The sequence below is a fragment of the Dendrobates tinctorius genome, unplaced genomic scaffold (genome assembly GCF_039654945.1).
Source record: "Dendrobates tinctorius isolate UK_male_01 unplaced genomic scaffold, ASM3965494v1 ptg000450l, whole genome shotgun sequence".
Classification (NCBI taxonomy): domain Eukaryota; kingdom Metazoa; phylum Chordata; class Amphibia; order Anura; family Dendrobatidae; genus Dendrobates; species Dendrobates tinctorius.
The window spans coordinates 12,991-301,348 of NW_027362112.1; the positions used below are offsets into that span (position 1 = coordinate 12,991).

Sequence of the window (288,358 nt, forward strand, 5' to 3'; positions counted from 1 at the left end):
ATCATCCCTGACCCCAGAGCTCACAATCTAATCTCCTATCACACAGTGTATCACTACTCCCATCATCCCTGACCCCGGAGCTCACAATCTAATCTCCCATCACACAGTGTATCACTACTCCCATCATCCCTGACCCCGGAGCTCACAATCTTATCTCCTATCACACAGTGTATCACTACTCCCATCATCCCTGACCCCGGAGCTCACAATCTAATCTCCTATCACACCGTGTATCACTACTCCCATCATCCCTGACCCCGGAGCTCACAATCTAATCTCCTATCACACAGTGTATCACTACTCCCATCATCCCCGACCCCAGATCTCACAATCTAATCTCCTATCACACAGTGTATCACTACTCCCATCATCCCTGACCCCGGAGCTCACAATCTAATCTCCTATCACACAGTGTATCACTACTCCCATCATCCCTGACCCCGGAGCTCACAATCTAATCTCCTATCACACAGTGTATCACTACTCCCATCATCCCTGACCCCAGAGCTCACAATCTAATCTCCTATCACACAGTGTATCACTACTCCCATCATCCCTGACCCCAGAGCTCACAATCTAATCTCCTATCACACAGTGTATCACTACTCCCATCATCCCTGACCCCGGTGCTCACAATCTAATCTCCTATCACACAGTGTATCACTACTCCCATCATCCCTGACCCCGGTGCTCACAATCTAATCTCCTATCACACAGTGTATCACTACTCCCATCATCCCTGACCCCGGTGCTCACAATCTAATCTCCTATCACACAGTGTATCACTACTCCCATCATCCCTGACCCCAGAGCTCACAATCTAATCTCCTATCACACAATGTATCACTACTCCCATCATCCCCGACCCCAGAGCTCACAATCTAATCTCCTATCACACAGTGTATCACTACTCCCATCATCCCCGATCCCAGAGCTCACAATCTAATCTCCTATCACACAGTGTATCACTACTCCCATCATCCCTGACCCCAGAGCTCACAGTCTAATCTCCTATCACACAGTGTGTCACTACTCCCATCATCCCTGACCCCAGAGCTCACAATCTAATCTCCTATCACACAGTGTATCACTGCTCCCATCATCCCTGACCCCAGAGCTCACAATCTAATCTCCTATCACACAGTGTATCACTACTCCCATCATCCCTGACCCCGGAGCTCACAATCTAATCTCCTATCACACAGTGTATCACTGCTCCCATCATCCCTGACCCCAGAGCTCACAATCTAATCTCCTATCACACCGTGTATCACTACTCCCATCATCCCCGACCCCAGAGCTCACAATCTAATCTCCTATCACACCGTGTATCACTACTCCCATCATCCCTGACCCCAGAGCTCACAATCTAATCTCCTATCACACAGTGTATCACTACTCCCATCATCCCCGACCCCAGAGCTCACAATCTAATCTCCTATCACACCGTGTATCACTACTCCCATCATCCCTGACCCCGGAGCTCACAATCTAATCTCCTATCACACAGTGTATCACTACTCCCATCATCCCTGACCCCAGAGCTCACAATCTGATCTCCTATCACACAGTGTATCACTACTCCCATCATCCCTGACCCCAGAGCTCACAATCTAATCTCCTATCACACCGTGTATCACTACTCCCATCATCCCTGACCCCGGAGCTCACAATCTAATCTCCTATCACACAGTGTATCACTACTCCCATCATCCCTGACCCCAGAGCTCCCAATCTAATCTCCTATCACACAGTGTATCACTACTCCCATCATCCCTGACCCCAGAGCTCACAATCTAATCTCCTATCACACCGTGTATCACTACTCCCATCATCCCTGACCCCGGAGCTCACAATCTAATCTCCTATCACACAGTGTATCACTACTCCCATCATCCCCGACCCCAGAGCTCACAATCTAATCTCCTATCACACAGTGTATCACTACTCCCATCATCCCTGACCCCGGAGCTCACAATCTAATCTCCTATCACACAGTGTATCACTACTCCCATCATCCCTGACCCCAGAGCTCACAATCTAATCTCCTATCACACAGTGTATCACTACTCCCATCATCCCCGACCCCAGAGCTCACAATCTAATCTCCTATCACACAGTGTATCACTACTCCCATCATCCCTGACCCCAGAGCTCACAATCTAATCTCCTATCACACAGTGTATCACTACTCCCATCATCCCTGACCCCAGAGCTCACAATCTAATCTCCTATCACACAGTGTGTCACTAGTCCCATCAAGTGAATTGTCTGTTCCTTGCAGCCTGTCATAGGCTAGAGGAGGGTCAGGTGACGGTGCGGTCAGTGGATGGAGTCCCCTTACCTGCAGCCTGCGGCCGGACGCTCCCTGCATGGTGTGTGACAGTGGGGGCCGCGCTCGTCCTCCCTCCATGTTGTGAGAATTTAGGGCCCCTGGGTCTCGGAGAAGGTTGTGTATGGCAGTAACGAGCAGCGAGCACAGGGCGTCCATCCTGGTTCCCACTAGCTGAGAGATGGCCGGATCGGAGTATACAGGACGCAGGTGACCTGAATAAGGGGCTAAGCTGCGTCTCCTGTGTAATCCCGGCAGTCATTAATCCCCGTCTCCCCCAGTGCCATCTGTCCATGGTGAGAGGACGGCGGCCTCTCAGGACACGCACAGATAACAGACTGACACTGAAGAGGCCAGGAAATCACATGTGACGTACGAGAATACTGCCCACACCGTGCCCTTTGTAGGAGGACGACCCCTGCCATGCCCTGTAGAGGAGGACCACCCCCCGGACCCCTGAAAAACAAACAGGAGGACCGCCGCCGTGCCCTGTAGAGGAGGACAGCCCCCCGCCATGCAACCAACAGGAGGTCCCATCAGGCCGGTCAAATACCCGCTTCTCAGCACGTGACTCGGGGTTGCGCCTGCAAGGGTTAATCTCTCTCCTCTCACTCAGTCCAGCATTCACCCTCTGTCCTATGCTGCAGTGGGAGCATAAATCACACCCCGACACAGACCACACACCCCGCTCCTACACGCTGCCACCACTCCCCGAACACACGGGCGATGAGTCCCGGAAATACTACTACTACTGTCCGCCAATCTCCAGGAGCGCACACTCTAAGGCTATGGATTCTTTACAGCAACAAGGCTCAGACTTATTGAAGTTTTAGGCTTTAATAGAAAAGGTACAGAGCTTACAATAAAAAGGATATAAGTGTCATACAAATATGCAAAAACAGCGATAAAATAAAAGGGAGAAAACTTACAGAAATATCTAAACTTTGCAGTCTGGCATTCTGCTCCCGGAGTGGGGGATGAATATGGAATGGAACACACCAGCTTGGCTGCCCCTCAGTATGTGCATATCTTTCTTTGTGTTAAAGCCTAATTTATAGATTTAACCTGGAGATCAGATTTCTAGACCAGCCTCTCAGGTTAATATTCTAATTCCTGGTTTGTGACTGGACTATGGCTACTTAGCCAATGAATACATTACTTTTCTCTGAACGCTGTTTGTATAACTTTTCTTTCTCATAGTAAATAGTGTCAGGCTGCAATTTGGCATCTCCCCATCAAAGACACTAGGAAGTGTGAAATGTTTCAAATTCTGTGTGTTCTCAGTAAGGCCCCCTGGGTGTCGGGCCAGGAACATGTCTACTCAGGATAACATAGGTTGTGACCTTTGTGAAGACCTGCAGCCTGGAAACATATGCTATCACCATTGTGAGACCTCCAGCCTAGAACAGATGTTAATTACTGCTGGTCATACATCCATACATATTTCACTACAACGCTGTACAACCAACAGGAGGACCGCCCCGCCGTGCAACAAACTGGAGGACCCATCTCTGTTGTGAGTTCATTCTCTGGTTCACCAGTTGTGAGTTTTCCTTCCAGACTCCCTCTGGTGGTAACAGGAGGTAGTGAGGCTGATTTGATCGGTTGAGATCTGCCACCTGATAATGAGGATGACGATTGGATCTCAGGAGTCTCAGATTGGATTTAAGAAAGCCGACGCCCTATTCAGTTGCTGGTGATTCCTTCTGGCTGGTCAGCTCTTGGTTTTCAGCTCTGTTCCAGTCATCTAAAGCTAAGTTTTTCTGCTAATGTTCACACTTGATTTTGTTGGTCTATTCAGTTTTTTGGTGTGGTCAGCCAGCCCCGGCTGGGGCTGTGCTGAATTTCCACTCTTATTTGTCAGTATTTTGCCAATTGGCTTTTTGTCCCTTACTAGTTGGGTCTCTTTTTGCTCTGTCTCAGAATATTTCAGAGTGCTGATATAGTGGGAGAAGTCTAGTGACTTCAGGGTTGATTTTGCTATCAGAAGTGTTGGACATTATTTTTGTAGGGTTTTTGCAGATTGCAGACAGTCTTTCCTCCCCTGTCTAGTTAGTTTGGGCCCCATCGTTTGCTCAGCCTATTATCCTGCCTGTGTTTGTGTTTTCATCTTGTTTCACCGTCAATACATGTGTGGGGGCTATCTATTCCTTTGGGGTCTGCTCTGGGGCAGATAGTTTTCCCTTTTCTTGCGTTAGGCTTATGTAGTCCTCCGGCCATGATGAAGCGTCTAGTAACATCGTAGGCACGCTCCACGGCTACTGCTAGTTGTGTGGTAAGATCAGGGATCTGCATAGTTACCAACCACTCTGGTTTTCTGTGACTTAGCTTGTTTTGCTTTTTCCTCCTCGGTGACCCATTCATAACAGAATCACCAGCCATACCACAGATTCTAGGGTACTCAAAAGCAGGAAAAAGTTGTTAAAAAAAAAAAAAAAGTGTCAATTATTTTTTTTTGTATATTTTTTCCTCTTTTTTCTCTGGGGCCGTAGGAGGATTTTTTTTCTTTTTCCTAATGGAGATTAAGCAATTGTCTGATCATGTGGAGCAGCTTTCTGCTGAAGTGCAGGGAATTTCCACCTACCTCATTCAGTCACATGCTGCTGAACCTAAGACCCTACTCCTGATGTGTTTTCTGGGGATCGGTCTAAATTTCTGAATTTTAAGAATAATTGTAAATTATTTCTGGCGTTGAAGCCTAACTCATCGGGGAGCTCTGCGCTGCAGGGTAAAATTGTCATCTCCTTGCTGCGCGGCGATCCCCAGGATTGGGCTTTTTCTCTGACACCTGAAAATCCTATTGTGACTAATGTAGATGCATTTTTTCAAGCCTTGGGGTTGTTGTATGATGAACCTAATGCAGTTGATCAAGCTGAGAGAACCCTGTTGGCATTAAACCAGGTTCAGGATTCTGCAGTTATACTGTCAAAAATTCCGAAAGTGGGCGGTCCTTACTACATGGAATGCATTGGCAGCTCTCTTTCGGTAGGGTTTATCAGAGACCGTAAAAGATGTGGGATTTCCTGTTCCCTCTGGTCTGGATGATTCTATGTCATTAGCCATTCAAGTTGATCGGCGTTTACGTGAACGTAAAACTACACGGGAGGCGCTGCCACCTTTTGAACAAACGTCTGAACCTATGCAATGTGACGGGGTTTTTTCTAAGGCGCAACGTCGGGAGTTTAGAAGGCGTAATAAGCTGTGTTTTTTCTGTGGAGACGTCTCTCATGTTATTTCTGTCTGCCCTAAACGAGAGACACGTTTTGCGCACATATTTGCTGTGGGCAGTATACAACCTAAGTTCCTTTTGGCAATTACTCTGATCTGCTCCTTATCCACGTTTTCCACTAAGGCTTTTGTGGATTCAGGAGCAGCTCTGAATCTGATGGATTTGTACTTTGCTAAACGTTGTGGTTTTTCCATGACGCCTCTGCAGACGCCTATCCCTTTGAGGGGTATTGATGCTACTCCTTTGGCGGAGAATAAACCTCAGTTTTGGACCCAGGTGACAATGCGGGTCGCCCCGGACCACCAAGAAAATTGTAAATTTCTGGTGCTGTATAATTTGCATGATACTATTGTTCTGGGTTTTCCTTGGTTGCAAACTCATAACCCAATTTTGCATGGAGATTGATTGGAGATCGGCTTTTCAACTTATCTGTACCCGAGCATGATGCTATGCGATCCTATATTAAGGAGTCGTTGGAGAAGGGTCATATTAGACCATCCTCGTCACCTTTAGGTGCTGGTTTTTTTTTTGTGGCCAAGAAAGATGGTTCATTAAGGCCTTGTATTGATTATCGTTCCCTTAACAAGATGACGGTTAAATATCAGTATCCGTTACCTCTGATGTCTGATCTATTCTCTAGAGTTAGAGGTGCTTGCTGGTTTACTAAGCTTGACCTCAGGGGGGCGTATAATCTTATTCGCATTAAGCATGGGGATGAATGGATGACGGCGTTTAATACTCCGGAGGGACATTTTGAGTACCTGGTGATGTCTTTTCGGCTCACTAATGCCCCTTCTGTCTTCCAGTCCTTTATGAACGATATTTTCCGGGACTTTGTGGATAAGTTTTTGATCATCTATCTGGATGATATTTTGATCTTTTCTAGTGATAGGGATTCTTTTTTTTTCAGTAAATATATTTATTGAAGTTTTTTTTTTTTTTTGTTTTTTTTTTAAACAGTAAAAGCAGTACAGAGAGCCATTTACCATGTCCAAGGCTAAACATTACATCTCTGTAAAAGCAGCACACTTATAGCCAAACAAGGACTCTGGCAGATATAGGATACATGCTTGCTATCCTGAAAAACATCTCCAGATATGAACCTTATAAACAAAGTAAATAACCTGTAAGAAAAGCAGTTATAGAGATATAAGAAGGAAAGCAAGAGAAAGAGAGAGAGAGAAAGAGAAAAAAAAGGGGGGACAATAGGAAAAAGGGGAGTAGGGAGGGAGAGGGTTAAAGGGGACCCAATAGCATCAGTGTCCACGTATTGAGGGTTGTGAATATGTACGTAGCCAGTTCAGGAACCCCGCGCTCTCCTTGAAGGATTGCCAGAGGAACCAGGTGCGCCCCTGTTCACATGCAACATCACCGTCACCACCGCCACCCGCCACCATTGACTCCAGACGATGAAGTCTCCATTTCAGCTATCCATTCCTCCGTGGAGGGAACCTCAGTGGACCTCCAATGCCGAGGAATAACCGCTCTGGCAGCCGTTAAACAGAATCTTAGAATCCCCTTTTTAACCGAAGCTATCGAATTGGGAATCAGGGACAGTAGGGCAATTTGGGGGGGAGGTCTCATGGCAGACCCCAGTCATCAGATGAAAGGCATCAAACACCGAGCTCCAGAAGGGTTGCAGGAGACCACAGGACCACCAAACATGAAGCATAGAGCCTGCGGCGGATCCACATCTCCAACAGGTATCCGGGGTCTCCAGGTTAATTCTATGGAGAAGTGTAGGACATCTATACCAGCGCGTCAGCAATTTAGAATTCCTCTCCTGCGACTGACTGGACATTGTCATCTTGTGCGCAAGAGTGAAAATTTTTAAACTATCCGTGTGACGAACAGCCCACGGCCGTTCGTCCACTTACGGAGGCGACTAACGAGGGTCCCGCTGCCACCAAAATGCGACGGACAGCGGACCCTGTGTCACCACTATGTCACAGTCCCACCACTGACACGGGTATATCAGCGGACGGAGGGACGAGACAAACTGCCGGCACACGGCTATCACAGGCACAGTTGGGGCTTATCTTAGTTATCCCACCACTGGCACCATGTGACCAAAAATATCCAGCAAGCTAATCTCGCTCTACAATTTGCCGCAGGGGGAGTTTTAATTTGGATGCTCCACCACTGCTATCAATCTTCCAAGTACTGCGGGGATTTATGTATCTCCCACTTTCTCAGTTCCACTTTGGAACTCTCAGCTCTCCGGCGCCCCCCTTACCCTCAGGTCAGTCAGGGAACTGCACCTAGGATAATTAGTCGCCGGACGGGCTGCCTGTTGTGAACCGGCAATCAGGCTTCTGCAGTAAGGGAATTATCAATGCTGTGGCCGCAGCCCCCCATTCAGCAATATAAGACCCTTCTAGACTGCCAGCAAGCCGCAATAGCCGTACACAACGCGCTGCCACCAGTCACGGTTACTTAATTCACAGTGTTAAATTAAGAGGGTCCGTGGCAAACCCCTTGAATTAGTAGCGATTATCTAACAAAGGCGTATAGTTCGATTCTTAGAGCATGGAGACAGATCTAAATAATTAAATCATTTATTTTCCGAAAGAGGACAGTGATTACAGATAAAAGTTGCTATAAAATTGAGACATAAAATATGTACAGTACAGGTATAAAATAAAAGTGGAGAAAACAAAGAGATTACACTCACAGTTCCATATTGTTGTTAGGCATCCCATGTGGCTTTAAGGGGGGTGGAGGCGGAGCTGCACGTCTCCACTCATCTGAGTTCTTGTCAGCACGGACTCTGCAACTGTTCTGAGCTGGTTCTGCCAGGGAATGCCTTATAGACTTTCCTATGTGACATCACAGAGAGGTGCATTCTGGGTTGACCCACCTCTCTTATCCAAGTTATGTTTTGGCTACAAAACTTAGATTAGCTATAACTTTATGGGAGAAGCTGGTATGGACTCATCAGTGGTATCATGTTTCCCAGCGTAATGAGCCTATCAAGAAAACATCAAACATCTATGCGATATGACCGTCCACTTGGGCGGAAATCCTATCTCATGTTCTGGAAAGGGTAGAACTTCGAAAGATACGCGGTATCGAAGCTGGGACCGCTCAGGTTACAAAAATATGATTTCCATATCTCTACTTGGTACGGTTTTCGCAGGGCAGGCTCTTAAAGGGTTACTTCTAACCTTTATTTCAAACAAAGAGTTTTCCTTTCCCGCACTTTTTTCCCTCTTTCAGCTGAGGCTGAGAGAAGCCAAATGGGGTGACAGGAAATTGGTTTATGGCACTCGGGGGAAGGGAAGCTGCTGCAGTGTGCAATGTAACTGAGACACTGGCAGGCAGCTTCTCAAAGAAAATGGAGGATTGGTTAGCACATTGCAACAGAAAACATATCTTGCAGACATTGTACATCACACCTCCCCCCTTAAGAGGGCGCTAAGGAGGCATTACCTCTCGGTAATCGGCCATGTGCACCTCAGCGGGTTCGCCCCGGTGGGACAACCCATCGGCATTGCCGTTTTCACTGCCCTTCCTGTGTTTTACAGTAAAATCGTACTGTTGAAGGGCAAGGCTCCAGCGGAGCAATCTTCCATTGGTTCCGGACACTGTGTGCAACCAGCTCAGAGGGTTGTGGTCAGTTACCACCGTGAAGGCACGCCCGTACAGGTAGGGCTGCAAACACTGCAGTGCCCACACCATGGCCAGACACTCCTTCTCGATGGTCGAGTATGCCACTTCCCTCGGCAAAAGTTTCCGGCTCAGATACAACACGGGGTGCTCTTGGTCCCCCGAATCGACCTGGCTAAGCACAGCACCGAGGCCAAACTCGCTGGCGTCGGTCTGTACCAGAAACGGGCGACTGCTGTCGACTGCTCTCAACACTGGAGAGTTGCACAGGGCTGCTTTCAAAGCTTGGAAAGCCGCCTCACAGTCATCTGTCCAGTTGACTGTTTGGGGTAGCCTCTGCTTGGTGAGGTCAGTCAAGGGTTTGGCAAGGGCGCTATAGTCCTGTATGAACCGCCTATAGTACCCTGCAGTGCCCAAGAAGGACTTCACCTGCTTCTTGGTCCTGGGGGTGGGCCAGGACACGATTGCGTCCACTTTTTCTGGCTCCGGACTCATGGAACCCCCGCCTACCCGGTGCCCCAGGTAGTGGACCTTGTGCATGCCTATCTGGCACTTCCCCGGCTTGATGGTCAGGCCTGCCTGGTGAAGACGCTTGAGCACCTCCTGGAGGTGCTGAAGGTGTTCCTCCCAGGTGGAACTGAAGACGGCAATATCGTCTAAGTACGCCGCCGTGTACTCCTCCAGTCCCCGAAGCAGATGGTTGACCATCCGCTGGAAAGTGGCAGGGGCATTCTTCATGCCGAAGGGCATGACCGTGGACTCGTACAGTCCAAAGGGGGTGATAAAGGAGGATTTCTCCTGCGCCTCAGGGCTCAGGGGAATCTGCCAGTATCCCCGACTCAAATCCATGATGGATATGTACTTGGCTTTTGTCAACTGCTCGAGCAGATCCTCGATGCGCGGCATTGGGTGGGAATCAGAGGTTGTGATGGCGTTGAGCCCCCTGTAGTCCACGCAGAACCGCGTGGTTCGATCCTTTTTAGGCACGAGGACTACAGGTGAAGCCCACGCGCTTTTTGACCGTCGAATCACCCCCAGCCTTAACATCTCATCGATCTCTTGGCGCATGACTTGTTGCACCGCTTCAGAGATCCGATAGGGTGTTCGCCGTAATGGGGCGTGATTCCCGGTGTCCACCTCATGAACCGCTAACTCCGTCCTCCCCGGTTGGTTGGTGAACACGACCCGGAAGGGTTCCAGGGTGGCCATCAACTGCAACCACTGGGATACGGTTAGCGAACCACTCATCTCCATGTCCTCAAGGGACCCATCGGCCTTGGCCTGGACCAGCATGTCCAGGAGGGGATCTTCCTCCCCATCCTCTGGCAGATTGCAGACCGGTAGGACGCAAGCTTCATGTTCGTAGTGCGCCTTCAGCATGTTGACGTGAAAGGCCTTGCGCCTACCCCGAGCATGGTCAAGCGTGACCACGTAGGTGACCGGGTTGAGCCGTTGGTGGACGACGTACGGGCCTTCCCAGGCTGCCTGAAGCTTATCCGTTGGTACAGGGACCAGCACCCACACCTTTTGACCCACCTGGTAGGTCCGCTCCCGGGCATTCTGGTCGTACCAGCGCTTCTGGTCAGCCTGAGCCTGCGTCATGTTGTCATGCACCAACTGCGTCAAGGTCTGCATCTTGTCACGGAAGCGCATGACATAATCCACGATGGACACTTCTGTGGGGTTTGGCTCATCTTCCCAGGATTCTCTTATCAACCCAAGGGGTCCCCGGACTCGCCTGCCATACAGGAGCTCGAAGGGGGAGAACCCGGTCGAGGCCTGCGGAACTTCTCTGTAAGCGAACAGCAGGTGTGGGAGGTACCGCTCCCAGTCGCGCCCTTGGGTCTCAACCAGTATGCGGAGCATCTGTTTGAGGGTACCGTTGAAACGTTCACACAAACCATTAGTCTGTGGGTGATACGGACTCGATACAAGCTGCGTCACCTGCATTTTCTCAGAGAGCCTCCATTAGGCGAGACATGAATTGGGGCCCTTGATCGGTAAGCATCTCCCTGGGAAATCCTACTCTTGAAAAGATGGTCACCAGTGCGTCAGCCACCTTATCTGCCCTGGTTGAAGACAGAGCTACTGCCTCTGGGTACCGGGTAGCGTAGTCTACCACGGTGAGAATGTATCGCTTTCCGGAGCTGCTGGGGACGGACAGTGGTCCTACAATGTCCACCGCGATTCTCTGGAAAGGCTCCTCCATCACCGGAAAAGGAATAAGGGGAGCCTTAAGAGCAGGCCCCGTCTTACCCACTTTTTGACAGGTGGCGCAGGAGCGGCACTAGTGGGTTACATCTGTCCCCATCTTGGGCCAATAGAAGTGTTGAGACAGCCGTGCCTTTGTTTTGCTGATCCCCAAGTGTCCAGCGAGTGGAATCTCATTGGCAATCCGCAACAACTCAGTTCTGAACTGATAGGGGACGACCAGCTGTCTTTCCCTCAACCACTCCTTTTTAGGATCTCCGGGTACTGTCTCCCGGTACAACCTTCCTCGTTCCCAGAACACCTTCTCCTTATCAGACTCGGAGGTGGGCGTCTTGGCGAGGCCTCTCAATTTCTCCAGGCTGGCATCTGAGTGCAGAGCAGACTGGAACTCCATGCTGGAGGCTGCCAGAAGTGACGTCAGGGTCCCCTCTTTACTGGGACCCTCTGGAACCGGCTCTGGGGTCACCTCTGGTTCAGACTCTCCTGTAGCAGAAAAGGGTCCAGAAGACAGGGCGTTACCTGCGATCTGGGCACTCTGACTGCGTGTGACAGCTGCTATGTATGCTGTCTCCCTGGGGATTTCTACAGACCCACCAGCCGGTGCTGCCCTGGGCTCTACCTCCCCATCCACCCCCAACACTTCAGGAGCAGTGCTACTTATGGGCCAGTTACCCTCCTCGGTGGCACTGGTCAGCTGCATGGCATTACCTTCCTCATGGTCCCCATGCACCTCCCCATTTCCTTGAGCACCGTTGCTTGCTCCTGCCAGGGGTTCCTCAGCCGTCTTACTCCGCAGAGTGACGGGGCTGAGCACTTCGGTACCTGTGGACACATCTACCGCTTCAAAGAAAGGGTTAACGGGTTCAGTCGGCACAGATACATCATCATCATCATCCTTCCTAGGAGAAGAATGGTTATTAGCTTGCTTTGGCACATTCACATCAGCATCAGCATCATACCTGGGGAAAGAATGGTTGTTAGTTGCATCAATACTCATCAAGGCATTAGCAGGTAACACATTCAGTTTCCCCTCATCATCATCATCATCATCATCAGGGTTAACGTTACCCTTATTATTAGTTTGGGGAAGGGTGTCAGGGACGTAGTATGCAACCATCCGCCCCAAGTCAGTCCCCAATAAAACATCGGTGGGCAGGTTTTCAGACACTCCCACCTCCCTCAACCCGCTCCCGGCACCCCAGTCAAGAAAAACTCGTGCCACTGGCAAGGGACAACGGGTGCCTCCAATCCCGGTGACAGTCAGGGTTTTCCCCTCAACAAACTCTTCAGGGGCCGCCAGTCCAGGACGGATGAGGGTTCGTTCAGCCCCGGTGTCCTTGAGGCCTGTAGCAAGACGGGCCCCCACCTGAACAGGTTGAACGTTGTCGTCAGCCCTCCCAACCACACCTCCCACCAAAAGAACAGAGGCGTTGGGCCCGGGGGCCTTGGCTGGGGGGTTCTTCGGCCTATCCGGACAGGTGTAAGAGAAGTGACCAGGCCGCTTGCAGTGGTGACACAGGCGACTGTCAGTAGCCGGCCTGTTGTTGGCAACAGGGACAGGGCCTCCGGAGGGACGGCTAGCTGGGGCACTGGGGTTGGTTGCCGGCTTACCCCCTTTCCAGCTGGTGGCGACTGGCCTCCGCATCTCGGGCTTCCGGTTGGCCTCGTAGTTGTCAGCGATCTGCGTCGCTTTGTCCGCGTTCGTTGGTTCACGGTCCAGGATGAACTGTCGGACCTCAGCTGGGCAGAGATGCAGGAACTGGTCTTTGATCATCAGGTCCCGTAGCTGCTCAAAGGTTTCAACGGACAGTCCATGGATCCACTGGTCAAAGTGGGTCCTGAGTCCTTGCACCACATCACTGTAGCTATCGTGTGGGCCACGTTGGAGGTGCCGGAACTTCTTTCGGTATACCTCAGGTGTCAGCCGGTATTTGGCGATCAGCACCTGCTTTATGGCGTCATAGTCGTCATCGGCTTCTGGTGGAAGAGAAGCAAATGCCTCCAGGGCTTTGCCCTTTAGCCCTGGGGTCAAGTACCTTGCCCATTGGTCTCTAGGCAGCTGGTACTGTCTGCAGGCTTTCTCAAAGGCTCGCAGAAACGTGTCCAAGTCCCCGTCCTTTTCCATCATGGGAAAATGCTCTAGCCGGGGTTTAGGAGTCTGGACGCTGCTGGGCTCACCGCTTCGGGCTGTGGGGGCATTCCCACCACGCTGGAGCACCTCCAGTTCATGGGCCCTCTGCGCCTGGCGCTCGGCTCTCTCAGCCTCTGCTTGGCGCTCGCGTCTCTCCGCCTCCCGCTCGGCTCGCTGCTCTGCTCTCTCGAGCTTGCTGGATCAGCTGCAGACGTCCGTCACGGTCTTCGGCAGGGAGTGCGTCCAAGGCCGCTTGCAGGTAGGGGTCCACCGTGCTCATGAGTGGAGCCTCTGCTGCAGCCCCATTGCCACTTGGGCCAACTTCTGCGCTCGCTGGATTCTGGTCGTTGTCCAGCTGCACTAGAGCCGCGATCATTTGAGCTCTGTTTTTGTTCGTGGCGTCAAGGCCTCGGTACGTGCATAACCCAGCAAGAACTTCCTTTGTCTGCCGGTTGTACCAAGGTTCTCCTTTTGCCGCCATGGTTGCCAAATAAAAGATAGAAAAAGAAAAACAAAGAAACGGGAGGGGGATACTTGCAAGTACACACTAATGTTTCAGCACTAGTAACCACTGAGTCTGTTCTCCAAAACCTATGATGCAGGATTCGCGCAGGAACCGTGCAGGTTTTTAGTGAGAGGAATGATTGCTCAAACCAAATCACTAATGCTCTAGGATTATCCCACCGCGCTGCCACCAATATGTGACGAACAGCCCACGGCCGTTCGTCCACTTACGGAGGCGACTAACGGGGGTCCCGCTGCCACCAAAACGCGACGGATAGCGGACCCTGTGTCACCACTATGTCACAGTCCCACCACTGACACGGGTGTATCAGCGGACGGAGGGACGAGACACACTGCCAGCACACGGCTATCACAGGCACAGTTGGGGCTTATCTTAGTTATCCCACCACTGGCACCATGTGACCAAAAATATCCAGCAAGCTAATCTCGCTCTACAATTTGCCGCAGGGGGAGTTTTAATTTGGATGCCCCACCACTGCTATCAATCTTCCAAGTACTGCGGGGATTTATGTATCTCCCACTTTCTCAGTTCCACTTTGGAACTCGCAGCTCTCCGGCGCCCCCCTTACCCTCAGGTCAGTCAGGGAACTGCACCTAGGATAATTAGTCGCCGGACGGGCTGCCTGTTGTGAACCGGCAATCAGGCTTCTGCAGTAAGGGAATTATCAATGCTGTGGCCGCAGCCCCCCATTCAGCAATATAAGACCCTTCTAGACTGCCAGCAAGCCGCAATAGCCGTACACAACGCGCTGCCACCAGTCACGGTTACTTAATTCACAGTGTTAAATTAAGAGGGTCCGTGGCAAACCCCTTGAATTAGTAGCGATTATCTAACAAAGGCGTATAGTTCGATTCTTAGAGCATGGAGACAGATCTAAATAATTAAATCATTTATTTTCCGAAAGAGGACAGTGATTACAGATAAAAGTTGCTATAAAATTGAGACATAAAATATGTACAGTACAGGTATAAAATAAAAGTGGAGAAAACAAAGAGATTACACTCACAGTTCCATATTGTTGTTAGGCATCCCATGTGGCTTTAAGGGGGGTGGAGGCGGAGCTGCACGTCTCCACTCATCTGAGTTCTTGTCAGCACGGACTCTGCAGCTGTTCTGAGCTGGTTCTGCCAGGGAATGCCTTATAGACTTTCCTATGTGACATCACAGAGAGGTGCATTCTGGGTTGATCCCACCTCTCTTATCCAAGTTATGTTTTGGCTACAAAACTTAGATTAGCTATAACTTTATGGGAGAAGCTGGTATGGACTCATCAGTGGTATCATGTTTCCCAGCGTAATGAGCCTATCAAGAAAACATCAAACATCTATGCGATATGACCGTCCATTTGGGCGGAAATCCTATCTCATGTTCTGGACAGGGTAGAACTTCGAAAGATACGCGGTATCGAAGCTGGGACCGCTCAGGTTACAAAAATATGATTTCCATATCTCTACTTGGTACGGTTTTCGCAGGGCAGGCTCTTAAAGGGTTACTTCTAACCTTTATTTCAAACAAAGAGTTTTCCTTTCCCTCACTTTTTTTTCCCTCTTTCAGCTGAGGCTGAGAGAAGCCAAATGGGGTGACAGGAAATTGGTTTATGGCACTCGGGGGAAGGGAAGCTGCTGCAGTGTGCAATGTAACTGAGACACTGGCAGGCAGCTTCTCAAAGAAAATGGAGGATTGGTTAGCACATTGCAACAGAAAACATATCTTGCAGACATTGTACATCACAATCCGCCTCAGAAAAGGTGATCCCCAGGTCCCTCTCCCAAGCCTCCATGAAGCCGAGCGTAGTAGAGGGAAGTGAGTTCAAGACCAGGCCATAGAGCACCGAAACCACATGAGAGGGACCCTCGGTAGGGAGCATCAGAGACTCAAATGGCGTCAGCGCCCCTAATGGTACACTGAGAAGGAAGCTCCGCATTTGCAGAAACTCTAGCCAGGACAGCGGCGTCGTTTGACCAGGGCCTCGCAACCCCCTCACATCGGAGAGCTCCGCAAGTTTATCCCTCACCTGACCCAGTACCACCTCGTCAGGTCACGTCCAACACAAAAACGTAGATCTATTCATTGCTGGGGGAAAGGCCGGATTGTCAAAAAGGGGACTCAATCTGCTCAATCGAGAGGTCAGGCGTAATTTCACGTAGGCTCTGTCCCAGAACCACAGAACAACCTGTGTGAGTGGAGCATAACCTGACACAGGCGGGCGTCCGATCCCCCCCAGCCAGGGTAGCCAATACAAAGAAGAGGGCGATAAAAGTTTCTCCAAGAACACCCACTGTTTATGAGCATCGCCAAACCTCCAATCGACTATCCTAGAGAGCAAGACTGCCTGATAATAACATTTAAAATCAGGGAGCCTGCCTCCCCTTTAGTCTTGGGTCTCACTAGTACCGAGAACTGAGTCCGCGGTTTCCTAGTTCCCCAAATAAAGCTATTGATAGCCGATTGCAGGCGCCTGAAAAAGCAATCCGGGACCGGCACTGGAGCCGTCTGAAAAAGATAGAGGAATCGGGGCAAGATTTCCATCTTGATCACTCCTACCCGTCCGAACCAAGATAGCTGAGGTCTGTTATATCGTTTAAGGTCCAAGATAGTTTTCTGCAGGAGCGGGACATAGTTCAGAGCGTATGTTGCGTTAATGTCAGCAGGTATTAAGACTCCTAAATACTTCAAGGCGGCCGTCTTCCACTTAAAAGAAAAGGACGTTTGGAGCTGGGAAACCAGATCATCAGGCAAGGAGATACTGAGCGCCTCCGTCTTGGAGTAGTTGACTTTAAAATTTGAGACCTCCCCGAACCTACGGAACTCTCGGAGGAGTACAGGAAAGGCCACAGTCGGGTTGATAATGTATAGCAGTAAGTCATCCGCATATAGGGATATCTTAAACTCATGTTGACCAATCCGCAAACCCTCAATATCGGGTGTCTTCCGTAATGCCACTGCTAGGTGCTCCATCGCGAGGATATAGAGTAAAGGAGAGAGGGGGCAACCCTGTCGGGTCCCGTTCCTTACATTAATGGGCAGGGAGAGGGTGCCATTAACTCTGAGACGGGCTGTAGGTCTATGATATAGAGCAAAAATCCTCTCCATCATGTTAGGACCCACTCCTAGTTGCTGCAGAGAAGCACGCAGAACGGGCCGACCTAGGCGGTCAAACGCCTTCTCAGAGTCAATGGATAATAAGCATGCTGGTACCTTTCCTGTGCGCATGTATGAAGTCAGGAGCAACGTCTTCACCGTGTTATCCCTGGCCTCCCTGTGAGGCACAAAGCCTGCCTGATCATTATGGATGGACCCAGGGAGAACAGGGTTCAGTCTACCAGCTAATATTTTCGCGAACACCTTCACATCCACATTAATAAGGGATATGGGCCTATAACTTGCACATAATAGGGGATCTTTACCCGGTTTAGGAATCACGGTGATTGTAGCCATCAGCGTTTGGGGGGCAAAGGGACAGCTGGCCGAGATGGAGTTAAACAGTTTGATCATGAAGGGGACCAGGGAGTTTGCAAACAATTTATAAAAGGCAGCAGAAAATCCATCAGGGCCAGGACTCTTACCATTAGCTAAGGATTTTATTGTGTCGAGAACCTCCTGCTCTGAAAGAGGGCTCTCCAGGGTCTCAGACTCCTCCACCGACATAGTCGGGAGCCCAGTATCCCGGATGTAATCATCCACCCGTGCTTGAAATTCGAGGGGGCACATATCAGACAACGGGCCATTTAAATTATAAAGAGTCGTAATATGCTCTGAACGAGTCCACAATCTCCCCAGGAAAATGGACAAGTTCACCCGTAGCAGATCTCATGGTAGGAATATAAGTGGTAGGGGCACGCGGATGCAGAAACCTCGCCAGGGCCCTCCCAGGTTTATCAGAATATTTGTACAAAAATTTACGGAAGCGGTCCCTCTGTCGTGCTAACGTCGCGTCTAACAAGGTGCTCAACTCACAGCGCGCCCGGAGGAGATCAGTCAGCACACAGGCATCTCTAGTCCGTTTATGTAACATACATAGTAACATAGTTATGAAGGTTGAAGGGAGACTTTAAGTCCATCTAGTTCAACCCATATCCTGTCCTAACTTGCCCTAACATGCTGATCCAGAGGAAGGCAAAAAAAACCCATGTGGCAAACAGTAAGCTTCACATTGGGGAAAAAAATTCCTTCCCGACTCCACATACGGCAATCAGACTAGCTCCCTGGATCAACGCAAAATTAAGGAGACTAGTGTATATACCCTGTAATATTATACTTTTCGAGAAAGGCATCCAGGTCCTTCTTACATTTTAGTAGGGAATCACTCATTACAACATCATACGGCAGAGAGTTCCATAGTCTCACTGCTCTTACAGTAAAGAATCCGCGTCTGTGAGTATGCTGAAACCTTCTTTCCTCCAGACGTAGAGGGTGCCCCCTTGTCCCCGTCACAGGTCTAAGAGTAAAAAGATCATTAGAAAGGTCTTTGTATTGTCCCCGCATATATTTATACATTGTAATAAGATCACCCCTAAGCCTTCGATTCTCCAAACTAAATAACCCCAAGTGTAATAACCTGTCTTGGTATTGCAGACCCCCCAGTTCCCTAATAACCTTGGTCGCTCTTCTCTGCACCCGCTCCAGTTCAGCTATGTCTTTCTTATACACCGGAGACCAGAACTGTACACAGTATTCTAAGTGTGGTCGCACTAGTGACTTATATAGAGGTAAAATTATGTTCTCCTCATGAGCATCTATGCCTCTTTTAATGCATCCCATTATTTTTTTGCCTTTGCAGCAGCTGCCTGACACTGGCCGCTAAATGTGAGTTTGTCATCCACCCATACACCCAGGTCTTTTTCAGTGACTGTTTTGCCCAGTGTTTTACAATTAAGCACATAATTATACATCTTGTTTGTTCTTCCCAAGTGCATGACCTTACATTTATCCCCATTAAAGCTCATTTGCCATTTATCAGCCCAAGCTTCTAGTTTACATAAATCCTCCTGTAAAATAAAATTGTCCTCCTCTGTATTGATTACCCTGCAGCGTTTCGTGTCATCTGCAAATATTGAAATTCTACTCTCTATGCCCCTTACAAGGTCATTAATAAATATGTTAAAAAGAAGCGGGCCCAATACTGACCCCTGTGGTACCCCACTGCTAACCGTGACCCAGTCCGAGTGTGCTCCATTAATAACCACCCTTTGTTTCCTATCCCTGAGCCAGCTCTTAACCCACCTACACATATTTTCCCCTATGCCCATTGCTCTCATTTTGTGTATCAACCTTTTGTGTGGCACCGTATCAAAAGCTTTTGAAAAGTCCATGTACACCACGTCCACTGCATTCCCTTGGTCCAGTCCGGAACTTACCTCTTCATAAAAGCTCATCAGATTAGTCTGACAGGAACGGTCTCTTGTAAACCCATGTTGATATTGGGTCATGAGGTTCTTCTTCTTCAGATACTCCAGTATAGTATCTCTTAGAAAACCCTCCAGGATTTTACCCACAGTTGAGGTTAAACTTACTGGTCTATAATTTCCAAGTTCAGCTTTTGTCCCTTTATGAATATTGGCCCCACATTTGCTATACGCCAGTCCTGTGGTAAAGACCCTGTTATTATGGAATCTTTAAAGATTAAAAATAATGGTCTATCTATGACTGTGCTTAATTCCTGCAGTACTCGTGGGTGTATCCCATCCGGGCCCGGGGATTTGTAAATATTAGTGATTTTTAGACGCCGCCGTACCTCCTGCTGGGTTAAGCAGGTGACATTTAACCCCTTCCTGCCATCCGACGTACTATCCCGTCCATGGGACCCGGGCCCCTATGCCCATGGACGGGATAGTACGTCTCAGCGATCAGCGGCGCCCACGTGGTGAGCGCCGCTGATCGCGGCCGGGTGTCAGCTGATTATCACAGCTGACACCCGGCACAATGTGTCAGGGGCAGTCACGGACCGCCCCCGACACGTTAACCCCTTGCACACCGCGATCAAACACGATCGCGGTGTACCGGGAGTTAAAGGGAAGCATCGGCAGGGAGGGGGCTCCCTCCGTGCTTCCCTGAGCCCTCCACGGCAGCGCAATGTGCAGCGCTGCTGCGGGGGGCTCCTTTCCTGCAGGCCACCGAATCCAAGATGGTGACGGGGGCCTTCGGGGGCCTGCAGGAAGCTGGCTTCCTCAGTGCCTGCAAAGCGCAGGCATGAGGAAGCCTTCGGCACTGCCTGTGACAGATTGCTGATCTGTCACAGTGATCTGTAATGTGACAGATCAGCGATCTGTCACAGGACAGTGATGTCCCACCTGGGACTATGTAATAAAGTAAAAAAAAATTAAAAAAAAGTGTAAAAATAATTTAAAAAAAAAAAATCGCTAAATAAATTAGTAAAAAAAAATAAATTCCCCAATAAATTCATTTTTTGAAAATAAAAAAAAAAACAATAAAAGTACACATATTAGGTATCGCCGCGTCCGTAACGACCCGCCCTATAAAACTGTCCTATTAGTTAACCCCTTTAGCGAACCCCTTAAAAAATAAAAATAAAAAACAAAGCAAAAAATAATGATTTATTATCATACCGCCAAACAAAAAGTGTGATAACGTGCGATCAAAAAGACGCATATAAATATCCATGATACCGCTGAAAACATCATCTTGTCCTGCAAAAAACGAGCCGCCACACAGCATCATCAGCGAAAAAATAAAAAAGTTATAGCTCGCTGAATAAAGCGATGCAAAAATAATTATTTTTTATATAAAATAGTTTTTATTGCATAAAACCGACAAAACATAAAAAAAGACCTAAATGAGGTATCGCTGTAACCGTACTGACCCGAAGAATAAAACCGCTTTATCAATTTTACCGCATGCGGAACGGTGTAAACGCACCCCCCAAAAGAAATTCATGAAACGCTGGTGTTTGTTCATTCTGCGTCCCAAAAATCGGAATAAAAAGCGATCAAAAAATGTCACGTGCCCGAAAATGGTACCAATGAAAACGTCAACTCGTCCCGCAAAAAATAAGACCTCACATGACTCGGTGGGTCAAAATATGGAAAAATTATAGCTCTCAATATGTGGTGATGCAAAAACTATTTTTACAATAAAAAGCGTCTTTTAGCGTGTGACAGCCGCCAAACATAAAAACCGCCATAAATAGTAAATCAAACCCCCCGTTATCACCCCCTTAGTCAGGGAAAAATAATAAAATAAAAAAATGTATTTATTTCCATTTTCCCATTAGGGTTAGAGTTAGGGTTAGGGCTAAGGTTAGGGCTAGGGTTAGGGTTAGGGTTAGGGCTGAGATTAGGGTTAGGGGTGTGTTGGGGTTCGGGTTGGAGTTATAATTGGGGGTTTCCACTGTTTGGGCACATCAGGGGCTCTCCAAATGCAACATTGTGTCTGATCTCAATTCCAGCCAATTCTGAGTTGAAAAAGTCATATGGTGCTCCTTCCCTTCCAAGCTCTGCCATGCGCCCAAACAGTGTTTTACCCCCAACATGTAGGGTATCAGCCTACTCAGGACAAATTGCAAAACAATTTTTGGGGTCCAATTTCTCCTGTTACCCTTAGGAAAATAAAAAATTGGGGGCAAAAATATCATTTTTGTGGAAAAAAATGATTTTTTTATTTTCACGTCCGAGCGTTATAAACTTCTGTGAAGCACTTGGGGGTTCAAAGTGCTCACCACACATCTAGATAAGTTCCGTGGGGGGGTCTAGTGTCCAAAATGGGGTCACCTGTGGGGAGTTTCAATAGTTTAGGTACATCAGGGGCTCTCCAAACGCACATGACACCCGCAGACCATTCCATCAAAGTCTGCATTCCAAAACGTCACTGCTTCCCTTCCGAGCCCTGACGTGTGCCCATACAGTAGTTTTCTCCCACATATGGGGCGTCAGCGTACTCAGGACAAATTGGACAACAACTTTTTGGGTCCAATTTCTCCTGTTACCCTTGGGAAAATGAAAAAATTGGGGACTAATTGATCATGTTTGTGGAAAAAATACGATTTTTTTATTTTCATGCCCGGGCATTATAAACTTCTGTGAAGACCTTGGGGGTTCAAACTGCTCACCACACATCTAGATAAGTTCCTTAGGGGGTCTAGTTTCCAAAATGGGGTCATTTGTGGGTGTTTCCACTGTTTAGGTACATTCATAGAATCATAGAATCATAGAATCGTAGAGTTGGAAGGGACCTCCTGGGCCATCTGGTCCAACCCCCTGCTCAAAGCAGGATTCGCTAAATCATCCCAGTTAGATGTCTGTCCAGCCTCTGTTTGAAGACTTCCATGGAAGGAGAACTCACCACTTCTCGTGGCAGCCTGTTCCACTCATTGATCACTCTAACTGTCAAAAAGTTTTTTCTAATATCTAATCTGTGTCTCCTCCCATTCAGCTTCATCCCATTGCTTCTAGTCTTTCCTTGTGCAAATGAGAATAAAGTTGATCCTTCTACAATGTGACAGCCCTTTAGATATTTGTAGACAGCTATTAAGTCTCCTCTCAGTCTTCTCTTTTGCAAACTAAACATTCCCAAATCCTGCAACCTTTCCTCATAAGACAGGGTTTGCAGACCGGTCACCATTCTGGTCGCTCTTTTCTGAACTTGCTCCAGTTTGTTGATGTCTTTTTTAAAATGTGGTGCCCAAAATTGGACACAATATTCCAGATGAGGTCTGACCAAAGAGGACTAGAGGGAAATAATGACTTCACGTGATCTAGACTGTATGCTTCTGTTAATACATCCTAGAATTGCATTTGCCTTTTTTGCTGCTGCATCACACTGTTGACTCATATTCAGTCTGTGATCTATTAGTATACCCAAGTCTTTTTCACATGTGCTGTCACTTAGCCCTATTCCTCCTATTCTATATATGCTTTTTTCATTTTTATTGCCCAGATGTAGTACTTTGCATTTCTCCCTGTTAAAAACCATTCTGTTAGTTGCTGCCCACTTCTCCAGTTTATTTAAATCTTTATGAATCCTCTCTCTCTCTTCTCTAGTATTAGCTATCCCTCCTAGCTTTGTGTCATCAGCAAATTTAATCAGTTTACCCTCAATTCCTTCATCTAAATCGTTGATAAAGATGTTGAACAATACAGGGCCCAGGACAGAGCCCTGTGGTACCCCACTTGAGACATTCTTCCAACTGGAGGTGCAGCCATTTACGACCACTCTTTGGGTCCGATCACTAAGCCAGTTATGAATCCACCTAACAGTTGCCTTGTCCATTCCATACTTAGTCATTTTTTCAATAAGGATTGTATGAGAGACTTTGTCAAATGCTTTGCTGAAGTCAAGATATACTATATCTACAGCATTTCCTTGATCCACCCAATCAGTGATACCATCATAGAAGGAAATTAAGTTAGTCTGACATGACTTATTAGTTACAAACCCATGCTGACTCTGTTTAATCACTTCATTCTTATCCAGGTACTGACATACATGTTGTTTAATAATTTGTTCAAAGATCTTTCCTGGTATAGAAGTCAGACTCACCGGCCTATAGTTGCCTGGGTCCACCTTCTTCCCCTTTTTGAAGATAGGAACAACATTTGCTCTTCTCCAGTCTTCTGGCACATCTCCTGTTCTCCAAAGGCAACAGGACACCCGCAGACCATTCCATCAATGTCTGCATTCCAAAACGTCACTACTTCCCTTCCGAGCCCTGACGTGTGTCCATACAGTAGTTTTCTCCCACATATCGGGTGTCAGCGTACTCAGGACAAATTGGACAACAACTTTTGGGGTTCAATTTCTCTTGTTACCCTTGGGAAAATAAAAAAATTGGGGACTAATTGATCATGTTTGTGGAAAAAATACGATTTTTTTATTTTCATGCCCTGGCATTATAAACTTCTGTGAAGCACTTGGGGGTTCAAAGTGCTCACCTCACATCTAGATAAGTTCCTTAGGGGGTCTAGTTTTCAAAATGGGGTCATTTGTGGGGGGTTTCCACTGTTTAGGTACATTAGGGGCTCTCCAAAGGCAACATGACACCCGCAGACCATTCCATCAATGTCTGCATTCCAAAACGTCACTACTTCCCTTCCGAGCCCCGACGTGTGCCCATACAGTAGTTTTCTCCCACATATGAGGTATCAGCATACTCAGGACAAATTGGACAACAATTTTTGGGGTCCAATTTCTCCTGTTACCCTTGTGAAAATAAAAAAATGGTGACTAAAAGATCATGTTTGTGGAAAAAATACGAATTTTTTATTTTCACGCCCGGGCGTTATAAACTTCCGTGAAGCACTGGGGGGGTTCAAAGTGCTCACCACACATCTAGATAAGTTCCTTGGGGGGTCTAGTTTCCAAAATGGGGTCATTTGTGGGGGTTTCCACTGTTTAGGTACATCAGGGGTTTTCCAATCGCGACATGGTGTCCGATCTCAATTCCAGCCAAAAATTCAAATGGCGCTGCTTCCCTTCCGAGCTCTGCCATGCGCCCAAATAGTGGTTTACCCCCACATGTGGGGTATCAGCGTACTCAGGACAAATTGCACAATAACTTTTAGGCTCCTGTTACCCTTGGGAAAATAAAAATTGGGGTGAAAAGATCATTTTTGTGGAAAAAATATGATTTTTTAATTGTACCGCTGTACGTTATAAACTTCTGTAAAGCCCTTGTGGGTTCAAAGTTCTCACCACATATCTAGATAAGTTCCTTGGGGGGTCTAGTTTCCAAAATGGGGTCACTTGTAGGGGGTTTCCACTGATTAGGTACATCAGGGACTCTCCAAACGTGACATGGCGTCCAATCTGAATTCCAGCCAATTTTGCAGTGGAAAAGTCAAACGGCGCTCCTTCCCTTCTGAGCTCTGCCATGCGCCGAAACAGTAGTTCCCCCACATATCAGGTATCAGCGTACTCAGGACAAATTGCACAATAAGTTTTGCAGTCCAATTTCTCCTGTTACCCTTGGTAAAATAAAAAAAATTGAACCTGAAGTATTTTTTTTATGAAAAAAAAGTTAGATGTTCATTTTTTTTAAATATTCAAAAAAATTCCTGTGACGCTCCTGAAGGGTTAATAAACTTCTTGAATGTGGTTTTGAGCAACTTGAGGGGTGCACTTTTTAGAATGGTGTCACTTTTGGGTATTTTCTATCATATAGACCCCTCAAAGTGGCTTCAAATATGATGTGGTCCTAAAAATAAAATGGTGTAAAAATGAGAAATCGCTGGTCAACTTTTAACCCTTATAACTTCCTAACCAAAAAAAATTTTGGTTCCAAAATTGTGCTGATGTAAAGTAAACATGTGGGAAATGTTAGTTATCAAGTTTTTTGTGTGCCGTATCTCTGTGATTTAAGGGCATAAAAATTCAAAGTTGGAAAATTGTGAAATTTTCAAAATTTTCACCAAATTTTCATTTTTCTCACAAATAAACGCAAGTTATATGAATGAAATTTTACCACTAACATGAAGGACGATATGTCACGAGAAAACAATGTCAGAATCACCGGGATGCATGGAAGCGTTCCAGAGTTATTACCTCATAAAGGTACAGTGGTCAGAATTGTAAAAATTGGCCCGGTCATGAACGTGCAAACCACCCTTGGGGGTGAAGGGGTTAATGGAGAATTTTTATCCCTGATCATGTTATCCGTCATGGGATTTTCTTGTGTAAACACTTGAAAAAAAGTCATTTAGCATATTGGCTTTTTCCTCATCCTCATCCACCATTTCACCCAGACTATTTTTAAGGGGGCCAACACTATCATTTTTTAGTTTCTTACTATTTATGTAGTATAGAATATTTTGGGATTATTTTTACTTTCTCTGGCAATGAGTCTCTCTGTCTCAATCTTTGCTGTCTTGATTTGCTTCTTACAGAATTTATTTAATCTTCTGTAGTTAATGCCTCATCACTACCTACTTGCTGTAATTCTCTGCTTTCTTTCTGTCCCTTATTGCGCCCCTTACAGCTCTATTTAGCCATAGTGGTCTCCTCCTATTTCTCGCAGGTTTATTCCCATACGGTATATATTGTGCACAGCTCCCATTCAGGAGGATAATAAACGTCTCCCATTGTCTTTGTGTATTTTTATGTCTCAGGATATCGTCCCAGTTATTGCACCAAGATCATCTCTCATCCGGTGGAAATTTGCCTTCCTGAAGTTTAGTGTCCTTGTAACCCCTCTACTACACATCTTATTACAGGACACATGAAAACTTATTAATTTGTGATCACTATCCCCCCAGTGACCCCCAACCCTTACATTTGATCTGCGGTCTGGCCTGTTGGGTAATATTAGGTCTAGCAGTGCCCCCCCTCTTGTTGGGTCCTGAACCAGTTGTGAAAGGTAATTGTCTCTCATAGTGGTCAGACACCTATCACCTTTGCTGAACTGCAGGTTTCGGTTCCCCAATGTATTTCGGGGTAGTTGAAGTCCCCCATAATAATGACTTCTCCTTGAGTCGCAGCTTCATCTATTTGCTTTATGAGGATATTCTCTGTAGCTTCCATTATTTTTGGAGATTTATAACAAACCCCTATCAGTTATTTATTATTCCCCCCCCCCTTATCTCCCCCCACAGGGACTCTACATTCTCATTAGATTCATATATATTATCATGCAGGATGGGTTGTAAGGATGATTTTACATATAAACACCCCCCTCCCCCTCGCTTATTTGTTCGGTCATTTCTGAACAGACTATAGCCCTGTAAATTATCCCCCGGTCACGGCTCTCGTCCGGCCATGTCTCAGATATCCCCAGCATGGCAGAATTATGTTCCAACAACATTAACTCCAATTCCTCCATCTTGTTGGCGAGGCTTCTGGCATTAGTATACATGCACTTTATGGATCTCTCTCTACCTCTATTCTTTCTTATTACCTGTTCTAACCCCTCCCCCATGCCACCCCCACCCCCAATGTCATTATTTGTGCCCAGGTCTCTCTCTGCACTGTCTTCCCCTCCTATAAAATGAATACACCCCCCCCCGTCCCTAGGTTAAACACTCCTCCAACCTTCTAGCCATTTTCTCCCCCAGCACAGCTGCTCCCTCCCCATTGAGGTGCAGCCCGTCCCTAGCGTAGAACTTGTAGCCAACTGAGAGTCGGCCCAGTTCTGCAGGAACCCAAACCCTCCTTCCTACACCAATTCCTGAGCCACTTATTAACCTCCCTAATCTCCCGTTGCCTCTCTAGCGTGGCACGTGGTACAGGAAGTATTTCCGAAAATACCACCTTGGAGGTCCTTGCTTTAAGCTTACAGCCTAATTCCCTGAAATCATCTTTAAGGACCTTCCACCTACCTCTAACTTTGTCATTTGTGCCAATGTGCACCATGACCGCTGGATCCTCACCAGCCCCTCCCAGTAATCTGTCAGCCCGATCAGCGATGTGTCGGACTCGAGCGCCAGGTAGGCAGCACACCGTCCGACGATCCCTGTCTTTGTGACAGATTGCCCTATCTGTTCCCCTAATAATTGAGTCTCCCACTACCAGCACCTGTCTGGCCTGCCCTGCTCTCCTATTTCCCCCCTTACTGGAGCAGACACTCCTCCGGCTTTCAGAGGACATGCCTTGCTGCAGCAGTGCTACTCCTGCACTAACACTCCCCTCATACACCAACTTAGCAAACTTATTGGGGTGTGCCAGATCAGGACTAGCCTCCCTGGTGCTCTTCCCTCTACCCCGCCTTCTAACTGTCACCCAGCTAGCTGCTTCATTGTCCTGCAGCTCCAACCTAGCATCCCCCCCTCATCTATCCCATTGAGCGTCTGCTCAGTGAGCAGAAGACTCCTTTCCATATTGTCTATGGATCTCAGTGTTGCCAGCTGCACATTTAGATCCAGTATCTGGGCTTCCAAATGCACAATGTGCTCACATCTATGGTCCGTCTCCAAAGCTTGGACACGAGTCAACAAACCCATTATATTAGTCTCTGTAACGGGGTCTACCAAGCTGGGGTACCTCTTTCAGTACCACCCCGTGTTTTCGGAGGTCCACTCTGCGTTGGCTGGAGTCTGAATGAATGACGCTGGCTGGAATTCCTTGCTTACATGGGCGCATATAAAAGATCACTGCTTCTCCATGTATTTCCAGTCTGACAACACTTTACTCACAGGACACAGAATATATCACACAGATACAGAGGGCCGGCCAATAGAAAAGCGTCAGTCCAGACATGCATTACAAAAGCCGCAGGTGGCCGGAGCCTGCCAATGTTTGCTGTGGGAATTACAGAGGTGGGGGGAGGGCGGACACTGCTGATACATTAGGGACATGCATCTCACATAGAACCTATTATACATACATATCACTGCACAACATATTCTGGGTGCTGAGTGGTTCCGTAACACGGCTCCCCTTTTCAGAGACGCGATCGGCATACACAGTCTGATCCTCAACGGATCAGTTTTGGGATGACCGAAGTTTATGGGGTTGGTACAAGTTCCGTTTGTCGACTTAGTTCATCGGCGTTAGCATCTTGTTTGCCGGGTCTGTGGTGGATGGTGAAGTCCAGAGGTTGTAGGGCTAAACTCCACCGCAGAAATCTGGCGTTGTCTCCGGAGACCCGATTAAGCCAGACTAGGGGATTATGGTCCGTAAGGAGGGAAAACTGTCGTCCATACAAATATGGTTGCAACTTCTTGAGTGCCCATACTACCGCCAGGAACTCCTTCTCAATGGCCGCATAGCTTACTTCACGGGGCAGTAGTTTCCGACTCAGGTAAGCTACCGGGTGTTCTTGGCCGTCCGGCCCGACTTGGCTCAGTACTGCCCCCAATCCAAACATAGAAGCGTCTATATGAACAAGGAAACGTTTAGTTGGATCGGGTGCGGCCAATACAGGGGTATTGGTGAGGGCGTCCTTTAGTTGGCGGAAGGCTTCCTCACACTCTGAGGTCCAGGTTACCTGGCGGGGTTGGTTCTTATGGGTCAGATCAGTGAGGGGCTTGGCTACACTGCTGTAATTGGGAACAAATTTCCTGTAATACCCCGCTGTCCCTAGAAATGCCATGACCTGGGTTTTAGTGCGTGGGATGGGCCATTTGGCTATGGCCTCAATCTTGGCTGGTTCTGGTCGCTGTTTCCCACTTCCCAATGCCCTAAATACTGAACCTCTGCTTTGCCCACGTGACACTTGTTTGGGTTCAGGGTGATTCCGGCCTGGTGGATTCTGTCCAATACTGTCTCTAGGTGATTTAGATGCTCTTCCCATGGCGCACTGTAGATGGCGATGTCATCCAGGTAGGCACAAGCATAGTCCTGGAGACCATCCAGAAGCCGGTCAGCCAGCCTTTGGAAGGTCGCCGGGGCATTCTTCATCCCGAATGGCATAACTCGAAACTGGAATAAGCCGAACGGGGTGACAAATGCCGACTTGGGAATAGCGTCAGGACTAAGGGAAATCTGCCAGTAGCCTTTGCATAGATCGATGGTGGTCAAATACTTTGCCCCCGCCAGCCGGTCTAACAACTCATTCACACGCGGCATGGGGTATGCATCCGTCACTGTTTTCTCATTGAGCCTACGATAGTCTACACAAAACCGTGTAGTCCCATCCTTCTTGGGCACTAACACTACGGGGGATGCCCAGGGACTATCTGACTCTTCAATAACCCCTAAACGCAACATCTCATGTATCTCTTGTCGCATCCCCTCTCGTACAGACTCAGGGACGCGGAAGGGGTTTTGTCGCAGGGGGGTCTGATCCTGGGTCTCAACCTTGTGTTGTGCCAGGCGAGTGTACCCCGGTCTCTCTGAAAACATTCTCTGTCGCAGCCTCAACAACGCCTCTGCCTGCTGTCTCTCCCGGGGGCCTAGGACTTCACCCAAGTGTACCTGGTCCCATTTTTTAGACTGAGTCCTTTCCCCTAAGACATCCGGCAAGGGAAGTCCGGCTAAATCCTCTGCTTCAGGTGCACAGATGGCCACTACCTCTTCAGGGCGCTCCCGGTAGGGCTTCAGCACATTCACGTGGACTATGCGGATAACCCCGGAGTCGTCACAATCGGCGACATTATAGGCTGTGTCGGCTATTTTCCCCATTACCTGGTAGGGCCCCTGCCATGCAGCTTGAAACTTATTCTGCTTAGTGGGCTCTAACACCAGGACCTTCTGTCCTATTTCCAAAGTGCGCTCTCTGGCCCTCCGATCATACCATATGCGCTGGTGCCGCTGGGTCGCCTGCATGTTCTCACGTACAGCCTGAGTCAGCTCCTGTAGGCGGTCCCGGAATTCCAGCGCATAGGGTACAATAGGTACCCCTTCTATGAGGCCCTCCCCTTCCCAGTGTTCCAGCACTAAGTCTAGGGGTCCCCTTACCCGTCTCCCGTATACCAGCTCGAACGGGGAGAACCCTGTGGGTTCTTGGGGCACCTCCAGATAGGCAAACAGGAGGTGTGGCAAGAATTTCTCCCAGTCCCTGTAGGTCCTGGTAAAAGTCCCAATGAGCTGTTTTAATGTCCCGTTAAAGCGTTCACACAACCCATTGGTTTGCGGGTGGTACGGGGCGCTTCTAATGGACTTTACGCCGCACAGCTTCCACAGTTGGTTGGTCACCTCTGCTGTAAACTGGGTACCCTGGTCCGAGATAATCTCCCGGGGAAATCCAACCCGTGAGAACACCTGGAGCAGGGCGGCCGCCACCGTCCTCCCTCTTAAGTAACGCCCTCTTAAATTCATCTGGGGTGGCCCAAGAAATGTGTCTGGCTATGGGAATACGTGCAGGGCTGGGATGTCTTACCTGGGCCTCCTCTGAGTGTGATTCCGCCTCTGCAGTTCGAGCTGGTCTCCGGGTGGTCACAGGATAGGTCTCAGCCAGAGGGGCCACCGAGAATGCAGACAACAAGGGCCCCAAGTCATTTCCCAGCAAGACGTCTGCAGGCAAATCCTCCATCAAGCCAACCTCACCAAGGCCATCCCCGACTCCCCAGTTCAGGTGAATCCTGGCAGTGGGTAGTCGATGTATAGCTCCCCCTGCTACACGGAATGCCACTGTCCAGTCCGTCTTCTCTTGGTCCCTGACGAGATGAGGCTTCACAAGGGTCAAAGTTGCCCCGGAATCTCTCAGTCCCTGCATACGTTTCCCATTAACCCACACGACCTGTCGATGCTGTTGTCGATTATCTGCCCGGGGTCTACTTCATGCAGCACTTCCTCCATCTCTTGCACCCCTTGGTTAGTCATAGCCCCCAATGCCGGGTCAGCTTCGCCTTGGTGGCAGTGTACAGCAGCCTGGCTGAAGGTAGCTGTTCCCGCCTTTGAATCATAGAATCATAGAATCGTAGAGTTGGAAGGGACCTCCTGGGCCATCTGGTCCAACCCCCTGCTCAAAGCAGGATTCGCTAAATCATCCCAGTCAGATGTCTGTCCAGCCTCTGTTTGAAGACTTCCATTGAAGGAGAACTCACCACTTCTCGTGGCAGCCTGTTCCACTCATTGATCACTCTAACTGTCAAAAAGTTTTTTCTAATATCTAATCTGTGTCTCCTCCCATTCAGTTTCATCCCATTGCTTCTAGTCTTTCCTTGTGCAAATGAGAATAAAGTTGATCCTTCTACAATGTGACAGCCCTTTAGATATTTGTAGACAGCTATTAAGTCTCCTCTCAGTCTTCTCTTTTGCAAACTAAACATTCCCAAATCCTGCAACCTTTCCTCATAAGACAGGGTTTGCAGACCGGTCACCATTCTGGTCGCTCTTTTCTGAACTTGCTCCAGTTTGTTGATGTCTTTTTTAAAATGTGGTGCCCAAAACTGGACACAATATTCCAGATGAGGTCTGACCAAAGAGGAGTAGAGGGAAATAATGACTTCACGTGATCTAGACTGTATGCTTCTGTTAATACATCCTAGAATTGCATTTGCCTTTTTTGCTGCTGCATCACACTGTTGACTCATATTCAGTCTGTGATCTATTAGTATACCCAAGTCTTTTTCACATGTGCTGTCACTTAGCCCTATTCCTCCCATTCTATATATGCTTTTTCCATTTTTATTGCCCAGATGTAGTACTTTGCATTTCTCCCTGTTAAAAACCATTCTGTTAGTTGCTGCCCACTTCTCCAGTTAATTTAAATCTTTTTGAATCCTCTCTCTCTCTTCTCTAGTATGGCCACTGGGTATGCTGAGTCAGCTTGGGGCATTGTCTTTGCAGGTGGCCCAGCTGACGACAGGTGTGGCATCGCTCCCCAGGGGGACTGTGGTAGGCTGGGTTTCTAGCTGGTCCCCATACAATCTTCGGTGGTTTGGGGCCCTCCAGGTTCATGGGCGGGCCCCTAGTGACCACCTTTGATCCGGAGAACTGCGGCCTCCTGGCATCATGATGTTCATCGGCCAGGCGAACGGCTTCCTTAAGAGTCGTTGGCCGCCTGTCCCGAAGCCATTCCTGTGTCTCGGGGTTTAATCCATTAAAGAATCGTTGAAACAGGAAGAGCTGGAGGACGTCCTCCTTAGTGGTTGCTTGGCTCCCTTGTACCCACTGTAGCAGTGACCGCCGTAATTTACAGGCCCATTCAGTGTGGGTATCGGTTACACGTTTTATAAGTCCGCGGAACTTTTGGCGATAGGCCTCTGGTGTCAGCGCATACCGGGCCAAGATCACTTCTTTGATCCGCTCATAGTCCATACAGTCCTCATCAGGTACCGTGCGATAGGCGTCCGCTGCCCGGCCTGTCAGCTTGCTGGCCAGAATCTGAACCTGTTCCTCCGGCTTCACTTGATGAAGGGCACTCTGCCGCTCAAAGTCCTGCAGAAAGCCATCAATGTCTTCCTCTGCCTCCCCCAACTGTCGGAAGGCATTATACTGGATCTTTTTGTGGCTTACTGTTGAAGGTACCTGGTCGAAAGCCAGAGCTCCCCCTGCTCGCTGGCTCTCCTCTCTCCGCTCTGCCGTCTCCATCTTGGCCAGCTCCACTTTGGTCCGCTCTGCCATCTCCATCTTGGCTAGCTCTATCCTGGTCCGCTTGGCCATCTTTTCCTTCAGATCAGTACGCACATCAGCCATCACCTCTCGTATGATCTCTACTGCAGGGTTTGGGCCATAGAACGCCAGTCTGTTCTTTACCTCCCTCTGGAATTCGGTCTCCTCCACGTTCACATTGGGGGGCGCTGCACTGTCGTGTTTCATGATGGCTGCTATCAAATCCGCTTTTGTTTTGTTGCTGGCGATCAACCCTCGGGCTTCCACCAGATCTTTTAATGTAGTCCTCTTTAACTTCTGCTAGTTATTTTCCAATCATTCCTTTCCTCCTGTAGAAGGGGTATCAAATCCCGCTGTCCGCCACCAGTGTAACAGGGTCTACCAAGCTGGGGTACCTCTTTCAGTACCACCCCGTGTTTTCGGAGGTCCGCTCTGCGTTGGTTGGAGTCTGAATGAATGACGCTGGCTGGAATCCCTGGGTTACATGGGTGCATATAAAAGATCACTGCTTCTCCATGTATTTCCAGTCTGACAACACTTTACTCACAGGACACAGAATATATCACACAGATACAGAGGGCAGGCCAATAGAAAAGCGGCAGGCCAGACATGCATTACAAAAGCCGCAGGTGGCCGGAGCCTGCCGATGTTTACTCTGGAAATTACAAAGGTGGGGGGAGGGCGGACAAAAGGAGAATATCGTGTCCCCTCTGCCCAGGGGCGCAGCCTGTGGGCTGATGCATTAGGGACATGCATCTCACATACAACCTATTATCCATACATATAACTGCACAACATATTCTGGGTGCTGAGTGGTTCTGTAACACGTAACAGTCTCCCTCTCTCTTTTCAGTCTGGCCCCTTGTTGTATAAATACCCCCCGTATGACTCCTTTCAAAGCTTCCCATTGATATGGAATAGCCGTAGGGTCGTGTTTGTGAAAATCTAGAAAGTCCGAGATTGCTGTCCGCACGGCCGCCTGACACGTTAGGTCTCCAAGGAGACCAGGGTTTAAGGACCAAGTCCATTCTTTCGGAACGAGACTCAACAACCGCAGGGAGAGCAAGACCGGGGCATGGTCCGACCACAGCATAGTGTCAATGTCGGACCTAGGGTCAAAAGACAGGAGCCCGTGGCTGATCAAAAAATAATCCAATCTACTATAGGAATTATGTATTGTGGAAAAATAGGTATAATCCCGGGCAGTGGGGTGCAGTAACCTCCAGACATCCACCAACCTTGAGTCCGTCAGGGCCCGACGTAGTCTCTCCATCTGTGAGGGGGACACCGCTGACCTGCCTGAAGAGGAATCCATAGCGCGGTCCAACACCATATTGAAGTCCCCTCCCATGATCACGTAGCCCTCCGCAAAAGCCGATAGGTCCCGCAAGTACTTTCTGCACGCTCGGACCTGGTCTTGATTGGGGAGATAAATGTTAGCTATGGTGAACAGATCGTGGGCGATTTTAAGCTTCAGAAACACATATCGACCACCAGAATCCATCTTAGAGGCGACAACCTGAGCCTGTAGAGACTTATGTAATGCAATGCTGACTCCCTTAGACTTGGAATCAGAATTACTTCCATGGAACCACTGCGTGTAGTATTTATGGCTAAGCGTAGGGATTCTGTCTGATCGGAAATGCGTCTCCTGCAGCAAAAGTACATCAACCTGTTGCTTATGCATACCGTATAGAACCTTCTATCGCTTTTCGGGGACATTAAACCCCCTGACATTAATTGAGCAGAGTTGTAGGGATGCCATATGAACTATCGGGCCCACAGGTGGCACAATCGGGTCAGGGAGGAGTAGGGGGGGTCGGGAGTGGGAAGAGATAGAGATAGTAAAAGTAAAGCACCAAGGAAAGAGAGTAGTTCAGAACCGACCGAAAAGAAAAAAGAAATAAAGGGAAGACCAAGAGGCCACTAGGCCTCTGGTGTAGAGAACAATATCAGAGAAAACTCTGAGAAGTAGTGTCACAGACACACCCTAGTGGGGAGGTGATTGGGCAAAGAGCAAGCAGCCAATAACCAAGCCCCTGCAGCAAAAAAAAAAAAAAGGAAATCCAAACTCCACCCCGTAGGTCTGTAGACCTGTCAGTATAAACAATATTAACAAATACAACAGGACGAGTCATAAACCAGATACATTTGCAGAAGTGAACACAATCGGAACGGGTCTCCGAAGGGGCATCTCCGAGTGCTAAATTTAGGAGAGAGAGTAGCGTTAGTCAGCCTAGGATATAATTAGTGGAATTATAAAGTAATACAACAGGTGAGCACATCATTTGGGGTGCCCATCGGAGTAGGAAACCATTCATAAACAGTGTAGAATAGGCTATGCTAGGAGCTCCGTTCAAGAGTCCCAGATAGAATCTGATGAAAATGAAACCGCTACCAAAACATATGGCTCCAGTCCCCCTGCATTAATCAAACTTGACCAAAGTTACGACCAGACTCCTCTTGGGAGCCCAACAGTATGCAGGGGTACCGCAGGCGGAACAAAAGAGACAATAGAAAACAGGAAGACCTGTGAAGACTCAGACGTCAAGGTTAGATTTCAGAAAGGCAGATTTTAAGGGATTCAGAAAGATAATTGGAGGAATCCAATGGCTGGATATCCTTAAAGACAAAAATGTCCAGGAAGGATGGGAAATCTTGAAAAATGAAATTCTCAAAGCACAGTTGTTAACAATTCCGAAAAGAGGGAAGAATAGGAAGCATTTAAGGAAACCAGGATGGGTGAACACAGAACTTAAGCACATGCTAAAAAGGAAGAAAAAAATGTTTATAAAATGGAAAGAGGGAGGCATATCTAAAGAAGAATATAATGCTGTCTGCAGAATCTGCAGGGCACAAATCAGATTATCTAAAGCTGAAAATGAATTGAGGCTTGCAAGAGATGTCAAAAGCAATAATAAAGGATTTTGGGGATATGTCAAAAGTAAAAGAAAAGTCAAAGATGCTATAGGATTTTTACAGGATGAAAATGATGAAATGGTAAGACAGGATGTTGAGAAGGCTGAACTTTTAAATTCCTATTTTGCATCTGTTTTCTCTCAGAAAGGAAATGTAACACCAACTGTTATTCACTGTCCTATTAAGGGAATAGAAGAATCCAGGATATCTATAAACAGAAAGATAGTGAGGAAACACTTAGCTAACCTAAATGAATTCAAGTCTCCAGGTCCAGATGAATTACACCCCAGAGTACTGAAGGAGATAGCAGAAGAAATTTCTGAACCACTCTCCATAATCTTTGAAAATTCTTGGAGAACAGGAGAAGTGCCAGAAGACTGGAGAAGAGCAAATGTTGTTCCTATCTTCAAAAAGGGGAAGAAGGTGGACCCAGGCAACTATAGGCCGGTGAGTCTGACTTCTATACCAGGAAAGATCTTTGAACAAATTATTAAACAACATGTAAGTCAATACCTGGATAAGAATGAAGTGATCAAACAGAGTCAGCATGGGTTTGTAACTAATAAGTCATGTCAGACTAACTTAATTTCCTTCTATGACGGTATCACTGATTGGGTGGATCAAGGAAATGCTGTAGATATAGTATATCTTGACTTCAGCAAAGCATTTGACAAAGTCTCTCATACAATCCTTATTGAAAAAATGACTAAGTATGGAATGGACAATGTGACGAACAGCCCACGGCCGTTCGTCCACTTACGGGCGACGACTAACGGGGGTCCCGCTGCCACCAAAACGCGACGGACAGCGGACCCTGTGTCACCACTATGTCACGATCCCACCACTGACACCGGTGTATCAGCGGACGGAGGGACGTGACACAATGCCGGCACACGGCTATCACAGGCGCAGTGGGGCTTATCTTAGTTATCCCACCACTGGCACCATGTGACAAAAATATCCAGCAAGCTAATCTCGCTCTACAATTTGCCGCAGGGGGAGTTTAATTTGGATGCCCCACCACTGCTATAAATCTTCCAAGTTCTGCGGGGATTTGTGTATATCCCACTTTCCCAGTTCCACTTTGGAACTCGCAGCTCTCCGGCGCCCCCCTTACCCTCAGGTCAGTCAGGGAACTGCACCTAGGATAATTAGTCGCCGGACGGGCTGCCTGTTGTGAACCGGCAATTAGGCTTCTGCAGTAAGGGAATTATCAATGCTGTGGCTGAAGCCCCTTACTCAGCAATATAAGACCCTTCTAGACTGCCAGCAAGCCGTAATAGCCGTACACAACGCGCTGCCACCAGTCACGGTTACTTAATTCACAGTGTTAAATTAAGTGGGTCCGTGGCAAACCCCTTGAATTAGTAGCGATTATCTATCAAAGGCGTATAGTTCGATTCTTAGAGCATGGAGACAGATCTAAATAATTTCATTTATTTTCCGAAAGAGGACAGTGATTACAGATAAAAGTTGCTATAAAATTGAGACATAAAATATGTACAGTACAGGTATAAAATAAAAGTGGAGAAAACAAAGAGATTACACTCACAGTTCCATATTGTTCCTTAGGCAGACCATGCGGCTTTAAGGGGGGAGGAGCCACACGTCTCCATTCATCTGGAGTTCTTGTCAGCACCGACTCTGCAGCTGTTCTGAGCTGGTTTGCCCAGGAAATGCCTTATAGACTTTCCTATGTGACATCACGGAGAGGTGCATTCTGGGTTGATCCCACCTCTCTTATCCAAGTTATGTTTTGGCTACAAAACTTAGATTAGCTATAACTTTATGGGAGAAGCTGGTATGGACTCATCAGTGGTATCATGTTTCCCAGCGTAATGAGCCCATCAAGAAAACATCAAACATCTATGCGATATGACCGTCCATTTGGGCGCAAATCATATCTCAGGTTCTGGACATCCGAGAGTTTTGCAACAGGCACCACAGCGAAGCTGGGTCTGCTCGGATCGCAGAAATATGATTTTTATATTTCTGCTGGGTATGGTTTTCGTAATATGACTTTTATGTTTCCCATATACCGGCATACAGCCTGTGTTTTTCCGAACAAAGGGATCCCTTCCCCCTGCTCTTCGAGAGGAAGTTGGTTTAAGGTTTCAGAGCTAGCCCAGGCAGGGGGGCACTGGTCAGTGTGTGAGTGAGCCATGGGCGAAAAGAGGAGGGGGGAAGGTGCTGCATGAGCTGACAGCCTGCATTGGCATAGAGGGCTGGATTTTTCTGGAAAGTTACAACAGAAAACATCATATTTTGTAGACAAAACCCCATACCTCACAGACATTGTACATCACACCTCCCCCCTTAAGAGGGCGCTAAGGAGGCATTACCTCTCGGTAATCGGCCATGCGCACCACAGCGGGTTCGCCCCGGCGGGACAACCCATCGGCATTGCCGTTTTCGCTGCCCTTCCTGTGTTTTACAGTAAAATCGTACTGTTGAAGGGCAAGGCTCCAGCGGAGCAATCTTCCATTGGTTCCGGACACTGTGTGCAACCAGCTCAGAGGGTTGTGGTCGGTTACCACCGTGAAGGCGCGCCCGTACAGGTAGGGCTGCAAACGTTGCAGTGCCCACACCATGGCCAGACACTCCTTCTCGATGGTCGAGTATGCCACTTCCCTCGGCAGAAGTTTCCGGCTCAGGTACAACACGGGGTGCTCTTGGTTCCCCGAGTCGACCTGGCTAAGCACAGCACCGAGGCCAAACTCGCTGGCGTCGGTCTGTACCAGAAACGGGCGACTGCTGTCGACTGCTCTCAACACTGGTGAGTTGCACAGGGCTGCTTTCAAAGCTTGGAAAGCCGCCTCACAGTCATCTGTCCAGTTGACTGTTTGGGGTAGCCTCTGCTTGGTGAGGTCAGTCAAGGGTTTGGCAAGGGCGCTATAGTCCTGTACGAACCGCCTATAGTACCCTGCAGTGCCCAAGAAGGACTTCACCTGTTTCTTGGTCCTGGGGGTGGGCCAGGACACGATTGCGTCCACTTTTCCTGGCTCCGGACTCATGGAACCCCCGCCTACCCGGTGCCCCAGGTAGTGGACCTTGCGCATGCCTATCTGGCACTTCCCCCGCTTGATGGTCAGGCCTGCCTGGTGAAGACGCTTGAGCACCTCCTGGAGGTGCTGAAGGTGTTCCTCCCAGGTGGAACTGAAGACGGCAATATCGTCTAAGTACGCCACGGCGTACTCCTCCAGTCCCCGAAGCAGGTGGTTGACCATCCGCTGGAAAGTGGCAGGGGCATTCTTCATGCCGAAGGGCATGACCGTGGACTCGTACAGTCCAAAGGGGGTGATAAAGGCGGATTTCTCCTGCGCCTCAGGGCTCAGGGGAATCTGCCAGTATCCCCGACTCAAATCCATGATGGATATGTAGTTGGCGTTTGTCAACCGCTCGAGCAGATCCTCGATGCGCGGCATCGGGTGGGCATCAGAGGTTGTGATGGCGTTGAGCCCCCTGTAGTCCACGCAGAACCGGGTGGTTCGATCCTTTTTAGGCACGAGGACTACAGGTGAAGCCCACGCACCTTTTGACCGTCGAATCACCCCCAGCCTTAACATCTCATCGATCTCTTGGCGCATGACTTGTTGCACCGTTTCAGAGATCCGATAAGGTGTTCGCCGTAATGGGGCATGATTCCCGGTGTCCACCTCATGAACCGCTAACTCCGTCCTCCCAGGACGGTTGGTGAACACGGGCCGGAAGAGTTCCAGGGTGGCCATCAACTGCAACCGCTGGGACACGGTGAGCGAACCACTTATCTCCATGTCCTCAATGGACCCATTGGCCTTGGCCTGGGCCAGCATGTCCAGGAGGGAATCTTCCTCCCCATCCTCTGGCAGATTGCAGACCGGTAGGACGCAAGCTTCACGTTCGTAGTGCGCCTTCAGCATGTTGACGTGAAAGGCCTTGCGCCTACCCCGAGCATGGTCAAGCGTGACCACGTAGGTGACCGGGTTGAGCTGTTGGTGGACGACGTATGGGCCTTCCCAGGCTGCCTGAAGCTTATCCGTTGGTACAGGGACCAGCGCCCACACCTTTTGACCCACCTGGTAGGTCCGCTCCCGGGCGTTCTGGTCGTACCAGCGCTTCTGGTCAGCCTGAGCCTGCGTCATGTTGTCATGCACCAACTGCGTCAAGGTCTGCATCTTGTCACGGAAGCGCATGACATAATCCACGATGGACACTTCTGTGGGGTTTGGCTCATCTTCCCAGGATTCTCTTATCAACCCAAGGGGTCCCCGGACTCGCCTGCCATACAGGAGCTCGAAGGGGGAGAACCCGGTCGAGGCCTGCGGAACTTCTCTGTAAGCGAACAGCAGGTGTGGGAGGTACCGCTCCCAGTCGCGCCCTTGGGTCTCAACCAGTATGCGGAGCATCTGTTTGAGGGTACCGTTGAAACGTTCACACAAACCGTTAGTCTGTGGGTGATACGGACTCGATACCAGCTGCGTCACCTGCATTTTCTCACAGAGAGCCTCCATTAGGCGAGACATGAATTGGGGCCCTTGATCGGTAAGCATCTCCCTGGGAAATCCTACTCTCGAAAAGATGGTCACCAGTGCGTCAGCCACCTTATCTGCCCTGGTTGAAGACAGAGCTACTGCCTCTGGGTATCGGGTAGCGTAGTCTACCACGGTGAGAATGTATCGCTTTCCGGAGCTGCTGGGGACGGACAGCGGTCCTACAATGTCCACCGCGATTCTCTGGAAAGGCTCCTCTATCACCGGCAAAGGAATAAGGGGAGCCTTAAGAGCAGGCCCCGCCTTACCCACTTTTGACAGGTGGCACAGGAGCGGCAGTAGTGTGTTACATCTGTCCCCATCTTGGGCCAATAGAAGTGTTGAGACAGCCGTGCCTTTGTTTTGCTGATCCCCAAGTGTCCAGCGAGTGGAATCTCATGGGCAATCCGCAACAACTCAGTTCTGAACTGATAGGGGACGACCAGCTGTCTTTCCCTCAACCACTCCTTTTTAGGATCTCCGGGTACTGTCTCCCGGTACAACCTTCCTCGTTCCCAGAACACCCTCTCCTTATCAGACTTGGAGGTGGGCGTCTCGGCGAGACCTCTCAATGTCTCCAGGCTGGCATCTGAGTGCAGAGCAGCCTGGAACTCCATGCTGGAGGCTGCCAGAAGTGACGTCAGGGTCCCCTCTTTACTGGGACCCTCTGGAACCGGCTCTGGGTTCACCTCTGGTTCAGTCTCTCCTGTAGCAGCAGAGGGTCCAGAAGACAGTGCGTTACCTGCGATCTGGGCACTCTGACTGCGTGTGACAGCTGCTATGTATGCTGTCTCCCTGGGGATTTCTGCAGACCCACCAGCCGGTGCTGCCCTGGGCTCTACCTCCCCATCCACCCCCAACACTTTAGGAGCAGTGCTACTTATGGGCCAGTTACCTTCCTCGGTGGCACTGGTCAGCTGCATGGCATTACCTTCCTCATGGTCCCCATGCACCTCCCCATTCTCTTGAGCACCGTTGCTTGCTCCTGCCAGGGGTTCCTCAGCCGTCTCACTCCGCAGAGTGACGGGGCTGAGCACCTCGGTACCTGTGGACACATCTACCGTTTCAAAGAAAGGGTTAACGGGTTCAGTCGGCACAGATACATCAACATCATCATTCCTAGGAAAAGAATGGTTATCAGTTTGCTTTGGTACAATCACATCAGCATCATACCTTGGGAAAGAATGGTTGTTAGTTGCATCATTACTCATCAAGGCATTAGCAGGTAACACATTCAGTTTCCCATCATCAACATCATCAGGGTTAACGTTACCCTTATTATCAGTTTGGGGAAGGGTGTCAGGGACATAGTATGCAACCATCCTCCCCAAGTCAGTCCCCAATAAAACATCAGTGGGCAAATTTTCAGACACTCCCACCTCCCTCAACCCGCTCCCAGCACCCCAATCAAGAAAAACTCGTGCCACTGGCAAGGGACAACGGGTGCCTCCAATCCCGGTGACAGTCAGGGTTTTCCCCTCAACAAACTCTTCAGGGGCCGCCAGTCCAGGACGGATGAGGGTTCGTTCAGCCCCGGTGTCCTTGAGGCCTGTAGCAAGACGGGCCCCCACCTGAACAGGTTGAACGTTGTCGTCAGCCCTCCCAACCACACCTCCCACCAAAAGAACAGAGGCGTTGGGCCCGGGGGCCTTGGCTGGGGGGTTCTTCGGCCTATCCGGACAGGTGTAAGAGAAGTGACCAGGCCGCTTGCAGTGGTGACACAGGCGACTGTCAGTAGCCGGCCTGTTGTTGGCAACAGGGACAGGGCCTCCGGAGGGACGGCTAGCTGGGGCATTGGGGTTGGTTGCTGGCTTACCCCCTTTCCAGCTGGTGGTGACTGGCCTCCGCGTCTCGGGCTTCCGGTTGGCCTCGTGGTTGTCGGCGATCTGCGCCGCTTTGTCCGCGTTCGTTGGTTCGCGGTCCAGGATGAACTGTCGGACCTCAGCTGGGCAGAGATGCAGGAACTGGTCTTTGATCATCAGGTCCCGTAGCTGCTCAAAGGTTTCAACGGACAGTCCATGGATCCACTGGTCAAAGTGGGTCCTGAGTCCTTGCACCACATCACTGTAGCTATCGTGTGGGCCACGTTGGAGGTGTCGGAACTTCTTTCGGTATACCTCAGGTGTCAGCCGGTATTTGGCGATCAGCGCCTGCTTTATGGCGTCATAGTCGTCATCGGCTTCTGGCGGAAGAGAAGCAAATGCCTCCAGGGCTTTGCCTTTTAGCCCTGGGGTCAAGTACCTTGCCCATTGGTCTCTAGGCAGCTGGTACTGTCTGCAGGCTTTCTCAAAGGCTCGCAGGAACGTGTCCAAGTCCCCATCCTTTTCCATCACGGGAAAATGCTCTGGCCGGGGTTTAGGAGTCTGGACGCTGCTGGGCTCACGGCTTCGGGCTGTGGGGGCATTCCACCCCCGCTGGAGCATCTCCAGCTCATGGGCCCTCTGAGCTTCTGCATGGCGCTCAGCTCTCCAGCCTGGGCTTGACGCTCGACCCTCTCAGCCTCAGCTTGGCGCTCACGTTCGGCTTGGGCCTCCTGCCGATATTGCTGGATCAGCCTCACCCGCCCATCCCTGTCTTCGGCGGGGAGTTCGTCCAAGGCCATTTGCAGATAGGGGTCCACCCCGTTCTGGTTGAATGTGGGGCCAGCGCTCAGGAGTGGAGCCTCTGCTGCAGCCCCATGGCAACTTGGGCCAACTTCTGCGCTCGCTGGATTCTGGCCGTTGTCCAGCTGCACTAGAGCCGCGATCATTTGATCTTTGGTTCCTCCTGCGGCGTCTATGCCTCGGTACGTGCATAACCCAGCAAGGGTGTCCTTTTTCTGCTTCTGATACCACTCCACTGTCATCGCCGCCATGGTTGCCAAATAAAAGATAGAAAAAGAAAAACGAAGAAACGGGAGGGGGATACTTGCAAGTACACACTAATGTCTCAGGACTAGTAACCACTGAGTCTGTTCTCCAAAACCTATGATGCAGGATTCCCGCAGGAACCGTGCAGGTCTTTAGTGAGAGGAATGATTGCTCAAACCAAATCACTAATGCTCTAGGATTATCCCACCGCTCTGCCACCAATATGTGACGAACAGCCCACGGCCGTTCGTCCACTTACGGGCGACGACTAACGGGGGTCCCGCTGCCACCAAAACGCGACGGACAGCGGACCCTGTGTCACCACCATGTCACGATCCCACCACTGACACCGGTGTATCAGCGGACGGAGGGACGTGACACAATGCCGGCACACGGCTATCACAGGCGCAGTGGGGCTTATCTTAGTTATCCCACCACTGGCACCATGTGACAAAAATATCCAGCAAGCTAATCTCGCTCTACAATTTGCCGCAGGGGGAGTTTAATTTGGATGCCCCACCACTGCTATCAATCTTCCAAGTTCTGCGGGGATTTGTGTATATCCCACTTTCCCAGTTCCACTTTGGAACTCGCAGCTCTCCGGCGCCCCCCTTACCCTCAGGTCAGTCAGGGAACTGCACCTAGGATAATTAGTCGCCGGACGGGCTGCCTGTTGTGAACCGGCAATTAGGCTTCTGCAGTAAGGGAATTATCAATGCTGTGGCTGAAGCCCCTTACTCAGCAATATAAGACCCTTCTAGACTGCCAGCAAGCCGTAATAGCCGTACACAACGCGCTGCCACCAGTCACGGTTACTTAATTCACAGTGTTAAATTAAGTGGGTCCGTGGCAAACCCCTTGAATTAGTAGCGATTATCTATCAAAGGCGTATAGTTCGATTCTTAGAGCATGGAGACAGATCTAAATAATTTCATTTATTTTCCGAAAGAGGACAGTGATTACAGATAAAAGTTGCTATAAAATTGAGACATAAAATATGTACAGTACAGGTATAAAATAAAAGTGGAGAAAACAAAGAGATTACACTCACAGTTCCATATTGTTCCTTAGGCAGACCATGCGGCTTTAAGGGGGGAGGAGCCACACGTCTCCATTCATCTGGAGTTCTTGTCAGCACGGATTCTGCAGCTGTTCTCCGCTGGTTTGCCCAGGGAATGCCTTATAGACTTTCCTATGTGACATCACGGAGAGGTGCATTCTGGGTTGATCCCACCTCTCTTATCCAAGTTATGTTTTGGCTACAAAACTTAGATTAGCTATAACTTTATGGGAGAAGCTGGTATGGACTCATCAGTGGTATCATGTTTCCCAGCGTAATGAGCCCATCAAGAAAACATCAAACATCTATGCGATATGACCGTCCATTTGGGCGCAAATCATATCTCAGGTTCTGGACATCCGAGAGTTTTGCAACAGGCACCACAGCGAAGCTGGGTCTGCTCGGATCGCAGAAATATGATTTTTATATTTCTGCTGGGTATGGTTTTCGTAATATGACTTTTATGTTTCCCATATACCGGCATACAGCCTGTGTTTTTCCGAACAAAGGGATCCCTTCCCCCTGCTCTTCGAGAGGAAGTTGGTTTAAGGTTTCAGAGCTAGCCCAGGCAGGGGGGCACTGGTCAGTGTGTGAGTGAGCCATGGGCGAAAAGAGGAGGGGGGAAGGTGCTGCATGAGCTGACAGCCTGCATTGGCATAGAGGGCTGGATTTTTCTGGAAAGTTACAACAGAAAACATCATATTTTGTAGACAAAACCCCATACCTCACAGACATTGTACATCACAACAAGGCAACTGTTAGGTGGATTCATAGCTGGCTTAGTGATCGGACCCAAAGAGTGGTCGTAAATGGCTGCACATCCAGTTGGAAGAATGTCTCAAGTGGGGTACCACAGGGCTCTGTCCTGGGCCCTGTATTGTTCAACATCTTTATCAACGATTTAGATGAAGGAATTGAGGGTAAACTGATTAAATTTGCTGATGACACAAAGCTAGGAGGGATAGCTAATACTAGAGAAGAGAGAGAGAGGATTCAAAAAGATTTAAATAAACTGGAGAAGTGGGCAGTAACTAACAGAATGGTTTTTAACAGGGAGAAATGCAAAGTACTACATCTGGGCAATAAAAATGAAAAAAGCATATATAGAATGGGAGGAATAGGGCTAAGTGACAGCACATGTGAAAAAGACTTGGGTATACTAATAGATCACAGACTGAATATGAGTCAACAGTGTGATGCAGCAGCAAAAAAGGCAAATGCAGTTCTAGGATGTATTAACAGAAGCATACAGTCTAGATCACGTGAAGTCATTATTTCCCTCTACTCCTCTTTGGTCAGACCTCATCTGGAATATTGTGTCCAGTTTTGGGCACCACATTTTAAAAAAGACATCAACAAACTGGAGCAAGTTCAGAAAAGAGCGACCAGAATGGTGACCGGTCTGCAAACCCTGTCTTATGAGGAAAGGTTGCAGGATTTGGGAATGTTTAGTTTGCAAAAGAGAAGACTGAGAGGAGACTTAATTGCTGTCTACAAATATCTAAAGGGCTGTCACATTGTAGAAGGCTCAACTTTATTCTCATTTGCACAAGGAAAGACTAGAAGCAATGGGATGAAACTGAATGGGAGGAGACACAGATTAGATATTAGAAAAAACTTTTTGACAGTTAGAGTGATCAATGAGTGGAACAGGCTGCCACGAGAAGTGGTGAGTTCTCCTTCAATGGAAGTCTTCAAACAGAGGCTGGACAGACATCTGACTGGGATGATTTAGCGAATCCTGCTTTGAGCAGGGGGTTGGACCAGATGGCCCAGGAGGTCCCTTCCAACTCTACGATTCTATGATTCTATGATTCTATGATTCTATATAATCTAGGATAGATGATCAAGTGTCGTCGGCCTGAGTGACAGATCCATGTCTCCGGCGGGAGCTCCGCTTCCTCTTTCCCATAGTCCCAGCAGGAGGTCCTCCATCGCGGCGCAGTCCCCATAAGTCAGACGCAGTGAGGCGAGGCCAGTCCCCCAGCGCAACTATGGGTAAGCCCAATGCAGCGGTGAAGTTCCGGAGATCCGACGGGGATCTCAAAGTTGTCAGACCCTTATCACTGCGTACTTGCAATTGGAATGGGTAGCCCCAACTATAGGGGATCCTATTTTCCCGCAACATCTCCAAGAGGGGATGTAGAGCTCTCCGTTTGGCCAAGGTGAAGCGTGAGAGATCAGACAGAAGAAGAATATCAGATCCATTAAAGTCTATAGCATCGTGGTCCCTCGCCTTACGCATGATGTCATCCTTAGTTTGGAAGTAGTGGATCCTGCATATGACGTCCCTCGGCTTAGATGTGTCGGGGTTCCTTGGCCCTAGCGAGCGATGAGCTCTATCAATTTCAATGTGTTCAGTGGATGGTTTCCCTAAGAGCGAATTAAAAATGCCGTGAAGGGCCGAGGAAAGGTCACGTGGGGCCATAGACTCAGGGATCCCTCGATGCCTGATGTTATTCCTCCGGTTCCTGTTCTCAGAGTCCTCCAGCATATCTAGGACCATATTAAAAGACTCCGAGTGTAGATCCAAAAGTTGTTGCTGGCTCTGTAATTGTGAGGAAAGCGACTCCACTCTCGCCTCCAATGCAGAGACGTTAGTAGTAAGGTGGGACACATCCTCCTTAAGGGACCCTATTTCACCCCTGCACATCGCCTCCAGGCGCTGAATATAGCCCTCCATATCGGCCCTGGTGGGGATGGCACTCAGCTGCGCTATCAGCTCTGAAGCGTTTATGGAATCATCAGGACCCACAGGTCTAGAAGGAGCTTGTGCAGGGGGGCCATGAGACGTAGTGGTGGCGGGGACACCAGACAGGGAGAAGCCCCACTTTCATATCCCCCTGATGGTAATGAAGCGACCGCTTCTGTCATCTGGGTCTGGTAGGGCTGTAATATAGGAGGAGACCTGTCCTCAGCCTGTGCCATGGTCTGACTGGGGGATGGGGGGCAGGACGCAGCTCTCACCTCTCCCATGCTTTGTGCCAGGCTCCCTCCTGCCTGCATCTGCGGTGAACAGCCGGTTCCAGGAGCAGCAGTCCCCCCCCATCCAGCGCCTTCCCTGCTACAGCTCCAGTCTTCTGCGTGCTCGTGGTCCCAGGTGGAGGGCGCCCATGTGCATTCAGCCACACAGGGGAGGCACCTCCCCCTCCACCATTGCCGAGGGCACCGTTCTCTTTCCTGTGCCTCCCTGGGCCGACATGTATCTGGCTATTCCGGCGCCTCCGGGACCCGCAGCAAGCTCTCTGGGTGCCTGGGAACGGAGACCAGTCTTGCCCTTCATAACGACGGGTGAGTGGAGCTCGATATAGCTGATTAATTGCTGCAGGGGCCTCAGGCACGTCGGAGCTCAGCGGAGATGCTACCTCACAGCTCCATGTCCAAGCCACGCCCCCCCATGATTGGGATTCCCATGTGGAACACGTCCGGACTGTGTTCCGGATTTTGAGGGAGAATTCCCTGTATGTTAAGGGATCGAAGTGCCTCTTTGGTGTACAGAGGATTTCATTTTTGGGATTTATCTTATCTCCATCGACTATTGAAATGGACCCGGCCAAGGTACAGGCCATTTATGATTGGGTTCAGCCTACTTCTTTGAAGGCCCTCCAGAAGTTTTTGGGTTTTGCTAATTTCTATCGTAAATTTATAGGTAATTTTTCTGGTATTGTCAAACCACTGACAGATCTGACCAAGAAGGGTGCTGATGTGCTGATTTGGTCTCCTGAGGCTGTCTCAGCATTTCAGGAGCTTAAACAGAGATTTCCTTCAGCTCCAGTTTTACGGCAACTTGATGTCTCACTTCCATTTCAGGTGGAGGTAGATGCTTCTGAGATTGGTGCAGGAGCTGTTTTGTCCCAAAAAGACCCTGTGACTTCTAAGAAAGTTCTTCCCATCTGAACGCAACTATGACGTGGGGAATCGGGAATTGTTGGCCATGAAATGGGCATTTGAGGAGTGGAGACATTGGTTGGAGGGAGCTAGACATCAATTTGTGGTCCTCACCGATCACAAGAATTTGATTTATCTGGAGTCGGCCAAACGCTTGAATCCTAGACAGGCTAGATGGGCCTTGTTTTTCACGCGTTTTAATTTTGTGGTCTCTTATCTTCCGGGCACGAAGAATGTTAAGGCAGATGCCCTTTCTAGGAGTTTCTTTGCCGATTCTCTTAGTGTGACCGAGCCTACTACCATCCTAGGTGAGGGGGTAGTTCTTTCTGCCATTTCGCCCGATTTGAGACGCGCCCTGGAGGAATTTCAGGAGGATAAACCTGAGCGTTGCCCTATGGGAAAATTGTATGTTCCTGACCAGTGGAGAAAGAGAGTGATGTCTGAAATTCATTGCTCCGCATTGGCTGGTCATCCAGGTATTTTTGGTACCAGAGATTTGGTGAGTCAGTCCTTTTGGTGGCCTGCCTTATCTTGTGACGTCAGGAATTTTGTACAGTCCTGTGGGACTTGTTCTCGGTCTAAACCCTGTTCTCGTTCTAGTGGGTTGCTGATGCCCTTCCCGGTGCCCAAGAGGCCATGGACCCATATCTCAATGGATTTTATTTCTGATCTTCCTGTCTCCCAGAGAATGACTTATCTGGGTGATTTGTGATAGATTTTCGAAGATGGTCCATCTTGTACCACTCTCAAAGTTGCCATCTTCCGCTGAGTTGGTGCCCTTGTTTTTACAACAGGTGGTTCGGTTACATGGGATTCCTGAGAACATTGTGTCCGACAGAGGAGTCCAGTTCGTTTCCAGATTCTGGAAAGCCTTTTGTTCCAATCTGGGAATTCAGTTATCCTTCTCCGCGTTTCATCCCCAGACCAATGGACAGACTGAGAGAACAAACCAGACCTTGGAGTCTTATTTGAGATGTTTTATATCTGCTGATCAGGATGATTGGGTCTCATTTTTGCCCTTGGCCGAATTAGCACTGAACAATAGAGCTAGTTCTGCCACTCTGATGTCACCCTTTTTCTGTAATTTTGGGTTTCATCCTCGATTCTCTTCAGGGCAAGTGGAATCTTCGTCCTGCCCAGGTTTGGACACTGTGGTTGTGAGAATGCAGCAGATATGGGACCAAGTGGTGGATAAGTTGTCACTCTCTCAGGAAAAGGCCCAGCGATTTTCCAACCAGCATAGGACCATTGGTCCCCGGTTTAAAGTGGGTGATATGGTTTGGTTGTCATCTAAGAATATTCCTATGAAGGTTGCATCTCCTAAATTTAAGCCAAGATTTATTGGTCCTTATAAGATTTTGGAAATTCTTAATCCTGTTTCGTTTCGATTGGCTCTTCCAGTTACGTTCAAGATCCATAACGTATTTCACAAATCTCTGTTGAAAAGGTTTGTTGAGCCAGTGGTTCCTATGGCAGCACCTCCTGACCCTGTGTTGGTTGAAGGCAATGTGGAATATGAGGTAGAGAAAATATTGGATTCTCGTTTGGTTACACGGAGACTCCAGTATTTGGTCAAATGGAAGGGTTATGGTCAGGAGGATAATTCTTGGGTCTCTGCCTCCGATATTCATGCCAATAGATTGGTTCGTGCTTTTCACGGGCCCATCCTGATCGCCCTGGTGGCGTGGATGAGGGTTCGGTGACCCCTCCTCAAGGGGGGGTACTGTTGTGAGTTCATTCTCTGGTTCACCAGTTGTGAGTTCTCCGTCCAGACTCCCTCTGGTGGTAACAGGAGGTAGTGAGGCTGATTTGATCGGTGGAGATCTGCCACCTGAGAATGAGGATGACGATTGGACCTCAGGAATCTCAGATTGGATTTAAGACAGCCGACGCCCTATTCAGTTGCTGGTGATTCCTTCTGGCTTGTCAGCCCTTGGTTTTCAGCTCTGTTCCAGTCATCTAAAGCTAAGTTTTTCTGCTAATGTTCACACTTGATTTTGTTGGTCTATTCAGTTTTTGGTGTGGTCAGCCAGCCCCGGTTGGGGGCTGTGCTGAATTTCCACTCTTATTTGTCAGTATTTTGCCAATTGGCTTTTGTCCCTTACTAGTTTGGCCTCTTTTTGCTCTGTCGCAGAATATTTCAGTGTGCTGATATAGTGGGAGAAGTCTAGTGACTTCAGGGTTAATTTTGCTATCAGAAGTGTTGGACATTATTTTTGTAGGGTTTTTTGCAGGTTGCAGACAGTGTCTTTCCTTTCCTCTCTAGTTAGTTTGGGCCCCATCGTTTGCTCAGCCTATTTTCCTGCCTGTGTTTGTGGTTTCATCTTGTTTCACCGTCAATACATGTGTGAGGGCTATCTATTCCTTTGGGGTCTGCTCTGGGGCAGTTAGTTTTCCCTTTTCTTGCTTTAGGCTTATTTTGTCCTCCGGCTGTGATGAAGAGTTTAGGAACATCGTAGGTACGCTCCACGGCGGCTGCTAGTTGTGTGGTTAGGATCAGGGATTTGCAATCTGCATGGTTACCAACCTCTCTGTTTTTTTGTGACTTAGCTTGTTTTGCTTTTTTCTTCTCGGTGACCCATTCATAACACATCCCGCCATGCAGTGAACAGGAGGAATGCCCCCCCATGCCCTGTACAGGAGGACCGCCCCCGAAATACACACAAGCCTCCGTTCCGTCACTGCCATGGTCTCCATAGAACACTTTTCTGCCACCAGCTCCTCATTTGATATGGAAACCAATATCGGGTCAGGAGCCCACCCACGAGGTAGTGTAGTTTAACATGGAGGACATGGTGGTCCGGTCATAGAGCAAGGAAAACTAAACTGGTAAATTTTATAGATTTACTTCAGAAAATCTAGGCAGTGTTTACAAAAATACAAAAGATATTACAAAAGAGACAAAATACAGTATATGCAGACTGTTAGAAATAAAAGGGATTAAAATAAGAGCTTACACATCTCGGTCACTGGTATGCCATGTGGATGAGGGGGAGGGGAAACTTCCCAGAACAAAGGGGTACATATGCACACATTCCTGCAGCTGATTCCCCAGGCAAAAGACAACTTCCTAATCGAGCATTCTAGATTTATACCTTTCTCTTGCTGACCTCACTGGGGGGGGCTGAGCTAGTGGCTATACGCCCCCTTCTAAAAAGTTCTTAAAAACTTCTGTTTGTCATAACTGGGTGAAAACCTCAAAAAGAGATGACAGGGGTATCATTTTTCTTATTACGACATTATCTTTCATTCGAGACCAGACATGTCGTGTCTGGGTGGTGCAGGCAGAAATCCATTTCTCGGTTTCTGGCGTCCGCACGAGGTACAAAACGCTGCTATGAGTAGCTTTAATTATGTAGATTCCGGAAATATATTTGTCCTGCACCTATGACTGTTCTATGTTATTAAATTGAAGTTTGAAGGAACAAAGAAACCTGTGCTTAAACAAAGCCAGAATTAACCGGTCAGGAGCTCACAATACACAAAGCTGGTATACCTGCAGGGAGGGGCGTGTGGACATTCCATCAGGGATAGGTGCTTCGGCCTATTTTCCTAACAAGGTGTCATGATCCCAGTGCAGGTTTTTGAGCTGTACACCGGGGGTTAATGTCTGGAGCTCTGTGCAGGTTTTTACCTGCACACTTGGGGTTAATGATTGTGGCCTCTTTCTGGTTCTGGGAGAGCTTCTTAAACCCCTGGGAAGCTTCAATCCCTGCCAGTTATACTTTTGCCTTTGGCCTAGTGTGCTGACCCCCGTGTGCCTGTTTGTTGCTATAGCTTGTTTATATGGTTCTGACCCGGCTCTGTTTCCCGTTGTGAGTTTGCCTGTTGATTTTGTACTGCGTTATTATCTGTGTACGACTCATTGCCTGTGACCTGACTACTCTCTGCTCGCCCCTTTGGTACCTTGCAGCTATCTCTGTGTGTGACTCATTGGCTACGTCCTGACTATTCTCCCTGTCTATGCCCCTGGGTAACTTTGTCTCGCAGTTACTCTGCTAAGAATTCTCTTGCAGCTCCTAGCTCTGTGGAGTTTAGGCCACGCCCCCAGCAGTCACGTGCTTCAGGTCCTGCGGCTCTGAAGTACGCATCTACTCGGTTGCTGCCCGCTCCACAGGTATCTTTGAGCACTGTTTCGCTTTACTCAGGACACGCGCACTGGCTCAGTGAGCAAGGTTAGTGCGGTGTTTCTGACATTATAACTGGCCTACAATTTTTTTTTCTCTCCTCACTTCTGCAACATGGACCCAATGTGTGCTTTATCTGAGCAGGTGAAATGCTTGACTCAGTCACTGCAGAAGCTTAGTTTGGAACACCAAGCTCTGGCCCAGTCCCAACAGCGGGTGGAGGACTCAGTTCAGGGGGTACTTTCCGCAGGCTTTCAGCAGGTGGGGAATAGAAATGTCATTTTAGTCCCACCTGAATCCCCGGTTAAATTGCCAGATATATTTTCTGGTAACAAGGATGATTTCAGGGCATTTAAGGAGGGCTGTAAACTCTTTATTTCTTTGAGACCCCGCTCCTCTGGGGATGAGAAACAGAGGGTGGGGGTGGTGATGTCCCTGCTTAGGGGGTCCCCACAAGCCTGGGCATTCTCGCTTTCCTCTTCTGCCCCTGAGAGAATGTCTGTGGATGCGTTTTTTGAAGCCTTAGGGCTTATTTATGATGAGCCTGATAGAGTGCGGTTGGCTGAGGACAAGGTGATGAGTGTGTCAGGGGGAGCACTCGGCCGAATGGTTCTGTACTGAATTCAGACGTTGGGCAGCGGAGATTTCCTGGAGTAACGCCGCCCTGCGGGGGCTGTTCCACAGAGGCCTGTGTGAACGTCTGAAGGATGCTTTGGCACTCTATCCTCCGCCTGACTCCCTGGAGGATGCCATGGCCCAAGCGGTTCACATGGATCGCAGGCTGCGGGCTAGAGGCATTATGCAACGGGAAACGCCCTTATTCTTCAGTGGAGATGAGACCCGGACTCTTCCTATGGCTATGGAGGTGAGTGCTGTCACCTGTGAGGGAAAGGAAAGAAGACGCCGCCGTGAAAAGCAGTTGTGCTTCTATTGTGGGAAATCTGGACATTGGAAGAAGGACTGCCCCTCCTGTCCGTCATCCTCCAAGATGGCGGGAAACGACTAGGTCTGGGTAGTAGTCGAGGAGGCTACTCAAACCTTCAGGTACAATTTTCCTCATGTGCAAAAATGGTGCTGCAGGTGGAACTGGAACTTGGTTATGGTCCTGTTGACAGTACTGCTTTTATTGACTGCGGTTCTGCTGTGAACCTGATTGATACCAAGGTTATGACTCTTAATAAGATAGGGACAGTCAGGCTTCACGATCCTGTTAAACTTGTGGCAATTGACTCATCTCCTCTTACCCAAGGTATCTGTTGCAGGTCTGAACTTTTTTCTCTAAAAGTGGGTTCCACTCATGTGGAGAAACTAAGTTGTCTGGTGCTAGATAACTTGCCTGCAGGACTGGTACTGGGGATGCCTTGGCTTCAACGCCATAATCCTACCATTGATTGGGTTACAGGGGAAATCACTCAATGGGGATGCAATAATAAATGTGGTAACCGGGGACATCTTGTTAACGCTGTTAAATCCGTGTCTGTGTCGTCTGTCGATCTGGAAGGTATTCCGGAGTACCTGAAGGATTTCGAAGACGTTTTTTCCGAAAGTGAGGCTGAGGCGCTGCCTCCACATAGACCCTATGATTGTGCCATTGATTTAGTTCCCGGAGCAAAGTTACCTAAGGCTCGATTGTTCAATTTGTCTGGGCCTGAGCGCCAAGCCATGAAGGAGTACATAGCTGAGAGCCTCCGCAAAGGGCATATCAGGCCTTCTGTGTCACCTGTGGCAGCAGGGTTCTTCTTTGTGAAGAAAAAAGATGGTGGTTTGCGGCCGTGCCTCGACTTTCAGGAACTGAACAAGATAACGGTTAGGAACTCTTACCCGCTTCCCCTCATCCCGGACTTATGTAACCAGTTAGCTGGGGTCCAATGGTTCTCCAAGTTAGATCTGCGGGGGGCCTACAATCTGATAAGGGTTCGGGAAAGGGGACGAGTGGAAAACGGCATTCCTCACATCAGAAGGACTCTTTGAGAACCTGGTAATGCCGTTTGGGTTAACTAATGCACCCGCTATTTTTCAAAATTTCATCAATGTTGTGTTTTCTGATCTGATAGGCCGTTTTGTTATTATTTATTTGGATGATATTTTGGTGTATTCCCCGGACAGTCAATCTCACTTGCAACATCTAAAGACAGTTCTCCAGAGACTCAGGGAGAACCAATTGTTCGCTAAATTGGAAAAATGTTCGTTTTTTGTACAGGAGCTGTCTTTTTTGGGGTTGATTGTGTCCTGTGAGGGGTTTCGTATGGATCCTAAGAAGGTGCTGGCAATCGCTGACTGGGTTCAGCCTCGAGATCTCAAGGGGCTCCAGCGCTTCTTACGATTTGCGAACTATTACCGGAGATTCATTAAAGGTTTCTCACAAGTGGTTAAACCACTCACGGATCTTACCCAGAAGGGAGCTGATGTAAAAAATTGGTTTGTACTCGCTAAGGAATCCTTCTTAGCGATTAAGAAATGTTTCATGTCTGCCCCGGTGTTGGTACAACCTGACCCGTCCAAACCATTCATTGTGGAGGTGGATGCTTCTGAAGTGGGGGTGGGGGCTGTGCTGTCCCAGGGTCCGGCCACCCTTACCAATCTCAAACCCTGTGCCTTCTTCTCCAAGAAGTTCTCTTCAGCTGAGAAAAACTATGATGTAGGCAATAGAGAACTTCTTGCGGTCAAGCTGGCGTTTGAGGAATGGAGGCACTTTTTGGAAGGGGCGGCTCACCCTATCACGGTTGTCACGGATCACAAAAATTTGGCATACCTTGAATCTGCTAAGAGGCTTACTCCTAGACAGGCCCGTTGGTCACTTTTTTTTTTTTTTTCACGATTTCAGTTCTCAATTACTTTTCGACTGGGGTCCAAAAATGTCAAAGCGGATGCCCTGTCCAGAAGTTTTGATCCAGTGTCTCCCCCTGAGCCGCCGTCCTCCATTCTTCCCCCAGGGGTGGTAGAGCGGGGGGTCTCAACTGAGTTGGAACAAGAAATCCTAAGGGCTCAGGCCCTAGCTCCGGCAACCAGGCCAGGCGATAAACTGTTTGTTCCAGATTCATTGCGGCCTAGACTTCTGCAGGAGTTTCATGATTCTAGGCTGAGTGCTCATCCAGGTATCACGGCCACTAGAGAGGCAGTAGCCAGGGGTTTTTGGTGGCCTTCATTAAGGTCCGATGTCAAGGAATTTGTTTCTGCTTGTGGCATGTGTGCCCGTTCCAAAAGCGCACATAACCGACCGGTTGGGGAACTCATACCTTTACCGGTTCCTGATAGGCCATGGACTCATCTCTCCATGGATTTTATTACCGGCCTTCCACCTTCCAGGGGCAATACCGTGATCTTGGTGGTGGTGGATAGGTTTTCTAAACAGGCCCATTTCAATCCCTTGGCAGCATTACCTTCAGCAGAAACATTGTCAAGGTTGTTTGTGCAGCATGTGGTCCGATTGCATGGGGTACCTCTGAATGTTGTGTCTGACAGAGGTGTGCAGTTTGTGGCCAAATTTTGGAGGGCGTTCTATATGAAATTGGGCATCTCACTCTCCTTCTCGTCGGCATATCACCCGGAGAGCAATGGTCAGACAGAACGCACCAATCAATCCCTGGAACAAATTCTCAGGTGTCTGACCTCCGCCAGACAGGAGGATTGGTGTGATGCGTTACCGTTGGCTGAATTCGCTTTTAACAACCGGGTGAGTCAGTCCACCAACATGTCCCCATTCCTGATTAACTATGGCTTTAATCCGCATTTTGGGGAGTTTTCTCGGGTGGATTCCGGTTGTCCAGGAGGAGAGAGGTCCGTTCATCGGTTAAAAAACCTCTGGGCTGAAGTCCAGCGTAACATCAGCTTAAAGGTACCATCAGCTAAGTTGGGACCAAAGTTCATTGGTCTGTACGAGATTATGGAGATAGTCAACCCTGTAGCATATAGGTTGCGTCTCCCCGCCTCCTTAAAAATATCTAATGTGTTCCATAAGTCTCTGTTGAAACCCGCTGGATCTGTCAAACAGAACTCCGAGACTGTTGTTCCTCCAGTGCTGGTGGAGGGTCAATTGGAGTATGAGGTCGGACATATTGTGGACTCTCGGCGGGTGCGCCGCTCTTTGCAGTACCTGGTCCACTGGAAGGGATATGGACCAGAAGAGCGCTCATGGGTCCCTGCTCGCTCGGTACATGCAGATCGCCTGGTTCGGGCTTTCCATGCCAAGTACCCTGGGAAGCCTGGGGGTCCAGAGGCCCCCCGTTGAGAGGGGGGTACTGTCATGATCCCAGTGCAGGTTTTTGAGCTGCACACCGGGGGTTAATGTCTGGAGCTCTGTGCAGGTTTTTACCTGCACACTTGGGGTTAATGTGTCATGTCGGACACTGTTCACACCAGGGTGTCCGGCAGACAGCGGTAATACCCTGTTGGGTATTCTGTTCCAGTCGGGATAGGGTTAACCAGGTTGTCATGCTGGCTGAGGGCTGGGCCACGCCCTTGGTCTTTAAATAGTTCGTCCTGACTATGGGCGTCGCCGACTATAGCTTTAGCCTAGTGCTAGCAATACCGGTCAGCAGTGGTGGTGTTGGAGCGTCTGATATCTGGTGCAGTATATCCCTCAGTGGTTCTTTCTCCAATCTGTTATGTATATATTTGGTTGCCCTTGCACATTATTGTATTCCCTTGTGTATTAACTGTGTGGTGTTTCTTTTACCCCTGTCCATACGTATTTGTGGGGTCTGGTGTCTGGTCCCCTCACTGGGTGGAGGGTGGTGGGTTCAGCTTAGGGCTGGACAGGAGACAGGGACAGGGTGGAGACCCAGGCAGGCACACCTTCAGTGTAAACCCTGGGTTGAGGGACAGACAGGGTTCCCCTAGTCTGAGGGACACCGCAGGGGTCCCGGGGTTTTTGCCTAAAGTAACCTAGGCATACCATGACATTATAGTCGGCCCAGATAATAAAGTGAGAGAAAAAAAAAAAAAAAAAGAGGTATAGATAGGGAATATAGGGGTTACTTACTATGGATCCTATACTTTCCCTAACCAAGCAGCTGGAGGCTCTATCCATACAGGTCACTGAACTCAGGGGGGCGGTCCAGCAACAAGGCCTGTCAGCTCCTGCAGTTCCTGCTGAGGCTGCAGCCAGGGCAGCTGAGCCCAAGGTTCCCCTTCCTGAACGATTTGCTGGTGATCGTGGTAAGTTCACGGTGTTTCGTGAATCATGCAAATTGTATTTCCGTATGCGTCCACATTCCTCAGGTAATGAGGCTCAACGCGTGGGCTTGGTGATTTCTTTGCTGAGTGGTGACCCACAGGCCTGGGCCTTTTCACTCCCTTCAGACTCACCGGCATTTGAATCTGTAGATTTTTTTTTCTCTGCTCTGGGTTTGATCTATGACGATCCGGATAGATTAAACTTAGCAGAGTCTAAGATACGCTCACTGCTACAGGGTGATCGACCAGCTGAGGATTACTGCACGGAATTCCGGCGCTGGGCGGTGGACACGCAGTGGAATGACCCTGCGCTTAGAAGTCAATTTCTGCATGGGGTTTCTGGAAGGGTTAAACAGACTCTCCTAATGTACGAGACTCCCGCCTCTCTGGAGGCTGCGATGGCACTTGTAGTACGCATAGACCGACGTCTCCGTCAGGGGGCGCTGGTTTCGTTGCCTCCGGGAGGTGGGGGAGTGGTCGGTGAGGTTGCCGCGGCTGAATCCGTGGAACCCATGCAGATCGCTGGTATAGCACAGTCACCGAGTAACAAGCCTAAACGTCCTTGGCACAGAAGGCAGGGGCTCTGTTTTTTTTGTGGCAAAGGAGGACATTTTATTAACGCTTGCCCCCTGGTACCTAAGAAGGGCGCGCCGGCGGAAAACTGATAGGCTCAGAGGGTTTGGAGGAGTCTAGTCTGAGCCTTTGTGTATCCTCCGTCATGGTTTCCCAGTGTATGCTCCCTGCTAGGGTGGTACTTGGGGGGCAAATGCTCTCTATTACAGTATTTATTGATAGTGGCTCAGCTGCCAATCTCATTGATGAGAGGTTCGCGCATACAGCGGGATTTCCGGTGGAGAAATTGCCGAACCCCATCCGGGTGGTTACCATCAATGCTTCCCCGTTGTCTCAAGGGGAGATCACAGAGTGTGTGTTGGATATACAACTCCACATCGGAGTATTACACTCAGAGCGGGTAACTTGTAAGGTGCTTAGTAACTTACCGGCTCAGATGGTTCTGGGCTTTCCATGGTTGTCAATGCATAATCCTGTTATTGATTGGAAGACCCAGGACATAATTCAGTGGAGCAGGGAGTGTCAGGAGAGGTGCCTGGCTACATGTATTTCCGCTTTGACCCCCAGTATCCCGGAGCCGTTGCTGGACTATGCGGATGTATTTTCTGAGAAGGGTTGTTCAGAACTACGACCGCATCGCCCCTATGACTGTGCTATTAGGTTGAAACCAGGGGCCAAGTTACCTAAAGCTAGAATGTTTAATATCTCAGGTCCCGAGAGGCTAGCTCTCAAGGAATACATTGCGGATAGCCTGAGCAAGGGTCATATTAGACCTTCCTCTTCTCTTCTGGCTGCTGGCTTCTTCTTTGTTAAAAAGAAGGATGGCGGTTTACGCCCGTGTCTGGATTTCAGAGAACTCAACCAGATTACGGTCCGTGATCCTTACCCTATGCCACTTATACCCGATTTATTCAACCAAGTGGTTGGTGCCAGGTGGTTCTCCAAACTGGACCTCAGGGGGGCGTACAATCTTATAAGAGTCCGTCAGGGGGATGAGTGGAAGACGGCGTTCAATACCCCTGAGGGTCACTTTGAGAGTTTGGTAATGCCGTTTGGGTTGACTATGGCACCGGCGGTCTTTCAACACTTCATTAATGATGTCTTCTTTCAGCTGTTGGGGAGGTTCGTTATAATTTATCTTGACGACATCCTCATTTTCTCTCGCGACCATGATACACATATAGAGCATGTTAGACAGGTTCTGCAGTTGCTCAGAGAGAACAGGCTCTATGTCAAGCTTGAAAAATGTGTGTTTTTCGTACAGGAGCTACCGTTCTTGGGTTATATAATCTCCGCCTCAGGTTTTAAGATGGACACCGCAAAGGTGCAGGCGGTACTACATTGGGATCATCCTGATAATCTTAAGGCGCTTCAGCGATTTCTTGGCTTCTCCAATTACTATAGGAAATTTATTAAGAACTTCTCTATGATTGCCAAACCACTGACTGACATGACTAAGAAGGGTACCGACTTTTCTGACTGGTCTGAGCCTGCGGTACAGGCGTTTGAATTCCTCAAGAATAGTTTTGCCTCAGCGCCCATTCTGGTGCAGCCCGATGTCTCCTTACTGTTTGTCGTGGAGGTGGATGCGTCGGAGGTTGGAGTGGGGGCTGTACTGTCTTAGGGCCCTTCTTGGGCCAAGTTGCATCCGTGTGCCTTCTTCTCCAAGAAGCTGTCGCCTGCGGAGCGTAATTATGATATTGGCAACAGGGAATTATTGGCCATCAAATTGGCATTTGAGGAGTGGCGACACTTCTTGGAGGGGGCTGTTCATCAGATTACTGTGATAACCGACCATAAGAATTTGCTTTATTTAGAATCTGCTAAGCGCCTGTCCTCCAGACAGGCTCGCTGGGCATTATTCTTCACCCGGTTCAACTTCATTGTTACCTATCGACCTGGGTCGAAGAATGTTAAGGCAGACGCTTTATCCAGGTGTTTTCCTGGTGGGGAGATATGTGAAGTGCCGGTGCCTATTCTCCAAAAGGGTGTGGTGGTATCTGCCATCACGACAGAGATTGAGGCAGAGATTGCGGAGGCTCAGGAGGTGGTACCGCCGGGGTTGCCTGCTAATAAATCTTTTGTGCCGCTACATCTACGCTCTAGAGTGTTGGGCGAACATCACGACACGGTACTGGCAGGTCATCCAGGGGTTAAGAGCACTCTGGAACTGGTATCGCGTCGTTTTTGGTGGCCTAAAATCCGGCAGGATGTGGCCTCATACGTGGCTGCCTGTACCACGTGCGCACGGGCCAAGACTCCTCGTTCCCGTCCCGCTGGTAGCTTGCAGCTTCTCGGGGTGCCCAGTAAGCCATGGACTGAGATTTCCATGGATTTTATTACTGACTTGCCCGCCTCGGCAGGGAACTCGGTCATTTTGGTAATTGTTGATAGGTTCTCCAAAATGTCACATTTCGTTGCTTTACCGTCTTTGCCCAATGCTAAGACTCTTGCTCAGATATTTATTCGCGAGGTGGTCAGACTTCATGGTGTCCCGTCTGACATTGTGTCTGATCGAGCTACGCAGTTTGTGGCAAAGTTTTGGAGAGCTTTTTGTGAGAACAAAAAGGCGAGAGCCTTGGAATCAAATTAGCTCATTCATCGGCTTTCCACCCTCAGTCGAATGGACAGACTGAGCGGATGAACCAAAACCTGGAGCAATACTTGCGCTGCTTTATTTCCGACAATAATAATAATAATAATAATAGTCTTTATTTATATAGCGCCAACATATTCCGCAGCGCTTTACAATTTAACAGTTTCAAAACACAAGTCATAAGTAACAACGCTAACAATACAATAATTAAAGCAAAATAAGACGAAATAAGACGACCCTGCTCGTGAGAGCGTACAATCTACAATGAGGTGAGGGAGATACAGAGTACAGGTGTGTATTTACAATGGTGTATTTACAATGAAGGTCCAGCCATCTTGCAGGAGTGAAGGATGGATGGAGATAGTGAATGGGCTACGCACGCACACTTACACAGAGAATGACTTTGATTAGTGAATGTGATAGGCCGCTCTGAACAGGTGTGTTTTGAGGGAGCGCCTAAAACTATGCAAATTGTGGATAGTCCTGATTTCTTGGGGTAGAGCATTCCAGAGGATAGGAGCAGCACGGGAGAAGTCTTGGAGTCGGGAGTGGGAGGTTCGGATTAGTGCAGAGGTTAGTCGAAAGTCGTTTGCAGAGCGCAGCGATCGGCTAGGCCGATAGACAGAAATGAGAGAAGAGATGTAAGGGGGTGCCGCACTGTGGAGAGCTTTGTGGGTGAGAACAAGTACTTTGAATTGGATCCTATAATGAATGGGCAGCCAATGTAAGGACTGGCAAAGAGCGGACGCGTCCGAGTACCGATTGCCCAGATGGACGATCCTGGCTGCTGCATTGAGTATGGACTAGAGAGGGGATAGTCGAGTGACGGGGAGGCCAATTAATAGAGCATTGCAGTAATCCAGGCGAGAGTGGATCAATGCAACAGTGAGGGTTTTTGTTGTTTCCATAGTGAGAAAAGGGCGGATTCTAGAGATGTTCTTTAGGTGTAAGCGGCAGGAGCGGGCAAGGGATTGTATATGGGATGTAAAGGAGAGATTGGTGTCAAACATAACACCCAGACAGCGCACCTGCTGCCGGGGTGTTATTGTGGTACCACCCACGGAGAAGGAAATGTCAGATTTAGGGAGGTTAGTAGACGGCGGGAGCAGAAGAAGTTCAGTTTTGGAGAGGTTGAGTTTCAGATAGAGAGCAGACATGATATTGGAGACTGCGGACAGACAGTCACTGGCGTTCTGTAGTACAGCGGGGGTAAGGTCGGGGGAAGACGTGTATAGTTGTGTGTCATCAGCATAAAGATGGTACTGAAAGCCAAATCTGCTGATGGTCTGACCAATTGGGGCCGTGTAGAGAGAGAAAAGAAGGGGGCCAAGGACTGAGCCCTGAGGTACCCCGACAGCGAGAGGAAGAGGAGATGACGTAGAGCCAGAGAACAAAACACTGAAGGAGCGGTCAGAGAGATAGGAAGAGAACCAGGAGAGAGCAGTGTCCTTAATGCCTAGTGACTGGAGCCTAGAGAGTAGGAGATGGTGGTCAACAGTATCGAAAGCTGCAGATAGGTCAAGAAGAATGAGCAGAGAGTGGTCACCGTTACGTTTTGCTGTCAGAAGGTCATTGGTCACTTTGATGAGTGCAGTTTCAGTCGAATGTAGGGGGCGGAAGCCGGACTGTGAAGGGTCTAGAAGGGAGTGAATGGAGAGGTAACGGGTAAGGCGGGAGTAAACTAGGCGTTCCAAAAGTTTAGAGATGAAGGGGAGATTGGAGACTGGTCTGTAGTTGTTTGTGCAGGATGGGTCGAGAGCAGGTTTCTTTGGTAGTGGAGTAACGATGGCGTGTTTGAATCAATCAATCAGACAATCAGGAAGAGTGGTCAGCGTTTCTTCCTCTGGCAGAATTCGCAATAAACAACCATTGCCAGGAATCGTCTGGGGCATCTCCTTTTTTTTGTGTGTATGGTCAACATCCTCAATTTTGCACCTTGCGTCAGGGGTGCTCAGTTGGCGTCCCTGAGGAGGACCAGTTGGGAGCTCAATTGTCGTCTGTTTGGAGGAGAGTCAAGCAGCGCTTGTTGAAGGTGGGTTCCAGGTACAAACGGGTGGCTGACTGCAGACGTGTGCCAGGTCCGGACCTGTGTGTGGGTGATTGGGTGTGGTTATCTACTAGGAACATTAAGCTCAAGATACCGTCACTTAAGTTGGGTCCCAGGTTCATTGGCCCATTTAGAATCTCCGCAGTGATCAACCCCGTGGCATTTCGTTTGGAGTTGCCGGCTGTGTATAAGATTCATAATGTATTTCACAAAGCATTGCTAAAGAAGGTCGTGGGTTTGGTGGATGGTTCCCCCGGGCCACCACCTCCCGTCTTGGTGGATGGCGCGTTGGAATTTGAGGTGTCCAAAGTGGTGGACTCTAGGGTTGTGCGTCGCACTCTACAGTACCTGGTCCACTGGCGTGGCTATGGTCCTGAGGAGAGGACATGGGTGCCGGCCTCTGACATTCATGCTGATCGACTGGTTACTATGTTCCATCGTCGCCATCCGGACAAGCCAGGTCCTCGACATGGTGAGGTTCCGGAGGTCCCTCGTAGAAGGCGGGGTACTGTCATGTCGGACACTGTTCACACCAGGGTGTCCGGCAGACAGCGGTAATACCCTGTTGGGTATTCTGTTCCAGTCGGGATAGGGTTAACCAGGTTGTCATGCTGGCTGAGGGCTGGGCCACGCCCTTGGTCTTTAAATAGTTCGTCCTGACTATGGGCGTCACCGACTATAGCTTTAGCCTAGTGCTAGCAATACCGGTCAGCAGTGGTGGTGTTGGAGCGTCTGATATCTGGTGCAGTATATCCCTCAGTGGTTCTTTCTCCAATCTGTTATATATAGATATATTTGGTTGCCCTTGCACATTATTGTATTCCCTTGTGTATTAACTGTGTGGTGTTTCTTTTACCCCTGTCCATACGTATTTGTGGGGTCTGGTGTCTGGTCCCCTCACTGGGTGGAGGGAGGTGGGTTCAGCTTAGGGCTGGACAGGAGACAGGGACAGGGTGGAGGCTCAGGCAGGCACACCTTCAGTGTAAACCCTGGGTAGAGGGACAGACAGGGTTCCCCTAGTCTGAGTGACATCGCAGGGGTCCCGGGGTTTTTGCCTAAAGAAACCTAGGCATACCATGACAATGATTGTGGCATCTTTCTGGTTCTGGGAGAGCTTCTTACACCCCTGGGAAGCTTCAATCCCTGCCAGTTATACTTTTGCCTTTGGCCTAGTGTGCTGACCCCCGTGTGCCTGTGTGTTGCTATAGCTTGTTTATATGGTTCTGACCCGGTTCTGTTTCCCATTGTGAGTTTGACTGTTGATTTTGTACTGCGTTATTATCTGTGTATGACTTATTGCCTGTGACCTGACTACTCTCTGCTCGCCCCTTTGGTACCTTGCAGCTATCTCTGTGTGTGACTCATTGGCTACGTCCTGACTATTCTCCCTGTCTATGCCCCTGGGTAACTTTGTCTCGCAGTTACTCTGCTAAGAATTCTCTTGCAGCTCCTAGCTCTGTGGAGTTTAGGCCACGCCCCCAGCAGTCACGTGCTTCAGGTCCTGCGGCTCTGAAGTACGCATCTACTCGGTTGCTGCCCGCTCCACAGGTATCTTTGAGCACTGTTTCGCTTTACTCAGGACACGCGCACTGGCTCAGTGAGCAAGGTTAGTGCGGTGTTTCTGACACAAGGAAGAAGAATAAGCCACATGTATGGGGGTTGCAGTTGGTGCTGTGCCTTGGAAGGGCAGGGATCTACTGCTGCAGCCAGGGCCTGGTGCCACTGTTTGGATTATTAGATTGGTGATAGTTTTCCACAAGGGATTGTGATGTCTTGCCCACCATGCTGGATTTGAGGAACTTTTCTGAGGACTGTTGTTGCCGGTTGTGTGATGTCTGAGTGGATCACCCGGTTGTGGGATGACTACATGAATCATCCCTCTTACCAAACCCTCCCCCCTCCAGTCTGTCCTGAATTATGCAGCCAGGATCATATTCCTCACCATTCATTACACCGATGCCTCTACCTTGTGCCAGTCATTACACTGGTTACCGATCCACTCCAGAATCCAGTACAAACTTATCACCCAAAAAGCTCTTCATGGCTCAGCACCACCCTACATCTCCTCCCTCGTCTCAGTCTACCACCCTACCCGCGCCCTCCGTTCTGCTAATGACCTGAGGTAAGCATCCTCAATTATCAGAACCTCACACTTCCGTCTCCAAGACTGCTCTCATGCTGCGCCAATTCTTTGGAATGCACTACCCAGGTTAATACGATTAATCCCCAATACCCACAGTTTTAAGCGTGCCCTAAAAATGCATTTGTTCAAACTGGCCTACCGCCTCAACGCATTAACCTAACTATCCCTATGTGACCCATTCAAAATTTTTACCATAACCAGGTTCCCTGCATCATGTTCTCACATGCTTTATGCATTTAATAGCCCTCTGTGTCTGTACTGTTACATACTTAGGCTGTTAACTGGTTCATGCAGCAACAGGAACACCCAATTCTTACACTATGGCTGGTCCGAACAATGAAAGCAATTGTTACCATCCACCTTTTGTGTCTCCACTTTTTCATCAGACTGTAGCTTGCGAGCAGGGCCCTCATTCCTCCTGGTATCTGTTATGATCTATGTGATTATTGTTATGCTGTAATGTCTATTGTCTGTACAAGTCTCCTCTATAATGTAAAGTGCTGCTGAATATGTTGGCGCTATTGAAATAAAATTATCATTATTATCTGTGTGATGTCTACAAGGATCACCCAGTTGTGTGATGTCTACATCTCCTCCCTCGTCTCAGTCTGCCACCCGGATGACCCAGTTGCGTGATGACTACGTGGCTCACCCAATTTTGTGATGTCTACGTGGATCACCAGGTTGTGTGATGTCTACATGGATCACCCGGTTGTGTGATGTCTACATGGATCACTTGGTTGTGTGATGTCTGCATGGATCACCCGGTTGTGTGATGTCTGCATGGATCACCCGGTTGTGTGATGTCTGCATGGATCACCCGGTTGTGTGATGTCTGCATGGATCACCCGGTTGTGTGATGTCTACATGGATCACCCGGTTGTGTGATGTCTACATGGATCACTTGGTTGTGTGATGTCTGCATGGATCACCGGGTTGTGTGATGTCTACATGGATCACCCGGTTGTGTGATGTCTACATGGATCACCCGGTTGTGTGATGTCTGCATGGATCACCAGGTTGTGTGATGTCTACATGGATCACCCGGTTGTGTGATGTCTACATGGATCACCCGGTTGTGTGATGTCTACATGGATCACCCGGTTGTGTGATGTCTACATGGATCACTCGGCTGTGTGATGTCTACATGGATCACTGTTATGATTAGGTCACCGAGGAGGATAGCCGGGGAATAAGCTAGGCAACCAGAAAACCAGAAATGTTGGTAACTAAGCGGATTGTAGACCCCTAAACCTAACAAAACAACTAGCATTAGCCGTGGGACGTACCTACGATGCCCTAGACGCCTCGGCACAGCCAAAGAGTTAACTGTTATGAATGAGTCACCGTAGGAGGCAAAAACAGAAATACTAGCTAAGTCCAGAAAACCAGAGAAGTTGGCAGCTATCGGATTGCAGACCCCTGAACCTATCAACAACAACGAGCAGTAGCCGTGGGGGGTTCCTACGGTGCCCTAGACCCCTCCATCACAGCCGGAGAACTAAATAGCCTAAAGACAGAAAGGGAAATCTAAACTGCCCCAGAGCAGACACCAAAGCAGTAGGCAGCCCCCAACATATAATGACGGTGAAGCAAGATGAAAAAACACTCACACAGATAGAAAGATAGGCTGAGCAAATGATGGGGCCCAAGCTAACTAAATAGGACAGGATAGAAAAGCTGCTGTCTGCAATCCGCCAAAAACCCTATCAAAACAAGAGCCAACAGACTGATAGGGAAAAAAGCCCTGTAGACGCTAGGCTTCAAAAAGACTATATCAGTACTCAGGTATTTTCTGAAGACAGAGCAAAAAGGAATTCAGCTCACGCCAGCAGGGAATGGCAGAAATCCAGAAAAACAAGGCAAAACAAAACCAAAACACAAATGCAAAAAGCAGAGCAGAAAACTTAGCTTTTGAGGAGCAGGAATCAGACTGGTCTCCTAGAATCCCTCAGAGAAATCACCCGCAAGGCAGAAGGGCGTCGGCTGCCTTATATCCAGTCAGCAATTCCAGTCACCCAGTCATCATCATTCTGCTCAGGTGCTTGGTAATCAGCCTCACTACCTTCCTTCACCAGAAGAGGGAGTTCATCAGACCTCAATGGTGAAGGGGAAAATGAACTCACAACAGTTAACTAAGCCTAAAAAAAGAAAGGGGAGAGCTAAACTGCCCCAGAGTAGACCCCCCAAAGGAATAGATAGCCCCCAAACATATATTGTCGGTGAGACAAGATTAAGCGCAAAACACAGGCAGAAAATAGAGTAAGCAAATGATGGGGCCCAAACTGTTTAGATAGAATAGGACAGGAAAGATACGGTCTGCAATCACACAAAAAACCCTAAGAAAAATCCAACACGTTTGATACACAAAAATACTGAGGCCACACGACCTCTCCCCCACTAGATGAGAATTCTGGTATGAACTGGAAGCAAAACAAAAGATACTGATATAACAAAGGATTAGCAATACTGAACAGACTGACATAAGCTGTGGCATATGGAAAGGGGTCCAGCACTGGTCCCAGCCGGGAACAATGCTGAATCCACACAGCAAAGCAGAAAGCAGAGAAAGGCAAAACTGGATCAAATGCAAAAAGATTTCAGCAACCAAATAACTTACCTTAACGATGCAGGACCAAGCAGGGGACAAGCGGACTTCAAAATGCACAGGAAGAAAAACAAATCACCAGCAGCAACTGAGGGAAGGTTGCGGACTTACAGACTGGGAAGATTTAACACCTGACTTCAACTCATCCTCTTCAGGTGATTGACTTCTGTCAACCCGACCAGCTCCATTACCCGCAACAACCACCAGAGGGAGCCAAAACTCAGAAGTCAGGTCACACGTGTTCACAACAGATCACCTGGTTATGTGATGTTTACTTAGATCACTCTGCTGAGTGACGACTTCATGGATCACCCAGATGTGACCTACAGGACTTGTCATTAGTGAATGCTCTAGGACATGTCACTGCAGAGAATGGTGGCCCTACAAAGTATTGACTCCGGGGGGCTGTTCAGCAAATGCAGAGAACAATTTTCAGATTTATAGTTTCACAATGTTTAGAGAACCTTGTATCATTTCCTTTACACTTCACAAATATTTCCTACTTTGTGTTTGTGTCTCAGAAAATCCCAATAATATACATTTAGGTTTATGGGTGTGTTACGTGTTACAGAACCACTTAGCACCCAGAATATGTTGTGCAGTTATATGTATGGATAATAGGTTCTATGTGAGATGCATATCCCTAATGCATCAGCATTCCCCTTTTGTCCGCCCTCCCCCCACCTTTGTAATTTCCACAGTAAACGTCGGCAGGCTCCGGCCACCTGCGGCTATTGTAATGTATGTCTGGCCTGCCGCTTTTCTATTGGCCTGCCCTCTGTATCTGTGTGATATATTCTGTGTCCTGTGAGTAAAGTGTTGTCAGACTGGAAATACATGGAGAAGCAGTGATCTTTTATATGCGCCCATGTAACCAAGGAATTCCAGCCAGCGTCATTCATTCAGACTCGCAGAGCGGACCTCTGGAAACATGGGGTGGTACTGAAAGAGGTACCCCAGCTTGGTAGACCCCGTTACACTGGTGGCAGACAGCGGGATTTGATACCCCTTCTACAGGAGGTAAGGAATGAATGGACAATAACTACCAGAAGTTAAAGAGGACTACATTAAAAGATCTGGTGGAAGCCCGAGGGTTGATCGCCAGCAACAAAAGCGGATTTGATAGCAGCCATCATGAAACACGACAGTGCAGCGCCCCCCAATGTGAACGTGGAGGAGACTGAATTCCAGAGGGAGGTAAAGAACAGACTGGCGTTCTATGGCCCAAACCCTGCGGTAGAGATCATACGAGAGCTGATGGCTGATGTGCGTACTGATCTGAAGGAAAAGATGGCCGAGCGGACCAGGATAGAGCTAGCCAAGATGGAGATGGCAGAGCGGATCAAAGTGGAGCTGGCCAAGATGGAGATGGCAGAGCGGAGAGAGGAGAGTCAGCGAGCAGGGGGAGCTCTGGCCTTCAACCAGGTACCTTCAACAGTAAGCCACAAAAAGATGCAGTATAATGCCTTCTGACAGTTGGGGGAGGCAGAGGAAGACATTGATGGCTTTCTGCAGGACTTTGAGCGGCAGTTTGCCCTTCATCAAGTGAAGCCGGAGGAACGGGTTCAGATTCCGGCCAGCAAGCTGACAGGCCGGGCAGCAGACGCCTATCGCACGGTACCTGATGAGGACTGTATGGACTATGAGCGGATCAAAGAAGTGATCTTGGCCCGGTATGCGCTGACACCAGAGGCCTATCGCCAAAAGTTCCGCGGACTTATAAAACGTGTAACCGATACCCACATTGAATGGGCCTGTAAATTACGGTGGTCACTGCTACAGTGGGTACAAGAGAGCCAAGCAACCACTTAGGAGGACGTCCTTCAGCTCTTCCTGTTAGAACGATTCTTTAATCTACTAAACCCCGAGACACAGGAATGGCTTTGGGACAGGCGGCCAACGACTCTTGAGGAAGCCGCTCGTCTGGCCGATGAACATCATGATGCCAGGAGGCCGCAGTTCTCCAGATCAAAGGTGGTCACTAGGGGCCCGCCCATGGACCTGGAGGGCCCCAAACCACCGAAGATTGTAGGGGGACCAGCTAGAAACCCGGTCTACCACAGTCCCCCTAGGGCGCGATGCCACACCTGCCGTCAGCTGGGCCACCTGCAAAGACAATGCCCCAACCGGACTCAGCATACCCAGTGGCCAAAGGCGGGAACAGCTACCTTCAGCCGGGCTGCTGTACACTGCTACCAAGGCGAAGCTGACCCGGCATTGGGGGCTGCGACTAACCAAGGGGTGGAAGAGATGGAGGAAGTGCTGCATGAAGTAGACCCCGTGCAGGCAGCCTGGGCAGATAATCGACAACAGCATCGACAGGTCGTGTGGGTTAATGGGAAACGTATGCAGGGACTAAGAGATTCCGGAGCAACTTTGACCCTTGTGAAGCCTCATCTCGTCCGGGACCAAGAGAAGACGGACCGGACAGTGGCAGTCTGTGTAGCAGGGGGAGCTATACATCGACTACCCACTGCCAGGATTCACCTGAACTGGGGAGTCGGGGATGGCCTTGTTGAGGTCGGCTTGATGGAGGATTTGCCTGCAAAAGTCTTGCTGGGAAATGACTTGGGGGCCCATGTTGTCTGCATTCTCGGTGGCCCCTCTGACTGAGACCTATCCTGTGACCACCCGGAGACAAGCTCGAGCTGCGGAGGCGGAATCACACTCAGAGGAGGCCCAGGTAAGACATCCCAGCCCTGCACGTATTCCCATAGCCAGACACATTTCTTGTGCCACCCCAGATGAAATTTAAGAGGGAGTTACTTGAGGCTCCTTCATTAGAGGGATATCGTGGGAAGGCACAGGAGGGGAGAGGAGTACTGGAAGGGGAACAGTTTGTATGGAAGCAGGGACTCCTCTACCGGATCACAGAGCAGCACCACTCAGGAACGAGCCCCACCATAAAACAACAACTGGTAGTTCCCAAGAAGTAAAGGCAGGAGCTACTGCGAATCTCTCATGATATACCCTTGGCCGGGCACTTCGGCGTCAGTCGCACCAGGCATCGTCTGACACAAAACTTCTTTTGGCCGGGGGTAACCTATGATGTTCGTCAGTACTGCCAGACCTGTGACAGTTGTCAGCGCATTGGCAAGAGGGGGGATCGATGCAAGGCCAAATTACGCCCCCTCCCCATTGTGGAGGAACCATTTAGCCGAGTAGCGGTCGATCTGATAGGGCCATTAGCCAAACCCAGTCCGTCCAGGAAAAAGTATATATTGACCGTGGTAGATTATGCCACACGGTATCCAGAGGCGGTTGCGTTACCTAACATACTGGCAGAGACAGTGGCGGCCGTCCTGCTCCAGGTTTTCTCACGGGTTGGATTTCCCCGGGAGATTATCTCGGACCAGGGTACCCAGTTTACAGCAGAGGTGACCAACCAACTGTGGAAGCTGTGCGGCGTAAAGTCCATTAGAAGCGCCCCGTACCACCCGCAAACCAATGGGTTGTGTGAACGCTTTAATGGGACATTAAAACAGCTCATTGGGACTTTTACCAGGACCTACAGGGACTGGGAGAAATTCTTGCCACACCTCCTGTTTGCCTATCGGGAGGTGCCCCAAGAATCCACGGGGTTCTCCCCGTTCGAGCTGGTATACCGGAGACGGGTAAGGGGACCCCTAGACTTAATGCTGGAATACTGGGAAGGGGAAGGCCTCATAGAAGGGGTACCTATTGTACCCTATGTGCTGGAATTCCGGGACCGCCTACAGGAGCTGACTCAGGCTGTACGTGAAAACATGCAGGCGACCCAGCGGCGCCAGCACATATGGTACGATCGGAGGGCCAGAGAGCGCACTTTGGAAACAGGACAGAAGGTCCTGGTGTTAGAGCCCACTAAGCAGAATAAATTTCAAGCTGCATGGCAGGGGCCCTACCAGGTAGTGAGGAAAATAGCCGACACAACCTATAATGTCGCCGATTGTGACGACCCCAGGGTTATCCGCATGTTCCACGTGAATATGCTGAAGCCCTACCGGGAGCGCCCTGAAGAGGTAGTGGCCATCTGTGCACCTGAAGCAGAGTATTTAGCCTGACTTCCCTTGCCGGATGTCTTAGGGGAAAGGACTCAGTCTAAAACATGGGACCAGGTACACTTGGGTGAAGACCTAGGCCCCCGGGAGAGACAGCAGGCGGAGGCGTTGTTGAGGCTGCGACAGAGGATGTTTTCAGAGAGACCGGGGTACACTCGCCTGGCACAACACAAGGTTGAGACCCAGGATCAGACCCACCTGCGACAAAACCCTTTCCGCGTCCCTGAGTCTGTACGAGAGGGGATGCGACAAGAGATACATGAGATGTTGGGTTTAGGGGTTATTGAAGAGTCAGATAGTCCCTGGGCATCCCCCGTAGTGTTAGTGCCCAAGAAGGATGGGACTACACGGTTTTGTGTAGACTATCGTAAGCTCAATGAGAAAACAGTGACGGATGCATATCCCATGCCGCGTGTGAATGAGTTGTTAGACCGGCTGGCGGGGGCAAAGTATTTGACCACCATCGATCTATGCAAAGGCTACTGGCAGATTCCCCTTAGTCCTGACGCTATTCCCAAGTCGGCATTTGTCACCCCGTTCGGCTTATTCCAGTTTCGAGTTATGCCATTCGGGATGAAGAAAGCCCCGGCGACCTTCCAAAAGCTGGCTGACCGGCTTCTAGATGGTCTCCGGGACTATGCTTGTGCCTACCTGAACGACATCGCCATCTACAGTGCGCCATGGGAAGAGCATCTAAATCACCTAGAGACAGTATTGGACAGGATCCACCAGGCTGGAATCACCCTGAACCCAAACAAATGTCACGTGGGCAAAGCAGAGGTTCAGTATTTAGGGCATTGGGTGGGAAGTAGGAAACAGTGACCAGAACCAGCCAAGATTGAGGCCATAGCCAAATGGCCCATCCCACGCACTAAAACCCAGGTCATGGCGTTTCTAGGGACAGCGGGGTATTACAGGAAATTCGTTCCCAATTACAGCAGCGTAGCCAAGCCCCTCACTGATTTGACCCGTAAGAACCAACCCCGCCAGGTAACCTGGAGCTCAGAGTGTGAGGAAGCCTTCCGCCAACTAAAGGACCCCCTCACCAATACCCCTGTATTGGCCGCACCCGATCCAACTAAATGTTTCCTTGTTCATACAGATGCTTCTATGTTTGGATTGGGGGCAGTACTGAGCCAAGTCGGGCCGGACGGCCAAAAACACCCGGTAGCTTACCTGAGTCGGAAACTACTGCCCCGTGAAGTAAGCTATGCGGCCATCGAGGAGTGCCTGGCGGTAGTATGGGCCCTCAAGAAGTTGCAACCATATTTGTATGGACGACCGTTTTCCCTCCTAACGGACCATAATCCCCTAGTCTGGCTTAATCGGGTGTCCGGAGACAACGCCAGATTGCTGCGGTGGAGTTTAGCCCTACAACCTCTGGACTTCACCATCCACCACAGACCCGGCAAACAAAATGGTAACACCGATGGACTAAGTCGACAAACGGAACTTGTACCAACTCCATAAACTTCGGTCATCCCCAAACCGATCCGTTGAGGATCAGACTGTGTATGCCGATCGCGTCGCTGAAAAGGGGAGCCGTGTTACAGAACCACTCAGCACCCAGAATATGTTGTGCAGTTATATGGATGTATAATAGGTTCCATGTGAGATGCATGTCCCTAATGTATCAGCAGTGTCCGCCCTCCCCCCACCTCTGTAATTCCCACAGTAAACATACGCAGGCTCCGGCCACCTGCGGATTTTGTAATGTATGTCTGGCCTGACGCTTTTCTATTGGCCGACCCTCTGTATCTGTGTGATATATTCTGTGTCCTGTGAGTGAAGTGTTGTCAGACTGGAAATACATGGAGAAGCAGTGATCTTTTATATGCGCCCATGTAACCCAGGGATTCCAGCCAGCGTCATTCATTCAGACTTCAGCCAACGCAGAGCGGACCTCCGAAAACACGGGGTGGTACTGAAAGAGGTACCCCAGCTTGGTAGACCCCGTTACAGGGTGGAACATGAAAAATGTAGAAAAGTTCACGGGGTATGAAGATTTTTTTCAAGGAACTGTATATACATTGCCTAGTACCACTGTCATGAGGGTGTCACATCCCCCTGGAAGACTTGGCGTTAGTTGATCACATCAAGTAATGATTCAAAGTCCTTTTGAGAGATGGTGTGATTCATGTCCTAATTTAAATGGATTTCCCTTTCCTTCAATGTCCAGAGGGTTAAAGACTCTTTCCATGCTGGCTGAGACCATACAGCCTAGTTGTTCTCAGCGGCAACTGATTATGATTTACTCCCTCTATATATACAGGCTTGGGGCTTTAGTCCCTGCTGGTGAAAGATTCGTCTTCCTGTTCTAATGCTAATTGGTTGAAGTTAGGAGTTGGAGTATTCTGTAGTTTGCTGTAGTACCTCTGTGTTTATCTCATTGTCCCTGTTCCTGTTTAGTTTATTCCTCCCAGTCCCTATCCTCCTTCCCATTGTTGATTAGTGTTTTTGTAGGAGACAGGTTTTCTGTTATCCCTGTTTTGTCTTTGCGTCTGGTTTACCTTTCAATTGTGTCCCATGCCTCATGATTCAGTAAGGTTGGAGACTTAGGCCTCTCTAACTTGTACCACTCCTCCTGTCCTGTATATATACACTGCACAGTACCACTCCTCCTGTATATATACACTGCACAGTACCACTCCTCATGTATATATATACTGCACAGTACCACTCCTCCTGTATATATATACTGCACAGTACCACTCCTCCTGTATATATACACTGCACAGTACCACTCCTCCTGTATATATACACTGCACAGTACCACTCCTCCTGTATATATACACTGCACAGTACCACTCCTCCTGTATATATACACTGCACAGTACCCCTCCTCCTGTATATATACACTGCACAGTACCGCTCCTCCTGTATATATACACTGCACAGTACCACTCCTCCTGTATATATACACTGCACAGTACCACTCCTCCTGTATATATACACTGCACAGCACCACTCCTCCTGTATATATACACTGCACAGTACCACTCCTCCTGTATATATACACTGCACAGTACCACTCCTCCTGTATATATACACTGCACAGTACCGCTCCTCCTGTATATATACAGTGCACAGTACCACTCCTCCTGTATATATACACTGCACAGTACCACTCCTCCTGTATATATACACTGCACAGTACCACTCCTCCTGTATATATACACTGCACAGTACCACTCCTCCTGTATATATACACTGCACAGTACCACTCCTCCTGTATATATACACTGCACAGTACCACTCCTCCTGTATATATATACTGCACAGTACCACTCCTCCTGTATATATACACTGCACAGTACCACTCCTCCTGTCCTATATATATACACTGCACAGTACCACTCCTCCTGTATATATACACTGCACAGTACCACTCCTCCTGTATATATATACTGCACAGTACCACTCCTCCTGTATATATACACTGCACAGTACCACTCCTCCTGTATATATACACTGCACAGTACCGCTCCTCCTGTATATATGCACTGCACAGTACCACTCCTCCTGTCCTGTATACAGTCATATGTTAAAGTTTGGGCACCCCTATTAATGTTAACCTTTTTTCTTTATAACAATTTTGGTTTTTGCAACAGCTGTTTCAGTTTCATATATCTAATAACTGATGGACTCAGTTATATTTCTGGATTCAAATGAGGTTTATTGTACAAACAGAAACTGTGCAATCTGCATTTAAACAAAATTTGACCGGTGCAAAAGTATGGGCACCCTTATCATTTTCTTGATTTGAACACTCCTAACTACTTTTTACTGACTTCCTGAAGCACTAAATTGGTTTTGTAACCTCATTGAGCTTTGAACTTCATAGCCAGGTGTATCAAATCATGAGACAAGGTATTTAAGGTGGCCACTTGCAAGTAGTTCTCCTATTTGATTCTCCTATGAAGAGTGGCATCATGGGCTCCTCAAAACAACTCTCAAATGATCTGAAAACAAAGATTATTCAACATAGCTTTTCAGGGGAAGGATACAAAAAGTTGTCTCAGAGATTTAACCTGTCAGTTTCCACTGTGAGGAACATAGTAAGGAAATGGAAGAACACAGGTACAGTTCTTGTTAAGCCCAGAAGTGGCAGGCCAAGAAAACTATCAGAAAGGCAGAGAAGAAGAATGGTGAGAACAGTCAAGGACAATCCACAGACCACCTCCAAAGACCGGCAGCATCATCTTGCTGCAGATGGTGTCACTGTGCATCGGTCAACAATACAGAACACTTTGCACAAGGAGAAGCTGTATGGGAGAGTGATGCGAAAGAAGCTGTTTCTGGAAGCACGCCACAAACAGAGTCGCCTGAGGTATGCAAAAGCACATTGGGACAAGCCAGTTACATTTTGGAAGAAGGTCCTGTGGACTGATGAAACAAAGATTGAGTTGTTTGGTCATACAAAAAGGCGTTATGCATGCGCTGTATTGTTGACCGATGCACAGTGACACCATCTGCAGCAAGATGATGCTGCCGGTCTTTGGAGGTGGTCTGTGGATTGTCCTTGACTGTTCTCACCATTCTTCTTCTCTGCCTTTCTGATATTTTTCTTGGCCTGCCACTTCTGGGCTTAACAAGAACTGTACCTGTGTTCTTCCATTTCCTTACTATGCTCCTCACAGTGGAAACTGACAGGTTAAATCTCTGAGACAACTTTTTGTATCCTTCCCCTGAATAGCTATGTTGAATAATCTTTGTTTTCAGATCATTTGAGAGTTGTTTTGAGGAGCCCATGATGCCACTCTTCATAGGAGAATCAAATAGGAGAACTACTTGCAAGTGGCCACTTTAAATACCTTTTCTCATGATTTGATACACCTGGCTATGAAGTTCAAAGCTCAATGAGGTTACAAAACCAATTTAGTGCTTCAGGAAGTCAGTAAAAAGTAGTTAGGAGTGTTCAAATCAAGAAAATGATAAGGGTGCCCATACTTTTGCACCGGTCAAATTTTGTTTAAATGCAGATTGCACATTTTCTGTTAGTACAATAAACCTCATTTGAATCCAGAAATATAACTGAGTCCATCAGTTATTAGATATATGAAACTGAAATAGCTGTTGCAAAAACCAAAATTGTTATAAAGAAAAAAGGTTAACATTAATAGGGGTGCCCAAACTTTTACATATGACTGTATATACACTGCACAGTACCACTCCTCCTGTATATATACACTGCACAGTACCGCTCCTCCTGTATATATACACTGTACAGCACCACTCCTCCTGTATATATACACTGTACAGTACCACTCCTCCTGTATATATACACTGCACAGTACCACTCCTCCTGTATATATACACTGCACAGCACCACTCCTCCTGTATATATACACTGCACAGTACCGCTCCTCCTGTATATATACACTGTACAGCACCACTCCTCCTGTATATATACACTGTACAGCACCACTCCTCCTGTATATATACACTGCACAGCACCACTCCTCCTGTATATATACACTGCACAGCACCACTCCTCCTGTATATATATACTGCACAGTACCCCTCCTCCTGTATATATACACTGCACAGTACCACTCCTCCTGTATATATACACTGCACAGCACCACTCCTCCTGTATATATACACTGCACAGCACCACTCCTCCTGTATATATATACTGCACAGTACCACTCCTCCTGTATATATACACTGCACAGCACCACTCCTCCTGTATATATATACTGCACAGTACCACTCCTCCTGTATATATACACTGCACAGTACCACTCCTCCTGTATATATACACTGCACAGCACCACTCCTCCTGTATATATACACTGCACAGTACCACTCCTCCTGTATATATACACTGCACAGTACCACTCCTCCTGTATATATACACTGCACAGTACCGCTCCTCCTGTATATATACACTGCACAGTACCGCTCCTCCTGTATATATACACTGCACAGTACCGCTCCTCCTGTATATATACACTGCACAGTACCACTCCTCCTGTATATATACACTGCACAGTACCACTCCTCCTGTATATATACACTGCACAGTACCGCTCCTCCTGTATATATACACTGCACAGTACCGCTCCTCCTGTATATATACACTGCACAGTACCGCTCCTCCTGTATATATACACTGTACAGTACCGCTCCTCCTGTATATATACACTGCACAGTACCACTCCTCCTGTATATATACACTGCACAGCACCACTCCTCCTGTATATATACACTGTACAGTACCGCTCCTCCTGTATATATACACTGCACAGTACCACTCCGCCTGTATATATACACTGCACAGTACCACTCCTCATGTGTATATACACTGCACAGTACCACTCCTCCTGTATATATACACTGCACAGTACTGCTCCCCCTGTATATATACACTGCACAGTACCACTCCTCCTGTATATATACACTGCACAGTACCGCTCCTCCTGTATATACACACTTCACAGTACCACTCCTCCTGTATATATACACTGCACAGTACCACTCCTCCTGTATATATACACTGCACAGTACCACTCCTCCTGTATATATATACACTGCACAGTACCACTCCTCCTGTATATATACACTGCACAGTACCGCTCCTCCTGTATATATACACCGCACAGTACCGCTCCTCCTGTATATATACACTGCACAGTACCACTCCTCCTGTATATATACACTGCACAGTACCGCTCCTCCTGTATATATACACTGCACAGTACCACTCCTCCTGTATATATATACACTGCACAGTACCACTCCTCCTGTATATATACACTGCACAGTACCGCTGCTCCTGTATATATACACTGCACAGTACACCTCCTCCTGTATATATACCCTGCACAGCACCGCTCCTCCTGTATATATACACTGCACAGTACCACTCCTCCTGTATATATACCCTGCACAGCACCGCTCCTCCTGTATATATACACTGCACAGTACCGCTCCTCCTGTATATATACACTGCACAGTACCACTCCTCCTGTATATATACACTGCACAGCACCGCTCCTCCTGTATATATACCCTGCACAGCACCGCTCCTCCTGTATATATACACTGCACAGTACCGCTCCTCCTGTATATATACACTGCACAGTACCGCTCCTCCTGTATATATACACTGCACAGTACCGCTCCTCCTGTATATATATACGCTGCACATTACCTCTCCTCCTGTATATATACACTGCACAGTACCCCTCCTCCTGTATATATACACAGCACAGCACCTCTCCTCCTGTATATATACACTGCACAGTACCACTCCTCCTGTATATATACACTGCACAGTACCACTCCTCCTGTATATATACACTGCACAGTACCACTCCTCCTGTATATATACACTACACAGCACCACTCCTCCTGTATATATATACACTGCACAGTACCACTCCTCCTGTATATATACACTGCACAGTACCACTCCTCCTGTATATATACACTGCACAGTACAACTCCTCCTGTATATATACACACTGCACAGTACCGCTCCTCCTGTATATATACACTGCACAGTACCGCTCCTCCTGTATATATACACTGCACAGTACCGCTCCTCCTGTATATATACACTGCACAGTACCGCTCCTCCTGTATATATACACTGTACAGTACCGCTCCTCCTGTATATATACACTGTACAGTACCACTCCTCCTGTATATATACACACTGCACAGTACCGCTCCTCCTGTATATATACACTGCACAGTACCGCTGCTCCTGTATATATACACTGCACAGTACCACTCCTCCTGTATATATACACTGCACAGTACCGCTCCTCCTGTATATATACACTGTACAGTACCGCTCCTCCTGTATATATACACTGTACAGTACCACTCCTCCTGTATATATACACTGCACAGTACCACTCCTCCTGTATATATACACTGCACAGTACCGCTCCTCCTGTATATATACCCTGCACAGCACCGCTCCTCCTGTATATATACACTGCACAGTACCGCTCCTCCTGTATATATACACTGCACAGTACCGCTCCTCCTGTATATATACACTGCACAGTACCGCTCCTCCTGTATATATATACGCTGCACATTACCTCTCCTCCTGTATATATACACTGCACAGTACCCCTCCTCCTGTATATATACACAGCACAGCACCACTCCTCCTGTATATATATACACTGCACAGTACCGCTCCTCCTGTATATATACACTGCACAGTACCGCTCCTCCTGTATATATACACTGCACAGTACCGCTCCTCCTGTATATATACACTGCACAGTACCACTCCTCCTGTATATATACACTGCACAGTACCACTCCTCCTGTATATATACACTGCACAGTACCGCTCCTCCTGTATATATACCCTGCACAGCACCGCTCCTCCTGTATATATACACTGCACAGTACCGCTCCTCCTGTATATATACACTGCACAGTACCGCTCCTCCTGTATATATACACTGCACAGTACCGCTCCTCCTGTATATATATACGCTGCACATTACCTCTCCTCCTGTATATATACACTGCACAGTACCCCTCCTCCTGTATATATACACAGCACAGTACCGCTCCTCCTGTATATATACACTGCACAGTACCGCTCCTCCTGTATATATACACTGCACAGTACCGCTCCTCCTGTATATATACACTGTACAGTACCACTCCTCCTGTATATATACACTGCACAGTACCGCTCCTCCTGTATATATACACTGCACAGTACCGCTCCTCCTGTATATATACACTGCACAGTACCGCTCCTCCTGTATATATACACTGTACAGTACCACTCCTCCTGTATATATACACTGCACAGTACCCCTCCTCCTGTATATATACACAGCACAGTACCGCTCCTCCTGTATATATACACAGCACAGTACCGCTCCTCCTGTATATATACACTGCACAGTACCGCTCCTCCTGTATATATACACTGTACAGTACCGCTCCTCCTGTATATATACACTGCACAGTACCACTCCTCCTGTATATATACACTGCACAGTACCGCTCCTCCTGTATATATACACTGCACAGTACCACTCCTCCTGTATATATACACTGCACAGTACCGCTCCTCCTGTATATATACACTGCACAGTACCGCTCCTCCTGTATATATACACTGCACAGTACCACTCCTCCTGTCCTGTATATATACACTGCACAGTACCGCTCCTCCTGTATATATACACTGCACAGTACCGCTCCTCCTGTATATATACACTGCACAGTACCACTCCTCCTGTATATATGCACTGCACAGTACCACTCCTCCTGTATATATACACTGCACAGTACCGCTCCTCCTGTATATATACACTGCACAGTACCACTCCTCCTGTATATATACACTGCACAGTACCGCTCCTCCTGTATATATACACTGCACAGTACCACTCCTCCTGTATATATATACACTGCACAGTACCACTCCTCCTGTATATATACACTGCACAGTACCGCTCCTCCTGTATATATACACTGCACAGTACCACTCCTCCTGTATATATACACTGCACAGTACCGCTCCTCCTGTATATATACACTGCACAGTACCGCTCCTCCTGTATATATACACTACACAGTACCGCTCCTCCTGTATATATACACTGCACAGTACCGCTCCTCCTGTATATATACACTGCACAGCACCACTCCCCCTGTATATATACACTGCACAGCACCACTCCTCCTGTATATATACACTGCACAGTACCACTCCTCCTGTATATATACACTGCACAGTACCACTCCTCCTGTATATATACACTGCACAGTACCACTCCTCCTGTATATATACACTGTACAGTACCGCTCCCCCTGTATATATACACTGTACAGTACCGCTCCTCCTGTATATATACACTGTACAGTACCGCTCCTCCTGTATATATACACTGTACAGTACCGCTCCTCCTGTATATATACACTGTACAGTACCGCTCCTCCTGTATATATACACTGCACAGCACCACTCCCCCTGTATATATACACTGCACAGCACCACTCCTCCTGTATATATACACTGCACAGTACCACTCCTCCTGTATATATACACTGCACAGTACCGCTCCTCCTGTATATATACACTGTACAGTACCGCTCCCCCTGTATATATACACTGCACAGCACCACTCCTCCTGTATATATACACTACACAGTACCGCTCCCCCTGTATATATACACTACACAGTACCGCTCCTACTGTATATATACACTGTACAGTACCGCTCCTCCTGTATATATACACTGCACAGCACCACTCCTCCTGTATATATACACTACACAGTACCACTCCTCCTGTATATATATACTGTACAGTACCGCTCCTCCTGTATATATATACTGCACAGTACTGCTCCTCCTGTATATATACACTACACAGTACCACTCCTCCTGTATATATACACTGCACAGTGCCACTCCTCCTGTATATATATACTGCATAGTACCACTCCTCCTGTATATATACACTGCACAGTACACCTCCTCCTGTATATATACACTGCACAGTACCACTCCTCCTGTATATATACACTGCACAGTACCCCTCCTCCTGTATATATACACTGCACAGTACCACTCCTCCTGTATATATACACTGCACAGTACCACTCCTCCTGTATATATACACTGCACAGTACCACTCCTCCTGTATATATACACTGCACAGTACCACTCCTCCTGTATATATACACTGCACAGCACCACTCCTCCTGTATATATACACTGCAAAGTACCACTCCTCCTGTATATACACTGCACAGTACCGCTCCTCCTGTATATATACACTGCACAGTACTGCTCCTCCTGTATATATATACTGCACAGTACTGCTCCTCCTGTATATATATATACTGCACAGTACTGCTCCTCCTGTATATATATACTGCACAGTACTGCTCCTCCTGTATATATACACTGCACAGTCCCACTCCTCCTGTATATATACACTGCACAGTCCCACTCCTCCTGTATATATACACTGTACAGTACCGCTCCTCCTGTATATATACACTGCACAGTACCGCTCCTCCTGTATATATACACCGCACAGTACCACTCCGCCTGTATATATACACTGTACAGTCCCACTCCTCCTGTATATATACACTGTACAGTACCGCTCCTCCTGTATATATACACTGTACAGTACCACTCCTCCTGTATATATACACTGCACAGTCCCACTCCTCCTGTATATATACACTGTACAGTACCGCTCCTCCTGTATATATACACTGCACAGTACCGCTCCTCCTGTATATATACACTGCACAGTACCGCTCCTCCTGTATATATACACTGCACAGTACCGCTCCTCCTGTATATATACACTGCACAGTACCACTCCTCCTGTATATATACACTGCACAGTACCACTCCTCCTGTATATATACACTGCACAGTCCCACTCCTCCTGTATATATACACTGTACAGTACCGCTCCTCCTGTATATATACACTGCACAGTACCCCTCCTCCTGTATATATACACTGCACAGTACCGCACCTCCTGTATATATACACTGCACAGTACCGCTCCTCCTGTATATATACACCGCACAGTACCACTCCTCCTGTATATATACACCGCACAGCACCACTCCTCCTGTATATATACACTACACAGTACCGCTCCCCCTGTATATATACACTACACAGTACCGCTCCTCCTGTATATATACACTGTACAGTACCGCTCCTCTTGTATATATACACTGTACAGTACCGCTCCTCCTGTATATATACACTGCACAGTACCGCTCCTCCTGTATATATACACCGCACAGTACCACTCCTCCTGTATATATACACTGCACAGCACCACTCCTCCTGTATATATACACTACACAGCACCACTCCTCCTGTATATATACACTACACAGTACCACTCCTCCTGTATATATACACTGCACAGCACCACTCCTCCTGTATATATATACTGCACAGTACCGCTCCTCCTGTATATATACACTGTACAGTACCGCTCCTCCTGTATATATATACTGCACAGTACTGCTCCTCCCAGTACCGCTCCTCCTGTATATATACAGTGCACAGTACCGCTCCTCCTGTATATATACACTGCACAGTACCACTCCTCCTGTATATATACACTGCACAGTACTGCTCCTCCTGTATATATACACTGCACAGTACCACTCCTCCTGTATATATACAGTGCACAGTACCGCTCCTCCTGTATATATACACTGCACAGTACCACTCCTCCTGTATATATACACTGCACAGTACTGCTCCTCCTGTATATATACACTGCACAGTACCGCTCCTCCTGTATATATACACTGCACAGTACCGCTCCTCCTGTATATATACACTGCACAGTACCGCTCCTCCTGTATATATACAGTGCACAGTACCGCTCCTCCTGTATATATACACTGCACAGTACCGCTCCTCCTGTATATATACAGTGCACAGTACCGCTCCTCCTGTATATATACACTGCACAGTACCACTCCTCCTGTATATATACACTGCACAGCACCACTCCTCCTGTATATATACACTGCACAGTACCACTCCTCCTGTATATATACACTGTACAGTACCACTCCTCCTGTATATATACACTGCACAGTACCACTCCTCCTGTATATATACACTGCACAGTACCCCTCCTCCTGTATATATATACTGCACAGCACCACTCCTCCTGTATATATATACACTGCACAGTACCACTCCTCCTGTATATATACACTGCACAGCACCACTCCTCCTTTATATATACACTGCACAGCACCACTCCTCCTGTATATATATACACTGCACAGTACCACTCCTCCTGTATATATACACTGCACAGTACCCCTCCTCCTTTATATATACACTGCACAGCACCACTCCTCCTGTATATATACACTGCACAGTACCCCTCCTCCTGTATATATACACTGCACAGTACCGCTCCTCCTGTATATATACACTGCACAGTACCACTCCTCCTGTATATATACACTGCACAGCACCACTCCTCCTGTATATATACACTGCACAGTACCGCTCCTCCTGAATATATACACTGCACAGTACCACTCCTCCTGTATATATACACTGCACAGCACCACTCCTCCTGTATATATACACTGCACAGTACCACTCCTCCTGTATATATATACTGCACAGCACCACTCCTCCTGTATATATACACTGTACAGTACCGCTCCCCCTGTATATATACACCCTGCACAGTACCACTCATCCTGTATATATACACTGCACAGTACCCCTCCTCCTGTATATATACACTGCACAGTATCGCTCCTCCTGTATATATATACACTGCACAGTACCACTCCTCCTGTATATATACACTGCACAGCACCACTCCTCCTGTATATATACACTGCACAGTACCACTCCTCCTGTATATATACACTGCACAGTACCGCTCCTCCTGTATATATACACTGCACAGCACCACTCCTCCTGTATATATACACTGCACAGCACCACTCCTCCTGTATATATACACTGCACAGCACCACTCCTCCTGTATATATACACTGCACAGTACCACTCCTCCTGTATATATACACTGCACAGTACCACTCCTCCTGTATATATACACTGCACAGTACCGCTCCTCCTGTATATATACACTGCACAGTACCCCTCCTCCTGTATATATACACCGCACAGTACCCCTCCTCCTGTATATATACACCGCACAGTATCGCTCCTCCTGTATATATACACTGCACAGTACCACTCCTCCTGTATATATACACTGCACAGCACCACTCCTCCTGTATATATACAGTGCACAGTACCGCTCCTCCTGTATATATACACTGCACAGTACCGCTCCTCCTGTATATATACACTGCACAGTACCACTCCTCCTGTATATATACACTGCACAGTACCGCTCCTCCTGTATATATACACTGCACAGTACCACTCCTCCTGTATATATACACTGCACAGTACCACTCCTCCTGTATATATACACTGCACAGTACCACTCCTCCTGTATATATATACTGCACAGCACCACTCCTCCTGTATATATACACTGCACAGTACCACTCCTCCTGTATATATACACTGTACAGTACCGCTCCCCCTGTATATATACACCCTGCACAGTACCACTCCTCCTGTATATATACACTGCACAGTACCACTCCTCCTGTATATATACAGTGCACAGTACCGCTCCTCCTGTATATATACACTGCACAGTACCACTCCTCCTGTATATATACACTGCACAGCACCACTCCTCCTGTATATATACACTGCACAGTACCCCTCCTCCTGTATATATACACTGCACAGCACCACTCCTCCTGTATATATACACTGCACAGCACCACTCCTCCTGTATATATACACTGCACAGTACCGCTCCTCCTGTATATATACACTGCACAGTACCCCTCCTCCTGTATATATACACTGCACAGCACCACTCCTCCTGTATATATACACTGTACAGTACCACTCCTCCTGTATATATTGTGACGAACAGCCCACCGCCGTTCGTCCACTTACGGGCGACACTAACGGGAGTCCCGCTGCCACCAAAACGCGACGGACAGCGGACCCTGTGTCACCACTATGTCACAGTCCCACCACTGACACGGGTGTATCAGCGGACGGAGGGGCGTGACACAATGCCGGCACATGGCTATCACAGGCGCAGTGGGGCTTATCTTAGTTATCCCAACACTGGCACCATGTGACCAAAATATCCAGCAAGCTAATCTCGCTCTACAATTTGCCGCAGGGGGAGTTTAATTTGGATGCCCCACCACTGCTATCAATCTTCCAAGTACTGCGGGGATTTATGTATATCCCACTTTCTCAGTTCCACTTTGGAACTCGCAGCTCTCCGGCGCCCCCCTTACCCTCAGGTCAGTCAGGGAACTGCACCTAGGATAATTAGTCGCCGGACGGGCTGCCTGTTGTGAACCGGCAATTAGGCTTCTGCAGTAAGGGAATTATCAATGCTGTGGCTGAAGCCCCTTACTCAGCAATATAAGACCCTTCTAGACTGCCAGCAAGCCGTAATAGCCGTACACAACGCGCTGCCACCAGTCACGGTTACTTAATTCACAGTGTTAAATTAAGAGGGTCCGTGGCAAACCCCTTGAATTAGTAGCGATTATCTATCAAAGGCGTATAGTTCGATTCTTAGAGCATAGAGACAGATCTAAATAATTTCATTTATTTTCCGAAAGAGGACAGTGATTACAGATAAAAGTTGCTATAAAATTGAGACATAAAATATGTACAGTACAGGTATAAAATAAAAGTGGAGAAAACAAAGAGATTACACTCACAGTTCCATATTGTTCCTTAGGCAGACCATGCGGCTTTAAGGTGGGTGGAGGCGGAGCTGCACTTCTCCGCTCATTGGGGTCCTTCTAGCACGACGACTTGAGCTGTTCTGAGCTGGTTCTGCCAGGGAATGCCTTATAGACTTTCCTATGTGACATCACAGAGAGGTGCATTCTGGGTTGATCCCACCTCTCTTATCCAAGTTATGTTTTGGCTACAAAACTTAGATTAGCTATAACTTTATGGGAGAAGCTGGTATGGACTCATCAGTGGTATCATGTTTCCCAGCGTAATGAGCCCATCAAGAAAACATCAAACATCTATGCGATATGACCGTCCATTTGGGCGCAAATCATATCTCAGGTTCTGGACATCCGAGAGTTTTGCAACAGGCACCACAGCGAAGCTGGGTCTGCTCGGATCGCAGAAATATGATTTTTATATTTCTGCTGGGTATGGTTTTCGCGGGACAATCCCTTATTGTTTTATTCAAACTCCTGGTTTCAAACAAAGAGTTTAGTTCCCGCACTTTTTTTTCTCTTTCAGCTGAGAGAAGCCAAATGGTGTGAGGAAGATGGTCTAGCTAATTAACATTCCTGCTCTTCCAGAGTAAGTGGCAGGGTTGATAAAACCTGGGGGAAGGAATTCCTATTACTGACAGTTTACAATGTCCTAGGATGGAGGATTTGTTAGCACATTGCAACAGAAAACATATCTTGCCGACATGGTACATCACACCTCCCCCCTTAAGAGGGCGCTAAGGAGGCATTACCTCTCGGTAATCGGCCATGCGCACCTCAGCGGGTTCGCCCCGGCGGGACAACCCATCGGCATTGCCGTTTTCACTGCCCTTCCTGTGTTTTACAGTAAAATCGTACTGTTGAAGGGCAAGGCTCCAGCGGAGCAATCTTCCATTGGTTCCCGACACGGTGTGCAACCAGCTCAGTGGGTTGTGGTCGGTTACCACCGTGAAGGCGCGCCCATACAGGTAGGGCTGCAAACGCTGCAGTGCCCACACCATGGCCAGACACTCCTTCTCGATGGTCGAGTATGCCACTTCCCTCGGCAAAAGTTTCCGGCTCAGGTACAACACGGGGTGCTCTTGGTCCCCCGAGTCGACCTGGCTAAGCACAGCACCGAGGCCAAACTCGCTGGCGTCGGTCTGTACCAGAAACGGGCGACTGCTGTCGACTGCTCTCAACACTGGAGAGTTGCACAGGGCTGCTTTCAAAGCTTGGAAAGCCGCCTCACAGTCATCTGTCCAGTTGACTGTTTGGGGTAGCCTCTGCTTGGTGAGGTCAGTCAAGGGTTTGGCAAGGGCGCTATAGTCCTGTACGAACCGCCTATAGTACCCTGCAGTGCCCAAGAAGGACTTCACCTGTTTCTTGGTCCTGGGGGTGGGCCAGGACACGATTGTGTCCACTTTTCCTGGCTCCGGGCTCATGGAACCCCCGCCTACCCGGTGCCCCAGGTAGTGGACCTCGCTCATGCCTATCTGGCACTTCCCCGGCTTGATGGTCAGGCCTGCCTGGTGAAGACGCTTGAGCACCTCCTGGAGGTGCTGAAGGTGTTCCTCCCAGGTGGAACTGAAGACGGCAATATCGTCTAAGTACGCCACTGCGTACTCCTCCAGTCCCCGAAGCAGGTGGTTGACCATCCGCTGGAAAGTGGCAGGGGCATTCTTCATGCCGAAGGGCATGACCGTGGACTCGTACAGTCCAAAGGGGGTGATAAAGGCGGATTTCTCCTGCGCCTCAGGGCTCAGGGGAATCTGCCAGTATCCCCGACTCAAATCCATGATGGATATGTAGTTGGCGTTTGTCAACCGCTCGAGCAGATCCTCGATGCGCGGCATTGGGTGGGCATCAGAGGTTGTGATGGCGTTGAGCCCCCTGTAGTCCACGCAGAACCGGGTGGTTCGATCCTTTTTAGGAACGAGGACTACAGGTGAAGCCCACGCACCTTTTGACCGTCGAATCACTCCCAGCCTTAACATCTCATCGACCTCTTGGCGCATGACTTGTTGCACCGTTTCAGAGATCCGATAAGGTGTTCGCCGTAATGGGGCATGATTCCCGGTGTCCACCTCATGAACCGCTAACTCCGTCCTCCCAGGACGGTTGGTGAACACGGGCCGGAAGAGTTCCAGGGTGGCCATCAACTGCAACCGCTGGGACACGGTGAGCGAACCACTTATCTCCATGTCCTCAATGGACCCATTGGCCTTGGCCCGGGCCAGCATGTCCAGGAGGGAATCTTCCTCCCCATCCTCTGGCAGATTGCAGACCGGTAGGACGCAAGCTTCACGTTCGTAGTGCGCCTTCAGCATGTTGACGTGAAAGGCCTTGCGCCTACCCCGAGCATGGTCAAGCGTGACCACGTAGGTGACCGGGTTGAGCTGTTGGTGGACGACGTACGGGCCTTCCCAGGCTGCCTGAAGCTTATCCGTTGGTACCGGGACCAACACCCACACCTTTTGACCCACCTGGTAGGTCCGCTCCCGGGCGTTCTGGTCGTACCAGCGCTTCTGGTCAGCCTGAGCCTGCGTCATGTTGTCATGCACCAACTGCGTCAAGGTCTGCATCTTGTCACGGAAACGCATGACATAATCCACGATGGACACTTCTGTGGGGTTTGGCTCATCTACCCAGGATTCTCTTAACAACCCAAGGGGTCCCCGGACTCGCCTGCCATACAGGAGCTCGAAGGGGGAGAACCCGGTCGAGGCCTGCGGAACTTCTCTGTAAGCGAACAGCAGGTGTGGGAGGTACCGCTCCCAGTCGCGCCCTTGGGTCTCAACCAGTATGCGGAGCAACTGTTTGAGGGTACCGTTGAAGCGTTCACACAAACCATTAGTCTGTGGGTGATACGGACTCGATACCAGGTGCGTCACCTGCATTTTCTCACAGAGAGCCTCCATTAGGCGAGACATGAATTGGGGCCCTTGATCGGTAAGCATCTCCCTGGGAAATCCTACCCTTGAAATGATGGTCACCAGTGCGTCAGCCACCTTATCTGCCCTGGTTGAAGACAGAGCTACTGCCTCTGGGTACCGGGTAGCGTAGTCTACCACGGTGAGAATGTATCGCTTTCCGGAGCTGCTGGGGACGGACAGCGGTCCTACAATGTCCACCGCGATTCTCTGGAAAGGCTCCTCTATCACCGGCAAAGGAATAAGGCGAGCCTTAAGAGCAGGCCCCGCCTTACCCACTTTTTGACAGGTGGCACAGGAGCGGCAGTAGTGTGTTACATCTGTCCCCATCTTGGGCCAATAGAAGTGTTGAGACAGCCGTGCCTTTGTTTTGCTGATCCCCAAGTGTCCAGCGAGTGGAATCTCATGGGCAATCCGCAACAACTCAGTTCTGAACTGATAGGGGACGACCAGCTGTCTTTCCCTCAACCACTCCTTTTTAGGATCTCCGGGTACTGTCTCCCGGTACAACCTTCCTCGTTCCCAGAACACCCTCTCCTTATCAGACTTGGAGGTGGGCGTCTCGGCGAGACCTCTCAATTTCTCCAGGCTGGCATCTGAGTGCAGAGCAGCCTGGAACTCCATGCTGGAGGCTGCCAGAAGTGACGTCAGGGTACCTCCTTTACTGGGACCCTCTGGAACCGGCTCTGGGTTCACCTCTGGTTCAGTCTCTCCTGTAGCAGCAGAGGGTCCAGAAGACAGTGCGTTACCTGCGATCTGGGCACTCTGACTGCGTGTGACAGCTGCTATGTATGCTGTCTCCCTGGGGATTTCTGCAGACCCACCAGCTGGTGCTGCCCTGGGCTCTACCTCCCCATCCACCCCCAACACTTCAGGAGCAGTGCTACTTATGGGCAAGTTACCTTCCTCGGTGGCACTGGTCAGCTGCATGGCATTACCTTCCTCATGGTCCCCATGCACCTCCCCATTTCCTTGAGCACCGTTGCTTACTCCTGCCAGGGGTTCCTCAGCCGTCTCACTCCGCAGAGTGACGGGGCTGAGCACTTCGGTACCTGTGGACACATCTACCGCTTCAAAGAAAGGGTTAACGGGTTCAGTCGGCACAGATACATCAACATCATCATCATCCTTCCTAGGAGAAGAATGGTTATCAGTTTGCTTTGGTACATTCACATCAGCATCAGCATCGTACCTGGGGAAAGAATGGTTGTTAGTTGCATCATTACTCATCAAGGCATTAGCAGGTAACACATTCAGTTTCCCATCATCAACATCATCAGGGTTAACGTTACCCTTATTATCAGTTTGGGGAAGGGTGTCAGGGACATAGTATGCAACCATCCTCCCCAAGTCAGTCCCCAATAAAACATCAGTGGGCAAATTTTCAGACACTCCCACCTCCCTCAACCCGCTCCCGGCACCCCAGTCAAGAAAAACTCGTGCCACTGGCAAGGGACAACGGGTGCCTCCAATCCCGGTGACAGTCAGGGTTTTCCCCTCAACAAACTCTTCAGGGGCCGCCAGTCCAGGACGGATGAGGGTTCGTTCAGCCCCGGTGTCCTTGAGGCCTGTAGCAAGACGGGCCCCCACCTGAACAGGTTGAACGTTGTCGTCAGCCCTCCCAACCACACCTCCCACCAAAAGAACAGAGGCATTGGGCCCGGGGGCCTTGGCTGGGGGGTTCTTCGGCCTATTCGGACAGGTGTAAAAGAAGTGACCAGGCCGCTGGCAGTGGTGACACAGGCGACTGTCAGTAGCCGGCCTGTTGTTGGCAACAGGGACAGGGCCTCCGGAGGGACGGCTAGCTGGGGCATTGGGGTTGGTTGCTGGCTTACCCCCTTTCCAGCTGGTGGCGACTGGCCTCCGCGTCTCGGGCTTCCGGTTGGCCTCGTGGTTGTCGGCGATCTGCGCCGCTTTGTCCGCGTTCGTTGGTTCGCGGTCCAGGATGAACTGTCGGACCTCAGCTGGGCAGAGATGCAGGAACTGGTCTTTGATCATCAGGTCCCGTAGCTGCTCAAAGGTTTCAACGGACAGTCCATGGATCCACTGGTCAAAGTGGGTCCTGAGTCCTTGCACCACATCACTGTAGCTATCGTGTGGGCCACGTTGGAGGTGTCGGAACTTCTTTCGGTATACCTCAGGTGTCAGCCGGTATTTGGCGATCAGCGCCTGCTTTATGGCGTCATAGTCATCATCGGCTTCTGGCGGAAGAGAAGCAAATGCCTCCAGGGCTTTGCCTTTTAGCCCTGGGGTCAAGTACCTTGCCCATTGGTCTCTAGGCAGCTGGTACTGTCTGCAGGCTTTCTCAAAGGCTCGCAGAAATGTGTCCAAGTCCCCGTCCTTTTCCATCACGGGAAAATGCTCTGGCCGGGGTTTAGGAGTCTGGACGCTGCTGGGCTCACGGCTTCGGGCTGTGAGGGCATTCCCACCCCGCTGGAGTACCTCCAGTTCATGGGCCCTCTGCGCCTGGCGCTCGGCTCTCTCAGCCTCAGCTTGGCGCTCAGCTCTCTCCGCCTGGCGCTCGGCTCGCTGCTCTGCTCTCTCTCGAGCTTGCTGGATCAGCCTCACCCGCCCATCCCTGTCTTCGGCGGGGAGTGCGTCCAAGGCCATTTGCAGATAGGGGTCCACCCCGTCCTGGTTGAATGTGGGGCCAGCGCTCAGGAGTGGAGCCTCTGCTGCAGCCCCATTGCAACTTGGGCCAACTTCTGCGCTCGCTGGATTCTGGTCGTTGTCCAGCTGCACTAGAGCCGCGATCATTTGAGCTCTGTTTTTGTTCGTGGCGTCAAGGCCTTGGTACGTGCATAACGCAGCAAGAACTTCCTTTGTCTGCCGGGTGTACCAAGGTTCTCCTTTTGCCGCCATGGTTGCCAAATAAAAGATAGAAAAAGAAAAACGAAGAAACGGGAGGGGGATACTTGCAAGTACACACTAATGTCTCAGGACTAGTAACCACTGAGTCTGTTCTCCAAAACCTATGATGCAGGATTCCCGCAGGAACCGTGCAGGTTTTTAGTGAGAGGAATGATTGCTCAAACCAAATCACTAATGCTCTAGGATTATCCCACCGCTCTGCCACCAATATGTGACGAACAGCCCACCGCCGTTCGTCCACTTACGGGCGACACTAACGGGAGTCCCGCTGCCACCAAAACGCGACGGACAGCGGACCCTGTGTCACCACTATGTCACAGTCCCACCACTGACACGGGTGTATCAGCGGACGGAGGGGCGTGACACAATGCCGGCACACGGCTATCACAGGCGCAGTGGGGCTTATCTTAGTTATCCCAACACTGGCACCATGTGACCAAAATATCCAGCAAGCTAATCTCGCTCTACAATTTGCCGCAGGGGGAGTTTAATTTGGATGCCCCACCACTGCTATCAATCTTCCAAGTACTGCGGGGATTTATGTATATCCCACTTTCTCAGTTCCACTTTGGAACTCGCAGCTCTCCGGCGCCCCCCTTACCCTCAGGTCAGTCAGGGAACTGCACCTAGGATAATTAGTCGCCGGACGGGCTGCCTGTTGTGAACCGGCAATTAGGCTTCTGCAGTAAGGGAATTATCAATGCTGTGGCTGAAGCCCCTTACTCAGCAATATAAGACCCTTCTAGACTGCCAGCAAGCCGTAATAGCCGTACACAACGCGCTGCCACCAGTCACGGTTACTTAATTCACAGTGTTAAATTAAGAGGGTCCGTGGCAAACCCCTTGAATTAGTAGCGATTATCTATCAAAGGCGTATAGTTCGATTCTTAGAGCATAGAGACAGATCTAAATAATTTCATTTATTTTCCGAAAGAGGACAGTGATTACAGATAAAAGTTGCTATAAAATTGAGACATAAAATATGTACAGTACAGGTATAAAATAAAAGTGGAGAAAACAAAGAGATTACACTCACAGTTCCATATTGTTCCTTAGGCAGACCATGCGGCTTTAAGGTGGGTGGAGGCGGAGCTGCACTTCTCCGCTCATTGGGGTCCTTCTAGCACGACGACTTGAGCTGTTCTGAGCTGGTTCTGCCAGGGAATGCCTTATAGACTTTCCTATGTGACATCACAGAGAGGTGCATTCTGGGTTGATCCCACCTCTCTTATCCAAGTTATGTTTTGGCTACAAAACTTAGATTAGCTATAACTTTATGGGAGAAGCTGGTATGGACTCATCAGTGGTATCATGTTTCCCAGCGTAATGAGCCCATCAAGAAAACATCAAACATCTATGCGATATGACCGTCCATTTGGGCGCAAATCATATCTCAGGTTCTGGACATCCGAGAGTTTTGCAACAGGCACCACAGCGAAGCTGGGTCTGCTCGGATCGCAGAAATATGATTTTTATATTTCTGCTGGGTATGGTTTTCGCGGGACAATCCCTTATTGTTTTATTCAAACTCCTGGTTTCAAACAAAGAGTTTAGTTCCCGCACTTTTTTTTCTCTTTCAGCTGAGAGAAGCCAAATGGTGTGAGGAAGATGGTCTAGCTAATTAACATTCCTGCTCTTCCAGAGGAAGTGGCAGGGTTGATAAAACCTGGGGGAAGGAATTCCTATTACTGACAGTTTACAATGTCCTAGGATGGAGGATTTGTTAGCACATTGCAACAGAAAACATATCTTGCCGACATGGTACATCACATATATACACTGCACAGTACCGCTCCTCCTGTATATATACACTGCACAGTACCGCTCATCCTGTATATATATACACTGCACAGTACCACTCATCCTGTATATATACACTGCACAGTACCACTCCTCCTGTATATATACACTGCACAGCACCACTCCTCCTGTATATATACACTGCACAGCACCACTCCTCCTGTATATATACACTGTACAGTACCGCTCCTCCTGTATATATACACTGCACAGTACCGCTCCTCCTGTATATATACACTGCACAGCACCACTCCTGTATATATACTGCACAGTACCACTCCTCCTGTATATATACACTGCACAGTCCCGCTCCTCCTGTATATACACTGCACAGTACCACTCCTCCTGTATATATACACTGCACAGTACCACTCCTCCTGTATATATACACTGCACAGCACCACTCCTCCTGTATATATACACTGCACAGCACCACTCCTCCTGTATATATACACTGCACAGTACCGCTCCTCCTGTATATATACACTGCACAGTACCCCTCCTCCTGTATATATACACTGCACAGCACCACTCCTCCTGTATATATACACTGCACAGTACAGCTCCTCCTGTATATATACACTGCACAGTACCCCTCCTCCTGTATATATACACTGCACAGCACCACTCCTCCTGTATATATACACTGCACAGTACCACTCCTCCTGTATATATACACTGCACAGTACCACTCCTCCTGTATATATACACTGCACAGTACCGCTCCTCCTGTATATATACACTGCACAGTACCCCTCCTCCTGTATATATACACTGCACAGCACCACTCCTCCTGTATATATACACTGCACAGTACAGCTCCTCCTGTATATATACACTGCACAGTACCCCTCCTCCTGTATATATACACTGCACAGCACCACTCCTCCTGTATATATACACTGCACAGCACCACTCCTCCTGTATATATACACTGCACAGTACCGCTCCTCCTGTATATATACACTGCACAGTACCCCTCTGTGATGTACCATGTCGGCAAGATATGTTTTCTGTTGCAATGTGCTAACAAATCCTCCATCCTAGGACATTGTAAACTCTCAGTAGTAGGAATTCCTTCCCCCCAGGTTTTATCAACCCTGCCACTTCCTCTGGAAGAGCAGGAATGTTAATTAGCTAGACCATCTTCCTCACACCATTTGGCTTCTCTCAGCTGAAAGAGAAAAAAAAGTGCGGGAACTAAACTCTTTGTTTGAAACCAGGAGTTTGAATAAAACAATAAGGGATTGTCCTGCGAAAACCATACCCAGCAGAAATATAAAAATCATATTTCTGCGATCCGAGCAGACCCAGCTTCGCTGTGGTGCCTGTTGCAAAACTCTCGGATGTCCAGAACCTGAGATATGATTTGCGCCCAAATGGACGGTCATATCGCATAGATGTTTGATGTTTTCTTGATGGGCTCATTACGCTGGGAAACATGATACCACTGATGAGTCCATACCAGCTTCTCCCATAAAGTTATAGCTAATCTAAGTTTTGTAGCCAAAACATAACTTGGATAAGAGAGGTGGGATCAACCCAGAATGCACCTCTCTGTGATGTCACATAGGAAAGTCTATAAGGCATTCCCTGGCAGAACCAGCTCAGAACAGCTCAAGTCGTCGTGCTAGAAAGATCCAGATGAGCGGAGAAGTGCAGCTCCGCCTCCACCCACCTTAGCCGCATGGTCTGCCTAAGGAACAATATGGAACTGTGAGTGTAATCTCTTTGTTTTCTCCACTTTTATTTTATACCTGTACTGTACATATTTTATGTCTCAATTTTATAGCAACTTTTATCTGTAATCACTGTCCTCTTTCGGAAAATAAATGAAATAATTATTTAGATCTGTCTCCATGCTCTAAGACTCGAACTATACGCCTTTGATAGATAATCGCTACTAATTCAAAGGGTTTGCCACGGACCCTCTTAATTTAACACTGTGAATTAAGTAACCGTGACTGGTGGCAGCGCGTTGTGTACGGCGATTACGGCTTGCTGGCAGTTCAGAAGGGTCTTATATTGCTGAATAAGGGTCTGCAGCCACAGCATTGATAATTCCCTTACTGCAGAAGCCTAATTGCCGGTTCACAACAGGCAGCCCGTCCGGCAACCAATTATCCTAGGTGCAGTTCCCTGACTGACCTGAGGGTAAGGGGGGCGCCGGAGAGCTGTGAGTTCCAAAGTGGAACTGAGAAAGTGGGATATACATAAATCCCCGCAGTACTTGGAAGATTGATAGCAGTGGTGGGGCATCCAAATTAAACTCCCCCTGCGGCAAATTGTAGAGCGAGATTAGCTTGCTGGATATTTTTGTCACATGGTGCCGGTGGTGGGATAACTAAGATAAGCCCCAACGGTGCCTGTGATAGCTGTGTGCCGGCATTGTGTCACGTCCCTCCGTCCGCTGATACACCCGTGTCAGTGGTGGGATTGTGACATAGTGGTGACACAGGGTCCGCTGTCCGTCGCGTTTTGGTGGCAGCGGGACCCCCGTTAGTATCGCCCGTAAGTAGACGAACGGCGGTGGGCTGTTCGTCACATATTGGTGGCAGAGCGGTGGGATAATCCTAGAGCATTAGTGATTTGGTTTGAGCAATCATTCCTCTCACTAAAAACCTGCACGGTTCCTGCGGGAATCCTGCATCATAGGTTTTGGAGAACAGACTCAGTGGTTACTAGTTCTGAGACATTTGTGTGTACATACAAGTATTCCCTCCCATTTCTTCGTTTTTCTTTTTCTATCTTTTATTTGGCAACCATGGCGGCAAAAGGAGAACCTTGGTACAACCGGCAGACAAAGGAAGTTCTTGCTGGGTTATGCACGTACCAAGGCCTTGACGCCACGAACAAAAACAGAGCTCAAATGATCGCGGCTCTAGTGCAGCTGGACAACGACCAGAATCCAGCGAGCGCAGAAGTTGGCCCAAGTGGCAATGGGGCTGCAGCAGAGGCTCCACTCCTGAGCGCTGGCCCCACATTCAACCAGGACGGGGTGGACCCCTATCTGCAAATGGCCTTGGACGCACTCCCCGCCGAAGACAGTGATGGGCGGGTGAGGCTGATCCAGCAATATCGGCAGGAGGCCCAAGCCGAGCGTCAAGCCCAGGCTGAGAGAGCTGAGCGCCGAGCGGAGGCTGAGAGAGCAGAGCAGCGAGCCGAGAGGGAGGCGCAGAGGGCCCATGAACTGGAGGTACTCCAGCGGGGTGGGAATGCCCCCACAGCCCGAAGCAGTGAGCCCAGCAGCGTCCAGACTCCTAAACCCCGGCCAGAGCATTTTCCCGTGATGGAAAAGGATGGGGACTTGGACACATTTCTGCGAGCCTTTGAGAAAGCCTGCAGACAGTACCAGCTGCCTAGAGACCAATGGGCAAGGTACTTGACCCCAGGGCTAAAAGGCAAAGCCCTGGAGGCATTTGCTTCTCTTCCGCCAGAAGCCGATGACGACTATGACGCCATAAAGCAGGCGCTGATCGCCAAATACCGGCTGACACCTGAGGTATACCGAAAGAAGTTCCGACACCTCCAACGTGGCCCACACGATAGCTACAGTGATGTGGTGCAAGGACTCAGGACCCACTTTGACCAGTGGATCCATGGACTGTCCGTTGAAACCTTTGAGCAGCTACGGGACCTGATGATCAAAGACCAGTTCCTGCATCTCTGCCCAGCTGAGGTCCGACAGTTCATCCTGGACCGCGAACCAACGAACGCGGACAAAGCGGCGCAGATCGCCGACAACCACGAGGCCAACCGGAAGCCCGAGACGCGGAGGCCAGTCGCCACCAGCTGGAAAGGGGGTAAGCCAGCAACCAACCCCAATGCCCCAGCTAGCCGTCCCTCCGGAGGCCCAGTCCCTGTTGCCAACAGCAGGCCGGCTACTGACAGTCGCCTGTGTCACCACTGCCAGCGGCCTGGTCACTTCTTTTACACCTGTCCGAATAGGCCGAAGAACCCCCCAGCCAAGGCCCCCGGGCCCAACGCCTCTGTTCTTTTGGTGGGAGGTGTGGTTGGGAGGGCTGACGACAACGTTCAACCTGTTCAGGTGGGGGCCCGTCTTGCTACAGGCCTCAAGGACACCGGGGCTGAACGAACCCTCATCCGTCCTGGACTGGCGGCCCCTGAAGAGTTTGTTGAGGGGAAAACCCTGACTGTCACCGGGATTGGAGGCACCCATTGTCCCTTGCCAGTGGCACGAGTTTTTCTTGACTGGGGTGCCGGGAGCGGGTTGAGGGAGGTGGGAGTGTCTGAAAACCTGCCCACTGATGTTTTATTGGGGACTGACTTGGGGAGGATGGTTGCATACTATGTCCCTGACACCCTTCCCCAAACTGATAATAAGGGTAACGTTAACCCTGATGATGTTGATGATGGGAAACTGAATGTGTTACCTGCTAATGCCTTGATGAGTAATGATGCAACTAACAACCATTCTTTCCCAAGGTATGATGCTGATGCTGATGTGAATGTACCAAAGCAAACTGATAACCATTCTTTTCCTAGGAATGATGATGTTGATGTATCTGTGCCGACTGAACCCGTTAACCCTTTCTTTGAAACGGTAGATGTGTCCACAGGTACCGAGGTGCTCAGCCCCGTCACTCTGCGGAGTGAGACGGCTGAGGAACCCCTGGCAGGAGTAAGCAACGGTGCTCAAGAGGATGGGGAGGTGCATGGGGACCATGAGGAAGGTAATGCCATGCAGCTGACCAGTGCCACCGAGGAAGGTAACTGGCCCATAAGTAGCACTGCTCCTAAAGTGTTGGGGGTGGATGGGGAGGTAGAGCCCAGGGCAGCACCAGCTGGTGGGTCTGAAGAAATCCCCAGGGAGACAGCATACATAGCAGCTGTCACACGCAGTCAGAGTGCCCAGATCGCAGGTAACGCACTGTCTTCTGGACCCTCTGCTGCTACAGGAGAGACTGAACCAGAGGTGAACCCAGAGCCGGTTCCAGAGGGTCCCAGTAAAGAGGGGACCCTGACGTCACTTCTGGCAGCCTCCAGCAGGGAGTTCCAGGCTGCTCTGCACTCAGATGCCAGCCTGGAGAAATTGAGAGGTCTCGCCGAGACGCCCACCTCCAAGTCTGATAAGGAGAGGGTGTTCTGGGAACGAGGAAGGTTGTACCGGGAGACAGTACCCGGAGATCCTAAAAAGGAGTGGTTGAGGGAAAGACAGCTGGTCGTCCCCAATCAGTTCAGAACTGAGTTGTTGCGGATTGCCCATGAGATTCCACTCGCTGGACACTTGGGGATCAGCAAAACAAAGGCACGGCTGTCTCAACACTTCTATTGGCCCAAGATGGGGACAGATGTAACACACTACTGCCGCTCCTGTGCCACCTGTCAAAAAGTGGGTAAGGCGGGGCCTGCTCTTAAGGCTCCCCTTATTCCTTTGCCGGTGATAGAGGAGCCTTTCCAGAGAATCGCGGTGGACATTGTAGGACCGCTGTCCGTCCCCAGCAGCTCCGGAAAGCGATACATTCTCACCGTGGTAGACTACGCTACCCGGTACCCAGAGGCAGTAGCTCTGTCTTCAACCAGGGCAGATAAGGTGGCTAACGCACTGGTGACCATCTTTTCAAGAGTAGGATTTCCCAGGGAGATGCTTACCGATCAAGGGCCCCAATTCATGTCTCGCCTAATGGAGGCTCTCTGTGAGAAAATGCAGGTGACGCAGCTGGTATCGAGTCCGTATCACCCACAGACTAATGGTTTGTGTGAACGTTTCAACGGTACCCTCAAACAGATGCTCCGCATACTGGTTGAGACCCAAGGGCGCGACTGGGAGCGGTACCTCCCACACCTGCTGTTCGCTTACAGAGAAGTTCCGCAGGCTTCGACCGGGTTCTCCCCCTTCGAGCTCCTGTATGGCAGGCGAGTCCGGGGACCCCTTGGGTTGATAAGAGAATCCTGGGAAGATGAGCCAAACCCCACAGAAGTGTCCATCGTGGATTATGTCATGCGTTTCCGTGACAAGATGCAGACCTTGACGCAGTTGGTGCATGACAACATGACGCAGGCTCAGGCTGACCAGAAGCGCTGGTACGACCAGAACGCCCGGGAGCGGACCTACCAGGTGGGTCAAAAGGTGTGGGTGCTGGTCCCTGTACCAACGGATAAGCTTCAGGCAGCCTGGGAAGGCCCGTACGTCGTCCACCAACAGCTCAACCCGGTCACCTACGTGGTCACGCTTGACCATGCTCGGGGTAGGCGCAAGGCCTTTCACGTCAACATGCTGAAGGCGCACTACGAACGTGAAGCTTGCGTCCTACCGGTCTGCAATCTGCCAGAGGATGGGGAGGAAGATTCCCTCCTGGACATGCTGGCCCAGGCCAAGGCCAATGGGTCCATTGAGGACATGGAGATAAGTGGTTCGCTCACCGTGTCCCAGCGGTTGCAGTTGATGGCCACCCTGGAACTCTTCCGGCCCGTGTTCACCAACCGTCCTGGGAGGACGGAGTTAGCGGTTCATGAGGTGGACACCGGGAATCATGCCCCATTACGGCGAACACCTTATCGGATCTCTGAAACGGTGCAACAAGTCATGCGCCGAGAGGTCGATGAGATGTTAAGGCTGGGAGTGATTCGACGGTCAAAAGGTGCGTGGGCTTCACCTGTAGTCCTCGTTCCTAAAAAGGATCGAACCACCCGGTTCTGCGTGGACTACAGGGGGCTCAACGCCATCACAACCTCTGATGCCCACCCAATGCCGCGCATCGAGGATCTGCTCGAGCGGTTGACAAACGCCAACTACATATCCATCATGGATTTGAGTCGGGGATACTGGCAGATTCCCCTGAGCCCTGAGGCGCAGGAGAAATCCGCCTTTATCACCCCCTTTGGACTGTACGAGTCCACGGTCATGCCCTTCGGCATGAAGAATGCCCCTGCCACTTTCCAGCGGATGGTCAACCACCTGCTTCGGGGACTGGAGGAGTACGCCGTGGCGTACTTAGACGATATTGCCGTCTTCAGTTCCTCCTGGGAGGAACACCTTCAGCACCTCCAGGAGGTGCTCAAGCGTCTTCACCAGGCAGGCCTGACCATCAAGCCGGGGAAGTGCCAGATAGGCATGCGCAAGGTCCACTACCTGGGGCACCGGGTAGGCGGGGGTTCCATGAGTCCGGAGCCAGGAAAAGTGGACGCAATCGTGTCCTGGCCCACCCCCAGGACCAAGAAACAGGTGAAGTCCTTCTTGGGCACTGCAGGGTACTATAGGCGGTTCGTACAGGACTATAGCGCCCTTGCCAAACCCTTGACTGACCTCACCAAGCAGAGGCTACCCCAAACAGTCAACTGGACAGATGACTGTGAGGCGGCTTTCCAAGCTTTGAAAGCAGCCCTGTGCAACTCTCCAGTGTTGAGAGCAGTCGACAGCAGTCGCCCGTTTCTGGTACAGACCGACGCCAGCGAGTTTGGCCTCGGTGCTGTGCTTAGCCAGGTCGACTCGGGGAACCAAGAGCACCCCGTGTTGTACCTGAGCCGGAAACTTCTGCCGAGGGAAGTGGCATACTCGACCATCGAGAAGGAGTGTCTGGCCATGGTGTGGGCACTGCAACGTTTGCAGCCCTACCTGTACGGGCGCGCCTTCACGGTGGTAACCGACCACAACCCTCTGAGCTGGTTGCACACAGTGTCCGGAACCAATGGAAGATTGCTCCGCTGGAGCCTTGCCCTTCAACAGTACGATTTTACTGTAAAACACAGGAAGGGCAGTGAAAACGGCAATGCCGATGGGTTGTCCCGCCGGGGCGAACCCGCTGAGGTGCGCATGGCCGATTACCGAGAGGTAATGCCTCCTTAGCGCCCTCTTAAGGGGGGAGGTGTGATGTACCATGTCGGCAAGATATGTTTTCTGTTGCAATGTGCTAACAAATCCTCCATCCTAGGACATTGTAAACTGTCAGTAATAGGAATTCCTTCCCCCCAGGTTTTATCAACCCTGCCACTTCCTCTGGAAGAGCAGGAATGTTAATTAGCTAGACCATCTTCCTCACACCATTCTCTGGCTTCTCTCAGCTGAAAGAGAAAAAAAAGTGCGGGAACTAAACTCTTTGTTTGAAACCAGGAGTTTGAATAAAACAATAAGGGATTGTCCCGCGAAAACCATACCCAGCAGAAATATAAAAATCATATTTCTGCGATCCGAGCAGACCCAGCTTCGCTGTGGTGCCTGTTGCAAAACTCTCGGATGTCCAGAATCTGAGATATGATTTTCGCCCAAATGGACGGTCATATCGCATAGATGTTTGATGTTTTCTTGATGGGCTCATTACGCTGGGAAACATGATACCACTGATGAGTCCATACCAGCTTCTCCCATAAAGTTATAGCTAATCTAAGTTTTGTAGCCAAAACATAACTTGGATAAGAGAGGTGGGATCAACCCAGAATGCACCTCTCTGTGATGTCACATAGGAAAGTCTATAAGGCATTCCCTGGCAGAACCAGCTCAGAACAGCTCAAGTCGTCGTGCTAGAAAGATCCAGATGAGCGGAGAAGTGCAGCTCCGCCTCCACCCACCTTAGCCGCATGGTCTGCCTAAGGAACAATATGGAACTGTGAGTGTAATCTCTTTGTTTTCTCCACTTTTATTTTATACCTGTACTGTACATATTTTATGTCTCAATTTTATAGCAACTTTTATCTGTAATCACTGTCCTCTTTCGGAAAATAAATGAAATAATTATTTAGATCTGTCTCCATGCTCTAAGACTCGAACTATACGCCTTTGATAGATAATCGCTACTAATTCAAAGGGTTTGCCACGGACCCTCTTAATTTAACACTGTGAATTAAGTAACCGTGACTGGTGGCAGCGCGTTGTGTACGGCTATTACGGCTTGCTGGCAGTACAGAAGGGTCTTATATTGCTGAATAAGGGTCTGCAGCCACAGCATTGATAATTCCCTTACTGCAGAAGCCTAATTGCCGGTTCACAACAGGCAGCCCGTCCGGCAACCAATTATCCTAGGTGCAGTTCCCTGACTGACCTGAGGGTAAGGGGGGCGCCGGAGAGCTGTGAGTTCCAAAGTGGAACTGAGAAAGTGGGATATACATAAATCCCCGCAGTACTTGGAAGATTGATAGCAGTGGTGGGGCATCCAAATTAAACTCCCCCTGCGGCAAATTGTAGAGCGAGATTAGCTTGCTGGATATTTTTGTCACATGGTGCCGGTGGTGGGATAACTAAGATAAGCCCCAACGGTGCCTGTGATAGCCGTGTGCCGGCATTGTGTCACGTCCCTCCGTCCGCTGATACACCGGTGTCAGTGGTGGGATTGTGACATAGTGGTGACACAGGGTCCGCTGTCCGTCGCGTTTTGGTGGCAGCGGGACCCCCGTTAGTATCGCCCGTAAGTAGACGAACGGCGGTGGGCTGTTCGTCACACCCTCCTCCTGTATATATACACTGCACAGTACCGCTCCTCCTGTATATATACACTGCACAGCACCACTCCTCCTGTATATATACACTGTACAGTACCACTCCTCCTGTATATATACACTGCACAGTACCGCTCCTCCTGTATATATACACTGCACAGTACCACTCCTCCTGTATATATACACTGTACAGTACCGCTCCTCCTGTATATATACACTGCACAGTACCGCTCCTCCTGTATATATACCCTGCACAGCACCACTCCTCCTGTATATATACTGCACAGTACCACTCCTCCTGTATATATACACTGCACAGTCCCGCTCCTCCTGTATATACACTGCACAGTACCACTCCTCCTGTATATATACACTGCACAGTCCTGCTCCTCCTGTATATACACTGCACAGTACCACTCCTCCTGTATATATACACTGCACAGTCCCGCTCCTCCTGTATATACACTGCACAGTACCACTCCTCCTGTATATATACACTGCACAGTCCCGCTCCTCCTGTATATACACTGCACAGTACCACTCCTCCTGTATATATACACTGCACAGTCCTGCTCCTCCTGTATATACACTGCACAGTACCACTCCTCCTGTATATATACACTGCACAGTCCCGCTCCTCCTGTATATACACTGCACAGTACCGCTCCTCCTGTATATATACACTGCACAGTACCGCTCCTCCTGTATACACACTGCACAGTACCGCTCCTCCTGTATATATACACTGCACAGTACCGCTCCTCCTGTATATATACACTGCACAGTACCGCTCCTCCTGTATATATACACTGCACAGTACCACTCCTCCTGTATATATACACTGCACAGTACCACTCCTCCTGTATATATACACTGCACAGTACCACTCCTGTATATATACACTGCACAGTACCACTCCTCCTGTATATATACACTGCACAGTACCGCTCCTCCTGTATATATACACTGCACAGTACCGCTCCTCCTGTATATATACACTGCACAGTACCGCTCCTCCTGTATATATACACTGCACAGTACCGCTCCTCCTGTATATATACACTGCACAGTACCGCTCCTCCTGTATATATATATACACTGCACAGTACCGCTCCTCCTGTATATATACACTGCACAGTACCGCTCCTCCTGTATATATACACTGCACAGTACCGCTCCTCCTGTATATATACACTGCACAGTACCACTCCTCCTGTATATATACACTGCACAGTACCACTCCTCCTGTATATATACACTGCACAGTACCACTCCTCCTGTATATATACACTGTACAGTACCGCTCCTCCTGTATATATACACTGCACAGTACCGCTCCTCCTGTATATATACACTGCACAGTACCACTCCTCCTGTATATATACACTGCACAGTACCACTCCTCCTGTATATATACACTGCACAGTACCGCTCCTCCTGTATATTTACACTGCACAGTACCACTCCTCCTGTATATATACACTGCACAGTACCGCTCCTCCTGTATATATACACTGCACAGTACCACTCCTCCTGTATATATACACTGCACAGTACCACTCCTCCTGTCCTGTATATATACACTGCACAGTACCACTCCTCCTGTATATATACACTGCACAGTACCACTCCTCCTGTATATATACACTGCACAGTACCGCTCCTCCTGTATATATACACTGTACAGTACCGCTCCCCCTGTATATATACACTACACAGTACCACTCCTCCTGTCCTGTATATATACACTGCACAGTACCGCTCCTCCTGTATATATACACCGCACAGTACCGCTCCTCCTGTATATATACACTGCACAGTACCCCTCCTCCTGTATATATACACTGCACAGTACCGCTCCTCCTGTATATATACACTGCACAGTACCACTCCTCCTGTATATATACACTGCACAGTACCGCTCCTCCTGTATATATACACTGCACAGTACCACTCCTCCTGTATATATACACTGCACAGTACCGCTCCTCCTGTATATATACACTGCACAGTACCACTCCTCCTGTATATATACACTGCACAGTACCACTCCTCCTGTATATATACACTGCACAGTACCTCTCCTCCTGTATATATATACACTGCACAGTACCACTCCTCCTGTATATATACACTGCACAGTACCGCTCCTCCTGTATATATACCCTGCACAGTACCACTCCTCCTGTATATATACAGTGCACAGTACCACTCCTCCTGTCCTGTATATATACACTGCACAGTACCGCTCCTCCTGTCCTGTATATATACACTGCACAGTACCACTCCTCCTGTATATATACACTGCACAGTACCGCTCCTCCTGTATATATACACTGCACAGCACCACTCCTCCTGTATATATACACTGCACAGTACCACTCCTCCTGTATATATACACTGCACAGTACCACTCCTCCTGTCCTGTATATATACACTGCACAGTACCACTCCTCCTGTATATATACACTGCACAGTACCGCTCCTCCTGTATATATACACTGCACAGCACCACTCCTCCTGTATATATACACTGCACAGTACCACTCCTCCTGTATATATACACTGCACAGTACCGCTCCTCCTGTATATATACACTGCACAGTACCTCTCCTCCTGTATATATATACACTGCACAGTACCACTCCTCCTGTATATATACACTGCACAGTACCGCTCCTCCTGTATATATACCCTGCACAGTACCACTCCTCCTGTATATATACACTGCACAGTACCGCTCCTCCTGTATATATACAGTGCACAGTCCCACTCCTCCTGTATATATACACTGCACAGTACCACTCCTCCTGTCCTGTATATATACACTGCACAGTACCACTCCTCCTGTATATATACACTGCACAGTCCCACTCCTCCTGTATATATACACTGCACAGTACCACCCCTCCTGTATATATACACTGCACAGTACCGCTCCTCCTGTATATATACACTGCACAGTACCTCTCCTCCTGTATATATATACACTGCACAGTACCACTCCTCCTGTATATATACACTGCACAGTACCGCTCCTCCTGTATATATACCCTGCACAGTACCCCTCCTCCTGTATATATACACTGCACAGTACCACTCCTCCTGTATATATACACTGCACAGTACCGCTCCTCCTGTATATATACCCTGCACAGTACCTCTCCTCCTGTATATATACAGTGCACAGTACCTCTCCTCCTGTATATATACACTGCACAGTACCGCTCCTCCTGTATATATACAGTGCACAGTCCCACTCCTCCTGTATATATACACTGCACAGTACCACTCCTCCTGTCCTGTATATATACACTGCACAGTACCACTCCTCCTGTATATATACACTGCACAGTCCCACTCCTCCTGTATATATACACTGCACAGTACCACCCCTCCTGTATATATACACTGCACAGTACCGCTCCTCATGTATATATACAGGGTGTGACTGCTTCTCTTGCTGGTGGCGGTGTGACCATTCAGTGGTCCCGCAGGATGATGATGACGAGGATTGCGGACCACAGCCATTGCTTTTATTGGAGAGCTAGAACTTTAGCATCGTGTTATAACGCCGATCTCGGCTACCCTCGGATACATCCGGCTCCAGCACGGCGACTCTGGTCCTGTTCACAGCTTGTGTCACCGATCTTGAAGGGGTCACCAGCATCTTTAGCTGTTAGACGGGTGAAGGTCGTCCAGGACGTGGTAAAGAACCCCCCATGGGATGTTGTGTCCAGGAGCTTCTGGTATATACGGCTGTGGTCCATGGCCAGTAGTACCCACCGTCACACACTGTCCCCAGTACACAAGCAGCAGTCTCTTTACAGCCGCTATTGCTGGCAGGACTACATCATCCAGCATGCCCAGGTCTACAGGACACAAAGCAGAGCGAAAAGACTACAAGCGGTCAGACTGTGCCACCTCCACATGTGGATCCAGCAATGGCAAGATCTGGACACAGCTGCGTCTACCATCCTCATATTGAGGCTACGGAGCAGGAAATACTACTAGCAGAGAAGCCGCCGCCATCACTCCTCACGTTACTTCTCCTCCTCTTCCTCCTCGGGGGCCGAGACCTCCACAGACAGGATCTGCTCATCGCCTCGCGGGGACGGGCTGACCCTTATAACCACCGTGTTGTCTGGAGACTCCGCAATAATCTCTGCTGCCTCATCTTCCTTGGATTTAAGGGTGGGCACAGGAGAGCGGCGATGCACAGGGGATCCTGGGGGAACAGGGCTGCTCCTCGAGGGCTGCAGGGGTCACAAGAAAAGGAAATATTTTCTCATGTTGTGGAATATATATGGGGGGTGGGGTAATGTAGCCTGTAATTAGATCATACAACGGGGGAAGGATCCCCGAAATTACTCCTCCAAGGAGCCACAAACTCCGATCCTGTACAGTGCGAACAGTCCTACAACGCCTCCCCGTAGAGAGCCCTCGCCCTACAACCCGCTCCCCATACAGACCCCTCGCCCTACAACACCCTCCCCATACAAACCCCTCCCCATACAGACCCCTTGCCCTACAACGCCCTCCCCATAGAAACTCCTCCCCATACAGACCCCTCGCCCTACCACCCCCTCCACATACAGACCCCACACCCTACAACTCCTATTTAAGACTACTCCTCATTAAGACCCCTCAGGGCTCAGGTGACGGATTTGCTCCTGTTTCTTGCTGCCTGTTTTTGCCAGTGGAGTCAATCTGTCTGACCGCACAGACGGCAGTAAGACCCTCCTGTGATGTACCATGTCTGCAAGATATGTTTTCTGTTGCAATGTGCTAACAAATCCTCCATCCTAGGACATTGTAAACTCTCAGTAGTAGGAATTCCTTCCCCCCAGGTTTTATCAACCCTGCCACTTCCTCTGGAAGAGCAGGAATGTTAATTAGCTAGACCATCTTCCTCACACCATTTGCCTTCTCTCCTCTTCAGAGCGGGAAAAACTTCTTTGTTTGAAACGAATAAAACTATGAGAGACTATACCATAAGAACCAAATACCCTAGAGATATGAAAATCATATTTTTGTAACCTGAGCGGTCCCAGCTTCGAGACCGCGTATGTTTCGAAGTTCTACCCTGTCCAGAACATGAGATAGGATTTGCGCCCAAATGGACGGTCATATCGCATAGATGTTTGATGTTTTCTTGATGGGCTCATTACGCTGGGAAACATGATACCACTGATGAGTCCATACCAGCTTCTTCCATAAAGTTATAGCTAATCTAAGTTTTGTAGCCAAAACATAACTTGGATAAGAGAGGTGGGATCAACCCAGAATGCACCTCTCTGTGATGTCACATAGGAAAGTCTATAAGGCATTTCCTGGGCAAACCAGCTCAGAACAGCTCAAGTCGTCGTGCTAGAAGGACCCCAATGAGCGGAGAAGTGCAGCTCCGCCTCCACCCACCTTAGCCGCATGGTCTGCCTAAGGAACAATATGGAACTGTGAGTGTAATCTCTTTGTTTTCTCCACTTTTATTTTATACCTGTACTGTACATATTTTATGTCTCAATTTTATAGCAACTTTTATCTGTAATCACTGTCCTCTTTCGGAAAATAAATGAAATTATTTAGATCTGTCTCCATGCTCTAAGAATCGAACTATACGCCTTTGATAGATAATCGCTACTAATTCAAGGGGTTTGCCACGGACCCTCTTAATTTAACACTGTGAATTAAGTAACCGTGACTGGTGGCAGCGCGTTGTGTACGGCTATTACGGCTTGCTGGCAGTCTAGAAGGGTCTTATATTGCTGAGTAAGGGGCTTCAGCCACAGCATTGATAATTCCCTTACTGCAGAAGCCTAATTGCCGGTTCACAACAGGCAGCCCGTCCGGCGACTAATTATCCTAGGTGCAGTTCCCTGACTGACCTGAGGGTAAGGGGGGCGCCGGAGAGCTGCGAGTTCCAAAGTGGAACTGAGAAAGTGGGATATACATAAATCCCCGCAGTACTTGGAAGATTGATAGCAGTGGTGGGGCATCCAAATTAAACTCCCCCTGCGGCAAATTGTAGAGCGAGATTAGCTTGCTGGATATTTTTGGTCACATGGTGCCAGTGTTGGGATAACTAAGATAAGCCCCACTGCGCCTGTGATAGCCGTGTGCCGGCATTGTGTCACGCCCCTCCGTCCGCTGATACACCCGTGTCAGTGGTGGGACTGTGACATAGTGGTGACACAGGGTCCGCTGTCCGTCGCGTTTTGGTGGCAGCGGGACTCCCGTTAGTGTCACCCGTAAGTGGACGAACGGCGGTGGGCTGTTCGTCACATATTGGCAGCGCGGTGGGATTATCCTAGAGCATTAGTGATTTGGTTTGAGCAATCATTCCTCTCACTAAAAACCTGCACGGTTCCTGCGGGAATCCTGCATCATAGGTTTTGGAGAACAGACTCAGTGGTTACTAGTCCTGAGACATTAGTGTGTACTTGCAAGTATCCCCCTCCCGTTTCTTCGTTTTTCTTTTTCTATCTTTTATTTGGCAACCATGGCGGCAAAAGGAGAACCTTGGTACACCCGGCAGACAAAGGAAGTTCTTGCTGCGTTATGCACGTACCAAGGCCTTGACGCCACGAACAAAAACAGAGCTCAAATGATCGCGGCTCTAGTGCAGCTGGACAACGACCAGAATCCAGCGAGCGCAGAAGTTGGCCCAAGTTGCAATGGGGCTGCAGCAGAGGCTCCACTCCTGAGCGCTGGCCCCACATTCAACCAGAACGGGGTGGACCCCTATCTGCAAATGGCCTTGGACGAACTCCCCGCCGAAGACAGTGATGGGCGGGTGAGGCTGATCCAGCAAGCTCGAGAGAGAGCAGAGCAGCGAGCCGAGCGCCAGGCGGAGAGAGCTGAGCGCCAAGCTGAGGCTGAGAGAGCCGAGCGCCAGGCGCAGAGGGCCCATGAACTGGAGGTACTCCAGCGGGGTGGGAATGCCCTCACAGCCCGAAGCCGTGAGCCCAGCAGCGTCCAGACTCCTAAACCCCGGCCAGAGCATTTTCCCGTGATGGAAAAGGACGGGGACTTGGACACATTTCTGCGAGCCTTTGAGAAAGCCTGCAGACAGTACCAGCTGCCTAGAGACCAATGGGCAAGGTACTTGACCCCAGGGCTAAAAGGCAAAGCCCTGGAGGCATTTGCTTCTCTTCCGCCAGAAGCCGATGATGACTATGACGCCATAAAGCAGGCGCTGATCGCCAAATACCGGCTGACACCTGAGGTATACCGAAAGAAGTTCCGACACCTCCAACGTGGCCCACACGATAGCTACAGTGATGTGGTGCAAGGACTCAGGACCCACTTTGACCAGTGGATCCATGGACTGTCCGTTGAAACCTTTGAGCAGCTACGGGACCTGATGATCAAAGACCAGTTCCTGCATCTCTGCCCAGCTGAGGTCCGACAGTTCATCCTGGACCGCGAACCAACGAACGCGGACAAAGCGGCGCAGATCGCCGACAACCACGAGGCCAACCGGAAGCCCGAGACGCGGAGGCCAGTCGCCACCAGCTGGAAAGGGGGTAAGCCAGCAACCAACCCCAATGCCCCAGCTAGCCGTCCCTCCGGAGGCCCTGTCCCTGTTGCCAACAACAGGCCGGCTACTGACAGTCGCCTGTGTCACCACTGCCAGCGGCCTGGTCACTTCTTTTACACCTGTCCGAACAGGCCGAAGAACCCCCCCAGCCAAGGCCCCCGGGCCCAACGCCTCTGTTCTTTTGGTGGGAGGTGTGGTTGGGAGGGCTGACGACAACGTTCAACCTGTTCAGGTGGGGGCCCGTCTTGCTACAGGCCTCAAGGACACCGGGGCTGAACGAACCCTCATCCGTCCTGGACTGGCGGCCCCTGAAGAGTTTGTTGAGGGGAAAACCCTGACTGTCACCGGGATTGGAGGCACCCGTTGTCCCTTGCCAGTGGCACGAGTTTTTCTTGACTGGGGTGCCGGGAGCGGGTTGAGGGAGGTGGGAGTGTCTGAAAATTTGCCCACTGATGTTTTATTGGGGACTGACTTGGGGAGGATGGTTGCATACTATGTCCCTGACACCCTTCCCCAAACTGATAATAAGGGTAACGTTAACCCTGATGATGTTGATGATGGGAAACTGAATGTGTTACCTGCTAATGCCTTGATGAGTAATGATGCAACTAACAACCATTCTTTCCCCAGGTACGATGCTGATGCTGATGTGAATGTACCAAAGCAAACTGATAACCATTCTTCTCCTAGGAAGGATGATGATGATGTTGATGTATCTGTGCCGACTGAACCCGTTAACCCTTTCTTTGAAGCGGTAGATGTGTCCACAGGTACCGAAGTGCTCAGCCCCGTCACTCTGCGGAGTGAGACGGCTAAGGAACCCCTGGCAGGAGTAAGCAACGGTGCTCAAGGAAATGGGGAGGTGCATGGGGACCATGAGGAAGGTAATGCCATGCAGCTGACCAGTGCCACCGAGGAAGGTAACTGGCCCATAAGTAGCACTGCTCCTGAAGTGTTGGGGGTGGATGGGGAGGTAGAGCCCAGGGCAGCACCAGCTGGTGGGTCTGCAGAAATCCCCAGGGAGACAGCATACATAGCAGCTGTCACACGCAGTCAGAGTGCCCAGATCGCAGGTAACGCACTGTCTTCTGGACCCTCTGCTGCTACAGGAGAGACTGAACCAGAGGTGAACCCAGAGCCGGTTCCAGAGGGTCCCAGTAAAGAGGGGACCCTGACGTCACTTCTGGCAGCCTCCAGCATGGAGTTCCAGGCTGCTCTGCACTCAGATGCCAGCCTGGAGAAATTGAGAGGTCTCGCCGAGACGCCCACCTCCAAGTCTGATAAGGAGAGGGTGTTCTGGGAACGAGGAAGGTTGTACCGGGAGACAGTACCCGGAGATCCTAAAAAGGAGTGGTTGAGGGAAAGACAGCTGGTCGTCCCCTATCAGTTCAGAACTGAGTTGTTGCGGATTGCCCATGAGATTCCACTCGCTGGACACTTGGGGATCAGCAAAACAAAGGCACGGCTGTCTCAACACTTCTATTGGCCCAAGATGGGGACAGATGTAACACACTACTGCCGCTCCTGTGCCACCTGTCAAAAAGTGGGTAAGGCGGGGCCTGCTCTTAAGGCTCCCCTTATTCCTTTGCCGGTGATAGAGGAGCCTTTCCAGAGAATCGCGGTGGACATTGTAGGACCGCTGTCCGTCCCCAGCAGCTCCGGAAAGCGATACATTCTCACCGTGGTAGACTACGCTACCCGGTACCCAGAGGCAGTAGCTCTGTCTTCAACCAGGGCAGATAAGGTGGCTGACGCACTGGTGACCATCTTTTCGAGAGTAGGATTTCCCAGGGAGATGCTTACCGATCAAGGGCCCCAATTCATGTCTCGCCTAATGGAGGCTCTCTGTGAGAAAATGCAGGTGACGCAGCTGGTATCGAGTCCGTATCACCCACAGACTAACGGTTTGTGTGAACGTTTCAACGGTACCCTCAAACAGATGCTCCGCATACTGGTTGAGACCCAAGGGCGCGACTGGGAGCGGTACCTCCCACACCTGCTGTTCGCTTACAGAGAAGTTCCGCAGGCTTCGACCGGGTTCTCCCCCTTCGAGCTCCTGAATGGCAGGCGAGTCCGGGGACCCCTTGGGTTGATAAGAGAATCCTGGGAAGATGAGCCAAACCCCACAGAAGTGTCCATCGTGGATTATGTCATGCGCTTCCGTGACAAGATGCAGACCTTGACGCAGTTGGTGCATGACAACATGACGCAGGCTCAGGCTGACCAGAAGCGCTGGTACGACCAGAACGCCCGGGAGCGGACCTACCAGGTGGGTCAAAAGGTGTGGGTGTTGGTCCCGGTACCAACGGATAAGCTTCAGGCAGCCTGGGAAGGCCCGTACGTCGTCCACCAACAGCTCAACCCGGTCACCTACGTGGTCACGCTTGACCATGCTCGGGGTAGGCGCAAGGCCTTTCACGTCAACATGCTGAAGGCGCACTACGAACGTGAAGCTTGCATCCTACCGGTCTGCAATCTGCCAGAGGATGGGGAGGAAGATTCCCTCCTGGACATGCTGGCCCAGGCCAAGGCCAATGGGTCCATTGAGGACATGGAGATAAGTGGTTCGCTCACCGTGTCCCAGCGGTTGCAGTTGATGGCCACCCTGGAACTCTTCCGGCCCGTGTTCACCAACCGTCCTGGGAGGACGGAGTTAGCGGTTCATGAGGTGGACACCGGGAATCATGCCCCATTACGGCGAACACCTTATCGGATCTCTGAAACGGTGCAACAAGTCATGCGCCAAGAGGTCGATGAGATGTTAAGGCTGGGAGTGATTCGACGGTCAAAAGGTGCGTGGGCTTCACCTGTAGTCCTCGTGCCTAAAAAGGATCGAACCACCCGGTTCTGCGTGGACTACAGGGGGCTCAACGCCATCACAACCTCTGATGCCCACCCAATGCCGCGCATCGAGGATCTGCTCGAGCGGTTGACAAACGCCAACTACATATCCATCATGGATTTGAGTCGGGGATACTGGCAGATTCCCCTGAGCCCTGAGGCGCAGGAGAAATCCGCCTTTATCACCCCCTTTGGACTGTACGAGTCCACGGTCATGCCCTTCGGCATGAAGAATGCCCCTGCCACTTTCCAGCGGATGGTCAACCACCTGCTTCGGGGACTGGAGGAGTACGCGGTGGCGTACTTAGACGATATTGCCGTCTTCAGTTCCACCTGGGAGGAACACCTTCAGCACCTCCAGGAGGTGCTCAAGCGTCTTCACCAGGCAGGCCTGACCATCAAGCCGGGGAAGTGCCAGATAGGCATGCGCGAGGTCCACTACCTGGGGCACCGGGTAGGCGGGGGTTCCATGAGTCCGGAGCCAGAAAAAGTGGACGCAATCGTGTCCTGGCCCACCCCCAGGACCAAGAAACAGGTGAAGTCCTTCTTGGGCACTGCAGGGTACTATAGGCGGTTCGTACAGGACTATAGCGCCCTTGCCAAACCCTTGACTGACCTCACCAAGCAGAGGCTACCCCAAACAGTCAACTGGACAGATGACTGTGAGGCGGCTTTCCAAGCTTTGAAAGCAGCCCTGTGCAACTCTCCAGTGTTGAGAGCAGTCGACAGCAGTCGCCCGTTTCTGGTACAGACCGACGCCAGCGAGTTTGGCCTCGGTGCTGTGCTTAGCCAGGTCGACTCGGGGGACCAAGAGCACCCCGTGTTGTACCTGAGCCGGAAACTTTTGCCGAGGGAAGTGGCATACTCGACCATCGAGAAGGAGTGTCTGGCCATGGTGTGGGCACTGCAGCGTTTGCAGCCCTACCTGTATGGGCGCGCCTTCACGGTGGTAACCGACCACAACCCACTGAGCTGGTTGCACACCATGTCGGGAACCAATGGAAGATTGCTCCGCTGGAGCCTTGCCCTTCAACAGTACGATTTTACTGTAAAACACAGGAAGGGCAGTGAAAACGGCAATGCCGATGGGTTGTCCCGCCGGGGCGAACCCGCTGAGGTGCGCATGGCCGATTACCGAGAGGTAATGCCTCCTTAGCGCCCTCTTAAGGGGGGAGGTGTGAAGTACCATGTCTGCAAGATATGTTTTCTGTTGCAATGTGCTAACAAATCCTCCATCCTAGGATATTGTAAACTCTCAGTAGTAGGAATTCCTTCCCCCCAGGTTTTATCAACCCTGCCACTTCCTCTGGAAGAGCAGGAATGTTAATTAGCTAGACCATCTTCCTCACACCATTTGCCTTCTCTCCTCTTCAGAGCGGGAAAAACTTCTTTGTTTGAAACGAATAAAACTATGAGAGACTATACCATAAGAACCAAATACCCTAGAGATATGAAAATCATATTTTTGTAACCTGAGCGGTCCCAGCTTCGAGACCGCGTATGTTTCGAAGTTCTACCCTGTCCAGAACATGAGATAGGATTTGCGCCCAAATGGACGGTCATATCGCATAGATGTTTGATGTTTTCTTGATGGGCTCATTACGCTGGGAAACATGATACCACTGATGAGTCCATACCAGCTTCTCCCATAAAGTTATAGCTAATCTAAGTTTTGTAGCCAAAACATAACTTGGATAAGAGAGGTGGGATCAACCCAGAATGCACCTCTCTGTGATGTCACATAGGAAAGTCTATAAGGCATTTCCTGGGCAAACCAGCTCAGAACAGCTCAAGTCGTCGTGCTAGAAGGACCCCAATGAGCGGAGAAGTGCAGCTCCGCCTCCACCCACCTTAGCCGCATGGTCTGCCTAAGGAACAATATGGAACTGTGAGTGTAATCTCTTTGTTTTCTCCACTTTTATTTTATACCTGTACTGTACATATTTTATGTCTCAATTTTATAGCAACTTTTATCTGTAATCACTGTCCTCTTTCGGAAAATAAATGAGATTATTTAGATCTGTCTCCATGCTCTAAGAATCGAACTATACGCCTTTGATAGATAATCGCTACTAATTCAAGGGGTTTGCCACGGACCCTCTTAATTTAACACTGTGAATTAAGTAACCGTGACTGGTGGCAGCGCGTTGTGTACGGCTATTACGGCTTGCTGGCAGTCTAGAAGGGTCTTATATTGCTGAGTAAGGGGCTTCAGCCACAGCATTGATAATTCCCTTACTGCAGAAGCCTAATTGCCGGTTCACAACAGGCAGCCCGTCCGGCGACTAATTATCCTAGGTGCAGTTCCCTGACTGACCTGAGGGTAAGGGGGGCGCCGGAGAGCTGCGAGTTCCAAAGTGGAACTGAGAAAGTGGGATATACATAAATCCCCGCAGTACTTGGAAGATTGATAGCAGTGGTGGGGCATCCAAATTAAACTCCCCCTGCGGCAAATTGTAGAGCGAGATTAGCTTGCTGGATATTTTTGGTCACATGGTGCCAGTGTTGGGATAACTAAGATAAGCCCCACTGCGCCTGTGATAGCCGTGTGCCGGCATTGTGTCACGCCCCTCCGTCCGCTGATACACCCGTGTCAGTGGTGGGACTGTGACATAGTGGTGACACAGGGTCCGCTGTCCGTCGCGTTTTGGTGGCAGCGGGACTCCCGTTAGTGTCGCCCGTAAGTGGACGAACGGCGGTGGGCTGTTCGTCACACCTTCTACAGATGGTTGTACCAGACCTCTTCATCTTAAGCCATGATTGCCAAATAACAGGACAGAAAAAACAGAGGGGGGAGGGATGTAACGGCTACACATACAGTAATGTCACAGGGACAAAATAAAACACTGAGTCTGATCCTGAAAACTCTGCAAAGAATCCTCCAACGGACCGTGCAAGTTTTCAATCCAACCAATAACGCTCTGTATCCCACAGTCTGTCAGGGTGGTAGGAAAATAGGGTCCCCAGTCTGTCAGGGTAATGGGAAAGTGTTGTTAGTCTCGGGGAGACAGCCTACATAGCCACTGTCATCCGCAGTCAGAGTGCTCAGAACACAGGTGACGGCTTCCTTCTTGACCCTCATTATCCAGCGGGATAACAGGACCAGTGACTGACCTGAAACAGGTCCTGGACGGTTCTTGTGAGGTTGGGGCCTTAGCATCACTTCTGGCTAACTCCAGCTAGGAGTCACAGACCTGTCTGGAGGCGCTGAGTGACATCACAGAGAAGCCCATCTCCGAACCCCAGAATTAGGGGTACTGTGGGATCCAGGGAGGTTGTGCCGTAAGGTGGGTTTGGGAGACAATCTGTATATCAGCCCCCCACGCCATCTCAGAAAGAGGGAAGTGTCAGAGAAAAATTAATATGTATAAAACATCTCCAGAAAGGAGATGAACCCCCCACATTGAACATTTGGGATTAATTGTAGCTAGGGAAGGGAAAGTGGAAAAGTACTTAAAACAGCTTTTATGATACAGAGGACCACTGCAGCGGCCAAGTATCTAAGACCGGAGGATTCTCTGGGAAGTTGAAACCAGATCCCAAACTTCAGATCTCTTTACACATCAGAGGGGAAGGCAGGACCCTCCATTGTTCCAAGGAAAAAGCATCCTGGGTTCAAAGGACTTTGTTAAGAATGTTCCAGCCTTTGTGCCTCCATTGTCCAGATATGAATATTGGGGATATGTATGGATACAATATTTATGAGATATAAATTTTCGGCGTCATAGCGAAAGGACGGACGTGACTTATTCATTCGTACTGTTTTGTTCCCATTCTGTATCATCTTGTATGTTTTATACACTGCATATCTCTCTGGATTAAATATAAAACATAATATTTCTGTTCCTCTTTTTCTGTAAACCGCAATCCTGAAACCATACACTACCTGTTACGGGCGTCCTACTGGCCTGTATAAACGATTGGTGGGGGCAGTGAGTAGTTATTTTTGTTATTGAGGAACTGGCAATGACCATTGGGGGGTGTATACAATTGTGTGAAAAAGTATTTGCCCCCTTTCTGATGTCCTATTCTTTTGCATGTTTCCCACACTAAAATATTTCAATCATCAAACAAATGTAAATATTAGACAAAGATTACACAAGTAATCACAAAATGCAGTTTATAAATGAAGGTCTTTATTATCAAGGGACAAAGGAAATCCAAACATACAGGTCCCTGTGTAAATAAGTGATTGCCCCTTTTAAATTATGTCTTCCCAAATAACAGTAAACCACAGGTAATTTGAGTTCACATTCCATAGCCACACCCAGGCTACTGCCACACCTGTTCTCAATCAAGAAATCACTTAAATAGGACCTGCCTGAGAAAGTGAAGTAGACTAAAAGGGCCTCAAAAACTAGTCATCATGCTGCGATTCAACAAAATTCTCAAAGAAACGAGAAACAAAGTAATTGAAATCTTCCAGTCTGGAAAAGGTGATAAAGCCATTTCTCAAGCTTCGGGACTCCAACGAACCACAGTGAGAGCAATTATCCACAAATGGCGAAAAAATGGAACAGAGGTGAACCTTCCCAGGAGTGGTCAGCTGAACAAAATTACCCCGAGAGCTCAGCGACGACTCATCCAAGAGGTCACAAAAGACCCAACAACAACATCCAAAGAACTGCAGGCCTCACTTGCCTCAGTTAAGGTCAGTGTTCATGACTCCACCATAAGTAAGAGACTGAGGAAAAATGGCCGGCATGGCAGAGTTCTAAGACAAAAACCACTGCTGAGCAATAAGAACACAAAGGCTTGTCACAGTTTTGCCAGAAAACATCTTGATAATTCCCAAGACTTTTGAGAGAATACTCTATGTGGACTGACGAGTCAAAAATGTAACTTTTCGGAAGGTGTATGTCCCATTACATCAGAGTAGAAGTAACACAGCATGTCAGAAAAGGAACATCATACTAACAGGAAAATATGGTGGTGGTAGTGTGAAGGTCTGGAGCTGTTTTCCATTTTAGGACCTGGAAGACCTGCTGTGGTAAAAGCAACCATGAATTCTGCAGTCTACAAAAAAAATCCTGGAGGAGAATGTCCCGCCATCTGTTCCTGACCTCAAGTTGAAGCGCACTTGGGTCATGCAGCAGGACAATGATCCAAAACACATCAGCAAGTCCACCACTGAATGGGTGAAGAAAAACAAAATTAAGACTTTGGAGTGCCCTAGTCAAAGTCCTGACCTTAATCCTATTGAGATGCCTTAAAAAGGCAGCTCATGCTCGGAATCTCTCCAATGTGGCTGAATTACAGCAATTCTGCAGAGATGAGCGGCCAAAATTCCTCCAGAACGTTGAGAAAGACTCATTGCCAGTTATCACAAACGCTTGAGTGCAGTTCTTGCTGCTACGGGCGGCCCAACCAGTTATTAGGTTTAGGGGGCAATCACTTTATCACACAGGACCCTGGAGGTTTGGATTTCTGTTTCCCTTAATAATAAAGACCTTCATTTATAGACTGCATTTTGTGATTATTGTGTGAGCTTTGTCTAATATTTACATTTGTTTGGTGATTGGAAACATTTAAGTGACAAACATAGAAAAGAATCAGGAAGGGGGCAAACACTTTTTCACACAACTATTTATATATATAATCCATCCGTTGGAACGGGAGGTGTATATACCATACGCTCACTGTCAGTTTCCCAATATCCGGCCTAGTAGTGGAAACAGCCGCGGCCTCATCCATCACTCGTCAGACAATTGTGTAATTGTCTTGGTAATCGGAGGCAGTTGACGGGGATCTCCTGACATATTGGTTGAAGCAATGGGATCTACGTGATCTCCCAACTATTTCTCAGACCCTCCCTTACTTGCCCCTGCTCATTATAAGCCCCCTTACCTTCCCCTGCTCATCATGACCCCCCCTTACCTGCCCTTGCTTGTTAAGACCTCTCATTACCTGCCCCTGCTTGTTATGATGTCCCCTTACCTGCCCCTGCTGGTTATGATGTCCCCTTACCTGCCCCTGCTGGTTATGATGTCCCCTTACCTGCCCCTGCTGGTTATGATGTCCCCTTACCTGCCCCTGCTGGTTATGATGTCCCCTTACCTGCCCCTGCTGGTTATGATGTCCCCTTACCTGCCCCTACTCGTTATGACCCCTCACATCCTTTTCTTACCTCCACTGATTTTTTCACTTTAAGGTGGCGTCTTATTTTAGATAATCCTTTGAAGCCCATCCTTTCTGTGGCAGCGACTGCAGCTTTCAGAAGCTTTGGGGTCTCTGGTTTTGGGGGGATAATGTGTTGGAAGCCCTTCTCCTGTTGACTCTCCTCCTTTGGTTTATTGCTATTTTTAAGCATTTTTCTAGAAATTAAAAAAACAGCAAATTATCAGGTATAAAGATTAATGAATGACGAAGTCAATGACCGATGCCGCCACCTCCCATCAACTGACACCAACGATATTTTCATTAACATTATCAACCCCACAATCCCACTTTGTCCATGACTCACGCTGTCTATCTGTGACTGGCGCCGCTGTTTCCGTCTCTCTATCTGTGACTGGCGCCGCTGTTTCCATCTTTCTACCTGTGACTGGCGCCGCTGTTTCCGTCTCTCTCTGTGACTGGTGCCGCTGTTTTCGTCTCTTTCCGTGACTGGCGCCGCTGTTTCCGTCTCTCTCTGTGACTGGCGCCGCTGTTTCCGTCTCTCTCTGTGACTGGCGGCGCTGTTTCCGTCTCTCTCTACCTATGACTGGCGCCGCTGTTTCCGTCTCTCTATCTGTGACTGGCGCCGCTGTTTCCGTCTCTCTCTCTGTGACTGGCGCCGCTGTTTCCATCTTTCTACCTGTGACTGGCGCCGCTGTTTCCATCTCTCTCTGTGACTGGCGCCGCTGTTTCCGTCTCTCTCTCTGTGACTGGCGCCGCTGTTTCCATCTTTCTACCTGTGACTGGCACCGCTGTTTCCGTCTCTTTGTATATGTGACTGGCGCCGCTGTTTCTGTCTCTATCTGTGACTGGTGCCGCTGTTTCTGTCTCTATCTGTGACTGGCGCCGCTGTTTCCATCTGTCTCTCTACCTGTAACTAGCACCGCTGTTTCAGTCTCTATCTGTGACTGGTGCCGCTGTTTCCGTCTCTTTCTATCTGTGACTGGCGCCGCTGTTTCCGTCTATCTCTACCTGTGACTGGCGCCGCTGTTTCCATCTCTCTACCTGTGACTGGCGCCACTGTTTCCGTCTCTTTCTATCTGTGACTGGCACCGCTGTTTCCGTCTCTCTCTATCTGTGACTGGCGCCGCTGTTTCCGTCTCTCTACCTGCGACTGCCACCACTGTTTCCATCTCTCTACTGGCGCCGCTGTTTCCGTCTCTCTCCATCTGTGACTGGCGCCGCTGTTTCTGTCTCTCTACCTGCGACTGCCACCACTGTTTCCATCTCTCTACTGGCGCCGCTGTTTCCGTCTCTCTCCATCTGTGACTGGCGCCGCTGTTTCCGTCTCTATCTGTGACTGGCGCCGCTGTTTCCGTCTCTCTACCTGTGACTGGCGCCGCTGTTTCCGTCTCTTTCTATCTGTGACTGGCGCCGCTGTTTCCATCTATCTCTACCTGTGACTGGCGCCGCTGTTTCCATCTCTCTACCTGTGACTGGCGCCACTGTTTCCGTCTCTTTCTATCTGTGACTGGCGCCGCTGTTTCCGTCTCTCTCTATTTGTGACTGGCGCCGCTGTTTCCGTCTCTCTCTATTTGTGACTGGCGCCTCTGTTTCCGTCTCTCTACCTGTGACTGGCGCCGCTGTTTCTGTCTCTTTCTATCTGTGACAGGCGCCGCTGTTTCCGTCTCTATCTGTGACTGGCACCACTGTTTCCGTCTCTCTCTATCTGTGACTGGCGCCGCTGTTTCCGTCTCTCTACCTGTGACTGGCGCCGCTGTTTCCGTCTCTTTTATCTGTGACTGGCGCCGCTGTTTCCGTCTCTTTCTATCTGTGACTGGCGCCGCTGTTTCCGTCTCTATCTGTGACTGGCGCCGCTGTTTCCGTCTCTCTCTATTTGTGACTGGCGCCGCTGTTTCAGTCTCTCTACCTGTGACTGGCGCCGCTGTTTCCGTCTCTTTCTATCTGTAACAGGCGCCGCTGTTTCCGTCTCTCTCTATCTGTGACTGGCACCGCTGTTTCCGTCTCTCTCTATTTGTGACTGGCGCCGCTGTTTCCGTCTCTCTATCTGTGACTGGCGCCGCTGTTTCCGTCTCTCTACCTGTGACTGGCGCCGCTGTTTCCGTCTCTTTCTATCTGTGACTGGCGCTGCTGTTTCCGTGTCTCTCTATCTGTGACTGGCGCCGCTGTTTCCCTCTCTCTCTATCTGTGACTGGTGCCGCTGTTTCTGTCTCTTTCTATCTGTGACTGGCACCGCTGTTTCCGTCTCTTTCTATCTGTGACTGGCACCGCTGTTTCCATTTCTTGCTATCTGTGACTGGCACCACTGATTCCGAATCTTTCTATCTGTGGCTAGCACCGCTGTTTCAGTCTCTCTCTACCTGTGACTGGCGCTGCTGTTTCCGTCTCTCTACCTGTGACTGCCACCACTGTTTCCAGCTCTCTACTGGCGCCGCTGTTTCCATCTCTCTCCATATATGACTGGCGCCGCTGTTTCCATCTCTATCTGTGACTGGTGCCGCTGTTTCCGTCTCTATGACTGGCGCCGCTGTTTCCGTCTCTTTCTATCTGTGACTGGCGCTGCTGTTTCCGTGTCTCTCTATCTGTGACTGGCGCCGCTGTTTCCCTCTCTCTCTATCTGTGACTGGTGCCGCTGTTTCTGTCTCTTTCTATCTGTGACTGGCACCGCTGTTTCCGTCTCTTTCTATCTGTGACTGGCACCGCTGTTTCCGTCTCTTTCTATCTGTGACTGGCACCGCTGTTTCCATTTCTTGCTATCTGTGACTGGCACCACTGATTCCGAATCTTTCTATCTGTGGCTAGCACCGCTGTTTCAGTCTCTCTCTACCTGTGACTGGCGCTGCTGTTTCCGTCTCTCTACCTGTGACTGCCACCACTGTTTCCAGCTCTCTACTGGCGCCGCTGTTTCCATCTCTCTCCATATATGACTGGCGCCGCTGTTTCCATCTCTATCTGTGACTGGTGCCGCTGTTTCCGTCTCTATGACTGGCGCCGCTGTTTCCATCTCTCTCTATCTGTGACTGGCGCTGCTGTTTCCGTTTCTATCTGTGACTGGCGCCGCTGTTTCCATCCGACTCTCTATCTGTGACTAGCACCGCTGTTTCTGTCTCTTTCTACCTGTGACTGGCACCGCTGTTTCCATCTCGCTCTGTGACTGACGCTGTCTAGTTCTCTCTACCTGTGACTGGCACCGCCGTCTCTGTCTCTCTCTACCTGTGACTGGCACCACCATCTCAGTCTCTATCTGTGACTGGCACCGCTGTTTCCATCTGTCTTTCTACCTGTGACTGGCACCGCTGTTTCCATCTGTCTCTGTCTGTGACTGCCACTGCTGTTTCCATCTCTCTACTGGCGCAGCTGTTTCCGTCTCTCTCCACCTGTGACTGGCGCCGCTGTTTCCGTCTCTCTACCTGTGACTGGCGCCGCTGTTTCCGTCTCTTTCTATCTGTGACTGGCGCCGCTGTTTCCGTCTCTATCTGTGACTGGCGCCGCTGTTTCCGTCTCTCTCTATTTGTGACTGGCGCCGCTGTTTCAGTCTCTCTACCTGTGACTGGCGCCGCTGTTTCCGTCTCTTTCTATCTGTAACAGGCGCCGCTGTTTCCGTCTCTCTCTATCTGTGACTGGCACCGCTGTTTCCGTCTCTCTCTATTTGTGACTGGCGCCGCTGTTTCCGTCTCTCTATCTGTGACTGGCGCCGCTGTTTCCGTCTCTCTACCTGTGACTGGCGCCGCTGTTTCCGTCTCTTTCTATCTGTGACTGGCGCTGCTGTTTCCGTGTCTCTCTATCTGTGACTGGCGCCGCTGTTTCCCTCTCTCTCTATCTGTGACTGGTGCCGCTGTTTCTGTCTCTTTCTATCTGTGACTGGCACCGCTGTTTCCGTCTCTTTCTATCTGTGACTGGCACCGCTGTTTCCATTTCTTGCTATCTGTGACTGGCACCACTGATTCCGAATCTTTCTATCTGTGGCTAGCACCGCTGTTTCAGTCTCTCTCTACCTGTGACTGGCGCTGCTGTTTCCGTCTCTCTACCTGTGACTGCCACCACTGTTTCCAGCTCTCTACTGGCGCCGCTGTTTCCATCTCTCTCCATATATGACTGGCGCCGCTGTTTCCATCTCTATCTGTGACTGGTGCCGCTGTTTCCGTCTCTATGACTGGCGCCGCTGTTTCCGTCTCTTTCTATCTGTGACTGGCGCTGCTGTTTCCGTGTCTCTCTATCTGTGACTGGCGCCGCTGTTTCCCTCTCTCTCTATCTGTGACTGGTGCCGCTGTTTCTGTCTCTTTCTATCTGTGACTGGCACCGCTGTTTCCGTCTCTTTCTATCTGTGACTGGCACCGCTGTTTCCGTCTCTTTCTATCTGTGACTGGCACCGCTGTTTCCATTTCTTGCTATCTGTGACTGGCACCACTGATTCCGAATCTTTCTATCTGTGGCTAGCACCGCTGTTTCAGTCTCTCTCTACCTGTGACTGGCGCTGCTGTTTCCGTCTCTCTACCTGTGACTGCCACCACTGTTTCCAGCTCTCTACTGGCGCCGCTGTTTCCATCTCTCTCCATATATGACTGGCGCCGCTGTTTCCATCTCTATCTGTGACTGGTGCCGCTGTTTCCGTCTCTATGACTGGCGCCGCTGTTTCCATCTCTCTCTATCTGTGACTGGCGCTGCTGTTTCCGTTTCTATCTGTGACTGGCGCCGCTGTTTCCATCCGACTCTCTATCTGTGACTAGCACCGCTGTTTCTGTCTCTTTCTACCTGTGACTGGCACCGCTGTTTCCATCTCGCTCTGTGACTGACGCTGTCTAGTTCTCTCTACCTGTGACTGGCACCGCCGTCTCTGTCTCTCTCTACCTGTGACTGGCACCACCATCTCAGTCTCTATCTGTGACTGGCACCGCTGTTTCCATCTGTCTTTCTACCTGTGACTGGCACCGCTGTTTCCATCTGTCTCTGTCTGTGACTGCCACTGCTGTTTCCATCTCTCTACTGGCGCAGCTGTTTCCGTCTCTCTCCACCTGTGACTGGCGCCGCTGTTTCCGTCTCTCTACCTGTGACTGGCGCCGCTGTTTCCGTCTCTCTCTGTGACTGGCGCCGCTATTTCCGTCTCTCTCTGTGACTGGCGCCGCTATTTCCGTCTCTCTCTGTGACTGGCGCCGCTGTTTCCGTCTCTCTCCCTGTGACTGGCGCCGCTGTTTCCGTCTCTCTCCATATGTGACTGGCGCCGCTGTTTCCGTCTCTCTCCCTGTGACTGGCGCCGCTGTTTCCGTCTCTCTCCATATGTGACTGGCGCCGCTGTTTCCGTCTCTCTATCTGTGACTGGCGCCGCTGTTTCCGTCTCTCTACCTGTGACTGGCGCCACTGTTTCTGTCTCCTATCTGTGACTGACGCCGCTGTTTCCGTCTCTCTCTGTGACTGGTGCCGCTGTTTCAGTCTCTCGCTATCTGTGACTGGCGCCGCTGTTTCCGTCTCTCTATCTGTGACTGGCGCCGCTGTTTCCGTCTCTCTACCTGTGACTGGCGCCGCTGTTTCCGTCTCCTTCTGTGACTGTTGCCGCTGTTTCCGTCTCTCTCTGTGACTGGTGCCGCTGTTTCCGTCTCTCTCTATCTGTGACTGGCGCCGCTGTTTCCATCTGTGTCTCTACCTGTGACTAGCACCGCTGTTTCCATCTCTATCTGTGTCTGGGGCCGCTGTTTCCGTCTCTATCTGTAACTGGCGCCGCCGTTTCCGTTTCTCTACCTGTGACTGGCGCCGCTGTTTCCGTCTCTTTCTATCTGTGACTGGCGCCGCTGTTTCCGTCTCTCTCTGTGACTGGCGCCGCTGTTTCCGTCTCTCTCTATTTGTGACTGGCGCCGCTGTTTCCGTGTCTCTACCTGTGACTGGCGCCGCTGTTTCCGTCTCTTTCTATCTGTGACTGGCGCCGCTGTTTCCGTCTCTCTACCTGTGACTGGCGCCGCTGTTTCCGTCTCTTTCTGCCTGTGACTGGCGCGGCTGTTTCCGTCTCTTTCTATCTGTGACTGGCGCCGCTGTTTCCGTCTCTCTGTGACTGGCGCCGCTGTTTCCCTCTCTCTCTATTTGTGACTGGCGCCGCTGTTTCCGTCTCTCTACCTGTGACTGGCGCCACTGTTTCCATCTCTCTACCTGTAACTGGCGCCGCTGTTACAGTCTCTCTCTACTTGTGACTGGTGCCGCTGTTTCCATCTCTCTACCTGTGACTGGCGCCGCTGTTTCCGTCTCTCTACCTGTGACTGGCGCCGCTGTTTCCGTCTCTCTACCTGTGACTGGCGCCGCTGTTTCCGTCTCTCTACCTGTGACTGGCGCTGCTGTTTCCGTCTCTCTCTTTACCTATGAATGGCTCCGCTGGTTCCATCTGTCTCTCTACCTGTGACTGGCACCGCCATCTCCTTCTCTCTCTACCTGTGACTGGCACCGCTGTTTCCGTCTATACCTGTGACTGGCGCCGCTGTTTCAGTCTTTATCTATGACTGGCGCCGCTGTTTCCGTCTCTCTACCTGTGACTGGCACCACTGTTTCCGTCTCTCTACCTGTGACTAGCGCCGCTGTTTCCGTCTCTCTCTGTGACTGGCACCGCTGTTTCTGTCTTTCTCTCTGTGACTGGTGACGCTGTTTCCATCCATCTCTCTATCTGTGACTGACACTGTCTAGTTCTCTCTACCTGTGACGGATGCCGCTGTTTCCGTCTATCTGTGACTGGCACCGCTGTTTCCGTCTTTCTCTCCGTGACTGGTGCCGCCGTTTCCATCCGTCTCTCTATCTGTGACTGACACTGTCTAGTTCTCTCTACCTGTGACGGACGCCGCTGTTTCCGTCTCTCTACGTGTGACTGGCGCCGCTGTTTCCGTCTCTCTCTGTGACTGGCACCACTGTTTTCGTCTCTCTACCTGTGACTGGTGCCGCTGTTTCCGTCTCTCTACCTGTGACGGACGCCGCTGTTTCCGTCTCTCTACGTGTGACTGGCGCCGCTGTTTCCGTCTCTCTCTGTGACTGGCACCACTGTTTTCGTCTCTCTACCTGTGACTGGTGCCGCTGTTTCCGTCTCTCTACCTGTGACTGGCGCTGCTGTTTCCGTCTCTCTCTGTGACTGGCGCCGCTACTTCCATCTCTGTACCTGTGACTGGCGCCGCTGTTTCAGTCTCTCTCTACTTGTGACTGGCGCCGCTGTTTCCGTCTCTATCTGTGACTGGCACCACTGTTTCCGTCTCTCTCTATCTGTGACTGGCGCCGCTGTTTCCGTCTCTCTACCTGTGACTGGCGCCGCTGTTTCCGTCTCTTTTATCTGTGACTGGCGCCGCTGTTTCCGTCTCTTTCTATCTGTGACTGGCGCCGCTGTTTCCGTCTCTCTACCTGTGACTGGCGCCGCTGTTTCCGTCTCTCTACCTGTGACTGGCGCCGCTGTTTCCGTCTCTCTACCTGTGACTGGCGCTGCTGTTTCCGTCTCTCTCTTTACCTATGAATGGCTCCGCTGGTTCCATCTGTCTCTCTACCTGTGACTGGCACCGCCATCTCCTTCTCTCTCTACCTGTGACTGGCACCGCTGTTTCCGTCTATACCTGTGACTGGCGCCGCTGTTTCAGTCTTTATCTATGACTGGCGCCGCTGTTTCCGTCTCTCTACCTGTGACTGGCACCACTGTTTCCGTCTCTCTACCTGTGACTAGCGCCGCTGTTTCCGTCTCTCTCTGTGACTGGCACCGCTGTTTCTGTCTTTCTCTCCGTGACTGGTGACGCTGTTTCCATCCATCTCTCTATCTGTGACTGACACTGTCTAGTTCTCTCTACCTGTGACGGATGCCGCTGTTTCCGTCTATCTGTGACTGGCACCGCTGTTTCCGTCTTTCTCTCCGTGACTGGTGCCGCCGTTTCCATCCGTCTCTCTATCTGTGACTGACACTGTCTAGTTCTCTCTACCTGTGACGGACGCCGCTGTTTCCGTCTCTCTACGTGTGACTGGCGCCGCTGTTTCCGTCTCTCTCTGTGACTGGCACCACTGTTTTCGTCTCTCTACCTGTGACTGGTGCCGCTGTTTCCGTCTCTCTACCTGTGACGGACGCCGCTGTTTCCGTCTCTCTACGTGTGACTGGCGCCGCTGTTTCCGTCTCTCTCTGTGACTGGCACCACTGTTTTCGTCTCTCTACCTGTGACTGGTGCCGCTGTTTCCGTCTCTCTACCTGTGACTGGCGCTGCTGTTTCCGTCTCTCTCTGTGACTGGCGCCGCTACTTCCATCTCTGTACCTGTGACTGGCGCCGCTGTTTCAGTCTCTCTCTACTTGTGACTGGCGCCGCTGTTTCCATCTCTACCTGTGACTGGCGCCGCTGTTTCCGTCTCTCTACCTGTGACTGGTGCCGCTTTTTCCATTGCTCTTTCTGGCACCATGATTGAGTGGCACTGGTACCCGTAGTTATGTTCGCCGTTACTTACTTGGCCTTCCTTCGGAGAAGCTTCTGAGATTCGGGGTAGTGGGTGAGGATGTCGTTCAGGTCCTTCTTGTCCAGGATGAACAGATTGGTGAATCCATGAGCGACTACATTCGCTGTTCGCCTGTTTCCTCCACCAATTGCCAGCAAACTGAAAGGTAACAAACAGGTGAGTCCCAGAAGTGCCCCACCTGCGGAGACCGCGCCTGAAAGTGCAGGTGCATGGACTCGGCACAAGGGCTCAGATGTCTGTCTAAAGGACAGTGGAAGGGAACCATCATGGTGTGTCCCGCAGATTCCGGCACCTGTGCTGCCGAATATCAATACAAACCACTCAGCAGCAGGGGCCCCTCATGAGGTGTATATAGAGTATATAAATGGCTGCTGGCGGGCAACACTCCTGTATGGATTCACTTACCTGATTTCTCCAAACACTGAGCCAGCCTTCAGGCTGACCAGCACCGTCTGTCCATCCGGGCCGCCCAGGACCTGCACCTCTCCAGCTTTTATGATGTACATTTCGCGCCCAATCTCTCCCTGAAAGATACATTGTACAAGAACTCCCAGAATTCCCTGTGGTGTACGATCTGATGACATCACGACCCTGCAGTGACATCATACACAAGTGTGTGTGGCTGCAGTCTCACCTTCTTACACACGTAGTCTCCAGGGAGGTAAACCACAGAGTGGAGTCTTTTCAGCATGTCGTAAATCATCTGACGGTCACAACCCTGGGAAACACAATGCCGACAATTATTCAACTTATCTGGAGCAGGCTAGACTAGACGGGCCAGACTAGAGAGAAGGAGCGGGCCAGACTAGAGAGATGGAGCGGGCCAGACTAGATGAGGGTGGGCCAGACTGGAGAGATGGAGTGGGCCAGACTAGATGAGGGTGGGCCAGACTGGAGAGATGGAGTGGGCTAGACTAGATGAGGGTGGGCCAGACTGGAGAGATGGAGTGGGCTAGACTAGATGAGGGTGGGCCAGACTGGAGAGAGATGAGTGGGCCAGACTAGAGAGATGGAGCGGGCCAGACTAGATGAGGGTGGGCCAGACTAGATGAGGGTGGGCCAGACTAGATGAGGGTGGGCCAGACTGAAGAGATGGAGCGGGCCAAACTAGAGAGATGGAGCGGGCCAGACTAGATGGGCATGGGCCCGACTAGAGAGAAGGAGCGGGCCAGACTAGAGAGATGCAGCGGGCCAGACTAGACGGGGATGGGCCCGACTAGAGAGAAGGAGCGGGCCAGGCTAGAGCGATGGAGTGGGCCAGGCTAGAGCGATGGAGTGGGCCAGACTAGATGGGGGGTGGGCCAGACTAGAAGTGGTAGAGTCAGACTAGATGGAGGTAGGGCCAGACTAGATGGAGGTGGGCCAGACTAGACGGGGATGGGCCCGACTAGAGAGAAGGAGCGGGCCAGGCTAGACAGGAGGTTGGTCACGACTAGAGAGAAGGAGCGGGCCAGACTAGATGGGGGTGGGCCAGACTAGGCGGGGATGGGCCCAACTAGAGAGAAGGAGCTGGCCAGACTAGATGGGGGTGGGCCAGACTAGAGAGAAGGAGCGGGCCAGGCTAGAGAGATGGAGCGGGCCAGACTAGAGAGAAGGAGCGGACCAGACTAGAGAGATGAAGCGGGCCAGGCTAGAGAGATGGAGCGGGCCAGACTAGAGAGATGGAGCGGGCCAGACTAGATGAGGGTGGGCCAGACTAGATGAGGGTGGGCCAGACTAGAGAGATGGAGCGGGCTAGACTAGATGAGGGTGGGCCAGACTAGAGAGATGGAGCAGGCCAGACTAGATAGGGGGTGGACCATACTGGAGAGATGGAGTGGGCCAGACTAGATGGGGAGTGGACCAGACTAGATGGGGGGTGGGCCAGACTAGAGAGATGAAGCTGGCCAGACTAGACAGGAGGCTGGGCCAGACTAGATGTGGTTGGGCCAAACTAGATTGGGGTGGGCCAGACTAGATGGAGGTGGGACAGACTAGATGGGGATGGGCCTGACTAGAGAGATGGAGCGGGCCAGACTAGATTGGGGTGGGCCAGACTGGAGAGATGGAGCGAGCCAGACTAGATGGGGGACAGGCCAAACTAGACTGGGGGGATACCCAGCCTGGAAATGGGGGGGAAGGCCAGTCTAGAGAGGTGGGCAGGCCATACTAGATGGTGAGGCAGATCAGCCTAGACGGTGAGGTGGGCCAGACTAGATGGGGGGCGAAGCCATATTATACGAGGCGCTGGCCAGACTAGAGAGGGCATGACAGTAAATGGGAAAGGCTTGAATAGATGGGGGCGCAGCCCACCTAGAAAAGGGCGACGGGCCAGTTAGATGATGGACACAGCCTAGGCTGAAAAGGGGGATGGCACGGCTCAGACTGGAGGGGGATGGTGGGCAAGCCTAGATGGGAGACATGGCCCAGACTGGAGAGGAGGGGAGGTGGCAGGACAGACTAGAAGGGGGCATGGCACAGACTTTAGGGGGGAAGGCCAGACTAGAGAAGTGGGTGGGCCAGCCTAGACGGGGATGAAGGTCAGACTAGATGGGGGGGCTAACTTGACTAGATGGGGGTGGTAATGGCTAGACAGGGGTGGGTCAGACTAGATGGGGCAATACGGTAAAGGGGAGAAGATAGAGTAAACGGTGGTGCAGCAGGCCAGTTAGATGAAGAACACTGCTCAGATTGGAGGGGGATGGTGAGATAGACTAGATGGGAGACTGGAGAGGAGGGGGGTGGGAGGCCAGACTAGACAGGGTCACGGCCCAGACTGGAGACGGGGCCAGACTAGATGGAGGGTTACAACCCAGACATGAGAGTTGCCCAGATTGGATAGAGGTAACGGCCAGGATAGAGAGGGGTGCGACCCAGACTAGACAGGAACGCAGACAAGAATGGAAGAGGACCAGGCTAGACCAGACAGGGGATGTAGGCCAGACTGGAAAAGGAAGGGGAGCACAGCTCAGGCTGGAAGGGAGAGGCAGGCCAAATCAGACAGGGATATGGTCCAAACAGGAGAGAGAAGGGTGCATGCCCAGTCTGGAAAAGGGGGCGGGCCAGACTAGATAGGGCAAGACACAGACGGGAGAGGGAGGAGTTGTGGTCCAACCTAGACGGGGGAGGGATGTGGCCCAGATTGGAAAGAGGGAGCTGGCCAGACTACATAGAGGGCACAACCCAGACTGGAGAGGGGTGGCCCAGACTGGAGAGGAGACTAGACAGGGTTTGTGGTCCAAACTAGAGAGGGAGGGGTTGTGGGCCAGACAAGGTAGGGGCGAAGCCCAGACTGGAGAGGGAGGGATTGTGTACCAGACTACACAGGGGCACAGCCCAGCATGAAGAGATGGGGGGGCGAAGCCCACACTGGAGGGGGATGGTGGGCCAGACTAGACAGTGACATAACCCATACTGGAGAGGGGGCAGGCCAGACTAGACGGGGGCGAGGCCCAGACTGGAGAGGGGTGGCCCAGACTGGAGGGGAGTAGCGGGCCAGACTAGACAGGGATGTGGCCCAAACTAGAAAGGGAGGGGTTGTAGGCCAGACAAGGTGGGGACGAAGCCCATACTGGAGAGGGAGGGATTGTGGGCCAGACTACAAGGGGGCACAGCCCAGCATGAAGAGAGCGGGGGCGAAGCCCACACTGGAGGGGGATGGTGGGCCAGACTAGACAGTGACATAACCCATACTGGAGAGGGGGCAGGCCAGACTAGACGGGGGCGAGGCCCAGACTGGAGAGGGGGTGTGCAGACTGGTGGGGGTAAGGGCAAGACAATTTCAGGCTGAACAGTTGGGGAGAGGCAATAGTCAGGGGAGACGGTAGTGAAATGTGGACAGAGTAGGGTGGTGGTGGGGGCAAAAAACGGGGCAGACTGCGGACAGTGGGGGAATAGGACTGTGGACAGGGCAGGGCAGTGACCGAGCACACAAGTATACCTGGAACAGACCCACTTTACTGACAATGCTGTAATTGACATCTATGGCGAGATCCAACCTCATCTTATCAGGAAGTTGCACCATCAGCTCCGATTCATCTGGAAGAGTAAGAGGTTCTAATACTCCAGTGGGGATGTCATGGAAGTAGACCCCCGCCCCTCACTGAATGACCACGGAGGTGGCTGAGCAGATACGGGCAGGTGTCAGCTCTTACCCAGCATTCCCTGGGACTGCCAGGTGTATTCATACCACATCTTCACGCGGTTCTGGACAGATCGCGGGATCTTGTAACAGTTCATGTACTTTATGGTGCTGTCCATGCAGCTGCGGTAATATGTCTGCCCGGCGGTCGCTGCACCCACCACATCTCTCATCTGTAACACATGGAGGACGCTCAGTGAAGAGCGGGGACTGCGAACATCCCCTGATCTGGGCACTTACCTGACCGATCATCACAGAGAAGGCGAACACACCCATGAAGTAATTCAGCAGCTGGAAACAAAGCTCGAAGAGCGTCTGAGGGTCAGGGAGGCCACCGATGGTGATGAGGGTCTTCACAGCCCAGTAATAGCAGCGGATATAACTGTGCAGAAAGAGGGAGACAGTGTGGCCACCAGACGGATGGAGCGAGGCGTCGCATCTGCTGTGTGGGGACGTATGAAGCGAGGCGCCACATCTGCTGTGCGGGGACGGATGGAGCGAGGCGCCACATCTGCTGTGCGGGGACGGATGGAGCGAGGCGCCACATCTGCTGTGCGGGGACGGATGGAGCGAGGCGCCTCATCTGCTGTGCGGGGACGGATGGAGCGAGGCGCCACATCTGCTGTGCGGGGACGGATGGAGCGAGGTGCCACATCTGCTGTGCGGGGACAGATGGAGCGAGGTGTCGCATCTGTGCGGGGACGGATGGAGCGAGGTGTCGCATCTGCTGTGCGGGGACGTATGGAGTGAGGCGTCGCATCTGCTGTGCGGGGACGGATGGAGCGAGGTGCCGCATCTGCTGTGCGGGGACGGATGGAGCGAGGCGCCGTGTCTCCATGCTGCTCACCTGTTGCCCTCCCCATCATACACCCATTTGGTGGAGCTCAGCCCCTCGTAGTCGGAGGCCCAGTAGTAGAGACAGGCGTTGACGTGCAGACAGTACAGCAGGTAGGCGGTGGTGCGGATGACTCTGAGAACACAACAGACGGTACATGTAACCTGCTGTCACTGGGTCAGGCAGCAACAGGTGGCAGGCGCTGACCTGTAGATGTAGGCTTTACTCAGGATCGCCTCCAGACGGTTGTTGAATTCAAAGAAAGCCAGGTACTGGAATAGAGGACGGTGGGGTTACTGGGGGGCCGCACACCTGCCACAGCCCCCCACACCTACCACAGCTCCCCACACCTGCCACAGCCCCCCACACCTACCACAAGCCCCACACACCTGCCACAGCCCCACACACCTGCCACAGCTCCCCACACCTACCACAGCCCCCACACCTGTCACAGCCCCCCACACCTACCATGGCCCCCACACCTGCCACAGCCCCCCACACCTGCCACAGCCCCCCACACCTACCACAAGCCCCACACACCTGCCACAGCCCCACACACCTGCCACAGCTCCCCACACCTACCACAGCCCCCACACCTGCCACGGCCCCCCACACCTAGCACGGCCCCGCACACCTGCCACGGCCCCGCACACCTGCCACGGCCCCGCACACCTGCCACGGCCCCGCACACCTGCCACGGCCCCCCACACCTGCCACAGCTCCCCACACCTACCACAGCCCCCCACACCTGCCACAGCTCCCCACACCTACCACAGCCCCCCACACCTGCCACAGCCCCCCAACTGCCACAGCTCCCCACACCTGCCACAGCTCCCCACACCTGCCACAGCTCCCCACACCTACCACAGCCCCCCACACCTGCCACAGCCCCCCACACCTACCACAGCCCCCCACACCTGCCACGGCCCCCCACACCTGCCACGGCCCCGCACACCTGCCACGGCTCCCCACACCTGCCATGGCCCAGCACACCTGCCACAGCCCCTCACCTACCACAGCCCGCACACCTACCACAGCCCGCACACCTACCACAGCTCCCCACACCTACCACGGCTCCCCACACCTACCACGGCTCCCCACACCTGCCACAGCTCCCCACACCTGCCACGGCCCAGCACACCTGCCACAGCCCCCCACACCTACCACAGCCCGCACACCTACCACAGCTCCCCACACCTACCACAGCTCCCCACACCTGCCACAGCCCCCCACACCTACCACAGCTCCCCACACCTGCCACAGCCCCCCACACCTACCACAGCTCCCCACACCTGCCACAGCCCCCCACACCTGCCACGGCTCCCCACACCTACCACGGCCCCGCACACCTACCACAGCTCCCCACACCTACCACAGCTCCCCACACCTGCCACAGCCCCCCCACACCTGCCACAGCTCCCCACACCTGCCACAGCCCCCCCCACACCTGCCAGAGCTCCCCACACCTGCCACAGCCCCCCCACACCTGCCACAGCTCCCACACATACCACGGCCCCGCACACCTGCCACGGCCCCCCACACCTGCCACGGCCCCGCACACCTGCCACGGCCCCCACACCTGCCACGGCCCCCCACACCTGCCACGGCCCCGCACACCTGCCACGGCCCCCACACTTGCCACGGCCCCCCATACCCGCCACGGCCCCCCACACTTGCCACGGCCCAGCACACCTGCCACGGCCCCACACACCTGCCACAGCCCCCACACCTGCCACGGCCCAGCACACCTGCAACGGCCCCCCACACCTACCACGGCCCAGCACACCTGCCACGGCCCAGCACACCTGCCACGGCCTACCCACACCTGCCATGGCCCCCCACACCTGCCACGGCCCAGCACACCTGCCACGGCCCCGCACACCTGCCACGGCCCCCCACACCTGCCACGGCCCCCCACACCTGCCACGGCCCCCCACACCTGCCACAGCCCCCCACACCCACAACGACTCACCTTCAATATACGCGGGAAGCGCAGGATGGACTTCACACCAAACTTAAAGTAAAGAAGATCCAGAGGAAGAAGAGAGATGACGTCCATCTATCAGAGACAGCCAGAAATTGTCACCCCCCCATTATAACTGTATAATGCTCCAGCGCCAGTCCGGTCACAAGCAGACCTACCTTAAACCGCTCCGACCGAACATAGTTGTCACGCATCGCCTTCTTGTCTGTCTAGAAAGTAAAGAAGAAAGCAGATGTATAGACCATAAACAGAGATATAGCACAGAAACAGAGATATACACCGGACAAATAGATATAGCACAGAAACAGATATAGACCGGACAAAGAGATATAGCACAGAAACAGAGATATAGCACAGAAACAGAGACATAGCACAGAAACAGAGATATAAGCTGGATAGAGATATAGCACAGAAACAGATATACACCGGACAAAGAGATATAGCACAGAAACCGAGATATAGTACAGAAACCGAGATATAGCACAGAAACCGAGATATAGCACAGAAACCGAGATATAGCACAGAAACCGAGATATAGCACAGAAACCGAGATATAGCACAGAAACCGAGATATAGCACAGAAACCGAGATATAGCACAGAAACCGAGATATAGCACAGAAACCGAGATATAGACCAGAAACAGAGATATAGACCAGAAACAGAGATATAGACCAGAAACAGAGATATAGACCAGAAACAGAGATATAGACCAGATACCGAGATATAGCACAGAAACAGAGATATAGACCGGATACAGAGATATAGCACAGAAACAGAGATATAGCACAGAAACCGAGATAGAGCACAGAAACCGAGATAGAGCACAGAAACCGAGATAGAGCACAGAAACCGAGATAGAGCACAGAAACCGAGATAGAGCACAGAAACCGAGATAGAGCACAGAAACCGAGATAGAGCACAGAAACCGAGATAGAGCACAGAAACCGAGATAGAGCACAGAAACAGAGAAATAGACCGGATACAGAGATATAGCACAGAAACAGAGATATACACCGGACAAAGAGATATAGCACAGAAACAGAGATATAGCATAGAAACAGAGATATAGACCAGATACCGAGATATAGCACAGAAACAGATATAGCACAGAAACAGACATAGCACAGAAACAGATACAAACTGGATACAGAGATATAGACTGGATACAGAGATATAGCACAGAAACAGATATACACCGGACAAAGAGATATAGCACAGAAACAGAGATATAGCACAGAAACAGAGATACAGACCAGATACCGAGATATACACCGGACAAAGAGATATAGCACAGAAACAGAGATATACACCGGACAAAGAGATATAGCACAGAAACCGAGATATAGCACAGAAACCGAGATACAGCACAGAAACAGAGATACAGACCAGATACCGAGATATACACCGGACAAAGAGATATAGCACAGAAACAGAGATATACACCGGACAAAGAGATATAGCACAGAAACCGAGATATAGCACAGAAACCGAGATAAAGCACAGAAACAGAGATATAGCACAGAAACCGAGATATACACCGGACAAAGAGATATAGCACAGAAACAGAGATATAGCACAGAAACCGAGATAAAGCACAGAAACAGAGATATAGCACAGAAACCGAGATATACACCGGACAAAGAGATATAGCACAGAAACAGAGATATAGCACAGAAACAGAGATATACACCGGACAAAGAGATATAGCACAGAAACAGATATAGCACAGAGATACAGACCAGATACAGAGATATAGCACAGAAACAGCGATATAGCACAGAAACAGAGACATAGCACAGAAACAGAGACAGCACAGAAACAGAGATATAAACTGGATACAGAGATATAGACTGGATACAGAGATATAGCACAGAAACAGAGATATACACCAGACAAAGAGATATATACCGGATACAGAGATATAGCACAGAAACCGAGATATAGCACAGAAACCGAGATATAGCACAGAAACCGAGATATAGCACAGAAACAGAGATATAGCACAGAAACAGAGATATAGCACAGAAACAGAGATATAGACTGGATACAGAGATATAGCACAGAAACAGAGATATAGCACAGAAACAGAGATATGGCACAGAAACAGAGATATGGCACAGAAACAGAGATATAGGACAGAAACCGAGATATACACCAGACAAAGAGATATAGCACAGAAACAGAGATATAGACCAGATACCAAGATATAGCAGAGAAACAGAGATATAGCAGAGAAACAGAGCTATAGACCAGATACCGAGATATAGCACAGAAACAGAGATATAGCACAGAAACAGAGATATAGCACAGAAACAGAGATATAGCACAGAAACAGAGATATAGCACAGAAACAGAGATATAGCACAGAAACAGAGATATAGCACAGAAACAGAGATATAGCACAGAAACAGAGATATAGCACAGAAACAGAGATATACACCAGACAAACAGATATAGCACAGAAACAGAGATATAGCACAGAAACAGAGATATAGCACAGAAACAGAGATATAGACCGGATACAGAGATATAGCACAGAAACAGAGATATAGCACAGAAACAGAGATATAGCACAGAAACAGAGATATAGCACAGAAACAGAGATATACACCGGACAAAGAGATATAGCACAGAAACAGAGATATAGCACAGAAACAGAGATATAGCACAGAAACCGAGAAATAGACCAGATACCGAGATATGAATGTATAACCTCCTGCCCCTCTCCCCCCAGTGTGTATAACCTCGGGCTCTCTAGTGTATAAAATCCAGCTGCTCTCCTCAGGTGTATAACTTACACCTCACGGTGTATAACCTCCAGCCCCTATCCCCCTAGTGTAAAACCACCAATCCCCGGTGTATAACCTCCAGTATCCGGTGTATAACCTCCAGCCCCTCTCCCCCTAGTGTAAAACCACCAATCCCCGGTGTATAACTTCCAGTATCCGGTGTATAACCTCCATCCCCCCTCCCCCTAGTGTAAAACCACCAACCCCAGGTGTATAACCTCCAGTATCCGGTGTATAACCTCCAGCCCCCCTCCCCCTAGTGTAAAACCACCAACCCCCCCGGTGTATAACCTCCAGCCCCCCTCCCCCTAGTGTAAAACCACCAACCCCCGGTGTATAACCTCCAGTATCCGGTGTATAACCTCCAGCCCCCCTCCCCCTAGTGTAAAACCACCAACCCCCGGTGTATAACCTCCAGTGTCTGGTGTATAACCTCCAGCCCCTCTCCCCCTAGTGTAAAACCACCAACCCCCAGTGTATAACCAGTATCCGGTGTATAACCTCCAGCCACCCTCCCCCTAGTGTAAAACCACCAACCCCCGGTGTATAACCTCCAGTATCCGATGTATAACCTCCAGCCCCCCTCCCCCTAGTGTAAAACCACCAACCCCCGGTGTATAACCTCCAGTATCCGATGTATAACCTCCAGCCCCCCTCCCCCTAGTGTAAAACCACCAACCCCCGGTGTATAACCTCCAGTATCCGGTGTATAACCTCCAGCCCCTCTCCCCCTAGTGTAAAACCACCAACCCCCGGTGTATAACCTCCAGTATCCGGTGTATATCCTCCAGCCCCTCTCCCCCTAGTGTAAAACCACCAATCCCCGGTGTATAACCTCCAGTATCCGGTGTATAACCTCCAGCCCCTCTCCCCCTAGTGTAAAACCACCAATCCCCGGTGTATAACCTCCAGTATCCGGTGTATAACCTCCAGCCCCTCTCCCCCTAGTGTAAAACCACCAACCCCAGGTATATAACCTCCAGTATCCGGTGTATAACCTCCAGCCCCTCTCCCCCTAGTGTAAAACCACCAACCCCAGATGTATAACCTCCAGTGTCTGGTGTATAACCTCCAGCCCCTCTCCCCCTAGTGTAAAACCACCAACCCCCGGTGTATAACCTCCAGTATCCGGTGTATAACCTCCAGCCCCTCTCCCCCTAGTGTAAAACCACCAACCCCCGGTGTATAAACTCCAGTATCCGGTGTATAACCTCCAGCCCCTCTCCCCCTAGTGTAAAACCACCAACCCACGGTGTATAAACTCCAGTATCCGGTGTATAACCTCCAGCCCCTCTCCCCCTAGTGTAAAACCACCAACCCCCGGTGTATAAACTCCAGTATCCGGTGTATAACCTCCAGCCCCTCTCCCCCTAGTGTAAAACCACCAACCCACGGTGTATAAACTCCAGTATCCGGTGTATAACCTCCAGCCCCTCTCCCCCTAGTGTAAAACCACCAACCCACGGTGTATAACCTCCAGTATCTGGTGTATAACCTCCAGCCCCTCTCCCCCTAGTGTAAAACCACCAACCCCCGGTGTATAACCTCCAGTATCTGGTGTATAACCTCCAGCCCCTCTCCCCCTAGTGTAAAACCACCAACCCCCAGTGTATAACCTCCAGTGTCTGGTGTATAACCTCCAGCCCCTCTCCCCCTAGTGTAAAACCACCAATCCCTGGTGTATAACCTCCAGTATCCGGTGTATAACCTCCAGCCCCTCTACCCCTAGTGTAAAACCACCAACCCCCGGTGTATAACCTCCAGTGTCTGGTGTATAACCTCCAGCCCCTCTCCCCCTAGTGTAAAACCACCAACCCCCGGTGTATAACCTCCAGTATCCGGTGTATAACCTCCAGCCCCTCTACCCCTAGTGTAAAACCACCAACCCCCGGTATATAACCTCCAGTATCCGGTGTATAACCTCCAGCCCCTCTCCCCCTAGTGTAAAACCACCAATCCCTGGTGTATAACCTCCAGTATCCGGTGTATAACCTCCAGCCCCTCTACCCCTAGTGTAAAACCACCAACCCCCGGTATATAACCTCCAGTATCCGGTGTATAACCTCCAGCCCCTCTCCCCCTAGTGTAAAACCACCAACCCCAGGTATATAACCTCCAGTATCCGGTGTATAACCTCCAGCCCCTCTCCCCCTAGTGTAAAACCACCAACCCCCGGTGTATAACCTCCAGTATCTGGTGTATAACCTCCAGCCCCTCTCCCCCTAGTGTAAAACCACCAACCCCAGGTATATAACCTCCAGTATCTGGTGTATAACCTCCAGCCCCTCTCCCCCTAGTGTAAAACCACCAACCCCCGGTGTATAACCTCCAGTATCTGGTGTATAACCTCCAGCCCCTCTCCCCCTAGTGTAAAACCACCAACCCCCGGTGTATAACCTCCAGTATCTGGTGTATAACCTCCAGCCCCTCTCCCCCTACTGTAAAACCACCAACCCCAGGTATATAACCTCCAGTATCCGGTGTATAACCTCCAGCTCCTCTCCCCCAGTGTAAAACCACCAACCCCCGGTGTATAACCTCCAGTATCCGGTGCAAAAACCTCCAGCCCCTCTCCCCCTAGTGTAAAACCACCAACCCCCGGTATATAACCTCCAGTATCCGGTGTATAACCTCCAGCCCCTCTCCCCCTAGTGTAAAACCACCAACCCCCGGTGTATAACCTCCAGTATCCGGTGTATAACCTCCAGCCCCTCTCCCCCTAGTGTAAAACCACCAACCCCCGGTGTATAACCTCCAGTATCCGGTGTATAACCTCCAGCCCCCCTCCCCCTAGTGTAAAACCACCAACCCCCGGTGTATAACCTCCAGTGTCTGATGTATAACCTCCAGCCCCTCTCCCCCTAGTGTAAAACCACCAACCCCCAGTGTATAACCTCCAGTATCCGGTGTATAACCTCCAGCCCCCCTCCCCCTAGTGTAAAACCACCAACCCCCAGTGTATAACCTCCAGTATCCAGTGTATAACCTCCAGCCCCCCTCCCCCTAGTGTAAAACCACCAACCCCCAGTGTATAACCTCCAGTATCTGGTGTATAACCTCCAGCCCCTCTCCCCCTAGTGTAAAACCATCAACCCCCGGTGTATAACCTCCAGTATCTGGTGTATAACCTCCAGCCCCCCTCCCCCTAGTGTAAAACCACCAACCCCCAGTGTATAACCTCCAGTATCCGGTGTATAACCTCCAGCCCCCCTCCCCCTAGTGTAAAGCCACCAACCCCCAGTGTATAACCTCCAGTATCCGGTGTATAACCTCCAGCCCCCCTCCCCCTAGTGTAAAGCCACCAACCCCCAGTGTATAACCTCCAGTATCTGGTGTATAACCTCCAGCCCCTCTCCCCCTAGTGTAAAACCACCAACCCCCGGTGTATAACCTCCAGTATCCGGTGTATAACCTCCAGCCCCCCTCCCCCTAGTGTAAAACCACCAACCCCCGGTGTATAACCTCCAGTGTCTGATGTATAACCTCCAGCCCCTCTCCCCCTAGTGTAAAACCACCAACCCCCAGTGTATAACCTCCAGTATCCGGTGTATAACCTCCAGCCCCCCTCCCCCTAGTGTAAAACCACCAACCCCCAGTGTATAACCTCCAGTATCCGGTGTATAACCTCCAGCCCCCCTCCCCCTAGTGTAAAACCACCAACCCCCAGTGTATAACCTCCAGTATCTGGTGTATAACCTCCAGCCCCTCTCCCCCTAGTGTAAAACCACCAACCCCCGGTGTATAACCTCCAGTATCTGGTGTATAACCTCCAGCCCCCCTCCCCCTAGTGTAAAACCACCAACCCCCAGTGTATAACCTCCAGTATCCGGTGTATAACCTCCAGCCCCCCTCCCCCTAGTGTAAAGCCACCAACCCCCAGTGTATAACCTCCAGTATCTGGTGTATAACCTCCAGCCCCTCTCCCCCTAGTGTAAAACCACCAACCCACGGTGTATAAACTCCAGTATCCGGTGCAAAAACCTCCAGCCCCTCTCCCCCTAGTGTAAAACCACCAACCCCCGGTGTATAACCTCCAGTATCCGGTGTATAACCTCCAGCCCCTCTCCCCCTAGTGTAAAACCACCAACCCCCGGTGTATAACCTCCAGTATCCGGTGTATAACCTCCAGCCCCCCTCCCCCTAGTGTAAAACCACCAACCCCCAGTGTATAACCTCCAGTATCCGGTGTATAACCTCCAGCCCCCCTCCCCCTAGTGTAAAGCCACCAACCCCCAGTGTATAACCTCCAGTATCTGGTGTATAACCTCCAGCCCCTCTCCCCCTAGTGTAAAACCACCAACCCCCGGTGTATAACCTCCAGTATCCGGTGTATAACCTCCAGCCCCCCTCCCCCTAGTGTAAAACCACCAACCCCCAGTGTATAACCTCCAGTATCCGGTGTATAACCTCCAGCCCCCCTCCCCCTAGTGTAAAGCCACCAACCCCCAGTGTATAACCTCCAGTATCCGGTGTATAACCTCCAGCCCCTCTCCCCCTAGTGTAAAACCACCAACCCACGGTGTATAACCTCCAGTATCTGGTGTATAACCTCCAGCCCCTCTCCCCCTAGTGTAAAACCACCAACCCACGGTGTATAAACTCCAGTATCCGGTGCAAAAACCTCCAGCTCCTCTCCCCCTAGTGTAAAACCACCAACCCCCGGTGTATAACCTCCAGTATCCGGTGTATAACCTCCAGCCCCTCTCCCCCTAGTGTAAAACCACCAACCCCCGGTGTATAACCTCCAGTATCCGGTGTATAACCTCCAGCCCCTCTCCCCCTAGTGTAAAACCACCAACCCCCGGTGTATAACCTCCAGCCCCTCTCCCCCTAGTGTAAAACCACCAACCCACGGTGTATAAACTCCAGTATCCGGTGTATAACCTCCAGCCCCTCTCCCCCTAGTGTAAAACCACCAACCCCCGGTGTATAACCTCCAGTATCCGGTGTATAACCTCCAGCCCCCCTCCCCCTAGTGTAAAACCACCAACCCCCGGTGTATAACCTCCAGCCCCTCTCCCCCTAGTGTAAAACCACCAACCCCCGGTGTATAACCTCCAGTATCCGGTGTATAACCTCCAGCCCCCCTCCCCCTAGTGTAAAACCACCAACCCCCAGTGTATAACCTCCAGTATCCGGTGTATAACCTCCAGCCCCCCTCCCCCTAGTGTAAAGCCACCAACCCCCAGTGTATAACCTCCAGTATCCGGTGTATAACCTCCAGCCCCTCTCCCCCTAGTGTAAAACCACCAACCCCAGGTATATAACCTCCAGTATCTGGTGTATAACCTCCAGCCCCTCTCCCCCTAGTGTAAAACCACCAACCCACGGTGTATAAACTCCAGTATCCGGTGCAAAAACCTCCAGCTCCTCTCCCCCTAGTGTAAAACCACCAACCCCCAGTGTATAACCTCCAGTATCTGGTGTATAACCTCCAGCCCCTCTCCCCCTAGTGTAAAACCACCAACCCACGGTGTATAAACTCCAGTATCCGGTGCAAAAACCTCCAGCTCCTCTCCCCCTAGTGTAAAACCACCAACCCCCGGTGTATAACCTCCAGTATCCGGTGTATAACCTCCAGCCCCCCTCCCCCTAGTGTAAAACCACCAACCCCCGGTGTATAACCTCCAGTATCCGGTGTATAACCTCCAGCCCCTCTCCCCCTAGTGTAAAACCACCAACCCCCGGTGTATAACCTCCAGTATCCGGTGTATAACCTCCAGCCCCTCTCCCCCTAGTGTAAAACCACCAACCCACGGTGTATAAACTCCAGTATCCGGTGTATAACCTCCAGCCCCTCTCCCCCTAGTGTAAAACCACCAACCCCCGGTGTATAACCTCCAGCCCCTCTCCCCCTAGTGTAAAACCACCAACCCCCAGGTATATAACCTCCAGTATCCGGTGTATAACCTCCAGCCCCTCGTGGAATATTTTCCGGCCCAGCTCCCCCGGTATATAACCTCCAGCATCTGGTTTATAAACTTCGGCCCCGTTCCCACCAATGTATAACTTCCAGCCAATTTCCCCAGTATATAACCCGGCTCCTCCCCCCCACCGTGTATAACCTCCTCCCCAAAGTGTATAACCTCCGGCCCCTTTACTACGGTATATAACCACCGGCCGCTGGCCCCCACTATACAACTTCCGACCCCTTTATGCCCCCGGTCCCTCACATACCGTCTGCCATTACTACCATGTGACAGGGCGGCCGGTGGTGCAGATCTCCCGGACACCAGCACAGTTCCCTGTACTAGGAGCCGCCGGGGTGACAAGTCCGTTCCTGACATTTCTTACTCTGCAATCTTCTCTATCACCTGTGAGTGATATTCCTGAGAAGTGGAAGGAGGCGCCGCATCTCAGCCACGAAGTGGATATCCCGTAATGTTACCCAGCTACGAAAGGTAATGTCACCGCCTCGCCTGTTACCATCGATGATGTCACCGCCTCGCCTGTTACCATCGATGATGTCACCGCCTCGCCTGTTACCATCGATGATGCCACCGCCTCGCCTGTTACCATCGATGATGTCACCACCTCGCCTGTTACCATCGATGATGTCACCGTCTCGCCTGTTACCATCGATGATGCCACCGCCTCGCCTGTTACCATCGATGATGTCACCGCCTCGCCTGTTACCATCGATGATGCCACCGCCTCGCCTGTTACCATCGATGATGTCACCACCTCGCCTGTTACCATCGATGATGTCACCGCCTCGCCTGTTACCATCGATGATGCCACCGCCTCGCCTGTTACCATCGATGATGTCACCACCTCGCCTGTTACCATCGATGATGTCACCGTCTCGCCTGTTACTATCGATGATGTCACCGCCTCGCCTGTTACCATCGATGATGTCACCACCTCGCCTGTTACCATCGATGATGTCACCGTCTCGCCTGTTACTATCGATGATGTCACCGCCTCGCCTGTTACCATCGATGATGTCACCGTCTCGCCTGTTACTATCGATGATGTCACCACCTCGCCCACTACGCTAGGTTGTCACCACCTGATCTGCTACCTATGATGTAATCGCCTCACCTGTTACTTAAGATGATTTCACCACCTTACCTGCTACCTATGATGATGTCATCTACCCATTACTTACGATGATGTCACCACTTTGCTCGTTACCTACGATGAGGTCATCGTCTACCCATGTTACTTACGATGATGTCACCGCCTCGCACAAACTGCAACCGGACCTGGAAGACGACAATGTCCAGCAGGTAGATGAGATCACACAGATAGTCCATGAACAGCCAGTAATGGACATTTCCTGGCATCTGGTAGGGGAAGGCCCAGCGCACGGGGATCAGCCAGCAGTTCCAGTTCCACGCCAAAACCACAAAGAAAAGCCACAGGACATACATCAGGTCTGCGTGAAGAGAGAGAAGTGAGAAGCAGGACCCTCCACAAGGAAACTAGGAGGGTGTCACCACCGTCAGGAGTGTGTGGAGGGACAGTCTAGGACAGTGCTGCCCCCATCAGGAGTGTGCGGAGGGACAGTCTAGGACAGTGTCACCCCCGTCAGGAGTGTGTGGAGGGACAGTCTAGGACAGTGCTGCCCCCATCAGGAGTGTGCGGAGGGACAGTCTAGGACAGTGTCACCCCCGTCAGGAGTGTGTGGAGGGACAGTCTAGGACAGTGTCACCCCCGTCAGGTGTGTGTGAAGGGACAGTCTAGGACAGTGTCACCCCCGTCAGGAGTGTGTGGAGGGACAGTATAGGACAGTGTCACCCCCATCAGGTGTGTGTGAAGGGACAGTCTAGGACAGTGTCACCCCCGTCAGGAGTGTGTGGAGGGACAGTCTAGGACAGTGTCACCCCCATCAGGAGTGTGCGGAGGGACAGTCTAGGACAGTGTCACCCCCGTCAGGAGTGTGTGGAGGGACAGTCTAGGATGGTGCCGCCCCCGTCAGAAGTGTGTGAAGGGACAGTCTAGGACAGTGTCACCACCGTCAGGAGTGTGTGGAGGGACAGTCTAGGACAGTGTCACCACCGTCAGGAGTGTGTGGAGGGACAGTCTAGGACAGTGCTGCCCCCATCAGGAGTGTGCGGAGGGACAGTCTAGGACAGTGTCACCCCCGTCAGGAGTGTGTGGAGGGACAGTCTAGGACAGTGTCACCCCCGTCAGGTGTGTGTGAAGGGACAGTCTAGGACAGTGTCACCCCCCGTCAGGAGTGTGTGGAGGGACAGTCTAGGACAGTGTCACCCCCATCAGGAGTGTGCGGAGGGACAGTCTAGGACAGTGTCACCCCCGTCAGGAGTGTGTGGAGGGACAGTCTAGGACAGTGTCACCCCCATCAGGAGTGTGCGGAGGGACAGTCTAGGATGGTGCCGCCCCCGTCAGGAGTGTGTGGAGGGACAGTCTAGGACAGTGTCACCCTCATCAGGTGTGTGTGAAGGGACAGTCTAGGACAGTGTCACCCCCGTCAGGAGTGTGTGGAGGGACAGTCTAGGACAGTGTCACCCCCATCAGGAGTGTGCGGAGGGACAGTCTAGGACAGTGTCACCCCCGTCAGGAGTGTGTGGAGGGACAGTCTAGGATGGTGCCGCCCCCGTCAGAAGTGTGTGAAGGGACAGTCTAGGACAGTGTCACCACCGTCAGGAGTGTGTGGAGGGACAGTCTAGGACAGTGTCACCACCGTCAGGAGTGTGTGGAGGGACAGTCTAGGACAGTGCTTCCCCCATCAGGAGTGTGCGGAGGGACAGTCTAGGACAGTGTCACCCCCGTCAGGAGTGTGTGGAGGGACAGTCTAGGACAGTGTCACCCTCGTCAGGTGTGTGTGAAGGGACAGTCTAGGACAGTGTCACCCCCCGTCAGGAGTGTGTGGAGGGACAGTCTAGGACAGTGTCACCCCCATCAGGAGTGTGCGGAGGGACAGTCTAGGACAGTGTCACCCCCGTCAGGAGTGTGCGGAGGGACAGTCTAGGACAGTGTCACCCCCGTCAGGAGTGTGTGGAGGGACAGTCTAGGATGGTGCCGCCCCCGTCAGGAGTGTGCGGAGGGACAGTCTAGGACAGTGTCACCCCTGTCAGGAGTGTGTGGAGGGACAGTCTAGGATGGTGCCGCCCCCGTCAGAAGTGTGTGAAGGGACAGTCTAGGATGGTGCCGCCCCCCGTCAGGAGTGTGCGGAGGGACAGTCTAGGACAGTGTCACCCCCGTCAGAAGTGTGTGAAGGGACAGTCTAGGATGGTGCCGCCCCCCGTCAGGAGTGTGTGGAGGGACAGTCTAGGAGGGTGTCACCCTCGTCAGGAGTGTGTGGAGGGACAGTCTACGGTAGGACAGTGTCACCCCCATCAGGAGTGTGTGGAGGGACAGTCTAGGATGGTGCCGCCCCCGTCAGAAGTGTGTGAAGGGACAGTCTAGGATGGTACCGCCCCCCGTCAGGAGTGTGTTGAGGGACAGTCTAGGATGGTGCCGTCCCCATCAGGAGTGTATGGAGGGACAGTCTAGGATGGTGCTGCCCACGTCAGGAGTGTGTGGAGGGACAGTCTAGGACAGTGCCACCCCCGTCAGGAGTGTGTGGAGGGACAGTCTAGGACGGTGCCACCCCCGTCAGGAGTGTGTGGAGGGACAGTCTAGGACGGTGCCACCCCCCCGTCAGGAGTGTGTGGAGGGACAGTCTAGGACAGTGCCGCCACCGTCAGGAGTGTGTGGAGGGACAGTCTAGGACAGTGCTGCCCCCGTCAGAAGTGTGTGGAGGGAAAGTCTAGGACAGTGCCGCCCCCGTCAGGAGTGTGTGGAGGGACAGTCTAGGACAGTGCCGCCCCCGTCAGGAGTGTGTGGAGGGACAGTCTAGGACAGTGCCGCCCCCGTCAGAAGTGTGTGAAGGGACAGTCTAGGACAGTGCTGCCCCCATCAGAAGTGTGTGAAGGGACAGTCTAGGACAGTGACGCCCCCGTCAGGAGTGTGTGAAGGGACAGTCTAGGACAGTGACGCCCCCGTCAGGAATGTGTGAAGGGACAGTCTAGGACAGTGACGCCCCCATCAGGAATGTGTGAAGGGACAGTCTAGGACAGTGACGCCCCCGTCAGGAGTGTGTGGTGGTAGAGACTAGGAGGGTGTCAGCCCCGTGTCAGGAGTGTGTGACGAGAGAGTCTAGTAGGGTGTAGCCCGCCTGAGGAGTGTGTGGCGGGAAAGTCTAGTAAGGGCTCAGTCCCGCCAGTAGGTGTGGCGGGAAAGTCTAGGAGGACGTCTGTCCTATCTCTAAGGTTTCTCAACTGGGTATCTTACAATATCAGGCACTGTACATCAGACCCCTGTACAGTCACATGCCCTCTGTGATCTCATCATGAGCTGCAAAATTGGACAGAACAGCCCCCTTACTGGTTAGTGGGTCGATGCTGGCTGGGAACTTGTACTTCTGCAGACATTCTCCCCTGGGTCGGCTCTGGAACTTGCAGCAGAGCATCTCACAGTAATGTTCTTCCACTGTGGACCCCTTGCACTCCGGCTTATTCACCTCGGGAGGGGGAGCAGAAGGTGGAGGTGCAACAGCAGCTTTTTTGGATGGTGCTAGAAGGAAAGTAATGAGAACACAGAAGGGTTAATAATACACCAAATGCTCTCTTGCCGCCCCCCTCGATCCTGAGAAGACTCACATGAAGATGGACTCTCTTCCTCAGAGGACAGCTCAGGGTCTATGAGTCTCTCTTTCACCCGCTCCGTCCTATCCTTGAACAACCGCACCAACTCCTGCAGACGCTCAGTGACGACTGCGCTGCTATGGCTGACGGCGGACGCCGAGCGCTCCATAACCCTGAACCCACAGACACAAGAGGAGAGTCACGACACAACCACCACAAGCCATCACCACATGATAACCCACCCACAAAAGAGTCACGACACAACCACCACACGCCATCACCACAGGGCAACCAATCTGCACCAAAGGCATGACCACCATGAGCCATCACCACACGGTATACAGTCTGCACTAGAGACCTGACACGACCACCACGAGTCAACACAGGATAATCCAGAGAAACGACCACCATGAGTCACCATCACAGGATAAACCACGCACACCAGAGACACGACCACCATGAGTCACCATCACAGGATAAACCACCCACCAGAGAAACGACCACTATGAGTCACCATCACAGGATAAACCACTCACCAGAGACACAACCACTATGAGTCACCATCACAGGATAAACCACCTACACCAGAGACACGATCACCATGAGTCACCATCACAGGATAAACCACCCACACCAGAGACACAACCACCATGAGTCACCATCACAGGATAAACCACCCACCAGAGACACGACCACTATGAGTCACCATCACAGGATAAACCACCCACCAGAGACACAACCACTATGAGTCACCATCACAGGATAAACCACCCACACCAGAGACACGACCACCATGAGTCACCATCACAGGATAAACCACCCACCAGAGACACGACCACTATGAGTCACCATCACAGGATAAACCGCCCACCAGAGACACGACCACTATGAGTCACCATCACAGGATAAACCACCCACCAGAGACACGACCACTATGAGTCACCATCACAGGATAAACCACCCACCAGAGACACGACCACTATGAGTCACCATCACAGGATAAACCACCCACCAGAGACACGACCACTATGAGTCACCATCACAGGATAAACCACCCACACCAGAGACACAACCACTATGAGTCACCATCACAGGATAAACCACCCACACCAGAGACACGACCACCATGAGTCACCATCACAGGATAAACCGCCCACCAGAGACACGACCACTATGAGTCACCATCACAGGATAAACCACCCACCAGAGACACAACCACTATGAGTCACCATCACAGGACAAACCACCTACACCAGAGACACGATCACCATGAGTCACCATCACAGGATAAACCACCCACCAGAGACACAACCACTATGAGTCACCATCACAGGATAAACCACCTACACCAGAGACACGACCACCATGAGTCACCATCACAGGATAAATCACCCACCAGAGACACGACCACTATGAGTCACCATCACAGGATAAACCACCCACCAGAGACACAACCACTATGAGTCACCATCACAGGATAAACCACACCAGAGACACGACCACCATGAGTCACCATCACAGGATAAACCACCCACCAGAGACACGACCACTATGAGTCACCATCACAGGATAAACCACCTACACCAGAGACACGACCACCATGAGTCACCATCACAGGATAAACCACCCACCAGAGACACGACCACTATGAGTCACCATCACAGGATAAACCACCTACACCATAGACACGATCACCATGAGTCACCATCACAGGATAAACCACCCACCAGAGACACAACCACTATGAGTCACCATCACAGGATAAACCACCCACCAGAGACACAACCACTATGAGTCACCATCACAGGATAAACCACCCACACCAGAGACACGACCACCATGAGTCACCATCACAGGATAAACCACCCACCAGAGACACGACCACTATGAGTCACCATCACAGGATAAACCACCCACACCAGAGACACGACCACCATGAGTCACCATCACAGGATAAACCACCCACACCAGAGACACGACCACCATGAGTCACCATCACAGGATAAACCACCCACACCAGAGACACGACCACCATGAGTCACCATCACAGGATAAACCACCCACCAGAGACACAACCACTATGAGTCACCATCACAGGATAAACCACCTACACCAGAGACACGACCACCATGAGTCACCATCACAGGATAAACCACCCACACCAGAGACACGACCACCATGAGTCACCATCACAGGATAAATCACCCACCAGAGACACGACCACTATGAGTCACCATCACAGGATAAACCACCCACCAGAGACACAACCACTATGAGTCACCATCACAGGATAAACCACCCACACCAGAGACACGACCACCATGAGTCACCATCACAGGATAAACCACCCACCAGAGACACGACCACTATGAGTCACCATCACAGGATAAACCACCCACACCAGAGACACGACCACCATGAGTCACCATCACAGGATAAACCACCCACACCAGAGACACGACCACCATGAGTCACCATCACAGGATAAACCACCCACACCAGAGACACGACCACCATGAGTCACCATCACAGGATAAACCACCCACACCAGAGACACGATCACCATGAGTCACCATCACAGGATAAACCACCCACCAGAGACACAACCACTATGAGTCACCATCACAGGATAAACCACCTACACCAGAGACACGACCACCATGAGTCACCATCACAGGATAAACCACCCACACCAGAGACACGACCACCATGAGTCACCATCACAGGATAAATCACCCACCAGAGACACGACCACTATGAGTCACCATCACAGGATAAACCACCCACCAGAGACACAACCACTATGAGTCACCATCACAGGATAAACCACCCACACCAGAGACACGACCACCATGAGTCACCATCACAGGATAAACCACCCACCAGAGACACGACCACTATGAGTCACCATCACAGGATAAACCACCCACACCAGAGACACGACCACCATGAGTCACCATCACAGGATAAACCACCCACACCAGAGACACGACCACCATGAGTCACCATCACAGGATAAACCACCCACACCAGAGACACGACCACCATGAGTCACCATCACAGGATAAACCACCCACCAGAGACATGACCACCATGAGTCACCATCACAGGATAAACCACCCACCAGAGACACGACCACTATGAGATGCCATCACTACAGGGTAACCAATCCACATCAAAGACATGGCACAACCACCATAAGCTATCACAAAGGCGTAATCCACCCATACAAAAGACATGCCCACAACAAGCCATCACCACAAGGTGACCACTCCACATCAGAGACACGATACGTCCACCACGAGCCAACTCCTTGGGAAGAAGCAACTTGCGAAACGGTGCTTGTCGGGCGGGGGGAGCATCACCAGCTCTGTGCACAGCCCTTCTCACTACCTGGCTTTATTTCTCAGCCACACAAAGGTAAACTCCTTTACATTTCATTATATCTCCCAATATATTGCTCTCTTTACCTCCTTGGATTGTGCCCTTTTCACCCCCTTTTTTCCTGTATTTATATGGTGCTTAAATAGTGTTTTTATCACTTTTCCGCATAATAAACAATACTACTTGCTATTGCTGAGACCGCATCTATTAGCCGGTTTTTAGGGGTCAGAGCATACCTGTGGGACGATAATATCCTATTCCTGTGGAGATAAAACTCTTCTATGCACTTTACCTATTCAACTATTTATGTACTTGCTGGTCATCCTCCCCTTTATATTGGAGGTCCAGTTTTTGCCCTGTCTTTTTTATGCTAATTATTTTAAATTGTTAACTAATAAAAATTGAATTTATAATCACACCTTTCTTTGTCTCCTCACTTCCTGTCTTTTATGGCACCACTTCACCATAATAGATGATGCTTATAACGTACCACTGAAGTGACCTTGGCCGTTATCAAATAGGACTATGGGAATAATTTCTATTTTCAGCAAGACAGTAAGACTAGACTGTTATCTATATGGCGACTTTAGAATGCATGCAGTTGGGCAAGAGTCTGAAATGTTGACTCTACTTTCATGCAGTCATTGATCAATGATGTTTGCTGATATGTTAATTACACATTGTCCAGGCCAGCTAGATTGTTGACTTGCAAAACAGAGGAGGAAAAACTATGCAAAGATTACCTTTACCTGAGAATGCTGGTCTGAAGGACATTTGTTAACTATAAAAAGAAGAGATACCTCCAGATATACCGAGAGAGCCATCCAGACAGCCAAGAGACCCAAAGATGCAAAGAACCAGAGACGCTCTACAGGACAGCAGCCAAGACATCATGGCGTCATCACGAGGGACAAAGATTTGTCGTTCTAAAGAATGCCAGCTTAGGGGACCACGGCTCGGCTGGAAGAATACAGATCTTATCCACTGACCATCACAAATCCATGGACACATTTGGAAAATGCCAGAATTGGGACCCACCGGTCGCCTGACTCCATGGAGATGTTCCCAGAAGTCTGGTTGTGACCCTCCGGTACACTGGCCTTGTACCTGAAAAGATTGCCATCTTCCCAAGCTTGCCGTTACCTTCTCTCAGTGCGTGCCACAGGTGGAGTAGTCAGCTCTGAAGTCACAGGTGCTCTAATCCCGGCGAGTCAGCGGAAGGGTGAGTCTCTGTAATTTGCACTGTCTTGGGTATTTTGCTGGGACTGTTCTACGTGTTATCTGCCTGTTTGGTGGTTCAATAAAGTATTGCCACACTGTTTTACCCTCACCCTGTGTTGTCTGAGTAGTATTCTGCCAACGGGAAAGGAGAGCGAGTGTTTGTTGGGATGACAGCATTTTATCTTAATTAGACGTCTATTCTCAGCAGGCAGAATGGGCTGTTATCTATATTTTGAGTTTTGGATGTATGCATTTTTTTTCTTCAGTTGGGCAAGAGTCTGAAATGTTGACTCTTGTTTCATGCAGGGTCACTGAACAATGACGTTTGGTGATATGCTAAATACACATTGTCCAGGCCAGCTAGTTTGTTGACTTACAAAACAGAGGAAGAAAAACTATGCAAATAGATTACTATTCTTCCCTTTACCTGAGAATGCAGGTTTGAAGGACATTTGTTAATCATAAAAAAAGAGATATATCTCCAGATATACAGAGAGAGAGCCATCCAGACAGCCAAGAGACCCAGAGAACTAGAGACTCTCTACAGGACAGCATCAAAGACATCATGGCTCCATCACGAGGGACAAAGCTTTGTCTTTCTACAGGACGCCAGCTTAGGGGCCCAGTTGGAAGATTCCAGATCTGCTCCTCTGACCCTCCGGTCACCTGGCCTTGTACCTCAATGGACTGTCCTGTTATGATTGAGTCACCGTAGGAGGCAAAAACAGAAATGCTAGCTAAGTCCAGAAAACCAGAGAGGTTGGCAGCTATCGGATTGCAGACCCCTGATCCTATCCACAACAACTAGCAGTAGCCGTGGGGGGTTCCTACGATGCCCTAGACCCCTCGATCACAACCGGAGAATTAAATAGGCCTAAAGAAAGAAAGGGGAAATCTAAACTGCCCCAGAGCAGACCCCAAAGCAATAGGCAGCCCCCAACATATAATGACGGTGAAGCAAGATGAAAACACCAACACAGACAGAAAGATAGACTGAGCAAAGACGGGGCCCAAGCTAACTAGATAGGAAAGGACAGGAAGGCTGCTGTCTGCAATCCATGAAAAACCCTATGAAAATAAGAGCCAACAGACTGACAGTGAAAAAGGCCCTGAAGACGCTAGGCTTCAAAAAAGCTATGTCAGTACTCAGGAATATTCTGAAGACAGAGCAACCGGCTAAAGGAGATTCAGCTCACTCCAGCAGGGAATGGCAGAATCCAGAAAAGCAAGGAAAACAAAAACAAAACACAAATGCTAACAGGCAAAGCAGAAAACTTAACTTTAGAGGAGCAGGAATCAGACTGGTGTCCTAGAAGTCCACAGAGAAATCACCCGCAGGGCAGAAGGGCGTCGGCAGCCTTATATCCAGTCCGTGACTCCACTCAGCCAGTCATCCTCATTAGGCTCAGGTGCCTGATAATCAGGCTCATTACCTTCCTTTACAGAAATAGGGAGTTCACCAGACCTCAGTGACGAAGGGGAAAATGAACTCACAACACTGTCCTCTTCCTAGGCTTGTCATTACCTCCTCTCTGTGTGCGCGCCACAGGTGGGGTATTCGACTTTGCAGTAACAGCTGCTCTTATCCCTGCAAGTCAGTGGAAGTATGAGACTCGGTCACGTGCACCATCTTGGGGTGTTTTGCTGGGACTATTCTCTGTGTTATCGCCCTGTTTTGTGGATAAAGTACTGCCTCACTGTGTTACCCTCACCCTGTGTTGCTGAGTAGTATTATGCCCACGGGAAAGGAGAGTGGGCGTTCAGTGGGGTGATCCCCAATCCATGCGTTTTTGGCCAGCGAACCAGGGAGCCCGCTGACCCCACGTATCTCCACAATCTCCTCCTTTTCAACTTCACTCTCTTCCTCCTTTGGTCTCCTCCTCGTCACTTTCTATAATCCTCCTTCCCCTACTCCCACCTCACTCTCCTCCCCTTCTTCATCCCTCAATCTCCTCCTCATCCTTAATTCTCCTTGATCCCTTATCCCTCACTTTCCGTATCCCTCTCTCTCCTCTTCTTCCTCATCCATCTTTCTCTCCTCGTCCCTCGCTCTCTTCCTCTACCTCCTTCACTCTTCTCCTCCTCATCCCTCGTTCCCTTCTTCCCTCTTCCCTTTCTTCATCCCTCGCTCTCCTCTTCTTCCTCATCCATCTTTCTCTCCTCGTCCATCGCTCTCTTCCTCTACCTCCTTCACTCTTCTCCTCCTCATCCCTCGTTCCCTTCTTCCCTCACTTTCTTCATCCCTCGCTCTCCTCTTCTTCCTCATCCATCTCTCTCTCCTCGTCCCTCGCTCTCTTCCTCTACCTCCTTCACTCTTCTCCTCATCCCTCGTCCCCTTCTTCCTTCTTCCCTCACTTTCTTCATCCCTCGCTCTCCTCTTCTTCCTCATCCATCTTTCTCTCCTCGTCCCTCGCTCTCTTCCTCTACCTCCTTCACTCTTCTCCTCCTCATCCCTCGTTCCCTTCTTCCCTCTTCCCTCACTTTCTTCATCCCTCGCTCTCCTCTTCTTCCTCATCCATCTTTCTCTCCTCGTCCCTCGCTCTCTTCCTCTACCTCCTTCACTCTTCTCCTCCTCATCCCTCGTCCCCTTCTTCCTTCTTCCCTCACTTTCTTCATCCCTCGCTCTCCTCTTCTTCCTCATCCATATCTCTCTCCTCGTCCCTCGCTCTCTTCCTCTACCTCCTTCACTCTTCTCCTCCTCATCCCTCGTTCCCTTCTTCCTTCTTCCCTCACTTTCTTCATCCCTCGCTCTCCTCTTCTTCCTCATCCATCTTTCTCTCCTCGTCCCTCGCTCTCTTCCTCTACCTCCTTCACTCTTCTCCTCATCCCTCGTTCCCTTCTTCCCTCTTCCCTCACTTTCTTCATCCCTCGCTCTCCTCTTCTTCCTCATCCATCTTTCTCTCCTCGTCCCTCGCTCTCTTCCTCTACCTCCTTCACTCTTCTCCTCCTCATCCCTCGTTCCCTTCTTCCTTCTTCCCTCACTTTCTTCATCCCTCGCTCTCCTCTTCTTCCTCATCCATCTTTCTCTCCTCGTCCCTCGCTCTCTTCCTCTACCTCCTTCACTCTTCTCCTCATCCCTCGTTCCCTTCTTCCCTCTTCCCTCACTTTCTTCATCCCTCTCTCTCCTCTTCTTCCTCATCCATCTTTCTCTCCTCGTCCCTCGCTCTCTTCCTCTACCTCCTTCACTCTTCTCCTCCTCATCCCTCGTTCCCTTCTTCCCTCTTCCCTCACTTTCTTCATCCCTCGCTCTCCTCTTCTTCCTCATCCATCTTTCTCTCCTCGTCCATCGCTCTCTTCCTCTATCTCCTTCACTCTTCTCCTCCTCATCCCTCGTTCCCTTCTTCCCTCTTCCCTCACTTTTTTCATCCCTCGCTCTCCTCTTCTTCCTCATCCATCTTTCTCTCCTCGTCCCTCGCTCTCTTCCTCTACCTCCTTCACTCTTCTCCTCCTCATCCCTCGTCCCCTTCTTCCTTCTTCCCTCACTTTCTTCATCCCTCGCTCTCCTCTTCTTCCTCATCCATATCTCTCTCCTCGTCCCTCGCTCTCTTCCTCTACCTCCTTCACTCTTCTCCTCCTCATCCCTCGTTCCCTTCTTCCCTCTTCCCTCACTTTCTTCATCCCTCGCTCTCCTCTTCTTCCTCATCCATCTTTCTCTCCTCGTCCCTCGCTCTCTTCCTCTACCTCCTTCACTCTTCACCTCCTCATCCCTCGTTCCCTTCTTCCCTCTTCCCTCACTTTCTTCATCCCTCGCTCTCCTCTTCTTCCTCATCCATCTTTCTCTCCTCGTCCCTCGCTCTCTTCCTCTACCTCCTTCAATCTTCTCCTCCTCATCCCTCGTTCCCTTCTTCCTTCTTCCCTCACTTTCTTCATCCCTCGCTCTCCTCTTCTTCCTCATCCATCTTTCTCTCCTCGTCCCTCATTCCCTTCTTCCCTCTTCCCTCACTTTCTTCATCCCTCGCTCTCCTCTTCTTCCTCATCCATCTTTCTCTCCTCGTCCCTCGCTCTCTTCCTCTACCTCCTTCACTCTTCTCCTCCTCATCCCTCGTTCCCTTCTTCCCTCTTCCCTCACTTTCTTCATCCCTCGCTCTCCTCTTCTTCCTCATCCATCTTTCTCTCCTCGTCCATCGCTCTCTTCCTCTATCTCCTTCACTCTTCTCCTCCTCATCCCTCGTTCCCTTCTTCCCTCTTCCCTCACTTTTTTCATCCCTCGCTCTCCTCTTCTTCCTCATCCATCTTTCTCTCCTCGTCCCTCGCTCTCTTCCTCTACCTCCTTCACTCTTCTCCTCCTCATCCCTCGTCCCCTTCTTCCTTCTTCCCTCACTTTCTTCATCCCTCGCTCTCCTCTTCTTCCTCATCCATATCTCTCTCCTCGTCCCTCGCTCTCTTCCTCTACCTCCTTCACCCTTCTCCTCCTCATCCCTCGTTCCCTTCTTCCCTCTTCCCTCACTTTCTTCATCCCTCGCTCTCCTCTTCTTCCTCATCCATCTTTCTCTCCTCGTCCCTCGCTCTCTTCCTCTACCTCCTTCACTCTTCACCTCCTCATCCCTCGTTCCCTTCTTCCCTCTTCCCTCACTTTCTTCATCCCTCGCTCTCCTCTTCTTCCTCATCCATCTTTCTCTTCTCGTCTCTCGCTCTCTTCCTCTACCTCCTTCACTCTTCTCCTCCTCGGAGATAGTAGTTTCTCCATTAGTCGCAATGTGAATAGGTTGCCCCCCTATTGTCCAGGCCTGCGTGCAGTCTCTCTCCTTTGTACTGGGACTATACTTGCTGAGAAAATCCTAGTTGTCTGTGAGCAGGAGGCTAGACAGAGAGGTGTAAGCTCACCAGCTCCTGCTGGCCTGCCCGCTCAGCGCGGCTAACCCCAGGATCATCTCCCCCTAGCCGAGAACCACGCGCAGCCAATATGCAGTAAAAGATGGGAAGACAACACTGAAGGGCGCGAAGACCCTCAGCATTTCTGGCAGATGCAACTGGGGGCTGACAAGGGTGAAGGCGCGCAGGTTAGCGATCACTTACTCTTCCTCCTCCAGAGCTTCTGATACCTCTTCCATGTTTTCCGCCTCAGACTGCGTCCTCTTCCTGCTGTAAAATATAAATTAAGTAAAATGAGGGGTGAATGACAACCAGGAGTCCTGGTCAGACCAGACGTGAGGGCATCAGACCAGGGGGTGTCAGACGTGGGGGCATCAGACCAGGGGGTGTCAGACGTGGGAGCAGCAAATGTGGGGGGGACACGTGGGAGCGGCAGTTGTGGGGGGGCAGACGTGGGAGCGGCAGATGTGGGGGGGCAGACGTGGGAGCGGCAGATGTGGGGGGGAGACGTGGGAGCGGCAGATGTGGGGGGGCAGACGTGGGAGCGGCAAATGTGGGGGGGAGACGTGGGAGCGGCAGATGTGGGGGGGCAGACGTGGGAGCGGCAGATGTGGGGGGGCAGACGTGGGAGCAGCAGATGTGGGGGGCAGACGTGGGAGCGGCAAATGTGGGGGGGCAGACGTGGGAGCGGCAGATGTGGAGGGGCAGACGTTGGGGGCATCAGACCAGGGGGTGTCAGACGTGGGAGCAGATGTGGGGGGGCAGACGTGGGAGCGGCAGATGTGGGGGGCAGACGTGGGAGCGGCAGATGTGGGGGGGGCAGACGTGGGAGCGGCAGACGTGGAGGGGGCAGACGTGGGAGCGGCAGATGGGGGGGCAGACGTGGGAGCGGAAGATGTGGGGGGGCAGACGTGGGGGGGCAGATGTGGGGGGCAGACGTGGGAGCGGCAGATGTGGAGGGGCAGACGTGGGAGCGACAGATGTGGGGGGGCAGACGTGGGAGCAGATGTGGGGGGGCAGACGTGGGGGGGCAGATGTGGGGGGGCAGACGTGGGAGCGGCAGATGTGGGGGGGCAGACGTGGGAGCGGCAGATGTGGAGGGGCAGACGTGGGAGCGGCAGATGTGGGGGGGTAGACGTGGGAGCGACAGATGTGGGGGGGCAGACGTGGGAGCAGATGTGGAGGGGCAGACGTGGGAGCAGCAGATGTGGAGGGGCAGACGTGGGAGCGGCAGATGTGGGGGGGCAGACGTGGGAGCGGCAGATGTGGGGGGGCAGACGTGGGAGCGGCAGATGTGGGGGGGCAGACGTGGGAGCGGCAGATGTGGGGGGGGACACGTGGGAGCGGCAGATGTGGGGGGGCAGACGTGGGAGCGGCAGATGTGGGGGGGCAGACGTGGGAGTGGCAGATGTGGGGGGGCAAACGTGGGAGCGGCAGATGTGGGAGTGGCAGACGTGGGGGGGCAGACGTGGGAGCGGCAGATGTGGGGGGGCAGACGTGGGAGCGGCAGATGTGGGAGCGGCAGACGTGGGGGGGGCAGACGTGGGAGCGGCAGATGTGGGGGGGCAGATGTGGGAGCGGCAGATGTGGGGGGGCAGACGTGGGAGCAGCAGATGTGGGGGGGCAGACGTGGGAGCGGCAGATGTGGGGGGGCAAACATGGGAGCGGCAGATGTGGGGGGGCAGACGTGGGAGCGGCAGATGTGGGGGGGCAAACGTGGGAGCGGCAGATGTGGGGGGGCAGACGTGGGAGCGGCAGATGTGGGGGGCAAACGTGGGAGCGGCAGATGTGGGGGGGCAGACATGGGAGCGGCAGATGTGGGGGGCAGACGTGGGAGCGGCAGATGTGGGGGGGCAGACGTGGGAGCGGCAGATGTGGGGGGCAGACGTGGGAGCGGCAGATGTGGGGGGGCAGACGTGGGAGCGGCAGATGTGGGGAGTCATTACCTCTTTGCAGCCAGTGAGGTCCCCGGCACAGTCAGAGTCCTGTGGTTGTAGGGGGAGTCTGGTGGCTTCTCCGGCACCTCTGGTCCGGGAGCGTCTGTGATGCTGGCGGAGTCCACGTCCTGGATGCTGACCACGGGGCGACTGAAGGACATGGCATCTGGGGGACAGACACAGGCGCCCATTACGCCCTACACATGGGACGGTCACCACAGGCGTTAATGGATTCCGAGGTCAGGAGATGCCCCGAACATGTGACTGACCAGAGGGAAACCATCAGCAGGGTCTCCTCTCCGACTGCTGCAGCCTAATGGCGGGAGCATCGCACTGAGCACATCATAATGAAGCTGGAGGAACGGAGGGGATGGGGACGATGGGGGAGGAGGGCGATGCACACAGTAACACGTCTCCTCACATGTGACCACAGCATCAGAGAATCACAGACAAGTACTACAACTCCCAGCATCTGCTGCTGTCCACATGTGACGGACGCACATACAGCACTGGGGGTCTACCTACGGCATGGCGGGGGGAGTCGCCGTCCCCCTGGAAGCTGGGATTCAGCACCCCATCTCTGAGGCTGAGCGGGAGTGAGGGGGCTCGGTAGTGCGGGACATTCGGGAGCTCCTCTACAGCGTCTGACAAAGCGGATTGGGAGCGCTGCCCACCAGCAGCACCGCGGGCGGGCACCAGCCGAGACAGCTCTACGTCAGCGCTGCGGAGGGACATGATGGCGGCAGCTACAGGCAAAGCGTGGACCTGCAATAAGGAGGAGAAAGAGTGAGAGGAGCCGAGCGCATGACGTCCGAGGAGCAGCCGGGCGCATGACGCCAGAGGAGCCGAGGGCATGACGTCAGAGAAGCCGAGCCGAGCGCATGACATCAGAGGAGGAGCCGAGTGCATGACGTCAGAGGAGGAGCCGAGGGCGTGACATCAGAGGAGGAGCCGAGGGCATGACGTCAGAGGAGGAGCCGAGGGCGTGACATCAGAGGAGGAGCCGAGGGCGTGACATCAGAGGAGGAGCCGAGTGCATGACGTCAGAGGAGGAGCCGAGGGCGTGACATCAGAGGAGGAGCCGAGGGCATGACGTCAGAGAAGCCGAGCCGAGCGCATGACATCAGAGGAGGAGCCGAGGGCATGACGTCAGAGGAGGAGCCGAGGGCGTGACATCAGAGGAGGAGCCGAGTGCATGACGTCAGAGGAGGAGCCGAGGGCGTGACGTCAGAGGAGGAGCCGAGGGCGTGACGTCAGAGGAGGAGCCGAGGGTGTGACATCAGAGGAGGAGCCGAGGGTGTGACATCAGAGGAGGAGCTGAGCGCATGTCAGAGGAGGAGCCGAGGGCATGCCGTCAGAGGAGGAGCCGAGGGCATGACGTCAGAGGAGGAGCAGAGCCGAGTACATGACGTCAGAGGAGGAGCCGAGGGCATGATAACAGAAGAGCCGAGGGCATGACGTCACAGGAGGAGCCGAGCGCATGACGTCAGAGGAGGAGCCGAGGGCATGATAACAGAAGAGCCGAGGACATGACGCCAGAGGAGGAGCCGAGGACATGACGCCAGAGGAGGAGCTGAGCGCATGACGCCAGAGGAGGAGCCGAACGCATGACGTCAGAGGAGGAGCCGAGGACATGACGTCAGAGGAGCCGAGGACATGACGTCAGAGGAGCCGAGGACATGACCACAAAGGAGCCGAGGGCATGACGTCAGAGGAGCCGAGGGCGTGAGGTCAGAGGAGGAGCAGAGCCGAGTGCATGACGTCAGAGGAGGAGCCGAGGGCATGATAACAGAAGAGCCGAGGGCATGACGTCACAGGAGGAGCCGAGCGCATGACGTCAGAGGAGGAGCCGAGGGCATGATAACAGAAGAGCCGAGGACATGACGCCAGAGGAGCCGAGGACATGACGCCAGAGGAGGAGCTGAGCGCATGACGCCAGAGGAGGAGCCGAACGCATGACGTCAGAGGAGGAGCCGAGGACATGACGTCAGAGGAGCCGAGGACATGACGTCAGAGGAGCCGAGGACATGACCACAAAGGAGCCGAGGGCATGATGTCAGAGGAGGAGCCGAGGGTGTGACATCAGAGGAGGAGTCGAGCCGAGTGCATGACGTCAGAGGAGGAGCCGAGGGCATGATAACAGAAGAGCCGAGGGCATGACGTCACAGGAGGAGCCGAGCGCATGACGTCAGAGGAGGAGCCGAGGGCATGATAACAGAAGAGCCGAGGACATGACGCCAGAGGAGGAGCCGAGGACATGACGCCAGAGGAGGAGCTGAGCGCATGACGCCAGAGGAGGAGCCGAACGCATGACGTCAGAGGAGGAGCCGAGGACATGACGTCAGAGGAGCCGAGGACATGACGTCAGAGGAGCCGAGGACATGACGTCAGAGGAGCCGAGGACATGACCACAAAGGAGCCGAGGGCATGACGTCAGAGGAGGAGCCGAGGGCATGACATCAGAGGAGGAGCCGAGGGCATGACGTCAGAGGAGGAGCCGAGGGCATGACGTCAGAGGAGGAGCCGAGCGCATGACGTCAGAGGAGGAGCCGAGCGCATGACGTCAGAGGAGGAGCCGAGCGCATGACATCAGAGGAGGAGCCGAGGGCATGACGTCAGAGGAGGAGCCGAGGGCATGATGTCAGAGGAGGAGCCGAGGGCGTGACGTCAGAGGAGCAGCCGAGGGCGTGACGTCAGAGGAGGAGCCGAGGGCGTGACATCAGAGGAGGAGCCGAGGGCATGACGTCAGAGGAGGAGCTGAGGGCATGACGTCAGAGAAGCCGAGCCGAGCGCATGACATCAGAGGAGGAGCCGAGCGCATGACGTCAGAGGAGGAGCCGAGGGCATGACGTCAGAGGCGGAGCCGAGGGCATGATAACAGAAGAGCCGAGGACATGACGCCAGAGGAGGAGCCGAGGACATGACGTCAGAGGAGCAGAGGACATGACCACAAAGGAGCCGAGGGCATGAAGTCAGAGGAGGAGCCGAGGGCGTGACGTCAGAGGAGGAGCCGAGGGCATGACGTCAGAGGAGGAGCCGAGGGCATGACATCAGAGGAGGAGCCGAGGGCGTGACATCAGAGTAGGAGCCGAGCGCATGACGTCAGAGGGGCTGAGGGCATGACGTCAGAGGAGGAGCTGAGTGCATGATGTCAGAGGAGGAGCCGACGGCATGACGTCAGAGGGGCCAAGCGCATGACGTCAGAGGGGCCGAGGGCATGACGTCAGAGGAGCCGAGGGCATGACATCAGAGGAGCCGAGGGCATGACGTCAGAGGAGGAGCAGAGGGCATGACAACAGAGGAGGAGCCGAGGGCATGACGTCAGAAGAGCCGAGGGCATGACATCAGAGGAGCCGAGGGCATGACGTCAGAGGAGGAGCAGAGGGCATGACAACAGAGGAGGAGCAGAGGGCATGACGTCAGAAGAGCCGAGGGCATGACGTCAGAGGAGCCGAGGGCATGACGTCAGAGGAGCCAAGGGCATGACGTCAGAGGAGCCAAGGGCATGACGTCAGAGGAGGAGCCGAGGGCATGATGTCAGAGGAGGAGCCGAGGGCATGACGTCAGAGGAGGAGCCGAGGGCATGACGTCAGAGGAGGAGCCAAGGGCATGACGTCAGAGGAGGAGCCGAGGGCATGACGTCAGAGGAGGAGACGAGGGCATGACGTCAGAGGAGGAGCCGAGGGCATGACGTCAGAGGAGGAGCCGAGCGCATGATGTCAGAGGAGGAGCCGAGCGCATGATGTCAGAGGAGCCGAGGGCGTGACGTCAGAAGAGGAGCCGAGGGCGTGACGTCAGAAGAGGAGCCGAGGGCATGACATCAGAGGAAACGAGCGTGTGACATCAGAGGAGGAGCCGAGCGCGTGATGACAGAAGAGCCGAGACCATGACGTCAGAGGAGGAGCTTAGCGCATGATGTCAGAGGAGGAGCCGTGCGCGTGATGTCAGAAGAGCCGTGGGCATGACGTTAGAGGAGCCGAGCACGTGATGTCAGAAGAGCCGAACGCATGACGTCAGAGGAGGAGCCGAGCGCGTGATGTCAGAGGAGGAGCCGAGCGCGTGATGTCAGAAGAGCCAAGGGCATGACGACAGAGGAGGAGCTTAGCACATGATGTCAGAGGAGGAGCCGAGCGCGTGATGACAGAAGAGCCGAGACCATGACGTCAGAGGAGCCGAGCGCGTGATGTCAGAGGAGGAGCCGAGCGCGTGATGTCAGAGGAGGAGCCGAGCGCGTGATGTCAGAAGAGCCGAGCGCATGATGTCAGAGCCACAAGCGACTCCACACCCGATATCCACACAGCAGCGCTCAGAGTCAGAAGCTCCTGACACTCACCAGGATCTCTGGCCACCAAAACGTCCACAGCGTGTCCCAGACCCTGAAACGAGCACAAAGCATGAGGTAACCGCCGCCATGACAGAGACATCACCATCACCGTGATGACAGAGAGACATCATACCACCAAAGACAGAGAGACATCACCGCCACAGTGACAGAGAGACATCACAGCGGCCGCCACGACAGAGACATCACCGCCACTACTGACACATAACATGACTACCTGTATGTACTGGATGCTCAACACATCTTCAACCAGTGGGGGGCGCAGCGCGTTGGTCTGGAGATGTCCGGGGGCTCCAGTCACAAGACTGCTGAAACAACACATTAACCAAAGACCCCAACATCAGCTCCCTATACATCCCAGAGGGAACCTCCTGTCCTCACCCCCTGTACCTCCTAATGTCCTCACGCGCTGTACCTCCTGTCCTCAGCCTCTGAACCTCCTTCTCCTGTCCTCACCCCCTGTACCTCCTCCTCCTGTCCTCACCCCCTGTACCTCCTCCTCCTGTCCTCACCCCCTGTACCTCCTCCTCCTGTCCTTACCCCCTGTACCTCCTCCTCCTGTCCTCACCCCCTGTACCTCCTCCTCCTGTCCCTCCTCCTCCTGTCCTCACCCCCTGTACCTCCTCCTCCTGTCCTCACCACCTGTACTTCCCCCTCATGTCCTCACCCCCTGTACCTCCTCCTCCTGTCCTCACCACCTGTACCTCCTCCTCCTGTCCTCACCCCCTGTACCTCCTCCTCCTGTCCTCACCCCCTGTACCTCCTCCTCCTGTCCTTACCCCCTGTACCTCCTCCTCCTGTCCTCACCCCACCAGTACTTCCTCCTCCTGTCCTCACCCCCTGTACCTCCTCCTCCTGTCCTCACCACCTGTACTTCCCCCTCATGTCCTCACCCCCTGTACCTCCTCCTCCTGTCCTCACCACCTGTACCTCCTCCTCCTGTCCTCACCCCCTGTACCTCCTCCTCCTGTCCTCACCCCCTGTACCTCCTCCTCCTGTCCTTACCCCCTGTACCTCCTCCTCCTGTCCTCACCCCCTGTACCTCCTCCTCCTGTCCCTCTTCCTCCTGTCCTCACCCACTGAACCTCCTTCTCCTATCCTTACCCCCTGTACCTCCTCCTGTCCTCACCCGCTGTACCTCCTGTACTAACCCGCTGTACCTCCTGTCCTCACCCCCTGTACCTGCTCCTCCTGTCCTCACCCCGTTCTTCCTCCTCCTGTCCTCACCCCCTGTACCTCCTCCTCCTGTCCTCACCCCCTGTACCTCCTCCTCCTTTCCTCACCACCTGTACCTCCTCCTCCTGTCCTCACCCCCTGTACCTCCTCTTCCTGTCCTCACCCCCTGTACCTCCTCCTCCTGTCCTCACCCACTGAACCTCCTCCTCCTGTCCTCACCCACTGAACCTCCTCCTCCTGTCCTCACCTTTACCTCCTCCTCCTGTCCTTATCTCCTGAACCTCCTCCTCCTGTTCTCACCACCTGTACCTCCTCCTCCTGTCCTCACCCACTGAACCACCTTCTCCTATCCTTACCCCCTGTACCTCCTCCTCCTGTCCTCACCCGCTGTACCTCCTGTACTCACCCCCTGTACCTCCTCCTCCTGTCCTCACCCGCTGTACCTCCTGTCCTCACCCCCTGTACCTCCTCCTCCTGTCCTCACCCCCTGTACCTCCTCCTCCTGTCCTCACCCCCCTGTACCTCCTCCTGTCCTTACCCCCTGTACCTCCTCCTCCTGTCCTCACCACCTGTACCTCCTCCTCCTCCTCCTGTCCTCACCCCCTGTACCTCCTCCTCCTGTCCTCACAACCTGTACCTCCTCCTCCTGTCCTCACCCCCTGTACCTCCTCCTCCTGTCCCTCTTCCTCCTGTCCTCACCCACTGAACCTCCTTCTCCTATCCTTACCCCCTGTACCTCCTCCTGTCCTCACCCGCTGTACCTCCTGTACTAACCCGCTGTACCTCCTGTCCTCACCCCCTGTACCTGCTCCTCCTGTCCTCACCCCGTTCTTCCTCCTCCTGTCCTCACCCCCTGTACCTCCTCCTCCTGTCCTCACCCCCTGTACCTCCTCCTCCTTTCCTCACCACCTGTACCTCCTCCTCCTGTCCTCACCCCCTGTACCTCCTCTTCCTGTCCTCACCCCCTGTACCTCCTCCTCCTGTCCTCACCCACTGAACCTCCTCCTCCTGTCCTCACCCACTGAACCTCCTCCTCCTGTCCTCACCTTTACCTCCTCCTCCTGTCCTTATCTCCTGAACCTCCTCCTCCTGTTCTCACCACCTGTACCTCCTCCTCCTGTCCTCACCCACTGAACCACCTTCTGCTATCCTTACCCCCTGTACCTCCTCCTCCTGTCCTCACCCGCTGTACCTCCTGTACTCACCCCCTGTACCTCCTCCTCCTGTCCTCACCCGCTGTACCTCCTGTCCTCACCCCCTGTACCTCCTCCTCCTGTCCTCACCCCCTGTACCTCCTCCTCCTGTCCTCACCCCCCTGTACCTCCTCCTGTCCTTACCCCCTGTACCTCCTCCTCCTGTCCTCACCACCTGTACCTCCTCCTCCTCCTCCTGTCCTCACCCCCTGTACCTCCTCCTCCTGTCCTCACAACCTGTACCTCCTCCTCCTGTCCTCACAACCTGCACCTCCTCCTCCTCCTGTCCTCACCACCTGTACCTCCTCCTCCTGTCCTCACCACCTGTACCTGCTCCTCCTCCTGTCCTCACCCCCTGTACCACCACCTCCTTCTGTCCTCACCCCTTATACCTCCTTCCTGTCCTCACCCACTGCACCTCCTCCTCCTGTCCTCACCCACTGCACCTCCTCCTTCCTGTCCTCACCACCTGTACCTCCTCCTCCTCCTGTCCTCACCACCTGTACCTCCTCCTTCTGTCCTTACCCCCTGTACCACTTCCTCCTTCTGTCCTCACCCCTTGTACCTCCTTCCTGTCCTCACCCACTGCACCTCCTCCTCCTGTCCTCACCCCCTGTACCTTCTCTTTCCTGTCCTCACCCACTGCACCTCCTCCTCCTGTCCTCACCACATGTACCTCCTCCTCCTGTCCTCACCACCTGTACTTCCTCCTCCTCTTCCTGTCCTCACCACCTGTACCTCCTCCTCCTCTTCCTGTCCTCACCACCTGTACCTCCTCCTCCTGTCCTCACCCCCTGTACCTCCTGCTCCTCCTGTCCTCACCACCTGTACCTCCTCCTCCTGTCCTCACCCCTTGTATCTCCTCCTCCTCCTGTCCTTACCCCCTGTACCTCCTCCTCCTCCTGTCCACACCTCCTGTACCTCCTCCTCCTGTCCACACCTCCTGTACCTCCTCCTCCTGTCCTCACCACCTGTACCTCCTCCTCCTGTCCTCACCCCTTGTACCTCCTCCTCCTGTCCTCACCACCTGTACCTCCTCCTCCTGTCCTCACCCCTTATACCTCCTTCCTGTCCTCACCCACTGCACCTCCTCCTCCTGTCCTCACCCACTGCACCTCCTCCTTCCTGTCCTCACCACCTGTACCTCCTCCTTCTGTCCTTACCCCCTGTACCACTTCCTCCTTCTGTCCTCACCCCTTGTACCTCCTTCCTGTCCTCACCCACTGCACCTCCTCCTCCTGTCCTCACCCCCTGTACCTTCTCTTTCCTGTCCTCACCCACTGCACCTCCTCCTCCTGTCCTCACCACCTGTACCTCCTCCTCCTGTCCTCACCACCTGTACCTCCTCCTCCTCTTCCTGTCCTCACCACCTGTACCTCCTCCTCCTCTTCCTGTCCTCACCACCTGTACCTCCTCCTCCTCCTCCTCCTGTCCTCACCCCCTGTACCTCCTCCTCCTCCTGTCCTCACCACCTGTACCTCCTCCTCCTCCTGTCCTCACCCCCTGTACCTCCTCCTCCTTTCCTCACCCCTTGTATCTCCTCCTCCTCCTGTCCTTACCCCCTGTACCTCCTCCTCCTCCTGTCCTTACCCCCTGTACCTCCTCCTCCTGTACCTCCTCCTCCTGTCCTCACCCCCTGTACCACCTCCTCCTGTCCTCACCACCTGTACCTCCTCCTCCTGTCCTTACCCCCTGTACCTCCTCCTCCTGTCCACACCTCCTGTACCTCCTCCTCCTGTCCTCACCCCCTGTACCACCTCCTCCTGTCCTCACCCCCTGTACCTCCTCCTCCTTTCCTCACCCCTTGTATCTCCTCCTCCTCCTGTCCTTACCCCCTGTACCTCCTCCTCCTCCTGTCCTTACCCCCTGTACCTCCTCCTCCTGTCCACACCTCCTGTACCTCCTCCTCCTGTCCTCACCCCCTGTACCACCTCCTCCTGTCCTCACCACCTGTACCTCCTCCTCCTGTCCTTACCCCCTGTACCTCCTCCTCCTGTCCTTACCCTCTGTACCACCTCCTCCTGTCCTCACCCCCTGTACCTCCTCCTCCTGTCCTTACCCCCTGTACCTCCTTCCTGTCCTCACCACCTGTACCTCCTCCTCCTTTCCTCACCCCTTGTATCTCCTCCTCCTCCTGTCCTTACCCCCTGTACCTCCTCCTCCTGTCCACACCTCCTGTACCTCCTCCTCCTGTCCTCACCCCCTGTACCACCTCCTCCTGTCCTCACCACCTGTACCTCCTCCTCCTGTCCTCACCACCTGTACCTCCTCCTCCTGTCCTTACCCTCTGTACCACCTCCTCCTGTCCTCACCCCCTGTACCTCCTCCTCCTGTCCTTACCCCCTGTACCTCCTCCTCCTGTCCTCACCACCTGTACCTCCTCCTCCTGTCCTCACCCCCTGTACCTTCTCCTCCTGTCCTCACCCCCTGTACCTCCTCCTCCTGTCCTCACCCCCTGTACCTCCTCCGGGTGTCGCCGCTGTCCGGTGTTGCGGTCGGTAGGTCACGTGTGATCGGTTCTCAGCTAAAGACTGTAACTAAGGGAAGCGCATCTGTAACTAGGGGAGGAGCTTGGTTGCTAGGAGACGGGTGCTAGGGAACTGCAGATGGCGACGTTGCCGGCGGCGGAAACTCACTGCGACTCCTCAGAGTCCGAGTCCTGCAGCCTGTGAGACAGACACGGGGGGAAGAGAGACACGGGGGGAAGAGAGAGACACGGGGGGAAGAGAGAGACACGGGGGGAAGAGAGAGACACGGGGGGAAGAGAGACACGGGGAAGAGAGACACGGGGGGAAGAGAGACACGGGGGGAAGAGAGAGACACGGGGGGAAGAGAGAGACACGGGGGGAAGAGAGAGACACGGGGGAAGAGAGACACGGGGAAGAGAGACACGGGGGGAAGAGAGACACGGGGGGAAGAGAGACACGGGGGGAAGAGAGAGACACGGGGGGAAGAGAGAGACACGGGGGGAAGAGAGAGACACGGGGGAAAGAGAGAGACACGGGGGGAAGAGAGAGACACGGGGGGAAGAGAGACACGGGGGGAAGAGAGAGACACGGGGGGAGAGAGAGACACGGGGGGAAGAGAGAGACACGGGGAGAAGAGAGAGACACGGGGGGAAGAGAGAGACACGGGGGGAAGAGAGACACGGGGGGAAGAGAGAGACACGGGGGGAAGAGAGAGACACGGGGGGAAGAGAGAGACACGGGGGAAGAGAGACACGGGGGGAAGAGAGAGACACGGGGGGAGAGAGAGACACGGGGGGAAGAGAGAGACACGGGGGAAGAGAGACACGGGGGGAAGAGAGAGACACGGGGGGAGAGAGACACGGGGGGAAGAGAGAGACACGGGGGAAGAGAGACACGGGGGGAAGAGAGAGACACGGGGGGAGAGAGACACGGGGGGAAGAGAGAGACACGGGGAGAAGAGAGAGACACGGGGGGAAGAGAGAGACACGGGGGGGAAGAGAGAGACACGGGGGGGAAGAGAGAGACACGGGGGAAGAGAGACACGGGGGGAAGAGAGAGACACGGGGGGAAGAGAGAGACACGGGGGGAAGAGAGAGACACGGGGGAAGAGAGACACGGGGGGAAGAGAGACACGGGGGGAAGAGAGAGACACGGGGGGAGAGAGAGACACGGGGGGAAGAGAGAGACACGGGGGGAAGAGAGAGACACGGGGGGAAGAGAGACACGGGGGGAAGAGAGACACGGGGGGAAGAGAGAGACACGGGGGAAGAGAGAGACACGGGGGAAGAGAGAGACACGGGGGAAGAGAGACACGGGGGGAAGAGAGACACGGGGGGAAGAGAGAGACACGGGGGGAGAGAGAGACACGGGGGGAAGAGAGAGACACGGGGGGAAGAGAGAGACACGGGGGGAAGAGAGACACGGGGGGAAGAGAGAGACACGGGGGGAAGAGAGAGACACGGGGGGAAGAGAGAGACACGGGGGGAAGAGAGAGACACGGGGGGAAGAGAGACACGGGGGGAAGAGAGAGACACGGGGGAAGAGAGAGACACGGGGGAAGAGAGAGACACGGGGGGAAGAGAGAGACACGGGGGGAGAGAGAGACACGGGGGGAGAGAGACACACGGGGGGAAGAGAGAGACACGGGGGAAGAGAGAGACACGGGGGGGAAGAGAGAGACACGGGGGAAGAGAGACACGGGGGGAAGAGAGAGACACGGGGGGAAGAGAGAGACACGGGGGGAAGAGAGAGACACGGGGGAAGAGAGACACGGGGGGAAGAGAGAGACACGGGGGGAAGAGAGAGACACGGGGGGAAGAGAGAGACACGGGGGAAGAGAGACACGGGGGGAAGAGAGAGACACGGGGGGAAGAGAGAGACACGGGGGGAGAGAGAGACACGGGGGAAGAGAGAGACACGGGGGGAAGAGAGAGACACGGGGGGAAGAGAGACACGGGGGGAAGAGAGAGACACGGGGGGAAGAGAGAGACACGGGGGGAAGAGAGAGACACGGGGGGAAGAGAGAGACACGGGGGGAAGAGAGACACGGGGGGAAGAGAGAGACACGGGGGAAGAGAGAGACACGGGGGAAGAGAGAGACACGGGGGGAAGAGAGAGACACGGGGGGAGAGAGAGACACGGGGGGAGAGAGAGACACGGGGGGAAGAGAGAGACACGGGGGAAGAGAGACACGGGGGGAAGAGAGACACGGGGGGAAGAGAGAGACACGGGGGGAAGAGAGAGACACGGGGGGAAGAGAGAGACACGGGGGGAAGAGAGACACGGGGGGAAGAGAGAGACACGGGGGAAGAGAGAGACACGGGGGGAAGAGAGAGACACGGGGGGGAGAGAGAGACACGGGGGGAAGAGAGAGACACGGGGGAAGAGAGACACGGGGGGAAGAGAGACACGGGGGGAAGAGAGACACGGGGGGAAGAGAGAGACACGGGGGAAGAGAGAGACACGGGGGGAAGAGAGAGACACGGGGGGAGAGAGAGACACGGGGGGAAGAGAGAGACACGGGGGAAGAGAGACACGGGGGGAAGAGAGACACGGGGGGAAGAGAGAGACACGGGGGGAAGAGAGAGACACGGGGGGAAGAGAGAGACACGGGGGAAGAGAGACACGGGGGGAAGAGAGAGACACGGGGGGAGAGAGAGACACGGGGGGAAGAGAGAGACACGGGGGAAGAGAGACACGGGGGGAAGAGAGACACGGGGGGAAGAGAGAGACACGGGGGGAAGAGAGACACGGGGGGAAGAGAGACACGGGGGGAAGAGAGAGACACGGGGGGAAGAGAGAGACACGGGGAGAAGAGAGAGACGGGGGGGAGAGAGAGACACGGGGGGAAGAGAGAGACACGGGGGGAAGAGAGACACGGGGAGAAGAGAGAGACACGGGGGGAAGAGAGACACGGGGGGAGAGAGAGACACGGGGAGAAGAGAGAGACACGGGGGGAAGAGAGACACGGGGGGAGAGAGAGACACGGGGGGAAGAGAGAGACACGGGGGGAAGAGAGAGACACGGGGGGAAGAGAGAGACACGGGGGGAAGAGAGAGACACGGGGGGAAGAGAGAGACACGGGGGGGAGAGAGACACGGGGGGAAGAGAGACACGGGGGGAAGAGAGACACGGGGGGAAGAGAGAGACACGGGGGGAAGAGAGACACGGGTGGAAGAGAGAGACACGGGTGAAGAGAGACACGGGGGGAAGAGAGAGACACGGGGGGAGAGAGAGACACGGGGGGAAGAGAGAGACACGGGGGGAAGAGAGAGACACGGGGAGAAGAGAGAGACACGGGGGGAAGAGAGAGACACGGGGGGGAAGAGAGAGACACGGGGGGAGAGAGAGACACGGGGGGAAGAGAGAGACACGGGGGGAAGAGAGAGACACGGGGGGAAGAGAGACACGGGGGGAAGAGAGACACGGGGGAAGAGAGACACGGGGGGAAGAGAGAGACACGGGGGGAAGAGAGAGACACGGGGAGAAGAGAGAGACACGGGGGGAAGAGAGAGACACGGGGGGAAGAGAGAGACACGGGGGGAAGAGAGAGACACGGGGGAAGAGAGAGACACGGGGGGAAGAGAGAGACACGGGGGGAAGAGAGACACGGGGGGAAGAGAGAGACACGGGGGGGAAGAGAGAGACACGGGGGGAAGAGAGAGACACGGGGGGAAGAGAGAGACACGGGGGGAAGAGAGAGACACGGGGGGGAAGAGAGACACGGGGGGAAGAGAGACACGGGGGGAGAGAGACACGGGGGGGAAGAGAGAGACACGGGGGGAAGAGAGACACGGGGGGAAGAGAGAGACACGGGGGGAAGAGAGAGACACGGGGGAAGAGAGAGACACGGGGGGAAAGAGAGACACGGGGGGAAGAGAGAGACACGGGGGAAGAGAGAGACACGGGGAGAAGAGAGAGACACGGGGGGAAGAGAGAGACACGGGGGAAGAGAGAGACACGGGGGGAAGAGAGACACGGGGGGAGAGAGAGACACGGGGAGAAGAGAGAGACACGGGGGGAAGAGAGACACGGGGGGGAGAGAGAGACACGGGGGGAAGAGAGAGACACGGGGGGGAGAGAGAGACACGGGGGGAAGAGAGAGACACGGGGGGAAGAGAGAGACACGGGGAGAAGAGAGACACGGGGGGAAGAGAGAGACACGGGGGAAGAGAGAGACACGGGGGGAAGAGAGAGACACGGGGGGGAGAGAGAGACACGGGGGGAAGAGAGAGACACGGGGGAAGAGAGACACGGGGGGAAGAGAGACACGGGGGGAAGAGAGAGACACGGGGGGAAGAGAGAGACACGGGGGAAGAGAGACACGGGGGGAAGAGAGAGACACGGGGGGAGAGAGAGACACGGGGGGAAGAGAGAGACACGGGGGAAGAGAGACACGGGGGGAAGAGAGACACGGGGGGAAGAGAGAGACACGGGGGGAAGAGAGACACGGGGGGAAGAGAGAGACACGGGGGGAAGAGAGAGACACGGGGGGAAGAGAGAGACGGGGGGGAGAGAGAGACACGGGGGGAAGAGAGAGACACGGGGGGAAGAGAGACACGGGGAGAAGAGAGAGACACGGGGGGAAGAGAGACACGGGGGGAGAGAGAGACACGGGGAGAAGAGAGAGACACGGGGGGAAGAGAGACACGGGGGGAGAGAGAGACACGGGGGGAAGAGAGAGACACGGGGGGGAGAGAGAGACACGGGGGGAAGAGAGAGACACGGGGGGAAGAGAGAGACACGGGGGGAAGAGAGAGACACGGGGGGGAGAGAGACACGGGGGGAAGAGAGACACGGGGGGAAGAGAGAGACACGGGGGGAAGAGAGAGACACGGGGGGAGAGAGAGACACGGGGAGAAGAGAGAGACACGGGGGGAAGAGAGACACGGGGGGAAGAGAGAGACACGGGGAGAAGAGAGAGACACGGGGGGAAGAGAGAGACACGGGGGAAGAGAGAGACACGGGGGAAGAGAGAGACACGGGGGGAAGAGAGACACGGGGGGAAGAGAGACACGGGGGGAGAGAGAGACACGGGGAGAAGAGAGAGACACGGGGGGAAGAGAGACACGGGGGGGAGAGAGAGACACGGGGGGAAGAGAGAGACACGGGGGGGAGAGAGAGACACGGGGGGAAGAGAGAGACACGGGGGGAAGAGAGACACGGGGGGAGAGAGAGACACGGGGAGAAGAGAGAGACACGGGGGGAAGAGAGACACGGGGGGAAGAGAGAGACACGGGGGGAGAGAGAGACACGGGGAGAAGAGAGAGACACGGGGGGAAGAGAGAGACACGGGGGGAGAGAGAGACACGGGGGGAAGAGAGACACGGGGGAAGAGAGAGACACGGGGGGGGGAAGAGAGACACGGGGGAAGAGAGAGACACGGGGGGAGAGAGAGACACGGGGGGAAGAGAGAGACACGGGGGGAAGAGAGAGACACGGGGGGAAGAGAGAGACACGGGGGGAAGAGAGAGACACGGGGGGAAGAGAGAGACACGGGGGGGAAGAGAGAGACACGGGGGGAAGAGAGAGACACGGGGGGAAGAGAGAGACACGGGGGGAAGAGAGAGACACGGGGGGGAAGAGAGACACGGGGGGAAGAGAGACACGGGGGGAGAGAGACACGGGGGGGAAGAGAGAGACACGGGGGGAAGAGAGACACGGGGGGAAGAGAGAGACACGGGGGGAAGAGAGAGACACGGGGGAAGAGAGAGACACGGGGGGAAAGAGAGACACGGGGGGAAGAGAGAGACACGGGGGAAGAGAGAGACACGGGGGGAAGAGAGAGACACGGGGGGAAGAGAGAGACACGGGGAGAAGAGAGAGACACGGGGGGAAGAGAGAGACACGGGGGGAAGAGAGAGACACGGGGGGAGAGAGAGACACGGGGGGAAGAGAGAGACACGGGGGGAAGAGAGAGACACGGGGGGAAAGAGAGAGACACGGGGGGAAAGAGAGAGACACGGGGGGAAGAGAGACACGGGGGAAAGAGAGACACGGGGGGAAGAGAGACACGGGGGGAAGAGAGAGACACGGGGGGGAAGAGAGAGACACGGGGGAAGAGAGAGACACGGGGGGAAGAGAGAGACACGGGGGGGAAGAGAGAGACACGGGGGGAGAGAGAGACACGGGGGGAAGAGAGAGACACGGGGGGAAGAGAGAGACACGGGGGGAAGAGAGACACGGGGGAAGAGAGACACGGGGGGGAGAGAGAGACACGGGGGGAAGAGAGAGACACGGGGGGGAGAGAGAGACACGGGGGGAAGAGAGAGACACGGGGGGAAGAGAGACACGGGGGGAGAGAGAGACACGGGGAGAAGAGAGAGACACGGGGGGAAGAGAGACACGGGGGGAAGAGAGAGACACGGGGGGAGAGAGAGACACGGGGAGAAGAGAGAGACACGGGGGGAAGAGAGAGACACGGGGGGAGAGAGAGACACGGGGGGAAGAGAGACACGGGGGAAGAGAGAGACACGGGGGGGGGAAGAGAGACACGGGGGAAGAGAGAGACACGGGGGGAGAGAGAGACACGGGGGGAGAGAGAGACACGGGGGGAAGAGAGAGACACGGGGGGAAGAGAGAGACACGGGGGGAAGAGAGAGACACGGGGGGAAGAGAGACACGGGGGGAAGAGAGACACGGGGGGAAGAGAGAGACACGGGGGGGAAGAGAGAGACACGGGGGGAAGAGAGAGACACGGGGGGAAGAGAGAGACACGGGGGGGAAGAGAGACACGGGGGGAAGAGAGACACGGGGGGAGAGAGACACGGGGGGGAAGAGAGAGACACGGGGGGAAGAGAGACACGGGGGGAAGAGAGAGACACGGGGGGAAGAGAGAGACACGGGGGGAAGAGAGAGACACAGGGAAGAGAGAGACACGGGGGGAAGAGAGAGACACGGGGGGAAGAGAGAGACACGGGGGGAAGAGAGAGACACGGGGAGAAGAGAGAGACACGGGGGGAAGAGAGAGACACGGGGGAAGAGAGAGACACGGGGGGAGAGAGAGACACGGGGGGAAGAGAGAGACACGGGGGGAAGAGAGAGACACGGGGGAAAGAGAGACACGGGGGGAAGAGAGAGACACGGGGGAAGAGAGACACGGGGGGAAGAGAGACACGGGGGGAAGAGAGACACGGGGGGAAGAGAGAGACACGGGGGGGAAGAGAGACACGGGGGGAAGAGAGAGACACGGGGGGAAGAGAGAGACACGGGGGGAAGAGAGAGACACGGGGGAAGAGAGACACGGGGGGAAGAGAGAGACACGGGGAGAAGAGAGAGACACGGGGGGAAGAGAGAGACACGGGGGGAAGAGAGAGACACGGGGGGAGAGAGAGACACGGGGGGAAGAGAGAGACACGGGGGGAAGAGAGAGACACGGGGGGAAAGAGAGAGACACGGGGGGAAGAGAGAGACACGGGGGGAAGAGAGAGACACGGGGGGAAGAGAGAGACACGGGGGAAGAGAGACACGGGGGGAAGAGAGAGACACGGGGGGAGAGAGAGACACGGGGGGAAGAGAGAGACACGGGGGAAGAGAGAGACACGGGGAGAAGAGAGAGACACGGGGGGAAGAGAGAGACACGGGGGAAGAGAGAGACACGGGGGGAGAGAGAGACACGGGGGGAAGAGAGAGACACGGGGGGAAAGAGAGAGACACGGGGGAAGAGAGAGACACGGGGGGAAGAGAGACACGGGGGGAAGAGAGACACGGGGGGAAGAGAGACACGGGGGGAAGAGAGACACGGGGGGAAGAGAGAGACACGGGGGGAAGAGAGACACGGGTGGAAGAGAGAGACACGGGTGAAGAGAGACACGGGGGGAAGAGAGAGACACGGGGGGAGAGAGAGACACGGGGGGAAGAGAGAGACACGGGGAGAAGAGAGAGACACGGGGAGAAGAGAGAGACACGGGGGGAAGAGAGAGACACGGGGGGGAAGAGAGAGACACGGGGGGAGAGAGAGACACGGGGGGAAGAGAGAGACACGGGGGGAAGAGAGAGACACGGGGGGAAGAGAGACACGGGGGGAAGAGAGACACGGGGGAAGAGAGACACGGGGGGAAGAGAGAGACACGGGGGGAAGAGAGAGACACGGGGAGAAGAGAGAGACACGGGGGGAAGAGAGAGACACGGGGGGAAGAGAGAGACACGGGGGGAGAGAGAGACACGGGGGGAAGAGAGAGACACGGGGGGAAGAGAGAGACACGGGGGAAAGAGAGAGACACGGGGGGAAGAGAGAGACACGGGGGGGAAGAGAGACACGGGGGGAAGAGAGAGACACGGGGGAAGAGAGAGACACGGGGGGAAGAGAGACACGGGGGGAAGAGAGAGACACGGGGGGAAGAGAGAGACACGGGGGAAGAGAGAGACACGGGGGGAAGAGAGAGACACGGGGGAAGAGAGAGACACGGGGGAAGAGAGACACGGGGGGGAGAGAGACACGGGGGGAAGAGAGAGACACGGGGGGAAGAGAGAGACACGGGGGGAAGAGAGAGACACGGGGGGAAGAGAGAGACACGGGGGGAAGAGAGAGACACGGGGGGAAGAGAGAGAGACGGGGGGAAGAGAGAGACGGGGGGAAGAGAGAGACGGGGGGAAGAGAGAGACGGGGGAAGAGAGAGACGGGGGGAAGAGAGAGACGGGGGGAAGAGAGAGACACGGGGGAAGAGAGAGACACGGGGGAAGAGAGAGACACGGGGGAAGAGAGAGACACGGGGGAAGAGAGAGACACGGGGGAAGAGAGACGGGGAAGAGAGAGACACGGGGGGAAGAGAGAGACACGGGGGGAAGAGAGACACGGGGGGAAGAGAGACACGGGGGGAAGAGAGACACGGGGGGAAGAGAGAGACACGGGGGGAAGAGAGAGACACGGGGGGAAGAGAGAGACACGGGGGAAGAGAGAGACACGGGGGAAGAGAGAGACACGGGGGGAAGAGAGACACGGGGGGAAGAGAGACACGGGGGGAAGAGAGACGGGGGGAAGAGAGACGGGGGGAAGAGAGACGGGGGGAAGAGAGAGACACGGGGGGAAGAGAGAGACACGGGGGGAAGAGAGAGACACGGGGGGAAGAGAGAGACACGGGGGGAAGAGAGACACGGGGGGAAGAGAGACACGGGGGGAAGAGAGAGACACGGGGGGAAGAGAGACACGGGGGGAAGAGAGACACGGGGGGAGAGAGACACGGGGGGAAGAGAGAGACACGGGGGGAAGAGAGAGACACGGGGGGAAGAGAGAGACACGGGGGGAAGAGAGAGACACGGGGGGAAGAGAGAGACACGGGGGGAAGAGAGACACGGGGAGGGGGGGAAGACACGGGGGGGAAAGAGACAGGGGGGGAGAGAGACACGGGGGGAGAGAGACGGAGGGAAAGAGACGGGGGAAGAGAGACACGGGGGAAGAGAGACGGGGGGAAGAGAGACACGGGGGGAGAGAGAGACACGGGGGGAAGAGAGAGACACGGGGGGAAGAGAGACACGGGGAGGGGGGGAAGACACGGGGGGGGAAAGAGACAGGGGGGAAGAGAGACACGGGGGAAGAGAGACGGGGGGAAAGAGACAGGGGGGAAGAGAGACACGGGGGAAGAGAGACGGGGGGAAGAGAGACACGGGGGGAGAGAGAGACACGGGGGGAGAGAGAGACACGGGGGGAAGAGAGAGACACGGGGGGAAGAGAGAGACACGGGGGAAGAGAGAGACACGGGGGGAAGAGAGAGACACGGGGGGAAGAGAGAGACACGGGGGGGAAGAGAGAGACACGGGGGGAAGAGAGACGGGGAGGGGGGGAAGACACGGGGGGGAAAGAGACAGGGGGGGAGAGAGACGGGGGGAAGAGAGACACGGGGGGAAGAGAGACGGGGGGAAGAGAGACACGGGGGAAGAGAGAGACACGGGGGGAAGAGAGACGGGGAGGGGGGGAAGACACGGGGGGGGAAAGAGACAGGGGGGAAGAGAGACACGGGGGAAGAGAGACGGGGGGAAGAGAGACACGGGGGGAGAGAGACACGGGGGGGAAGAGAGACACGGGGGGGAAGAGAGACACGGGGGGGAAGAGAGACACGGGGGGAAGAGAGACACGGGGGGAGAGAGAGACACGGGGGGAGAGAGAGACACGGGGGGAAGAGAGAGACACGGGGGGAAGAGAGAGACACGGGGGAAGAGAGAGACACGGGGGGAAGAGAGAGACACGGGGGGAAGAGAGAGACACGGGGGGAAGAGAGAGACACGGGGGAAGAGAGAGACACGGGGGGAAGAGAGAGACACGGGGGGAAGAGAGAGACACGGGGGAAGAGAGACACGGGGGGAAGAGAGACACGGGGGAAGAGAGAGACACGGGGGGAAGAGAGAGACACGGGGGGAAGAGAGAGACACGGGGGGAGAGAGAGACACGGGGGGGAGAGAGACACGGGGAGGGGGGGAAGACACGGGGGGAAAGAGACAGGGGGGGAGAGAGACACGGGGGGAGAGACACGGGGGGAAGAGAGAGACACGGGGGGAAGAGAGAGACACGGGGGGAAGAGAGAGACACGGGGGGAAGAGAGAGACACGGGGGAAGAGACACGGGGGAAAGAGAGACACGGGGGGAAGAGAGACACGGGGGGAAGAGAGAGACACGGGGGGAGAGAGACACGGGGGGAGAGAGAGACACGGGGGAAGAGAGAGACACGGGGGGAAGAGAGAGACACGGGGGGAAGAGAGAGACACGGGGGGAAGAGAGAGACACGGGGGGAAGAGAGAGACACGGGGAGAAGAGAGAGACACGGGGGGAAGAGAGAGACACGGGGGGAAGAGAGAGACACGGGGGGAAGAGAGAGACACGGGGGGAAGAGAGAGACACGGGGGGAAGAGAGAGACACGGGGGGAAGAGAGAGACACGGGGGGAAGAGAGACACGGGGGGAAGAGAGAGACACGGGGGGAAGAGAGAGACACGGGGGGAAGAGAGAGACACGGGGGGAAGAGAGAGACACGGGGGAAGAGAGACACGGGGGAAGAGAGAGACGGGGGAAAGAGAGACACGGGGGAAAGAGAGACACGGGGGAAAGAGAGACACGGGGGGAAAGAGAGACACGGGGGGAAGAGAGAGACACGGGGGAAGAGAGAGACACGGGGGAAGAGAGAGACACGGGGGAAGAGAGAGACACGGGGGGAAGAGAGAGACACGGGGGGAAGAGAGAGACACGGGGGGAAGAGAGAGACACGGGGGGAAGAGAGAGACACGGGGGGAGAGAGAGACACGGGGGGAGAGAGAGACACGGGGGGAGAGAGAGACACGGGGGGAAGAGAGACACGGGGGGAAGAGAGAGACACGGGGGGAAGAGAGAGACACGGGGGGAAGAGAGAGACACGGGGGGAAGAGAGAGACACGGGGGAAGAGAGACACGGGGAGGGGGGGAAGACACGGGGGGGAAAGAGACAGGGGGGGAGAGAGACACGGGGGGAGAGAGACGGGGGAAGAGAGACACGGGGGGAAGAGAGAGACACGGGGGGAAGAGAGACGGGGGGAAGAGAGACACGGGGGAAGAGAGACACGGGGGAAGAGAGACACGGGGGGAAGAGAGACGGGGGGAAGAGAGACGGGGGGAAGAGAGACACGGGGGAAGAGAGACACGGGGGGAAGAGAGAGACGCGGGGGGAAGAGAGACACGGGGGGAAGAGAGAGACACGGGGGGAAGAGAGAGACACGGGGAAGAGAGACACGGGGGAAAGAGAGACACGGGGGAAAGAGACACGGGGGAAAGAGACACGGGGGGAAGAGACACGGGGGGAAGAGAGAGACACGGGGGGAAGAGAGACACGGGGGAAAGAGAGACACGGGGGGAAGAGAGACACGGGGGGAAGAGAGACACGGGGGGATGAGAGACACGGGGGGATGAGAGACACGGGGGGAAGAGAGACACGGGGGAAGAGAGACACGGGGGAAGAGAGACACGGGGGAGAGAGACACGGGGGGAAGAGAGAGACACGGGGGGAAGAGAGACACGGGGGGAAGAGAGAGACACGGGGGGAAGAGAGACACGGGGGGAAGAGAGACACGCGGGGAAGAGAGACACGGGGGGAGAGACACGGGGGGGAGAGACACGGGGGAGAGAGACACGGGGAAGAGACACGGGGGGAAGAGAGACGGGGGAGAGAGAGACGGGGGAGAGAGAGACACGGGGGGAAGAGACACGGGGGGAAGAGACACGGGGAAGAGAGACACGGGGGAAGAGAGACACGGGGGAAGAGAGACACGGGGAAGAGAGACACGGGGGAAGAGAGACACGGGGGGAGAGAGACACGGGGGGAGAGAGACACGGGGAGGGGGGGAAGACACGGGGGGGGAAAGAGACAGGGGGGGAGAGAGACACGGGGGGAGAGACCCGGAGGGGGGGAAGAGACGGGGGGAGAGAGAGACGGGGAGGGGGGGAAGAGACGGGGGAGAGAGACGGGGAAGAGACAGGGGGGGGAGAGAGACACAGGGGGAGAGACACGGGGGAGAGAGACATGGGGAGGGGGGGGAGAGACGGGGGAGAGAGACACGGGAGGGGGGAAGAGACGGGGGGGAGAGAGACACGGGGAGGGGGGGAAGAGACACGGGGGGAAGAAAGACACGGGGGGAAGAAAGACACGGGGGAAGAAAGACACGGGGGAAGAAAGACACGGGGGGAAGAAAGACACGGGGGGAAGAAAGACACGGGGGATGAAAGACACGGGGGGAAGAAAGACACGGGGGAAGAAAGACACGGGGGAAGAAAGACACGGGGGAAGAAAGACACGGGGGGAAGAAAGACACGGGGGGGAAGAAAGACACGGGGGAAGAGGGGAAGAAAGACACGGGGGAAGAGAGACACGGGGAGGGGGGGATGAGACGGGGGAGAGAGACACGGGGGAGAGAGATACGGGGGGAGAGACACGGGGGGAGAGAGACACGGGGGGAGAGAGACACGGGGGGAGAGAGACACGGGGAGGGGGGGAAGAGATGGGGGGAGAGAGACACGGGGGGAGAGAGACACGGGGGGAGAGAGACACGGGGAGGGGGGGAAGAGATGGGGGGAGAGAGACACGGGGGAGAAGAAAGACACGGGGAGAAGAAAGACACGGGGGAGAAGAAAGACACGGGGGAGAAGAAAGAGGCACGGGGAAGAGAGACACACGGGGGGGAAGAGAGACACGGGAGGGGAAGAGAGACACACGGGGGAAGAGAGACACACGGGGGGAAGAGAAAGACATGAGAGGAAAAGAAAGACAATTACTAAAAAATGTAATTAACACAAGATGACTGCCAGTCTTCCTCAGTCTGGGCAAGATCTCGCCTCGTCGGGTACGGATGATACTGAGAAAGGTCTGGACTCAGAACTACACAGGAGGACCTGGTCAATGACTTGAAGAGAGCTGGGACCACAGTCTCAAACACTGCCATTAGTAACGCACTGCGCTGTCATGGATTACAATCCTGCAGGGCACGCAAGGTCCTCCTGCTCACGCCAGCACATGTCCAGGCCCATTTGAAGCTTGTCAATGACCATCTGGATGATCCAGAAGAGACATGGGTGTTTGTCATGTGGTCAGATGCGACTAAAATAAAACTTTCTGTTATCAACTACACTGGCTCTGTTTGGAGGAAGAAGAAGGATGAGTACAACCCCAAGAACACTGTCCCAAACGTGAAGCATGGTGGGGGAAATATCATACTTTTGGGGGCGCTTTTCTGAAACGGGACAGGACGATTGCTCCATATTAAAGAGGATGGATCGTGCATCATCAGATTTTGGCCAACAACCTTCCCTCAGTAAGAGCATTGAGGATGGGTCGTGGCTGGGTCGTTCAGCATGACAGTGATCCAAAACACACAGCCAGGGCACCTAAGGAGCGGCTCAGTAAGAAGCATTTTATGGTCCTGGAGCGACCTAGCCAGTCTCCAGCCCTGAACCCAATAGAAAATCTTTGGAGAAGCTGAAAGTCAATGTTGCCCAGCGACAGCCCCAAAACCTGAAAGACCTGCAGAAGATTTGTATGAAGGAGGGGGCCAAAATCCCTGCTGCAGTGTGTGCAAACCTGGTCAAGAACCACAGGAAACGTCTGACCTCTGTAACTGCAAACAAAGGTTTCTGGTCCAAATATTAAGTTCTGTTTTTCTGTTGTATCAAATACTTACAGTATTTCATGCAATAAAATGCAAATTAATTATGTAACAATCCTACAATGTGATTTTCTTGGTTTTATTTTTAGATTCTGTTTCTCAGACGGGAAGTGTACCTACAATAAAAATTACAGACCTCTCCATTCTTTGTAGGTTGGAAAAATGCAAAATCGGCAGGGTCTCAAATACCTATATATATAGGATATGTTATTTATGGGATATAGATTTTCAGCATTGTAGCGATAGAACAAATTTGACGCACTCACATTGCTATTTGTGGGACCACTAGAACCCCTCCAACTTAATAACGGTCTGACAGATGATGTGCCCCAGGCCATGGTTGATCTCTATGCAACAGTAAAACCATGATAAGACATATGACATCAATATTTGCCTCCTGGAACCTTCAGAGGCGAACATATTCTGTAAGATGAGAATATCATAAAATTCTAACAGACCCAGCACATCCCACAATCAGCCCCATATGAGCTCATCAAGTGGAGGTCTGTGGGTGTAATTTAGCTAATAAAAAGAAGAATCTGGTTTATGTCATTGATCATTCTGGAAGACATAGGCCGCTGTGTGAGTGTCCATTTTACTAAGCTCAAAGCCATTTCCGTGACATTAGTCATTCTCTTTCATTCTTCCTCTTTATATTATGTACTTGTATATATCGTGTTTCGTTCCCATTGTGTGTCATCTTGTATATTTTTATACACACTGTCTATCTTTCTGGATTAAATATATAAATTTAATATTTCTGTTCCTTTTGCTCTATAAACCGCACCTCTGAAGCCATACACTACCTGTAACGGGGGTCCAATCATCCCCTATAAATGATTGGTGGTGGCAGCGAGTGGTGGTTACTTTTATTAGTGGGCAGCTGACAGTGACCGTACCAGGGGGTATATATATTCCATGTGTTGGAATTACAGGTGTATGTACCGTACTCTCACTGTGAGCCCCCAATAACTGGCCCAGTAGTGGAAGCAGCCGCGGTCTCGTCCATCACCGGTCATTGTCAGTTGTGTACTTGTGCTGACAGATGGAGGCAGTGGAGTTTTGCCCCCTAACAAACTGGTGGGATCTGTGCGATCTCCTCAGTTTTATCTGTGGCAAAGCAGCACCAGTGGTTGGATCAGTACTACCCTCCCGGCTATGTGTCCTTGACGATAAACACTTACTCTGACTCCTCTTCATCTTCCTCCAGGATCCAGGACAATCTCCTGTGGAGAGAAGAGCGTTCGTCTCTACATTTGTTCTCCTCAATCTAGAAATAAGCTGAGGATTCTGGTTGGACACAATGACAACAGGTCGGTAATACACCAAAGCTCTACACATGTACACAGCCGTAGATTATCAGACAGGGACTGTAAGAACGCCAAGGGTCGGCTTGATGAGCTCGGGGCTTTTTGGCTCGGGCACAGACCACTCCAGAACACTGACCACTCCATGGACACAGACCACACTCACAAGGCACAGATCACTCCAGGACACTCCCTAGACACAGACCATACTCCCATTGCACAGGGCACGCTCCCAGGACACAGACCACTCACAGGGCACAGGACACGCTCCCAGGGCACAGGGCACGCTCACAGGGCACAGGACACGCTCCCAGGGCACGGACCACTCACAGGGCACAGGACACGCTCCCAGGGCATGGATCACTCACAGGGCACAGGACACGCTCCCAGGGCACAGGACACACTCCTAGGGCACAGACCACGCTCCCAAGGCACAGGCCAAGCTCCCAGGGAACAGGCCAGGCTCCCAGGGCAGAGGACACACTCCTAGGACACACTCCCAGGGCACAGGACACGCTCCCAGGCCACAGGACACGCTCCCAGAGCAGAGGCGACACTCCCAGGGCACAGGACACGCTCCCAGAGCAGAGGCGACACTCCCAGGGCACAGGACACAGTTTCAGGGCACAGGACACACTTCCAGAGCACACTCCCAGGGCATATGTATGTTTCAAGGCCTTGAACCCATGGCAAAACCAAGGACCAAATGCTTGTGGAACCGGTGCAACTTGATGCGGATCAAGCCCAATCCCAGAACCCAGCGGAGGCAGGGGTCAGCTAAAGTATGGATGTTACCGAACCAGAGCTCCAACCGGTGCAGGCCGGCCCTACGCGCAACCAGAGCAGCGTGGACCACTATCTGCAAATGGCTCTTGTCAGGAAATATGACGTAATCCTTATTGTTTCAATTACACCTACAGATCATTCTCCCTTGGGAAGGCGCTCCTCCAGTTTATGAACACGTCACATCTGTGACTGAGATAGAGTAAGTCTCTTATCTTAATCCCTTTTATTTATAACTGTCTGTATATACTGTATTTTGTCTCCTTTTGTAATATCTTTTGTATTTTTGTAAACACTGCCTAGATTTTCTGGGGTAAACGTATAAATTTACTAGCTTCCTTCTTTTGGCTCTATGATTGAACCGACACGTCCTCCGCGCCAGATTATGCTACCTGCGGGTTGGTTCCTGACCCGATATAGTCTTTAGTATCGAACGAGGAACTGGTGGCAGCAAAGCGTCCTGATGGTATCGGTAAATCCTGGCAGTGACGGATCCGAGGTTTATGGGACATTGCACCTCTTCAGTTCTCGTAGACTGATCGTGGCTCGGACATTGCACCTCTTCAGATCTCGTAGACTGATCGTGGCTCAAACATTGCACCTCTTCAGATCTCGTAGACTGATCATGGCTCAGACATTGCACCTCTTCATATATCGTTGACTGATCGTGGTTCAGGCATTGCACCTCTTCAAATCTCGTAGACTGATCGTGGCTCAGACATTGTACCTCTTCAGATCTCGTAGACTGATCGTGGCTCAGACATTGCACCTCTTCATATATCGTTGACTGATCGTGGTTCAGGCATTGCACCTCTTCAAATCTCGTAGACTGATCGTGGCTCAGACATTGCACCTCTTCAAATCTCGTAGACTGATCGTGGCTCAGACATTGTACCTCTTCAGATCTCGTAGACTGATCGTGGCTCAGACATTGCACCTCTTCATATATCGTTGACTGATCGTGGTTCAGGCATTGCACCTCTTCAAATCTCGTAGACAGATCGTGGCTCAGACATTGCACCTCTTCAGATCTCGTAGACTGTTCGTGGCTCGAACATTGTACCTCTTCAGTTCTCGTAGACTGATCGTGGCTCAGACAGTGCACCTCTTTAAATCTCGTAGACTGATCGTGGCTCAGACATTGCACCTCTTCAGATCTTGTAGACTGTTCGTGGCTCAAACATTGTACCTCTTCAGTTCTCATAGACTGATCGTGGCTCAGACAGTGCACCTCTTCAAATCTCGTAGACTGATCGTGGCTCAGACATTGCACCTCTTCAGATCTCGTAGACTGATCATGGCTCAGACATTGTACCTCTTCAAATCTCGTAGACTGATCGTGGCTCAGACATTGCACCTCTTCATATATCGTTGACTGATCGTGGCTCAGACATTGCACCTCTTCAGATCTCGTAGACTGATCATGGCTCAGACATTGTACCTCTTCAAATCTCGTAGACTGATCGTGGCTCAGACATTGCACCTCTTCATATATCGTTGACTGATCGTGGCTCAGACATTGCACCTCTTCAAATCTCGTAGACTGATCGTGGCTCAGACATTGCACCTCTTCAGATCTCGTAGACTGTTCGTGGCTCAAACATTGTACCTCTTCAGTTCTCGTAGACTGATCATGGCTCAGACATTGTACCTCTTCAGATCTCGTAGACTGATCGTGGTTCAGACATTGCACCTCTTCATATATCGTTGACTGATCGTGGCTCAGACATTGCACCTCTTCAAATCTAGGAGACTGATCGTGGCTCAGACATTGCACCTCTTCAGATCTCGTAGACTGATCATGGCTCAGACATTGCACCTCTTCAAATCTCGTAGACTGATCGTGGCTCAGACATTGCACCTCTTCAGATCTCGTAGACTGTTCGTGGCTCAAACATTGTACCTCTTCAGTTCTCGTATACTGATCGTGGCTCAGACAGTGCACCTCTTCAAATCTCGTAGACTGATCGTGGCTCAGACATTGCACCTCTTCAGATCTTGTAGACTGTTCGTGGCTCAAACATTGTACCTCTTCAGTTCTCATAGACTGATCGTGGCTCAGACAGTGCACCTCTTCAAATCTCGTAGACTGATCGTGGCTCAGACATTGCACCTCTTCAGATCTCGTAGACTGATCATGGCTCAGACATTGTACCTCTTCAAATCTCGTAGACTGATCGTGGCTCAGACATTGCACCTCTTCATATATCGTTGACTGATCGTGGCTCAGACATTGTACCTCTTCAGATCTCGTAGACTGATCATGGCTCAGACATTGTACCTCTTCAAATCTCGTAGACTGATCGTGGCTCAGACATTGCACCTCTTCATATATCGTTGACTGATCGTGGCTCAGACATTGCACCTCTTCATATATCGTTGACTGATCGTGGCTCAGACATTGCACCTCTTCATATATCGTTGACTGATCATGGCTCAGACATTGCACCTCTTCAAATCTCGTAGACTGATCGTGGCTCAGACATTGCACCTCTTCAGATCTTGTAGACTGTTCGTGGCTCAAACATTGTACCTCTTCAGTTCTCGTAGACTGATCATGGCTCAGACATTGTACCTCTTCAGATCTCGTAGACTGATCGTGGTTCAGACATTGCACCTCTTCATATATCGTTGACTGATCGTGGCTCAGACATTGCACCTCTTCATATATCGTTGACTGATCGTGGCTCAGACATTGCACCTCTTCAAATCTAGGAGACTGATCGTGGCTCAGACATTGCACCTCTTCAGATCTCGTAGACTGATCATGGCTCAGACATTGCACCTCTTCAAATCTCGTAGACTGATCGTGGCTCAGACATTGCACCTCTTCAGATCTCGTAGACTGTTCGTGGCTCAAACATTGTACCTCTTCAGTTCTCGTAGACTGATCGTGGCTCAGACAGTGCACCTCTTCAAATCTCGTAGACTGATCGTGGCTCAGACATTGCACCTCTTCAGTTCTCGTAGACTGATCGTGGCTCAGACAGTGCACCTCTTCAAATCTCGTAGACTGATCGTGGCTCAGACATTGCACCTCTTCAGATCTCGTAGACTGATCATGGCTCAGACATTGTACCTCTTCAGATCTCGTAGACTGATCGTGGCTCAGACATTGCACCTCTTCATATATCGTTGACTGATCGTGGCTCAGACATTGCACCTCTTCAAATCTCGTAGACTGATCGTGGCTCAGACATTGCACCTCTTCAGATCTCGTAGACTGTTCGTGGCTCAAACATTGTACCTCTTCAGTTCTCGTAGACTGATCATGGCTCAGACATTGCGCCTCTTCATATATCGTAAACTGATCGTGGCTCAGACATTGCACCTCTTCAGATCTCGTAGACTGATCATGGCTCAGACATTGCACCTCTTCAGATCTCGTAGACTGATTGTGGCTCAGACATTGCACGTCTTCATATATCATAAACTGATCATGGCTCAGACATTGTACCTCTTCATAAATCGTTGACTGATCGTGGCTCAGACATTGCATCTCTTCAGATCTCGTAGACTGATCGTGGCTCAGACATTGCACCTCTTCAGATCTCGTAGACTGTTCGTGGCTCAAACATTGTACCTCTTCAGTTCTCGTAGACTGATCGTGGCTCAGACAGTGCACCTCTTCAAATCTCGTAAACTGATCGTGGCTCAGACATTGCACCTCTTCAGATCTCGTAGACTGATCATGGCTCAGACATTGTACCTTTTTAGATCTCGTAGACTGATCGTGGCTCAGACATTGCACCTCTTCATATATCGTTGACTGATCGTGGCTCAGACATTGCACCTCTTCAAATCTAGTAGACTGATCGTGGCTCAGACATTGCACCTCTTCAGATCTCGTAGACTGATCATGGCTCAGACATTGCACCTCTTCAAATCTCGTAGACTGATCGTGGCTCAGACATTGCACCTCTTCAGATCTCGTAGACTGTTCGTGGCTCAAACATTGTACCTCTTCCGTTCTCGTAGACTGATCGTGGCTCAGACAGTGCACCTCTTCAAATCTCGTAGACTGATCGTGGCTCAGACATTGTACCTCTTCAGATCTCGTAGACTGATCATGGCTCAGACATTGTACCTCTTCAGATCTCGTAGACTGATCTTGGCTCAGACATTGCACCTCTTCATATATCGTTGACTGATCGTGGCTCAGACATTGCACCTCTTCAAATCTCATAGACTGATCGTGGCTCAGACATTGCACCTCTTCAGATCTCGTAGACAGTTCGTGGCTCAAACATTGTACCTCTTCAGTTCTCGTAGACTGATCATGGCTCAGACATTGCGCCTCTTCATATATCGTAAACTGATCGTGGCTCAGACATTGCACCTCTTCAGATCTCGTAGACTGATCGTGGCTCAGACATTGCACCTCTTCAGATCTCGTTGACTGATCGTGGCTCAGACATTGCACCTCTTCAAATCTTGTAGACTGATCGTGGCTTTGACATTGTACCTCTTCATATATCGTTGACTGATCGTGGCTCAGACATTGCACCTCTTCAGATCTCGTAGACTGATCGTGGCTCAGACATTGTACCTCTTCATATATCGTTCACTGATCGTGGCTCAGACATTGCACCTCTTCAGATCTCATTTACTGATCGTGGCTCAGACATTGTACCTCTTCAGATCTCGTAGACTGATCGTGGCTCAGACATTGTACCTCTTCAGATCTCGTAGACTGATCGTGGCTCAGACATTGTACCTCTTCATATATCGTTGACTGATCGTGGCTCAGACATTGCACCTCTTCAAATCTCGTAGACTGATCATGGCTCAGACATTGTACCTCTTCATATATCGTAAACTGATCGTGGCTCAGACATTGCACCTCTTCAAATCTCGTAGACTGATCGTGGCTCAGACATTGTACCTCTTCATATCTCGTAGACTGATCGTGGCTCAGACATTGCACGTCTTCAAATCTCGTAGACTGATCGTGGCTCAGATATTGTACCTCTTCATATATCGTTGACTGATCGTGACTCAGACATTGCACCTCTTCAAATCTCGTAGACTGATCGTGGCTCAGACATTGTACCTCTTCATATATCGTAAACTGATCGTGGCTCAGACATTGTACCTCTTCATATATCGTAAACTGATCATGGCTCAGACATTGTACCTCTTCATATATCGTAAACTGATCGTGGCTCAGACATTGTACCTCTTCATATATCGTAAACTGATCGTGGCTCAGACATTGTACCTCTTCATATATCGTAAACTGATCATGGCTCAGACATTGCACCTCTTCAGATCTCGTAGACTGATCGTGGCTCAGACATTGCACCTCTTCAGATCTCGTAGACTGATCGTGGCTCAGACATTGTACCTCTTCAGATCTCGTAGACTGATCGTGGCTCAGACATTGCACCTCTTCAGATCTCGTAGACTGATCATGGCTCAGACATTGCACCTCTTCATATATCGTAAACTGATCGTGGCTCAGACATTGTACCTCTTCATATATCGTTCACTGATCGTGGCTCAGACATTGTACCTCTTCAGATCTCGTAGACTGATCGTGGCTCAGACATTGTACCTCTTCATATATCGTAAACTGATCGTGGCTCAGACATTGTACCTCTTCATATATCGTAAACTGATCGTGGCTCAGACATTGCACCTCTTCAAATCTCGTAGACTGATCGTGGCTCAGACATTGTACCTCTTCATATCTCGTAGACTGATCGTGGCTCAGACATTGCACGTCTTCAAATCTCGTAGACTGATCGTGGCTCAGACATTGTACCTCTTCATATATCGTTGACTGATCGTGGCTCAGGCATTGCACCTCTTCAAATCTCGTAGACTGATCGTGGCTCAGACATTGTACCTCTTCATATATCGTAAACTGATCATGGCTCAGACATTGCACCTCTTCAAATCTCGTAGACTGATCGTGGCTTAGACATTGTACCTCTTCATATATCGTAAACTGATCATGGCTCAGACATTGCACCTCTTCAAATCTCGTAGACTGATCGTGGCTCAGACATTGCACCTCTTCAGATCTCGTAGACCGATCGTGGCTCAGACATTGCACCTCTTCAGATCTCGTAGACTGATCGTGGCTCAGACATTGTACCTCTTCAGATCTCGTAGACTGATCGTGGCTCAGACATTGCACCTCTTCAGATCTCGTAGACTGATCGTGGCTCAGACATTGCACCTCTTCATATATCGTAAACTGATCATGGCTTAGACATTGCACTTCTTCAAATCTCGTAGACTGATCGTGGCTCAGACATTGTACCTCTTCATATATCGTTGACTGATCGTGGCTCAGACATTGTACCTCTTCATATATCGTTGACTGATCGTGGCTCAGACATTGCACCTCTTCAGATCTCGTAGACTGATCGTGGCTCAGACATTGCACCTCTTCAGATCTCGTAGACTGATCGTGGCTCAGACATTGCACCTCTTCAGATCTCGTAGACTGATCGTGGCTCAGACATTGCACCTCTTCAATTCTCGTAGCCTGATCGTGGCTCAGACATTGCACCTCTTCAGATCTCGTAGACTGATCATGGCTCAGACATTGCACCTCTTCAGATCTCGTAGACTGATCGTGGCTCAGACATTGTACCTCTTCATATATCGTAAACTGATCGTGGCTCAGACATTGTACCTCTTCAGATCTCGTAGACTGATCGTGGCTCAGACATTGCACCTCTTCAGATCTCGTAGATTGATCGTGGCTCAGACATTGTACCTCTTCATATATCGTTCACTGATCGTGGCTCAGACATTGCACCTCTTCAGATCTCGTAGACTGATCGTGGCTCAGACATTGCACCTCTTCAGATCTCGTAGATTGATCGTGGCTCAGACATTGTACCTCTTCAGATCTCGTAGACTGATCGTGGCTCAGACATTGCACCTCTTCAGATCTCGTAGACTGATCATGGCTCAGACATTGCACCTCTTCAGATCTCGTAGACTGATCGTGGCTCAGACATTGCACCTCTTCAAATCTTGTAGACTGATCGTGGCTCAGACATTGCACCTCTTCAAATCTCGTAGACTGATCGTGGCTCAGACATTGCACCTCTTCAGATCTCGTAGACTGATCCTGGCTCAGACATTGTACCTCTTCAGATCTCGTAGACTGATTGTGGCTCAGACATTGCACCTCTTCATATATCGTTGACTGATCGTGGCTCGGACATTGCACCTCTTCAAATCTCGTTGACTGATCGTGGCTCAGACATTGCACCGCTTCAAATCTCGTAGACTGATCGTGGCTCAGACATTGTACCTCTTCATATATCGTTCACTGATCATGGCTCAGACATTGAACCTCTTCAGATCTCGTAGACTGATCGTGGCTCAGACATTGCACCTCTTCAGATCTCGTAGACTGATCATGGCTCAGACATTGCACCTCTTCAGATCTCGTAGACTGATCGTGGCTCAGACATTGTACCTCTTCATATATCGTAAACTGATCGTGGCTCAGACATTGTACCTCTTCAGATCTCGTAGACTGATCGTGGCTCAGACATTGCACCTCTTCATATATCGTTCACTGATCGTGGCTCAGACATTGCACCTCTTCAGATCTCGTAGACTGATCGTGGCTCAGACATTGCACCTCTTCAGATCTCGTAGACTGATCGTGGCTCAGACATTGCACCTCTTCAAATCTCGTAGACTGATCGTGGCTCAGACATTGCACCTCTTCAAATCTCGTAGACTGATCGTGGCTCAGACATTGCACCTCTTCAGATCTCGTAGACTGATCCTGGCTCAGACATTGTACCTCTTCAGATCTCGTAGACTGATCGTGGCTCAGACATTGCACCTCTTCATATATCGTTGACTGATCGTGGCTCGGACATTGCACCTCTTCAAATCTCGTTGACTGATCGTGGCTCAGACATTGCACCGCTTCAAATCTCGTAGACTGATCGTGGCTCAGACATTGTACCTCTTCATATATCGTTCACTGATCGTGGCTCAGACATTGTACCTCTTCAGATCTCGTAGACTGATCGTGGCTCAGACATTGCACCTCTTCAGATCTCGTAGACTGATCATGGCTCAGACATTGCACCTCTTCAGATCTCGTAGACTGATCGTGGCTCAGACATTGTACCTCTTCATATATCGTAAACTGATCGTGGCTCAGACATTGTACCTCTTCAGATCTCGTAGACTGATCGTGGCTCAGACATTGCACCTCTTCAGATCTCGTAGATTGATCGTGGCTCAGACATTGTACCTCTTCATATATCGTTCACTGATCGTGGCTCAGACATTGCACCTCTTCAGATCTCGTAGACTGATCGTGGCTCAGACATTGCACCTCTTCAGATCTCGTAGACTGATCGTGGCTCAGACATTTGCATTTCAGGACAATCTTTCTGATTAATGTTAATCTGCTCAGTGCTGTGTTCTCTTGAGACATGGAGAACATGTTCTCTGATCGTCATGGTATTACCGGGACAGGTGTCCTCTCTGTGCCCCTGCTCATAGGCTATTTGGTTATCTTGCTGCTCATCTATTTTATTTTGCACTATGTTTGACTCGAATTGAGGTTGCTTCTTGTTCTCTGCTATTTCCATGGTCATTCCATACGGGTCCACTGTCCTTTTGGTGCCTCTGCGCAGCTCTTTGAGGACCGCAGATGAACTTTGCCCTGCAGGACATGAAGTTACCTGGGTGTTCATAAGCCAGTCACAGTGACATTTCTGAAAAGCTCATATCAGTTGCCTCTGTTTAGAGCATGGGCCATGAAATACCCTGAGGGTGGCTACCAATCATCTCTAACTATACCCCACACATTACTAATATGGCTGCATCAATACTGAAATTAATCATTTTTGGAAAAATTTCTGAACTAATTTATAAGAGGTTGGCCACTTAATGTCGACCCAGTTTAAATTATGGGAGGAAGGAAAATCCGACACGGCTAGCTCTTTTTTAATTCTTCATGACTCCTGGTGAAGGAAAAGCTTCTCCTCTCCGCCATGCTCACCCAGCATATCCTGTGTGCTAGAGGGGCACACATGAGGCTCATCTATAGGTGACAACGCACAAACTCAAGGAGGAGCCATGAGTCCTTCATGGTGAAGTCGCATCATATGCTCCTCCATCATGTGTGCGAATTGGTGAGAGCGTCAGTCAGGCAAGGGGTGCTAGGACTTTGTCCAGGTTCTGCTGGTCTGAATGCCATCACCTATGGCTGACAGATGGATTGTGAGCTTGTGAGCAGGGCCCTCGTTCCTCTTGGTATCTGTTATGATCTATGTGATTATTGTTATGCTGTAATGTCTATTGTCTGTACAAGTCCCCTCTGAAATGTAAAGTGCTGCGGAATATGTCGGCGCTATAGAAATAACATTTATTATTATTATTGTTATTGTGTCATGTAGTGTCAATAGCCTACATGGGACAGCTTGTGTCTCGTAGGTTCACCCCTCACGTCTCCTATGTCTCTTTCCTGCCAGTCTCTAGAATAAGATGACTCTTGACGTGAGGGCTACACCGATGTAACCTGCACTGATGATGAAGCTTTCTCTGCACAATGCAGAACACCAGCCATAACAAACGTGCCACCTACCGTGGGGCACTGGCACGACAGGGCTTCCATCTGACATGGCTTCCATGCCTACAGGGTCATCTACACGTTGGGAGTCTTGCTCAGTATTTGGAGATAGAATACAAACTGCAGGAAAAGAAGGAGATTCTTCAGTGCAACGAGGAAGAAATAAGTAATGGCGGACAAGCTAGCCACCAGGGCTGGTATGGGAATGGTGAACAGCCATGACACGGAGCCTCTGTCTGTACGGTGTTCCTTCACATTCTCCACATAGGGAATGTTATCTCCATCTATGATACAAGTCAGCACTTAGTTGTGTGCTCTGTACTCAGCGGTAACTAAGTGCAGCCTGCCCAGCGGACCACAATGGAGACTGACCAATATAACGACTGCGTCATGGAGCCGGAGACAAAAAGCCGATATAATTCTACATATTAACTTCATCACTTGTGTCCTAATATGTTTACACATGTGAGGTGGTCATCATTGTAACATGGCTGCCAACTACAGCTCAGGCTTCAGCTGCGGCCTAGTGGGGACAGCACGGCTCGGTCAGTCCTTCAGCTCAGGCTTCAACTATGGCCTAGTGTGAACAGCACGACTCGGACAGTCCTACAGCTCAGGCTTCAGCTATGGCCTAGTGGGGACAGCACGGCTCGGACAGGCCTTCAGCTCAGGCTTCAGCTATGGCCTAGTGGGGACAGCACGGCTCAGACAGTCCTACAGCTCAGGCTTCAGCTATGGCCTAGTGGGGACAGCACGGCTCGGACAGGCCTTCAGCTCAGGCTTCAGCTATGGCCTAGTGGGGACAGCACGGCTCAGTCAGTCCTTCAGCTCAGGCTTCACTGGCCTAGTGGGAACAGCATGGCCTGTCAGTACTACAGCTCAGGCTTCAGCTATGGCCTAGTCAGAACTGCATTGCTCGGTCAGTACTACAGCTCAGGCTTCAGCTATGGCCTAGTGGGAACAGCATGGATCAGTCAGTCCTTCAGCTCAGGCTTCAACTATGGCCTAGTGTGAACAGCATGGCTCGGACAGTCCTACACCTCAGGCTTCAGCTATGGCCTAGTGGGAACAGCATGGGTCGGTCCTACAGCTCAGGCTTCAGCTATGGCCTAGTCAGAACTGCATGGCTCGGTCAGTACTTCAGCTATGGCCTAGTGGAAACAGCATGGTTCGGTCAGTCCTACAGCTCAAGCTTCAGCTGCGGCCTAGTGGGGACAGCATGGCTCGGTCAGTCCTTCAGCTCAGGCTTCAACTATGGCCTAGTGTGAACAGCACGGCTCGGACAGTCCTAGAGCTCAGGCTTCAGCTATGGCCTAGTGGGAACAGCACGGCTCGGACAGTCCTAGAGCTCAGGCTTCAGCTATGGCCTAGTGGGAACAGCATGAGTCGGTCCTACAGCTCAGGCTTCAGCTATGGCCTAGTGAGAACAGCATGGGTTGGTTTTGTGAGCTCATTTTCTCGTTCACCTTTGATGTCCGATGAACTCCCTCTGCTGGTGAAAGGAGGTGGTGAAACTGATTTGGATGGGAGAAACCTGTCACCTGAACAGGTGGATTGCGATTGGACATCCGGAATCTCTGAGTGGATATAAGGCAGCCAACGCCCTGTAGGGTTGCTGGTGATTTCTCTGCTCTGAGCTCTAGCCTCCAGTTCAGTTCCTGTCTTCTAAAGCTAAGTTTTGCTCTGTTATTGTTCAATGAGACTTTGTCTGACTTGCTTAGTTTTGTGTTCTGCCAGCCCCGGCTGGGGCTCTGCTGAATTTCCATTTTTGTCCCTGATCGGTTAAATCTCTTTTGCTCTGTCTTCAGAATATATCGGAGTGCTGATATAGGGATTTTGAAGTCTAGTGACTTCAGGGCCGTTTTTCCTATCAGACGTGTTGGGACATTTTTGGCAGAGTTTTTTGCGTCATTGCAGCCAGCATCTTTTCTGTCCTTTCCTATCTAGTTAGTTGGGCCCCATCGTTTGCTCTGCCTGTCTTTCTGTCTGTGTTTTCATCTGTTTTCACCAACAATACATGTTGGTGGCTGTCTATTGCTTTGGGGTCTGCTCTGGGGCAGTTTAGATTTCCCCTTTCTTTCTTTAGGTTTATTTAGTTCTCCAGCTGTGAAGAGTCGTCTAGGACCACCGTAGGAACACTCCACGCTACTGTTAGTTGTTGTGAATAGGATCAGGGGTCTACAATCCGCTAGCTGCCAACCTCTCCGGTTTTCTGGACTTAGCTTGTGTTTTTGTTTTTTCCTCCTCCGGTGACTCATTCATAACAGAATCACCAGCCATACCACAGATTCTAGGGTACTTAATAGCAGGAAAGAATTGAAAAAAAAAAATTGTCAGAATTTTTTTTTTTATGTATATTTTTTCCTCTTTTTCTCTGGCGCCGTGGGAGGAATTTTCTTAATGGAGATTAAGCAATTGTCTGATCGTGTGGAGCAGCTCACTGCTGAAGTGCGGGGAATTTCCGCCTATCTTGCTCATTCACATGCTGCTGAACCAAAGATTCCTACTCCTGATGTGTTTTTTGGGGATCGGTCTAAATTTTTGAATTTTAAGAATAATTGTAAATTATTTCTTGCCTTGAAGCCTAACTCGTCAGGGAGCTCCGCGCAGCAGGTTAAAATTGTCATCTCTTTGCAGCGCGGCGATCCCCAGGATTGGGCGTTTTCTTTGGCACCTGAAAATCCTATTCTGACTAATGTGGACGCATTTTTTCAGGCCTTGGGGTTGTTGTATGATGAACCTAATGCTATTAATCAGGCTGAAAAAGCCCTATTGGCATTGAGCCAGGGTCAGGATTCTGCAGAGTTGTGCTGTCAAAAATTCCGAAAGTGGGCGGTCCTTACTACCTGGAATGATTGTGCCTTGGCAGCTCTCTTTCGGAAGGGTTTGTCAGAAACCATAAAAGATACTATGGTGGGATTTCCTGTTCCCTCTGGTCTTGACGATTCTATGTCATAAGCCATTCAGGTTGATTAGCGTTTACGTGAACGTAAAATTACATGAGAGGTGCTGCCACCTGTTGAACAAATGTCTGAACCTATGCAATGTGACGGGGTTTTGTCTAGGGCGCAACGTCAGGAGTTCAGAAGGCGTAATAAGCTGTGTTTTTTCTGTGGAGATGCCTCTCATAATATTTCTGTCTGCCCTAAACGAGAGAAACGCTTTGCACACACATTTGCTGTGGGTGGTGTTCAACCTAAGTTTCTTCTGGCAATTACTCTGATCTGCTCCCTGTCCACATTTTCTGCTAAGGCTTTTGTGGATTCGGGAGCGGCTCTGAACCTGATGGACTTGGATTTTGCTAAACGTTGTGGGTTTCCTTTGACACCTCTGCGGACACCTATCCCTTTGAGGGGTATTGATGCCACTCCTTTGGGAAGAATAAACCTCAGTTTTAGACCCAGGTGGTAATGCGGGTCGCCCCAGACCATCAAGAAAATTGTAGATTTTTGGTGCTGCATAATCTGCATGATACCATTGTTCTGGGGTTTCCCTGGTTGCAAATCCATAATCCAGTTTTGGATTGGAAATCTGTGTCTGTGGTGAGTTGGGGTTGTCGGTGTGCCCTTAGTGACGCTCCTGTTTTCTCCACCTCTCCCCAGTCGCATGATGTTCCTGACTATTTGGCTGATTTTTATGATGTATTTAGTGAGAATGAGTCTGCGTCTTTGCCTCCTCATAGGAGTTATGACTGTGCAATTGAGTTGAGCCCTGGGTGTAAATTTCCCAAGGGTCGACATTTCAATTTATCTGTACCCGAGCACGAGGCTATGCGATCTTATATTAAGGAGTCGTTGAAGAAGGGTCATATTAGACCATCCTCTTCACCCTTAGGTGCTGGGTTTTTTCGTGGACAAGAAAGATGGTTCATTAAGACCTTGTATTGACTATCCTTCCCTCAACAAAATTACTGTTAAATATCAGTATCCGTTACCCCTGATTTCTGATCTATTCTCCAGAGTTAAAGGTGCTTGCTGGTTTACCAAGCTTGACCTCAGGGGGGCGTATAATCTTATTTGCATTAAGCATGGGGATGAATGGAAGACAGCGTTTAATACTCCGGAGGGACATTTTGAGTACCTGGTGATGCCTTTTGGGCTCACTAATGCACCTTCTGTCTTCCAGTGCTTCATGAACGATATTTTCCGGGACTTTGTGGATAAATTTTTGATCATCTATCTGGATGATATTTTGATCTTTTCCAGGGATTGGGATTTTCATGTGGAACATGTTCGGACTGTGTTCCGGATTTTGAGGGAGAATTCCCTGTATGTAAGGGGTCGAAATGCCTCTTTGGTGTACACAGGATTTCATTTTTGGGATTTATTTTGTCTCCGTCAACTATTGAAATGGACCCGGCCAAGGTGCAGGCCATTTATGATTGGGTTCAGCCCACTTCTTTGAAGGCCCTCCAGAAGTTTTTGGGTTTTGCTAATTTTTATCGTAAATTTATAGCTAATTTTTCTGGTATTGCCAAGCCATTGACTGATTTGACTAAGAAGGGTGCTGATGTGCTGAATTGGTCTCCAGAGGCTGTTTCGGCCTTTCAGGAGCTGAAGCGGAGGTTCACTTCTGCTCCGGTTTTGCGGCAACCTGATGTCTCACTCCCGTTCCAGGTAGAGGTGGACGCTTCTGAGATTGGTGCAGGAGCTGTGGATCCTGTAACATCTAAAATGAATCCCTGTGCTTTCTTTTCCCGAAAGTTCTCTCCATCTGAACGCAACTATGATGTGGGGAATCGGGAACTGTTAGCCATGAAATGGGCATTTGAGGAGTGGAGACATTGGTTGGAGGGAGCTAGACATCAAGTCGTGGTCCTCACTGACCACAAGAATTTGATTTACCTTGAGTCGGCCAAACGCTTGAATCCTAGACAGGCTAGGTGGGCCTTGTTTTTCACACGTTTTGATTTTGTGGTCTCTTTTCTTCCGGGCACTAAGAATGTCAAGGCAGACGCCCTCTCTAGGAGTTTCTTTACTGATTCTCCTATTGTGACCAAGCCTGCTACCATCTAAGGTGAGGGGGTAGTTCTTTCTGCCATCTCGCCCGATTTGAGACGTGCTCTGGAAGAGTTTCAGGAGGACAAACCTGAGCGTTGTCCCATTGGAAAATTGTATGTTCCTGACCAGTGGAGGAAGACAGTAATGTCTGAAGTTCATTGCTCCGCATTGGCTGGTCATCCAGGTATTTTTGGTACTAGAGATTTGGTGATTCGGTCTTTTTGGTGGCCCGCCTTATCTCGTGATGTCAGTAATTTTGTGCAGTCCTGTGGGACTTGCTCCCGGTCTAAACCTTGTTCTCGCTCTAGTGGGTTGCTGATGCCTTTGCCGGTGCCCAGGAGGCCATGGATCCATATTTCAATGGATTTTATTTCTGATCTGCCTGTCTCTTAGAGAATGACTGTTATTTGGGTGATTTGTGATAGGTTCTCTAAGATGGTCCATCTTGTACCACTCCCTAAGTTGCCATCTTCCTTAGAGTTGGTGCCCTTGTTTTTGCAATAGGTGGTTCGCTTGCACGGGATTCCTGAGAACATTATATCGGACAGAGGAGTTCAGTTTGTCTCTAGATTTTGTAGGACTTTTTGTTCCAAGCTGGGAATTCAGTTGTCCTTCTCCTCTGCATTTCACCCTCAGACCAATGGGCAGACGGAGAGAACAAACCAGACCTTGGAGTCTTATTTGAGATGTTTTACTCTGCTGATCAGGATGATTGGGTCTCATTTTTGCCCTTGGCCGAATTAGCTTTAAATAATAGAGCTAGTTCTGCCTCTTTGATGTCACCTTTTTTTTGTAACTTTGGGTTTCATCCTCGATTCTCTTCAGGGCAGGTGGAGTCTTCTGCCTGCCCAGGTGTTGACACTGTGGTGGAGAGAATGCACCAGATTTGGGACCAAGTGGTGGATAAGTTATCTCTCTCCCAGGAAAAGGCCCAGCGGTTTTCCAACCGGCATAGGACCATTGGTCCCCGGTTTAAGGAGGGTGATATGGTTTGGTTGTCATCAAAGAATATCTCTATGAAGGTGGCTTCTCCAAAGTTTAAACCTAGATTTATTGGACCTTACAAGATTTTGGAGATTCTGCAAACAGTGGCATCACCAAGGTCACAACGATGGTGGATGACCAGCAATGGTAGACTGATCTAGTGAGCTGTCGGAGGGCAGGGCCCCTGGGTCACTGGTAGTGGGCTGCAAGACCCCTCTATGGCACTGACCGCACCATCTATGCAGAGATGGATGTGACGCAAATAATCCTATAAAGAGATATGGAGGGCAGCTGAAAATGAGTGACCATTACCACCACCGTGCTGGTACCCTCAGGGGGCGCCCAGCACTGACTGGTGGGGTAAGAACACTTGACCTGTGGTGTACAGAACATAGAAGACTGTGCAGACTGTGCACCCTCCAAGGAGCACAGCGCCACACAATGGAGCAAAGTATGGACGCCGGCCATGTGCATCATATAATCCTGAGATCGTTCCGGCCCCAGTGTAACTGCAGCCTCTGCCGGAGGAGACAGAATGACGACACCACGAGGACAGCGCAAAACTTTATTCCGAAATCACCACAGTGAAAGACGCAAATCCTCAACTCACATGTGCTCTCTATGGCCGGATTCATGGCTGGGAAGGGGGCGCGCCGGCCCGGCTGGGATGGGATGAGGGGCGCGGCCGGGGAAGGAGGGCGTGCAGGCCCGACCGGGGAAGGGGGGTGCGCAGGCCCGGCTGGGAGGGGATGAGGTGCGCGGCCGGGGAAGGAGGGCGCGCAGGCCTGGCCGGGGAAGGGGGGTACACAGGCCCATCTGGGAGGGAATGAGGGGCGCGGCCGGGGAAGGAGGGCATGCAGGCCTGGCCGGGGAAGGGGGGTACACAGGCCCGGCTGGGAGGGAAGGAAGGGCGCGGCCAGGGAAGGCGGGCGCGCAGGCCTGGCCGGGGAAGGGGGGCGCGCAGGCCTGGCTGGGGAAGGGGGGTACACAGGCCCGGCTGGGAGGGAAGGAAGGGTGCGGCCAGGGAAGGAGGGCGCGCAGGCCTGGCCGGGGAAGGGGGGTACACAGGCCCGGCTGGGAGGGAAGGAAGGGTGCGGCCAGGGAAGGAGGGCGCGCAGGCCTGTCCGGGGAAGGGGGGTACACAGGCCCGGCTGGGAGGGAAGGAAGGGCGCGGCCAGGGAAGGAGGGTGCGCAGGCCTGGCCGGGGAAGGGGGGCACGCAGGCCTGGCCGGGGAAGGGGGGTACACAGGCCCGGCTGGGAGGGAAGGAAGGGCGTGGCCAGGGAAGGAGGGTGCGCAGGCCCGACCGGGGAAGGGGGGCGCGCAGGCCCGGCTGGGAGGGGATGAGGGGCGCGGCCGGGGAAGGAGGGCGCACAGGCCCGACCGAGGAAGGGGGGCGCGCAGGCCCGGCTGGGAGGGGATGAGGGGCGCGGCCGGGGAAGGAGGGCGCACAGGCCCGACCGGGGAAGGGGGGCGCGCAGGCCCGGCTGGGAGGGGATGAGGGGCGCGGCCGGGGAAGGAGGGCGCGCAGGCCTGGCCGGGGAAGGGGGGTACACAGGCCCGGCTGGGAGGGAAGGAAGGGCGCGGCCAGGGAAGGAGGGCGTGCAGGCCCGACCGGGGAAGGGGGGAACGCAGGCCCGGCTGGGAGGGGATGAGGGGAGCGGCCGGGGAAGGAGGGCGCGCAGGCCTGGTCGGGGAAGGGGGGTACACCGGCTCGGCTGGGAGGGAAGGAAGGGCGCGGCCAGGGAAGGAGGGCGTGCAGGCCTGGCCGGGGAAGGGGGGCACACAGGACCGGCTGGGAGGGGATGAGGGGTGCGGCCGGGAAAGGAGGGCGCACAGGCCCGACCGGGGAAGGGGGGCACACAGGCCCATCTGGGAGGGAATGAGGGGCGCGGCCGGGGAAGGAGGGCACACAGGCCCGGCTGGGAGGGAAGGAAGGGCGCGGCTAGGGAAGGCGGGCGCGCAGGCCTGGCCGGGGAAGGGGGGCGCGCAGGCCCGGCTGGGAGGGGATGAGGGGCGCGGCCGGGGAAGGAGGGCGCGCAGGCCTGGCCGGGGAAGGGGGGTACACAGGCCCGGCTTGGAGGGAAGGAAGGGCGCGGCCGGGGAAGGAGGGCGCGCAGGCCTGGCCGGGGAAGGGGGGTACACAGGACTGGCTGGGAGGGGATGAGGGGCACGGCCGGGGAAGGGGGGCGCACAGGCCTGGCCGGGGAAGAGGGGCGCGCAGGCCCGGCTGGGAGGGGATCAGGGGCGTGGCTGGGGAAGGAGGGAGCGCAGGCCTGGCCGGGGAAGGGGGGCACACAGGCCCGTCTGGGAGGGAAGGAAGGGCGCGGACGGGGAAGGAGGGTGCGCAGGCCTGGCCGGGGAAGGAGGGTGCGCAGGCCTGGCCGGGGAAGGAGGGTGCGCAGGCCTGGCCGGGGAAGGAGGGCGCGCAGGCCCATCTGGGAGGGAAGGAAGGGCGCAGCTGGGAAAGGAGGGTGCGCAGGCCTGGCCGGGGAAGGGGGGCACATAGGCCCATCTGGGAGGGAAAGAAGGGCGCAGCTGGGGAAGGAGGGTGCGCAGGTCTGGCCGGGGAAGGGGGGCATATAGGCCCATCTGGGAGGGAAGGAAGGGCACGGCCGGGGAAGGAGGGTGCGCAGGCCTGGCCAGGGAAAGGGGGCACATAGGCCCATCTGGGAGGGAAGGAAGGGCACGGCCAGGGAAGGAGGGTGCGCAGGCCTGGCCGGGGAAGGAGGGTGCGCAGGCCTGGCCGGGGAAGGAGGGTGCGCAGGTCTGGCCGGGGAAGGGGGGCACATAGGCCCATCTGGGAGGGAAGGAAGGGCACGGCCGGGGAAGGAGGGTGCGCAGGCCTGGCCGGGGAAGGGGGGCACATAGGCCCATCTGGGAGGGAAGGAAGGGCACGGCCGGGGAAGGAGGGTGCGCAGGCCTGGCCGGGGAAGGAGGGTGCGCAGGCCTGGCCGGGGAAGGGGGGCACATAGGCCCATCTGGGAGGGAAGGAAGGGCACGGCCGGGGAAGGAGGGTGCGCAGGCCTGGCCGGGGAAGGGGGGCACATAGGCCCATCTGGGAGGGAAGGAAGGGCACGGCCGGGGAAGGAGGGTGCGCAGGCCTGGCCAGGAAAGGAGGGCGCGCAGGCCTGGCCGGGGAAGGAGGGTGCGCAGGTCTGGCCGGGGAAGGGGGGCACATAGGCCCATCTGGGAGGGAAGGAAGGGCACGGCCGGGGAAGGAGGGTGCGCAGGCCTGGCCGGGGAAGGGGGGCACATAGGCCCATCTGGGAGGGAAGGAAGGGCACGGCCGGGGAAGGAGGGTGCGCAGGCCTGGCCAGGGAAGGAGGGCGCGCAGGCCTGGCCGGGGAAGGGGGGCACACAGGCCCATCTGGGAGGGAAGGAAGGGCGCAGCTGGGGAAGGAGGGTGCGCAGGCCTGGCCGGGGAAGGGGGGCACACAGGCCCATCTGGGAGGGAAGGAAGGGCGCAGCTGGGGAAGGAGGGTGCGCAGGTCTGGCCGGGGAAGGGGGGAACATAGGCCCATCTGGGAGGGAAGGAAGGGCACGGCCGGGGAAGGAGGGTGCACAGGCCTGGCCGGGGAAGGGGGGCACACAGGCCCGTCTGGGAAGGAAGAGGGGAGCAGCCGGGGAAGGAGGGCGCGCAGGCCTGGCCGGAAAAGGGGGGCACACAGGCCCGTCTGGGAGGGAAGGAAGGGCATGGCCAGGGAAGGCGGGCACGCAGGCCTGGCCGGGGAAGGGGGGCACACAGGCCTGGCTGGAAGGGATGAGGGGCGCGGCTGGGGAAAGAAGGCGTGCAGGCCTGGCTGGGGAAGGGGGGCACACAGGCCCGTCTGGGAGGGAAGGAAGGGCACGGCTAGGGAAGGCGGGCGCGCAGGCCTGGCCGGGGAAGGGGGGCGCGCAGGCCCGGCTGGGAGGGATGAGGGGAGCGGCCGGGGAAGGAGGGCACGCAGGCCTGGCCGGGGAAGGGGGGCACACAGGCCCGGCTGGGAGGGATGAGGGGAGCGGCCGGGGAAGGAGGGCGCGCAGGCCTGGCCGGTGGTGGGAGCTGGCCGACCGGGGAAGAGGCACAGACCCGACAGAGAGGGGGAGGAGCCATGACCAGGAGGGGGAGCAGCCATGGCTAGGAGGGGGTTGCTCATCATTTGATCAGTAGTGGAGTCACTTCTGTGGCGCAGTGCACACTGGTGATATCGGCGCAGTATACTACATACAACAGACTACAGCTGAAGGCAGAGACGAGGGGCCGGGGGGTCGGGGATGGGACGCGGCTCCTTCATCTTCTGTTATCCATTTGTTTCAGGGGTAATTAAACCCCACTCCCCCCTGAAACAAAGGAGAAGAGAGAACGATTAATAGAGAATGTGCTCCCAAGAGAGACGCCGTCCCGGGCCGTGAGCTGCGAGACGCTCTGCATTACACCCCATGAATACGTCCGTCCATCAACAGAGAGAACGACCCCCTCCGCCTAGTGAGACAACAAACACCGACTAACCACAACCGCTATAACACGAGCACATCTGCCGACACGCAACCACCGCCGCACAACCGCTATAACACGGGCACATCTGCCGACACGCAACCACCGCCGCACAACCGCTATAACACGAGCACATCTGCCGACACGCAACCACCGCCGCACAACCGCTATAACACGAGCACATCTGCCGACACGCAACCACCGCCGCACAACCGCTATAACACGAGCACATCTGCCGACACGCAACCACCGCCGCACAACCGCTATAACACGGGCACATCTGCCGACACGCAACCACCGCCGCACAACCGCTATAACACGGGCACATCTGCCGACACGCAACCACCGCCGCACAACCGCTATAACACGGGCACATCTGCCGACACGCAACCACCGCCGCACAACCGCTATAACACGGGCACATCTGCCTACATGCAACCACCGCCGCACAACCGCTATAACACGAGCACATCTGCCGACACGCAACCACCGCCGCACAACCGCTATAACACGGGCACATCTGCCGACAAGCAACCACCGTCGCACAACCGCTATAACACGACACATCTGCCAACACGCAACCACCGCCAAACAACCGCTATAACACGGGCACATGTGCCGACACGCAACCACCACCGCACAACCGCTATAACACGGGCACATCTGCCGACACTCAACCACCGCCGCACAACCGCTATAACACGGGCACATCTGCCGACACGCAACCACCGCCGCACAACCACTATAACACGAGCACATCTGCCGACACGCAACCACCGCCGCACAACCGCTATAACACGGGCACATCTGCCGACACGCAACCACCGCCGCACAACCGCTATAACACGGGCACATCTGCCGGCACGCAACCACCGCCGCACAACCGCTATAACAGGAGCACATCTGCCGACACGCAACCACCGCCGCACAACCGCTATAACACGGGCACATCTGCCGACACGCAACCACCGCCGCACAACCGCTATAACACGGGCACATCTGCTGACACGCAACCACCGCCGCACAACCGCTGTAACACGGGCACATCTGCCGACACGCAACCACCGCCGCACAACCGCTATAACACGGGCACATCTGCCGACATGCAACCACCGCCGCACAACCGCTATAACACGGGCACATCTGCCTACACGTAACCAGCACAGTACCACTGCTATAACACGAGCACATCTGCCGACACGCAACCACCGCCGCACAACCGCAATAACACGGGCACATCTGCCGACACTCAACCCCCGCGCACAACCGCTATAACACGGGCACATCTGCCGACACGCAACCAGCACAGTACCACTGCTATAACACGGGCGCATCTGCCGACACGCAACCACCGCCGCACAACCGCTATAACCCGGGCACATCTGCCTACATGCAACCACCGCCGCACAACCGCTATAACACGAGCACATCTGCCGACACGCAACCACCGCCGCACAACCGCTATAACACGGGCACATCTGCCGACAAGCAACCACCGTCGCACAACCGCTATAACACGACACATCTGCCGACACGCAACCACCGCCAAACAACCGCTATAACACGGGCACATGTGCCGACACGCAACCACCGCCGCACAACCGCTATAACACGGGCACATCTGCCGACACTCAACCACCGCCGCACAACCGCTATAACACGGGCACATCTGCCGACACGCAACCACCGCCGCACAACCGCTATAACACGGGCACATCTGCCGACATGCAACCACCGTCGCACAACCGCTATAACACGGGCACATCTGCCGACACGCAACCACCGCCGCACAACCGCTATAACACGGGCACATCTGCCGGCACGCAACCACCGCCGCACAACCGCTATAACAGGAGCACATCTGCCGACACGCAACCACCGCCGCACAACCGCTATAACACGGGCACATCTGCCGACACGCAACCACCGCCGCACAACCGCTGTAACACGGGCACATCTGCCGACACGCAACCACCGCCGCACAACCGCTATAACACGGGCACATCTGCCGACATGCAACCACCGCCGCACAACCGCTATAACACGGGCACATCTGCCTACACGTAACCAGCACAGTACCACTGATATAACACGAGCACATCTGCCGACACGCAACCACCGCCGCACAACCGCAATAACACGGGCACATCTGCCGACACTCAACCACCGCCGCACAACCGCTATAACACGGGCACATCTGCCGACACGCAACCAGCACAGTACCACTGCTATAACACGGGCGCATCTGCCGACACGCAACCACCGCCGCACAACCGCTATAACACGAGCACATCTGCCGACACGCAACCACCGCCGCACAACCGCTATAACACGAGCACATCTGCCGACACGCAACCACCGCCGCACAACCGCTATAACACGGGTACATCTGCCGACACGCAACCACCGCCGCACAACCGCTATAACACGGGCACATCTGCCGACACGCAACCACCGCCGCACAACCGCTATAACACGGGCACATCTGCCGACACGCAACCACCGCCGCACAACCGCTATAACACGGGCACATCTGCCTACACGCAACCACCGCCGCACAACCGCTATAACACGGGCACATCTGCCGACACGCAACCACCGCCGCACAACCGCTATAACACGGGCACATCTGCCGACAAGCAACCACCGTCGCACAACCGCTATAACACGACACATCTGCCGACACACAACCACCTCCAAACAACCGCTATAACACGGGCACATCTGCCGACACGCAACCACCGCCGCACAACCGCTATAACACGGGCACATCTGCCGACACTCAACCACCGCCGCACAACCGCTATAACACGGGCACATCTGCCGACACGCAACCACCGCCGCACAACCGCTATAACACGAGCACATCTGCCGACACGCAACCACCGCCGCACAACCGCTATAACACGGGCACATCTGCCAACACGCAACCACCGCCGCACAACCGCTATAACAGGAGCACATCTGCCGACACGCAACCACCGCCGCACAACCGCTATAACACGGGCACATCTGCCGACACGCAACCACCGCCGCACAATCGCTATAACACGGGCACATCTGCCGACACGCAACCACCGCCGCACAACCGCTGTAACACGGGCACATCTGCCGACACGCAACCACCGCCGCACAACCGCTATAACACGGGCACATCTGCCGACATGCAACCACCGCCGCACAACCGCTATAACACGGGCACATCTGCCTACACGTAACCAGCACAGTACCACTGCTATAACACGAGCACATCTGCCGACACGCAACCACCGCCGCACAACCGCTATAACACGGGCACATCTGCCGACACTCAACCACCGCCGCACAACCGCTATAACACGGGCACATCTGCCGACACGCAACCAGCACAGTACCACTGCTATAACACGGGCGCATCTGCCGACACGCAACCACCGCCGCACAACCGCTATAACACGAGCACATCTGCCGACACGTAACCAGCACAGTACCACTGCTATAACACGGGCGCATCTGCCGACATGCAACCACCGCCGCACAACCGCTATAACATGGGCACATCTGCCGACACGTAACCAGCACAGTACCACCGCTATAACATGGGCACATCTGCTGGTTGCTAGGTCTATATGAAAGTGTTTCATTACAAGTATAAAGAGCGAACACGACTGAACAGAAGAGACGCGGACACGGGGGGAACTTACTTCCTTCCACCTGACACAGTGTTAGGTTGTGAGAGTCCTGTGAGAGGAAACATTTGTTACCGTCATGTAATGTACAGGACATCACGCACAGCGTCTGCACAAAGAGGAATTGTACTGTTGGGGGGGTCCCACAGTAGAAGGGCATCCCACAGTAGGGGGCATCCCACAGTAGGAGGGCATCCCACAGTAGGAGGGCATCCCACAGTAGGAGGGCATCCCACAGTAGGAGGGCATCCCACAGTAGGGGGCATCCCACAGAAGGGGGCATCCCACAGTAGGAGGACATCCCACAGTAGGAGGACATCCCACAGTAGGAGGGCATCCCACAGTAGGAGGGCATCCCACAGTAGGGGGACATCCCACAGTAGGGGGCATCCCACAGTAGAAGGGCATCCCACAGAATGTCATCCCACAGTAGAAGGGCATCCCACAGTAGAAGGGCATCCCACAGTAGAAGGGCATCCCACAGTAGAAGGGCATCCCACAGTAAAAGGGCATCCCACAGTAGGAGGACATCCCACAGTAGAAGGGCATCCCACAGAATGTCATCCCACAGTAGAAGGGCATCCCACAGTAGAAGGGCATCCCACAGTAGAAGGGCATCCCACAGTAGAAGGGCATCCCACAGTAGGAGGACATCCCACAGTAGGAGGACATCCCACAGTAGGAGGACATCCCACAGTAGGAGGACATCCCACAGTAGGAGGACATCCCACAGTAGGAGGACATCCCACAGTAGGAGGACATCCCACAGTAGGGGGGCATCCCACAGTAGGGGACATCCCACAGTAGAAGGGCATCCCACAGTAGGAGGACATCCCACAGTAGGGGGGCATCCCACAGTAGGGGGGCATCCCACAGTAGGGGACATCCCACAGTAGGGGACATCCCACAGTAGAAGGGCATCCCACAGTAGAAGGGCATCCTTCAGTAGGGGGCATCCCACAGTAGGAGGACATCCCACAGTAGGAGGACATCCCACAGTAGGAGGACATCCCACAGTAGGGGACATCCCACAGTAGGGGGCATCCCACAGTAGAAGGGCATCCCACAGTAGAAGGGCATCCTTCAGTAGGGGGCATCCCACAGTAGAAGGGCATCCCACAGTAGAAGGGCATCCCACAGTAGAAGGGCATCCCACAGTAGAAGGGCATCTCACAGTAGAGGACATCCCACAGTAGGGGGCATCCCACAGTAGAAGGGCATCCCACAGTAGAAGGGCATTCCACAGTAGAAGGGCATTCCACAGTAGAAGGGCATTCCACAGTAGAAGGGCATCCCACAGTAGAAAGGCATCCCACAGTAGAAGGGCATCCCACAGTAGAAGGGCATCCCACAGTAGAAGGGCATCCCACAGTAGAAGGGCATCCCACAGTAGGGGGCATCCCACAGTAGAAGGTCATCCCACAGTAGGGGGCACCCCACAGTAGAAGGGCATCCCACAGTAGGGGGCATCCCACAGTAAGAGGACATCCCACAGTAGGAGGGCTCCCACAGTAGAAGGGCATCCCACAGTAAGAGGACATCTCACAGTAGGAGGGCATCCCACAGTAGGAGGACATCCCACAGTAGGAGGACATCCCACAGTAGGAGGACATCCCACAGTAGGAGGGCATCCCACAGTAGGAGGGCATCCCACAGTAGGAGGGCATCCCACAGTAGGAGAACATCTCACAGTAAGGGGCATCCCACAGTAGGAGGGCATCCCACAGTAGGGGGCATCCCACAGTAGGGGGCATCCCACAGTAGGGGGGCATCCCACAGTAGGAGGACATCCCACAGAAGAAGGTCATCCCACAGTAGGGGGCATCCCACAGTAGAAGGGCATCCCACAGTAGAAGGGCATCCCACAGTAGGAGAACATCCCACAGAAGAAGGTCATCCCACAGTAGGGGGACATCCCACAGAAGAAGGTCATCCCACAGTAGGGGGCATCCCACAGTAGGAGGACATCCCTCAGAAGAAGGTCATCCCACAGTAGGGGGACATCCCACAGTAGGGGGACATCCCACAGTAGAAGGGCATCCCACAGTAGAAGGGCATCCCACAGTAGAAGGGCATCCCACAGTAGAAGGGCATCCCACAGTAGGGGGCATCCCACAGTAGGGGGGCATCCCACAGTAGGGGGACATCCCACAGTAGGGGGCATCCCACAGTAGGGGGACATCCCACAGTAGGGGGGCATCCCACAGTAGGGGGACATCCCACAGTAGGAGGACATCCCACAGTAGGGGGCATCCCACAGTAGGGGGACATCCCACAGTAGGGGGCATCCCACAGTAGGGGGGCATCCCACAGTAGAGGAGACAGGGACAGAGGCCGGTGCTAGGGGCAGTGTGAATGGATGATAGGTCAATGGAGAAAGGGACTCGGGAGTGGAATAGTGACCTGTGCAATAGTCACATCCATCATGGCTAGGAGAGGCGGTGTCACCAGAGATGGCCAAGCGGTGATGGACGCAGAGCTGCATCCATGGGTATGAGTATCGGGGGATGAGGAAGAGACACTGGGCCCTGATGTCTAGGGGAGTCCCAGGAGAAGACTATTATAAGGGACTTATGCTAGGAATGGATGGGGTCCCAGGAGTTAACCCTCTGGTTCCCAGACGGCTGGCTACACACCCTGTGCTGGCTGATGGTACCTGCTTTGCTGTAATTACTGGCTGTGGAATAACCTTCTCCAGCCCCTGACTGATCCAGCTCAGGACCCTGCAAGGAGATGTGACATCAGCATACCTAGTTACCTCACCCAACGACATCAACACATCCCGTGACCTAACCCAAAGACGTCAGCACATCCCGTGACCTAACCCAAAGACGTCAGCACATCTCGTGACCTCACCCAATGGCATCAGCACACCTCGTCACACCTTGTGACCTCAGCCAATGACCTCAACACCCCTCGTGATCTCACCACACCTCACCCAACGGCATCAGCACACGTCGTGATCCCACCAAGTGACATCAGCACACCTCGTGACCTCACCACATCTCGTGACCCAATGGCATCAACACACCTCGTGACCTCACCCAACGACATCCGCACAAATTGTGACCTCACCACACCTCGTGACAGGGAGGTAATAAACCTAAATTCCCATGACATGTCAATAGTCGAGTCTCCTGTGTGTGGGGAATGATGGCATCAGTCACCAAGGATGTGAGTAATCATTATCCAATCACACATAAGTGATAAGGGCAGTAATTGTGATAAACGTGTGCGGTGAATACCTGATGCTGTCAGAACTGCATCCCACATATGGAACAAGAAGAGAGAAGCGTCAAGTCACACACGGGATCAGGCTCAGGAGCGATCAGCCACATGTGGCCAGGTCACTCACCTGCGATTAGAGTCCTTCCGGGTCACTGCAAGCAAAAGACAGAGTCTGAGTGCACACCCTTCCCAGCAATGAGACTGACCTGTGTGTGCGGACCCTCACCTTCAGGGGGCACCTCCTCCTCTGATGGCTTCACCTGTTCAAATGAAAAAACATTGTTACTATCTAAAACGTCTTGTGTACACGTCCATCCTGTTTGGGCATGTGCACATTGTAGATTCAGACGGAGAGCAGCAAAACCACAAAAAACAAGAAGTAAAAAAACAGGTGTGACCCGGAGCAAACCGCGCCCCCCTCAATCTCCTCCTGCGCCCCCATCAGTTTCTCCCAGTAGCTTCATTGGCCATCACCTTGAGTGGCTCCAATGGATGGATCTGCATGGTCAATAGTTCACATGTGGGATCCCTAGCCTACAAAAAGTCTGCGCACAGCAGGTGTATTGCAGGGGCAGTGAAGGAGCACAGCTCATTACAGCAATGAGCAGAGTCCACAACTGTCCTGAGCCGTAATACAGCAAGAAACACTCAACCAAGGGGCACCCCAGGCCATTAGTCTTAGACATGAAGGTCAACTAGAGCCTTGAAAGTATCCTCAAGGGCAGACATGAAAACCATTAATCGCCATTATGAACCTGACTCTAATTAGGATCATCCCAGAAAAGGAAGATGAAGAATGACCTCTGCTGCAGAGGACTAGTTCATCAGAGAAGCCAGCCTCAGAAACAGACAGAAGCTCATAAATGATGCCCAGACATCAAGCAGCTGTCCAGAGACTGTGAGCAGCCACCTCGATAATCAAATTATGCACAGAAGCTGCACCTTAGGACAGCAAATAAGAAGAGGCTTGTATGGACCGAATAACACCAGGACCGTACATGAGATCATTGGAAATCTACTGTGCTCTGAGGAGCCAGAATGTGAGAAGATTGGTGCCAAATGTCACATTTGTGAGATGCAGACGAGGCAAGTGGATGATTTTTACTTGTGTAGAGCTAGCGTGAAGTATGGTGGGGTGGTATAATTGTGGGGAGTGCATGACCCACAGAGGTGCGTTGTGATGGTGGGGGGTGCGTGAAGCACGGAGGGGCGCTGTAATGGTGTGGGGTGCATGAAGCACTGAGGGGCGCTGTAATGGTGTGGGGTGCGTGAAGTACAGAGGGCTCTTGTGATGGTGGGGGGGGTGAAGCACGGAGGGGCCTTGTGATGTGGGTGCATAAAGCACAGAGGGGCGGAATGATGGTGGGGAGTGCATGAAGCACTGAGGGGCGGTGTGATGGTGGGGGTGTGCGAAGCACGGAGGTGCCTTGAGATGTGGAGGTGCATACAGCATGGAGGAGCGATGTGATGGTGAGGGTACGTGAAGCACGGAGGAGCGGTGTGATGGTGAGGAGTGTGTGAAGCACTGAGGGGTCTTGTGTTGGTGAGGGTACGTGAAGCACGGAGGAGCGGTGTGATGGTGAGGAGTGCGTGAAGCACTGAGGGGTCTTGTGTTGGTGGGGGTACGTGAAGCACGGAGGAGCGGTGTGATGGTGTGGAGTGCGTGAAGTACTGAGGGGTCTTGTGTTGGTGGGGGTACGTGAAGCACGGAGGAGCGGTGTGATGGTGGGGAGCGCGTGAAGTACTGAGGGGTCTTGTGTTGGTGGGGGTACGTGAAGCACGGAGGAGCGGTGTGATGGTGGGGAGCGCGTGAAGTACTGAGGGGTCTTGTGTTGGTGGGGGTACGTGAAGCACGGAGGAGCGGTGTGATGGTGGGGAGCGCGTGAAGTACTGAGGGGTCTTGTGTTGGTGGGGGTACGTGAAGCACGGAGGAGCGGTGTGATGGTGGGGAGCGCGTGAAGTACTGAGGGGTCTTGTGTTGGTGGGGGTACGTGAAGCACGGAGGAGCGGTGTGATGGTGGGGAGCGCGTGAAGTACTGAGGGGTCTTGTGTTGGTGGGGGTACGTGAAGCACGGAGGAGCGGTGTGATGGTGGGGAGTGCGTGAAGTACTGAGGGGTCTTGTGTTGGTGGGGGTACGTGAAGCACAGAGGAGCGGTGTGATGGTGGGGAGTGCGTGAAGTACTGAGGGGTCTTGTGTTGGTGAGGGTACGTGAAGCACGGAGGAGCGGTGTGATGGTGAGGAGTGCGTGAAGCACTGAGGGGTCTTGTGTTGGTGGGGGTACGTGAAGCACGGAGGAGCGGTGTGATGGTGTGGAGTGCGTGAAGTACTGAGGGGTCTTGTGTTGGTGGGGGTACGTGAAGCACGGAGGAGCGGTGTGATGGTGGGGAGTGCGTGAAGTACTGAGGGGTCTTGTGTTGGTGGGGGTACGTGAAGCATGGAGGAGCGGTGTGATGGTGGGGAGTGCGTGAAGTACTGAGGGGTCTTGTGTTGGTGGGGGTACGTGAAGCACGGAGTAGCGGTGTGATGGTGGGGAGTGCGTGAAGTACTGAGGGGTCTTGTGTTGGTGGGGGTACGTGAAGCACGGAGGAGCGGTGTGATGGTGGGGAGTGCGTGAAGTACTGAGGGGTCTTGTGTTGGTGGGGGTACGTGAAGCACAGAGGAGCGGTGTGATGGTGGGGAGTGCGTGAAGTACTGAGGGGTCTTGTGTTGGTGGGGGTACGTGAAGCACGGTGGAGCGGTGTGATGGTGGGGAGTGCGTGAAGTACTGAGGGGTCTTGTGTTGGTGGGGGTACGTGAAGCACGGAGGAGCGGTGTGATGGTGTGGAGTGCGTGAAGTACTGAGGGGTCTTGTGTTGGTGGGGGTACGTGAAGCACGGAGGAGCGGTGTGATGGTGGGGAGTGCGTGAAGTACTGAGGGGTCTTGTGTTGGTGGGGGTACGTGAAGCATGGAGGAGTGGTGTGATGGTGGGGAGTGCGTGAAGCACTGAGGGGCCATGTGATGGTGGGGAGTGCGTGAAGCACTGAGGGGCCTTGTGATTTGGGGGTTGTCAGGAAAATATGTGTTATTGCATAAATAACCAAAGCATCTATCCAGAACTTCCTGCTGCATCGCCTCGGTTTGTGAAGCACATGCTGCCCCTCCCCCATTATGTTTGTGCAGTGTAGCACTGAGCTTCTCATGCTGCAGTCCTTACCCCGCCTGCCTGTGTGTAATTCTACCCCCGCTACCCCCTCCCTTCCTCACAGCAGCTGGCTACTACTTATGACTGGTTAGAAGCAGTTCTTCCCGCCGAGGGCCCACATGGTTCTTTGTCTAGTCAAGATCGAATTTAATAACACAGAAGAGTCATAGGGCAGGACAAATATATTTCCGGAATCTGCATAATTAGAGCCTGCACTACCCAGAAACGTCATGTCTGGTCTTGAATGAAAGATAATGTCGTAATAAGAAAAATAATACCCCTGTCATCTCTTTGCGAGGTTTCCACCTAGAGTTATGACAAATAGAAGTTTTTAAGAACTTTTTAAAAGGGGGCGTATATCATGTAGCTCAGCCCCCCCCCGTGAGGTCAGCAAGGGAAATGTATAAATCTAGAATGCTCGATTAGGATGTTGTCTTTTGCTGGAAAATCAGCTACAGCCAGCTGTGCATTTGTACCCCTTTGTTCTGGGAAGTTTCCCCTCCCCCTCATTCACATGGTGTACCAGTGACCGAGATCTGTAAGTTCTTATTTTAATCTATTTTATTTTATAACTGTCTGTACATTCTGGATTTTGTCTCTTTGTAACATCTTTTGTATCTTTGTAAACACTGCCTATATTTTCTGGAGTAAATCTATAAGATTGACTAGTTTTGTTTTCCTTGATCTAAGAACGAACCACAATGACCTCTGCGCTAAATTACGCTACCCTGTGGGTGGGCTCCTGACCAGATCAAGAGAGGCTCATGTATAGAGCCGAAGTAAGAATAAAGTCCCAGTGAGAAAGGGGTGTGGGGAAAGCCTTGTGGTCTGGGCATCTCACATATGCCCGGAGCCTGTGCTGCAATGTTGGGTTTACTATTATTGGGAGCATGATGTTTCAGTTTATTCATTGTGCTTGTTGTTTGCATGTTGTCTCATCCTCATCATTGCTCTCATGGCTTGGTCCATCTGGTTCATTTTTTATTAGGTCCCACACTATTCCACCTTCAGGGGTGTGCTTTATTTGCCATGTTCTTATACATGTTTTTTAAGTGGTTTTAACGTTTACCGTGTCTCAAGTGTCTAAATAAAGTAGTTATTATTTTTGGTTGTTTTTTCTTCTCTCCAGTGGTGGGTATTCTCCATACTAGGTGTTGCACCCCATCATTACATTAGCATCTTTTTTTTACTACATATGGTAGTGCGCCCTCTCCCCTTCTTTGTTGACGGTGATTGATCAAGGCACATGATTCCTCGTGGCCCTACAGCCTTCCCATCATTTGTGACACGGGACTGTCAGGAAATATGAAGTTTTTCCTATTGTTCTAGTTACACATACAGTTCCCCTGTTGCTCCTACCTCAAGCTGGTTCATGTATTCTAACACTGAGCCTCTGAAGCTGCAGCCCCCTATTCCCCCTTCACTCTTTCTCCTGCTTGGAATGGCCCATAGCTGCAGTCTCTCTGCCTGTGGGTAATTTGTTCTCATTCTTTCCCCCCCTTCGGCAATGTGGCTTATAACCAGCTAACTCAAGCCTTGTTGAAAAGCACATGGTTCTTTGTATATTCAGGATCGAATATAATAACACAGAATAACCATAGAGGCAGGAAACTTATATTTTTGGAGTCTACATCATTAAAACTATTCACAGTCACTTTTTGGGCTTCTGAGCCCACCAGAAATCGAGAAAAGGGTATATGCTTCCCACTTACACATAGATATATGTTTGGTATTCAAAGAAAAGTAATGTCGCAATAAGAAAAATGATACCCCTGTCGTCTCATTGCGAGGTTTCCACCCAGAGTTATGACAAATAGTAGTTTCTTAATAACTTTCTAAAGGGGCATAACCAGCCACCCTGTGAGGTCATCCAGGGGGAAGACCCTAAGTTTTGGGCAAAGGTATAAAGCTCAGAGGCACAGACAAAGGGGTGTTGCTTGCCCGGGGTGCCAGCTAGGAAGCTGTGCTGATAAACCATTTTCCCTTGGGGAAGGCGCTCCTCCCCCCTACTACACACGGCGTGCCATGGACTGATAAGTGTAAGTTCCTATTTTAATCCACTTTATTTTGTAATTGTCTGTATATACTTTATCTGGTCTCTTTTTATAACAGGTTTCATATTTTTGTAAACACTGTCCATCCTTTCTGGAGTAAATCTATAAATTTACTAGTTTCATTTCTCCTTGCTCTAACATACCGCCACGACCTCCGTGCTAATTACGCTACCGTGTGGGTTGGCTCCTGACCGGATATTGATTTTGCTGACAAAAGAGAAGCTGGAGGCAACACAGTGATCTGGGGATTTGGGAGACTCTTGTAGTGATGGAACGGAGGTTTTATGTGTGTATTACTCGCTGGGGACATATATACCTCCTTCACTGCAGAGTGCCCAATAGCCAGTACACAACAAGGCAGCCTTTCTGGCGACTACTTATCCTAGGTGTAGTTCCCTGACTGACCTGAGGGTAAGGGGGGTGCCAGAGAGCTGCAAGTTCCAAATCTGGTACTGAAAGTGGAAACAAAAGTTCTGGATGGTTTATGACCCACGACCACTAATAAACAGTAAAATTGTGACAATTGGTAGGATATAAAAAATCCCTGACAACTGGGGAGCAACCTCACACCCCCAGTTCATGACAAGGACAATGACCCAGAGCATCCAGGTGATGTGATGGAGGAGGGATGGAGGCTGAGTAGCCCCAGACTTGTCTCTGGTGCCCCTTCTGCCTCTCTTTATAATATCCAGTGAGGAGCAGGAGGGCGCCAATGTTCTGACCGTCTGACTCTCAGGCTCCATATCTTACCATCCACTGCTGCTTCTGACGCAAGACCACCATCATCTCATAGACAACCATCTTGGCTCTCAGCCATAAATGTGACTTGCAGCTATTTAGCATATGATTAGTTATGCAGATTCTCGTCATCTCATTGCTACTGGTGGTGGAATAATCTCTCTCTTCCCATATAATCCAACATACAACCTGTTCTCACATTTCCTCATCTCTCCGTGTGTTAATAGGATGACTCCCAAGTGAAAGATCACTGGTGCGAATCGAGGAGCCGCCATGAAGACGATTTCCCAAGAAAAGAGAAACATCATCATCCAGCTCATCGACAGCCGTCCTTTGGCCATCATGTGAGCGCCATGACAGCTGGAAGAATACGACATGAAGTCCATCCATCCATTCAGAAGCCAAGAGGTGGCTGTCCAGGAGAAATATCGGAGTCACCAAGTCGGCTCATCCCAAGGTCCATCAGTTCTGGGCGACAAACATGGGAGTGGAGGAGACTCGTAGGCTCCATAGTAGTGAGATCACAGACGTCCATGTCAGCGACGCGCGCTACACAAGTCTGGAAAGGCGGCCCGAAAAAAGGTGAAGACGCCTCAACTTCAATATTGTCATAAGAAGTGTTGGCTCGAGTTTACAAACAAGTAGAAGAAATGCCGAAATATACCATAACCCCAGACACATTAACTATTGAAGTGCCAGTGCAAATGCCAAGATCATTCAGACACGCGTCCTCAGACACAAGACATTCTCCATGGAGCAGAGTTAGGTGGTGAGGAGATGGCCGGGATAGAGGACCAATCCTACTGATCCTCTAGCCAACCACACACTGCATCTCCATCTTTCCACCTGAGACATCAGAACAGAGAGAAACAGGAAGAGAAGATCCTGGCCATTACCCCGACACTGACGATCTGCGGTACATTACCTGAAGGGGGGTCAGAGATGCCGACAGGAGGCTGTATCTACACCATAGAGGCCGTGTCTGCACCACGGAGGCCGTGTCTACACTACGGAGGCCATCTCTGCACCACGGAGGCCGTGTCTACACCACGGAGGCCGTCTCTGCACCACGGAGGCCGTCTCTGCACCACGGAGGCCGTGTCTACACCACGGAGGCCGTGTCTACACCACGGAGGCCGTGTCTACACCTCGGAGGCCGTGTCTACACCACGGAGGACGTTTTTCTGTCGCTTCTTCTGGCGGGGAGTCTGAGGACAGGAGTCTGAATGAGGTTTGGTTCTGCACTGGCACTTCATTAATGAGATGTGTGTTTGTATAAAATGATCTCGCCCCACGTTAGAAGCAGTGGTGGATTGTGAGGCGTGGAGCCTGAGAGTCAGACCCCTCAGAATATGGTTACCCTTCTGCTCTTCAGGGTGTTATAGCCACACACGTGCGGTGCCACGCAGACAGAGACGTGGAGCTGTGCACACACTATGGAGTGGTGCCGCTTCTCACGCTCTGGTGGCCCTCACTCACCTTCACATTCTTTGGAGCCACAGCTGCCATCTCTGGTTGTGGCATCACTTTTCCAAATCCCAGCTTGAGCCAGTTTAATACTCCGCTCCCAGCACTGCAAGACAAGTCATTCCCTAATAAACCACCAGGGGCAGCAAACATTAAAGGGGTGTGATGTGTGGTGTAAGGTGGCGGAGACCAGTGCAAGGGGGCGGAGACCAGTGCAAGAGGACGTTCTCTTCGGAGCCTTCACCATGCAGGACGAGGGGCTCCTCTTAGGAGCCGTTGTTAAAGGCGTACCTCGATTCTGGCGTTTTGTCCACTATGGTAGCCTCCACTTCTGAGGTGACCACTGATTGTACTTCTGCGGTGAAAGGCGGTGGTGGTGGAACGGGACTGACAGCCTGGGTCACCGGAGCAACAATCACTTCTGGAGAAAAAATACTGTCACCAGTGATATGTCACATTACATCATCCAGCCGTCACATTATAACCTCCAGTCTCCACCGTCACATTATAACCTCCAGCCTCCACCGTCACATTATAACCTCCAGTCTCCACCGTCACATTATAACCTCCAGCCTCCACCGTCACATTATAACCTCCAGCCTCCACAGTCACATTATAACCTCCAGCCTCCACCGTTACATTATAACCTGCAGCCTCCACCGTCACATTGTAACCTCTAGTCTCCACCGTCACATTGTAACCTCCAGCCTCCACCGTCACATTATAACCTCCAGCCTCCACCGTCACATTATAACCTCCAGCCTCCACCGTCACTTTATAACCTCCAGCTTCCACCGTCACTTTATAACCTCCAGTCTCCACCGTCACATTATAACCTCCAGCCTCCACCGTCACATTATAACCTCCAGCCTCCACCGTCACATTATAATCTCCAGCCTCCACCGTCACATTATAACCTCCAGCCTCCACCGTCACATTATAACCTCCAGCCTCCACCGTCACTTTATAACCTCCAGTCTCCACCGTCACATTGTAACCTCCAGCCTCCACCGTCACATTGTAACCTCCAGCCTCCACCGTCACATTGTAACCTCCAGCCTCCACCGTCACATTGTAACCTCCAGCCTCCACAGTCACATTATAACCTCCAGGCTCCACCGTCACATTATAACCTCCAGCCTCCACCGTCACATTATAACCTCCAGCCTCCACCGTCACATTATAACCTCCAGCCTCCACCGTCACATTATAACCTCCAGCCTCCACCGTCACATTATAACCTCCAGTCTCCACCGTCACATTATAACCTCCAGCCTCCACCGTCACATTATAACCTCCAGCCTCCACCGTCACATTATAACCTCCAGCCTCCACCGTCACATTATAACCTCCAGCCTCCACCGTCACATTATAACCTCCAGTCTCCACCGTCACATTATAACCTCCAGCCTCCACCGTCACATTATAACCTCCAGCCTCCAACGTCACATTATAACCTCCAGTCTCCACCGTCACATTATAAACTCCAGCCTCCACCGTCACATTATAACCTCCAGCCTCCACCGTCACATTATAACCTCCCCTAGTTCCCATGTTCGGTGCTTCACTGTCTATGCTCCGTCCATGCACTCTTCCCGCCACCTCCTGAGGGCCCGAAGCACCCACCTTCCACTTTTTCCGGTTGTGGCTTCTGTTGAGTAATCAGTAGAGAGGAAGGTTAGCGGGGCGCAGAAGACTCCCCAGGTCCAGCCTGTATACCACGCCGCCATGTACCTGCTCCTCAGCGGCAGCACTGGGCTCGGGACCGGCACCTGGACTCGCCTTCAGGCTCCATGTTGGTTGAGGGATGACCTTCTCCAGGCCGTGGGACAACCAGGACAGGACGCGGTGTGAGGAGCTGCAGTGGCACAAAGAGGCTGGTGAGTGGTGGTGACAGTGTGAGGTCCTGGGAACGCTGGCTGATATAGGAAAGCTGTGGTGGCCCTATCACTAAGATGTGGGGGCAGACATTGTACCCCCCATGAAGCAGGTGTCATGGATGACTGGAGGCCATGTGGTTACTGTGGGGTATCCTGCTGTGCGCCCGTACCCGTCACTGTGCTCCGCGGGGCTGCTCTCCGCCATATTGTCCACTGTGAAGGAAAGCAAAAAGAAATGTGAATGGTGGAGCTTTCCAGTGATGAGCAGACCTTCGTCATGTCCACCGCTGCTTACCTGGGTCACTGACCACTGCCGCCTTCTGAAACCAAAACAAACGTGATAACTGAGGGGCGAGGAAGATGACACCCAGCCACACACATCACACGTTACGAATGACCGGCAAACCGAGGAAGGGCAACAGCACTACGGAGCACTTCAGCAAAACCAGACTCATTACCAAGCTCGATTTAGGGGTGTCCAATATTTGCTCCACAACCGGCTCCGTCACCTCCTGGTTTCCTCTTGCCACGAAGGGACTGTCCACAGGTTGAGGGACCACCTTCCCCAGCCCTTGTGTTAGCCAGCCAAGAACACCCACAGAGCTGCAAGTTAAAGGGTCCCTAGTTATGGAGGATGAGGAGAGGAGGCCAAGATCAAACGGAAGACATCATACCTCTTATCAGATGCTGCACCCTCATCCTGAGTGCCGACATCAACTGAAAAGACACAGAGAATCAGAAAAAAAAACTGCCCCACAAAGATGTGCTATGTACGACATGACCACCACCCCACAAAGATGTGCTATGTACGACATGACCACCGCCCCACAAAGATCTACTATGTACGACATGACCACCACCCCACAAAGATGTGCTATGTACGACATGACCACCACCCCACAAAGATGTGCTATGTACGACATGACCACCGCCCCACAAAGATCTGCTATGTACGACATGACCACCACCCCACAAAGATGTGCTATGTACGACATGACCACCACCCCACAAAGATGTGCCATGTACGAGATGACCACCGCCCCACAAAGATGTGCCATGTACGACATGACCACCGCCCCACAAAGATGTGCCATGTACGACATGAACACCGCCCCACAAAGATGTGCCATGTACGAGATGACCACCGCCCCACAAAGATGTGCCATGTACGAGATGACCACCGCCCCACAAAGATGTGCCATGTACGAGATGACCACCGCCCCACAAAGATCTGCCATGTATGACATGACCACCGCCCCACAAAGATGTGCCGTGTACGACATGACCACCGCCCCACAAAGATCTGCCATGTACGACATGACCACCGCCCCACAAAGATCTGCAATGTACGACATGTCCACCCCACCACAAAGATGTGCCATGTACGACATGACCACCGCCCCACAAAGATCTGCCATGTACGACATGTCCACCGCCCCACAAAGATCTGCCATGTACGACATGTCCACCTCCCCACAAAGATCTGCCATGTACGACATGACCACCGCCCCACAAAGATCTGCCATGTACGACATGTCCACCCCACCATAAAGATTTGCCATGTACGACATGACCACCGCCCCACAAAGATGTTCTATGTACGACATGACCACCGCCCCACAAAGATGTTCTATGTACGACATGACCACCGCCCCACAAAGATCTGCCATGTACGACATGTCCACCCCACCACAAAGATGTGCCATGTACGACATGACCACCGCCCCACAAAGATCTGCCATGTACGACATGTCCACCGCCCCACAAAGATCTGCCATGTACGACATGTCCACCTCCCCACAAAGATCTGCCATGTACGACATGACCACCGCCCCACAAAGATCTGCCATGTACGACATGTCCACCCCACCATAAAGATCTGCCATGTACGACATGTCCACCCCACCATAAAGATCTGCCATGTACGACATGACCACCGCCCCACAAAGATCTGCCATGTACGACATGACCACCGCCCCACAAAGATGTTCTATGTACGACATGACCACCGCCCCACAAAGATCTGCCATGTACGACATGTCCACCGCCCCACAAAGATCTGCCATGTACGACATGACCACTGCCCCACAAAGATCTGCCATGTACGACATGTCCACCCCACCATAAAGATCGGCCATGTACGACATGTCCACCCCACCATAAAGATCTGCCATGTACGACATGACCACTGCCCCACAAAGATCTGCCATGTACGACATGACCACTGCCCCACAAAGATCTGCCATGTACGACATGTCCACCCCACCATAAAGATCTGCCATGTACGACATGTCCACCCCACCACAAAGATCTGCCATGTACGACATGACCACCGCCCCACAAAGATGTTCTATGTACGACATGACCACCGCCCCACAAAGATCTGCCATGTATGACATGACTACCGCCCCACAAAGATGTTCCATGTACGACATGACCACCGCCCCACAAAGCTCTGCCATGTATGACATGACTACCGCCCCACAAAGATCTGCCATGTACAGTTGTGTTCAAAAGTTTACATACCCCAGCAGAATTTTTGCTTTCTTGGCCTTTTTTTAAGAGAATATGAATGATAACACCAAACTTTTTCTCCACTCATGGTTAGTGGTTGGGTGAAGCCATTTATTGTCAAACTACTGTGTTTTCTCTTTTTAAATCATAATGACAACCCAAAACATCCAAATGACCCTGATAAAAAGTTTACACACCCTGGTGATTTTGACCTGATAACATGCACAGGAGTTGACACAAATGGGTTTGAATGGCTACTAAAGGTAACATCCGCACCTGTGACCTGTTTGCTTGTAATCAGTGTGTTTGCATAAAAGCCGAGTGAGTTTCTGTGATCTAGACAGACTCTTGCATCTTTCATCCAGCCACTGACGTTTCTGGATTGTTAGCAGTGATGAGTGAGGATACTCGTTGCTCGGGTGATCTCCGAGTATTTTGCCGTGCTCGGAGATTTAGTTTTCATCGTCTCAACTGCATGACTTGCGGCTGCTGGCCAGCCTGAATACATGTGGAGATTCCCTAACAAACAGGCATTCCTCACATCTATTCAGCTTGTCCAGCAGCCGCGACGACGAAAACTAAATCTCCAAGCACGCCAAAATACTCAGAGGACACCCGAGCAACGAGTATACTGGCTCATCACTAATTGTGAGTCATAGGGAAAGCAACCAAATTGTCAACGGATCTACGGGAAAAGTTAGTTGAACTGTATAAAACAGGAATGGGATACAGAAAGATATCCATTGAATGGATAATGCCAGAGAGCAGTGTTCACACTGATTAACAAATGGAAAATCCGGAGCTCTGTAAAAACAAATCCACGTTCAGGTAGACCAACAAGAATGTCATCCACAACTGCCTGGAAAATTGTTCAGGATGCAAAGAAAAACCCACAAATAGCATCAGCTGAAATACCGGACTCTCTGAAAACTAGCGGTGTGGCTGTTTCAAGATGCACAATAAGGAGGCACTTGAAGGAAAAATGGGCTGCATGGTCGAGTCACCAGAAGAAAGCCATTACTGCGCAAATACCACAAAATATCTCTCCTACAATACGCAAAACAGCACAGAGACAAGCCTCAAACCTTCTGGAACAAGGTAATTTGGCGTGATGAGAACAAAATTGATCTTTTTGGCCACCACCATAAACGTTATTTTTGGAGAGAGGTCAACAAGGCCTATGATGTAAGAAACACCATTCCTACTGTAAAGCACAGAGGTGGATCGTTGATGTTCTGGGGATGTGTGAGCTATAAAGTCACAGGAAACTTGGTCAAAGTTGAATGAAAGATGAATGCAGCACGTTATCAGCAAATACTGGAGGCAAATTTTCACTCATTAGCCCAGAAGCTGCGCATGGGACGTACTTGGAAGTTCCAACATGACAACGATCCAAAACACAAGGCCAAGTCGACCTGTCATTGGCTACAGCAGAACAAAGTGAAGGTTCTGGAGTGGCCATCTCAGTCTCCTGACCTCAATATCATTGAGCCACTCTGGGGAGATCTCAAGCGCGCAGTTCATGCTAGACAGCCCAGGAATTTACAGGAACTGGAGGCTTTTTGCCAAGAAGAGTGGGCAGCTTTACCATCTGAGAAAATAAAGAACCTCATCCACAACTACCACAAAAGACTTCAAGCTGTCACTGATGCTAGAGGGGGCAATACACAGTATTAAGAAATGGGGTGTGTGAACTTTTGATCAGGGTCATTTGGATGTTTTTATTTGTCATTATGGTTTAAAAAGAGAAAACACAGTAGTCTGACAATAAATGGCTTCTCCCAACCACTAACCATGAGTGGAGAAAAAAGTTTTGGTGTTATCATACATACTCTCTGAAAAAAGGCCAAGAAAGCAGAAATTCTGCCAGGGTGTGTAAACTTTTGAGCACAATCGTACGATATGACCACCAACCCCCCCCCCCCCCAAAGATCTGCCCTGTACGACCCCTCACCAATGATGTCACAGAAAGAGGGAGGAGGTGGAATCAGCAGATGGAGATGATACTGATCTGTAAACGATGGAAGCAACAATCATCAAGCCTGCTTGTATCCAGTCCGGAGTCTGAGCCTCGAGCAGAAATCCCGGCAGCTCCGGCCTCGGCTGCAGCCACTGAGATCATTAATGGTCATCTGAGGGAGGAAATCAGCAGGATCCGCTGACGGCAGTTCCTGTGTGATCACTGACCAACGATGTCCAGCCCCTGGGTAATCCCTAATCGATGACGTCCCCGATGTGCTTAATGGAGACACCGCAGCCTCGGGAGCAGGTTTAGGCCACACACTCGCAGTAGAGCGAGGATCATGCGGCCTGGGGTGTGTTGTGGACTAGCGGCTCCTGAGAGCCCTCAAGAAAACCCATCAACTGAAAATCAACATTATGGGTCTTAAAGCAAATTTTTATTTTTAAATGAATTTCCCAGTTATTTTTTCACAACTGAAATTTAAAAAAAAGCAAAAACAAAAAGCTCCACACGTTTAGTGTGGCTGTGACCATACTGACCTGGATATCGTTTATTTCTACCATACGATAGCGGCTGCAAAACCGAAAACCCCCCCAAAATTGCAAAATTGTGCTTTTTCTTATTATTCTGCTGCACGTAGATGTTTTTCCCGAATTCAGCACATAATATGAACCTGGTTCAACCGCGATCATGGAGAAATGAAGTCATGGCTCTAGGAAATAGGAAAAATCCAACACACAAAAATGGAAAATCACCCGGGAACGAATGGGATAATGACCTCAGTGATCGCCGCCGAGGCTGGTTCATATATAAAGGTCAGTAGCCCCCGAGGCAAGTGCGAAACCCTCAACCCAGGTGATAAGTAGCAGCCTCCAATGTAAGCCTATAGAGGTGACCCCAAGGAAGCCATGCCACCAAGAGGACGGGAGCCCCGAGGAAGCCGCGCCGAGGAAGCCATGCCACCAAGAGGACGGGAGCCCCGAGGAAGCCGCGCCGAGGAAGCCATTTTACCAAGAGGACGGGAGCCCCGAGGAAGCCGCGCCGAGGAAGCCATGCCACCAAGAGGACGGGAGCCCCGAGGAAGCCGCGCCGAGGAAGCCATTTTACCAAGAGGACGGGAGCCCCGAGGAAGCCACGTCAAGAGGACGGGGCTCCGAGGAAGCCATGCCACCAAGAGGTCGGGAGCCCCGAGCCAACCGTGCCATCAAGTAACTCCCTGAACCAGCTGAACCACTAAGAGGATGGGAGCCCCTAGGAAGTCATGCCACCAAGAGGATGGGGCCCCAAGGAAGCCATGCTACCAGAGGTCAGGAGCCCTGAGCCAACCATGCCATCAACTAACCCCCTAAACCAGCAAGAGGACGGGAGCCCCAAGGAAGCCATTGCACCAAGTCGGGGGCCCCGAGCCAGCCATGCCATCAAGTAACCCACTGGACCAGCCAACCACCAAGAGGACGGGGGCCCAGAGCCAGCCATGCCATCAAGTAACCCCCTGAAATCACCAAGAGGATGGGGTACCAGAGCCAGCCAAGAAATCAAGTAACCCCCAGAAACAGCTGAACCACCAAGAGGACGGGGGCCCAGAGCCAGCAGTGCCATCAAGTAACCCCTCAAACCACCAAGAGAACGAAGGCCCAGAGCCAACCGTGCCATCAAGAGTACAGGGGCCCACAGCCAACTGTGCCATCAAGTAACCCCCGAACCACCAAGATGACAGGGACCCAGAGTCAGCCATGCTACCAAAAGGATGGGGGCCCAGAGCCAGCTGAACCACCAAGAGGACTGGGGTCCTGAGCCAGCTGTGCCATCAAGCAACCCCTCGAACCACCAAGAGGACAGGGGCCCAGAGTCAGCTGTGCCATCAAGTAACTCCTGAACCACCAAGAGGACAGGGGCTCAGAATCAGCCGTTCCTTAGTAACCCCCCCGAACCACCAAGAGGACAGGGGCCCAGAGCCAGCCATGCCTTGGCACCAAGAGGATGGATGTAACCAATAACCCCTGCTGCAGTGACTGTCTGTCTGACTATCCACATAACACGATCAGAGTCAGTGGTCCTATAGTGGGGGAGCGGGGGCTGCGCTCACCTGTGGGGGAGTCTGCGGCCTCTTGCTTTGTACAGATCTCGTTCTGAAATATAAAACAAGTACGGACGTCTCATTACACTGATAATAATGGGGGAGGTGAATACTTGTCCTTCCAGGGCCCCCTGATGCCCCATAGTGTACACCACTGTACTCACCTCATCATAACGGGAAGGGGCCGCAGGGACCACGTCCGCACCACCAGGAGGAGCCTTTCTGGGGGTCTCTGGAGGTTGGGGAATTAATTTATCAATCCAGCTACGCATCCTGCAACCTACAAGACAGGACCAGAATAAGGAGGGATTAGATACACGGCTCCGCAGTCAGTATCACACAGGATAGGATTAGAAACACGGCTCAGCAGTCAGTATCACACAGGAGAGGATTAGATACACGGCTCAGCAGTCAGTATCACACAGGACATGATTAGATACACGGCTCAGCAGTCAGTGTCACACAGGAGAGGATTAGACACACGGCTCAGCAGTCAGTATCACACAGGAGAGGATTAGATACACGGCTCAGCAGTCAGTATCACACAGGAGAGGATTAGACACACGGCTCAGCAGACAGTATCACACAGGAGAGGATTAGACACACGGCTCAGCAGTCAGTATCACACAGGAGAGGATTAGATACACGGCTCAGCAGTCAGTATCACACAGGAGAGGATTAGACACACGGCTCAGCAGTCAGTATCACACAGGAGAGGATTAGATACACGGCTCAGCAGTCAGTATCACACAGGAGAGGATTAGACACACGGCTCAGCAGACAGTATCACACAGGAGAGGATTAGATACACGGCTCAGCAGTCAGTATCACACAGGATAGGATTAGATACACGGCTCAGCAGTCAGTATCACACAGGATAGGATTAGATACACGGCTCAGCAGTCAGTATCACACAGGATAGGATTAGATACACCATCCGCTGGAAAGTGGGAGGGGCATTTTTCATGCCGAAGGACATGACTGTGGACTCGTACAGTCCAAAGGGGGTGATAAAGTCGGATTTCTCCTGCGCCTCAGGGCTCAGGGGAATCTGCCAGTATCCCCGAGTCAAATCCATGATGGATATGTACCTTGCTTTCGCCAACCGCTCCAGCAGATCCTTGATGCGCGGCATCGGGTGGGAATCAGAGGTTGTGATGGCGTTGAGCCCCCTGTAGTCCACGCAGAACCGGGTGGTTCGATCCTTTTTAGGCACGAGGACTACAGGTGAGGCCCACGTGCTTTTTGACCGTCGAATCACCCCCAGTCTTAACATCTCATGGATCTCTTGGCGCATGACTTGTTGCACCGCCTCAGAGATCCGATAAGGTGTTCGCCGTAACGGGGCGTGATTCCCGGTGTCCACCTCATGAACCGCTAACTCCGTCCTCCCAGGTCGGTTGGTAAACATGGGCCGGAAGGGTTCCAGGGTTTCCACCAACTGCGACCGCTGGGATACGGTTAGCAAACCACTTATCTCCATGTCCTCAATGGACCCATCGGCCTTGGCTTGGGCCAGCATGTCCAGGAGGGGATCTTACTCCCCATCCTCGGGCAGGTTGCAGACCAGTAGGATGCAAGCTTCAAGTTCATGGTGCGCCTTCAGCATGTTGACGTGAAAGGCCTTGCGCCTACCCCGAGCATGGTCAAGCGTGACCACGTAGGTGACCGGGTTGAGATGTTGGTGGACGACGTATGGGCCTTCCCAGGCTGCCTGAAGCTTATCCGTTGGTACGGGGACCAGCACCCACACCTTTTGACCCACCTGGTAGGTCCACTCCCGGGCGTTCTGGTCGTACCAGCGCTTCTGGTCAGCCTGAGCCTGCGTCATGTTGTCATGCACCAACTGCGTCAAGGTCTGCATCTTGTCACGGAAGCGCATGACATAATCCACGATGGACACTTCTGTAGGGTTTGGCTCATCTTCCCAGGATTCTCTTATCAACCCAAGGGGTCCCCGGACTCGCCTGCCATACAGGAGCTCGAAGGGGGAGAACCCAGTCGAGGCCTGCGGAACTTCTCTGTAAGCGAACAGCAGGTGTGGGAGGTACCGCTCCCAGTCGCGCCATTGGGTCTCAACCAGCATGAGGAGCATCTGTTTGAGGGTACCGTTGAAGCGTTCACACAAACCATTAGTCTGTGGGTGATACGCACTCGATACCAGGTGCTTCACCTGAATTTTCTTACAGAGAGCCTCCATTAGGCGAGACATGAATTGGGTCCCTTGATCGGTAAGCATCTCCCTGGGAAATCCTACCCTTGAAAAGATGGTCACCAGTGCGTCAGCCACCTTATCTGCCCTGGTTGAAGACAGAGCTACTGCCTCTGGGTACCGGGTAGCGTAGTCTACCTCGGTGAGAATGTATCGCTTTCCAGAGCTGCTGGGGACGGCCAGTGGGCCTACAATGTCCACCGCGATTCTCTGGAAAGGCTCCTCTATCACCGGCAAAGGAATAAGGGGAGCCTTAAGAGCAGGCCCCACCTTACCCACTTTTTGACAGGTGTTACAGGAGCGGCAGTAGGTTGTGACATCTGTCCCCATCTTGGGCCAATAGAAGTGTTGAGAAAGCCGTGCCTTTGTTTTGCTGATCCCCAAGTGTCCAGCGAGTGGAATCTCATGGGCAATCCGCAACAACTCGGTTCTGAACTGTAGGGGGACGACTAGCTGTCTTTCCCTAATCCACTCCTTTTGGGAATCTTCGGGTACTGTCTCCCGGTACAACCTTTCACGTTCCCAGAACACCTTCTCCTTATCAGACTTGGAGGTGGGCGTCTTGGCGAGACCTCTCAATTTCTCCAGGCTGGCATCTGAGTGCAGAGCAGCCTGGAACTCCATGCTGGAGGCTGCCAGAAGTGACGTCAGGGTCCCCTCTTTACTGGGACCCTCTGGAATCGGCTCTGGGGTCACATCTGGTTCAGTCTCTCCTGTAGCAGAAGGGGGTCCAGAAGACAGGGCGTTACCTGCGATCTGGGCACTCTGACTGAGTGTGACAGCTGCTATTTATGCTGTCTCCCTGGGGATTTCTACAGACCCACCAATCGGCGCTGCCATGGGCTCTACCTCCCCATCCACCCCCAACACTTCAGGAGCAGTGCTACTTATGGGCCAGTTACCTTCCACGGTGGCACTGGTCAGCTGCATGGCATTACCTTCCTCATGGTCCCCATGCACCTCCCCATTTCCTTGAGCACCGTTGCTTGCTCCTGCCAGAGGTTCCTCAGCCGTCTCACTCCGCAGAGTGATGGGACTGAGCACTTAGGTACCTGTGGACACATCCACCGTTTCAAAGAAAGGGTTAACAGGTTCAGTCGGCACAGATACATCATCATTATCATCATTCCTAGGAAAAGAATGGTTATCAGATTGCTTTGGTACATTCACATCAGCATCAGCATCGTACCTGGGGAAAGAATGGTTGTTAGTTGTATCATTACTCATCAAAGCATTAGCAGGTAACACATTCAGTTTCCCATCATCATCATCATCATCATCAACACCAGGGTTAACGTTACCCTTATTATCAGATTGGGGAAGGGTGTCAGGGACATAGTATGCAACCATCCTCCCCAAGTCAGTCCCCAATAGAACATCAGTTGGCAGGTTTTCAGACACTCCCACCTCCCTCAACCCGCTCCCAGCACCCCAATCAAGGAAAACCCGGGCCACTGACAAGGGACAACGGGTGCCTCCAATCCCGGTGACAGTCAGGGTTTCCCCCTCAACAAACTCTTCAGGGGCCGCCAGTCAAGGACGGATGAGGGTTCGTTCAGCCCCGGTGTCCTTGAGGCCTGTAGCAAGACGGGCCCCCACCTGGGCCCCCACCTGAACAGGTTGAACGTTGTCGTCAATCTTCCCAACCACACCTCCCACCAAAAGAACAGAGGCGTTGGGCCCAGAGGCCTTGGCAGGGGGGTTCTTCGACCTCTCCGGACAGGTGTAACTAAGGTGACCAGGCCGCTTGCAGTGGTGACACAGGCGACTGTCAATAGTAGGCCTGGTGTTGGCAACAGGGACAGGGCCTCTGGAGTGACGGCTAGCTGGGGCACTGGGGTTGGTTGCAGGCTTACCCCCTCTCCAGCCGGTGGTGACTGGCCTCCGCGTCTCTGGCTTCCGGTTGGCCTCATAGTTGTCGGCGATCTGTGCCGCTTTGTCCGCATTCGGTGGTTCGCGGTCCAGGATGAACTGTGGGACCTCAGCTGGGCAGAGATGCAGGAACTGGTCTTTGATCATCAGGTCCCATAGCAGCTCAAAGGTGTTCACTGACAGTCCATGGATCCACTGGTCAAAGTGGGTCCTGAGTCCTTGCACCATATCACTATAGCTATCATGCGGGCCACGTTGGAGGTTCCGGAACTTCTTTCGGTATACTTCAGGTGTCAGTCGGTATTTGGCGATCAGGGCCTGCTTTATGGCATCATAGTCATCGTCGTCTTCTGATGGAAGAGAAGCAAACACCTCCAGAGCTTTGCCTTTTAGCCCTGGAGTCAAATACCTGGCCCATTGGACCTTATCCAGACGGTACTGTCTGCAGGCTTTCTCAAAGGCTCGCAGAAACGTGTCCCAAGTCCCCGTCCTTTTCCATCACGGCAAAATGCTCTGGCCGGGGTTTAGGACTCTGGACGCTGCTGGGCTCACTGCTTCGAGCTGTGGGGGCATTCCACCCCCGCTGGAGCAGCTCCAGTTCATGGGCACTCTGCGCCTGGCGCTTGGCTTGGGCCTCCTGCCGGTATAGCTGGATCAGCTGCAGATGTCCCACATGGTCTTCGGCAGGGAGTTGCTGTAGTGCCAATTGCAGATAGGGGTCCAGGACTTCCCGGCTGCTGGTCTGCACCATCTGGACCCCTGCGGCTGCACCATCGGCACTGGCGCTGCCTTCTGCGCCCTGGCTCTCATCCCATTGCACTAGAGCCGTGACCAACTGGGCTTTGGTCTTGTCGGCGACGTCAATCTGCTTTGACGTCCATAGGGACCACAGGGTGTCCTTATTGAGCTGCTTGTAATAAGATTCTCCCTGCGTAGCCGTGGTTGCCAAATAAAAGATAGAAAAGAAAAACGGAGAGGAGGGAGGGAATACTCGCACGTACACACAAATGTCTCAGGACTAATAACCACTGAGTCTGTTCTCCAAAACCTATGATGCAGGATTCCCGCAGGAACCGTGCAGGTTTTTAGTCAGAGGTATGATTGCTCAAACCAAATCACTAATGCTCTAGGATTATCCCACCGCTCTGCCACCAATATGTGACGAATGGGGGTCCCGCTGCCACCAAAACGCGACGGACAGCAGACCCTGTGTCACCAATATGTCACAGTCCCACCACTGACACGGGTGTATCAGCGGACAGAGGGACGCGACACACTGCCGGTACACGGCTATCACAGGCACAGTGGGGGCTTATCTTAGTTATCCCACCACTGGCACCATGTGACAGAAAATGCAGCAAGCTAACCTTGCTCTAACAATTTACTGCAGGGGGGGTATTTTGGATGCCCCACCACTGCTAACAACCTTGCAAGAACTGCGGGGATTTATGTATATCCCACTTTCTCAGTTCCACTTTGGAACTCGCAGCTCTCCGGCGCCCCCCTTACCCTCAGGTCAGTCAGGGAACTGCACCTAGGATAACTAGTCACCGGACGGGCTGCTTGTTGTGCAGGGGCCGCTAGACTACCGCAGTAAGGGAATTATCAATGCTGTGGCAGCCCCCCCTTTAGCAATATAAGACCCTTCTGTCCTGCCAACTAGCCTAATCAATCGCACACACCACGCTGCCACCAGCCACGCTTTTCTTAATTCACAGAGTTAAATTAAGAGGGTCCGTGGCAAACCCCTGAAATCAGTAGCGATTATCTAAAAAAGGCGCATAGTTCGTTTCTTAGAGCATGGAGACAAACTGATAATTTTAAGATTTATTCCCAAAAGGGCAGTGATTATACAGATAAAAGTTGCTATAAAGTTGAGACATTAAATATGTACAAATATAAAACAAAAATGGATGAAAACAGAAAGTACACTCATGGTTGCTTATGACTCTTTAGGCATCCCATGTGGCTGGGGGGGGAGGGGAGCTTAACCAAACGTCCCCACTCATCGGCACGTCTCTCTGGCATGAGGACCTCAGCTGAGCTCATTGTCCCCTCGCATCCCTTATAGTCTAGGCTGTGTGACCTCAGCAAAGGGGGCCGGCTGGGGAGGTTCCACCCCCCTTCCTATAAGTTATGATTTGGCTACAAAACTTAGAATAACCATATCTAAACGAGAAAAGCCCGTACCACCACACATAGGGCATCATCGTTTGTGATTTACCGAATAGAATCCGAAGACACCAAGCATGCTATACTTAGGACCCTCGTGTTACGTGTTACAGAACCACTCAGCACCCAGAATATGTTGTGCAGTTATATGTATGTATAATAGGTTCTATGTGAGATGCATGTCCCTAATGCATCAGTTCACAGGCTGCGCCCATGGGCAGAGGGGACACGATATTCTCCTTTAGCCCGCCCTCCCACCACCTTTGTAACTCCCACAGTAAACATCGGCAGGCTCCGGCCACCTGCCGCTTTGGTAATGTATGTCTGGCCTGCCACTTTTCTATTGGCCGGCGCTCTGTATCTGTGTGATATATTCTGTGTCCCATGAGTAAAGTGTTGTCAGACTGGAAATTCATGGAGAAGCAGTGATCTTTTATATGCGCCCATGTAACCAAGGAATTCCAGCCAGCGTCATTCATTCAGACTCCAGCCAAAGCAGAGCGGACCTCCGAAAACACGGGGTGGTACTGAAAGAGGTACTCCAGCTTGGTAGACCCCGTTACACCTCCATTTGGGAGCAATCCATATATCAGTTTCTGGAGAGGTTATAACTGTGAAAATTAGGAATTAATAAGCTGGCTTCGTGCCCTTCGCAGAAATGTGGGTTTTATATCTCTGCTGCGTGTGATTTTTACAATATGAATTGTTTTAATACTTCCCATATACTGGCATACAGCCTGTGTTTTCAACAAAGAGACCTTTTCCCCTTACTGTGCTTCGAGAGGAAATGGACGGCTTCATGTTTCAGATGCAAGCAGGGAGCTGATAAGACTTGGGGGGGGGAAGGGGCTGCTGCAAGCTGACAGTGTACAATGTAACTCAGCTGCAAAGGGGAGATTTCTAGAGAGTTCTAGAAATATCATACTTTACTTCAACATACAGATCTCACAGACATTTTACATTACACACAGGATAGGATTAGATCAAAATTAGGTCTATTTACTCTAGAAAAGAGAAGACTTAGGGGAGACTTAATATATATGTACAAGTATATCAGAGGGCTGTTATGAATGAGTCACCGAGGAGGAAAAAACAAAAAGCAAGCTAAGCCCAGAAAACCGGAGAGGTTGGTAACTAGCGGATTGCAGAGCCCTGATCCTATCACACAACTAGCAGTAGCCGTGGAGCGTGCCTACGGTGGTCCTAGACGCCTCGTCCCGGCCGGAGAACTAAATAAGCCTAAAGAAAGAAAGGGAAAATCTAAACTGCCCCAGAGCAGACCCCAAAGCAATAGACAGCCCCCAACATGTATTGTCGGTGAAACAAGACGAAAACACAAACACAGATAGAAAGATAGGTTGAGCAAACGATGGGGCCCTCACTAACTAGAAAGGACAGGAAAGAAAAGCTGCTGTCTGCAATCCGCAAAAAACCCTGCCAAAAAATGTCCACCATGTCTGATAGAAAAAGGCCCTGAAGTCGCTAGACTTCAAATCCCTATATCAGCACTCAGGTATATTCTGATGACAGAGTAAAAGATATCAACTGATCAGAGACAAAAAATGGGGATTCAGCCCAGTCCCAGCCAGGGCAGGCTGAACACAAAAACTAAGTAAACCAGACAAAACTCATATGAACAATAACAGAGAAAACTTAGCTTTAGGAAGGCAGGAAGCAAACTGGAAACCAGGAGCCACAGTCAGGAAAAATCACCAGCAAGAAACTAGGGAGTCGGCTGCCTTAAATCCAATCAGAAACTCCTGATGTCCAATCGCAGTCCTCTTCCTCAGGTGGCCGGTCTCTGCCATTTAGATCAGCTTCATTACCTCCCTTCACCAACAGAGGGAGTCCAGATAGAGAACTCACTACTCCTCAGTCAGCACAGCCAGCTCCATAACCCTCACCAGAAGCAAACCCGAAAATGAGCTCACAACAGAGGGCAATACAGAGATCTCTCCAATGAACTGTTTGTACCAAGGACTGTGACAAGAACAAGGGGGCATTCTCTTCGTTTGGGGGAAAGACAATTTCTGCACCAGCATAGAAGAGGGTTCTTCACGGTAAGAGCAGTGAGGCTCTGGAATTCTCTTCCTGAGGAAGTGGTGATGGCCAACTCACTGAATGAATGTAAGAAAGGAATGGAGGCTTTTCTTGTGAGTAACAGTATAGAAGGTTACGAATAACAGAATATTATAGGTAGATGGTTGACCCAGCTTAGGGGAAGGAATTTTTTTCCCTATGGAGAAAATTGGCTTCTACTCTGTGGGATTTTTGCCTTCCCCAGGATCAACAATGCAGAACAGCTGCACTAAAAATAGGCTGAACTAGATGGACAGAAGGTCTTCCTTCAGCCTTCAAAACTATGTCACTATGTTAGACACACGGCTCAGCAGTCAGTATCACACAGGATAGGATTAGATACACGGCTCAGCAGTCAGTATCACACAGGATAGGGTTAGATACACGGGTCAGCAGTCAGTATCACACAGGATAGGATTAGAAACACGGCTCAGCAGTCACTATCACACAGGAGAGGATTAGATACACAGCTCAGCAATCAGTATCACACAGGATAGGATTAGATACACGGCTCAGCAGTCAGTATCACACAGGAGAGGATTAGATACACGGCTCAGCAGTCAGTATCACACAGGATAGGATTAGATACACAGCTCAGCAGTCAGTATCACACAGGATAGGATTAGATACACGGCTCAGCAGTCAGTATCACACAGGATAGGGTTAGATACACGGGTCAGCAGTCAGTATCACACAGGATAGGATTAGAAACACGGCTCAGCAGTCAGTATCACACAGGATAGGATTAGATACACAGCTCAGCAATCAGTATCACACAGGATAGGATTAGATACACGGCTCAGCAGTCAGTATCACACAGGAGAGGATTAGATACACGGCTCAGCAGTCAGTATCACACAGGATAGGATTAGATACACAGCTCAGCAGTCAGTATCACACAGGATAGGATTAGATACACGGCTCAGCAGTCAGTATCACACAGGAGAGGATTAGATACACGGCTCAGCAGTCAGTATCACACAGGATAGGATTAGATACACAGCTCAGCAGTCAGTATCACACAGGATAGGATTAGATACACAGCTCAGCAGTCAGTATCACACAGGATAGGATTAGATACACGGCTCAGCAGTCAGTATCACACAGGATAGGGTTAGATACACGGGTCAGCAGTCAGTATCACACAGGATAGGATTAGAAACACGGCTCAGCAGTCAGTATCACACAGGATAGGATTAGATACACAGCTCAGCAATCAGTATCACACAGGATAGGATTAGATACACGGCTCAGCAGTCAGTATCACACAGGAGAGGATTAGATACACGGCTCAGCAGTCAGTATCACACAGGATAGGATTAGATACACAGCTCAGCAGTCAGTATCACACAGGATAGGATTAGATACACAGCTCAGCAGTCAGTATCACACAGGATAGGATTAGATACACGGCTCAGCAGTCAGTATCACACAGGAGAGGATTAGATACACGGCTCAGCAGTCAGTATCACACAGGATAGGATTAGATACACAGCTCAGCAATCAGTATCACACAGGATAGGATTAGATACACGGCTCAGCAGTCAGTATCACACAGGATAGGATTAGATACACAGCTCAGCAGTCAGTATCACACAGAAGAGGATTAGATACATGGCTCAGCAGCCAGTCAGTATCACACAGGATAGGATTAGATACATGGCTCAGCAGTCAGTATCACACAGGATAGGATTAGATACACAGCTCAGCAGTCAGTATCACACAGGAGGGGATTAGATACACGGCTCAGCATTCAGTATCACACAGGAGAGGATTAGATACAGTAGGTCTGTGATGCTCTTACCTCTGGTGGTGTTATCCGTCAGGGTCGGGGGTCTCTGTGAAGCTCCTCGGTTTATTTGTCCTGTGTCAGTGTCTGGGGTTTCTGTGCCCCCACATTTACCTCCTGGCACTGGGGGGCTCGCTTATCTTCGTCGTCTTCAGTAGCTGCAGAGTCCTTGACTAAATCCCCCTTCTGCTGAAGCAGCAAAGTCTGATCCTGTGAAGGCAGGATAAATGGATTTCACAGTAATAGAGTGTCCGGTGCGTGCAACCCCCCACTAATCCCATCACTGCTCGATCTGCCCCTATATACAGTGCCGGCCCTATACAGAACCACCCCGATATACAAAGCCCACCCTAAAATACAGAGCCCACCCTATACACAGAGCCAACTCCGAAATAGAGCCGCCCCTATACACAGAACCCACCCCGAAATACAGACGCCTCTATACACAGAGCCTACCCCAAAATACAGAGACGCCCCTATACACAGAGCCCACCCCGAAATACAGAGCCCACCCCGAAATACAGAGCCGCCCCTATACACAGAGCCCACCCAGAAATACAGACGCGCCTATACACAGAGCCTACCCCAAAATAGAGATGCCCCTATACACAGAGCCCACCCCGAAATACAGAGCCGCCTTATACACAGAGCCCACACAGAAATACAGAGCCCACCACGAAATACAGAGCCGCCGCCCCTATACAGAGAGCCCACCGCGAAATACAGGGCCGCCCCTATACACTGAACCCACCCCGAAATAGAGCCGCCCCTATACACAGAACCCACCCGAAACATAGGGCTGCCCCTATACAAAGAGCCCACCCCTATATACAGAGCCCACCGCGAAATACAGAGTCGCCCCTATACACAGAGCTCACCCCTATACACAGAGCCCACCCCGAAATACAGAGCCGCCCCTATACACTGAACCCACCCCGAAACATAGGGCTGCCCCTATACAAAGAGCCCACCCCTATATACAGAGCCCACCGCGAAATACAGAGTCGCCCCTATACACAGAGCTCACCCCTATACACAGAGCCCACCCCGAAATACAGAGCCGCCCCTATACACAGAGCCCACCGCGAAATACAGGGCCGCCCCTATACACTGAACCCACCCCGAAACATAGGGCTGCCCCTATACAAAGAGCCCACCCCGAAATACAGAGTCGCCCTATACAAAGCCCAGCCCAAAATACAGGGCCACCCCTATACACAGAGAACACCCCGAAATACAGAGTCTACCCGGATATAAAGAGCTCACCCCTATACACAGAGCCCACCCCGAAATACAGAGCCGTCCCTATACACAGAGCCCACCCCGAAATACAGAGTCTACCCGGATATAAAGAGCTGCCCTTTGTAAGGGGCTGACACTCCGCTGCTTCCTCAAGTAGACACAGGAACCGTTCTGGTAGAGATTCACCTGCTGGTTTATTGGTGATGACATAAACCTTGGCAGGGTTCAGCAAAATAACCAGACCCTTGCTGGGATAACGGTAAAACAAACGAAAACACGGTCCATATGAGTCCATTCCCCGCAGGGTTCACCTGCAGTTATCCCGCACAGTCCTTATGAGTCCATTCCCTGCAGGGTTCACCTGCAGTTATCCCGCACAGTCTTTATGAGTCCATTCCCCGCAGGGTTCACCTGCAGTTATCCCGCACAGTCCTTATGAGTACATTCCCCACAGGGTTCACCTGCAGTTATCCCGCACAGTCCTTATGAGTCCATTCCCCGCAGGGTTCACCTGCAGTTATCCCGCACAGTCCTTATGAGTCCATTCCCTGCAGGGTTCACCTGCAGTTATCCCGCACAGTCTTTATGAGTCCATTCCCTGCAGGGTTCACCTGCAGTTATCCCGCACAGTCCTTATGAGTCCATTCCCTGCAGGGTTCACCTGCAGTTATCCCGCACAGTCCTTATGAGTCCATTCCCTGCAGGGTTCACCTGCAGTTATCCCGCACAGTCCTTATGAGTCCATTCCCTGCAGGGTTCACCTGCAGTTTTCCCGCACAGTCCTTATGAGTCCATTCCCCGCAGGGTTCACCTGCAGTTATCCCGCACAGTCCTTATGAGTCCATTCCCCGCAGGGTTCACCTGCAGTTATCCCGCACAGTCCTTATGAGTCCATTCCCCGCAGGGTTCACCTGCAGTTATCCCGCACAGTCCTTATGAGTCCATTCCCCGCAGGGTTCACCTGCAGTTTTCCCGCACAGTCCTTATGAGTCCATTCCCCACAGGGTTCACCTGCAGTTATCCCGCACAGTCCTTATGAGTCCATTCCCCGCAGGGTTCACCTGCAGTTATCCCGCACAGTCCTTATGAGTCCATTCCCTGCAGGGTTCACCTGCAGTTATCCCGCACAGTCTTTATGAGTCGATTCCCTGCAGGGTTCACCTGCAGTTTTCCCGCACAGTCCTTATGAGTCCATTCCCCGCAGGGTTCACCTGCAGTTATCCCGCACAGTCCTTATGAGTCCATTCCCCGCAGGGTTCACCTGCAGTTATCCCGCACAGTCCTTATGAGTCCATTCCCTGCAGGGTTCACCTGCAGTTATCCCGCACAGTCCTTATGAGTCCATTCCCTGCAGGGTTCACCTGCAGTTATCCCGCACAGTCCTTATGAGTCCATTCCCTGCAGGGTTCACCTGCAGTTATCCCGCACAGTCCTTATGAGTCCATTCCCTGCAGGGTTCACCTGCAGTTTTTCCCGCACAGTCCTTATGAGTCCATTCCCTGCAGGGTTCACCTGCAGTTATCCCGCACAGTCCTTATGAGTCCATTCCCCGCAGGTTTCACCTGCAGTTTTCCCGCACAGTCCTTATGAGTACATTCCCTGCAGGGTTCACCTGCAGTTTTCCCGCACAGTCCTTATGAGTCCATTCCCCGCAGGTTTCACCTGCAGTTTTCCCGCACAGTCCTTATGAGTCCATTCCCCACAGGGTTCACCTGCAGTTTTCCCGCACAGTCCTTATGAGTCCATTCCCCACAGGGTTCACCTGCAGTTTTCCCGCACAGTCCTTATGAGTCCATTCCCCACAGGGTTCACCTGTAGTTATCCCGCACAGTCCTTATGAGTCCATTCCCCGCAGGGTTCACCTGCAGTTATCCTGCTGTGAGGTAGCGCTGTCATTCAAGGTTGGGGGACACTCTCTTGGCAGGAAATAAATCACATCCGGTACGGGTTTTCCATAAAACCATATCAGTCCGTGAGGTTTATTCACCATCATAAACCACAGCAGCCATATACAAGAGCATAGCGTCCATTATACAGGCTATTCAGCCTCATCCTTATCTCCCCCACGTCAGGGTTCCCATATGGCTGTTTCTCCAAGCTGCAGATATCCACTCACTCCTCAGGGACTCTCAGACGCTGGCCGCCATTACACACACAGCCGCTCCACAGGCTGTTAGTGAGGAGATCCTTCTCCTCACGGGACCTTCCAAACTGGACCAATCAGGTCCCAGCATTCACACCTGTGACCTACCCTGGCCACCTTATATGGTCCGTAGCCACGCCCACTGGGTCACATGGTTATGACCTCATCACAGGTCCTTCATACACTCACATAGCCTTTTACTATAGGTGTTATCAGACACACCTCTGGGTGGATTTGTAGATAACCAGAACCCGCCCATCTCTCTAGTCACCTGAAGACTTCTCCCTTACACTTAGAAACAACACCTCAGCCATGATATTGCTGATCACACATACAAAAATCTCCATCTCAAAGCCACCCACTTTGAGATACATAACCATCCTTCAGGATTCTGCCACTCATCCGTTCTCTTGGGACATCCACACAGCGCCCCCTCGTGGACACAGTGGTCATTACACCACACCGCACAGTCCTTATGATTCCATTCCACGCAGGGTTCACCTGCAGTTATCCCGCACAGTTCTTACGAGTCCATTCCCTGCAGGGTTCACCTGCAGTTATCCCGCACAGTCCTTATGAGTCCATTCCCCGCAGGGTTCACCTGCAGTTATCCCACACAGTCCTTACGAGTCCACACCCCACAGGGTTCACCTGCAGCTATCCCACACAGTCCTTACGAGTCCATTCCCCGCAGGGTTCACCTGCAGTTTTCCCGCACAGTCCTTATGAGTCCATTCCCCACAGGGTTCACCTGCAGTTATCCCGCACAGTTCTTACGAGTCCATTCCCTGCAGGGTTCACCTGCAGTTATCCCGCACAGTCCTTATGAGTCCATTCCCTGCAGGGTTCACCTGCAGTTATCCCACACAGTCCTTACGAGTCCACACCCCGCAGGGTTCACCTGCAGCTATCCCGCACAGTCCTTACGAGTCCATTCCCCGCAGGGTTCACCTGCAGTTTTCCCGCACAGTCCTTATTAGTCCATTCCCCGCAGGGTTCACCTGCAGTTTTCCCGCACAGTCCTTATGAGTCCATTCCCTGCAGGGTTCACCTGCAGTTTTCCCGCACAGTCCTTATGATTCCATTCCACGCAGGGTTCACCTGCAGTTTTTCCGCACAGTCCTTACGAGTCCATTCCCTGCAGGGTTCACCTGCAGTTTTCCCGCACAGTCCTTATGAGTCCATTCCCTGCAGGGTTCACCTGCAGTTATCCCGCACAGTCCTCATGAGTCCATTCCGCACAGGGTTCACCTGCAGTTATCCCGCACAGTCCTTATGAGTCCATTCCCCACAGGGTTCACCTGCAGTTTTCCAGCACAGTCCTTATGAGTCCATTCCCCGCAGGGTTCACCTGCAGTTTTCCCGCACAGTCCTTATGAGTCCATTCCCTACAGGGTTCACCTGCAGTTATCCCGCACAGTCCTCATGAGTCCATTCCCCAGAGGGTTCACCTGCAGTTATCCCGCACAGTCCTCATGAATCCATTCCCCAGAGGGTTCACCTGCAGTTATCCCGCACAGTCCTCATGAGTCCATTCCCCGCAGGGTTCACCTGCAGTTATCCTGCACAGTCCTTATGAGTCCATTCCCTGTAAGGTTCAAATGCAGTTTTCCCGCACAGTCCTTATGAGTCCACTCCCCGCAGGGTTCACCTGCAGTTATCCTGCACAGTTCTTATGAGTCCATTCCCTGTAAGGTTCAAATGCAGTTTTCCCGCACAGTCCTTATGAGTCCACTCCCCGCAGGGTTCACCTGCAGTTATTTTGCACAGTCCTTATGACTCCATTCCCCACAGGGTTCACCTGCAGTTATCCCGCACAGTCCTCATGAGTCCATTCCCCAGAGGGTTCACCTGCAGTTATCCTGCACAGTCCTCATGAGTCCATTCCCCGCAGGGTTCACCTGCAGTTATCCTGCACAGTTCTTATGAGTCCATTCGCTGTAAGGTTCAAATGCAGTTTTCCCGCACAGTCCTTATGAGTCCACTCCCCGCAGGGTTCACCTGCAGTTATTCTGCACAGTCCTTATGAGTCCATTCCCCGCAGGGTTCACGTGCAGTTATCCCGCACAATCCTTATGAGTCCACTCCCCGCAGGGTTCACCTGCAGCTATTCCGCACAGTCCTTATGAGTCCATTCCCCGCAGGGTTCACGTGCAGTTATCCCGCACAGTCCTTATGAGCGGGATAACTGCACGTGAACCCTGCAGGAAATGGACTCATAAGGACTGTGCGGAATAACTGCAGGTGAACCCTGCGGGGAGTGGACTCATAAGGACTGTGCGGGTTCACCTGCAGTTTTCCCGCACAGTCCTTATGAGTCCCATCCCCGCAGGGTTCACCTGCAGTTATTCCGCACAGTCCTTATGAGTCCATTCCCTGTAGGGTTCACCTTGTTTTCCCACACAGTCCTTATGAGTCCATTCCCTGTAAGGTTCACCTGCAGTTTTCCCACACAGTCCTTATGAGTCCCATTCCCCACAGGATTCACCTGCAGTTATCCCGCACAGTCCCTGTGAGTCCATTCCACGCAGGGTTCACCTGCAGTTATCCCGCACAATCCTTATGAGTCCATTCCCCACAGGGTTCACCTGCAGTTATCCCGCACAGTCCATACGAGTCCAGTCCTCGCAGGGTTCACCTGCAGTTATCCCGTTTAACGGGGTCTACCAAGCTGGGGTACCTCTTTCAGTACCACCCCATGTTTTCGGAGGTCCGCTCTGCGTTGGCTGGAGTCTGAATGAATAACGCTGGCTTTAATTCCTTGGTTACATGTGCGCATATAAAAGATCACTGCTTCTCCACGTATTTCCAGTCTGACAATCCTTTACTCACAGGACACAGAATATATCACACAGATACAGAGGGCCGGCCAATAGAAAAGCGGCAGGCCAGACATACATTACAAAAGCCGCAGGTGGCAGGAGCCTGCCGATGTTTACTGTGGGAATTACAAAGGTGGGGGGAGGGCGGACAAAAGTAGAATATCGTGTCCCCTCTGCCCAGGGGCGCAGCCTGTGGGCTGATGCATTAGGGACATGCATCTCACATGGAACCTATTATATACATATAACTGCACAATATATTCTGGGTGCTGAGTGGTTCTGTAACACGGCTCCCCTTTTCAGCGACGCGATCGGCATACACAGTCTGATCTTCAACGGATCGGTTTGGGGATGACCGAAGTTTATGGGGTTGGTACAAGTTCCGTTTGTCGACTTAGTCCATCGGCGTTACCGTTTTGTTTGCCGGGTGTGTAGTGGATGGTGAAGTCCAGAGGTTGTAGGGCTAAACTCCACCGCAGCAATCTGGCGTTGTCTCCGGAGACCCGATTAAGCCAGACTAGGGTATTATGGTCCGTTAGGAGGGAAAACGGTCGTCCATACAAATATGGTTGCAACTTCTTGAGTGCCCATAATACTGCCAGGCACTCCTTCTTGATGGCTGCATAGCTTACTTCACAGGGCTGTAGTTTCCGACTCAGGTAAGCTACCGGGTGTTCTTGGCTGTCCGGCCCGACTTGGCTCAGTACTGCCCCCAATCCAAACATAGAAGCGTCTGTGTGAACAAGGAAACGTTTAGTTGGATTGGGTGCGGCCAATACAGGGGTATTGGTGAGGGCGTCCTTTAGTTGGCGGAAGGCTTCCTCACACTCTTGAGGTCCAGGTTACCTGGCGGGGTTGGTTCTTACGGGTCAGATCAGTGAGGGGCTTGGCTACGCTGCTGTAATTGGGAACAAATTTCCTGTAATACCCCGCTGTCCCTAGAAATGCCATGATCTGGGTTTTAGTGCGTGGGATGGGCCACTTAGCTATGGCCTCAATCTTGGCTGGTTCTGGTCGCTGTTTCCCACTTCCCACCCAATGCCCTAAATACTGAACCTCTGCTTTGTCCACGTGACACTTGTTTGGGTTCAGGGTGATTCCGGCCTGGTGGATCCTGTCCAATACTGTCTCTAGGTGATTTAGATGCTCTTCCCATGTCGCACTGTAGATGGCGATGTCGTCCAGGTAGGCACAAGCATAGTCCTGGAGACCATCCAGAAGCCGGTCAGCCAGCCTTTGGAAGGTCGCCGGGGTAGTCTTCATCACGAATGGCATAACTCGAAAACGGAATAAGCCGAACGGGGTGACAAATGCCGACTTGGGAATAGCGCCAGGACTAAGGGGAATCTGCCAGTAGCCTTTGCATAGATCGATGGTGGTCAAATACTTTGCCCCCGCCAGCCAGTCTAACAACTCATCCACACGCGACATGGGGTATGCATCCGTCACTGTTTTCTCATTGAGCCTACGATAGTCTACACAAAACCGTGTAGTCCCATCGTTCTTGGGCACTAACACTACGTGGGATGCCCAGGGACTATCTGACTCTTCAATGACCCCTAAACGCAGCATCTCTTGTATCTCTTGTCACATCCCCTCTTGTACAGACTCAGAGACGCGGAAGGGGTTTTGTCGCAGGGGGGTCTGATCCTGGGTCTCAACCTTGTGTTGTGCCAGGCGAGTGTACCCTGGTCTCCCCGAAAACATCCTCTGTCGCTGCCTCAACAACGCCTCCGCCTGCTGTCTCTCCCGGGGGCCTAGGTCTTCACCCAAGTGTACCTGGTCCCATGTTTTAGACCGAGTCCTTTCCCCTAAGACATCTGGCAAGGCAAGTCCGGCTAAATCCTCTGCTTCAGGTGCACAGATGGCCACTACCTCTTCAGGGCGCTCCCGGTAGGGCTTCAGCATATTCACGTGGAACATGCGGATAACCCTGGGGTCATCACAATCGGCGACATTATAGGTTGTGTCGGCTATTTTCCCCACTACCTGGTAGGGCCCCTGCCGTGCAGCTTGGAACTTATTCTGCTTAGTGGGCTCTAACACCAGTACGTTCTGTCCTATTTCCAAAGTGCAATCTCTGGCCCTCCAATCGTACCATATGCGCTGGTGCCGCTGTGTCGCCTGCAGGTTCTCACGTACAGCCTGAGTCAGCTCCTGTAGGCGGTCCCGGAATTCCAGCACATAGGGTACAATAGGTACCCCTTCTATGAGTCCCTCCCCTTCCCAGTGTTCCAGCACTAAGTCTAGGGGTCCCCTTACCCGTCTCCCGTATACCAGCTCGAACGGGGAGAAACCCGTGGATTCTTGGGGCACATCCCGATAGGCAAACAGGAGGTGTAGCAAGAATTTCTCCCAGTCCCTGTAGGTCCTGGTAAAAGTCCCAATGAGCTGTTTTAATGTCCCGTTAAAGCGTTCACACAACCCATTGGTTTGCGGGTGGTACGGGGCGCTTCTAATGGACTTTACGCCGCACAGCTTCCACAGTTGGTTGGTCACCTCTGCTGTAAACTAGGTACCCTGGTCCGAGATAATCTCCCGGGGAAACCCAACCCGTGAGAAAACCTGGAGCAGGGCGGCCGCCACCGTCTCTGCCAGTATGTTAGGTAACGCAACCACCTCTGGATACCGTGTGGCATAATCTACCACTGTCAACATATACTATTTCCCGGACGGCCTGGGTTTGGCTAACGGCCCTATCAGATCAACCGCTACTCGGCTAAATGGTTCCTCCACAATGGGGAGGGGGCGTAATTTGGCCTTGCATCGATCCCCCCTCTTGCCAATGCGCTGGCAACTGTCACAGGTCTGGCAGTACTGACGAACATCATAGGTTACCCCTGGCCAAAAGAAGTTTTGTGTCAGACGATGCCTGGTGCGACTGACGCCGAAGTGCCCGACTAAGGGTATATCATGGGAGATTCGCAGTAACTCCTGCCTATACTTCTTGGGAACTACCAGCTGTCGTTTTATAGTGGGGCTCGTCCCTGTGTGGTGCTGCTCTGTGATCCGGTAGAGGAGTCCCTGCTTCCATACAAACTGTTCCCCTTCCAGTACCCCTCTCCCCTCCTGTTCCTTCCCTCGATATCCCTCTAATGAAGGATCCTCAAGTAACTCCCTCTTAAATTCATCTGGGGTGGCCCAAGAAATGTGTCTGGCTATGAGAATATGTGCAGGGCTGGGATGTCTTACCTGGGCCTCCTCTGAGTGTGATTCCACCTCCGCAGCTCGAGCTTGTCTCCGGGTGGTCACAGGATAGGTCTCAGCCAGAGGGGCCACCGAGAATGCAGACAACATGGGCTGGCTGCAACATCTTGCTTTATGGGCTGGCTGCACCCTGCAGTGCATTTGTTCTAGACCTGGGCAGGTAAGTGTTGCTGCCTTTTTGCTTGTTATATATGAATTTTTGAAGACCTGAGTCTTCTTCAGTGGCTTTGCTATTCAGTTTAGTGTAGGGACCCGTAAGCGTGGGGAACTTTGGCGCAGTTTACGGGCTCACGTAACTTGGCCAAAATATCAGCTAATACCTCACTAATTGTTAAACTTTTTTGCACTACAATTATCGGGGTGCAGCCGAGCGCAGACACGTTTGGTCCCGTATGAGGGGTGTTCACACTGGGATGCATTGAGAGGGTGCTGGCCAGCCCGCCTAATCGAATAGTAGGGGCGTGACTAATAGGCTGTGAACCAGACACCATGCAGTTCCCTTGTGTGAACGGTACCCTATGCGGACCCTTATTGTGCAATTGTATACTGGGCAGTCAACCCCTCCAGGAATGGGTATGTAGAGAGTGGCTGTTAATCTGGTATTTTGCACCTGTGTTGCTAACATCTTGCTTTATGGGCTGGCTGCACCCTGCAGTGCATTTGTTCTAGACCTGGGCAGGTAAGTGTTGCTGCCTTTTTGCTTGTTATATATGAATTTTTGAAGACCTGAGTCTTCTTCAGTGGCTTTGCTATTCAGTTCAGACAACATGGGCCCCAAGTCATTTCCCAGCAAGATGTCTGCAGGCAAATCCTCCATCAAGCCGACCTCAACAAGGCCATCCCCGACTCCCCAGTTCAGGTGAATCCTTGCAGTGGGCAGTCGATGTATGGCTCCCCCTGCTACACGGACTGCCACTGTCCGGTCCGTCTTCTCTTGGTCCCGGACGAGATGAGGCTTCACAAGGGTCAAAGTTGCTCCGGAATCTCTTAGTCCCTGCATACGTTTCCCATTAACCCACACGACCTGTCGATGCTGTTGTCGATTATCTGCCCGGGCTGCCTGCACGGGGTCTACTTCATGCAGCACTTCCTCCATCTCTTCCACCCCTTGGTTAGTCGTAGCCCCCAATGTCGGGTCAGCTTCGCCTTGGTAGCAGTGTACAGCAGCCCGGCTGAAGGTAGCTCTTCCCGCCTTTGGCCACTGGGTATGCTGAGTCCGCTTGGGACATTGTCTTTGCAAGTGGCCCAGCAGACAGCAGGTGTGGCATCGCACCCCAGGGGGACTGTGGTAGGCCGGGTTTCTAGCTGGTCCCCCTACAATCTTCGGTGGTTTGAGGCCCTCCAGGTCCATGGGCGGGCCCCTAGTGACCATCTTTGATCCGGATAACTGCGGCCTCCTGGCATCATGATGTTCATCGGTCAGACGAGTGGCTTCCTCAAGAGTCGTTGGACGCCTGTCCCGAAGCCATTCCTGTGTCTCGGGGTTTAGTCCATTAAAGAATCATTCTAACAGGAAGAGCTGGAGGCTGTCCTCCTTAGTGGTTTCTTGGCTCCCTTGTACCCACTGTAGCAGTGACCGCCGTAATTTACAGGCCCATTCAGTGTGGGTATCGGTTACGCGTTTTACAAGTCCGCGGAACTTTTGGCGGTATGCCTCTGGTGTCAGCGCATACCGGGCTAGGATAACTTCTTTGATCCACTCATAATCCATACAGTCCTCATTAGGTACCGTGCGATAGGCGTGCGCTGCCCGGCCTGTCAGCTTGCTGGCCAGAATCTGAACCCGTTCCTCCAGCTTCAATTGATGAAGGGCACACTGCCGCTCAAAGTCCTGCAGAAAGCCATCAATGTCTTCCTCTGCTTCCCCCAACTGTCGGAAGGCATTGTACTGGATCTTTTTGTGGCTTACTGTTGAAGGTACCTGGTCGAAGGCCAGAGCTCCCCCTGCTCGCTGACTCTCCTCTCTCCGCTCTACCATCTCCATCTTGGCCAGCTCCACTTTGGTCCGCTCTGCCATCTCCATCTTGGCTAGCTCTATCCTGGTCCGCTCGGCCATCTTTTCCTTCAGATCAGTACGCACATCAGCCATCACCTCTCGTATGATCTCTACCGCAGGGTTTGGGCCATAGAACGCCAATCTGTTCTTTACCTCCCTCTGTAATTCGGTCTCCTCCACGTATTTCCAGTCTGACAGCACTTTACTCACAGGACACAGAATATATCACACAGATACAGAGGGCCGGCCAATAGAAAAGCGGCAGGCCAGACATACATTACAAAAGCCGCAGGTGGCCGGAGCCTGCCGATGTTTACTGTGGGAATTAAAAAGGTGGGGGGAGGGCGGACAAAAGTAGAATATCGTGTCCCCTCTGCTCAGGGGCGCAGCCTGTGAACTGATGCATTAGGGACATGCTTCTCACATGGAACCTATTATACATACATATAACTGCAGAACATATTCTGGGTGATGAGTGGTTCTGTAACACGTAACATCCCGCACAGTCCTTATGAGTCCATTCCCTGCAGTGTTCACCTACAGTTATCCTGCACAGTCCATACGAGACCATTCCCGCAGGGTTCACCTGAAGTTATCCCGCACAGTCCTTATGAGTCCATTCCCTGCAGGATTCACCTGCAGTTGTTCCACACAGTCCTCATGAGTCCATTCCCTGCAAGGTTCACCTGCAGTTATCCCGCACAGTCCTCATGAGTCCATTCCCCACAGGGTTCACCTGCAGTTATCCCGCACAGTCTTTATGAGTCCATTCCCCGCAGGGTTCACCTGCAGTTATCCCGCACAGTCCTTATGAGTCCTGTTATGATTGGGAAACTGAGGAGGAAAAACAAGACAACAAGCTAAGTCTCAGAAAACCATTGAAGTTGGTAACTATGCAGATTGCAGATCCCTGATCTTAACCGCAACAACTAGCAGCAGTCGTGGAGCATTCCTACGTTGGTCCTAGAAGCCTCGTCACAACTGGAGAACTACATAAGCCTAAAGCAGGAAGAGAGGAAAAATAACTGCCCCAGAGCAGACCCCAAAGGAAAGACAGCCCCCACATGTATTGACAGTGAAATAAGATGAAAATACAAACAAAGGCAGGAAAATAGGCTGAGCAAACGATGGAGCCCGGCTAACTAAAAAGGACAGAAAAGGAAAGACACTGTCTGCAATCTGCCAAAAACAACCTACAAAAATATTGTCCAACACTTCTGATAGCAAAATTAACCCTGAAGTCACTAGACTTCTAAACCTATATCAGCACTCTGAAATATTCTGAGACAGAGCAAAAAAGAGGCCAAATAAGGGACAAAAAGCAGATTGGCAAATACTGATTAATAGGAGTGGAATTTCAGCATATCCCCAGCAGGGGCAGGCTGATTACACAACAAACTGAATTGACCAACAAGCGAAAGTGTGAACAATAGCAAAAAACAAACTTAACTTGAGAAGACTGGAAGAGAGCTGAAGTCCAGGACCTGAGAAGCAGACTGAATCACCAGCACCCGGATAGGGCGCCGGCTGTCTTAAATCCAGTCTGATACTCCAGAGATCCAATCGTTATCTTCCTCATCAGGTGGCAGATCACTACCACTTAAACCAAACGCACTACCTCCTGTCACCACCAGAGGGAGAACGGAAGGGGAACTCTCAACTGGTGGAGAAGAAAATGAGTTCATGACCGTACCCCCCTGTTACGTGCTACAGAACCACTCAGCACCCAGAATATGTTGTGCAGTTATATGTATGTATAATAGGTTCTATGTGAGATGCATGTCCCTAATGCATCAGCCCAGAGGCTGCGCCCCTGGGTAGAGGGGACACGATATTCTCCTTTTGTCCGCCCTCCCCCCACCTTTGTAATTCCCACAGTAAACATCGGCAAGCTCCGGCCACCTGCGGCTTTTGTAATGCATGTCTGGCCTGCCGCTTTTCTATTGGCCTGCTGTTGTGAGTTCATTTTCCCCTTCGTCACTGAGGTCTGGTGAACTCCCTATTCTGGTAAAGGAAGGTAATGAGCCTGATTATCAGGCACCTGAGCCTAATGAGGATGACTGGTGAGTGGAGTCACGGACTGGATATAAGGCTGCCGATGCCCTTCTGCCCTGCGGGTAGTGTTGAGCATTCCGATACCGCAAGTATCGGGTATCGGCCGATACTTGCTGTATCGGAATTCCGATACCGACTTCCGATATTTTTTCAATATCGGAATTCGGCATCGGAATCGGAAGTTCAAAGTTGATTGACAGACTGACGTCATCATGATGCGCGGTGTGTGCGCATCATGATGCGCCGTCATTTCGGGCCTTCCGGGGGTCTCTGCCGGCCTGCCGGGGGGCTGTGTGGCCTGCCCGGGGTCTGTACCGGCCTGCCGGGGGGCTGTACCGGCCTGCCGGTGGTCTGTGCACCCTGTGGGGGTCTGTACCGGCCTGCCGGGGGGCTGTGCCGGCCTGCCGGTGGTCTGTGCACCCTGTGGGGGTCTGTACCGGCCTGCCGGGGGGCTGTGCTGATGTCCGGGGGTCTGTGCAAGCATCGTCCGATGGGACTACAAGTCCCATCGGGCGATGCCTGCTACCATGACAGTGATTGACACATTAGCCAATGATGGGACAGTAGTAGTCCCATCATCCGGCTAATGTGTTAAATGTTAAAAAAAAAAAAAAAAAAATACTACATACATACTACATGCATGCTACATACATACTACATGCTACATACATACTACATATATACTACATACATACTACATACATGCTACATACATACTACATGCTACATACATACTACATGCATGCTACATACATACTACATGCTACATACATACTACATATATACTACATACATACTACATACATGCTACATACATACTGCATGCTACATACATACTACATACATACTACATACATACTACATGCATGCTACATGCATACTACATACATACTACATACATACTACATGCTACATACATACCACATATATACTACATACATACAATACATTCATACAATACATACATAGACATACAGTACATATAACATAGAGTAACATACTTACCAATACTTGTCACATTGTTCCCCGAAGCCATTGTCTTTTCCGGAATAAATATTAACATAACAAACCACAAAAATACTCACCCACGATCCGAAGCAGTCCACGAGTGTGTCCCACGACGATCTTGGGTAGAGAACTGCAGCATCAGATGATGCTGCCGTTCTCTACGGGCTGCAGGAATCCAATGACGGAAGGTAGGTATCCTTCCGCACTGTATTCCTCCGCCACTTAAAAAAAAAAAAGTCCCTAGTCTCACTTTATGTCATTGCTGCGTGGGAATTTCCCACACAGCAATGGCATAAAGTGAGACTAGGGACTTTTTTTTTTTTTTTTAAGTGGCGGAGGAATACAGTGCGGAAGGATACCTACCTTCCGTCATTGGATTCCTGCAGCCCGTAGAGAACGGCAGCAACAGCTGATGCTGCAGTTCTCTACCCAAGATCGTCGTGGGACACACTCGTGGACTGCTTCGGATCGTGGGTGAGTATTTTTGTGGTTTGTTATGTTAATATTTATTCCGGAAAAGACAATGGCTTCGGGGAACAATGTGACAAGTATTGGTAAGTATGTTACTCTATGTTATATGTACTGTATGTCTATGTATGTATTGTATGAATGTATTGTATGTATGTAGTATATATGTGGTATGTATGTAGCATGTAGTATGTATGTAGTATGTATGTAGCATGCATGTAGCATGTAGTATGTATGTAGCATGCATGTAGTATATATGTAGTATGTATGTAGCATGCATGTAGTATGTATGTAGTATGTATGTGGTATGTATGTAGCATGTAGTATGTATGTAGCATGCATGTAGTATATATGTAGTATGTATGTAGCATGTAGTATGTATGTAGTATGTATGTAGTATGTATGTGGTATGTATGTAGCATGTAGTATGTATGTAGCATGCATGTAGTATATATGTAGTATGTAGTATGTATGTAGTATGTATGTGGTATGTATGTAGCATGTAGTATGTATGTAGCATGCATGTAGCATGCATGTAGTATGTATGTAGCATGCATGTAGCATGCATGTAGTATGTATGTAGTATGTATGTAGCATGCAGTATGTATGTAGCATGTATGTAGTATGTATGTAGTATATATGTAGTATGTATGTAGCATGTAGTATGTATGTAGCATGCATGTAGTATGTATGTAGCATGTAGTATGTATGTAGCATGCATGTAGTATGTATGTAGCATGTATGTAGTATATATGTAGTATGTATGTAGCATGTAGTATGTATGTAGCATGCATGTAGTATGTATGTAGTATTTTTTTTTTTTTTTTTAACATTTAACACATTAGCCGGATGATGGGACTACTACTGTCCCATCATTGGCTAATGTGTCAATCACTGTCATGGTAGCAGGCATCGCCCGATGGGACTTGTAGTCCCATCGGACGATGCTTGCACAGACCCCCGGACATCAGCACAGCCCCCCGGCAGGCCGGCACAGCCCCCCGGCAGGCCGGCACAGCCCCCCGGAGCCTGCACAGCCCCCCGGCAGGCCGGCACAGCCCCCCGGCAGGCCGGCACAGCCCCCCGGAGCCTGCACAGACCACCGGCAGGCCGGCACAGACCACCGGAGCCTGCACAGACCCCCTGGCAGGCCGGCACAGCCCCCCGAAAGGCCCGTACAGACCCCAGAGAGGCTGTACAAGGGCAGGAAAGGGTTTTTCTTATTCCGATACCGGAAGTCCCATAGACTTGAATGGGACTTCCGGTATCGGAATCGGCGATACCGATACTTTTTTTAAAGATCGGCCGATACCATCCGATACGATACTTTGAAGTATCGGACGGTATCGCTCAACTCTACCTGCGGGTGATTTCTCTGTGGACTTCTAGGACACCAGTCTGATTCCTGCTCCTCTAAAGCTAAGTTTTCTGCTTTGCCTGTTAGCATTTGTGTTTTGTTTTCCTTGCTTTTCTGGATTCTGCCATTCCCTGCTGGGGTGAGCTGAATCTCCTTTTGCCGATTGCTGTCTTCAGAATATTCCTGAGTACTGACATAGCTTTTTTGAAGCCTAGCGTCTTCAGGGCCTTTTTCACTGTCAGTCTGATGGCTCTTATTTTCATAGGGTTTTTCACGGATTGCAGACAGTAGCCTTCCTGTCCTTTCCTATCTAGTTAGCTTGGGCCCCGTCTTTGCTCACTCTATCTTTCTGTCTGTTTTAGTGTTTTCATCTTGCTTCACCGTCATTATATGTTGGGGGCTGCCTATTGCTTTGGGGTCTGCTCTGGGGCAGTTTAGATTTCCCCTTTCTTTCTTTAGGCCTATTTAATTCTCCGGCTGTGATCGAGGGGTCTAGGGCATCGTAGGAACCCCCCATGGCTACTGTTAGTTGTTGTGGATAGGATCAGGGGTCTGTAATCCGATAGCTGCCAACCTCTCTGGTTTTCTGGACTTAGCTAGCATTTCTGTTTTTGCCTCCTACGGTGACTCAATCATAACAGCCTGCCCTCTGTATCTGTGTGATATACTCTGTGTCCTTTGAGTAGTGTTGTCAGACTGGAAATATGTGGAGAAGCAGTGATCTTTTATATGCGCCCATGTAACCAAGGAATTCCAGTCAGCGTCATTCATTCAGACTCCAGCCAACGCAGAGCAGACCTCCGAAAACACGGGGTGGTACTGAAAGAGGTACCCCAGCCTGGGTATACCCTGTTACACTGGTGGCAGACAGTGGGATTTGATACCCCTTCTACAGGAGGAAAGGAAAGAATGGAAAATAACTACCAGAAGTTAAAGAGGACTACATTAAAAGATCTGGTGGAAGCCCGAGGGTTGATCGCCAGCAACAAAACAAAAGCGGATTTGATAGCAGCCATCATGGAACACGACAGTGCAGTGCCCCCCAAAGTGAACGTGGAGGAGACCGAATTCGAGAAGGAGGTAAAGAACAGACTGGCGTTCTATGGGTTTACCCTGCAGTAGAGATCATACGAGAGGTGATTACTGATGTGCGTACTGATCTGAAGGAAAAGATGGCCGAGCGGACCAGGATAGAGCTAGCCAAGATGGAGATGGCAGAGCGGACCAAAGTGGAGCTGGCCAAGATGGAGACGGCAGAGCGGAGAGAGGAGAGCCAGCGAGCAGGGGGAGCTCTGGCCTTCGACCAGGTACCTTCAACAGTAAGCCAAAAAAAGATCCAGTACAATGCCTTCCGACAGTTGGGGGAATCAGAGAAAGACATTGATGGCTTTCTGCAGGACTTTGAGCCGCAGTGTGCCCTTCATCAAGTGAAGCCGGAGGAACGGGTTCAGATTCTGGCCAGCAAGCTGACAGGCCGGGCAGTGGACACCTATCGCACGGTACCTGATGAGGACTGTATGGACTATGAGCGGATCAAAGAAGTGATCTTGGCCCGGTATGCGCTGACACCAGAGGCCTACCGCCAAAAGTTCCGCGGACTTATAAAACGCGTAACCGATACCCACGCTGAATGGGCCTGTAAATTACAGCGGTCACTGCTACAGTGGGTACAAGGGAGCCAAGCAACCACTAAGGAGGACGTCCTCCAGCTCTTCCTGTTAGAACGATTCTTTAATGGACTAAACCCCGAAACACAGGAATGGCTTCGGGACAGGCGGCCAACGACTCTTGAGGAAGCCGCTCGTCTGGCCGATCAACATCATGATGCCAGGAGGCCGCAGTTGTCCGGATCAAAGGTGGTCACTAGGGGCCCGCCCATGGACCTGGAGAGCCCCAAACCACCGAAGATTGTAGGGGGACCAGCTAGAAACCCGGCCTACCACAGTCCCCCTGGGGGGCGATGCCACACCTGTCGTTAGCTGGGCCACCTGCAAAGACAATGTCCCAACCGGACTCAGCATACCCAGTGGCCAAAGGCGGGAACAGCTACCTTCAGCCGGGCTGCTGTACACTGCTACCAAGGCGAAACTGACTCGGCATTGGGGGCTATGACTAACCAAGATGTGGAAGAGATGGAGGAATTGCTGCATGAAGAAGACCCCGTGCAGGCAGCACGGGCAGATAATCGACAACAGCATCGACAGGTCGTGTGGGTTAATGGGAAACGTATGCAGGGACTAAGAGATTCCGGGGCAACTTTGACCCTTGTGAAGCCTCATCTCGTCCGGGACCAAGAGAAGACGGACCGGACAGTGGCAGTCCGTGTAGCAAGGGGAGCTATACATCGACTTCCCACTGCCAGGATTCACCTGAACTGGGGAGTCGGGGATGGCCTTCTTGAGGTCGGCTTGATGGAGGATTTGCCTGCAGACGTCTTGCTGGGAAATGACTTGGGGCCCATGTTGTCTGCATTCTCGGTGGCCCCTCTGGCTGAGACCTATCCTGTGACCACCCGGAGACAAGCTCGAGCTGCGGAGGCGGAATCACAATCAGAGGAGGCCCAGGTAAGACATCCCAGCCCTGCGCGTATTCCCATAGCCAGACACATTTCTTGGGCCACCCCAGATGAATTTAAGAGGGAGTTGAATGAGGATCCTTCATTAGAGGGATATCGTGGGAAGGCACAGGAGGGGAGAGGGGTACTGGAAGGGGAACAGTTTGTATGGAAACAAAGACTCCTCTACCGGATCACAGAGCAGCACCACAAAGGGACGAGCCCCACTATAAAACAACAGCTGGTAGTTCCCAAGAAGTATAGGCAGGAGTTACTGCGAATCTCTCATGATATACCCTTGGCTGGGCACTTCGGCGTCAGTCGCACCAGGCATCGTCTGACTCAAAACTTCTTTTGGCCGGGGGTAACCTATGATTTTTGTCAGTACTGCCAGACCTGTGACAGTTGTCAGCGCATTGGCAAGAGGGGGGATCGATGCAAGGCCAAATTACGCCTCCTCCCCATTGTGGAGGAACCATTTAGCCAAGTAGCGGTCGATCTGATAGGGCCGTTAGCCAAACCCAGTCCGTCGGGAAAAAGTATATATTGACAGTGATAGATTATGCCACACGGTATCCAGAGGCGGTTGCGTTACCTAACATACTGGCAGAGACGGTGGCGGCCGCCCTGCTCCAGGTGTCCTTACGGGTTGGATTTCCCCGGGAGATTATCTCGGACCAGGGTACCCAGTTTACAGCAGAGGTGACCAACCAACTGTGGAAGCTGTGTGGCGTAAAGTCCATTAGAAGCACCCCATACCACCCGCAAACCAATGGGTTGTGTGTACGCTTTAACCGGACATTAAAACAGCTCATTGGGACTTTTACCAGGACCTACAGGGACTGGGAGAAATTCTTGCCAAACCTCATGTTTGCCTATCGGGAGGTGCCCCAAGAATCCATGGGGTTCTCCCCGTTCGAGCTGGTATGAAACACAGGGAAGTGGAGGGCCTCATAGAAGGGGTACCTATTGTACCCTATGTGCTGGAATTCTGGGACCACCAGCAGGAGCTGACCCAGGTTTATGTGAGAACCTGCAGGTGACACAGCGGCGCCAGCGCGTATGGTACGATCGGAGGGTCAGAGAGCGCACTTTGGAAATAGGACAGAAGGTCCTGGTGTTAGAGCCCACTAAGCAGAATAAGTTTCAAGCTGCATGGCAGGGGCCCTACCAGGTAGTGGGGAAAATAGCCGACACAACCTATAATGTCGCCGATTGTGACGACCCCAGGGTTATCCGCATGTTCCACGTGAATATGCTGAAGCCCTACCGAGAGCGCCCTGAAGAGGTAGTGGCCATCTGTGCACCTGAAGCAGAGGATTTAGCCGGACTTCCCTTGCCGGATGTCTTAGGGGAAAGGACTCCATCTAAAACATGGGACCAGGTACACTTGGGTGAAGACCTAGGCCCCCGGGAGAGAGCAGGTGGAGGCGTTGTTGAGGCAGCGACAGAGGATGTTTTCGGGGAGACCGGGGTACACTCGCCTGGCACAACACAAGGTTGAGACCCAGGATCAGACCCCCCTGAGACAAAACCCCTTCCGCCTCCCTGAGTCTGTACGAGAGGGGATGCGACAAGACATACAAGAGATGCTGCGTTTAGGGGTCATTGAAGAGTCAGATAGTCCCTGGGCATCCCCGGTAGTGCTAGTGCCCAAGAAGGATGGGACTACACGGTTTTGTGTAGGCTCAATGAGAAAACAGTGACGGATACATATCCCATGCCACGTGTGGATGAATTGTTAGACCGGCTGGCGGGGGCAAAGTATTTGACCACCATTGATCTATGTAAAGGCTACTGGCAGATTCCCCTTAGTCCTGACGCTATTCCCAAGTCGGCATTTGTCACCCCGTTCGGCTTATTCCAGTTTCGAGTTATGCCATTCGGGATGAAGAATGCCCCGGTGACCTTCCAAAGGCTGGCTGACCGGCTTCTGGATGGTCTCCAGTACTATGCTTGTGCCTACCTGGACGACATCGCCATCTACAGTGCGACATGGGAAGAGCATCTAAATCACCTAGAGACAGTATTGGACAGGATCCACCAGGCCGGAATCATCCTGAACCCAAACAAGTGTCACATGGGCAAAGCAGAGGTTCAGAATTTAGGGCATTGGGTGGGAAGTGGGAAACAGCGACCAGAACCAGCCAAGATTGAGGCCATAGCCAAGTGGCCCATCCCACGCACTAAAACCCAGGTCATGGCGTTTCTAGGGACAGCGGGGTATTACAGCAAATTCGTTCCCAATTACAGCAGCGTAGCCAAGCTCCTCACTGATCTGACCAGTAAGAACCAACCCCGCCAGATAACCTGGACCTCAGAGTGTGAGGAAGCCTTCCGCCAACTAAAGGACGCCCTCACCAATACCTCTGTATTGGCCGCACCCGATCCAACTAAACGTTTCCTTGTTGACACAGACGCTTCTATGTTTGGATTGGGGGCAGTACTGAGCCAAGTCGGGCCGGACGGCCAAGAACACCCGGTAGCTTACCTGAGTCGGAATCTACTGCCCCGTGAAGTAAGCTATGCGGCCATCGAGAAGGAGTGCCTGGCGGTAGTATGGGCACTCAAGAAGTTGCAACCATATTTGTATGGACAACAGTTTTCCCTCTTAACGGACCATAATCCCCTAGTCTGGCTTAATCGGGTCTCCGGAGACAACGCCAGATTGCTGCGGTGGAGTTTAGCCCTACAACCTCTGGACTTCACTACCCACCACAGACCCGGCAAACAAAACGGTAATGCCGATAGACCAAGTCGACAAACGGAACTTGTACCAACCCCATAAACTTCGGTCATCCCCAAACCGATCCGTTGAGGATCAAACTGTGTATGCCGATCGCGTCGCTGAAAAGGGGAGCCGTGTTACAGAACCACTCAGCACCCAGAATATGTTGTGCAGTTATATGTATGGATAATAGGTTCCATGTGAGATGCATGTCCCTAATGCATCAGTTCACAGGCTGCGCCCCTGGGCAGAGGGGACACGATATTCTACTTTTGTCCGCCCTCCCCCCACCTTTGTAATTCCCACAGTAAACATCGGCAGGCTTCGGCCACCTGCGGCTTTTGTAATGTATGTCTGGCCTGCCGCTTTTCTATTGGCCGGCCCTCTGTATCTGTGTGATGTATTCTGTGTCCTGTGAGTAAAGGGTTGTCAGACTGGAAATATGTGGAGAAGCAGTGATCTTTTATATGCTCCCATGTAACCAAGGAATTCCAGCCAGCGTCATTCATTCAGACTCCAGCCAACGCAGAGCGGACCTCCGAAAACACGGGGTGGTACTGAAAAAGGTACCCCAGCTTGGTAGACCCCGTTACATAGGGTGTTGATGTCATTAGACCACACCCCTCCTCATTACAGAGATGCTAATCACCTGATTTACATAATTGGCAGTTGGCTTTCAAGCCTATACAGCTTGCAGAAGGACAACATGTATAAAAAGGACGATATGATCAAAATACTCATTTGCCTAATAATTCTGCACGCAGTGTACTTATTTTCAAGCACTATGCTATTTATTTACTGCATGGTATTTAATCATTATGTTTCTTTGGTTTTTTTTTTGTTCATTGGCTAGTGTGAATGTGCGTTTACTTGCTGCATTCACACCAGCTTATGTACCAGTTCATATTTTTGAGGCTTTTTTAGACTCCACATAGGCAGACATATAGTATAATGCATCCCATACACAGACTCTATATTGTATAATACACACCCCATAGGCAGACTCTATATATAGTATAATTCTTACAATGCTCTGCTGGAATTTTAGACCATTCTTCTTTGGCAAACTGCTCCAGGTCCCTGATATTAGAAGGGCGCCTTCTCCAAACTGCCATTTTTAGATCTCTCCACAGGTGTTCTATGGGATTCAGGTCTGGACTCATTGCTGGCCACCTTAGAAGTCTCCAGTGCTTTCTCTCAAACCATTTTCTAGTGCTTTTTCAAGTGTGTTTTGGGTCATTGTCCTGCTGGAAAACCCATGACCTCTGAGGGAGACCCAGCTTTCTCACACTGGGCCCTACATTATGCTGCAAAATTTGTTGGAAGTCTTCAGACTTCATAATGCCATGCACACGGTCAAGCAGTCCAGTTCCAGAGGCAGCAAAGCAACCCCAAAACATCAGGGAACCTCCGCCATGTTTGACTGTAGGGACCGTGTTCTTTTCTTTGAATGCCTCTTTTTTTCTCCTGTAAACTCTATGTTGATGCCTTTGCCCAAAAAGCTCTACTTTTGTCTCATCTGACCAGAGAACATTCTTCCAAAACATTTTAGACTTTTTCAGGTAAGTTTTGGCAAACTCCAGCCTGGCTTTTTTATGTCTCGGGGTAAGAAGTGGGGTCTTCCTGGGTCTCCTACCATACAGTCCCTTTTCCTTCAGACGCCGACGGATAGTAAGGGTTGACACTGTTGTACCCTCGGACTGCAGGGCAGCTTGAACTTGTTTGGATGTTAGTCGAGGTTCTTTATCCAACATCCGCACAATCTTGCCTTGAAATCTCTTGTCAATTTTTCTTCTCCGTCCACATCTAGGGAGGTTAGCCACAGTGCCATGGGCTTTACACTTCTTGATGACACTGCGCACGATAGACACAGGAACATTCAGGTCTTTGGAGATGGACTTGTAGCCTTGAGATTGCTCATGCTTCCACACAATTTGGATTCTCAAGTCCTCAGACAGTTCTTTGGTCTTCTTTCTTTTCTCCATGCTCAATGTGGTACACACAAGGACACAGGACAGAGGTTGAGTCAACTTTACTCCTGTCAACTGGCTGCAAGTGTGATTTAGTTATTGCCAACACCTGTTAGGTGCCACAGGTAAGTTACAGGTGCTGTTAATTACACAAATTAGAGAAGCATCACATGATTTTTCGAACAGTGCCAATACCCACCCTCTTTTTTATGTTTGGTGTGGAGTTATATCCAATTTGGCTTTAGGACAATTCTTTTTGTGTTTTTTCATTTAAGACAAATTAAATGAAGATAATAATAACAAAGAATTTGTGTTTGTAATCATTTTCAGGAAGAAACTGAGTATTATCTGACAGAATTGCTGGGGTGTCAATACTTTTGGCCACAACTGTAGGAAGATTCTATATTGTATAATGCACCCCCATAGGCAGACTCTATATTGTATAATGCACCTCCATAGGCAGACTCTATATAGTATAATGCACCCCCATAGGCAGACTCTATATAGTACAATGCACTCTACACAGGCAGACTCTATATTGTATAATGCACTCTACATAGGCATCCAGCCAATACAGTTGAACTTTTGCTGACGGGTCCTCCAGGTCACGGGCCCCATTAGTGGCTGGGTTTCAGAGTAGAATGATAGTCTCCCTGCTCTGCTGCAGAGTAACTGTATGGGTGCACTGTACACTCAGATACAGCTGCTCAGAGTGGGCCCCTCATAGCGCAAGGGCGACCTGTTATGTGTTCATTTTCCCTTTCACCATTGAGGTCTGATGAACTCCCTCTTCTGGTGAAGGAAGGTAGTGAGGCTGATTACCAAACACCTGAGCTGGAAGAGGATGATTGGGTGACGGGAATTGCTGACTGGATATAAGGCAGCCGCCGCCCTTCTGCCTTGCTGGTGATTTCTCTGAGGAATTCTAAGAGACCAGTCTGATTCCTGCTCCTCAAAAGCTAAGTTTTCTGCCTTGCTTTTTGCATTTGTGTTTTGGTTTCATTTTGCCTTGCTTTTCTGGATTCTCCCATTCCCTGCTGGGGTGAGCTGAATTCCTTTGTGTCTTTTTGCTCTGTCTTCAGAAAATACCTGAGTACTGACAGTCTTTTTGAAGCCTAGCGTCTTCAGGGCCTTTTTCCCTGTCAGTCTGTTGGCTCTTGTTTTTGATAGGGTTTTTCGTGGATTGCAGACAGCAGCTTTTCTATCCTGTCCTATCTAGTTAGCTTGGGCCCCATCATTTGCTCAGTCTATCTTTCTATCTGTGTTAGTGTTTTTTCATCTTGCTTCACCGTCATTATATGTTGGGGGCTGCCTATTGCATTGGGGTCTGCTCTGGGGCAGTTTAGATTTCCCTTTGTCCTTAGGCTATGTAGTTCTCCGGCTGTGATCGAGGGGTCTAGGGCACCGTAGGAACCCCCCACGGCTACTGCTAGTTGTTGTTGATAGGTTCAGGGGTCTGCAATCCGATAGCTGCCAACTTCTCTGGTTTTCTGGACTTAGCTAGCATTTCTGTTTTTGCCTCCTACGGTGACTCATTCATAACAGCGACCGCTTCCTCTGCCCCCCCAGTAGCTATGCTAATCTCTTATACGCAGTGAGCACATTGCTCTCCCACGAATAGACGACCATACAACCTGTACTAATGCCCATAGTTTCCTCAAAAGATGCATAGAATAGAATCGTAGAGTTGGAAGGGACCTCCTGCTCAAAGCAGGATTCGCTAAATCATCCCAGTCAGATGTCTGCCCAGCCTCTGTTTGAAGACTTCCATTGAAGGAGAACTCACCACTTCTCGTGGCAGCCTGTTTCACTCATTGATCACTCTGTCAAAAAGTTTTTTCTAATATCTAATCTGTGTCTCCTCCCATTCGGTTTCATCCCATTGCTTCTAGTCTTTCCTTGTGCAAATGAGAATAAAGTTGATCCTTCTACAATGTGACAGCCCTTTAGATATTTGTAGACAGCTATTAAGTCTCCTCTCAGTCTTCTCTTTTGCAAACTAAACAATCCCAGATCCTGCAACCTTTCCTCATAAGACAGGGTTTGCAGACCGGTCACCATTCTGGTCGCTCTTTTCTGAACTTGCTCCAGTTTGTTGATGTCTTTTTTAAAATGTGGTGCCCAAAACTGGACACAGTATTCCAGATGAGATCTGACCCAAGAGGAGTAGAGGGAAATAATGACTTCACGTGATCTAGACTGTATGCTTCTGTTTATACATCCTAGAATTGCATTTGCCTTTTTTGCTGCTGCATCACACTGTTGACTCATATTCAGTCTGTGATCTATTAGTATACCCAAGTCTTTTTCACATGTGCTGTTGCTTAGCCCTATTCCTCCCATTCTGTATATGCTTTTTTCATTTTTATTGCACAGATGTAGTACTTTGCATTTTTCTGTTAAAAACCATTCTGTTAGTTGCTGCCCACTTCTCCAGTTTATTTATATCTTTTTGAATCCTCTCTCTCTCTTCTCTAGTATTAGCTATCCCTCCTAGCTTTGTGTCATCAGCAAATTTAATCAGTTTACCTCAATTCCTTCATCTAAATCGTTGATAAAGATGTTGAACAATACAGGGCCCAGGACAGAGCCCTGTGGTACCCCACTTGAGACATTCTTCCAACTGGATGTGCAGCCATTTACGACCACTCTTTGGGTCCGATCACTAAGCCAGTGTCACGTCGCCATCAGACTCGGGGCCAGCTGTTCCGCCCTCAGCCACTAGGAGGCGACGGACTGTCACGCCGCCCTCAGGGCCTGCTGTCCAGGCCTCGGCCACCAGGAGACGCCGGACTGACATGTCGTCGTCGATCTCGGGGCCTGCTGTTCCGCCCTCAACCACTAGGAGGCGCCGTGGCTCGCGCCCGAGTGAGGGCGGCAACAATGAAAGGGCTTCTGCGCAGGCGTCTACTGGACGCAGACTCCGCTCCTCTGTCAGTCATGAAGGGGTTGGTGCATCGTCATCAGGTCTGGTCCTGGGGGCGGTCCTGATGACATCACCAGCCCGGGAGCCTGTGAGGGACGACCTGATCCCTCAAATACCTTGGGACTGGGCTTGCAAGCCGCCGGATATATTCTTGGTTCCCCTACGTGTTGCTTGTGATTGCCTATCGTTAACGCCGACCTCAGCCTGAACTTCTGACTACTCTGTTGCCTGCCGTTTTTGTACCTTGCATTTCTCCTGATTACTGACGCTGACCTTGGCCTGGATTCCTGACCCCCTCTACTGCCTGACGATTTTGTACCTCCGCTACTCTCCCGGTTTTTGACCTCTGCCTGGACTCTCGACGCTGCCTCTGCCTGTCGTTTCTGTACCTCCGCTGCTCGCCTGGTTTCCGACTCCATTTTTGGCTCCCTTCCTGTTTTTCTATTGCGACCGTTCTGCTCTGGCACTCTGCCCCTGTTCAGACAGCGCTTCCTGGGCTCTGCAGTAAATCCAGATCCCTGTATAGGGGTAAAGGGTGTCGGTGCTACTCGGGGCGCTGTCTGTCTGCAGCCCAGACTTGCAGACGGACGCGACATTATATCCGGCCCAAATAAAACTGTCTCTTGTGTGTATATATATATATCACACCTATATGAAGACAGTTTCTCTGAATTTTTTTTTCCTTTCCTCTCTTGCCTGAGCTGATTGTTGGCCTAAAACACCTGTTACTAAGCCTCAGTATACAGCCTGGAGGATCAGTCTCACCTTCCTGCTCGAGCATGCTGCAGTTAGGAGACTCCAGGGACAAAGCTGAGCGTCAGAGATCCGTACCCCGGGAACATCAGCCTCTGAGCAGCTCTGGCTATGGTTGCGCAGAGGCTCAGGTATTGCCCGCAGATGCGGCCAAAGTTTTACTACCTATTTCGTTGTATTTTGGTCAGGATTCTCTGTGTTTAAAAGCCTATGTCGATAGCGGGTCTGAAGGGAATTTTATGGACTCTTTTGCTGCTAAAAAACTTGGTGTCCCACTACTGAAACTTAATATTCCAATTAAAACCACGGCTATTAATGGCACATCCATTATTCAGGAGGGGGTTAAATTTGTCACTGCTAAGATAACTATGTCAGTAGGAGCCCTACATACTGAGCTTATTTCCTTTTTTGTGTTGGACAATCTATCTTCTGCAGTCATTTTGGGAATGCCGTGGCTACGTCAACATAACCCTGTCATTGACTGGCACCTGGGTGATGTGGTGCGCTGGAGTTCGCAATGCCAGGATAATTGCATGTCTGTAGCAGTAAATCAAACCAAGCTAAAAAAACACCCCTTCATACCGTTTGCTCTCAGGGATTATGGAGATGTCTTTTCCGTTATAGAGTCTGAGAAACTACCACCCCACAGAGAGTATGATTGTCCTATAAACCTAATTCCAGATGCCCGTCTTCCAAAAGGGAGAATATTTAATCTCTCTGGTCCAGAGCGTCAGGCCATGAATGAGTACATAGCGGATAGCTTAAGAAAGGGGTTCATTAGACCATCTATTTCACCAGTTGGAGCTGGCTTCTTCTTTGTAGAGAAGAAAGATGGTGGTCTCAGACCCTGCATTGACTACCGAGAATTAAACGCAATCACTATAAAGAACCAGTACCCGCTTCCACTCATCCCTGATCTTTTTAATCAGCTAATTGGAGCCCGTTGGTTTACTAAACTTGACCTCCGGGGGGCATACAATCTAATCCGCATAAGAGACGGCGATGAGTGGAAGACAGCGTTTAATACACCTCTTGGTCACTTTGAGTACCTAGTAATGCCTTTCGGACTCAGCAATGCTCCTGCAGTGTTTCAGCACTTTGTAAACGATATTTTCAGGGACATCTGTGGTGTGTATGTCGTTGTGTACTTGGATGACATTTTGATTTACTCCACTGACCCTGTGACACATGCTCAACATGTCCGTTCAGTACTGCAGAGACTACGGGAGAACTCCTTGTTTGCTAAGTTGGAGAAATGTGTCTTTTTCGCTGAGGAGGTACAATTTTTGGGGTACATGGTCTCAGGCAGGGGGTTCCGCATGGATCCTGCCAAGATCCAACCTATTAAGGCGTGGGTGCAACCCAAATTGCTGAAAGCACTGCAGCGATTTTTGGGATTTGCCAATTACTACCGTAAGTTTATCAGGAGTTTTTCTGAGATTGCCAAGCCACTCACGGATCTAACCCGGAAGGGGGCGGACATGGCCATCTGGAATCCCGAGGCCATTCAAGCATTTTCTACGTTAAAAGAATGCTTTGTGGCCAACCCGGTTTTAGTACAACCTGACTTAGACCGCCCATTTATTGTGGAGGTGGATGCCTCCGAAGTCGGAGTGGGAGCAGTGCTATCGCAAGGCACTGCAGCCCTCACTCAGCTGCGCCCTTGTGCTTTTTTTCCCGAAAGTTCTCTGCCACAGAGAAGAACTATGATATTGGGAATCGGGAATTACTAGCAATCAAATGGGCCTTCGAGGAATGGCGTCACTTTCTCGAAGGCGCCAAACACAAGGTCACCGTCATTACAGACCACAAAAACCTGACCTACCTGGAGTCAGCTAAAAGACTGAATTCCAGGCAGGCCAGGTGGGCCTTGTTCTTTTCAAGGTTCGATTTTTTAATCACCTTTCGCCCTGGCACGAAAAATGTGAGGGCCGATGCCCTCTCTCGCAGTTTTTGCCCCACACAAGCCGAAGACTGTGAACCCGTTCCAATATTAGCCAATGGGATCGTCGTGTCGGCAGTTTCCTTGGACCTTCTGGAGGAGATCCGTAGGTCTCCGGAACGAGCTCCTGACACTACACCCCCCCAAAAATTGTTTGTTCCGAATTCCTTTCGCCTTCAAGTTCTTAAAGAGTCACATGACTCTGTTCTGGCAGGTCATCCTGGGCTCAATAATACCACCAGGTTGGTAACTAGGAACTTTTGGTGGCCGACGGTGGTCAAGGACTGTAAGAACTATGTTTCAGCATGTGAAGTCTGTGCCCGCGCCAAATCCACCCATAATCGCCCTGCTGGCTGGCTTCAGTCCTTGCCCACCCCTGAGAGTCCATGGACCCACATCTCCATGGACTTCATCACAGACCTGCCGACCTCAGATGGGAAAACATGTATCTGGGTGGTGGTAGACAGGTTCAGCAAACAGTGCCATTTTATTCCCCTGTCTGGCTTACCTAACTCCGAAACCTTGAGCAAATTGTTCCTTGTGCACATTGTACGTCTTCATGGTGTTCCATCAAATATTGTGTCCGACAGAGGTACACAGTTCGTCTCAAAATTCTGGAGGGCGTTCTGTAAACGCATCGGTGTTGAGTTATCCTTCTCCTCGGCCTACCACCCCGAAACCAATGGGCAAACCGAACGTGCTAATCAAGCTCTGGAGCAATACCTCCGTTGTTACGTGTCAGGACACCAGTCCGATTGGGTAGAACATCTGCCATTGGCTGAGTTTGCCTTAAATAATCGCTACCAGGACTCCATTAAAACTACCCCTTTTTTTGTAACCTTGGATTGCATCCGCGCTTTGGGTCGTTCTCGGCTAGGATGTCGGAGCTCCCTGGGGTAGAGAAAAACATACATCGCTTGAAAACAATATGGTCTGAAGTAAATACGAATTTGAAAGGGGCTCAAGTTAGACAGGCTTCAGCTGCAAACAAACGACGGTCCAAGGGGCCACACTTGGGGGTTGGGGACAAGGTTTGGCTTTCTACTAAAAACATCAAACTGAAAGTACCGTCTGCCAAACTGGGTCCCAGATTTATCGGCCCATATGAAATTATAGAAGTGGTTAACCCGGTAGCCTTCCGTTTGAAACTTCCGCAGTCATTTAAATTACCTAACGTGTTCCACAAGTCTCTCCTCAAACTGTATCGCTCCCCAATTCACCCTGTCCAGTCCCCTCCTCCTCCTGTTTCGGTCGGAGGGTCCTTGGAGTATGAAGTCCAGGGTATCCTTGACTCCCGCCTTGTGAGAGACTCCATACAGTATCTTGTACACTGGAAGGGCTACGGCCCGGAGGAGAGGTCCTGGGTCCCCGCAAGGAACATCCATGCTAAGGCATTAATTAGGAGATTTCATCTCCTTCACCCTGACAAACCGGGTTTTGAGGGTCCGGAGGCCCCTCCTGGAGAGGGGGGTACTGTCACGTCGCCATCAGACTCGGGGCCCGCTGTTCCGCCCTCAGCCACTAGGAGGCGACGGACTGTCACGCCGCCCTCGGGCTCGGGGCCTGCTGTCCAGGCCTCGGCCACCAGGAGACGCCGGACTGACATGTCGTCGTCGATCTCGGGGCCTGCTGTTCCGCCCTCAACCACTAGGAGGCGCCGTGGCTCGCGCCCGAGTGAGGGCGGCAACAATGAAAGGGCTTCTGCGCAGGCGTCTACTGGATGCAGACTCCGCTCCTCTGTCAGTCATGAAGGGGCTGGTGCATCATCATCAGGTCTGGTCCTCGGGGCGGTCCTGATGACATCACCAGCCCGGGAGCCTGTGAGGGACGACCTGATCCCTCAAATACCTTGGGACTGGGCTTGCAAGCCGCCGGATATATTCTTGGTTCCCCTACCTGTTGCTTGTGATTGCCTATCGTTAACGCCAACCTCAGCCTGAACTTCTGACTACTCTGTTGCCTGCCGTTTTTGTACCTTGCATTTCTCCTGATTACTGACGCTGACCTTGGCCTGGATTCCTGACCCCCTCTACTGCCTGACGATTTTGTACCTCCGCTACTCTCCCGGTTTTTGACCTCTGCCTGGACTCTCGACTCTGCCTCTGCCTGCCGTTTCTGTACCTCCACTGCTCGCCTGGTTTCCGACTCCATTTTTGGCTCCCTTCCTGCTTTTCTATTGCGACCGTTCTGTTCTGGCACTCTGCCCCTGTTCAGACAGCGCTTCCTGGGCTCTGCAGTAAATCCAGATCCCTGTATAGGGGTAAAGGGTGTCGGTGCTACTCGGGGCGCTGTCTGTCTGCAGCCCAGACTTGCAGACGGACGCGACAGCCAGTTATGAATCCACCTAACAGTTGCCTTGTCCATTCCATACTTAGTCATTTTTTCAATAAGGATTGTATGAGATACTTTGTCAAATGCTTTGCTGAAGTCAAGATATACTATATCTACAGCATTTCCTTGATCCACCCAATCAGTGATTCCGTCATAGAAGGAAATTAAGTTAGTCTGACATGACTTATTAGTTACAAACCCATGCTGACTCTGTTTAATCACTTCATTCTTATCCAGGTACTGACATACATGTTGTTTAATCATTTGTTCAAAGATCTTTCCTGGTATAGAAGTCAGACTCACCGGCCTATATTTGCCTGGGTCCACCTTCTTCCCCTTTTTGAAGATAGTAACAACATTTGCTCTTCTCCAGTCTTCTGGGACTTGTCCTGTTCTCCAAGAATTTTCAAAGATTATGGAGAGGGGTTCAAAAATTTCTTCTGCTATCTCCTTCAGTACTCTGGGGTGTAATTCATCTGGACCTGGAGACTTGAATTCAGTTAGGTTAGCTAAGTGTTTCCTCACTATCTTTCTGTTTATAGATATCCTGGATTCTTCTATTCCCTTAATAGGACAGTGAAGAACAGTTGATGTTAGATTTCCTTTCTGAGAGAAAACAGACGCAAAATAGGAATTTAAAAGTTCAGCCTTCTCAACATCCTGTCTTACCATTTCATCATTTTCATCCTGTAAAAATCCTATAGTATCTTTGACTTTTCTTTTACTTTTGACATATCCCCAAAATCCTTTATTATTGCTTTTGACATCTCTTGCAAGCCTCAATTCATTGTCAGCTTTAGTAATCTGATTTGTGCCCTGCAGGTTCTGCAGACAGCATTATATTCTTCTTTAGATATGCCTCCCTCTTTCCATTTTATAAACATTTTTTTTTTCCTTTTTAGCATGTGCTTAAGTTCTGTGTTCATCCTTCCTGGCTTCCTTAAATGCTTCCTATTCTTCCCTCTTTTCTGAATTGTTAACAATTGTGCTTTGAGAATTTCATTTTTCAAGATTTCCCATCCTTCCTGGACATTTTTGTCTTTAAGGATATCCAGCCATTGGATCCCTCCAATTATCTTTCTGAATCCCTTAAAATTTGCCTTTCTGAAATCTAACCTTGACGTCTGAGTCTTCACAGGTCTTCCGTCTCTAGTTATCCAAAATTCTAAAATAGCATGGTCGCTACCTCCTAGGGTCCCAGCCACTTTTACCTCCTCAACCATTTCCTCCCTGTTTATAAGGATTAGATCCAAGGTAGCAGTTCCCCTTGTTTTCTCCCCTACCTTTTGGAAGAAGTTGTCAGCAAGAGAGGATAAGAATTTCCTTGACCTGTTAGTTTTGCCTGAGAGAGATTCCCAACAAATGTCTGGATAGTTGAAATCTCCCATGACAACTATGTCATATTTTTTGGAGAACTTGGCCATTTGATGCATAAAGAGTTCATCCATATCTTCAGCTTGCACAGGCGGCCTGTAGTAAATGCCTACAATGGTGTCCTTTCCATTGTTCTGTCCTTGTATTCTTACCCAAACAGTTTCCACAGAACTCCCAGTCTCTGAAGCTTGGATCTCTGTGCAGATATACGCGTTTCTAACATACAATGCGACACCTCCTCCTCGTTTATCAAGTCTGTTTCTTGCAAATAAGTTGTATCCTTCTAGTCTTGTATTCCAATCATGTGTATTGTCCCACCAAGTTTCAGTGATTCCAATGACATCATATTTCTTTTCCTGTGTTAGTAGTTCCAGTTCTCCTTGTTTGTTGCCCATGCTTTGTGCATTAGTATAGAAACATTTTAGTTTGTGATTGGTTTCTCTTTCTCCAATATTTTTATTAGATTCTTTTGTCTTTGTTCTTCCTTTCCACTTCTAATAGCAGAGTTCTCAATAGCATTTGTCAGGTGTATGGCTTTTTCTGGTCTTTTGCTTCCCTTCCCATGTTGTTCTAGTGTAAAGCTCTCCTTACAAGTGTAGCAAGGCGACTTCCAAATACATGTTTTCCAGTCTTCGTAAGGTGCACCCCATCTCTAGCAAGTAGTCCATCGTATAATTCGCTCCGTGATCATAGAATCATAGAATCGTAGAGTTGGAAGGGACCTCCTGGGCCATCTGGTCCAACCCCCTGCTCAAAGCAGGATTCGCTAAATCATCCCAGTCAGATGTCTGTCCAGCCTCTGTTTGAAGACTTCCATTGAAGGAGAACTCACCACTTCTCGTGGCAGCCTGTTCCACTCATTGATCACTCTAACTGTCAAAAAGTTTTTTCTAATATCTAATCTGTGTCTCCTCCCATTCAGTTTCATCCCATTGCTTCTAGTCTTTCCTTGTGCAAATGAGAATAAAGTTGATCCTTCTACAATGTGACAGCCCTTTAGATATTTGTAGACAGCTATTAAGTCTCCTCTCAGTCTTCTCTTTTGCAAACTAAACATTCCCAAATCCTGCAACCTTTCCTCATAAGACAGGGTTTGATCCAGAAATCCAAATAGTTGCTGACGGCACCATCGACGTAGCCAGTTGTTCACCTGCAGAATCTTATGCCACCTCCTTGTTCCATGGCCATCCACTGGGAGGATGTTAGAGAAGACCACCTGCGCTCCCAGTTCTTTCACTTTCTTGCCTAAGTCTTCAAAGTCTCTACAGATGGTTTCCAGGTCGTTTCTTGCGGTGTCATATGTGCCCACATGTAGTAGCAGGAATGGGTAGTCATCTGTAGGTCTGAAGAGTCCTGATATCCTGTCAGACACATCTTTAATTTTTGCACCTGGAAGACAGCACATTTCTCTTGAAGTTATATCCGGTCTGCAGATAGCAGCCTCTGTTCCTCTCAACAGGGAATCCCCCATGACCACCACTCTCCGTTTCTTCTTCACTAGTAACATACATAGTAACATAGTAACATAGTTATTAAGGTTATAGGGAGACTTTAAGTCCATCTAGTTCAACCCATATCCTGTCCTAACTTGCCCTAACATTTTGATCCAGAGGAAGGCAAAAAAAACCCATGTGGCAACATTTCTCTTTCTCCTTCCAGGACTCTGAAGGCGTACAAGGTTGCTGTTTGTGGGCAAAGTCTTATCCTGATGTATTTCTTCATCGTTTTCCTGCGTGAGAGCCTGGTACTGGTTCCTGAGCAGTATGGGCGCTGACTGCCTCCTGATCCTCCTGCTTCTCTGGGTCACATGTCCCCATTCCTCTGTTTCTTCAGGTGCACTTCACATTGTTCCTCTGTTTCATTCCTCTGTTTCTTCAGGTGCACATTGTTGACTTTGATCCTTTTAGGGTCAGGTTGGGACAACCCACGAGGGGCAGGGTGCCATAGCCAATCCCCTAGAGCCCCAACCTCCGCTGTCAGGTAGGGGATGGAGGGACAGCTTATGTCTCCTTAGATGTTTTCTAGATGATTTATTGTCGCTGATAAACATCTGACCTGGATCGCTCCACTCACCACAATAGGAGATTGGATGTTGTTTTTAATGACCATAATTCATAGTAAAATTTTGTTTTTTTTCCTCTTTTGTTTTTTCCCATGTGCTGCTAATAGCATAACATCTCGTCGGGGCAGCACGACTGCATTAAAGGGCAGGTGGGTGATCGTCCTAAGCCGACTATGGCTGGAGAGCAGGGATCCCTGAATTTCTGCCATCTGACGGATTAGTCGAGAGAAAGCCACATTCCTTGTCATATCTGTAAACTCGTAAAGAGCTGGATATTGACTTAAAGGACCACTTAATATGGTGGTGGTTTCTGAAAGGAGCCACCCCTTGGCTGGGTCCTTCCCTGGAGGAAGATCTGGCTAGTCCCGTGTTTGAGACTCTTAAATGAGGCTCCACGGATTTTATTTGCACATTCACATTCCTAATATGAAAATGAGCTGTTGAGATCTCAGGGCAGGGCATAGCTCTCACCGAGACTCTGCCTCCAGAGCTTATATTAGATGACAGGGGGAATTACCTGTGTGAGACCCGTAATGATTGACAGTCTGCAATCCTGATCTACGAACGCTCTGTCATTTACAATACACTCTGGAGGCTGAGTCTGAGGGAAATCTATGCCCCACCCATATATCGTAACAGAACTATAAGAAAAAAATGGATTTCTCTGCAATAAGCTGTCAGATCGCAGATAATGTACTCAGCCCTATAATAATCATTTTAATTTCTATGTCGCTGACATTCGGCAGCACTTTACTGGCTTGCTCTACGCATTCCTTTCAGGGAACTTCTGTGTTCATGTTGTTTGGCGCGTGCGCATTCAAACGGCCTCACGCGCATGCGCAGTACGCTTTGCCCAACTGTGGGCAAAGCATAAAATCATTATTGCGCATGCGCCGGCATACGCCATGGCATTCTATGGGCCAGAAGTATACTCTTGCACGCGTGAGAGGCCATTTGAATGCGCACGCACCAAAACTCTACGTGAACGCAAAAAAATTCCCCGAAAGGAATGCGTAGAGCAAGCCAGGAGGTGGGGAAAGATGGACAATAAGCCCCGCCCATTGGACTGAGCATATTTGCATACAGCACGGGAGGAATAAAAACGGTATTTATGGATCATACGTGGGGAGTCAAGGGGTATCAAAAGTATTTGTGTACTAAATTGATTTATATTTTTACCTGGAAACACAAAAAACTGGTGACAGATTCCCTTTAAAAAGACACGGCTATTGTTGTATAATTTACCTGATGAAGGCTTCTGTTCTCTTCAAGCCGAAACGCATTGTTTTTACCTTGTATATTTAGAATAAAAAACGTTTTTAATAAACCAATATAGCACAGGATATAATTTTCAGGAGAGCTGCCACCAGACTGGTTTTCTGCATCTTTTCAATGACTGGCAAAGGGTAGAGGCATCAGTGCAACGGATGGGTAACAAGTGAAATGACTGGCACAGGCTGGAGGCATCAGTGTAGCTGTTGGAAAGAAATATGATCCTGGCTGCTGCTTTGGACAGGGGAGAGTTTAGTAAGAGGAGACCAATTAGTGGAAAGTTGCAATAGTCCAGACGAGAATTAATAAGAGAAACAGTAAGGGGTACTTCACACATAACAAGATCGTTAGCAAGACCGCTGTAACATCACCAATTTTGTGACGCAACAGCGACCTCGCCAGCAATCTCACTATGTGTGACACATAGCGGCGACCGGCCCTCCCGCTGGATATCGCTGATCGTGCTCGAATGTCCCAGACCATTTTTTGATCATTGGCGTCCCGCTGGCCAGTGTGCATTGAAGTTTGACGCCGACGAGCGACCTCGTTAGCGATGCAGAACTCATGAACGCAGCCGTGAGTCGTCAGAATAGCTGCTGTGTGACAAGGTCCCAACGACCGCCGAAGTCGTTATATGGATCGCCGTATCGTTGCTGCGTTGTCGAACAGATCTGCCAGCTTGCTAGCGACCATGTAGCGACGCACCAGCGATTCTTACCAGGTCGTATTGTTGTCGGGATCGCTGGAGCGTCGCTAAGTGTAACGGGACCCTTAGAGTCAAAGGTAAGAAAAGGTTGAAATCTAGAAATGTTTTTGAGGTGAGGGTGACATGAGTGGGCGAGAGATTGGCTGTGGGGAGTGAAGGAAAGATCTTAATAAAGTCTGATCCCAAGACAGAGGGCATGATGCTGAGGAGTAATGGTAGAACCACTTACGGAAATGGCAATGTCGGGCATAAGTAGGTTACGAGAGGGAGGAAACACAAGGTCAGGTGTTGGCAGATTCAGTTTTACAGAGGGACGACATGATGTTAGAGACAGCGGTAAGACAATCGCTGGTATTTTATAATAATGCAGGGGTAATGTCAGAAGTGTATAATTGGTGTCATCAGCATAGAGATGGTACTGGAAACCAAATCTACTGATTGTTTGACCAATAGGGGCACTGTACAAGGAGAAGAGGAGGGGGCCTAGGACTGATCCTTGAGGAACCCCAACAGTAAGGGGAAGGTGAGAGGAGGAGGAACCGGCAAAAGATACAGTAAAGGAGAGGTCGGAGAGATAGGAGGAGAACCGTGAGAGAACAGTGTCCTTGAGGCCAATGGAACGGAGCATAGTGAGGAGGAGCTGATGATCCACAGTGTTCAATGCTGCAGAGAGATCCAAGAGAATTAGCATGGAGTAATGACCATTAGATTTAGCTTTTAGTAGATCATTAGAGACTTTAGTGAGGGCAGTTTCAGTAGAGTGAAAAGAGCTGAAACTAGATTGTAAAGGGTCGAGAAGAGAATGATCTGAGAGACAGTGGATCAGATGTGTAGAGCATTTAAATGAGGGATAAATGCCATTTGAGAAAGTGAGATTAAATATTTTAGTTAGTTGTGTGTTGAAAACTAGGGAAATGGACTGGAGATGTACAGGAATAGGGTCACATGTACAGGTAGTAGGGTGACAAGATGCAAGGAGACTGATCTTTAATACCTGTACCAGTGACCCTTACTAATCTCACTAAGTCACCCGTCTGACCACAACCTACTGACATTCTCTTCCCTCTCTCCTAGTGCGCAACTCCCCCTCCACAAACTCACTCACTCTCACAGAAATCTCAAACACCTCAATTTACACTCACTCTTTGAGTCCCTTCTCCCTCTTACAGACACAGCTTCCCTTTGTGACACAGATGCTGCTGCCACCTTTTATAACACAATAACAGCAGCACTTGATTCAACTGTCCCTCTCATGCATATCAAAACTCGTACGATCAACAGGCAGCCCTGGCTGACCAAAGAACAGAGATGGGCTTCCAGGGTCGCTGAGCGGATGGAAGAGATCCCGTTCTGCATTGCACTTTGTCGCATACAAGCAGTCCCCTCACCAGCTTCAAGTCCACTCTCACTGCCGCAAAACAAACTTACTTCTCGTCTCTCATATCCTCCGTCTCACAATCCTAAACAGCTTTTCAACACTTTGAATGCTCTACTCCGTCCTTCAGGACCTTCTCTTTCCTCTCATTTCTGCTGAAGACTTTGCCTCTTTCTGTAAGCAGAAGATTGATACAATCAGAGAAAGCTTTGGCCCGCAGCCCCCAATGCCCCTCTTAGCCGCTCAGCCCCGTTCCTCCAAAACCAGCTTCTCCACCATGACATATCAGCTCTCCAGCCTTCTGTTAAGATCTCATCTCACCACTTGCACGCCTGACCCGCTCCCATCCCTAACCTCGCCAGAGTCTTCATTCCAACCCTAACACACCGCTTCAACCTCTCAATTACAAATGGTGTCTTCCTCTCATCCTTCAAACATGCCTTTATCACACCAATCTTAAAAAAAAAATCCCTCGACCCATCCTGTGTCTATCTCCCGATATCACTTCTCCCTTATGCCTCAAAACTACTGGAACAGCATGTCCATCTTGAACTGTCCTCCAACCTCTCCTCCTGCTCCCTCATTTGACCGCTTACAATCCGGCTTCCGACCGTATCACTCAACTGAAACTGGCCTAACTAAAGTCACCAACGACCTACTAACCGCCAAAAGCAAGCTACACTACTCTGTCCTCCTTCTCCTGGACCTGTCTTCGACACTGTAGACCATTCCCTCCTGTTACAGATTCTCTCATCTCTTGGCATCACAGATTTGGCCCTATCCTGGATCTCGTCATATCTAGCAGACCGAACATTTAGTGTCTTCCTCTCCCACACGACCTCCTCACCTCGTCCCCTCTCTGTCGGTGTTCCTCAAGGCTCTGTCCTAGGACCCCTACTCTTCTCCATCTACACCTTCAGCCTAGGACATCTCATAGAATCCCTTGGTTTGCAGTATCTCTATGCCAATGACATGCGGATCTGGACCTGCCATCACCTCCTTACTGACTGAAATCCCACAATGCCTGTCTGCTATTTCAGCTTTCTTTTCTGCTCACTTTCTAAAACTGAACATGGACAAAACAGAATTCATCATCTTTCCCCCATCTCACTCTACCCCTCCAATGTTAATGGCTGCTCACTTTCCCTAGTCCCACATGCTCAGTGCCTCGGGGTGATCCTAGACTCTGCCCTCTCTTTCAAGCCACATATCCAAGCCCTCGCCTCCTCCTGCCGACCCCAACTAAAAAATATTTCCCGGATCTGTGCATTCCTTGACCATGAAACCACAAAAACACTAGTGCATACCCTTATCTCCCGCCTCGACTACTGCAACTTCCTACTCTCTGACCTCCCCTCTAGCACCACTCTAATTCATCCTAAACTCTGCTGCCCGACGACAAATCCACTTGTCTCCGTTATTCCCCAGCCTCTCCTCTATGCCAAGCCCTTCACTGGCTTTCTATCGTTCAGAGGCTCCAGTTCAAATCCCTAACCATGACATACATAGCCATCCACATCCGTGACATGGTATCCCGGTACTTACCTACACGCAACCTTCGATCATCTCAAGATCTCGTTCTCTACTCCCATATTATCTCTTCTTCCCACAACCGCATACAAGACTTCTCCTGTGCTTCCCCCATACTCTGGAACTCTCTACCCCAACACATCAGGCTTTCAGCTACCTCGGAAACCTTCAAAAGGAACCTGAAGACCTACCTCTTCTGGCAAGCCTACCACCTGCAGTGATCCTCAATCTGCTGTACATCCGCATGAATTTTTTCCTTTGAAATAATTGGCCAGATTATCAGCGCTGAAGTTGGTGATTGGGGCCTGAACGCTTTGATTGAAGGAATGAAAAGTGTCACAGAGTCGTTTAGCATTGTTGCATAGTGCGGTGATGAGGACGGTGAAGTCATTTTTTTTTTTGAGGTGGAGGGCAGAGTTGTGGTTTTAAGCATAAATGTATAATAGAAGAAACCTTAGGCCAGACTAGATTTTCTCTACTGACGTTCGGCGTACCTGGAGCACCGCTGGAGAATACCTGTTTGCAGCATGTACCAGGGTTGCCGTCTGTATTGAGTTGTTCATATCTGTGGATTAAACTGTGGCCCCATAGACAGTTAAGGAGGATGATCATTGACAAATGCCCTTTAAAGATACTCCTGTGTGCACACAATTGTGGTCGGCCAGTGTAGGCAGGGCATTACAGACAGCTTCTCTCTATGCACATACAATTCTTAGGGTCCCGTTACACATAGTGACGCTCCAGTGATCCCGACAACGATACGACCTGGTAAGGATCGCTGGTGCTTTACTACATGGTTGCTAGTAAGCTGTCACACAGGCAGACCTACTCAATAACGCAGCAACGATCCGACGATCCGTATAACGACCTCGGCGGTCGGTGGGCCCTTGTCACACAGCAGCTATTCTGACGACTCCCGCCTGCGCCCCTGAGTTCTGAGTCGCCAACGAGGTCGCTCGTCGTTGTTATGGCTTCAAACACAGCGATGCATGCTGGCCAGCGGGACATCAATGATCAAAAAATGGCCTAGGACATTCGAGCACGATCAGCGATATTGCAGCGGGGGCCGGTCACCACTATGTGTCACATGTAGCGAGATCGCTGGCGAGGTCGCTGTTGCATCACAAAACCTGTGACGTTTCAGCGATCTCTCTATGTGTGAAGTACCCTTTACTCTCCATCCATATCTTCACTATGTATGGTCTTAATTTTCTGCAAATAGAAATCTGAGCCATGTGATCCCCAAGGCGACAACCATGTACATGCGGAGTTCTCAGGCAAATAAATCTGACCCCAAACTTCAACTTTATCTAAGATAACTGTGTATCCGATCCAAACACTGAATCTTATAAGATGCACCAAAAATGCTGTATGCACATATAAAAGGTATGTCCGTGACGTCTGTATGCACATCACATGGGATACAACGAGACTGCTGTATACACATGCTATAGGATGTAAGAATGCTGTATACACATGCTATATGATGCAAATACACTGCTCTATGTACATCACTTGGGATGCACCTAGACTGCTGCCTACAATCATCATAGGATGCAGAGACTGCTGTATGCACATCACATAGTATGCACCAAGACTGCTGTATACACAATACATGGGACACAACAAGATTGCTGTACACACATGCCATAGGATGCAACACTGCTGTATGCACATCCAATATGGTGCAACGAGACTTTTGTATGCACATCCCATGGGATGCACCTAGACTGCTTTAGCAAATGCAACTAAATATACCATTTTCCCTCTTCAGTGTTTTCAATGTTTAGTCAGCTGTTTCTATGGTTACTGATGGACAATTATAAACAATATGTAAGTTGTTACATTTTGTCAAATATATGAAGTTTCTGTGACATCTCTATATTCCCAGTGCTGCCCCTTATTCCCCACGCTCCCGCCCCTTATTCCCCACGCTCCCGCCCCTTATCTTCCATACTTCTGCCCTTCCACCGGCAGCTGGATATCAGCTTCTGGGCAGATCCTGACAGATAACTAGAGATGAGTAAATATGTTCAGAAAACGATCGCCGATTCCGAATGTGCCAAATTTGTATCATTGGTGCCAATTTTGGAGGCATTATTGACGGTAGACACAAGACTAATGACAGCATCACTTTGTCTTCTCGAAACAATCAAAGAGTGAAGGGTTTTTCATCAGAAAAAGTAACTGCAGAAGTGCAGAGGATGGGGGCCAGCGATTCCCTAATTAAGTCCAAGAAATTATGATAACTTTGAGCTCCGTGTGCCAGAAGGGCGGAAGCGTGGAGAATGAGGGGCGGGAGCGTGGAAAATAAGGGGCGGGAGCGTGGAGAATAAGGGGCGGGAGCGTGGAGAACAAGGGGCGGGAGCGTGGAGAACAAGGGGCGGGAGCGTGGAGAACAAGGGGCGGGAGCGTGGAGAACAAGGGGCGGGAGCGTGGAGAACAAGGGGCGGGAGCGTGGAGAACAAGGGGCGGGAGCGTGGAGAACAAGGGGCGGGAGCGTGGAGAACAAGGGGCGGGAGCGTGGAGAACAAGGGGCGGGAGCGTGGAGAACAAGGGGCAGGAGCGTGGAGAACAAGGGGCAGGAGCGTGGAGAACAAGGGGCAGGAGCGTGGAGAACAAGGGGCAGGAGCGTGGAGAACAAGGGGCAGGAGCGTGGAGAACAAGGGGCAGGAGCGTGGAGAACAAGGGGCGGGAGCGTGGAGAACAAGGGGCGGGAGCGTGGAGAACAAGGGGCGGGAGTGTGGAGAATAAGAGGCTGGAGAATAAGGGACAGGAGCGTGGAGAATAAGGGACAGGAGCGTGGAGAATAAGGGTCAGGAGCGTGGAGAATAAGGGCCAGGAGCGTGGAGAATAAGGATCAGGAGCGTGGAGAATAAGGGTCAGGAGCGTGGAGAATAAGGGTCAAGAGCGTGGAGAATAAGGGTCAGGAGCGTGGAGAATAAGGGTCAGGAGCGTGGAGAATAAGGGTCAGGAGCGTGGAGAATAAGGGTCAGGAGCGTGGAGAATAAGGGTCAGGAGCGTGGAGAATAAGGGGTAGGAGGGTACAGAATAAGGGGCAGGAGAGTACAGAATAAGGGGCAGGAGTGTGAAGAATAAGGGGCAGGAGTGTGGAGAACAAGGGGCTGGAGAATAAGGGACAGGAGTGTGGAGAACAAGGGGCAGGAGAGTGGAGAACAAGGGGCAGGAGAGTGGAGAACAAGGGGCAGGAGAGTGGAGAACAAGGGGCAGGAGAGTGGAGAACAAGGGGCAGGAGAGTGGAGAACAAGGGGCAGGAGCGTGGAGAACAAGGGGCAGGAGCGTGGAGAACAAGGGGCAGGAGCGTGGAGAACAAGGGGCAGGAGCGTGGAGAACAAGGGGCAGGAGCGTAGAGAACAAGGGGCAGGAGCGTGGAGAACAAGGGGCAGGAGCGTAGAGAACAAGGGGCAGGAGCGTGGAGAACAAGGGGCAGGAGCGTGGAGAACAAGGGGCAGGAGCGTGGAGAACAAGGGGCAGGAGCGTGGAGAACAAGGGGCAGGAGCGTGGAGAACAAGGGGCAGGAGCGTGGAGAACAAGGGGCAGGAGCGTGGAGAACAAGGGGCAGGAGCGTGGAGAACAAGGGGCAGGAGCGTGGAGAACAAGGGGCAGGAGCGTGGAGAACAAGGGGCAGGAGCGTGGAGAATAAGGGGTGGGAGTGTGGAGAATAAGGGGCAGGAGAATAAGGGACAGGAGTGTGGAGAAGGGTCAGGAGTCTGGAGAATAAGGGGCAGGAGCGTGGAGAATAAGGGGCAGGAGCGTGGAGAATAGGGGGCAGGAGCGTGGAGAATAAGGGGCAGGAGCGTGGAGAATAAGGGGCAGGTGCGTGGAGAACAAGGGGCAGGTGCGTGGAGAACAAGGGGCAGGAGCGTGGAGAATATGGGTCAGGAGTGTGGAGAATAAGGGGCAGGAGCATGGAGAATAAGGAGCGTGGAGAATAAGGGGCAGGAGTGTGGAGAATAAGGGGCAGGAGCGTGGAGAATAAGGGGCAGGAGCGTGGAGAATAAGGGGCAGGAGCGTGGAGAATAAGGGGCAGGAGCGTGGAGAATAAGGGGCAGGAGCGTGGAGAATAAGGGGCAGGAGCGTGGAGAATAAGGGGCAGGAGCGTGGAGAATAAGAGGGCTCGAGTCTAGAGAATAAGAGGAGGAGCGTGAAGAATAAGGGGAAGGAGTGTGGGGAATAAGGGGCAGGAGAATAATGGGCAGGAGCATGAAGAATAAGGGGCAGGAGCGTGGAGAATAAGGGGCAGGAGCGTGGAGAATAAGGGGCAGGAGCGTGGAAAATAAAGGTCAGGAGTGTGGAGAATAAGGGGTGGGAGTGTGGAGAATAAGGGGCAGGAGAATAAGGGACAGGAGTGTGGAGAAGGGTCAGGAGTCTGGAGAATAAGGGGCAGGAGCGTGGAGAATACGGGGCAGGTGCGTGGAGAATACAGGGCAGGTGCGTGGAGAATACAGGGCAGGTGCGTGGAGAATACAGGGCAGGTGCGTGGAGAATACAGGGCAGGTGCGTGGAGAATACAGGGCAGGTGCGTGGAGAATACAGGGCAGGTGCGTGGAGAATACAGGGCAGGTGCGTGGAGAATACAGGGCAGGTGCGTGGAGAATACAGGGCAGGTGCGTGGAGAACAAGGGGCAGGAGCGTGGAGAATATGGGTCAGGAGTCTGGAGAATAAGGGGTGAGAGTGTGGAGAATAAGGGGTGGGAGTGTGGAGAATAAGGGGTGGGAGTGTGGAGAATAAGGGGTGGGAGTGTGGAGAACAAGGGGCTGGAAAATAAGGGACAGGAGTGTGGAGAAGGGTCAGGAGTCTGGAGAATAAGGAGCGTGGAGAATAAGGAGCAGGAGCGTGGAGAATAAGGGGCAGGAGCGTGGAGAATAAGGGGCAGGAGCGTGGAGAATAAGGGGCAGGAGCGTGGAGAATAAGGGGCAGGAGCGTGGAGAATAAGGGGCAGGAGCGTGGAGAATAAGGGGCAGGAGCGTGGAGAATAAGGGGCAGGAGCGTGGAGAATAAGGGGCAGGAGCGTGGAGAATAAGGGGCAGGAGCGTGGAGAATAAGAGGGCTCGAGTCTAGAGAATAAGAGGAGCGTGGAGAATAAGGGGCAGGAGCGTGGAGAATAAGGGGCAGGAGCGTGGAGAATAAGGGGCAGGAGCGTGGAGAATAAGGGGCAGGAGCGTGGAGAATAAGGGGCAGGAGCGTGGAGAATAAGGGGCAGGAGCGTGGAGAATAAGGGGCAGGAGCGTGGAGAGTAAGGGGCAGGAGCATGGAGAATAAGGGGCAGGAGTGTGGAGAATAAGAGGGCTCGAGTCTAGAGAATAAGAGGAGGAGCGTGAAGAATAAGGGGAAGGAGAATAAGGGGCAGAAGCGTGGAGAATAAGGGGCAGGAGGGTGGAGAACAAGGGGCAGGAGCGTGGAGAATAAGGGGCAGGAGCGTGGAGAATAAGGGGCAGGAGCGTGGAGAATAAGGGGCAGGAGCGTGGAGAATAAGGGGCAGGAGCGTGGAGAATAAGGGACAGGAGCGTGGAGAATAAGGGGCAGGAGCGTGGAGAATAAGGGGCAGGAGCGTGGAGAACAAGGGGCAGGAGCGTGGAGAACAAGGGGCAGGAGCGTGGAGAACAAGGGGCAGGTGCGTGGAGAATAAGGGGCAGGAGCGTGGAGAATAAGGGGCAGGTGCTTGGAGAACAAGGGGCAGGAGCGTGGAGAATATGGGTCAGGAGTCTGGAGAATAAGGGGCGGGAGTGTGGAGAACAAGGGGCTGGAAAATAAGGGACAGGAGCGTGGAGAAGGGTCAGGAGTCTGGAGAATAAGGGGCAGGAGCGTGGAGAATAAGGGGCAGGAGTCTGGAGAATAAGGGGCAGGAGCGTGGAGAATAAGGGGCAGGAGCGTGGAGAATAAGGGGCAGGAGCGTGGAGAATAAGGGGCAGGAGCGTGGAGAATAAGGGGCAGGAGCGTGGAGAATAAGGGGCAGGAGCGTGGAGAATAAGGGGCAGGAGCGTGGAGAATAAGGGGCAGGAGCGTGGAGAATAAGGGGCAGGAGCGTGGAGAATAAGGGACAGGAGCGTGGAGAATAAGGGGCAGGAGCGTGGAGAATAAGGGGCAGGAGCGTGGAGAACAAGGTGCAGGAGCGTGGAGAACAAGGTGCAGGAGCGTGGAGAATAAGGGGCAGGTGCGTGGAGAATAAGGGGCAGGAGCGTGGAGAATAAGGGGCAGGTGCTTGGAGAACAAGGGGCAGGAGCGTGGAGAATATGGGTCAGGAGTCTGGAGAATAAGGGGCGGGAGTGTGGAGAACAAGGGGCTGGAAAATAAGGGACAGGAGCGTGGAGAAGGGTCAGGAGTCTGGAGAATAAGGGGCAGGAGCGTGGAGAATAAGGGGCAGGAGTCTGGAGAATAAGGGGCAGGAGCGTGGAGAATAAGGGGCAGGAGCGTGGAGAATAAGGGGCAGGAGCGTGGAGAATAAGGGGCAGGAGCGTGGAGAATAAGGGGCAGGAGCGTGGAGAATAAGGGGCAGGAGCGTGGAGAATAAGGGGCAGGAGCGTGGAGACTAAGGGGCAGGAGCGTGGAGAATAAGGGGCAGGAGCGTGGAGACTAAGGGGCAGGAGCGTGGAGAATAAGGGGCAGGAGCGTGGAGAATAAGGGGCAGGAGCGTGGAGAATAAGGGGCAGGAGCGTGGAGAATAAGGGGCAGGAGCGTGGAGAATAAGGGGCAGGAGCGTGGAGAATAAGGGGCAGGAGCATGGAGAATAAGGGGCAGGAGCGTGGAGAATAAGAGGCAGGAGCGTGGGGAATAAGGGGCAGGAGCGTGGAGAATAAGGGGCAGGAGTGTGGAGAATAAGGGGCAGGAGCGTGGAGAATAAAGGGCAGGAGCGTGGAGAATAAAGGGAAGGAGCGTGGAGAATAAGGGGGCAGGAGCGTGGAGAATAAGGGGGCAGGAGCGTGGAGAATAAGGGGGCAGGAGTGTGGAGAATAAGGGGCAGGAGTGTGGAGAATAAGGCGTGGAGGTAGATTTGGTGGTGGGAATTCAGTGCAGGTATATTTGACAGAGGGGGATTTAGAGCAGGTGGATTCGGTGCAGGTGGAGCAGGCGCTTAAAGGCATATGATTTCAGCTGACGGTTTGCGCACCTACGGTATGCACATGGACACAGACACGACCCTCACGGCCATGGCTTCCCCTGTACACATAGCTTTATTACTCGCTGGCATAGACAGGAGACGCTAGTCTCTGGTGTGAGGGCACCAATATGGCGCTCACAGTGTGGAGTCAGGGCAGACAAGTGGCCACCTGGAAGGCGCCGTCCGCCGTGTGTTGTGCGCTGTGATCCTGGAGCTGCGCCAGTTCATGGAAGCGCTCGCCGCACCACAGGCACTTGTAATGCTGCTCCCTGTTGTGGACGCTCTGGTGTTTGTTCAGATGTTCCCGCTGTTTGAAGCTTTTGTCGCAGGACGGGCACTTGTAGGGCTTCTCGCCCGTGTGCACCCGTCGGTGTCTCTGCAGGTCAGAGGCATACTTGAATCGCTTCTCACAGTCTGGACACTTGAGGGGTTTGTCCCTGGTGGGATCGCACCGATGCTGCACGAACTCTGAGGAGGAGAAGAATCGCCGCTCACAGGCCGTGCACCTCAGCGGCTTCTCTGTGCAGTGGGCGGACTGGTGCTTCTGCAGGGCGGAGGCGCGCTTGTAAGTCTTATGACACATGCTGCACTGGAAGGGTCGCTCTGCGCCGCTGTGCCCGCACTTGTGTCGCAGCAAGTCCTGAGCCTGGTGGAAGCCCTGCTGGCATGCATTGCATTTGAAGATGCTCTCGGCCCCGTGCGGGCTGAAGGCCGTGCTTTTATCACAGTAGCTGCAGTTGGTGGGTTCCTCGGCCTTGTGGGTGCGTCGGTGCCTCATTAGGGCATACTGCTGCTTAAAGCTCATCGGACACAGATCACAGGGGAAAGGCCGGTCCTCGCTGTGCGTCCGTTCGTGCTGCCTGAGGTCCGATGGACGCCGGAATGTCTTCTGACATGCAGCACAGCGGAAGGGCCGCTCCCCGGCTGGTGTGCATGGGTGCTGCAGTAACTGTGACGATTCCTTGAAGCGCAGCTGGCATGTCTGGCATTGGAACAGCTGCTCGCCAGAGTGAGCATACATGTGCCGCAGGAGGTGGGAGCGATGCTTGAAGCTTTTTTCACACACGGTGCACTTGTAGGGGCGCTCAGAGCTGTGTGTGCGCTTGTGGTGCACCAGGTGCGAGGACTGGCTGAAGCTCTTCTCGCACAGCGTGCACTTGTACGGCTTCTCACCGGTGTGGACGCGCTCGTGGCGGGACAGCTCTGACAAGTGCTTAAAGGGCTTGTGACACAAGGTGCAGATGAAGGGTTTGTCGCTGCAGGCTGGGCCCGGCACTGGAGGAGGGGCGCCGGGTAAGCAGGCTCTATCGGCCTCTGGAGGCTTGTATGTCTTCTCACAGATGGCACATTTTAGTGAGATACCATTGTGGGCAGTGTGGTGTTGTGCCAGGGAGGTCAGCAGAGAAAACCCCATTTTACAAACTCCACAGACAAAAGGCTTCTGCTCCACCTGTGTGCACTGGTGCTCCAGGAGGTCAGTGGCCTGGTGAAAGATCTTCAGACACTGGGTGCACTGGAAGGAGCGGTCCTGACTGGCGGAAGGCATGCATTGATGCTCCTGCGGGTTGGCCAGGTTAGTCAGGTCGTGCCCACACAGCAAACACTTGTGCAGAGGCTCAGTGGGGGGCAAAGGCGGATGAGGGATCCCAAGATCAGGCTGCACCAGAATGCCGTAAACTGCACAGCCCAATGGGTTGTCGGAAGAGGCTGGGTTGGCGATGAGATGCTGCTGCAGGGGCGGCTGCAAGGAAGAAGGAGGCGCCTGTGTAGGAGCCCAGCCCTCGGACATAATGGGGGACAGACACACGGCTTCAACCCAAAAGGCGTCAGTGTTATGGTCAGCCAGTAGTCAGGCATCCGCCGTACAAGCTCATGGCATCTTCTGGGGGAAATCTGCAAGAAAAAAAAAAGAAGTCTGAGCAGAAGCCGCAGAGGAGCCATCATAAAGTTATTACAGAACATGAAAGAGACCACTGAAAATATCTATTATCCCAGAAGGAGGAGACCAAACATATACCAGGAGCAGATGGAGATCAAACATATACCAGAAGGAGGAGGAGACCAAACATATCCCAAACATATCCCAGGATGAGACTAAACATATCCCAGGAGGAGGGTACCATACATTATATGTATTATCCCAAAAAGAAAAGGAGACCATACATATCCCCAGAGAAGGAGCATACCATAAATTATATGTATTGTCCCAGGAGGAGGAGACCAAACATATCCCAGGAAGAGGAGACCAAACATATCCCAGAAAGAGGAGACCAAACATATCCCAGGCGGAGGAGGAGACCAAACATATCCCAGGAGGAGAAACACAAAGAATAAACACAGTATGACAAACCTGCAAAAATACGCTGTTGTAAAAAATATATAATAGTAGTCAGTAAGTGCTAGTAAAAAGATAACAAAAACAGGGTATTTAGTTGATACGTTTTTTGCAAAAAACGTATAATAAGCCACTCACCAACGTCACGGTATACCCATCTCGGAGCAGTCCTATCTAATGTATTTAAAACCTGATCATGTGAATAGTACCTATATGAGCAGGATTCAGAAAGGTGCTTCCTGATGTGGGCACGCTGTGCAAGACGGCTCTTTATGTGCATGTCACACAAGAGAGGGGCGGGAATCTAAATACCGTTTTTATCATCTTTTACTAGCACTTGCTGTTTACTGTTATATATCTTTTTTACAACAGAGTATTTTTGCACGTTTGTCATACT

At 51.6% G+C, this 288,358-nt stretch overlaps 3 protein-coding genes across 6 annotated transcripts in view; all 3 read right to left on the minus strand.

Moving 5' to 3' along the window:
• Positions 1-107,269: 107,269 nt before the first annotated feature.
• On the minus strand, positions 107,270-231,717 carry CNGB1 (cyclic nucleotide gated channel subunit beta 1). The gene is made up of 38 exons (XM_073564322.1): positions 231,675-231,717; positions 228,725-228,840; positions 228,570-228,612; positions 222,681-222,723; positions 222,465-222,609; positions 222,302-222,326; positions 222,177-222,219; positions 221,861-221,984; positions 221,753-221,777; positions 220,418-220,547; positions 220,139-220,232; positions 212,910-212,943; positions 212,811-212,835; positions 212,701-212,715; positions 212,112-212,178; positions 209,471-209,507; positions 195,343-195,447; positions 194,221-194,418; positions 169,546-169,603; positions 164,933-165,020; positions 164,707-164,749; positions 160,383-160,539; positions 158,641-158,706; positions 149,035-149,192; positions 148,760-148,948; positions 145,597-145,805; positions 135,793-135,843; positions 135,623-135,709; positions 133,858-133,922; positions 133,663-133,785; positions 133,056-133,197; positions 132,829-132,988; positions 132,615-132,712; positions 129,330-129,413; positions 129,101-129,219; positions 128,687-128,833; positions 120,264-120,450; positions 107,270-108,011 (listed from the first exon to the last, which is right to left on the minus strand). Exons 1-38 carry the CDS (start codon positions 231,700-231,702, stop codon positions 107,799-107,801), a joined length of 3,741 nt encoding a protein of 1,246 aa, XP_073420423.1. The 5' UTR covers positions 231,703-231,717; the 3' UTR covers positions 107,270-107,798.
• On the minus strand, positions 201,770-205,616 carry LOC141077432 (uncharacterized). The gene has a single exon (XM_073564373.1). It carries the CDS (start codon positions 203,180-203,182, stop codon positions 201,785-201,787), a length of 1,398 nt encoding a protein of 465 aa, XP_073420474.1. The 5' UTR covers positions 203,183-205,616; the 3' UTR covers positions 201,770-201,784.
• Positions 231,718-285,680: 53,963 nt separating the features above from the next.
• The window catches only part of ZNF319 (zinc finger protein 319), a 62,661-nt gene continuing 59,983 nt past the window's right edge, over positions 285,681-288,358 (minus strand). For all 4 annotated transcript variants that reach the window (XM_073564369.1, XM_073564370.1, XM_073564371.1 and 1 more), the window contains one exon: positions 285,681-287,519. In XM_073564369.1, the coding sequence (XP_073420470.1) occupies positions 285,775-287,415 (1,641 nt within the window). In that variant the 5' untranslated portion in view covers positions 287,416-287,519 and the 3' untranslated portion in view covers positions 285,681-285,774. The remainder of the gene's footprint in view (positions 287,520-288,358) is intronic.

Bases quoted from the DNA above. Each gene is read 5' to 3' on its own strand.
- LOC141077432 (XM_073564373.1), bottom strand. From the start codon at position 203,182: ATGGGCCTGTGTGCCCCCCTTCCCCGGTCGGGCCTGTGCGCCCTCCTT.
- CNGB1 (XM_073564322.1), bottom strand. From the start codon at position 231,702: ATGCAGCTGACCAGTGCCACCGTGGAAG. The intron at 195,448-209,470 runs GTAAGTTCCCCC...CTTTTCCTGCAG, and splicing joins ACTGTGTCAGGTGGAAGGAA to TTTGTATTCTATCTCCAAAT. The intron at 158,707-160,382 runs GTAATGACTCCC...TATATTTTACAG, and splicing joins ACCTCACTGGCTGCAAAGAG to CAGGAAGAGGACGCAGTCTG.